Source organism: Meriones unguiculatus, chromosome 9 (genome assembly GCF_030254825.1).
Source record: "Meriones unguiculatus strain TT.TT164.6M chromosome 9, Bangor_MerUng_6.1, whole genome shotgun sequence".
Lineage (NCBI taxonomy): Eukaryota > Metazoa > Chordata > Mammalia > Rodentia > Muridae > Meriones > Meriones unguiculatus.
In genome coordinates, this window is record NC_083357.1 from 71254946 (window position 1) to 71504528 (window position 249583).

Below are 249583 nucleotides of genomic sequence, written 5' to 3' on the forward strand. Positions count from 1 at the left end.
ACCGAACGACTGCGTTGCGCATGCGCCCTTTGAGCAGTGACCAGTGCTACAAGTTGACTGTCACGGCCGAGCAATAAACTCAGGTTTCTCGCTGTTAGCAGTAGCTTCTTAAGCTATTTCTGTAGACATCAAGTGACTTTCCTATTGACATTTATCAGGTAAAACTGAGGTTTTTAAAGGGCTGGGGATGGAGCTCCGTTGACCAGCGTGCTTGCCTCACCGGCGGGATGTCCCGGCTTGGACCCCCTGCACGCATCAACAGGGCACTGAGGTGCATGCCGGTCATCCTAGCACGCGGTCATCCTAGCGCTCGGGAGAAGCAGGTGGGAGGACCAGATATTCAAAAGCATTCTCAGCTATCTATCAAGTATGTGGCCAGTGTGGACTGCATGAGACCCTGTCTCCAAAACGAAATAGATAAATATAGGTTTAAAAAAAAAATGATACTTTCAGATTAATGTGTTTCTATTATTTCCTTAGAAAGGGTTAGCTTCCTTCCACAGTAATCTGTTTGACTCTGTCTTATGAGCGGAGCAATTTCTTAGGGATATAAAAATAAATGTGTAAGATCTTTGCAGTAAAAAAAAAAAAAATTAAAAAATGACAACTTAATTGGTTGTTGTCAAAAAGTATGAACAGATTTATTTTGAGAATCAATCGGTTCAATTCCTTTCTTACCAGATTCAGAAAAGGGTTTGTAGCAAACTCTTGAGAATTTTTTTTCTCAGTTTTTCTCACTGGTTATAGACCTATGCCAGGCAAGCAAGGAAATGGGAAAATATCGGTTGGATCAAGGACGGTACCTAACGCACAGAAATAAGCACCTCAGACTGGATCCAATTCATGACTACCAAGATCTAAAGCAATATTCTTGTCCCTTCCCACTGAAACTACATTCCTTTTACTCTGACAGACACTAGCTCCCAGTTATAAAGCAAATATCGGTTACCACAATATTTTGTAGAAATGGCTATTACTGACCAACAAAGGTCAGCTGAAGTTAGTCCACCTTGACACTGTGATATACAAGAGTGAGTTGCACATCTCTGTAGGGTCAGATGATAGACGCAGGGTAAAATGCTGAAACCCTTATTTTATTGAAAGCAAAGGTGTTTTACTGTAAGCTTCTGGGAAGTGTTACAGGTTTAGAAATTAAAGAATGTAGAAAGCTTCGTTATGTAAGTTGGAAATTAAGATTTTTTTTTCCCTAAGTATGTCTCTAGGGCCACTTAGAAAGACTGTCAATTGCTTCAGACCTAAACTTTATAACATGTCACTAGTTCTGAGATTGTATTTGAAAGAAGTTAGTCCCTGAGGACCAGGCCATACTGACTGGAAAAACGGAAGTGCTAAGAAATCTGCTCTAATGTGGTTGCCTTAGTTGAAAACTCTGCACATGCCAATATGTATTAAGGAAAAGATTACAGATTCCATCCCATAAACTTAATCTTCGTCAGAACGAACATGAATACTGCCTGAAAGGTGTCTTTTTGACTACACATATATTACCAGTGTGTATGTGGCTTTTCTCTCTGTAAGTATCTATCAAAGTGTACATAAGAAAATGTGTACCTGTATATATGTACAGACATGTTCCATGCACTTTATTCAATATTTATATATTTATATGAAGAAGAGCGAGTCGGTGAGAACAGACACATGTGCATGTTTGAATCATGTTGATCTAAATGTGAATTCATGTTCTAATATTCCTACGACCTTCCATGACTGACAAAGGAGGGTTACTGTGTAACAAGAGATACACTTTAAATAAACTGGAAGCTGCTTTAATTATATGGAAAGATTTTAACACAATCCTATCAGGGTGTTGAAAACAATAGCCTCTATTCAGTTTATTAATCTTAAGTTGAGTGATAACTTTAGGCTTCTCTTTACTCTGAGTACTTCCGACCTCTTTGGCTTTTAGATACACTCCTCTCCCTAGTAGGGAAAAAAAATAAATAACCACCAAATGATTTATGGATCCGTGATGGAAGGATTCATTTCTAGCCAGTGCTATTAAAAGAGTAACAGACTTCACTCTTCTTTAAGTTGAATGATAGTCTCCTAGACTTAAGGGATTCAACGCCAAAAAGTGAGGAAAACTCAGTAAAAGCTTACATAATCTATTTGGCTACAGCGCCATCTCATGGTCAGTTTTGAAGAAAAACGCTACCGTAGTCCAATCAAATCGCTCCCCGGGCTGCTTTTAAGCAAAAGGGTTCTTGTCCCATTTTGTGCACTGACGAAACATATTTATAAAGTGTTAAGTTATTCTGTGCCATATGTAAGAAATACAGTGAAGATTTATTTTATGTACTGATTTTAATCTATTCTAAAATATTTCAAGAATGAATGATTAATTGCAAATAAAGTATATATTAAAAAAAATACCAGTGAGTCGATAGCTGTGTTTGCTAAAAGGAATTGCCCTAAACCTTCCAGGTCTTCAAGCTGAGGATAGTCGGAGAGTAAAAGCCTGTGCTTCTGGAGCCATCTCCCGAAGCTACAACCGACCTCATCAGCTTAATGGTCCTGAGTCAGCTTCCAGTCATGTACAAAAGACGGGTTCTCTGCATCCTGCTGACGCAGCCAAGAAATATAGAGGCATTCACACGGGTGTACACATGCAAGGGGCATTGCCGTGTATGCACAAACATACACACTCCCTCACAGGAGCCACAGTTGACCAAGGACGTAGAGCATCGTCATTAAATATGCCAGAAAGCCACCTGATTCATCGCTTCATCTTTAAACGTAGAAAAAGGCAGCACTCGGGAGGGGGAGGGGGATGGCTGCCTACAGATTACAAGGACAGCCTGAGCTACATGACACCCTGTTTCCAAAAACTCAAAAATGAAGACAATGTAGAAATGATTGCAAACAGGGCTTGGTTTTTTGTTCCCCCCCCCCCCCCAGGCTGTCATACCTCCTGTGTTGAGCCCATACCTGCTGGACTCCAGGTGTTAAGCTGTCTGTTTTGCTCATTTTACATAAATGGACTCCTTCACAGTGAACCCAAAGGTGGGAATAGTCCTTTTTGAGGATGAGAAAACTGAGGTTCAGTTAGTGGCATGTCCAAAGCCATGCAGCCAACAAGAAAAGTAGCAGTTCAAGCCAGGGGCACCTGATTCCAACCCGTAAATGTTTCTCCCAACCTCACCCAAGTGGGGGAAGTATATTTCAGAAGCTACACACTCCAGTTTCCTTCTTTGCTTCTCCTGTACGCTGGTGATGAGCTTGAGTCACCCCCAATGCCCTGCACCTCACTGTCGTGCCTCTATGATGGAGCTTCTGGGCCCTGCTCTGGCTGACAGAGGTGGCTAACTCAGGTCACATCTGTAGGTGATAACCTGCACCTCACTGAAAAGGTTAGAACTGGGTTTGGTTGCTTTAGTTTTGTTTTCTGATATCATCATTATGATACTAAGAAGTCTCTCTAGGGTCTTACACTGCTAGAGGCAGGCATTCTGCCACTGGATTGTAACCCGGGTCCTCATTTACGCTTTCCTTTGGAGAGCGGGTCTTAAGTTGCTCAGGCTGGCCTTAAACCTACCACCTAGCTTAGGAAAGGCCTGAACCTCTGATCTTCCTCCAGTACTGTTCAGAATTTTCTACTGTGTTCTGTGAATGTTTCTGACTTTTAAAATGCATTTTACTTTTGCCACCAAGATAAAGGTTCCTCCACGTGGCTCCCTTTATTGCTTCCATCTAAGGTTGCCCATTTTATGTCCCATTTACCAGACTGTCCCCAGATTTATGGTCACATGCAATCTGTGGGTAGCAGAGCAGATTCAGCCACTCATCCGTGGTAAGTGAATCAAGAGAGCCAAATCAACAGTAGAAAACAACCTTGGGAAGGGGTCCTGCCCGTCGCTGTCTCGGCTCCAGTCTCTCCTGCAAAGTCGGTCTCTGCCCACATCATCCTCTAACAAGCTGTAAGTCTTCCTCCAGGAGACAAGTTTCTCTTCTAGCTGACAAGAACTCCTTCTCTGCTTGTCCCCAAGGGCGTGAGCACTTTCTCCTCCCAGCAAGATACTCCTGGAGAAATTCTATTTAGTGGGTGATCCATTTCTTTCAATAGTCTGATGACTATAGAGGAGATGCATCTCTTTTGAATGTATTTGTTCCTGTGAGACAGACAGACCTCTATTTTCATAAGTAACTGAAGCGACTGAGGCCTTGGAAACCGTCGACATCTCTTTAGCTGTCCACCCTCAGCATGATCCAAAAGGCAAAAACCAAAGGCAAACATTTTAGGCACCAAGAAGACAAAGGAGAAAAAAAGAAATGGGATACCAGTAATGTTTTCCTGGTGTCCCTCAAATGACCTCCAGGTAAACAATTCCCTTCAGATCCTCCAAAATTCATATGAATGTTTATAACATAACACTAGAACAGGTTTTGAAATAGAATTTCCTAAATGCACACTGTATTCAAAAATTTTTGTCCCTATCCCTATCCACTCCCTCTAAAGATCTCTCTCGTTGTTATTGAGATACACACACATAACACATGCCATTCTTCAGAGTCGATGCAGTATTGCTCAATTCTAAATGAATATGTAAAAGGCTGGCCTCTGGGGAGCTTTCAGCCTCATCTCCCAACTCTTGCATCCTTTCCTTCTCTCATTTCCCGTGTTCCCTGAGCCTTGCCAGGGGTGACATAAATGCCCTTTTTAAAGCCAAGCACTCAACCATCACTTTTTCTCAGCACCTAGAGCCGCCTGGTTCTCTGCATTCACTTCTGCTCGCTGGAAAGAAAGCTTTCTCTGATTAAGACTAAGATTAGCATTTGTCTATGGGTATAATTTATTTATAGAAATAAATATTTAGAAGGCAATTTAAGCTCATGTCAATTTAGCTACACAATAGAAATTTTCCACCTAGGGCCCAAGACCTGCTCTCATGAGGTTTTGGTTTTTGTTTTTATTTTGTTTTTGTTTTCAGTACCAGGCATGAATTCCTTCCTGTGGAGTGGGCCTCAAAGACTGGTTGGTTGCCCTTATTAACACAAAAACACAACTCTTATTGTGAAGGGAATAAGAAATAGTTTATTCTGAAGCTAAACAAATTTGAACAACTATAGCCTGGGACCATTGATTTAGATTACCCAAAATTCCATGTTCCAACATGGTAACGCGCTGTAGTAAAACAAAGAAAGGAGTAAATCAAAGCATTTTTAAAACACATTGGTGAAAACGATTAAGTTGGAGCTATAGACCTCATAGGCTATCTGATGACACACTTAGTCTTCTAGTTAGTGGAAACTGAGGGTTTGTGACATTAATACATTCCAACAAGTTTTATGTGTTAGTCACAGGATGTTAGGTCGGACACAGACCTAATTCCTTTAGCTCCTTTAAGGAGCTAAAGATAGCCCAAGATAAATGTTAGCTCTGGACCTCTCCACAATCACTGAAGCTCTAGTCGGTTAATAGCCCTTACAGAAGGCCCAGCTGAAGGCTCAGTTTCTTTCTAGGGACTTTCACTCACTCCTCCATAACAATTATGCCAGTGTCGCACGAGTGAGCACATACTCTCTGGCAGGTTAACCTTGTAATTCATAGAGTTCACAGCTGGTTAACACTATTGATGCCTTTTCCCTCTGTACTGATCAGGGTTCTCTGGAGGAAATAGAATAAATATATAGCCCATATATGAGATTTATTAGCGTGCCTTAGTCCAAGCAAACAGTAGTCGCTCAATACATGAGGCTGGGTGTCTCAGCTGGTCTTCAATATGTGTTGGATCCCAAATAAAGAGATTTACACTGAAACAAAACTGAGGGTGAGCAGGCAAAAAGTGAAAGCTTTTTTTTTTTTTTTTAATCCCAATTCTTTACATAGGTTGCCAGGTGTGGCCCAGAATTAGGTTGGGTCCTCTGATCTTAAGTGATCTGGATTTCAAGTGCGTCTTCCTACCTTCAGGATCCAGTTAAGCGAAACTCCCTCACAGGTGTGGCAGGCCATTTGGGTTTTAGTTAGTTCTGTCTGCAGTCAGGCTGACAACCGAGAATAGCCATCATCCAGGGGAGCACCTCCCAGGACTATGAAAGCTAGCTAGCAGAGTGAGAGTTTCCAGTTCAAGTCCAGCACAACTTCTCTCCGTGCTCCTTTGAAGGTGTGTGGTGGCTTCAGCAAGAGGATGCATTAACTACTTCCGGCAGGCAACAGAGGGGAGCTGTCAGAGCCTTGCAATTTAGCAGCAGTGTGTTCTCAGGAACCAGCACCCCAAATTGCTCATCTAGAACTACCTTTAAGTGGCCCGATGGCAGCTGAAGACAGAAAGAAAGCTCAGGTCTGGTCTTTTGCACTTGCCTGACCTTGGGTAATTGTTTCTTTTACCTGGAAGGTAGAAGACTTAGAGATAGTTGAGGAGCCTGTTCGAGTTCTGAACGTACCTGAATGTTGGAAAGCCTAGTCCTTCAGACATCGAAGGACCAACGCAAAGAACATTCTGGAATTCTTAAATTCTATAGATGAATTTCACATACATGGTAGCCAACTTTCATAACAATAACCCCATGATCAATCATCAATGAGCTAAGGGATTTGTAAGCTATGAGACCAAAAGTGAGATATAAACAATGATTCTTACTGAGGCATTTTCTCACAGTTAGACCCTCCTTTGAACAGTTTCATAGCTGCTAAAAAAAAATAAAATAAAATAAAATAAAATAAAAGGAATTGAACCTATTATTTGAGATCAATTTATTAATGAGTTAAAATTTGAAAGTCCAAATAGATCTAGAACTCATGGTGACAAACACCATTTTATTTCTCTTTTTAAAGCTAGATTGTTGTTTGAAAGTGAGCCAAGGTCATGTGGGTCTTTATTTATAATTAAAATTATGAGATCTTCAAACAGTGTTTCTTCTGCCTCCTAGAGAACAGCACAACGTGTACTTCCTGTCCCACACTTCTTTCCGATATTGGAAAGTAATGTATGCCATTACTCACCATGTCTGCGTTAGGGTGACGCTGAGAGCAGAGCCAAGAGTGAGTGAGGTACAGATTACCAATGTGCAAGATGATAAGAGGAAGGAAATAGGGTTAGACAGGGAAGAAGAAAGGGTCTGTAAGTGTATGATATTGTGGGTGCTGGCCACCGCTCTAAGCTCTGTTGAACACCTCGTTTATTCTCTCAGCACTTTCGATAGTGAACGCCACAGTGTGTGCATTCCACACAATTCTCCCCCATTACATGTGGGAAGTCCGAGGACAGAAGTAACCTTTTATAAAATGGATGAGTTCTTGCATGGGAGATTATTCGGTGCACTTTACAAAATACGTGTTTTATTTTATTCAGTCCTCCAACTCGGTCACAGATGAACCTAATTAATATGCAGCTAACTTAAAAGACCTACCCAATGATTCTGCCTAAAGGGGTACTATGACAAGATGACCCAAGAGAAAAATGTCACCACCCTGAGGTTGTTTTAGCTGTCCTAGACACTGGTGAAAAGCAGTTATTTGGAGCAATGACAAAAGTCTACACGACGTTGTAGAATTCATAAATGTATTTTATGAAATTTAGAAATTTAGAAATTAGAATACTAGATGTCACTACTGTGGACTCCATTGTTTGTGTCCTGCATTCCAAAGAGGTTCACAGTGGGGGAGGGGGCACTAAGAATCATGTGTAAAAGAGGAAAGTAAATCAACATAAACAGGAATTTTTTAAGAACTAACAACAAAGACAAATGAAGAAATAAACAATGATCAAGTCAAAACTAGTTTTTTTTCAACATATACCCATTTGTCTTTCTGGAGCTTTGAAATGGGATCTATCTGTTCTGTATTTAATCTCTGAAAGGAGATTTTCTTATGAATTAGAAGGAAAATATGTAGTTCATGAGTGAGATGAACTTGACAAAATTAAAAAAAAAAATTCTTCCAAAAGCAATTGGAATGATTTTCATGAAATGTCATGTTTTAGTCAGCCTTCTAATAGAAGCAATTGGAATGATTTCCATGAAATGCCATGTTTTAGTCAGCCTTCTAATAGAATCCCATGGAAAATGACTATGATTAAATCATCTTTTAACTTCTCTCTGCAGAATGAGGAGCTGTGGCCCACATTTGGTCTTGTTCCCATACACAGGATACACCCAACAAAGTTCAGGAACTCACTAGACCCACTCAACAGAATAAATCTGAGTCTGGAGGTGTAGCTTAAAGAACACTGTCTGCCTAACATGTACAAGGCCCCGGTTTTTATCCTCAGCACCCCCAAAAAAATTGACTAAATCTGGAATCACAATCATCACAATATAATTAAATTATCTTAGCAATAACCAGAAGAGATAAAAACCCTGATGTGAGAGGAACTTTTGCATAATATTCTTTGAGAGATTTTCCTTACTGATGTCAAAAGGCAAGGTCAACTGTCTCTTCTTTGAGTGTGAATAGTTTTTAAATGGAACATCTTTTATTCATTCTTTGACAGTTTTACACAGGTAAGCAATGTTGCTTGATCATAGGCACTCCCAACGTTCCCCCTCTCGATTCATACCATTTCCTTACCTAAAATAAATAAATAAACAAGCAAGCACTGAGACTTAGTGCTGCCTGTTCAAGGTTGTCTGATCTCGTTGGCTTCATCTTGTTCAGGTAATCACAGACACAGTGAATTCCCGAGTGCTTCATCATGCCATGTCTAGAAGACAGTGTTTCACAGAAGTCCAACCCATCCTTTATCTCTTACGCCCTTTCCATATCTTCTTTTACAATGTTCCCTTGTGGTGGAGAAAAAGAGGGTTGATACAGATTTCCCACTTGAGACTGAGAGCTGGAGAGTCACTCAGGTAAGAATATTAATATCTGAATGAAGTGATCACTTACGCTGTTAAAAATTGTGAGTAGTCTGACCACAGTCTCTAAGAATTTGCGTAAGTTACAGTCACTTGCAGGTAGGAAAATAATACATATTGATATAAAAATTAGCGGTGTTTCAACACTTTCTTTACCGAGTGGATATTAGGCTCAGCACCAGCCTGTCTACTTTTCTTAGGGTACGAGGGAAAGTGGGAGAACACAGGGAGAAGGTACTGATGCTGAAATGTTGAGCAAGAACTTTGTGCAGAGCTCTCACATGTGTAATCATAAGAGGGTGGCCAACAAACAAATGTCCTCAGGAGGCAGTTGGACCAACTTTACCAAGCTAAAAAGTACAAGTCAGTTCCCGTGGAAGGGAGGTGAGATAGAATTCACTGGTGTAAAGGGTTAAGAGGGAGTAATAGAACAAGAAGGGGTCAAGTATGGAGAGAAGAGTAGAAGAGGAGGTAGGTGGAGGGGCACACGGACACACACAGGCAAGCAGGCACATACACTGGAGTTAAAATGGAGTTTCCCTGTAACAGGGTAATAGTGCCCCTTCTGAACACCAAAGGTTAACAAAACAAACGGAAAACAGCACCAGGTGTAAGCTAAATCTTGTGATGGTTTGAATGAGAATGGCCCCGTAGGCTCAGATAGTTAAATGTTTGGTTGCAGTCGGTAGACCTGTTTGGGAAGGATTAGAAGGAATGCCTTGTGGGAGGAGTTGTGTCATTAGGGACAGCCTCTGAAGTTTTGAAAACCGGTAACAGACCCTTTGTCTCTCTCTTCACCTGCAGCTTGTGAATCAGCTACTGCTCCAGCACCATGCCTGTGTGCCACTGTGCTCCTCGCCACAGTGGTCACAGACTCAGCATCCGAATATGTAGGCGAGTCCCAAATTAAATGCTTCCCTTTATAAGTCTCTTCGGTCATGGTGTCTCTTCACAGCAACAGAAAGGTAATGAAGACATTTCTTTTGAAGTTGTTGGCAGTGAGGATCCATGGCCCCAAACAATACCACTATTGTCATTTTTCTTGGTTACCTTCTGTAACTTGACAATATGACCCTATTTTGCTAAAGATGCCACATGTATGCATTAGAAAACATGGCAAAATCAAACTGGAAATAAATCTGGAAGCTTTATTTAGCTATCCTACTGGATAGCTTTCAGGGTAGCTTTGCAGGTACCATGCAAGCTATAGAGAAAAGTAATTATCCATCATACCCAGTTATGAACCCTTCTAGCTCCAATGGCAAGCCTGGAAAGATTCACCCACTAGTAAAATCGTGACACTAATGCCATGGGAATAACCAACTACTTTTTCATTAGATCTAAGTCCCATTCTACAGGATGAATCCAAACCTAAAATCACTTTCCAACTAAGATCCTATGGCCAGGTAAGTCATAGGCCCTAAGGGAGAATCTACTGCTTTATTCTGCTAAATGAACATAGTATTTAATTGACTCTTGCTGACTTAACATTATATATATAGATCAGTGCATCTCTCATTCCTCATCTGAGAAGTATCTATTTGCAGCAGATGGTGATTAATACAGTTATCCACAATTAGACAAGGTACAGAGAATAAGAGACTACTACATCTCCTCTCTCAAGACTCAGGAATCATTACAGAAGAGAGACCAGACAGAAGGTATGATTCTGGGGTAGTGAGTGACTGCAAGAAAACATTCTCTTCTAGACACAGCAACTGCACATATGAATTCAAAGCAGTTACCACAGCATATATGCAAAGATCTGTGAAAACCCAAGTGAGATCAAATCCCAGAAAAATGAAAGAACTGGATGTACAGTCCCACCCTAAGGCATGGAACTGTTTGCCATTTATAGCTGATGGGAGAGACAGAAACAGTTTTTTCTCACAGTGCAGCCCTGGTAAGTAGATCTCTCTCCAGTAGAAGACCACACATCTAAGACTATTTGTGTAGCACACATTGGTTTTGTTTTTTTTTTGTTTTTTGTTGTTTTTTTTTTTTAATGACACAAAGTTGAATGGATAGGGAGAGGGAGAGGAGTTGGAGGAGAGAGCATAACTGTGATCAAAATACATTTTATGGTTAAAAAAATAAAAAAGTGTTTTAAAATAATTAATTAAAATTTAAAACAATAAAAATTAAATTTAAGTTTAAAAAAGCACATTTATGGAATACTAGCTAATAAGAAAAGAATAAAAATTAGATACAGGTCTCTGACTGCTGTTATGTGTTAGGTACTATACTATAGTAAAAGTGCTATGCACATAGCAATATTGTTATTTCCATTTTATATGTAAAGAAGCAAGAGAGTAAGGATTTGACGCCAACTCACAAAGCTGCTGGTGGAGGTGTTCTTTGAGTTATTATGTTTTGTTTGAGGCAGATGAGGCTACAGCATGTACATGTGGCAGTCTGAGGACAGCTTGCAAGAGTCTTCTTTCAATTGTGTAGGTCCTGGGGAATGAACTCAGATGCTCAGGTTTGGCAGCAAACTGGGGAAGCCATCCCACTAGCCTGGCTTTTGAATTAACATATTCTCAAAACTCTTTCTTCCCTGAACAGGTGAGAGAGAGCACCTCACTTCATCCCATTTGTGGGTGCTTGGCTGGAGTCTGGCTGCAGCCTGAAGCTCCACCAAGCACTAACCTTGGGAAAGATACAGCTCTTCCTAGTGGTTTCAGCTTCCTGTGCATGGAAAACAGACTTTGCTAAAGAAGCATCTTGTGATTGCCGACATGAGTAATTCTCTACAGAAAGGATCCTTCTTGATTGGATAAGAAAGAATCCTTTTTATCCTGCTTATCCTTCATTGTCTCTTCCTTTGACTCAGATTTTTTGCCCATTAACATAAGTTCCTCTCAGACAGTGGAAAAGCATAAACTGTCTGTCCTTTCTGCTAGTAGGTAGGTTCAGAACTAACCTTCTGATAAATTCTTTGTACTTCCTGAGCTCATCAAGAAAAGAATTTTGACTGGACAAGTACTGTTTGGACATGTTGGACATGTTAATCAGAGAAATTGCAAAACCTCTATTTTCTTCAGAAAAAGGTAGAATTTACTGTCAGGATACAAATGGAAATGATAAAGTAGGTAGGGATCAATAACATCAAACTTGCCTTACAGAAATAGAGAGACCCAGCCCACTTGATACCATATCCAAGGCTGCCTGAAAGTCTGAGCTGTACTCACTGAAGGCCTCAACCATCGCTACCCTCTCTCAACCTGTTTCTCTTGTGCCTCTTTTATCATCTAGCATGTTATAAGACAGGCTGACTCATGATCCATCATGACTTACATCCACTTGGTGGTCTTCTCTGCTGATCACAGTTGCTGATCACAGTTCAGGTTCTCCATAAAAGGACAGTTTGTTGTTGTTGTTGTTTTTCTTTTCCTAAACCTTGCCTGAAGATGCAGACTGGATTATAGTCGGAAGCCCTTCTCAACCTAATCATCTGTGATGAGCTGTGAGATGTTCTGATCCCTCTGCAGTGGATCCCACCACTTCCTGTTCTGATCACTGTATCTGTCTCTTTAAGGTTTTGCATTCCCGTATCTTTCCATTTTTTCCCTTCTAATATAACTATTACCAAGTTCCCATCCAAGCTTCTTCTGAAAAACAGAACTTTCACAATAGGTAACACTTTAAAGGATAAGAAGCATGTCAACCAATTTTTTTAATGGCTTAATCTGCAAAAAAGTCATCACTTAAAAAAAAAAATCCAGAAGCTTGAATACAAAACCCCAGGAAAACAGTGGATGGAAGATGAATCAAACTCAATGATGCTTTTTTACTGCTTGCCTCAGAATTGTGATTTGATGACCTTTATGGAGCAATTGTGGTGCTCTGTGATTAAAATAGTCACATTACAATCTACAGGAAATTGGACAATTTTGGAAGAAAAATCTTTCAAACCTCAGCAGAGGAGAAAATCATTTGGTAGCTAAATTAGAAACATTTATGTCATCAGTTCAACAGAGCCCTTAAACCCACTGATGTTCCAGAATGTAGCATCCCTGCCAACAGGCAGAACATGACTTTCAGCCTGTACAGATCAGAACTCTAAAATAAATTAGAGAATGGGACACATAAAAACAAGATAGACCCGGTGTGGGGTTGCATACCTTTAATCCCGGCGCTTGGGAGGCAGAGGCAGGAGGATTTCTGTGTTCAAGGCCAGTCTAGAGCCTGGTAGAGAGAGAGTCCCAGGACAGCCAGAGCTACACTAAGATCCCTTGCCTTGAAAAACAAAACAAAACAAAAAAAAAAAACAAAGAAAAGTAATAAAATATTTCTCCTGTAGTACACAAGTTATTTGAATTAGAATTATTAATGTTCCTTTTGGTTTGGTTTGGTTTTTGAGACAGTGTCTCATTGTGTAGCTCTGGCTGGCCTGCAGCTCATTATGTATAGGAGGCTGGCGTGTCCCTGCCCCTGCCCTTGCCCCTGTACTGCTGGAGATTAATAAACAGCACAGTGGTTAATGATACTGTAGTACCACCATACCTGACAACTTATTCACATTCTTTAGATTGACAACAAGAAGAGACTGATATAATAGAGCTTGGATAATTTATTTTTGAAAAATATCTCAGTGAATCAAAAATTTTAGGATGGACCCTGTGTAGAGTCTGTATTTTAAATCTAGTGCTGAAAGATTTAGAGAGACATTAGGACTGGCTCCGAAGCTCGGGGGTCACATAGACATTACTTCACATCCTATCGCTTCCATTTACTAGCTACGGAGATCAACTGTGTATACTGGGCAAGCCTCACCTGTTTAACATGCATTGTTGTAATCCAACTGTAAAATTTCTCCAGAACCTTCTCCTCAGCCTGTGGTGCAATAGTGGGAGATTGTGGGGTGTTTTGGACACAGAGCATGGCTTCAGAGGATGCGGGCCACCAGGGGTGAGTCTTCAGGGTTATAACAGTCCTCTCTCTGGTCCTGTCTTTCCTTGCTGTCAGCCATGATGTGGGAAGCATCAAGCACAGGCCTCACTGCTGCCTCACTGCTTAGGACTGAACATCTCCCACTGTGCTGTCCCCATTTTGAGGAACCATGAGCCAGTGTGGAACCCTGCTATTAAGGTTGAAGTCTGGTGTTTCCAGATAGTCTCTTAGCTCTGTCTATGACAAGGGACCCCCGTTCTCAGCCAGGTTTCCTCTTTGCCTGATTTGGGGAACCCCAGATCCCGGAAGATCATCTCATAGCCCTCAGGGAAGATTACAGGTCCCCACCTTTCCTGATAAGAAACCTGTTCAGTGAGCACCTGGGGATTCCTGGAGATACCCACCCTATGGTGTCTTGGCTTTCAACCAATGACCTTTAACTATACCTGGAGATTCCTGCCCCCCCCCACCCACAGGATAATTAAGTACTGCTTTCCCCACTTATGATAGGGCTGTTTTGTTACATGTAAATCAGGTATCTCTGGTACCCCTAGCCCTAGTAAATCGAACACATTCACCCTTGGAAACCCTCCCACTTTCCCCAAGGTTTATAAGTCCTTGACTTATGAAATAAAAATCACTCACTCCACTCCTTCACCATGACCACCTGAGACTCATCATTCATTATGGGGAAGGGAGGGTTCCTCTTCTCCCTAGAAATTCACCAATGAGCTCTAGGGACTTGGCTGCCAACCAGGACAGCTGGAGCCTGCCAGACTGTTTTGAGGTACTCGCTGGGCCTAGACCTGCATTCCAGCCCAACTGCGTTCCACCTGGAGTGTGGTATCATCACAGGCTTTTGGAATGCCTGTGTTTCCATTGCAGTCTGGTACAAGCAATCTCACCCATGGAAAACCGCCTCTCCTGGTGGGACTGGGAGACTCACCTAGCACAAGGGCCTTGACCTGAGCTCCCTCTAGCCACTCCTGAGAGAAATGGAACCTTTGATCCCAGGGCGGGGGGGGTGTGGCGGGGGGAGCTGGTTGTCCCCTATGCTAGGCAAATAGTGCCTAGACCAGCCTGGGCTGTGAAGAACCACACATGTCCATTTCCAGCCCAGCAGCAGGAAGTTCACTGTGACAGCTGCACCATGGGACAGTCCAAGCTACTGCTAGATGTGGAACAAGCCAGGACAGATCTGTCCTTTCTTGACTGCCAGGTGTTATCACAGTGGCAAAAGTAGCTAATACATGGATAGCATTAGTTTGTGGCATTGTAATGATCATGGAACATTTAAGGAGATCTTCTCTTACAGGCATTGATTCGTAATAGGATGTATTGGGCAGAAGCTACTATGACCTCCTGGTCACTTCCCACAGGAAGAAGGAGAAAGATAAATGTTGGGCAACCCTCGGTACTCACAAGCCTAAGGCAAAAGTTACATATAAGGTCTAGCAAGGGTTTTCCACAAATTTATCCTGTCTGGTTTTTCACCTTGCATATCTATAAAATGAGCTAACAAGGGGAAAAAGAAACCAGAAAAGATGAATGCTGCTAGATCTCACTTACACATGGAGTATGAAACAATCAAACTCTACTGGAAATCCCACAAGGCTCTTAACCCCTGCTCTTAGGAGTCTCAGCTAGGGTCACCCCCACAGACTCCCAGGAGTCTCCCCTGTTCCAGAGATGCCTCCCCACTGATTTCTGTTCTTTCTCCCCCACCTCTTCACACCTGATCCCAATCCCCTCTCCCACCTAACTCCCTCCCTACATCTACCTCAGAAGTCAATTTTATTTCCTCTTTTGAATGAGATTCAAGCTTCCTCTCTTAGGCCCTCCTTGGCTTCTTTGAGTCTATAGATTGTGGCATGGTTAGCCTGTACTTTATGGCTAGTATCTACTTATAAGTGAGTACTTATCATATGTATCTTTCTGGGTCTGGATTACCTCACTCAGACACCAACCCATCCATAAAACCTTCCACACAAAATTTGTCTCGCCTAAAAGAAGTGTAAGGATTAAGTCGGAGCAGAGATGGAGGGAATGGCAAACCAATGACTGGCCCAACTTGAGACCCACCCCATGGTACAGAGCCAACCCCTGACACTATTCATGATCTCTGCTATGGTGTCTAAGTGGGTTACATAGTAATGGGAAGAGGGACTGCCTCTGACACAATCTGATAGGCCTGCTCTTTGATCACCTCCCCCTGAGGGGAGAGCAGTTTTACCAGGCCACAGAAGATGACAATGCATCTGATGTGATCTGATAGACTAAGATCAGAAGGAAGGAGAGGACATCCCCTAATAGTGGACTTGGGGAGGGGCATGCATGAAGAAGGGATAGGGAGGGTGGGACCGGGAGGGGAGGAGGGAGGGGCTTATGGGGGAATACAAAAAAAAAAAAAAAGAGCTACAGGCAATCAATGGTTGATGAGAGAGAATCAGTCTTCTCTAGGGATAAGTCCATAAATAGGTTACCCAACCCCAAGCGGTCAGCTTGAAATACATATACACACAATCAACACTAAATGGACTCCGTGGGTGGTGTTTATATGTACATATATGTGTTTGTATATGTAACAATAATAACTGAGAAGAGGTTATAAATCTGAGAGGAAGTTAGAGGGACACATGAGGAATTGGAGGGCGGAGAAGATGGAGTAGAAATGATGGAAATGCAGTACTGTGTGAAACTCTCAAAAAGTAATTGTAAAGAAGAAAAGTAAATACTTTTGGAATGTTATAAACTAATACTATTCCTCAAAGACAAAAAAAAATATGATCTGCTATGCTTGCAGACAGGAGCCTAGCATAACTGTCTTCTGAAAGGCTTCATCCAGCAGTTGATGGAAACAGATGCAGAGACCCACAGCCAAGAAATAAATAGGCTAAGCTCAAGGAGTGTTAAGGAAGAGTAGGGGGAAGGGTAGAGGGAGCTGGGAGGAGTCAAAGACACTACAAGAAGACCTACAGAGTAAACTATCCTGGGTCCACAAGGATACACAGAGACTGAACCACCAACCAAAGAGCATGTGTGTGCTGAGCCCCTACACGTATGTAACAGATGTGCAGCATGGTCACCATAGGGGTCCCCTAACAATAGGAGCAGGGGCTGTCTCTGACTCTGATACCTGCCTTTGGATCCCTTTCCCCTAGCTGGGCTGCCTTGTCAGGCCTCAGTGGGAGAGGATGCGCTTAGTCCTACTACAACTTCAGGTGCCAGGGTGAGTTGGTACCTCTTGGTGGCCTCCCCTTCTCTGAGAAGAAGGAGAGAGGGGATGGGGGGAAGGGGTGTGATGGTAGGACTGGGAGGAGAGAAGGGAGGGGACTGGAATCAAGCTGCAAATAAAAATAAAGCCATCAAACTCACAGAAGTAGAGTAGAGCCATGGTTGCCAGAGACCAGGGAGTCAGGAGATGATGGCCAAAAAATGAAACCTTACAATCATAAAATTGATAATACACAGCATGATGACAGCAGTTAGTGATACTGTGTCTTTTAAAATCTGCTAGAAAAGTAGATCTGAAGTGTTCTTTCTAAGTGTACACACAACCAGGTAAAAATGCATTGTGGTTGTGTGTTAATTTGACTCTGTTAGTCATAATACACATACATGTACACTGAATTATAACATGGTATACCTTGAATATATACAGCTTTCATTTGTCAGTTACATCTTATTAAAGCTTGTGAGATTTCTAGGAGAAAAATATTTTAGTATTCTTCAATCTAGTCCATTCCCATATACTTTCATGAAGGCTTAGAGAAATATTACATTGAGAAATTTTGCACTGTAGAAGCTATTTGACTTTTAAAAGATAATAGAACATTCTTTGGAGTTCTTTTGAAGATACAGTGTTATGGGTTATAAATATTCATTATTGATTTATCTTTTAGTTAAACAGTGGTTATTCCTAAACCAGCTGTATACCCAAATCACCACAGAGACTAGGATTTATTTAATTAACCTAGAGCACAATTCTGGGCAACAGCTACTCCATCCTAAACCTGCAAGCCCAAATAGTTTTCTCCCATTCAGATTTCCCACATTTTACTTGCTTTTAGTCATATCTTAGGTCCAGTTCATCTCTCCTCGTGGTTCCAAGTCCTGTCCTGCTGATCTCTGCTCTCCTATTTCTCCCACTCACTTCTTTATCCTCCCCTCTGGATCAGGATGTCCCACCCTTTTCTCTCCATTGCTCAGCATTGGCTGGTTATTTTATTGACAACACAGAGAACAAATTGTGGCATGTTTCCACAAACTTGAGACAGGTGATGCTTAGAATAAACATCACAATGCAATGTCCAGATTGAAACCAAATAGTGGGGTAGAGAAATCAGCATTTGAATGAACAGGGGTGAATTGTATACATTCCACAAGAACATTATACCAACAACACAGCTTAAAGGGGAGGCATCTGGTTTCCTGCCTTGTCTTGTTTCCAAAGGTGCAATGGCTCTTCATATAAGGGACCACAAAACACTAAAGAGGATGGGAGCTGTGCTTTCACCTGTGGTCAGATGATGTCCTGCTCACTCCCCCAGCCCGCCTCTGGTGTTTCTCAGGGACTGGAAAACACAGACCTGGCACTGCTACAACTGCGAAGGACCAAAGGCCTGCTCCATCCATAGCACAGATGCAAGTCAGGAAGACTTCCTTCAGGTTGCCAGTGAATGGCAGAGAATAAAAATCAGATGTACTGGCAAAACTGCTCCAAGCCTTAGCCATGTGTGGAGGAGCTAAACCTCCTCCCCACCTCCCCACCTCTCCACCTCCCCACCTCCCCACACCAGCACTGTAGAGAAGAGCATCACAAGGCTTTGGGACTATGTGATATTTGGACTTTGGGGAGGAAGCCCATCCTTGGACTTTCCTTAAAGGCAGAAAAGGAGTCAGGTACAGATTAATTTTGACTTAGAAAAAGCATTATTTTCTCTAAAGTTTTATTATATAAAGTATATAAAGTAATAGCAAGAAAGAAAGTATGATTTCAAGTTACATTTCCTTCAAATGGCATAAAAAGCTGTCCAGTCTTGTTGGCTGGGGAGTCAGGAGGCTCCTACCCCTCCCTACCCAACCATCCTTGGAGCAGAGAGCATCCTCTACTGCCATCTGCTGGGCATCTGCTGCCAAGCAGCCGCAGCCTTTCTCTGAAAGGAGCCATTGAATCCCCAAGTACAGCAAAGACAAGTGGGCGCATTGTTCTAGAGCGACCCTCCTCACACCCTGAAGTGGAGCCTATGCAGGTAATAGGCTGCACTTGGTTCCCATGGCAGTTTGAAATCACATACACCGGTGGGTCATTGTAACAATGTGATGAGATGCTGTTAATTGCCATTGTGAGTTAGAATGAAACAGAAAACTAGAAAAAAAAGAGTCAAAAACAGAGGCTCAAGTATCGACAAACTGTAAGTGAGCAGCAGGAGAAAATCGCCCGAGTCTAACAGTTTCAAAAGCTCCAGAACAATAGTTCTCCATCTTTAAACATTTTAAAATGCATTTGAAATGCAGACTGTGGGGTCCCTTTCCAGAGATTCTGTTTGGAAGAGTGTGGGGTCTGGCCCCAGGAATCTAAAGTTGTATATATAATACATAGTGTTTCTGTAGCCGACAGTCCTCAGACCTCCTTTCTGAGAACACTGACCTGTAACTCCATTTTCACTCCTTCAGTGGATGTTTATTTAAAACACATCCAGATGCTCAGGCATGGTAGCACATGCCTGTAACTGCAGCACTCAGGAGGCAGAGAAAGGAGGAACACTCCAAGTTCAAGACCAGCCAAGCCTAGGTAATGTGACCTGTCTCAAAATGAATTAACTAAATACATAAAAGTAAAGTTCAGCTTTTCAGAAGAGAACCCTGGAACTACAGCAAGAATGTTGATGAGGGCTCAATCCCTGGCTTTGCAGAAAGCCCACAGCCTAGCTTGAATACAAAGGCAGACGTGAATGGAAATTATATTTTAGCAAGTCTGGAAAGCATTCTCGGATGAGAGGACTGAGTTGTGATGGTTGGAACCTGAAATTCCCCTCAGAGAACTCCTCTGTCCAGCACTTGGTCTTCATCCTATAGAACTAGTTTGAAGTCCGTGGGGAATGTGTTAGATAGGGCTTAGGTGAAGGCAGTAGACCTGGGAGGATTTTATTCCCCTGCTGGTCCAGCTGCCCTTCCTGATTCATGCTCCATGCTGAGTATCCTGATCCAGTTGTAGGGGCACACATCTTAATCCCAGAACTTAGCAAGCAGAGGCAGGCAGATCTCTGAGTTCCTGCCCAGCCTGGACTACAAAGTGTTTTAGGACAGCCAGGACTACACAGAGAAACCTTGTCACCTTGTCTAGAAAAACAAAAACAAACAAACAAACAAACAAAAAAACAACAAACAAGAACAACCCCTCCCCCCCCCAAAAAAAAAACCAGCACCTAACAGGCTCCCATTGAGTTGCACCATGACTTTCCAGCTATGGTGGACTGAAATCTCTATGAAACCATGAGCTGAAATAAACCTTTCCTCCATTAAAATTTTGTCTCAGTGGGAAGAAAAGTAACTAACATAAGTTATATTTCATGAATACATACTAATTCACCACAACCATTAGGCTATGAAAGAATAGTGAGAAAGCTATAAATCCAGTGCTGAACATAAAGAAAGAAAATGGAAGAGCAGAGGATAAGGCAGAATTTTAGGGAGAGGAGGCAGATGGAAGACAATTCCACACTTTCATGTTAAGAATCTCTCTTGTGGGCAGTAAGAGTCATTGACAAAATTAGAGGAGAAAAACTCATGTAATCAGACTTGTACTTTTGATTACTCAGATACCAGAAGGGATCATGGAGTTGAAGGTAAAGATGCTGTAGGTGAATATCATGGCGCTTCCCAAAGTAGGAAATGCTGACATTGTTTGGAAACATAAAGGATGAATAGGAGACGGGAGAACAATTGAATGAAACCCTTTAGAAAACTATTAGAGCCAGGAGTGGTGGTGGATGCCTGTAATCCCAGTACTCAGTGAGGCAGAGGCAGGAGGATCTCTGTGAGTGCAAGGCTACCCTGGTGTACAAAGTGAGTCTAGGACAGTCAATGCTACACAGAGAAACCCTGTCTCAAAAACACAAAAACAAAACAAACAAACAAAAGAATACTATTAGACTCCAGGCTCACAGTATTTTAACCACAGTTCCAAAATTCTTTATCCTAAGTTCCAAAACCAAATATGTCAAAAACTCAGGTTGCTGTTCATTTTAAACAGCAGAGCAACACAGAGAACAGTGGTCATAAAGGAGAAGACAGATCTCACCTCTGGTGTGGAATGAGGCTAGCAGAGACTATCACCACCCAGAATGGAAAAGATGGAGCCAAAAGATTAAGAAATGTTCAGGGAAGTTTAGACTGAATAATGTGATTTTCAATTCAAATTATTAATGTTTAGAAACAGTTTTTAAATGGATCCATTGGCCATACTCAGGAGATCTGCTTGTCAGGCAAACCTCAAGCTTCTTTTCTTAAATTAATTTTTCCCTTTCCCCATCCAGCTACTCTTGTGTCTCCCTCCATAACTCATATCTTCTTAGAAACACATACACATAACACATACACATTTGTGTATATACAACGTACTGAGTCAGTTTAGTTTTGCATGTGCATGTGTCCAAGGCTGATAACTTAGAGTTGGACATCATCTCTGGGAGCTTACCCAGAAGAAAGCAGATTCTTTCCCTCAGCAGCCATTGACCACCGGTAGCTCTACACCTAAGGCTGGGACCGTGCGTCTCTTGCCCATGTTGGCTTATCTGTGATGTTATCATGCTGATCTTGTTTATGGCTGCATTTCCCCCCATCACCTTAAACCTCTCAGAAACTAGATAAATGAAAATAGAAACTAGTGCTGTGTGGGTAGGACACTTCAGAGCCCGTTACTCTTGCTCCTAAACTGCAGCCTCTCAATATCCTTCCCCTGTTTTCTGTTTGCCTGTGCTTACAGATTCTGCCAGATCCGTCTTTCAAATAAGTACTCACTTCTCTTTTCTGTATATGAAGTTTCAAAAGGTCCTCACTAGCAGTAAAGTTCCTATAGACAAGGAGAGGCTTGGTGTCGATGGGATTTACAGAGCCTCGTGTGCTTCGGGGCCAATGCCGGAGGAATCTGTGCTGAGATCATCAAATAGCACAACGTTCTTTATTTCTGCTCCTGGAAGAACAAAAGGAAGCCCGTATCCGCCTCTCTCTTTTTCAGCACTCTGTATGACTTGATCACCGTTTTCTATCAACAAATTTTTCCCAACAGTAAGAGAATTGCAGTGACCTGTATATCTATTAACCTTGTCTGCTTCATACTGAAGTACCTTAACACTTACTATATAAAGTTACTGCAAACAGCACGTGTTTTTCTTTTAGCCATTTATGTTAGCAAATAGTGCCGAAGTATTATTCTAGAAATGCTGCTCTAAAAGCAAAAGAAATATAATAGCAGACTGACAGGTGGTAAATTCCGGATGAGTTTTTTTTTTAATTGTCTTTAACACATTGTACACATAAAAGAGACGTTGCACAAATCAATACATTCATTTCTAGAGATGACAACTAAATGGCTGTGTGTGTGTGTGTGTGTACTGCATGCAGATGTCCATTGGGGGCCAGAAGAAAGCATCAGATCTTCCAGAACTGGAGTTACAGGTGGTTGTAAGCCAACCGAGGTGAGTTCTGGGAACCAATCCAAGTCCTCCGGAAGAACAGCAAGTGCTCTTGACCACTTAACCATCATTCTAACTCAGCTGACGATTTTCTACTGGGAATTTGCAGGAGAAATGGGCTTCAGGTTACATATTACAAGATGCAAAGTGTTCTGCTAGTGATCATCACCTGATAAAAGGAACATTGCAAAGAGGACAAGTTGTGTGGGTGGGATGTAAAATAGCTAAAATGTCCCGAATAATAATCTAGAAATGTGTTTCAGGACGTTCCAGAGTGATAAATTTTGATTTAGCAATTCTGCCTCTAGAAACGTGTCCTCAGGAAATATTAAGAGGAGAAAGTTTGACTTTTAGGATTATATATCATAGAATTCTTTATAATAATGAAAAATTGGAACAAAGTAAAAATTGGAAGGAAAGAATAATGGACTATGCGGAAAACTTAATAGTTCTTCGGTAGAAAGAAGTTTTATCATGAAATATGTTCACGTGTTAGGGAAGAAGTAAGGCATTTATTTATTTCACATACTGTGAAGCAAGTAAGCTGGTAAAGTCTGTTGAGATGGATTTAGAACTTAACAAAAGTTCTAAATGTGCATATCCTGTTGTGTTAGATAGAGTTACTATTCCTGAAACCACGACCGAAAACAACTTGGGGAGGAAAGGGCCTCCTTTGCCCTCACAAGCCCATGTGACAGTTCATTGTCAAAGGAAGTCAGGACAGGAACTCACACAGGGCAGGAACCTGGAGGCAGGAGCTGATGCGGAGGCCATTAAGGAGTGCTGCTTACTGGCTTGCTCATCATGGCTTGCTCAGCCTGCTTTCTTACAGACTCCAGAACAACCAGCCCAGGGGTGGCCCCACCTACAATAGATTGGGCTGTCCCACATCAATCACTAATTAAGAAAATGTCCTACAAGCTGGGCCACAGCCCAATCTTATGGAAGCATTTTCTCAGGTGAGGTTCCCGCCTCTCTGATGACTCTAGCTTGTGACAAGTTAACATAAAGCTAGCCAGCACCTGTAGATCAATAATGCTGGTTCCAGGAAGTACATCCTGTGGGAATATTTCCTAAGTGCACGAAGTGTGTGTGTGTGTGTGTGTGTGTGAGAGAGAGAGAGAGAGAGAGAGAGAGAGTATCTATCAATGACCTTATTTCCCCACTTTTGATTCATCTCAGCTGTTGGATCTTATAATTAATCCACAAATCATGGATCAGAAATGATTTATCCCTCTTTGTGCCTTGTCTAACTTTTATCCCATAGAACAGGCAAAACTAGGTGGTATTTTACATTGCTATACTTTGCAACAGTTTGTATCCGATTAGTTGCCAGGTCAGAGGTCAGTCAGGATTAGTTGCCAGGCCAGTCCGTGGCACCTCCACAGACTGACACAGCACATACCTATTAAAAAGTTTTAAAACATTCAGAATAATACATATGACCCCAGTGTATGACAATGAAGATGATAAACACAGCACTTATGAACTTTCCAGAAAGAAATATGGCAGTAGATTTCAAGAGCAATAAAAATGTCCAAAACAATTGGCCCAATAATTCATCTTGTAGGACTATATTTTAAATAAAAAATAATAAATAATAAATAAAAAATAATAAAAAATAATTTCACACATAAATCCAAGAACATCTGCTTAAAAATGTCAACAGAAATAAATCACATACACACACACACACACACACACACACACACACACAAATCAATAAAAGGAAAAGAGCACAAACTCTCAACACTTAACAATAACAATATGATCGCCACAGAGGCAGAGACATTTCTAATGGCACTAGTATGTAGTATGAGAAAAGTAATTACCTCTTTAGAAAACACTGATAAATAAAATAAAAAAATGTTTTTAAAAACTTAGTCACACCACAAGGCACAAAGACTCTCACGACAACTTTAAAAACTGCTGGGTTCTGGAGAGCTGGCCAGGGGTGGGAGGGTAGGTTTGGGGGGGAGAGGGTTGTTGTGAAAACATGAGGATGAGGGCCTGAGATTCTCAGAACCTATTTTAAAACAAAAGCGAAACAAAAAACAAAAAAACTGGATCTCAGGTTGCACACCTGTAATCCCAGTGCTGAGAGGCGGAGGCAAGAGAATCCCAGGGCTTCACCAGACGGCTAGTTTGGCTAGTTGTTGGGCTTCAGTTCAATGAGAGACCCTGTCTCAAAATACAAGCTGAAGAGCCATCGAGGAAGATTCCCAGTGGTGACCTCCAGCCTCCACCTGTATATGGCATGGACACAAACACCTGCTCCCATCATGCATTCAATGTGCGCACTCCTGTGCATGCACACGCAACCACTGAACTATGTAGAGAATCAGATTCTCTCAGAGAGGAGCGAGATATGGGTCTCAAAAGTGCCTATTGTTAGGCTCAGACCCAGGTTCACTAACTTTACAGGTTCAACATGTATTTTAGGATCGGGCATCTCGATGTCCGGTATCCCAGGCTCCTGATGCAGCCTGAACATTTGAGTTCCCAAAATTTATAATTGAAGCCTAAATCCTTATTCAGATGGCATTTGCAGATAAGTAATTATGAGAATAATTATGCCAGAAGCACAAGATCCTCACAAGTGTGACTAATGCCCCTAACAGAAGATGTAGGGCATTAGTCTTCTGTTATGAGGGACCAGAATCTTCCTCTTTGCGGTGAACTTGTATCAAGGGAACCCTCTGCAACCAGGAAAAGAGCCCTCCCCTGGGATAGAATTGCCCAACTACTTGAGCTTGTATTTCCCAGCCTTCAAAATCATCATAATGAATAATTTTTGTTAAGTTCCCAGCCAGCGTATAAAGGTTTTGGAAAGCTAAGGCAATTTCCATTTCCACAATTGCATTCCATTGTTGCTTACAGCTCACAGCTCATATTTGTTTAAACTGAGAAACTGAGTATTTACAGTCAGATAGGTCAGCAGTTCTCAACCCATGGGTTGCAACCCAACAACCCTTTCACAGGGTCACCTAGACCATTGAAAAACATAGATACTTACGTTACGATTCGAAACAGTAAAATTACAGTTATGAGGTAGCAACAAAAATAATTTTATGCTTGGGAGTCACCACAACAGGAGGAGCTGTATTAAAGGGTCATAGCATTAGGAAGGCTGAGAATTGCTACTTCTCACAATCTGTCTCACCTTTTAACATACAAAGGCTTACAAACCTTACCTCCTTCCAGGGTCCTTTCCCTCCAGGTGGCGTTAATAGAGGACTGTACCCTCACTTTCCAACCGTGCCCACCTTTTAATATTTCAAACCTCCTTCCCCGACCTAACTCTGACTGTTCCCCATATCACTCTTGCACTGAAACTTTAGAAGAACTATTGCCCCACCCCTCACATATACAGGAGGGCACATTGCCTCAGGCTACCTATACCTGGTATACAGATGGCAGCTCCTTTCTACATGAGGGAGCTCGAAAAGCAGGTTATGCCATAGTGTCGGATACTGAGGTGATTGAGGCACAAGCCCTCCCTGCCTATACCACTAACCAACAGGCTGAATTAATAACCCTTACCCGAGCCTTTCAGTTAGCCCAGGGACAATCCCTCAACATTTATACAGACTCTAAATATGCTTTTCATATTCTTCTCTCCCATGCTGCCATCTGGAGAGAGCGTGGGTTGCTCACGGCAAAGGGAGGATCGGTAACCAATGCAAGCCAAATTATGGCCATGCTGGAAGCCTCCCACCTTCCCACAGCGATTGGAGTAGTCCACTGCCGGTCTCACCGGACGGACGATTCCATAGTTTCCAAAGGAAATGGCTGGGCTGATGAGGCAGCTAAGGCTGCGGAGGTGAAAGGCCTAGACTCCTCCCTCCCACCACAAAACATCCTCACACTACAACCCACATCTCCCCCGCCCTCTCCTGACACCCGTCAGATCCTGTCTTATCTACACCAGCTCTTCCATCCTAACAGCCAAGCTTTGTCTAACTTTGTTAGAGCTCACCTGCAGCCTACCTCTGAGGACTTGCGCTTCCTAAAGACCATTACTGCCTCTTGTAAGATCTGCCAGACCTCAGATCCTAACTCAGGATATTGTAGCCCCCCTTTCCCTACCCACCTCGATTGGGTAAAACTCCTCCCCCTGGCTCTTTTCAGGCTGCAAGCTCTCCCCAAAAAACCCTTGTCTATTTCACCTTTTGAACTCATGTATGCGAGACCGGTCCTAACTCCTGGTCTTTCAGCTAAATCCTCTCCTCTCCCTGACCACCTGCTTACCCCCTTACTCTGTCATCTCCGTTCCCTTCTATGGATCTTTACTGACCACTGTTTACCACAGCCATACACTAACCCCTGTCCATCTCCTATTAACATTGGGGACCAGGTCCTTCTTTCCCCTCCAAACCAAAGTTCCCCAACCCTTTCTCCTAAATGGCAGGGTCCTTTCAAGGTGATTCTTGTGACTCCCACAGCTGCTAAACTTGAGGGTTTCCCTCACTGGATTCATCTATCCCACCTTAAGCCTTTCACCCCCTCTCCTCAGGATAATGCCCCTTCCTACATATCAACCCCAACAGGGCCCTGCTCCCTCAAGCTTCAAAAGACGCCAAGATCAACCACCCTGTCTCCAGTTACAGAAGAATGAGGCCTCACCACAGGAGCGGTGTTCGACTCCCCTGGATTGGATATGCATCTTTCCTCCTCTCCCTCTTGCCTATTTCTGTTAAAGGTAATCCCTTCATATGGAGATTTGAGGTTCAAGAAACCATCATTGATAATAAAAAATCTCTCCAAATAGGGTCAACGAACTGCTCTACGGGAGGCTGTCGGGAGCCGATTGAGATAGCCATCACCCCCACTTCTATCCCTGCCCCCTTATTTGATAGAGTTTTTGTTTGCTTTCTCTTTGATCAAACAAAGGATTATTGCAAAAAATGGCCAGACACATATGGAGGCTGCCCATACTGGTCTTGCCAAATCCACTTACCAGCACAGAAAAAAATTCTTCACCTGTATAGAAAAACTCTCTACTTACACATCCAAGACCCGTGGGATGCCAGATGGGAAGGAGGCGTCGTTGGAAAACTCTACCGCTGCTACACCCCTGGTCTACCCATAAGTACTATCCGTATCCAAAGAAAATATGTTCCAATTACCCAAAATTTGGGAATGGGAGACGTAGAAGAGATAATTAAACACTCCACTAAGATCATTACCTCTCTAACATCCTCTCTTATAAATGACACAAACCTGTCATTTAATCTCCTACTCCAGACTCTGACCTCAGACTACAAGCTCCTTAATGTGACCCATTTTAAAGCTTGCTGGCTGTGTGTACCACAGAAGACCAAGTCAGAGGTACCACTGACAGCCTCTGCAGTGACTCTGTCAAACAACCTTACCTCACCATTTACTAACTGCCCTGACTCTACTGTTGCCACAACCCCCTACCTTTCTCCTATCACCCTCTTTGGCGTGGCAAGCTGTTTCAAGGCATCTGGGACACACTCTGTAGGAATACTAAATTCTTTAGACTGTAATGAAACTATAATCCTTGAAACCTCATCTCAACCCCAATGCCCTACCGGAAATAATATTTCGATTCTTTGTGGCACTCAGGTCTACCATCGTCTGCCTGCTCGTTGGTCAGGAGTTTGCACTCTGGTACTCCTTTTCCCTGAGCTGGGGGTAATAAGCGACAGAGAGCTCCTACCAATCCCTGTTGTGGACTCAAAATCTGCCCGGCAGGAAAAGAGGGCAATTCAAATCCTGCCCCTGTTGGCTGCTGCCGGAATCACGGCAGCTTTAGGGACAGGAACAGCAGGATTAGCTACCTCACTAACTGTATTATCAGCTTTCTTCCCAATTCATCCAGGACCTTCAAAGGGTGGCTCAGACAGTACTAACCCTCCAAGGACAGATTGACTCATTGGCAGCGGTAGTACTTCAAAACCGACGCGGATTGGATCTCCTCACAGCTGAAGAAGGTGGCCTCTGCCTCTTCCTCCAGGAGGAATGCTGTTTTTATGTCAACCAGTCGGGTATAGTAAAGGACAAAATCCAACAACTCGAAACGGATTTACAAAAACGAAAGGAAGAGCTGGAGGCGTCTAGCTCTTGGGCCTTTCAAAACCCCATATGGAAATGGATTCTGCCCCTTAGCTCACCTTTCTTGCTAGTTTTTCTGCTTTTGCTTTTTGCACCCTGCTTAATTACATTTTTCCAACAACAAATACAAAAAATCTCTAACCAAACCTTTAATCAGTTACTCTTACAGGATTATCAACCTCTGCCCACAGAGCCAGATGACTATGACTCTGATGGTGTGGACCAGCTGTATCCCAAGATGGACAACGCCCCTAATAAGCAGGAAGTAGCTTGAAGAGCAAAAGTCGTCCCTATGCCCCTCCCCCACCATCACTCCTTTCGGGCTCCTCACTTTTTAATAAAACAAAAAGGGAGGAATGTTGGGATCAGCAAGCAGGCACTTCCACGGGCAGCCCCTGGGGCCTGACAGACCAGGTATCAGACATTTGAAAAGACACCCAGACCACCTGCTGACCACCTGGAACCACCCTCGCATGCTCTGGATCACCCTATAAAGAGAACAGGAGCCCCCTCTCTCTTCTCTGCCTCGTCTCCCTTTGACCCCTTACCCCCCTTCCCTAATAAACCTCCCACGTGGAACGATCTCGTGGTGTGATCTGTGAACCCGCGTGTATCCTCTACAGGCACCTAATTCCTAACACTTGGGCCTTTCAAAACCCCATATGGAAATGGATTCTGCCCCTTATTTCACCTTTCTTGCTAGTTTTTCTGCTTTTGCTTTTTGCACCCTGCTTAATTAACTTCCTCTCTACATTTTTCCAACAACAAATACAAAAACTCTCTAACCAAACCATTAATCAGTTACTCTTACAGGATTATCAACCTCTGCCCACAGAGCCAGATGACTATGACTCCGATGGTGTGGACCAGCTGTATCCCAAGATGGACAACGCCCCTAATCAGCAGGAAGTAGCTTGAAGAGCAAAAGTCGTCCCTATGCCCTTCCCCCACTATCACTCCTTCCTGGCTCCTCACTTTTTAATAAAACAAAAAAGGAGGAATGTTGGGATCAGCAAGCAGGAACTTCCACGGGTAGCCCCTGGGGCCTGACAGACCAGGTATCAGACATTTGGAAAGACACCCAGACCACCTGCTGACCACCTGGAACCACCCGCACATGCTCTGGATCACCCTATAAGAGAACTGGCCCCCCCCACTCTCTTCTCGACCCCTTCCCCCCTTCCCCTAATAAACCTCCCACGTGGAACGATCTCGTGGTGTGATCTGTGAACCCTCCTGTAACCTCTACAGGCGCCCATTTCCTAACAATAGGGAAGTTTGGACATGTTTTTTTTTAAATCACACATCACTTCGTGATTTGGCTTACTTTACTTTCACACTGAAACATATATACTATTAATATTCTTGGAAGCAGAAGTTTTGATCTAGTATAATTTCATGCTGACTGAAAGAAGCCGTCATTATGATTATTACTACCTCGTATGAATACAAGAGCCCTTTAGGGAAATTAGTCTGAACCTCAAAGAGATCAACTTACTAAACTGAGCACTCTTTGTTCAATAATTTATTCAAGCATTTAACAATTAGAAAGAACTTGCAGACTTGGGCATTCTTTTATTGTTTTGGTTGTGAAACTCAGTTTGAAAATAATTAATCCCAGCACTGGGGATTAAACAGACACAGGTGAATTTCTGAGTTCAAAGCTAGCCTGGTCTATATTGTGAGAGTACCAGGCCAGAGTTACATTTAAGACCCTATCAACAACAATAACAATAATAATTCAGCTTAATGTTCTCTCCAAACAACATTCTTTTATTAAGCATTAAACAAGTACACAATTCCGAGGCACATGACTCAGAAAAGCACTGTTCTCTTTGGCGGCTCATCCACACGTAGGGCATATTCCATAATGGTCAGTTCACCTACTTGTTATTTCAGCGAGACTAGCCTGGTCGCTCGGCAAAATTAAAATGTAAAGCCTCTGTACGCAGAGCGGGTTCTTCTGACCGACCATTCCATTGCAAACGCATAGGCTGCATGCTCACTGAGCCCGGCAAACTCTCAGATTCTAGACAGCGATCACAACCTAGCAGCCTAAATACCGACTTAAAAAGCGACCTGTTCTGTTCAATTTTCTGAACAAAGTACACTCGCCGGTTAAACTGGATGGAGTCGAGATCTGCTGTAAATGATTAACCAGCAACTCAAACAGTTCAGCTTCTATTGAGGGAAGAAAGGAGAAAAATGGGCATTGATGGAGCTACTACGTGTTCCCCCCCCCCCCCCCCGAGAAGCACCAACTCAAAGCAGGTGCACTGAAGACTTGGAATGGGGGTGGGAATTTGAAATCTTGAACGACTGCAGAGTTACACATAAGCCCTTTCCACAAGTTAACTGGGGAGGCCGGCTGCTGTACGAGAGCCTCTGGAAGCATCTGAGGCGCGCTGCAGAGGTCTAGAGGTCCAGTGTCATGACAATGCACTCTTGGCTGACCCTGACAAAGTGTTCGACAGAGGAGCCCGCGAAAAGGCTCTCGGGAATGGCCCTGTAGAGGAGGAGCAGGGCCCAGAGAGGGCAGGGACTCGAGTGGGGCGTATCCCCGGGGCAGGACCGCAGGGTGAGTGCGCGCCCTGAGGACCGGGCCTGGGGATGGAACCAGCCCCGGAGGGTGGGCTAGGGAGGGGAGAAGGGGAGGGCCTTGAGAGCGGGGCCCATAGAAAGCATGGGGGTCGGATCCGGAGGGCGGAGCTTCCGCGCAGGGCCCGCCCTGGAGGGTGGAGCCGGGCGGCCGGCGTGGGCGGGGCCAGAGGGCGGGGCTCCTGGCGGACTTGTTAAAGCTCCACCCTTCTGTTCTGGAGTGTTCGGAGCTGCGGGTCACCGAGGTAAGACGGGGGAAGGGGCGAGCCTCAGGCATCCTCCACCGCGCGGGTCTGAGGCAGCCGTGCGCCGAAGCCTGGACCTGCGGGGATGGGTGACAGCGACGGCCCGGGAGCGGTGACGATCCCCGCGCCGTCCCGCCGAAGCAGGGCGGGCCTCGTTCCGCGGGGCCTGCTAATCGCATTAACTCCGAGGAGCTGGAAACAATGTGTGACCTGGGGCGCCAGGCTCGCTGGGAGTCGGGTTGGTGGAGTGCCCTCTGGTGCGAGCGTCTCTCAAAGCATTGCTGTACGGAGAACGCTTTCGATCCCGGAACCCAGCCTGGGCCGCTGGCCACCCCACTAGGACTTCAGCCTGAGGCGCCATCGGCAGCGCTGGCACCCGGAGCTGGAGCCCGGTGATAACAGTTCAGGTGTATGCTGTCCTCAGTTGGTCAGAAAGATGGCATTTACTGTTTTTAGTATTATCTATATAATGTAGATATAGATAATATCTATTAGCTATATGTGATTGCCAGGATGATTGTGGGTTTTTGAATGTTGAGACAGTGTGTAGTTCTGGCCTAGAACTCACTTTGTAGACCTGCTGGCCTCGAACACAGAGATCCACCTCCCACTGCCTCACGAGTGCTCAGATTAAAGGGATGCACCACCAAGCCAAAATTGATAGTGGGAATTCTTAAAGTTCACATTTCGGGTGTAAGTTAAGCTTTACAGGCAAGGGTCTGGAAACTGAGGACAATGAAAAAGAAAGTTGCCTGAAGGTGAACAACCTGAGTTTAATTTTAAACGTCTTGAGTCTTACTAGCTAGCGATAGAAGGACGTAGCAATTCTGTCACTAATGCGTAACATAAAATATTAATATTGAAAGGCAGGTTTAGATTTTTCAACCCGGAAAATGTAGTTGAAATTTAGGGAATGTGAGTTGCGGGGGGTGGGGAGGGAGAGTATATGATGAGAGCTAGGAAAGAGGTACAGGTGGGGGGTGGTTTTGGGTGAAACCGAATTTCTGGCAAGGAGAGGAGGCTTTGAGTAAAGAAATGATAGTCCGTGCTATGAGAGTGTGCCCTCCGCAAAGCAGCAAAAGTGCATGTTCATTGTCAAAGGGTTTTCACCAAACCCTAATTAAGCCTTGTGACAAATAGATACAGTCAACACATTGTTTAACCACTAGGGTAGGTCCTGAGAAATGTATTACTAAGAGAGCTCATTCTTGTGTGAGCACCCCAAAATGAGCTTACGCAAGTCTACGTGGCTCTTTGAGTATGAATGTGTACAATGTATAGGATATGTTGGGCAATTCTAACTGCTTGTGTATCTACACATAAAGAAGGGGCAGTGCAATATGGTATAAAACATTTTTTTAAAAAGAGAGAGAGGGAGGGAGAGAGAGAGAATGCTTACTGTAACTGGCTCTTCCAGGTCTGAAGTCACTAAGTAAACTATGGTGTGAGTCAGTCAGGGAGTGTAAGGCACCCTGAAAGCTTAGGATAAGCTTATAGGTTTCACAAACAAGCTATGCTAAACTTATTTTAAAATATCTTATTCAAAAATAAATCGGCTTTCGCATAATTTAACTTTTTTAGCTTACAAACTTAGTAGAACTCTTCAACATTACACAGTTATGCAAAATATATTCTTATTTGTCAGGGTTGTTTTTTTCTGTTTTTGATCTTCACAAACTTTTTAGTAAAAACTAAGAAGAAATCACACAGTAGGCAGCGCTGGTTGCACTGGATCCAGACCGTCAACATTACTGTCTCCTGCTTCCATATTTCCTCCGGCTGGAAGATCATTGGGGCCCTACACAGTCCTCTCCCACAGTAGCAATGCCATCCCCAGAATGCCTCCTGTAGTAAGTGCCTGCAGGAGGCTCTTTTTAGGAACTGGGGAGGAGTAGGTGGCTTGCCTCTTTCCCCTTCTCATCCTAACTTCAATTAATAAGTGACTGCTGCCCCATGGATATGCCTCTCTCTTAATAAAAACCATTTGGTGTTAGGCCTCACGTTTTTAGAGTAGTTAAGGAGCTTTTTGAGCTTTGCAAATGGTTCTGTTAAGTCTTTGGCCGAGTGTTGTGTCCCCTCTACAGCTATGTGTGTATCCGTCCTTGGCTAACTCTGTGCTGACTGTGTCTGTGTTAAGGTAGATTAGGGGGCTGAGGTGAAATGGCTGTTTGTCCCATCAGCTGCATTTCCCAGGTCAACACTCACCTGCCTCCAAAGAGTGTCTCTGTTGAAAATACCTAAGTGTGTGTAACCTCTGGGTAGTCTGGGCTATGGTAAAACATGTCCTGATTATGATCAGTTTCTTCTTTTGAGATCCACTGCCCTTTGGTACAGACAGAAAAAAAAAGTAGCAATTGGATAGGTAACTTTAAATTTCACTGTTTGTGACTCAGTTAAAAATGATAGTAATATGGTTTACAACTTACTTTTCACCTAGAAAAATTGTATTAAAAATATAACTATATAATATAGTATACCATATCTTGTTTACTTGATTTAAATTGAATTTATAAGACAAATAATAGAAAATTTTAAGCTTTTCTTTCAGGGGAGGGACATTCTACCAAGTTTTTTTAAAAAAGGATTTTAACCATGTTTTTTCTGGCCAAATGAAAAGTTCACACTTAGAACTAAGCAACAGTCAAAGGGCAGAGGAGATAGAATAATTGTGGTTTATTCAGATAAGTAAGTAACAGTTTAAAATGATACAAAAAACATCAAGCTTTTTTTTTTTTAACTTTCTCGAGGTATAGAAGAAGTTAAAAAAATTACTCATCAGTTCTCCAAATAACAGTAATTATTAAGTGTTTCTAGGTACCGGATATGTGCTTGCTGTGCCATGTTTTAAGGAAGCAGATGTAATTTCTGCTAGGCTGAAGGAAGCAAGAGTTCATTGTGGAATAAACTGTATTCCTTGGTCTCATTCATATGTGTATAAAATGTATATGCCGTCTGCATCTGTAATGTTAAATGTTTTAGGAACATGAATGACAATAACTGAAATTTACTGCGATGGAATACTTTGTCACTTGAGAATTAGTCTTTCATTGGTTAAAACCCAAGCTATGTATGAACCAACAAGACTTTCTCTGTGTGTAACTACCCAAATCCGATAGAATTGGTCCGTCTGGAGTATGTTATAGTAAAAGGGAGAACCAGAGTGTTCCGCCATCCTCTAGGCAGCGAGACCACACAGCTGCCAAGAGAAGCATCTCCGAGGTCAGCTCACCAAAGTTCAAATCGCAGCTCTCCAGTGTAGGACTAAGTACCCCAATCTAAAGACAGAACTGAAATCACTCTCGTTTAGAAATGTACAAAGGCCTTTCCGAAATTCGCTTTAAGCTGGTGTTACACTTCTAAGAGTAGCCTGGGCTAGCACCCGGTTACGTCACTGAGGAGACCACCAGAGCGGTAAAACCCGTGCCTGCTGCCTGTCATGTTATTTTATATTTTATAGTGTATGGAAACCGTGCTTCTGGGAAGGGAAGGGAAGAAATCTTCCTGTGAGAGATACACATCAGAATCAGTTCATTTCTTTTCTGAATAATAGGTATTTATGATTAAAAAATGTTTTTCCAGTTTTTTCCATGCCTTTTCTGTTGAAAGGTAATATATTTATATATGTTTAAATGTTTCTTCATATGAAAACCAAATAGGCTCATTGCAGAGAAAAGAAATTAATTGCCAGGCTTCAATTTTCCTGACAACAAGCTATTCCTTTAGTTCACAACTGGCAGGCTGACGTTTGCCTGTTGACTTGTTTGAAAGAAATGTTGATCAAAAAAAAATCTTGCAAAACCTTACAGGACGAGTAACTGCTGTGCTTATAAGATGCCCACGGTGCTGTAAGTGTTCAGTAATTTACTAAATTAATAAGCAACCGAAGGTCTGTCTTGAAAGAATGTGAGACAGTCCAGAACAGGAACAGAAACAGACCTCACTGAGGATAGATACACCGAAGTCCTGGCCTTCTCTAGAAACAAGTGTGGGTTGGCTACATATGAGTGTGAGAATATGTTGTGTTTAGATAGCTGATCCAAGAACAGCTTTCTGTCAGGGTTTCAGGAATTAAAATGCCTTCAGAATCACTGGGCTTCGTCTTCATCCACAGGAGAAAAATGGCACTGAAACAAGTTTCCAGCAACCGGTGCTTTGGAGGACTGCAGAAGGTGTTCGAACATGACAGGTGAACAATCGTAGACACTGCTCATTCCAGTTTATTATCTTTATTATCAACAAAAATTTCCCTCATAACCCCCCCCCTCCCACTGTCTATCTGACAATTTCAGCAAACATGTTCCTGGATTGGGATTGGTGCTGTGAGATAAAGGGGAGACTGCAGACTGTCCTCAAGCTTTGGCTTGCTGGTCTTCTAAATTTTTCTGGAAAACCATCTAAAAATTCAGAGAACATCTTCCGTCTGGGTCTTCTAGTATAACAAACCTACACTTGACTAAATTAGCAGCATAGCAGACATATTTGCCTCCTGAAATCTGACTAAGTGGGTACATGCATTAAATACACACACACACACACAAACACACACACGTGCTTGTCAAGAAGGAGACAAAAAAGCTGAGAACAATATTTTAAACACAGAAATGTACATAGTCATATAGTAACTTAGCGAAGCCTAGAAAACTAAATTCTAACCTGAGAAGTGACATAACTTATGTAAACTCCTAAGAAGTACTGACAATACAGCAAAGATAAAATGGATGGGCCTGAGGGGCAGGATGATGAATTGGAAGTTTATTTTCAGAGAGTTATAAAAACCAGAGAGCTCTCAGATTGTCTCAATGTGCTCAAGAGTCACATTGCTGCTTTCCCAGCTCTGGCCAAAGACTGAAGGCTTCCACTGAAGGTAGACATTTTGTATTGGGGAATTCCAGACACAATTGGTGGAAGATAAAACAATGCAAGCAGATACAAGAAGAGCTGGCCCACTGAATTTTTCCCAGCGGATTCCAAAATCCGACAGGTCAGGCTTTTCTTGGGAATTTGACTGCTCCGGGAGAGCAGATGTGGCGATGGAGACCTTTTAATAAAACTATCTAGCTAGACCCCAGCTGTAGGAGAGTGATAACAGACTCACAAGCTATACTGTTGTGAACCATACATTCAGTGTTTCACTGTGAACTAAGTAAATGACCGAAGATCTCCAGATATTTGAGTAAGGTCCCCAGTGGGAAAGGTGATGCTTGGAAGAGAGTGAAAAGGGAAAGGTGCTAGGGGAGTAGACTGTAGAGCAGAAGGTTCGGATGTCACAGGCATGAGAGGATTACCAACTTCAAACCCTAGTGGACAGGGCCTTTGAAAATACCCAGAAATCAAAATGTGATAGCAGAGTTGACAGAGGGCAACCGAATCTTCTAGAAAGTAGTGTATGGCAAAAATAGTAATTAAGAAAACAGGAAGACCAGTCTAAGAAATCCAACAGCTGTGCCAAGGAGTTTGAAAACTAAAATTGTGTTGATGCAAAGAATAAAAGAAATAATTCTAGGGCTGACAGGATGGCTCAGTAGGTAAGGCATTTGCCTTCGAGTTTCATGACCTGACTTCTTTGGTCCTCATTTCTTAGTCACTGTTCAATTTCTATGAGGGGACACCAAGACCGAGGCAATTCTTAGAAAAGAAAGCATTGAATGGGGGGAGGGGGGGCGTGCTGAGAGTTTGGGAAGTTTAGTCCATCCTCATCATGGTGGGGAAGGGAGCATGGCAGCAGGCAGGTACATGCTGGAGGAGAAGGCATTCCAATATATGAGCCAGTGGGGCCATTCTTCAAACCACCACACCCCAGGACCCATGTGGTAGAAGGAGGGGGACTGACCCACAAGCCATCCTGACCACTACACCGTATGTGTACCCACACAAATACACCATCACAATAAATCCATAAATAAATGTTTAAGGGTGAATTCTAGAATTCTTAAACCGAATGGTTTCAGTGGTCAGATTGAAAGAGTTAACCAGCACAGTAGATGAAACCAGCACCAACAACACTGTGAAGTAGCAGAGCATCGGGAACAAAGAGAACCTGTAAACACTTAGAGGGGAAAATGGATTAAGATTGTTTGGAGATACAGGTTAGCTCAGGAGCTATACCAGAATCAAGGAGACAGTGGCGGTGCCTTAAATTCTGAAGGATGAGCCTGCGCCTGGCCACACGTCATGTGTGGAGTGGACAAAGGCGTTTTTTCATGTATCTCCATTGCTCTTTGCTGGAAGCAGCGGGGGGGGGGCATGCCTCCCCAGAGTGAGGGGCTGGAGTGGAGCTGAAGACGGGGATCAGGAAGCAAGGTGATCTACCTGCAGTCGAAGTAGCCCTGGTGAAATATTAGTGCTGACAGAGGGTGTGGTGCATTTCAGTGCCCAGCAGCAAACACAGAACTGAAAAGCCATGTTTTAGGAATTCAGTTTTTATAAAAGATGCTTTGGTATGTCATATCTCATTAGAAATAAGGACTTTTTAATAGAAATGCTTCATTGAGGATTTCATTGATTTTCTTTTTTTAACTCAGGCTGGGAAATAGATCAGCATTGACTGGTTTGGGTTTTTTTTGTTTGTTTGTTTGTTTGTTTATTTGTTTTTAAGGAGTAAAGTATTTCTAAAATGTTGGCACTTACTGTGAATGTTAAATCACATTTTAAAAAATTCTTTACTATATAGTCTTCCTTTTTACAAAATGCTAAATTACTTAGCTTCTGTCCTGACGAATGAAGGGCATTAATACTTTTTTGTGCTTGTTAAAATTACAGTGCTGAGCTGAAATGTAAAATGAGATTTGCTGTCTACCTACCACCGCAGGCAGAGAGTGGAAAGCGTCCTTCACTCTACTGGTTGTCCGGTACGTATTTTACTTTTGAATTTCATAAAAGAATTTAGGCTTACCTTTTTATTGTGACCTACTTACATACTTTTTGAGTCATTTACAAAAAACTTCAGATGGGGCTGGAGAGATGGCGCAGTAGCTTAGAGCATATACTACTCTAGTAAAAGACTCAAGGTGGGCTTCTAGAATCTACATCAAGCAGCTTGCAACTTCCTGTAACTACAGATCCTAGGCTCTAACACCATCTGCTAGAATCTGAGGGGAAAGGTACCTGTACTCACACATGCACACACATATACACATAACTAAAAAACAATAAAATACTGTTTTTAAATTTTAAAAGGCCATCATATTCCATTATGTAACTGTATCTTGAGCATAACTTCAGATTTAAGAGAATTCCATTTTAATTTCCTATTCAATTAGACCAAATAACTTAGCTGGTAATGTAAAGTTCAGTATTCAGTGATAAGAATTTGGAAAATTTATACATAATTTGTACCTGCCCAAGCATTTCTGGAGTTTGTGAAGACTTTAGTGGTCCAACAGAACAGTATTAGGTGGGACTGAAACACAGAGATGCATGCATTAGACACTACAGACAAGAAACTTCCTGGGTGTGTTCTGAATGCTGAACTTCCTAAGGCTTCCCTGCAGCAGCTTAAGGAGCCCAAAGAACACAGTGCTTCTTAACCCGTGATTAATATTCCTAATCAGATAGTAGCATAGCCTGTGAGAGCAAGGGTGCACAGGAGTAGTTCTGAGCCCCTAAGTTTACTTCTCTTTCATAATAGATGAGCACAGCAAACATGGAGAGAGTGACAGCAAATGTCACGATGCTATTTTGTTTCCATAAAACTACCTTTTATATTAACAGCTCCTACCCAGGCATCCATCAAGGAGAATACCCTAATGCCAGTGTGAAAAGGGAAGTAAACATTTTAGTTTAAAATTTAAGTGGAAATTTTATTTTAACACATGAAAAAGGAGCATTTCCACATTAGTTTCTTTCACTGTGTTCGAATAGCATGACTAGAGGCAGCTCATAGAAGGAAGAGTTTATCAGGGCTTACAGATCAAAGAGGCCGAGTCTATCATGGCAGGGAAGCATGGTAGTAAGAGCAGCGTGATGTGGTGGCAGGAATCTGTTCACATCCTCAACTGGAAGCATGAAGCAGATCAAACTGGAAGCAGAGTGAGTCTGTATACTCTCAAAACCAGTAGCATCCTTCCCCTAGTAAGTAGCTCTTAGACCTTTCCAAAGGTGGGGGCTCTCTGCAGACACCACAGCCAGCATAGTGTTGATCTGGGGGAAGCAAGAAGGGAATTCAGGCTGCTAAGCAAATCTGTTCTCAACCTTCTGGGTGGAAAACATGTTGTACATCTCTTCCTTTGAAGAGCCAACACTCTGTGTTTAATATTCCTGGTTCCCCTAGTGCTTATCTGTGAGCACAAGGACCTCCATGCCTCCCGTACCCAGCTAGCTCCATTACCTGGGGACTAAGTGTTCAAATGCTTGAGCCTATTGGGGACATTTCTCATTCAAACCACCAAAGATTTTGATTTTCTTAAAAGTATGTTAGACATGCCAACAACAATAGTAATAAAATTAGATACTTGGCTAGAAAGCATGCTAATTATGCAGCTAAAGATATCTTTTTTTTCATTAATTAAATTAATTTATTTACATTACATCCCTGTAGGAAGTTCCCCTCCCTCCTCTCCTCTCAGTTCCTCCTTCTCTCCTTCCCTTTCCTCGCCCTGTACCCCATCCCTTTCTTCTCAGAAAATGGGAGTCATGGGTATAAGCCCATCTTGGCATATCAAATAGGACAGGGCCCATCTTCTATTGAGGCTAGATAAGGTACCTTAGAAATCATTTAATTCACAGAAGACAGGCCCAGAAAAGTTAAGTACTGTCCAAGGTCACAGACAGTTTTCTGAATCAGCCTAGACCTATACTTTTCCTGCTGCTTGTACTGAGCTAGTAAAATTGTATCCCTTGCTGAGAGACTATTAGCCCAGATCAGAATTGGAAGCTAACAGTGCTTACACCTGAGCTTTGTGAGTGTAAATATGGTTCCTGTTTGTTTACATCAGTGACAGGACAATTGCCTTAGTGAGATGCTGAAGCCAGACTTTGAATAAGTCCTGATTACTTGAATCCTCACTCTGACCAAGGTACCATTCACAGGACATTACGTGTGGTCATATATGTTCTGCTTATGAGGAGGAGGCAGGCAGTTCCGTCTCTAACTTTCAAATGAAAGAGTGGAGGCACAGTAAGGATCTTGTGCAAAGCCTAATCTGTAGGTCCCAAAAGCATTCAGCTATCAACTTTAATGTTACTTGTAACTTCGTGCCTTATTAATTAATACTGGTTATGAGTAGACTTAGTCGCTGTTCTGTTGTGGGACAATAACTATAAATGTTTCATAGTTAATTTGTAGCATATGCATTTCAGTAAGCTTCATTGTTGCTAGTACTCAGATATTTAGCAATGACCTTTGCAAAAGGGCTGCCGGATTGGATCCAGCTCAAGTGTCATTGCTATTTCACTTTTGTCCACTCTCACATCAGTCTTAGGTACCTAATGATACTACTGAACTAGCTGATTTCCTGTATGATAAAATATTTAAGCTTGTAGAATATTCACAGGGTAATTTAACATAACAACCTTTTTATCTTCAGGTTTAACTTGCACAGAACAAAACTTCATTTCAAAGTCTGGCTATCAGCAAGCTGCCTCAGAACATGGCCTTGTCGTCATTGCTCCGGACACCAGCCCCCGTAAGTGTTCTTGCTCAGATGCTTCATAAACATCTAAGCCTTTAAGTCTACATCATGATTAAAATGATACCCACTATACAACTCCTCTCACGTTTTTGCTGTTACTATCTTTTGGTCATCCAAGCAACAGCATGACTTTGAAATACCATGATATTGGCTGTAGATTGGGGCTGTAGATTGGATAAAATAACTCCAAAGAACAGAAGGAGACATTTTCATCTCAAGATAGTGATTTTTAACATTGACATCTGTCTCCTCAAGGTCCTAATGATGAAGAGATTTAAAGAAGTGTTGGTAGTCCGGGAGGGTTGTCAGGGAAAACCTTACAAAACAGTCCTGGAAAGTAAAGAGCATCTGAGCCACTTGTGACAGAATAAGGGTGCAAACTTTCAGAATATGTAGGGGGAAGTTCAAGCTAAGGTAGCTTACCTTGGAATTGTCTGGTTGGAAGGTCATTCCCTCTCACCTCACTGGCCAGAACAAGTGGCGTGTACCATTCAAGATAAAAGGGCCCAGAAAGGTGAATCCCATTCTGTGTCTCTAAAAGTAGCAGATAGTTCACAGTGTTTCACGGAAGCTGCACTCTGCGTAGACTCACATATTCAGCTCCCTGTGTGTGCTGGGTATTGTTATTTCACTGTGCAGCCTAGGCTGACAGGCTGACTAACAACCCTACCTCAGCCTCCCAAGTGCAGACACTGTGGGTGGGTGCCACTAGAGCCAACTAAAACTATGTTACTCACCATGGGGAATTACTGTGGAGTAGGTGAAAGTATAACCTTCCTTGCTAGGCGGCTGCAATATCAAAGGAGAAGATGACAGCTGGGACTTCGGCACCGGTGCTGGCTTTTACGTGAATGCCACTGAAGAGCCCTGGAAAACTAACTACAGAATGTACTCTTATGTAACAGAGGAGGTAATTTAATTTGTCTTGTAATTATTAACTGACGACCACTGAGAGTTTGGTTTTAGATACAAAGCCCTTCCAGACTTGAGAATTTTAGTGTAGGCATTGACACTGGGAAACCAATTTTAATTTGGGGAAGATTCCAAGGCCTGATAATAAAATAGTTGCTGCAGTTTTAGGTTAATAGTAGTGTGAATTCAGGGATTTTTATAGTTAAATTCAGATCCGTGCACACTTTGCAGGTTGTCTAGAAGATAGCACATGAAACAGCCTTTCAGGTCCTGGAGCTGGTTCAGTCCTGTATCTTATGTAGGAGCAAGGCCTTGACTAGGAAGGGCAAATGGCAAAACATGACTTTGTGTTTGCATTTCCCTGGGTTTTATCACATAGATCATAAAAACTCAGAAACAAAGTTGAATCAGATATAGTTTGTGGTGAATTATTTGTTGTTTTTGGTGATGGGGTCAGACTCACGAGCTTGTGCATGCGTAGGCAAAAACTTTACCACTGAGGTATGCGCCAGCACCCACTCACCCTAGTTTTTATACACTAAACAGCAATCACGTTTTTTTGTTTATTTATTATATATATTTGTTTTTTTTATATTGATTATGTTGGTATTTCTTTTTCCTGTTAGCATATATTCATTGTACATTATACTAGGTTTCAGAATTTTCATACAAGTAATAATCTCTACACATAACCCCTTAACTCTCTGTTCCCTTACTGCTGGTTATTCCCCTTTCAGACATGTTGCAACCTGCAGCATATAGCCACATGTATTCTAGAATTGATGTGAACACAGCCTAACACAAAACCGTAAACTCACTTAAAACGTGTGAATCTCTTTTTCTTAGTTGTGCCTTTCTTAAGTGTGAGCAACACCATTTGCATTTGGGCATCCTACTTGAGTCTTTCATGCCATAGAGACATAAATGATTTTTTTGTGTCTATATAGAATCTAGGATCCACAAATGGAGAGAAAACGTGAATTATATGTCTAATTTAATTTGCTTAACATGTTATTCCATAATGCAGCTATCTCCCTATTCTCGCAAATGACATAATTCCATTCTTCATGGCTGAATACAATTCCATATACATGCACCACATTTTTGTTTCATATTCTTCTGTTGATGGACTTCTAGGTTGATACCATAATTTAGGTGTTGTGACTAGTGCTGAAGGAGACATTGATGTGCAGTTGTCTCTGATGAATTGACTACTCATTGGGCCCAGACTCAGGTTCAGGTTGTCAGGCTTAGAGACAAGTGCCTTTACCCTCTCTATGCACTTTTTTATTAAAAAGTGTATATCAGTTCCTGCCATTTTATTATTCATTTGTTGATCCACTTTTATAGCAGGGTTTATTCTTTACTGTAGCCTTAGGAATGTGTTCTCTTCTGTACATAGTATCCTCTGTAGTGTTGGCCTAGTAGTTATGAATCTTTTAATTGTTTATCTTGGAGGTTTTTGCTTTAATCATGAAGGATAGTTTGGCTGGGAATATTAATCTGAGTTGACTATTATTTTGGTTCTGACAATGTATTGCTCCATTTTCTCACAAGTTTCAGGGGTTTGGTTGAGAAGTAATTTATCTCATCTTCTGTCCCTAATGTTATGTCTGCCATAAACTTTATCTATTCTGCAGGTGAGGCTTTCTACTAAATTTTTTATTTAATCAAGATCTTTTCATTTTAAAATTTCAACTGGATTTTGATTTAGTAGTTTTCCTTCTATGGAATTCCTCTATCATATCCTATATTGATTTCCTTGTTTCATTTGTTTATTCATATTATTTTAAAATTCATTTAGTTTATTTGTCTTCTCTTGATTTCAGTAAACATTCTTACAGTTGTCCTCATTAATTCTGAGACTCGGTATAATTCACTCTGATTGGAATCCACCTGTGTGAAATTGTTTGGGATTTTAAATTTTGTTTTGGTTTTGTTTTGTTTTTCAGGCATCCTACTGCCTTGATTTCATGTTTCTAGTATTTCTGCATATTGGGACTTGTGTACCTGTGGTTACTTCACAGGTTGGATTATAGTCTTTGATTGGAAGTATTTAAAGGTTCAAGTTGGACAACATGGTAGTAGGATCGGGGCATCTCTCCTCTGCAGTAGATTGAGGATGTTGTTTTGTGGATAAACCCTTAGTCCATGTGCTCAGGACACCAGGCATAATTCCCAAAACTATTATTCACTGCAGAAGCAACTACAAATGCTAAGTAGGCCCGCTGTGTAAATGGAGTTGGTCATCTCTTTAATTTTAGTATTTGAGTGGCAAACAAAGGTAGTGTGGGAGAATTTGGGACTAAAGTTAGGACTGCACAGGAAATAGGCTAAAGAAGTATATGGATTAGTGTTTGAGCAAAGGAGAAAGAAATGAGGAGGGAAAAGTAGAAGGAAGGGAGTACTGGGATGTGGCTAAGATCCCACAGGGTTTAAAGATGGTTAAAACTGTGGGTGCTACAGTTAAAAAGAGAAGAGAGGGAAATAGGAGTGAGATGGGACATTTATGGATGGTGCATAGGAAAAATATAGTAGACTAGGACAGGTGCAGAAATAAATGGAACACAGATCGTAAAACTGCTTACACAATGGAAAAGCTAACACAAGACAATTTAGGAATGTTTATGTGCAAAAGAGAAAATGTTTGAAATGTAAAAACAAAGTCAAATCGCCTTTTTAAATGTAGCATGCACGGATCAGTAGTTCTTTCTTGGTGGGATGGTTTTGAGTTCCTGCCCTACCTGTAATGTTTCCTGTGACTTACTGTAGTAGTGGCGGAAGGGCAATTTGCATATCCAGTTCAGAGCTGTAAAACTAGATTTGTGAGTTTTCCTTCTCTCAGTGGAATCCAAACAAATACATTTTGGGTTGAGTTTCTTCTCTTTAGAGCCAGCAGCCCTCTGCATGGAATGTTAGTTTGAGGGTGACATCCACTCAATCTTCCTCATATGCTGGGCGGTCACATTTCCTCTTGCTGTTAACCTTTTCCCTTGGAAGCTTTTGTCTTAAGGCTCTGCTGCCTTTGGCTGTGTGTACGTCCACAGTCTCTATGTACGTTCAGATCATAATATTTATCATCCTATGTAATATCATCCTATTAAAGTTAGCTGTATTTTTCAGAATTATTCTAATTTTAATAATTTCATAATCTTCCACGTACTTCTTACATTTTCCTACATTTGTATCTTGAAAACTTTTTTATCGTAACAAATGTTATTGTTATCGTCTGGCATAATTTTCCTCCTTAAAGTCCTCTTTCCTTAAAGCATTGTAGATCCCAGTAAGATCACTTGCTGTCAAGCCTGCAGACCTGAGCTCTATCCCCAAAACAACCTGGAAGGAGAGAGCTGGGCCACCACAAGTTGTCCTGTGAACTCCAGAGTGGTGCACAGCGCACATGCGTGTGGGACGCACACTGAATAAATAAATATCAGGGCGGGGGTGGAGTCTAGGGTTCTTCTGCGACATCTTCTTAACTTTATCCACTGCTTTAAGAAACATCTGCACACGTAGTTTTCAGTGACATGAGTAACCATTGTCTACCTGGGGGCGTATTTTTTTAATCCTCACCAGTTCAAGCCACTGTACAACTGTACTCATGAAGTATTTTTTTAATCCTCACCAGTTCAAGCCACTGTACAACTGTACTCATGAAGTAGTGATTATGCCGCTATTACATGTCTGACTTATTTCCTCCAAGATCTTTTATCATGTTCTCAATTTTTTTTTTTCTAGCTTCCACAACTCATAAATGCCAATTTCCCAGTGGACCCACAGAGGATGTCTATTTTTGGTCACTCCATGGGAGGCCATGGAGCTCTGATTTGTGCTTTGAAAAATCCTGGAAAATACAAAGTAAGATAACGCTAGCTTCATTGATAAAAGCACTTCTGGGGACAACAGGATTTCACAGACTGAAATTTTGAAGTAGCCTTAGAATTGGGAGTGAAACCTTTCTAGGGTTGGGGGTTTCAGGTTGGCAGACCTCATTAATGTACCTATGGTACTGACCACAGGACACATTCTGTAAGATGGTTCTCACTAGCCTGATAGAAATTCTAGAAAAATATAGCTTACCTTTCCATTGCGCTTTACTTTTGAGCGTATTTTTCCTCAGGAATGTTAGTCTTGGTTAATGTTACTATGTGGCACTATCAGTATATCATTTATTTCTTTTTTTGAATAAATTTCTGTAATGTTGACTTTGATTGCCTGTAGTGGAGGACACTCATATTTTGAGAATTTGATATTCCTTGTGACCTGACAAATAGTTGAAATGTAACTTGGTTGAAAAACACCTCTCAGTATCCCTCATCTCCATCCCCTGCTTTAGTTAAGGCTCTGTAGATTTTCTTTGCTTTTAACGGGCCAAGATTAAAAGCCCACAACAGAAATAGTGAATTTAGCAACTGAAATGAAGTGTGTTTAAGAGAGGGGATGCATGTTGAAAACACAGGCTGTTTGGCATCTGGAGGTTTAATCTGCTTCCTTTCCTTTAAACTGCGGTCATTTTCAGGCACACTGCTGAGATACACAAATGGTGCTCAGAGCAGTTACATTACACAACACTAAAACATAAGGGTTTAGTTTTCCAGTATTTTGTTGTTGTTGTTTTCTGGACAGGGTTTCTCTGTGTAGCCTTGGCTGTCCTGGACTCACTTTGTAGTCCAGGCTGGCCTCGAACTCACATAGATCCACCTGCCTCTGCCTCCCTGAGTGCTGGGATTACAGGTGTGGGCCACCGCACCCAGCTAGTTTTCCAGTTTTTTCACAGTGAGTCAGTGAATTTCTTGTCTAACGTAGAAAGGGTGAACTGAATTTTTTTATGAACTTAGTTTTTTTTGTCTTTTAATAATGCAAGTAGCTATGAGAACTGTACACACTGAGAATTCTAAAGCTGAGAAATGCACTAGTGTCCCATTATTCTGTTCTAACAATCAACATTGTTAGAACGGAAAGCTGTGCTGGAAATGACTGCATTGTGAGGTAGTCCTTGCTTCTATGGTACTCTTTAAGGAAATGCCTCATTTAGTGACAGTTTCACTAAGGAAGGTGTCAGTGTGTAGATCATTTCAGATTAATTCTCAGTGGAAAATAGAGTAGAAAGCCTGAGCACAAACTTTTGTTTGTACTTACGGTTGACTTCTCATGCATTAGAAACTTTGGTTTGTGAGTTTTTGAAACCGATTATACAAAGCTGTAGTCTGAAGAGGCCACAGCTGCGGCGTTTTTGTGTTAAGGCAGAGTTGCAAGTTACAAACATCTGTATTTGATTTAGCAAAATATAACTATTTTTTAATTTCCTTTTGTCTCTGAAGTCTGTGTCAGCATTTGCTCCAATTTGCAACCCAGTGCTCTGTCCTTGGGGCAAAAAAGTTTTTAATGGATATTTGGGACCGGATGAAAATAAATGGAAGGTAGGTGATGGACCACTGTTCCTGTACCATTTTTAAGTTTTCAGGTTTGTTATACATTCATACATACACATACGTAATCACATATGTTGACTGTTATGTAGTTACTCCTCCATTCCCATGGGTTCTACATCTGTAGACTGAACCAAAGGATACTTTCATTTCAGTCACATTCGCAGTTAACATGTGCAGACCTCATTGTCTTTGTCCTCTGCTACTACCTCAGCACTGTAGCAGGTTCCAGGAGTAATCTAGGGGAGGACATGTGGGGTTATATGACAACAGTCCTGTTTTATGTAAGGTACTTAAGCTTTGCAGGTGTTGAGATCTTGGAGACGGTTCCAAAACCAATGCTCAGACACCCAGGGACAACTATATGATAGTGGCCTTGGCCTGTAGTCGTTGTGATCGTGGCAGTTGTCCTGAAGCTGCTTTCTCTGCTGCTTATTGCCTTTATATTTCCGAGATACCATTATTTCTAAGCTAGTTTTAAACTTTTTAATTGGGTGTCTGACTGACTTAACACTAAAAGCTAAAATAATTTTAAGTTTATCTAGTACAGTATATTCTGGAAAATACCACTCTGGACACTTAGGTTTTCATTGTTTCTTCTTTTTACAGGCATATGATGCAACTTGTCTCGTGAAGTCCTGTTCGGGGTCCCAGATTGACATATTAATTGATCAGGGAAAAGATGACGAGTTTCTCTCAAATGGGCAGTTGCTCCCTGATAACTTCATAGCTGCCTGCACGGAAAAGAAAATCCCTGTTGTTTTTAGGCTACAAGAGGCAAGTATCAGGAAACCTTAGCTTGATCTAAATAACACTTTAAAAAACGCAAGATTATATACAATTCTTTTAACTTTATTTTAGATACTTAAAATATAGGGTAACGCGGACAGTAAAAAGTTTTTAATTACATTAGGGTACCTGAAGTGAAATTTGTGATGCCTAAGGCCAAATATGATTTAAATAAGAAAGCTTTTAGCAGTAAGATATAAGAGCAGTTTTGTCCCTCGTCAGGCCGTATAAAGCAAGACATTCAAGGCTTGAATGGTGCTTAGTCTCCAGATGACTGGGTTTGACTTTGTTTACAGACACCATTACTCTACAACGTTGGCCACCACGCCCTTTGTTAGGCTTCATGGACTCCCTCGGCCTCTGAGACCGAACGTTGTCTGGTCTCACAAGCTCATGCCTTTATTGCTTCACTTGGCTGATGTGCTGCTTATCATTCTTGTGCTGTGAGGGTGAATTGCACTTGGCTGGCACACTTCCTCCGAATACTTCTGACAGCCCACTGTCCACCTTTCTGTGCTACTCTCGTTTAGCAATCTTACTTTTATTTTTTAAAAACACTCATAAGGTTCAGAACATAACGGAAACAGAACATCCACTTCAAGGTGAAAAATGAACACTGAAAATCATAAATGATCATGATATAAAACTGTATTTGTTGAAGTTTAAAGGTGATGTGTCAGACATGTCTACCTAAAGTATAACTCTGACAATAAGTGCTCAGATAAGATCTGGCCAGTGTGCAGTGTGGTCCGCTCTTCGCACTGTGCTCTCAGAGGATTAGCTCATTGGCAGTCTTCATACGAGCAATTGTGGCCATTCCTTTTCTGCGCTTCCGTTTTATAGACATGTTACCCTTAGAGAATAGTTCTAAGTTTCTTACCTGGGGTCATACTCAGTGGTGGAACCAGTACTGTTATACAAGACCATGACCACAATTGCTGTCCTGTCATCTCCCTAGCCTTTTCTAGACAATGCACCACACTTCTGAAGAGCAAAGGGATGAATAAGAGCTCAAGGGGAAACCGGGCATAGTGTGCTACCTCTCTAGCTTATACGAGATTATATATATATAAATTTCCCTATATATTACATCTGTGTATGTGTGTATTCCATCCTTAAGTAATTATTTTCGTTTAATTTCAACATTTCCCATGATAATTGCATTTAGTTCAGTTCAATAGCCAACCTGAGAAACCCCAATTGCAGTTTGGTTATAATTTTGGCACTGTATCTAACTGCATCAACTATAACTGTAAACGGTAATCATATTTTCTTCAGATGACCTTAACTTTTGGCACTGGCATTTAGGTGTTTTGTCTGCTTCCCCTAAGACTGGTCCAGGAAATCTTGATTTTTCTGTAGAGCTCCTGCCCCAGGAAAGTCTGAAAATATCTTGTTTGTTAAAACAACAGCTTATAGTTAGAAGATGGATGACACTGTTAGAGACAAAACCATAAATCAGTGTATTAATTTCTAAAATGCCTGCCTGTACCCCATGTCATGGTGAAACGAGTTTGGCTCTCTTGGGAGGAACCAAGATAGAATAGTAAATTCTTCTAAAAACATAGGAACTTATTAAAATCACCAATCACAGTCTTGAAATGAGGCACAACCTCTTTGTTCATTTTCTTCCAGCAAAGGAATGAAGTGTCACTGCACAGGCTGAAGCAGATCTCATTAGGTGTGCTATAACTGAATCCCTATAACACTGCTGAGCAGCGGCTGCAAAGGCCACTTTTGACCTCAGAGTCCCTCAGGTCTGAGAGGTAGTTTATTGGTTAGGATTTTGTTGTTCTTGTTTGTTTGTTTTTTTTGTTTTTTGTTTTTTGCTTCTTTTGTTTGTTGTTTTTTTTTTTTTGGTTTGATTATTTTGAGGTATTTTTTGCTATTTTTTTAATCACTGGCTTCATCATTTGATAACTATCTCCATATGAAATAAGTGTTATGAAAAGTTAAGCTGAAAAAACAGGTTTTATTTCAAAAGAAAGACAGATGTGACTGCAGTCTGTGCCTGCTTTACTTGCCTTCATTGTCTGTCCGTCATGTTAGATGTTCTCAATTTATATTCGCGCTTGGTCAGTTGTCAAAAAAGACTGCTTGAGAAGAAAGGACTGGCTCATGAGGATATTTACTTATTTTGAATAGTTTTTACTCTGGGGCTCAGTGGCCTCTAAATTGAAAGAAAAAAAAAAAAGAGCACTATGCAGCAGCAGAACTCTGGCAGTGTGTAGAGATTCTGACTCTGCAAAAGTAGGGCCTTAGCTGTCCTGGTTTTAGTTACCAGGAGAAAAGTCCAGTGGCCTGATACTGAGGAAACATCTGGAAGGTTTATTCTGGGAAAAGAGAAAAAGGGAATGCTAGCCTCCCTGCTCAAGTCTCAGGGCCATTTTGGAGATTCGGGGCTGTCTTGACCCCCGTGTGTGAGGTCATTTTCTAGCACCTAGACTCTGTGGCTGTTACGTAAGCAAATGAAGGTCTCTCAACAGTGATCTTCACAAACTCAAGGTTCAACTCTAGTTGGGCCTAGAAAAGCTTATGAAAGCACCGCCCTTCCGGAACGCTACTCCTATCTGAGAGTTGACGGCGACTGGAAGAATGTGTTTACAGTCCCACAGCCAGCCTTTCCCTACGGAGCATTTTTCCATGTAAAGTTTGGAGTAGCAGAGAAAAGGTCCTTCAAGTGTCGCTAAATATAGGTAATGCCCAGGCTGCGTAGCAAACCACACTGACTAATTAGTCCAAGAATGTAGCGAGGGAAGCTCACTTAGTAAGACTGAGAACCAGACCCTGTACCCTGTCCAGGAGAGCACACTTGGCTCTGCTTGTCCACCTTCAGCAGAATGCCAGTCGCTCAGCATGGTCTCTTGCCTTTTTGATATTTTAGAAACTCCTTCATGGAGTATTACAACTCCCTGGCAGGCAGCAGCCACATGTCTAATCCCTGAGCCGTGGCAAACCAAGTAATTCCAGGCTCTTGAGCATGAGGCCGCTCCCATCTGATGTACTTCTACCCTTGGACACAAGTTACTCTCAAGTTACTGGGCTTCGTCCACACTGGAACGTATTTCCTGCCGAATCCAGGGTGGATTGCGTCTCCATCCCCCCTAACAGTGGCTTTCAGTGATGGGGTAGATTCAGCTCTGTCTCAGCCGCTTGGCACATCACGTTTTTCTTCTGCTTGCCCCATTTGATGGAGGGTTTAATGAAGCCATTCTTCTCAAGTCAAGATAGGATATGGGATGTAGGGGACTCTTATTCCTTCCACTCTCTCTCGGGGGTGGGGGTGCATGTTCACACATGTCCCTGTGCTTGTGAAGGCCGACAAGTGTCAGGTGTCACTCCTCAGATACTGTCACCTTTAAAAAAAGAAAAAAAAGACAAGAAGATAAGCTCCTGGGGCCAGCCAGCAAGCCCCAGGGATTCACTTCCCTCACACTACAAAATTATAGTGCAGCCACCACACACTTCCCCTCTCCCCACCCCCTGTTGTGGTTCTAGGGATTGAACTCGGGTCCTCATGATGGAAAAGCAAGCACTCTACCAACTGAGCCACCTCCCCGTACCAGGGTTAGAATTCTTACTTTCGATGTGTGATGTCAATGGTTGATTTCTTAAGCCTTTAGGCGTCTTTGTGTTCTCTCTCCATGTGGTCACATGTACTTCCTTTGCCTTTTAGAGGTTGATATTATTTTTATGTCAGGCATGCTGCTTCTGAGAATTAGCATGTCTTGCCCATGTTTCTAACCTGATTCTGCTTCTTCTTGTCAGTGAGGCCACATGTCATTTCATTGATGGATTATTGCCTCTCTTTAATGTTTGATTTCCCTTCATAATTTTTACTGCTTTTTAAATAGATGACAACCTTGATTTTGATTAAACCTTACTTAAAATACGTGGACCATGTGCAAGCACATTAAATGGCAGGGGAGTTCAAGTGAATCCTAACAGACATTTAATAATGGAGGATCGATGTCTTCTTTTGTTGTCCAGGGCTATGATCATAGCTACTACTTCATTGCGACCTTCATCGCTGACCACATCAGGCATCACGCAAAATACCTGAATGCATGAAAAGCTTCAGACAAGAGAATCTCATCAGGATTATAAAAGTTGAAATAAACAGAATCGCTGAGTAAAAGATTTTGCATTCTCTCAAAAGATCATTCTCCTGCAGCTGAATCACTTTTCTGAATAAATGTATCAAATTTTCTAGTTTAAGTAGTTATTTTGCCAGTATTTACATAGGAGTTTAATGCTTGACCGTTTTTCTGAGTCGTTTGGAAATCCCTGTTAAATCCCTCAAGTCATAGACTGTGAACACAGTTCTCTTGGAGTTGTGTGTCAGAGGACCTAAAGGTAATTCAGCACAACTTTCTCATCCCTCCAGACATTAGTCATGGTCTCTCCACACTTCGTTTTTCTTTCCTGTCTATCAAGGATTTGATTTTTAGAAGGCCATTTGATAACCAGTCATCAACAGGGCAGGGAAGAGGTCCCCGAAGACTTGAGTAAACGCACATCATCACAAAGCTGTCTGCAGCAGACTTCCTCAGCTGAAGTCCAGTTTCTTCAATGTTGAGCTGAATACATTTTTAAATATGGGTTTGGGGTTTTTTTAGTCTCTCAAGATTATATAATAAGACCCAACCTGAAAATATAAGACTAGTAAAGTATACACTACTCTAAGCAAATACTTTATCTTAGCTATATGGAGTTTAACTTGGTGAGCTCACAGAGAAAAGCCACTAGACTCTGAACATACCCACACTGCTCCCTGAAAAACTTAACAGAAAAGTTTTTTGAAACCTAATATGGACCTGGGTTTGATTCCCAGCACCAACATGATGGCTGATCTCCAAGAGCACAAGGCATAATCATACATCACAACATGATAGGAAAAATTTAAATGTTAGCTGGGCGTGGTGGTGCATGCCTTTAATGCCAGCACTCAGGAAGGCAGAGACAGGCAGATCACTGAGTTCCACAAAGTGAGTCCAGGACAGCCAAGGCTACACAGAAACAGTCTCGAAAAAACAAAAATGAAAAAGAAACCAGACACAGAGCCTGGATTGCCTTGAGTTGTTCTGTTAACGCAAAGGTTCTGTCCTATCTTAGTTTGCTTTTTCTGGCGTTTTAGGAGTAAACACCATGACCAAAAGAAACTTGAGATGGATTATTTCAATTTATGCTTCCACATCATAGTCAATCACTGAGGGAAATCAGGCCAGGTACTGAAAGGAGTGCTCTTTACTCCGTGACTTGCTTAGCTTATCTTAGCATGCCCAGGACCACCTGGGTATTCTGTCCATAGTGGCCTAGGACCTCCCATATCAAGAAAATGCTCTACAGACTTGCCTATAGAACAATCTAATGAAGGTAAATTCTATAACTATAAATGCTACCCCAAGCTCTGTCAAAGCGGTTTTAGGACTTGTGTGTGTGTGTGCATTCGTTTGTGTGATTGTCCAAGTGTATGTGTTTGCATATGTATGTGAATGCCCAAAGACTACCTCAAGCATTATCTCAGGAGTGCTGCCCATTTTCTGCTTGGCCTGCAGCTCACCAAAAAGGGTAGCCTCTCTGAGATCCTCTGTCTTTCCCTCTTCGATTTTGGAATTACCTGCGCATCACCACAGTCGAGGTTTTTTTTTTTTTCTTGTTTTTCTTTTTAATTTATTTTTTTTATTATTAGTTACATTTAATAACGCTGTATCCCTCTCCCTTATTCCCTCCCAATCCCACCCTCCCTCCCTCATCTCCTCCCTGCCCCTTTCCAAATCCACTGATTAGGGAGGACCTCCTCCCCTTTCATCTGACCGTGTTTTATCAGGTATCTTCAGGACTGGCTGCAAAGTCCTCCTCTGTGGCCTAGCAGGACTGCTCCTCCCTTGGGGGGTGGGGAGGTCAAAGAGCCTGCCATTGAGTTCCTGTCAGAAATAGTCCCTGTTTCCCTTACTATGGGAAACCAATTGGTTACTGAGCTACCACGGGCTACATCCGAGAAGAGGTTCTAGGTTATATCCATACATGGTCCTTGGTAGAGTGTCAGTCTCATAAAAGACCCCTGTGTCCAGATATATTTGGTCCTTGTGGAACTCTTATCCTTTCCACATCATACTAACTCCCCTTCTTTCATATGATTCCCAGCACTGAAGGGAATGGTTATGAGTCTTAGTATCTGCTTTGAAACACTGCTAGGTAGAGTCTTTCAGGGGTAGACTCTTATCATACATCAAATGCACATCCCATTTGTCTTTCTAAATGATCATCTTACCCCATTTCTGCTTTCTTGTTTATCTTCTTTAGGTGTATAGATTTCATTATGTTTATCATATCTTATAGGTCTATATAAGTGAGTATATACCATGTTTTCTTTCTCCTGGGATACTTCACTCAGAATGATCTTTTCTAGATCCCACCATTTGCCTGCAAATTTCATGATTTCCTCGTTTTTGATTGCTGAGTAGTATTCCACTGTGTAAAAATACCACAATTTCTGTATCCATTCCTCTGTTGATGGACATTTGGGTTGTTTCCAGGTTCTGGCTATTACAAATAAAGCTGCTACAATCATGGTTGAGCAAATGCCCTTGTTGTGTACTTGAGCAAATTTTGGGTATATGCCTAGCAGTGGTCTTGAGGAAGCACTATTCTTAATTGTCTGCGAAAATGCCAGATTGACTTCCAAAGTAGTTGTACCAGTTTACATTCCTACCAGCAATGGAGGAGGGTTCCCCTTTCTCCACAACCTCTCCATGTGTTGTCACTTGAGTTTTTCATCTTGGCCATTTCTGATGGGTGTAAGGTGAAATCTCAGGGTCGTTTTGATTTGCAGTTCCCTAATGGCTAATGATGTTGAGCATTCCTTTAAGTGTTTCTCTGCCATTCGATATTCCTCTGTCAAGAATTCTGTTTAGCTCTGTTCCCCATTTTTTAATTGGATTACTTGTTTTGTTGCTTTTCAGTTTCTTTACTTCTTTATATATACTGGATATTAGCCCTTTGTCAGATACAGGGTTGGTGAAGATTCTTTCCCAATCTGTAGGCAGTCGTTTTGTTTTGATGACGGTGTCCTTTGCTTTACAGAAGCTTTGCAGTTTCATGAGGTCCCATTTATTGATTGTTGCTCTTAGAGCCTGTGCTGTTGGTGTTCTGTTCAGGAAGTTGTCTCCTGTGCCAATGGTTCCCCACTTTTTCTTCTAACCGATTTAGAGTATCTGGTTTTATGTTGAGGTCTTTGATCCACTTGGACTTTAGTTTTGTGCAGGGTGGTAAATATGGATCTATTTTCATTTTTCTGCATGTAGACATCCAGTTGGTTCAGCACCATTTGTTGAAGATGCTTTTTTTTTTCCCCATTGAATGGTTTTGGCTTCTTTGTCAAAAATCAAGTATTCATAGGTGTGTGGGTTTATTTCTGGGTCTTCTATTCAGTTCTGTTGATCCTCTTTTCTGTTTCTATGCCAATACCATGCAGTTTTTATTACTATTGCTCTGTAGTACAGCTTGAGATTGTGGATGGAGATACCTCCAGATGATCTGTTGTTGTACAGGATCATTTTGGAGATTCTGGGTTTTTTGTTTCTCCATATGAAGGTGAGAATCTTTTTTTCAAGGTCTGCAAAGAATTTGAGTTGGTATTTTGATGGGAATTGTGTTGAATCTGTAGATTGCTTTTGGCAGGATGGCCATTTTCACAATGTTAATCCTACCAATCCATGAGCATGGGAGATCTTTCCATCTTCTGATATCTTCTTCAATTTCTTTCTTCAGAGACTTGAAGTTTTTCTCAAACAGGTCTTTCACTTGCTTGGTTAGTGTCACCCCAAGGTACTTTATGTTATTAGTGGCTATCGTTGAAGGGTGTTGTTTCCCTGATTTCTTTCTTGGCCCTTTTGTCTTTGGTATACAGGAGGGCTTCTGATTTTTTTTTTTTTTAGTTGATTTTGTATCCTGCCACTTTGCTGAAGGGGTTTATCAGCTGAATGAGTTATCTCGTTGAATTTTTGGGGTCACTCATGTATACTATCATATCAACTGCTAATAGTGACACTTTGACCTCTTCCTTTCCGATTTGTATCCCCTTGATCTCCTTTAGTTGTCTTATTGCTCTGTCTAGGACTTCAAGTACTATGTTGAAGAGATATGGAGTGGGCAGCCTTGTCTTGTCCCTGATTTCCACACTGGAGTTTTTAAATGAGGTCTGGGGATTGAACTCAGGTCTTCATTCTTGTGAGACAGACTTGAGCAACTATCTCCCTATCCCCAGTTTGAGGGATTTTTTTTTTTCTTTTTTACATAGGTATCTAGTTTGCTGTGTTAAACGCCACGCCCAAAAGCAACTTGGGGAGGAAAGGATCTCTTTCAGCTTTCAGTTGCAGTCCTTGTCAATCAAGAGAATGCCTCACAGACTTGCCTATGGACCAATCTGATGGCAGCATTTCCTCGGTTCAGGTTCTCCCTTCCCAGATGTCTCTAGCTTGTGTGAAGCAGACAGAAACCTAAAGCAGAAGCATAGGTTACGTTTGCACGCTCAGGGTGCACAGTAAAGGATGGTCAAAGAAGGCACCTCAGGTCCTTCAACACAGCGCCATTTAGACGTATTAGTTATTTTATCTGCTGCTGTGAGTAAAACGCCCTAAGAAAAGGAACCGAAGGGAAAGGGTTTATTTTAGCTCACCGTGTGGCATCCCCACATGGTGGTGTGGGCATCATGGCAGGGGCAGCTGGGCACTCCACAGTCAAGAAGCAGAGAGATGTTACTAGTTCACAGCTTGATTTCTCTGATGGATTCTGTCCAGGACCTGAGCCCAGGAGGTCCATCCACAGTAAAGATGGACAAATCCAATCTAGATAACCCCTCACAAGTACCAGGAGGCTGGTCTGCTAGATGATTCTAGATCCTGTCACCTCGGCATCATTAACCACGTTAGATGTAAGGGCAAATACACCAGAAACTATTACAACTTAATATTAGAGCAGACTGAGCCCTAGAATGAACTACACACAAAATTATTCCAATCCTGTGCTCTCGTGGATTAAAACCATTTAATCCATGAGTCCCTCGCTACTGATTAACTTTTGAGTTAAGTTCGATTAGTTGAGCCTTTAACCAGAGAAGCAGAGTGAGTAGGATACAGATTTTTTTTTTCCAAGATGGGGTTTCTCTGTGTAGCCTTGGCTGTCCCAGAACTCACTGTGTAGACCAGGCTGGCCTCGAACTCACAGAGATCCAATAGCCTCTGCCTCCTGAGCGCTGAGATTAAAGGTGTGCACTGCCACCACCTGGCTGCAAATTCTTTTCTAAATGAGTTGGCTCCTGTGATTGTAGAGCTGGCTAAGCAAGCCCGACAAACACTGGGCAGCTGTACGGAATGGAAGGTGACAAGAGGGAGGTATGGCCAGAGCGCCAACTCCGGCCATCATGGTTTTGTCTCTGATGCCTTCTGACTTACTGAAGGGCCACCAGACCTTCCTCTCCCTTAAAGTCAGTTAGGAATTTAGAACCTCAAAAACTGAGTAACAACACTGAATAAAAGGGACTAACCTAGCCACGCTGGACAACACTGAAAATCACGGACTAACACAGTCAAGTCGGCACATTGTATGAGAAACAGGCTCTTTTGTTTGACATCGGCAGGACCTGTGCAAAACATGAATGTAAAGTAAATAATGGCTGACTTAATAGAACTGCGACAAAGGCAAAGGCCAATTACAGATACAGAGCTAGCCAGGACATCTGAACTTCCTTTTAGGTATGGTAAATCCTAACCTGCAAAGACAGAATTTCCTATTTATAACTAACATGTAAGAGGAATTTCTGCCCACACAGGCCACCCCCTGTGGATTCCCAAAGAATCCATCTCAATGGCTTTATTGTAAGCAACAGCCAATATTGCAATATTAACAGCGTGATCTACAGCGTGATCTAACCTAATTATCTACACGTGACATAATTAGGTTAAAAAGGAAAAAAAAAAAAAAAGCACGTGAATTTCACACAGGTGCCCTGCATAATGTTAAACTAACTCACTCATCTAAGAAACGGTCCTTGCTCAGGAGAGTCGACCTGGGTCTGTGCATTACCCTTGGAGTTACTGCTCCCACTGGTGTTGTAGGACTTTTGATCCCACTGTGATCCTGTTTTACAATGTGAACTGTAAAAACCTGTTTCATGTTTGGTGTGGTTCAGCCCTAACAAACACCTTTAATTCAAGAACTTTCTGTTTATTGTAAAGAGGTGATTGCGGTGTGGCTCAGGTCTATCACAGACCTTTAAAAGCTTTCTGTGCAGAACAAGAAACCAGCTGACAGAAATTAAGTAGGGGTGTTGAGTTGAAGGGTATTTAAGGCAGAGTGAAGAAGAAAGGGCTTGTTAGCTTTAGGCCTTTTCCTCCTGGGCTATCAGCTCCTTTGGCAAAAATTTAAAAAAAAATGGGATTTTCTTTCTTTTTTAATAGCAATACATTTGCATGTATTTTTTTTTTTTTTACATTTTATTATTTATAGAGTATTCCGCCTGAATGTGTGCCTGCAGGCCAGAAGAGGGCACCAGAAATCATTTTTAAATGGTATGAGCCACCATGTGGTTGCTGGGAATTGAAATCAAAACCTTTGGAAGAACAGCCAGTGCTCTTAACCTCTGAGCCATCTCTCCAGCCTGTATTCTCTCTTTTGAGATCTGTAGTTCAGGCTGGCCTCAGAAATCACTATGTAAGAACTTCTGATCCTCCTGCTTTCATCTCTGGGAGTACAGATGTGCACCACCACATCCAGTTTTGTACACAGTGCAGAAGACTGAACCCGGAGCTTCCGTGCTGGGCAAGCTCTCTGCCAGCCGAGTGAGGTCCGCAGCCTTCACCTGTATCCTCATAGCAGCTGCTCTCTCACTAAAGGAAGGGTGAACGTGTGGAGAACACACTGGCCCCAAGCCCAGCAGAGGTGCGATCCAGACTTCAGTCTGCAAGAAAGCTAAGGTGAGAGGAGCCAATCCCGTGATTTTTGCAACTTGGGCCAAAGAACTAAGGCATCTCCAAGACCCTAGGGAAGCTCTAGCCCTCCCTACCCCCACCTTACCATAGCAAATTTTCTTTTGCTCTTTGTGGTAACCAGGAAATTTTAGTTTAGGGGAGAAATGTATTATCCTGGAGGCAGGGAAGGCATAGAACTCTCCTCCCCGAGGGCCATTTTATCCAAAATCTAGCAGCCGTTCAAAGCCCTCCTAGAACTATCGACAGTACTGAACCTTATTTTTCATAAAAATATAATTAATTTTAATTTATACATCAATTAAGATTCTAGCAGTGACTACTTAAATAGAAGTTACGATAGAATTTGTGCATATACACACATCATATACATAGATGATCTAGTCCCACAATGGCACCCTGTCTGTGTGTGTGTCTGTGTGTGTGTGTGTGTGTGTGAGATGAGTCAACATTAGCATCAGACTGAGAAGTCAATCCAAAGGTGGTTGGTACAAGTTCAAATTTTTAATGGTTTGTTAAATAATAAAAAGGGTTTGCGCTATATACATTCTGTCTACTTCTCATACCATCGGCCAGCCATGCACATTCTTTGCACATAGAAACAGTGTACAAGGACCTTGAAGACATCTTATCCATACAAGAACTGCATTAAAAAAAATTTACAAACTACTGAACCCATTTGATACAGCCAATTTCAAGAAAATACTGGAAATTAATATCAAAAGAAATATTTTAATTTTGAAAAAAAATATCCAAAAATAATGGTGACTGAGCTTCATGTTGTCAAAGAGACATGTAAAAATATATTTCAGGACCTTGGGCTGCAATGGCCTGACGTTGCACCATTTTTTTTTCTAAAACACCATTCTAAATCCTTGAACCCCGCTTCCGTTGAATACACTGTTAAAAATCCTCTCCTTTTTACATTGTTGTGCCATTTGACAAAACAGTTATTTGTGCGGTACAGAAAAATATTAAAATATATTTGTTAAAGTGCACAGTACATTTGATAGTAAGTAATTACTAGCTGCCAATCTGAATTCCCATGTTCAGAACCCCTCCACCACACCCTGACGGAGGCTCCACCTCTGATAGAGACAACCATTCCTCCAGATGTCTTTCGTATCCACCCTGAGGATGCCCCATTTCAGCTACCGTCGCTCTAGAAACTGCTAATGGCTTTGTGCGAAGGTGAAAGTGCAGTCAGTATTCACAGGCTTTCCGTCGGGCAGATGAATGAATGGAGCATCCATCCATACCTACAGCATGTGACTGTCCCCACGTGGTCCTCTGAAGCCTTTGGCAAAGCTCTCCCACAGGCAGGGTGGGGTGGGGCTTCCTTCCTGGCCTGGCTCCTCGCCAGTCCTAATGTGCTTGTCCTTGCTCCCCGCTGGCTGTTCAAACACAACACTTACATGACTTTCTCTGCTTGGCTGTGCATGCAGACTGCCCACCAGAGGTCCAGGACCCGCTCACTTCTCATACCAGATAGCCCGAGTCTTCCAAGTCTGGACTCTTAAAAGAGCACCAGCTGGACTGCAACAAAAATGAACGTGTCTACATTTCGGAATCTCCCCCTGGAGGAACACCGGCAGTTTTAAGAAGTGCTGGCTTCCTGGCTCCAGCTCTTATAACCCTTTTAGTTTGACAGTTACCTTCCATCATCTCCATTTCCGTTTCCGCTTCCTCAACATCTACCTTTGGTGCTAGACGCTCCTCAATTATCCAAAATACAGTGCAAAAATTATACTTCAGTACATATGCGGAACACTTCCCACCTCTGTGTTAAAAATGTGAATGTTTTGTGCATAGCAAAAGAAACATGGATCCAAAAAAAAAAAAACTTCACATTTCATCTTCAAGTTTAATATGTCTTTTTTTTTCACATAGCTATTTACATATAACTTTGGGGTGCTCTCTTGATTTCAGTCAGTTTATTATATTGGGGGACGAGAGGGCTGCTGGAATGTGGGCAACTTGATGGAATGCAGAAATATAAATAAGAACGACGTTCCACAAATGAAAAGGTGGATGACACCTCCCAGAAAACAGCTCTCCGTCACAGAAGCACGTGTTTCTTCCTTAATTTTTCTTTTTCTGAATCATATACACCAGGAAATAGGAACACTGAGACCTGGAACTCCGACACGCCAAAGAGGCTGGAAGATAACTCAGTATTTATAATATTAAAATAAATCGTTTAACCACAAAAAAGCAGTAATAAAATAGTTTCCTAATTTACAATTTGCATCCAAAGGATGAATAACGACTCGCTAATAAATAATATTTATATAAATATTTTGTATGTCGAAAATAGTTTTTCAAAAAGGCAACGGTCTCAAGAAAGATCTTGAAAACTTTTGGTGGCAAAAAAAAAAAAAAAACCCAGAAAACCGAAACAAACAAACAAAAAAACCACCCCTGATTGTATCCCCCTCCCCCAACGATTCTGCAAGGAGTTTGGTTTCGGTAAAACAGATGCGGCTCACTGTGAAACAGTTGTGCTTGGCATTTGGTAATGGCAGTTGGTGAGTGTGGAAGGGATGAGGGAGGGAGGTTGAAAAGGCAATGGTGTGCTATTCAGCTCTCCACCAGCTCCCTTACTGGCTGTCAGATAGAACACATCCAACCCAAACCCTGGAGGCCAGCTCTAAAAGGTCCTGAATCCTCCCTTCCGCTGAGTCCTCCTCAACGCATGCAGCTTGTCGGAGAATTGGCAGGAGTTGAGTTGGGAGCTGGTGTAGGTGCCGGGAGCAGAGACCAGTGTCCCTGCTCCTCGAAGTCCGAGCCCACCCAGAGGAAAGGGCTTGCCCTCATGTGAACAGGGCTTTGGTGACGGTGATGTCCAACAGCGCTTGAACAGTCATGCCCACTTTGACCAGGCCTTTCTCTTCAAGGATGTGATGAGGCAGACAGAGCTTTTCCTAAGAGGAAGAAGAACAGAACATCAGCTTCTGGGTGATGGGGCTAGGACAGCAAACCATCAATGCCGGACACGAGCTGGGTTGCGCACCGTTGCGGCACTGGCTTCCTCCTGTCTGTGCGCCTTCCCCTGGACAGCTGAGGCCCTTTCTGAGTGTGCAGAGAAAATGTTTTCTCGTGAGCAGGTTGTTCTGGAAAGCTTCTTAATCATCCCCAAATCTGCATTCTTTCGAAACACATAGGAAACTCCTCACTAAGTAACTGAGTGACCCAGAGTAAAAAAGAAAGCACACACCAAGAACATCATCTCTTCCAGCCTTTGCAAGCAACGTTGCAAATAACCTCTCGTGTTTTAAAGGAAGTCAACCACTCACTTACACAGGTAGTGACAATGATCGCCAGCCTTGATTTAATTCATTTTACGTTCTGTGCTTTCTGAAGCGTGTCTGTGCTGGGTGGCTGGTATCCTTTCTTTGTGGTTTAGATACCACCTTATAAAAAAAAAATCTTTTTTTTTTAAGGTTTTACTGTTTTGAATGGCTGTTTCTATTTTATGTGCACGAGTGTTTTGGCTGCATGTATGTACGTGCATCATACCCATGCCTGGTGGCTGCAGGTCTCAGGAGGCAGTGGATTTCCCAGAGTGGGAGTTACAGGTGGTTGCGAGCCATCATGTGGGTGCTGGGGACCGAACCCACTTCCCCTGTAAGAGCAGTTAAGTGTTCCTAACCACTGAGCTATCTCTCTAGGCCCTACCCCCAGTTTTCTCTGTCTTTTTTTTTAATTTTTAACCTGTGCCAGCCTGTGTGAGTTTGAGTATGTGTACATGAGCTCAGTTGTCCATGGAGGCTGAGCTGGAGGAGCTGGCGTTAAAGGCAATTGTGGGGTTACAGGCCCGATGTAGTGAGAGGAACTGAATTTGGGTCTTCTGCTAAAGAGGTACATCTCTTTAAACCCTGAGCCCTCTCACCAGCCTCTTCATAACCTCTCGTGTTATGCAGCTGTTAGGCATCTCATTAACGCAATGATCTCTCTTCTAAGGATCTTCCATTAACCTGGTGAAGACATACGGGGTATACTCCTCTCACGGTCTACTTCCGATTGCGGGAAATGCTTCATGCATGCTAATCAAGGAAAACGACCCAGGAGCCCTTGCGTGTGCCACTTTTCATAGGCCACAGCGCAGTTTACAAAATAATATGAAAAGACATTTCCCCTTCTGTCACTTGGCCCTAGTGTGTTACCCAGAGGGTTCTCCTGTATCTTGTTTGGTGAGAAAAAGACCCCACAGCAGACATTTTCACTTACGTCAGTGATGGCAGACTGTCTATAGCCCAAGGGTTGGTCTCTGTCTCATTTTTTTTTTATTCTTCCCCAATATCTCCAGAACATGTTCTCCAGACCCTGGTAATTTCTATGAAACTGGTTCCTCCCCCACCCCTCTCCTTTCTTCCTTCCCTCCCCCTCTCTTTCCTTCAGTCGCCGAGTAAGTGAGATCACATGGTACTTGGTTTCCTGTGCCTGGCTTGCTTTAACTTATATATAAACGCCCTCTAGGTTCCTGCATGTCTAACAAGGGAGTTTCTTTAGGAAGATTGAGCAGCCCTGTTGCCTAGCAGAGTTTAAATGGGAACTGCACTGGGTGCAGGTGGATTGCGTTCATTAGCATCAAGCCTGTCCTGGGAACAAGACTTCGTCCTTCTACGTAACCTTGATGTAGGATTAGACCTTCCTGATGTTGTCTGACCACAGACTCCATACGAATCACTACAGGCCCTGTGAGCAAAAGATCTTCAAAGATATGTATGGTCTGATATGTCCAGAAACTTGTTCCACATTCTCAAAAGTGTGTCTCCACTGGAGCGGCCTTCCCCTCTTCTCCCTAGTTCATAGGCCTTGCCTGCATAAGAGAGGCTTGGACCAAAGGCCTTAGGAAGTGGCCACATGTGGCCATGTGAGAACGACTTTACCATGCCTTCGTGTAGCTGTGAAGAATCAGAACATGACCATCTCCTTTGTAGTGTATGCCGCAGGCATGCGAGCTTACACTGCTTCTCAGTCCAATGGCCATATGTCCGTGTAAGGAAGGATGGAGGCTGTGTGTGACCGAAGTGGAGACTGAGTCACGAGCCAGGCTGGGAGGGATGGTGACCCAGGGGGCATGGTGAGGGGACATCTGTAACTAGATGACAGTGTCCTCTTCTGCCACCATCTGCACTGGCCAGGAAATCGCTTAGCTCTGTTCTTCCTCTGCCACAGCTGTTTAAAGGGGCAGAGGTAGGTCCCCCTCATTCTTCTTAGCTTCCCCAGTGGCCATTATAATTTCCCATTAGGAAATTATAAATGTTTAATACACCTAAGCTTCTGATACCAGGCATTATTTTCGGAGAGAGAGAAAGAGAGAGAGAGAGTCAATATTTCACATCATATGATAACGTTAATTAAAAGTTACTAAAGTTAAAAATTTTTTAAACCTCTACATGCCTCTGAGTACAAGGGAATAATATTTCTAAACTAGTATGTACTTAAAGATTGATATGATTGATTATGTGTATGTGTGCCTACATGGGTGAGTATATGCACACAGATGCTGGAAGATGTCGGATTCCCTGAAACTACTGTCCAGCTACAGGAGGACATGATCTGACCCATGTCTGCAAGAGCAGTCTTACCCACTGAGCTATCTCTCCAGGCCTGTAAAGAAATATTAACAAAGTGCAAAGAAAAGATCAAAAACGTTGCAAACCTTAAAAGTGAAGTTTCCACATGAAAGGTGAAAAAACAAAAACCCTACTTGATAAGATAAACAAAAAAAAGTCTGCAAAAATGTATGTTTGTATCAAGTTACAAAGGACTTGGTGTGACACAAGTTCAACCAAAATACTGAGAGAGCACTAGGTCCAGAATGCAGGAGGTGGGGTTGAGAGGATCAGAAGTTTAAAGCCTGTCTATGCTACCTGAAACTCTCTCAATTAGTAAAATTTCACAGTAGCTTTTGCTTAAGGCAGTGGCAAGACGTTCGATTCTCAATCTAACCTGCCTACGTCACAGCTCGGCCCACACACATGCTCAGTACACTTATATCAGCCCACAGATGGGCAACATTGTCTTAACATCAATCTTATTCTATAAAGTGCTGAATAGCTCTGCAGTTTGTTGAGTCCTATACTGAAAGGGAAAAAGAGGATGGTCTTTCAGAATGGCACCATCTTAACCATAGAAAAATCTTAATCGAATGTCATTAGGTCAGGGACCACCTGTCAATACAAGTAGAAACATACCCTTCATACCCTTCCTTTTTCTTTTCATTCAGGCCCATCCAGAGATTCAGGCCCAACTCAGGCCATGTTGATGGCTTGGAGTCATCTAAGAAAACTAGCCTAGAAGGCCAGAAACCCTATAAAAACAAGTCACAGGGCTGGAATGGATGTGGGATCTGCAACTCCTGTCCATCGAAAGGATGAACCCAGAGATCCTGCAGAAATGGGGAGGAGATACCGACTTGAACATCTTCCCACAGTGGGCTCAGAAGGTGGAAGGGATTGGAATTGCTGTGGATTTACATCGGGGCCAAGAATGGCACAGAAAAAAACAAGGGCTTTCAAGAGCCAGGCAGGACAGTGGCCATCTCAGGAGAGCCCTGTCCAGAAGAGACTTAAAGCAGAAAGAAGTGCACGGTGACTGACTTTCCATGAACTAAAGCTGCCGCTGGGTATCTGAGGACTTGTCAAAAATGTGACAGAGGGCACCCAGTATATCTGTGGGCACCCTGTGCTGTTATCTTTTAAGCAATGAAATCACAAATATTATCCCGATTATCAATAGACACCTGGGTGCTTTTCAGGGCGGGTGCTTTTCAGGGCAGGTGCTTTCCATTACTTCTCCAGTGGTGGGATCAAACAGGCTCTCCCATCTACGCTCTTCGGAGCCACAGCAAAGAGAATCAGAAAAGGCAGGCAAGCAACAGGAAAACCTAGCTCTAACCGTGGGGAGAAAGGCTGGACTGCTTCCCCCGCTGGCTTTCCTCTCCCGACCACTTTCTCATGATGTCTATAAATAGCTATCCCTACTGCTGGCCCAAAACAAAGCCCTGCACACCAGCTTATTTGCCTTGGTTCAGCCTGTACTTGTTTCCTTTTTTAAGGAAACATTCTGTGACTGAATTGTGCGAACGAAGCACATGTGTTATTTTAATACATGAGGACGCAGAGGCCTAGTTCTGCCCCAGGGTCAATCTCTTGCGATTTCTCCCCTCTGTTCTTTACGTTGCACGGAAGCTATTCTTCAGATCCTTCTCTCTCTCTAGAACATATTACCCACACTCCCTCTTCCATCCACTGCCTTGCCACTCACACCTAGCTTACACATCTTTCTAATCTTAGTGTAGACATTACTGTTTCAGGGAGCCACACGGCCCCCTCATGAATGCCCTGCCCTCTGTCTATGTGTTTCAGAGAATCCAGTAACTGAATCACGTACTGACTCTTGCTGAATCACTCTTTTGTTCTCTAAGAAGCCATTTGATCAGGGGTCCACAAACTAGGACCTGGGAACTAATCCAAATCCTGATCTATTATTTGTGAATAAAGTTTTATTGGCACACAAAACTGCTCACTGACTCCTGTATGGAGGCATTCATGCTTCAATGACAAGCTGTGTAGTTGCAATTGACACCGTCACACCCCCCAAAAAAATCTTAAAATATCTCTCATTTGGTCCTGTCCCCCAATGCTGAAACCTGGGTATGGACTATAAACATTCTGAGGACAGGGGCATGGATCCTGGGCACTATTTTATCTGCAGAACCTCCCACAGGGGCCAGTGCACAGTTCACATTCAATACACAAGGAATAACTGAATGAATCAAGAATGAAAAAAACATCAATGGGAAAGCCAAGGACTAAAAGGAAAGTAAAACACAGACAGTCTATCTACCTAAAAGGCTGTCTGTTGAAAGGAAAATTTGAAGTCTCAAACCAGCATTTAAAACCAAACCCCCTGAAAGAAAGTTATATAAAATATTTTTCAGGAGATGGTGGGGGGCACAGCTTAGAGGCAGAAAAATTTTTACCTAACCTATAACCACTTAAACTTTTAACTCAGACTGGGTCTGGTGTGAATTCCGGAGAATCCACTAACTCAACAATTTTTACAAACACATATAAATGTGATATGGAGTATATTTACTTAACTACAGTCACTGATAACCCCCTACTAAGTTGTTCTGCTTTGGGATTTAACGAAGCTTTTTAAAAAAAAAAAAACAAAAAACAAAAAACGGTTCCTTTCTGTAGTGTTAAGGAAAATGAAGTGATGTGGATCTAAAGTCCAGAAGGACCAAATAGAGATTTGGCTGTCATAAATGCTGGAAATCCTGACGCTAAGTGAAACAGTTTTCTACCAGTCTCAGGAACCGAAGAAAGAGATACAGCGTAGATGGCTCTCACAAAACAAAAATGTAAACAGCTGTTTCTCTTTATCCTCTATGAGCAGGAAATACTTTTAAAAAAAAACCCCACTCTTTCCTATGAGACGATGGAGGTTTGGTATGCGGGACAAATCATACAGCTGAATCCCTAAAGGCAGATTCGTCAGCTGTCCCCAGCTGGGCTGCAATGTCAGGTGTCATGTAAGCTCACGAGCTGGTGTCAGGCACGGTGGAGGAGCAGCGCAGAGAGGCCTCGTGTTCCAAACGGAAATTAACGGCTGGCTCATAATAAGCAAAATGACTCCCTCGAAGTTTTGCCTGAAGGGCTGAATTAATTATGTTCTGTGGGTGACCATACTCCATAATGAAAAAATACCACACAGCAAACCTCAAGGAGAGGGGCACATTAGGGTGTAAATAAATGACATGAGAAATGAAAAGCACGGCTAAGGAATCCTTGGGATGCCAGGGGAGAAATATATGGAAAGATAATGCTGAAGATCAAATCTGACCTCACAAGATTGTTTTATTACTCACTTGATTTTTTTTAATCGATGGTGGTTTTCCTTGAGCCAGCAACCCAGTACGTTTTCTCTTTTCTCCCTTCCCCCACCATAAAGAAGAGGGAAAAACCCCAAACAAATTGTGGTGTTCATTGAAGGAAACTCCCCATGCATGGCAGAGCTGGGTGGAAATCCCAAGAGCCACTCTGGGTACCCATGAATAAATGCATCAACGGGCCAACGGGGGGGAAAAAAAAGGCTTGGATTAATCACCCAAATCGTGTTTATTAAGCAACTTACGGCTCACGGTGCTCACCAGACACTGTACAAAGGGATTTTATTGTTACAGATTGAGAAATACAAGATAGCACCAAAGGCAATTCAGGAAATCTGTGGTTATTTAGACACAACTCATGTCCAGCAACACACACGTACCCTGTGTTCACCAATCAACACAAAGCTGGGAGGAAAAGGCTCACACAGTCTAACATCTCAGAGAATGGTCCCTTTTTTAAAGAAAAAAATCAGATCTGATTTAGCAGCAAGGAATCTTTATAAATATATCCTTTCAAGTATGGAGGGATTTTCAGAATCTCATCTCCACTGTTCTCATGAGTAAGTTCAAAAAAAATAAGATACTCTTCTTTAGCAGCCATATCAGAGGAACGTCCGCGTCTCAGCAAACTAGACATTTATCTTGAGGGCATTAACTCCATCATCTTCCCGACCCAAGAAGCAGTGTTTGGCAAGAAGGAGAGGAAACAAAGCAGCCGGTGGTGGCTCGAGCTTGCAGCAGGGACTTCTCATATTCTAAAGAGCATCCCAGGGATTGGCAATATCTGCACCTATAGCAAAGTGTAACAGGTTTTTTTCCCTTTAATTAAAAGCTCATCACTTTGCTCCAAAAGGTAAGAAGTTGCTATGCAAGCCTTTAAAAACTGACTTAAAAATAAACAGTTGGCTCGTTAACATCACTGGAACTCAAAGGCCAAATGTATATTCCAAGTACATGGAGAAACAACATTCGTCTAAATAAGAGCAATCTTATTACAGGCTGCTGCTATGGTAACCCAAGGCCCCAGTGCCAAGGATGTTCTAAGACTCTATAGATTTATTCAAAAGTGAATAGTCAAATCCATCACATTCTGGATCTGCAGTTATGCAATATACCAACAAAGTAAAATGACCCACCACGTTATGCAAAAATAGAAATCCCTTCTAGAAAACCCTTCTCTCGGCTTCAGAACAGACCTGACAAAAAGGAAAAGCCCTGCAAAGCAGATCCGCCAGAAGGCGCTCTGACAGGAAGGCACTTCCTCACATGAGAGGGCATGCTCCCAGGGACCTGGGTGGCAACCCTCCTGGGTGCCCTCCACAACCCCCTTGCAGCAAACAGGGAGGATTCCAGTTAACCAGCCAGCAAAGCAGTCATTCTCCAGGTAAGACTTCTCAGCTTGGTCAACAAGGGCATCGTTACAGATTTGTATAAATCATATTGGACCCAAATGCTGGCTTCTTGTCTCTGCAAGGCAACAATTCCCAGTCCTACAGCTCAATTCCCAGTCCTGAATTAGGACAGGAATCAAGTATCAAGACTCCCATATGCTAAATCCAGCCTGTTCCTGTCCTGGTTCTCCTTACCCCCTACCCAGAGCAGCAAAGGCTCATGGGAGAGATCAGGACCCACAGCACCATTGCTGAGGGCACTTTGTGCATGAAGGAGCATGAGGTATGGACTGACAGGCTTTGCTGTCACTGTTGCTTTTCAGTTAAATGCAAGAAATTACCCAATGGGAACTGCATTCTACAGAGTTTGTGCTTCTGGAAAAATCTGGTTTGTAAATGGTGAACTTCAGAACTCGATAGCTTACTGAAGAGATGACAGGGATGGGAGTTTGCAAGGCAAAGGCTCCAATAGAGGAAGGAGCTGGGATGGACCAGGGTGCCAGAGCAGAGAGCATTTGGATGCACATGCGGGGGTTACGCAGACAGAGCATTCCAGTGGTAAGTGATATAGACCAGTATTATAAAGAGAACATGGACAAGACAGAAGCCTATAAGGTCCCTGGAGCGGAGGGCAGAAGTTGATTGTGGGGGTTTCTCCCCGAGTGCCAGCAGAGTGTCAACAGTCTTTCGAATGTGACGAAAATCCAACAGCAGGATGTCATACGGAGAGCAGAGGTCAGCCTAATCCAAGGGCAGCCATTAGAACAGAAAGAGACAGTGCAGACAATTAACAACACAGAGAAGAACAACTGGAAAGAAGCACACATTTTTTTTTTGGTTACTAGCAAATAGCAGGAGTCAACCCTTATTTCAAGTACGTAAGTCAAGTCAAGATTAAAGGCATGTACTACCATACCGGGCTGAACCAGGATTTTAAGGCTTGGAGCTCAAAATTAACAGTAATCAGGACTGAAATGCCAGTAAGAAAGAAAAGTCGTATTTTGCTTTCAATTTAAAGACTGATGATTCTTCTGACATTTTTCACAAATACAATTTTCAAGTGAGCAAAGCATTTAAAATACATATGATATGTATATAGGGATATTTTTATATACCTTGCTGGAGTATCAGCCTTTTATTATAGCTTCCTTGGCAAGCACAGCAAACTCGGCTGAAAGGCTATGCTAAGTCCAAAGGCTCATCTTGTCTGTAACCTTTGGGTTTGGCCTGACCACCTCAGGAAGGACACCAGGTGGGCTGATGACGATACAAATCCCTTATGATGATAGAGATGCCCTTAACAATAATTTAAAGATTTACGTGAATGTTATGTGTGTGTCCATGTGGAGTGTGTGTGCATGCATGTGTGTTGTGTGTGCGTGCACACAGTATCCACAGAGGCCACCAGAAGTGGGTGACGGATGCCCTGGAATGGAATTAGACTGTTTTGAGCAGTCCTGCATAGGTGTCGGCAACAGAATTCATGTTCTCCTGAAGAGCAGCAAATGCTCTTAACCTGTAAGCCATCTCTCCAGGTCCAACAAAAGACATCTGCGTATTAACCAATCATGTTAAATCTACCCAATCTCACACGTTTTCTTGGTGGATCTCAGAGATCCAAGATACCAATGTTAAGAGAGCTCTCAAGAATTAAAACAGGCACACAGGGTAACCTGGATCTTACTGGGGAGCAGATGCGGGCCAAGGCCTGCTAGATGGGAAATATCCCCTTCCCATAGAGAAGGCTTCCACTGCAGGAAGAACACGCTAGGACTATGCTATGCTTGACTAGCAAAGCCTGAGAAAAACAGACAGAAGGGGCTTAAACACAAACTGAAATGTGACTTCTTCGGGGAATTTCCATGGCAGAAGCAAAACACTGACAGAGGTGCTGGCACTCACTGATAATCCCAGCCCCTGAGAGCCTGAGAGTTTGGGGTCAGCCTAAGATAACGTAACCAGCCTCTGTCCAAAAAACAAAACCAAGCAAGAACAAGAAGGAGAACCAACAGTCTAGTAGCACTGTGGGGGAGGGGGCTAGACTGCCTTGCAGTTTTGGGGTACATCTTCAGTGAGGTGGGTACTCTTAGAGGCACACTTCTGGGGAAAGTGGAGGGCTCAGAGCATCCTTTCCACAATCTCACCATGCCATAGAGGCTAAGCCTAATTAAAGCAGAGCGTTTCAGGCTCCAGTCAGTTGTTTAAATCATGACCTCAAGAAAAAAAACAAAAAACAAAAAAAAAAACAAAAAAAAAACAAACAAAAAACAAAAAACAAAAAAAACAACAAACTATCAGGACTAACTAAGCCTGGCTGTGAGGCCAGTCACTGTGCGGAATGTGTGAGCTGCTGTGGCCACCTAAGAACTGGTCTCTGACTCAGGGTCAGTCCCATGGCACAGACCCTGTAACTGCCTACAAGGCCAGCCCTCAAAGCGAGGCTAACCACTTAAGAAATTCCTGAGAGCACTGGGGTTTCCTGACCCGTTGGGCTTTCCCAAATTTAGCATTAATGAGAGGAATTCTGAAGTTAGAGTACTCTTTTTTTTTTTTTTAATCCCTGAGGATTAACTCGGAAAACACCAAAGCAGGGAATCTGCAGAGGCTGAACACCCTCATTTTTTTTACAGAATGCCTGTAATGACTGAAAACATCTGCAAAACACTTAATTCACTCAGAACTCGTCTGAGGCAAATCTTGATTTAATTTCTCATTATAGCAGAAAAAAAACAAACAAACCAACAACAAAAAAATCACAACCAGCAGAGTCTACGAAATGAGCTTGGATTCAACACAAGTATGTGACTGACATTGGCTAGGAAGGGCTGACACAGACTCTCCAAACGCGGTGGGCTCCCTCCCTGAAAACAGACACAGACCTGGCAAGAGGCCTCGTTTTCACAGAAGAGCTGGATGTCTGCCTGCCTAAAAAGAATAAATGATTATTTTTTGGGGACAGAGTCTCCTGGAATTCACTATGTACACCAGACAGGCCTTGAAACCATAGAGACCTGCCTGCCTCTGCCTCCTGAGTGTGTGCCACCATCTACATTACTTATGAATGTTCCTCTGCCATGTCAGCTTCTGTGCTTCAGACGTGTATATGTAATGGACTTTGGTCATATGTACCCCTCCAGGTGGTCCCCTTCCCCCACCCCCTCTACTTTCACATTATTATTACTATTGTTGTTGTTATTTAAACCCAATTCTAAGTACAACCCCCCCCAAAAAAACCAAAAAAACATGCAGTATCTCATGCAGTATCTGTCATTCTGAGTCTGGCTTATTTGCTAAATGATGATGGCCAGTTCCATCCACTTCCTGCACAGTGACGTCAATTCCTTCTGCTCTGCTGCGGAAGGAGAAGAACACTGTGCAGACCGTTCAAATTTCCCTGCCCACTTGACTGCCGATGGGTACCGAGGCTGACTCCATGCTTGCCTACTGGAAACAGTGTTGCCACGGGTGTCCAGGCATCTCTGTGCAATTCCAGCCTGGATTCCCTCAAGTGTGCACCCAGGAATAGTATAGCTGGGTCACATGGAAGTTTTCCAGATTTCTGAGGAACTGCACAGGGCTCTCACAGGTGCTGATGTAACTAACATTTCCACCCTCACTGGCACTTTTTCTTTTCTTTTTGATAATTTTGGTCATTTGTTCATTGATAGTTTTAGTTATAGTTTTCTCGAGTTTTTGGTTTTGGTTTTTCGAGACAGGGTTTCTCTGTGTAGCCCTGGCCGTCCTGAACTCGATTTGTAGACCAGGCTGGCCTCGAAAGTACAGAAATCCACCTGCCTCTGCCTCCCAAGTGCTGGAATTACAGGCGTGTGCCTCTGCCCCCTGTTGAAGGATATTTGATCCCATTGTGAAACCAGAGATTGTGAGCTGTAAAAACCCACCATTCGTTTGGTGAGGTTCAGCCCTAACACACATCTTTAATCTGCTGGTGGGAATGCAAACTTGTACAACCACTTTGGAAATCAATCTGGCTCTTTCTCAGACAATTAGGAATAGCGCTTCCTCAAGATCCAGCTATACTGCTCCTAGGTATATATCCAAAAGAGCCTCAAGTACACAACAGGACATCTGCTCAACCATGTTTGTAGCAGCTTTATTCGCAATAGCCAGAACCTGGAAACAACCCAGATGTCCCTCAGTTGAGGAATGGATACAGAAATTGTGGTACTTTTACACAATGGAATACTACTCAGCAATTAAAAACGAGCATGACTTTTCTTATCTGTATCATTTTAAGTGTTTCTCAGGCCTTACTGCGCTAGCCAAGAAGTTAAGCACCACAGTAAACAAGAGTGAGAACCCTTGACATCCCTGTCTCGTTCCTGATTTTAGAGGAAGTGCCATTATTATGTTAAACAGGATCCTTCCAATTCTAGTTTGTTTGGGTTTTTTGTTTGTTTTTAGCTGTTATCATAAAGTGATACTGAATTTTGTCAAAGACTATTTCTGCATCTGCTGAAATGTCCTTGTCCTGGGTTTTATTCACATCCCATGACTGCCATATGTTGAACCACACTTGCATCCCTACAATGACACCAAGTTACCACAATCACCTTCATAGTGTTGACTCTGTTTTCCTGAAGAAAACTGTGGTTTTCTTAACTGTGTTTTTTCTTACCAGTATGGCTGTTTGGATAGTATCAGCTTTGAAGAATGACTGGGAACTGTTCCTTCTCTTTCTGTTTTGTGAAATAGGTTGAAGAGTATTTGTGATGGCTAATTTTGGCTGTCACCTTGGCTTACCTGGGAAGAGGACACCTGAACAGAGGAATTTCCTCCATCTGACTGGCCTGTGAGCATGTCTAGGCAGGGGATTCTCTTGATTGCTAACTAGGGTAGAAGTGTCCGGTCTACTGTGGATGCTGCCAGCCCTGGGGAGGTGGGTCTGGGCTGTGTAAGAAAGATGACTGAATGAGCCAGTGAAAGCAAGCCAGTAAGCAGTGTTCCTCCATGGCCTCTGCTTCAGTTCTTGCCTTGAGTTTCCGTTGTGGCTTCCCTTGCGGATGGCCTGTAACCTGTATGCTAAGAAAACTAGTTCCTCATCCGAGCTGTGTTTGCTCAATGTTTATGGAGGTTTAAATAATAACGGCCCCCAAAGGTTCAAATATTTGAATGCTTAGTCAAAGGAAGTAGCCCTATCTGAGAAGGATTAAGAGGTGTGGCCTTGTTGAAGGAAGTGTGTCACTGGAGGTAGGCTTTGAAGTTTCAAAAGCCGAAGCCAGCCAGCAGGGCCCATATCTGTCTGTCTCTCTGTCTGTCTAGCCCTCTCTATCTCTGCCTGTAGATCAGGATGTAGCTTCCAACTATCTCTCTAGCACCATAATGACCCATACACTGTCATGCTCCCCACCACGATGGACTAAACCTTTGAAACTGTAAGCAAGCCCCCAACTAAATGCCTTCTGTCATTAGAGCTGCCTTGGTCATGCTATCTCTTCACAGCAATAGAACAGTGTTTTATTACAGTAACACAAAGCAAACTAGGACAGAAACTGGTACCAGGGTGGGGGACTGCTGGGATGGACCTGACCATGAGGGCTTTATGCCTTGGACTGTTTTGTAGGAGAAAGGAAAGGGTTCTGAACCTCTGTCTAGAAAAGCCATTGGGTGCTCAGAGTTCAATAACCTATTCTGTGGACTTGGCAGATGATGCTAAAGGATGACACTGAGAATGGAGGCCTGACTTGTGATGTTCCAGAAGGAAGTCTGAGATTCCCTCACAGACTTTATTGGGGCTGGTTGTGTGATATTTCCAATTAAGAATCTGTGCTGTCTGGTCAGCCGTGATCAACAGGAGACTAGCGCTACGGAAATCAAACGTTTGCTTTGCTGGAACAACCAAGGCTGGTTATCTGGGACTGAGAAATCATCTGTGATTGAAAAAGATTATCAGGGGATGGAGAGATGGCTCAGAGGTTAAGAGCACGGGCTGCTCCTCCAGAGGTCCTGAGTTCAATTCCCAGCAACCACATGGTGGCTCACAACCATTTATAATGAGATCTGGTGCCCTCTTCTGACCTGTAGGTGTACATGCAGGCAGAAAACTGAATACAAAATAAACAAACAAATAAATAAAAAAGAAAAGAGACTATCTCCCACAGGGGTAAAGTCTTCTGGGATGTGCTGTTGAGGGTCAGCACACAGAGACTATGGTCTAGTCCAGAGGCTAGGGCTGAACACCATAAAACAGTACAACTTTAAAACTCCCATAGTCTTTAAATTTTTCAGCTGACAAGCACAGTGGCACGTGCCTTTAACCCAGCACTCAGCGGGCAGAAGCCTCCTTATGTCTGTGAGTTTGAGGCAGTACTGGTCGATATGACAAGCCCCAGGCCAGCCAGGGCTGGGTAGATTGATCCTGTCTCAAACAAAGCAAAACAAAATTTACTTTACAAGTCAAACGTTTCTTTGAAACTCCAAAGTCCTTTAACTGTGGGGTCTTATAAAATCCAAAGTAAGTTATATGCCTTTTTATTCCAAAAGGGAAAACTGGAGTAGAGTTATGATAAGATCAAAGCAAAACCCAAATGGAATAACGCAGAAAGCTCACAGCCCAGTATCTGGGACTCAGTATGTTGGTAATCACTCTAAAAATGTAAAACCAAAACTTAGTGACCAGGTACCGTCTGGTGGGGTGAGGAGAGAGATGGAGAATTTCTAGTTCTCTCTAAATATAAAATCAAGAATTGCCAACTTCATGGGCTTATTGGGCAGCTCATCAATCTACTTTATGTACTTACACAATCTGACTGTTATTAAAAATCGGGTCTCTATTGTAAAACTTTCCTCTAGGCTTAAGTCATCGCCAACAACAAGAACAAAAACAGTTTAAGAAAGGTGGCTAGCCATCTTGAAAAAAAAATAACTAAATGAATACATCTGAAATAAAACTTACAATGTCCTCATATCTAAAATTAAGTAAAAATCTAAGCTTAAAAGCTGCTTTGGGGATGATTTGTTTGCGGCTGCCCATGGAGACAGGTTGGAAGGCTACTGACCAGAGTTGCGGGCAAAGCGCACACCTGGGAAGGGATGCGCACGCACATGAGTGAGTGAGTGCATGGTATTCGGAACGCTGACGGGGGTGAAGAGATGGCCTTTCATGACAGCTGGAGGGGTTCTGATACTCTCTCTGGCCTCCATGAGCAACTGTATCCGCATGCGCTTAACCTTCACAGAGGCCCTCCTACACGCTTGTAATTAAAAAAAAGCAAATAGCCGAGCTATGATGGTGCACACCAATGCACACCTTTAATCCCAGCACTTGGGAAGCAGATACAGGAGAATCTCCGAGTCTGAGGCCAGCCTGGCATATACAGTGAGTTCTAGGGTAGCCAGGGATGCACAGAGAAACCAAATAAATCTTGAAAAACCAAATAAACTAACAACCAAACAAACAGAATTTTTAGAAAGAGATGAGTGGATTTAAACGGTAGGTTCTTCCAAAAGCATGAGTTTGCAAATCGGTGTAATAAGAAACCTGTCAGCTTGTATTTTCTTATCCAACTACAGAATTAACCAGTAAGAGTATAGACTGAAAACAAACATGCCAACAATCTCATTTCCACCCTTCAAAGAACTGTTGGCATTAATTTAAAGTGATCACTAAAGTCACAGATTTGTGGGAAAATGAGGCAAACTTGAAGAAAGAAGATACTCATTTCTCCTAAAAATGAAAACCAGACTATAGTTTCAATCTGGCATCCCTCCTGAAGGGAGGGCCTGGGTTGCCAACGAGGTAAGAAGGCCACTACCTGCCAACGTGTCCATGCCCACTGCTGGCGGGGTCAGTGTCTTAACTTTCTTCTCTATGTTCTCTCTAGACAGTAATGAATGCCAAGGGCAGGAGACTGAGAAAATAAAGTACCTTTCTGATCCAAGCTCCAATTCCCACTCCTCCACCCCCAACCCCCACCCCGGTAAAAGAAAGACTATTCCTAGAGAGTCCTAAGACCATGGTTCCTTATTTTAGATTGGGTGGAAACATTCTCTGTGAACTGAAGTCATCACAACCATCCCTCAGAGACCTCTCTCAACCTGAGAGACTTACCAGTGATATTTCTAAAGTAGTCCAGATGTGGGATAACAGCCAACAAAGAACCTGCTACACACAAACCAAAGGAGAGGAGAACCAAGCTGCCTCAGCAATGACAAAGGAAGCTCAGATGCGTAAGTGGCTTCATGGGCCCAAGAATCTTGGGTGACTCAAACACAAATGATTTAGGAGCCCACCAAACACTGTCCTGTAATAAAAGTTTTGTTTTCCTTGTTTTCAACTCAGTTATGTTATGTAAATATAATTTTGTTTTAAACCCGAGTGTGGGATCTTAGTTTGGGTTTTAGTTTGTCCACAACTGCTCATGCGGTAGAGAGAGGCATGGTCTGAGACTCTGAGGGATTTAAATATGGGAGCCTGGAGAGAGAAAGTGTGGCGCGTGGTGTTGGCTTGTGGGTGTTAGCAGTTTGGAGTGAGGAGAGACAGACAGTATGGCTGTGTTTGCTGTTGACAGAGACTGGGATAGCCCCAGGGGAACCCATCAACCCTAAACAGCTGGAGAGGTAATGGGGTCTGTACCCCCTCTCCCCACTAACCTTCTTTCTCCTACCTAGGTTTGGGGGTTGGAAGGGAGAGGCGTTAAGGAACCCGAAATAAAGCAGAGTTTAAAAACGAGCACAACACTGTCCTCCAAAGATAGATTCAAATGTGACTGCTGGCCTCAGCCCTACACAGGTTACCACTGCTGCATGATACTGTCTACAGTTCAGAATCTAGCCGACCAAAAGCCAGCCCAGCCTACCGTCACGAGTGGGCTTACTGTGTCCACGTGATAGTCTCATGAGTCGAGATGCTGCCTTACCATATCCCACAGAGGCACGCTTCCTGGATAGCCAACAGCCTACAGTCTGCTTCTGAAGAACAACTGTTCAACTGTACATAAATATTTTACAAATACTGACTAACTCTGGGGCAAATACCTAAGGTGGAGGCTCTAAAAAATAGAAAAACAAAACTATCAAAGTAAGAACGGTTTTAAACACTGCTCCCATCCCATCAACTGACTTTGCGCGGAATCTGCTCAGCTCTTGCACCTACCCCTATGTAGCTGATAAACTGCACCAACTTCTACACTGACTTGAGGCTGTGCCTCCGAACGCAACTCCACCACAGGACAGAACTAATACAGTCTCGGAGAACAGACAAACTTCATGTCCTCTCCCCAAACGGAACATTCCCCCATGCATCTGAGGTGTAAACACTCCGTTGTGAGCATGCAGGAACAATTTCCTTGCTAGTTTCCTTCCAACGGGGGCATTTTCAGTTTTCCACTCAGGTATGCCTTCCTTCCTGAAAATCACTCACAACTTTAAAAATGACTGAAGTACAACCAACTGGGTCATAGGATTCTAACAAGTGTCATTAACCTCTCCTCACTCGTCTTGGGAATTGTAAGTTGTCTATCACTGTTAGGGGTGCCGTGAGAGGGGCATAACTGAGAAATTGTGATGTCCTGCCCTTTTTATGGTAGTTTAATTTCCTTTTTTTCACCTTTTTTCTCATGGCATTCATGTTTCATTTTTGTCCCAAGGTAAGTCAAGAGACAATGACAAGAATGATCCTAGAATGATCCTGCATATTTCATATGGGCTTCCTAGTCTAGATGCAAATAATTTATCATCTGAAATTGGCTTGAGAGTTCCAATTCAGACAGGGATTTCCTCATAGCTCACAGAAGAATCAAGTTATCAGACAAATTGTATTTCCACAAATACCTGAAGCCCAGAGTGTTTATGCAATATTCAAACACACACACACAAATGACACAGACTGACAGAGTTGAAAGCAGAACTGACCACAAAGATATGTTGGCCAGTTTGTAAAAATTAGATTTTGTCCTTAAGAAATTGAATTGATAAATTTCTTTTCACTGACACAGCTTGTTGTAAGAACACTTTTAATAATATTCTCCCTTTTCTTAGCACTGGAATCCTTCTACTAACTTCCCTCAAAGCCAAAATAAGGGGGATGGTGGGGAGAAAACTGGGCTAGGAAGAGAACGGTGCAGCTTTGGCATCAATTTTAACAACCTCGTGTAGTATACTTTGAAATGTGACTCACAAGCTCAGAATTTGTTTTTGTTTTTAAGTTGCTTTATCTCTATCATTGGGAAACACAGAAGCCATAAAAAATGTAATCTCTACTCACTTCTCTTTATCATAATGATGAGGGACATCTTAATTTGTATGGCTTCGACCTAAGTCCTGAAGTTGTTTTATATTAAGTTAAATAAATTAGTCTCTATAAACTCCAAACACCTGCCTGAGGATGCCCTGGGACTGAGCCTGGGACAGGGAGGAAGCAAACTGTTTAGGTAGGTGGGCTACAGAGAACTATGGGCTACAGAGACTGAGGGCTACAGAGAACTGAGGGCTACAGAGACTGAGGGCTACAGACAACTAGCAACTGGGCTTGGAGCAGACTGAAGGATGAAATGAGAATGTAGATAGCTCACTACAAAGCCACATGCCTCCTTATCACCAATGGTAACAATAACAGTCATATTTTTAAGGAACATTTGTTTGATTCATATCTTAAAATGCATCTGCTGGAAATGAAAGCAATTGGTAGGTTTTGTAGACCAATCCAGGCTAAGGAAGCTGCATAGCCCCAATCTGTCCCTCCTAGCTACTCTATAATTAGCTGATATCAGCACTTTTTGTTTCAAATTTGGAATTTCACATTTCAAAACATTAAATGATTTTCTCCTTTTCCTTAGAACTGAACATCCTTATGAGACCACTTTAATTACACTGTAAAAGGACAATTTCGGTTAAAAAAAAGTAGGTCATTTATTCAAGACTATTTCGTGAAACTAAAAAAAGAAGATGCAAAACAAACAAACAAACAAACAAAAAGATGCCTAGTCAATGGTTCAAACAGCTAGACTGACGTTTTTTGAAATCAAAACATGGCCATCTGAACTAAGTCCGCTGTTACCTCGGGAACGCCAAGTTTTCTGCACGCTTCCAAGAAGTTTTCCACATTCCTTCTGCACTTAGCCATGCTGAGTTTGGGCTAAAAATGCAAACATAGAAAAACAACATATTATTAAGATAAGTTATCCAGAAACATCCATCTAGACACAAAAAACTTAATATTGTGGGTCATATTCTTGGACTGGGTGGGCATACACAGATAGACATATATCTATATATGCATGTTAGCTGTTTAGATAAACGCAAGTCTGTAACTTTAATATGCGCATACGTGAGTGTGCATGGCAGGTTTTGTGCTCACACGTCTAAGTATCTGTATATGTGTGCATGTGCCTAAAAATATACCATAGCCATCACCTTTCTCTAAAAGGTATTTCAATACAGAGTTAAAATCCATGAGGCTAACTTTCTCCTCACCAAAAAAAAAAAAAAAAAAAAAAGTAGATTTAATCCAAATCTTCCTACTGCTGCCCTGACCTTCACTTCTGAAAGTATAAATGGATAACAGGTTCATTTGATTCATACGGAAAAATTTTTCAACAACAATTTTAAACACTTGTGGATTGCTTGGCTGTTCCAGGACAGCCAAGACTACATAGGCAAACTCTGTCTCAAAAATAACCAATACATACATACTTACACACATGCATCCATACATAGAAATCTTTAGACCTCTGCATTGTGTTGCGTGATAGAATTCACTGTCCTACATTAAGGTTGCTAGAGAAGCCACATTGCCACCCTCCCCCAACCCATCATATTTCTGAGTCAAAAAGGGTGGTCAAACTTTTGAAAGAAAAAAGCAGTGTTAATAGTATTGGGAAAAAAAAAAACAAAAAACAAAAAACCAACCAACAGTTGAAATGAGATCATTAGCTAATTTTTCTTCTGTCGGGAGAAAACAAAGCGGGATAAACCTGCCGTAGTGAGAGCTCCCTGGGGGAGGAGCTCAGGCACTCCACACAAGTGGTCACTCAAGACACACTGATTACATGGCCGAAACTGGACCTTGAGATTAGTGGCCCTGCTCTTTATAAACACGGACAGTAGCAGTGGCTCATGTTTACGTGTCTTGTCTCTCTAGCACCTCATTTCATCTTCTCAAGAGCAGGTCTGTTTCAGAGAAGGGCCTATCAAGCTAAAGACAGGATACAACTTGCCCAAAGCTTTTAGACACAGGTCTGGAATCTTAATCCATCCCCTCATCTTTGCCCCCAATGCTTCAACTTTCCCTGATGCAACCAAGTCTGTTGACAGAAACTCTCTCTGCTCTGGTTTCTGTAATCCTCTGTGGGCTTCAAAGACAAGCCTATTTCTGAGTCCTCCAGTCTTGCAGGCAGGCTCACCAACTCCCCCTGTAGCTTTCTTTCACCTGCCCCAGGCTCTGTGATATCTACGACAAAGGTCAGGGCCAAGATTATAGCTTCGTGGGAAAGCGCCTGCTTGGTAGGCAGAGGCCCTGCGTTTGATCCCTGGCAGAGGAAGGAGAGGAAAGAGAACGGGGAGGGAGGAAATGAGCCAGCTGAGGGATGCCCTAATCTGTAGGTTATACGGGTACTTTCTATATTTGCATATCTTCATAAACTATTGTAAAATCCCCAGCGGTGTTTTAAAAAAGAGACCCCAACCAGTAACTCCAGCACTTGGGAGGTTGAGGTAAGAGGAATACAAGGCCAGGGCCAGCTTGGCTTATCTAGTGACTACAGAGTGAGACCCTACTGAGAAAAAAGCATGAGACAGTCCTTATAGAAAAAGTCCTCAACCAGACAGCCTTCTGAATTAACACCTCGTTGTTTAAATATCCCTTTGTGTGGGCTGAATCTCTGGGCACTATGGCCTTTAATCCACCTTATCAGTCGGCAACTTATTTTTAAAATTCTTTTATTATTATTAATTATTTCAATTTATATATCAGTCGTAGAGGCCTCCCTCCTCTCCTCCCAGTCTCACCCCCCCCCCCCTGCATCTACTCTACCCCATTCCTTCCTACCCAGACACCCAAGCTCATCTATTCACATGGGGACTGAGTTCCTCTTCCTCCCCTGTGGCCCGGTAGGGAAGTCCCATCAGGGAAAAGTGATTAAAAAAAAAAGCAACGTAGTGCATGACAGAGATATGCTGGTGACCCTACATGAAGCCTAAGATGCCCAATGGACTTATCTTCTTGGGGTCTGTGCATAGTAGGTCGATCAGAAAACTTGGAATAGCCATACCTAAAGACTCAGCTATACCACCCCTGGGCATATACCTGAAAGATGCTCCACCATACAACAAGGACATCTGCTCAACCATGTTCATAGAAGCTTTATTCGTAATGGCCAGAAACTGTAAACAACCTAGATGTCCCTCAACTGAAGAATGGACAAAGGAAACTGGTACGTTTACACAATGGAATACTACTCAGCCATTAAAAACAAGGAAATCATGAAATTTGCAGGCAAATGGATGAAACTAGAAAAGATCATCCTGAGTGAGGTAACACAGACCCAGAAAGACACACATGGCATATACTAACTTATAAGTGGATTTTAGTCATATGGTACAGTAGAGACATACCACAATCAGTAACTTCTTTAACTCCATACCTGAGAACTATTTTTCTGTTTTTCCCATTCTCGTTTTTTAATCATCTCCCTTTAGTGACAATGCTACCTCCTCAGACTCCCTCCATTGCTCTGTTCTTCCTGTTGTGTGGGGACCAGTGGAAAGTGTCTGGGGTAGGCTCCAGGAGACCCAACTGACATCTTTAGCCAAAAACCCTATGCAAAGAGAGCCCGCTCCATGCCAGTTTTCCTCCATCTGGCATTACTTACAACCGCAGGGGAGGGGACATGGATGCTGGCGACAGATCTCGGACGGATGTGGTTGGCCAGGTGGCAGAGCACGACACCGTCCATGAGCGCCGCCCCCAGGTCGTCATGCAGGGTCACCTTCAGCCTCATCTCGATGCTCTGGAGGTGGGAAGCAGAAAGGAGCCAGTTGCTATGGGCACCTCAGCACGTTAAGGGTTAGACGCAGCTGTCTGTATCTATGAATGGAAGTGCTACTCTCCGTGAAGGGACAAGGGCGAGAATGTCTGGCAGCGGGGAGAAGGCTCTGTCAGGGAAGTGTCGGCAGGGATTCAAGTGTGACACACGAACCTAAAGAGTCTGGCATGGTAGTGTGTGCCTGCAATCCCAGCGCCGGGGCAATGAACTCTGGAAATGAACTAAGCTAGCCAGCCAGCTTAGTCTGGTCGGCAAGGTCCAGGCCAGAGAGAGAGAGAGAGAGAGAGAGAGAGAGAGAGAGAGAGACCCTGAATCAAAAACAAAAATGTACACGGCACCCAAGGAGTACCTGAGGTCATCTCTTTGGCCTCCACACATCCGCACACACTCACACACACTCACCAACACAAACGCAGAAAGAACCTCTGGGAAACATTCGTGTCAGTTAAATGTTTTCAAACATATTCTTTCAAACCCTCCGTTTAAAGACGGATTCAGTTGTACTGAAGTGTTTCAGTTAAAGACTACAGAACTAAAACTTCCAGGCCAGCCTTCTCAACACGCACACTGCGGAATGTCACGGCCACATGTCACCACCCAGTACCTCACGGAGCTGCTCCACCAACTCTTTCTCTTCTCTCATCTGCTCCATTTTCCTCCGAATCGTAAACTGTGGGTCTATAGATTCCAAATTTCTCTGAGGTCTTAGAAACACTGTATGTAATAGAAACGGAAAAAGAAATCAATCCGTGATGCTACACAGGGCTATCTATGTCTATTTCAGTTAAACAAATGCTTATTTATCCCGGATTGTATTTATCATTCACGAAAACAGAGAAATTCCAGATTCATATAGCAAAAGTTTCATATGAATACTCTAAGAAAGATTCTCTGCTGAGTCATTCCAGGATGTGTGTACTACAAAGCTGGTTTTGTGGTGACAACAAACTGAACTGAGGGACAGGCCTCATGGGGTGGAGATGAGACCACGCCGTCACTCAGACAAATGCACCATCTCTCTCACTTTCACTGTTATCTTCTGTCCTAATCGAAATTCTAATCATCAGCTTTATCCTTCTTTAAATGTAAATAATTTCGATCAAATAAGAAGGTATTAGAATTGACTTATATGTTAAAAATGGGTGTAGAAAAACATCCTCCATCAAGAACTAAGCCATGATGCTCTGGACTACATATTTGTGAACAGAAGAGGAAAATTCTGCCTTCTGTCCCATTGCCGGCGAGGTGTTAAAAAAGCCAGCTCTTTCCAGACAGGTACAGATTACTGCCAGAAGGGCTGACCGGATTACAGGTGGCTTCATCGCCACTGGCCTGAGGTCCTTAAGGTTTCCTACCAGAGCAGTGACTAGAGCCAGCGCCTTGTCTGAAGGAGTTAAGAAAATACATACAGTTATGAACACTGTCTACTCTCTTCCGGGGGACCCAGGTTCAATTCCCAGCACCCACATGGTGTCTCATACTTATTATCTGTAACTCCGTTTCCAGAGGTTCTGACACCTTCTTCTGGCCTCTGAGGACACCAGGGATCGACATGGTAAACAGACATACATGTAGACAAAATATCCGTGGGTATAAAGTAAAAATAAATAAAATGTTTTTTAAATTAAAAAGAAAATAAAATATAATTTGTTTTATTTAAATAAGTAAAATAAATGTGCAGCTCAGTAGTGGAGTGCCCGCCCAGCATATATGAAGTCCTGGGTTCGGTCCCCAGCACTGTGCAGAACAGAGCAAACAAACAATGGGAAAACCCCACAGAAACTGTAGGCTCTAAACTTCTAAGCAGTAACATCAACTGAGATGGTTAAAATATATATCCTATATATGGCTTTCCACCATCTTTGCACCCATGGAGGCACGCCAGGAACAGGACTTCTAAAAACCACATATATGAGGAAGGCTGTGTTTGCAAGGCCGTTCTTGCTGGTTATAAGGGGAAGGGATGTCTCAGTAACCCATGGCTCTTCTTAAAATTGAAGGCGTATATGCCAGAGATGAAACTGATTTCTCCTTAGGCAAGAGATACACTTAGGTATATAGAGCAAAACACATCCTAGTGATTCCCAAAGGCAAACTAAAGAAAACCAGAATAATCTGGGGAAAGAGAACTCTGGCCCACGAAAACAGAGGCATGGTTTGTGATAAATTCCAAAGCAATCTTTTTGCAAAAGACTGCTGGATACGGAATCTGTGTGATGCTGAACCCCTCACAGATTTGAGCTAATGAAAAGTAAATAAATAAAAGCAGATTTGCAGTCTTATAAAAATATTCTACCTGTAAAGAATTTTACATGTAGAAATTTACAAGCTGGGCATAGTGGTTCACGCCTTTTATCCCAGCACTTGGAAGGCAGAGGCAGATGGATCTCTGTGAGTTAATGATCATCTTGGTCTACACAGTAAGTCAGACACCAGCCAGAGTTGGACAATGAGGCGCTGTCTCAAAAGGGGGTGGGAGGTGGGCAGGGATTGATTTTACCAGGAGTCTTAATTAAGGTTTCCTTACTAGAGATTCCTTAGCTCGGAGACACAGAGCTGTTGGAGAGGGGGATGGTCTGGTTTCCTCTGTCTACAGTTTTAGATGGGCCTGGGAGGTGGTGGCGCTGGGTGGGGCTGAGTCACACAGACAGTCTGTGCAAAGAAGCCCCATGTTAGGATCGCCACCACCTAGTAAGGCGCACGGATGCCAACACTGCTCAATGGATGCCACAACTGATCCAGTCATGTCACTTAAACAGTGCTGAAGAGAAAGCGTCTACAACTTCCATTCTGTCATTTCCTACAGGAAATGGCTTGCAAATGTAACACTTGGAGAAAAAGCCTATGTGTGTGCCATGTAATTAATTATACAGTACTCTGGGACGGTATCCATCTTAATCTCCCGTTTTCTTTCTACATGGGTTCAAAGATGCAGAACCAGCACCAAGGCGCTTGGGAAGCTTTGACACAACCGTAGACTCACACAGTTCCTGGAGGATGAGGATGACCGAGTGGGCACAGGACTTTCTGGAATGGCAGAAAGGAGCCCAAGCCCTGGACTTAGGACAGAAGCGAACCAAAGAAGTCGCCGGTAAGAAAGCCAAAGGGATGTAACGGGAATCTCCCACCAAAGCTTCCCACAGGAAGCCAAAGCCCACAGGAAGTAAGACCAATTCAAAAAAAGAAAGAAAGAAAAAAATCCAAAGCTAGCAAGAGAAGGACAGTATGATCAGAGTGGGGGAGGGGATCAGAGAAGAAAATGAGGGAAAGTTGACAAATCAGAAGCACCGGCGAGCACACAAAAACCGGACAAAAGCAGCACAGCAACTGCAAGAAAAATACAACATAAACCTAGCAACCATCCTGTCCTGAAGATACTAATGTGGACGGAGCTTGGTAATGCATGCACGTGCCACCAAGGGGCGCCGTGACACCCACCTCAGTGGTCCTACTGTTTACTTTGGAGGTCACTGCCCTTTTGCCTTTATTCCTAGGGAAATCTTATCTAATACAGCATCCTTAATATTTTCAATCTGTTTTTGTTGGATGACTTCATTCAGAATATGAAAATATGAGGAAGCTAAATGAGCTGTGCTCTCTGCTTTAACGGCACACAGCTCAGGCATCTGTGTTAGCAAAGCCTCGTGAGGGACAGCAGGGTGACACAATGAGGTCTGGGCTTTAATGCCGTGGTGGTATGCCTGTTGGTTTTAAACTCCTTGTGCATCTTAAAAAAAAAAACAAAAAACAAAAAACAAAACAAACAAACAAAAAAGCCTACACACTGGTGTATCTTTTCTGTGAATAGCAAGCAATCAGAAAGTGTTAAAAATGTTATGTCGGTGTGCAGGCAAGTCAACTGGCCTGCCCTCAGGCCTTTATAGAGTCCTGACAACGTGCTTCATCACCACCAGCATCCTATGGCATAACCTGCACTAAGTGCTCAGGATATAACCCACCTGGCACCCCGCCTGCTCTCTTTATCTCTCTCTGGGATGGTTCCCTTCTTTCTTCCCTCCCCGCTTTCCCACAATAAACTTTCTTCCTTATACCAAATATGATGTGGAGGATCCTTAATCAATATGATAATAAATATTCCAACTGTAGTTTATACTTTTTAACAAATATTTCAAATGTACACATAATTATTGGAAATGAGGAATATATGTACATATACACTAAAAACTACACAATTAATTATACCTCGTGTGGAATTTTAAAGAAACACTTTCAGCTAATAAACCTGTCAGCTTATTTCTTATTCTATCTTTGCAGAAATCACCTTCTGATCCATTCAAGAATTATCCACTTGTGATAATTCCGTATCACTGCACTTCACAAGCTCGCTACTCAATTCAGGGGACTAAAGGTTTAACCTGAGACTATTTAACAATGTTAGAAATGGTTAGCACCTGCTTTTCAATATCATCCTGCTTAAATATAAGTTGAAAGGTGGGGGAAGTGAGCCCTTTGTGAGTGTGTACGTGGCCTCGCATACATACATACCTGTGTGCAGGCAAAGTGGGGGTGAGGGGGCAGATGACTGAGCAACAGAGAAAAATGAGCCCTTTGCTGTCTAATTATCAGGGGGAAAATCAGTAACAGTTACAACAGAATACAAGACCTGCTGGTTATAGCTCACTTGGTGGGAGAAAAATCTCTAAACATAGGCCTGAGAGGGATGGCGACATGCAAGTACAGAGGATTCCACTGGTCTTTCCATCCTTGAAGGTCACTGGCTTCTTAGCTTTATCCCCGAGCTGGTATAACCTCTACTTCCCGTGCACATCCGAAGATGCTTATCTGTGTGTCTCTCTTGGTACTCATCACTCTGTGTGACTACATACGTGACTGCAAGAGCCCGATCGCATGCTCTGCTGCATGCCACAGAGCGGTATACTGGGACTCGTCTGCTGATGAGCAAATGAAACACATTTCAAAACCTCTCAGGAAAGATCGGTGTATCTGAAGATTATCTTTACAGACATTACCTTCTTCTGATAACTAGGTTTCTTAATTTCTCCTCTCACAGAAAAAGCCCCAATTGCTTTCCAGGACTGACTACACTGCCCTCTAAACTAAGGTTCCCCAACAGCAGAGACAGTGTGTCTGTCTTTTTCAGAGCATGTATGTTAGGGTCATTATGCTTTGCAGGTGCACAAAACACACACACAAAGCCCTTTCTCCAACTGTTGTTACCTTTTGATTAAGCAAAGAAAGCTCCCGGTTCCAAAGCAGAGACTAAATGTTCTTTATTGTTTCACTGATAAAAAATAAATAAAATAAAAATAAAAACAACAACAGCAAAAAAAGCAAACAAAAAAACTATGTGCTTTGCATGCAATTAAAGGAAATACCTTCTCAGTAGAAGCATGGGGCTTTGAAATTTAGCTTCCTCTTTCTTGGACGTTAAGACCGTGGACTAGAGTGCCTTTTAATATACTCAAATGCAAGGGCAGGAATACAATGACTTTGAAAAAAATAAAACCTTTGGATTCCAGCTCTTGGGAGTTAGAAATCAGGCAAACAATTCATTCATTTCCTCCTGGGGCTGCAAGCAAATTAGGTACATTTACTGCCCTTCAAAGGCTGAAATGTCCTCTCTATTATCTTGGGCAGTTTACTTACTCAGATGTTGACAATCTTATGTCTGTGTACACATAAACAAGAAACAAGCAAATGATTAGACCTCTACGACAACGTTTGCTTAATATCTCTGAACCTGGGAACCCAGCATTCTAATTTGAAGCCAGAGCTGGGGCCACTGAGGAAGCTCCCACACCCTCAGCTTCCTTATTTTTGTAATGGGGAAAATAAGACCTTAGTGCTAGGTTGTTACCACAAAAGAAACAAAGGTGTCTGTAAACTGGCCAGAGATGGATGCCCTCTCACTCTTACAAAGATCAACCTTAAACAAGTCTAAATTAACTCCCACCAACTCACCACAACTGAAAAGGCAGAAACACCCTAAAAGAAGCCAGGATGGGTCTTTGACTTCCAAGTAAACTGGAAAAGGGAAGACTAAGCTGCAGAAGGCGGCACAGGAGCTAGGGCAAGAGAAGAGGGTGACTTATCAGGAAGCCACACCAGCCTGTGGCCGGACAGGCGGAGCTACAGACAGACTTCCACGCCATGCTGTCCCTCTCAGGAGACTGATGGTTCTTTGAAGACTATGTTACAGAGAAAATGGTGAATTTCAACTGTGCTCAACCTGGAACAAAATGTTGGAAGGGATTCAAGTGAAAGGAGAAATTCTTGCGTGCAAAGAAAGTGAAACAATGAACAAAAGGATGAATATTCCAAGTTGGTCAAAGTGATAACTGAAAGTTATGCTATGGTAGTCTAACCTAGCTCATTTGCAAGGCTCAACAGCCAGCCACTGGCATCAGATACAGAAGAAACTCAGGCACATTCCTGCACATGCCAAGAAGGCCTAGAGAGTAGAACTGTCTGGTTGTATGGAAGCATTTCGAACACAGTGGGCCACACCCCTCAGCTCCTCTTCCTGGAGACCTACAGCGCTGCTTCATCAACTAACTGACTTAGAGAACAAACTGCAGTCACAAGGCAAAGGCTAACGCAGAGAATGAAGATGAGTGTGACGACATTAGACAAACCAGAAATTAAGAAAAATGAAAACCCCCAAAATCATCTGACCTGGTTACCCAACCCAGAAGGACACAACCCTTTTATTATTGCTGTGGTGCTGTAAATCCCTGGAAATATAAAGGCTATGTAATAAATGCAGGGTTATTTCACTTTTAGATGTTTATAGTGACTATTTGTTATGGACATCTCAGAAATTTTAATGAAAAGAAAGCGTGGCCTAGCCCCGCACACAACAGGTCCTTACCTGTACAATGAATGTAGATTTGTCTGACAGGAGACAGTCAAGAGATGGGAAGGCAGGCCTACCCGATCCCTGTCTCAGCTGTATCCGCATAGCACCTGGCCTTTCTGATTTTAGTTGGTTCACATGGCAGAATAGACGTTCTACTGTTTAATGTTTTTGTATCTTTCTCAATTTAAAAAGTCCTCTTGTTTCAGACACCATTCCTAAGGAAATACCAACTCACACACAAATCTTTCCTACTAGATTTATTTCCAGTAAGCAACATCACACCTGTAAGGGTCCAGGCTTTGAGAAAAACAGAACTGCTTCTTCTTCATGACTTGGCCATCTAGCTTATGGAGAAAGTTTCCATCTAACCCTCCTCCTCGGCTTCCAGAATTTAAAGCAGGATGACATAAGGAGGGGATTTTTGTTCCATGATTGTTTGTTTTGTTTTGTTTTGTTTTTTAAATCATGATTATTTTCAGTGAAAATTTTAGACCAGCAGTTCTCAACCTGTGGGTCATGACCCCTTTGAGGATCAAATGGCCCTTTCACGAGTGTCACACAAGACTATCAGAAAATAGAGATGTTTGCATTAGGATTTATAACAGTAACAAAATTACAGTTATGAAGTAGCAACAAAAATAATTTTATGGCTGGGGCTCACCACGACGTGAGGAACTGTATATATTACAGGGCTGCAGCATTAATTAGTAAGGTTGGGACCCCTGCTTTAGACAACTATAAAATACTAATAGTCCTGTGGAATCGCCTACCAGAACACACTCATCCTTTAATAAATGGAAAATTCAGCTGAAGTTTATCCAGAGACCATGGGAAGTGTTCTAGCTATGCATTTCCTAAGCATTATAGACATATAACATACTTACTAACAATTTATGGTAGAACTCATGTTAACAACTTAGGTATGCGTGGTGGCTATGGCTCAGTCTTGCTCCTCTGTCTCATTTAGAATTTCGTCTATCGCTTTGTATTTTGAGGTTAAAATGTTTACAATCTGAGTTAGCACTAAACCAGAACAGAGATCCAGATATACGTACTATATAAGATCTAAATAATGTTATGTTTATCTTGGATGGCTTGGGATATCTAATTATACAAAATTAAGATATTCATGTTAAGTAAGACTCACTACTTGCTTCCAGTTTTCAAAAATTTACAGATTATTTTTAGACTTAACTCAGTAGCCTTTAGTGTAAGTGAATTCACACCAAAAAAATAATAAAAGTCAAAATATATAAAATCTTTGAAAAGGGAGAAAAGCAATTTCTGCTCATTTTTAGAAACTTCTCAAAGTCAACATTATTCTCAGTGCAAAACTCTAGAATCAGCCATGGTACCTTTAAATTGCCCTAAAAGCTCCATGTGGTAAACATACATAATAAAAGATCAACCTTATTTTTTTGAGGCAGGGCTCCAAAATGTAGCCTCGGGTGGCCTTGGACTCACTATGCTCCTGCCTCAGCCTCCCCTATGCTGAGATTGCAGCAGTGTCCCACCACACCCACATCCTAAAAACACAAACTCTTTTAATGAGCGGAGAGAAGGCAAATGTGTTGAGTTCAAATCTTTGTAGATCAGCAGACAAACCAGCATAACCCCAAGCAAAACAGGTAGAGAAGAGAGTACTGGAAAACCCTTCCCAGCACCGGCATCCTCAGGGTGTGTCAACATTCACATCATTAACTGTTAGGCAACCCTTCACCGGCCTTTATCTAGGCTTTGCCTTCGAGGCCGCCTGAGTGAGGAGCATGCAGGTCAGTCCGTAAACTGTCTCCGGCTCTACAAGGAGGAATTGGGCTGGACAGTCACTGGCTCATTCACGAGAACATCGAAGAAGAGAAGAGAAACACCTACCATTGTCACTGTCTCCTTCGGATGGAACACTGTAGCTAGAGTTGTCCCATGTTTGTGCCTGCGTAAGTTTGTTGAAGGAGATAGGAGGGAGAATGAGGGCTGGGTCTGCAGGAGAGCGAGAGAGCCAGGCGGACAGTTGCACAAGGACCAGGGAAAACCAAAGGGGCCGCAGCATTTCACAGGTTGCATACGGTTCGTATGGAAATGAAATGGATTGCATTACATGGGGTTTAAATTCAAATGTACGAATATAGGAGGAGAATGGGAGATGGCGCATGGAATAAAAAGAACGATAAAAACTGGGTGTTAGTACTCATTGGTCATATACTTCGCATGCAGTTAATATCCTTAAGCTTAACAGTTCTGCAAGCCTGCAGCCTAGGGTACTAACAGGTCATGGCAGTACAAGGAAAGAACACTCATAATTTATGCAATTGAAAGCAAAGGCCTTCCAGACACCCTTTGCAAACCCCTTCTAAGCAACTAATCTGCAGACACAACTGCAAAATTCACCCAGAACTGCTGATCACATTAGACAAGGCTCAAAATGTATACATGTAATGTTACTTAGAAACAAAAGCATTACAGAAGAATTGTGCATGCTTTTTAAAAATCAAGATAATAGAGTTTTTTAAAAGATATTCCCTTACCCTCTGTAAGGTTTCATAGGGTGGTTTATTAAGGACTGAACCTCATAATTTTGCCTTTAACTCTTGAAATGCCTTAAATCCACTTTTGAGTATTGCTCAGTAAAACATTTTTGGATACTCAATAACCATCTACATAGCCATAAATCTAACTAGCTAACAACAACAACAAAAATCCCCGAAGAACTTCTAAGCTAGCTATTTATAAAATGATAATACATCTCATTTTTGTGTTCAATATCCAGAGAGTAATTTCATTGGTTAGTTAAGGAATCTACCACTGGAACCTTGGAGAGGAAATAGCATTTATTTTCCCCAGCTTTAAATCAACACTCTGTTTTTCATCTCTTCACAGAATTTGAATGGTGGACAGTGCAGGCCCGAGGCAACCTCTGACTTGGTAAGCTGAGGCTGACCTCTATAAATGCACTAAAAGTCAGTGAATCAATTTTGTAACTAAAGTACAGGGTACAACATTCAAAAGGACTATTAATCGCTGGAGACTCAGCCGCCTTTTGATTTCAGTTATGAACTGTTTTTAAATCTTGCAAAACTCTCCAGAAGGCTTAAGAGAGCCTCTAGCCCAATATGAGGCAGAGGAGATGTAACAGTGGGTACCACCATTTCTTCCAGAACATTCTGGGATTACAGAAATCAAGGTACAGCCCAGTTCTGGCTGTGTATGTCCTACTTTTATACATGAGGGGGCCAGTCATTTGAGTTTTATAGAGCTCCGTAGCAGGGTGCTTACTTGGCTTGTACAAAGGCCTGGGTTCAATTTCCAGGACAGAAAGACAAAAAAAAAAAAAAAAATCCAGAAACTCTGGTCATTTTTTCCAACCGGGTTTTTTTTTTTTTTTTTTTTCCTTACACTGTTCTAATGGCCAGGAAACCTCCGCACCTGGCCATGTGCTGCCCATCAATCAATGTGTTCCCAGAACAAAATATTTCCTTTATAAATGAATCATCTTTGTTTTTTTCCCATAGCGGCCTTTATTTTAAGCCAGAAATATGTAACTCATACTATTGTCAAAATGCTCCCGACACCCCCCCCCAAAAAAAAAAAACAAAACGAAGAACACCTGTGTTCTCTACCTGGCATGCTTACACGTGTCGAGGTCTGTTATAGGAATCCACGTGAAAGCATTCGTGGTAAATACAGTAACTACTAAAGGAACAAAAAATTTTAAAACGAAGGAGGTCCTAAAAAAAGGCAGATAGCACCAAAACTCGAAATACAGAAATAAAGTAAGAAGAAATGTATTACTCTGTCTAGGGTCCTTTTTTTAAAAACTGAAAGTAATTTTTGCACATTGCTGTAAATATTTTTGGCAATACGGTAACACAAATTAAAATCAAGTATGTTAAAAAGTAAATGCTTTGCCCTAAGAATTTTCCCCCCTGACCCTTAACCACTCATACAAGCCTTAAAAGGCTCACTCTCCTGTGTGAATAAATGCGGAGACCTTACCACGGTTCGCGGAGCAGCTGGGGACATCCTGGGGAGGGCACTGCCTTCAGCCTGCCCTTTATCTCAACAGGGTAGCGTGAACCTTTGGGGTCAAGGGGGGGGCTGAAAACTTCAAGGTAATGTCCCTTCCCTACTTACACGCTCCCTTTGCCGCTTTTCTTGGCTGTGATTCGAAAGAAGGCAAGTTGCTCATTCCTGGAAGCGCAGACCAAATAGTTCAATGTAATCAATCACCTGACCCTCCCCAAGCTGCAGCGGTTTCGACGCCGGGACCCCAGCTGACTAGAACTGCCAACGTTCTTCTTCGTATTTCTCAAGTATACATTTGAAAGGCCAAAGGGAAGCCATCTGATTTACTCAGCGTAAGAACGAGCCGAGGTTAACATACCTGAGCGAGGCTTCAGGCCGAATGGAGCTGTGATGTTTGCAGTAGGAGACACTGAGGGTGAGTTCTCTCTCATCTGTGGAGTGAGGAGGAAAAATAAATGACTGGGGGAGGGGTGAAGAATTATTAGAAAATCACCCTGGATTTCCTATGGCTGCATTGTGACAATGCCTTGGCTTTTAAAAAGTATTCTGTAAATGCCTTAAGAGGGAGTGAGTAGAATGCTTCCAGGCACTGTGGTGAATTGCGTTACTATTACTGTCCTTGTTGCATTGCAGTTTTGATGTGCTCGCTCTAAAGCCATCTTGAGGTTGGCACAAAGCTGGTGATCCACCTCTCTCATCTGACAGAGCTGAGTGCAGAGCACATCTAACACGGGCAGATGACACCGGCAGTGCTGAGCACGCAGCTCATCTGCACAGAAACTGCATGCGGAACCAGTCCAGGTGACACCTGAGCAAATGCCATCTTCAGTATGCCGTTTTCGGTAAAGACATCCCCACACCTGGTTTAAAATTAATCTTCAGTTACGTATAAAAGACAAGTGAACTTGTGACGGTGAGTGAAGCCAGTGAGAGAACCCAGAGACCTTCGCTGACTCACTAATCCTAGACTACCATTATCCATTCCCGTGAAAGACACTGCAGTTCAGTCTTCATGGAGTACCTCAGCTGCCATTAATCTTCAGGATTCTTACCTCACTTGGAGAATACTGGCTTCCATTACTCTGGAACATCAGATCACTTCGCACCTGCAGGGACAGATAAATGTGTAAGTTCTGTTGGGTTGTGAGAAAGAGGAGCCACGGACTAAATCTTTTTTATTTCTATCATAGCCCAGGCCCAGAAGCACACACTGGCAAATGTTGAATCAGTCTTCGTGTTAAGTAGCTAAGAAACTCATATTTATGCTTTCTAAAGCTACGGAGCTGTATTATCAGAAAAAAAAAATGTTTCTGAAGGATAGCAAAAATAATAACACATCTCCCGCACAGGGACCCTTCCCCAGGACCTATGAGCACATCTTACTTAGCCAGGCTACCCAACTGTCTGCTAGCTCCCTTCTCCATTTAACGATGGTTTTTAGAAATGGTCCAAGCAAGTAGTTCCAAAATACACAGAAGCACATTGGGAGCTTTTAATGAGCACACATGCCTGAACCCTGAGTAACTGGTCATTCACTCAACCAGTTTAATATCAGTTTGCTTTGGCAATCACTGGTTAACAGATGTGGCTATGGAAGCGAGCACAACTTTTACATATGTACTCTTTAATAAATAAAAAGTTTGGGGATAAGTAATAAACACCCTCCTTTACACCACCGTAAAAATGTGAATCTAAAATGCCCAATCTGTTGAGGAGTGCTATTTAAAAATACCCCTCGTCTACATGAACCAAGAGAAAAATCCATTTAGAGTAAGATGCCTTTCATGTCCCTACCCAATTAGAGGGCCTTGTTGGAACTCCAGCAAGTGGCATAAGGCTTACCCTTTAGGCGGCTTCTGCTAATTTTCCCCACTGTTTCCCTCAACCTCCACCATTCAGTGCTACTCATGCACAAGCAGGCACGAGGCATTCTCACTTGTGGACAGCCATGGCGCACAATTTCTCGTGGCCAGTCTTCTCAAGTATGCTTAAGGCAGCTCACGTGACGTGGAGGCAGACCCCTCTACAATCCTCGCCTCATCTCTCAGTCATGGCTACACACTGCCCTCGATCCTTTGAGGCCACTCTTGCACGTCCACATCCAAAGTGGCCACCAACTAAGCATCCTCCCCTCTGGCTGCACTCACTATCCTTTCCCGAAGAACACAGAAAACAGGCTCAGGATGGCAAACCGGGGCAGAGTCTTCTGGAAATGTTCCCAGAACATCTTTTATTTCCTCAACAACTCTGCTACCTCATGGGTCTGACACTCAAAGCCACACCTAGCTCAAGTAGGCAATGAATGTTGGCACACTGATGAAAAGGGGTGTAGACATGTAACCAAATAACAAGTCGGGCCACAGATACAGGCCAAGGAAGACACAGCTTACTTTCCGTTCCCCCATCTCATGACGTCAGACTAGCTGTTCATCCCCTCCTCTTGAAAGTCACAAAGACCTGCCTGCCTGTCACAGGCCCAAAGTCTCCTTGAGAAGGAAGACAATAATACCGTAGGCCAAATACGACTGCTCGCCGAAGCAAAGTATTCTAAACTAACAGAGAGCATCGTAAGCCCAACGGAGATGAGTTCAGGAACCTCTGACCCCCTACAAGCTTCCTTTCCTTCCTTGTGCTCTGGCAATCTTGTTTTGAGATGGGGGGGGGGGTCTCACCATGAAATAGAAATCCTCCTGCCTCAGTTACAGGTATGCACCACCACCCCCGAGCCAGACATGCTGTACCCGCCTTGACCTGACCAGAACAGGAAGTTGAAGTGTGTGCAGTTACCGCTCACAGGCTCCAGCACCTGGCTTTGTGCAGGGATGCCAAATGGAAATTAGACGGCGACAAAATCGCGAGCTGGGCACAGTCTATTTTTAGTGCACACCCATCCACTTCTGTCCTTTTCTATCTCCTTCCACATTCCTGGAAGCATTGCTCATGAACTCGTAAGTATGTTGGCTTCTCCCCTTCTGCCAAGACAAGCTTTTAAGGAAAGGTTCTGAACCATCAGCCCTCGCTATGGTCTGGAGCGTGACAAGACTTAATACAAAGAGGCAATAGAGTACGGTGGAATAGTCGGGCCCTATTTGTTACCATGGAAACGGACCCGGTCAGTCTCTTAACCTTGAGCTCCACGCCCTGCACCCATGAATAGGGTCATGCTAACGCCTACATTTCCTAACAGTCATCTGGAATATACACCACTAAGAGCAGGACCTTTGTTGCCCTTCAGGCTTCCTCAGTGAGATACAGTAGCACCTAATAATACCTATTGAAGAGATGTAAACACAAAGTCCTGACTTCGTGAAGGTTTGACTTGGAAAATCTCTGCTTTACTCTGGTGTAAAAATGCACCAATCCAACCATCCCTATTTTGTTTATCACCTTTATTTATTTGTTTGTTTATTGAAGCAAGATTTCACAGAAGCCCTGGCCTGTCCCAACCTTGTCATGTAGCCGAAGCTGCCACTGAACTTCTGATCCTCCTGGCGCAGCCTCCTGGTACTAGAGGTGCAGGCCGCCGTGCCATTTGCTGAATGCTTTCAGTACAATGTTCAATGAGTTACTTCAGATCTTATTATAAAGCAGGCATTATCTGAAATGATTTTACCCCACTACAGGCTAACATAAGTGCTCTGAACCCATTAGCTAGGCAAAGCAACAGTGCTCGCTAGGGTAGGGAGATTTAAATGCATTTTCAGGTTAATATTATTTTTAACTTAGCAATAGATTATTGGGAATAGAAACCCAATGTAATTAAAGAATTAAGTATGTTGATAAGGCCTATAAAACAGAATCTGGTACTCAGGAAGGTCTTCTTTTTCTTTTACCCCATTAGGAATAAGTAGGGTTTTGTTTTTTTTTTTAAATGTGTATTTGTTTGTTTTTGTTGTTTTTTGAGACAGGGTTTCTTTGTGTAAGCTTGGCTGTCCTGAACTCACTTTGTAGACCAGGCTGGCCTCAAACTCACAACAATCTGCCTGCCTCTGCCTCCCTGAGTGCTGGGATTACAGGTGTGAGCCACTGTGCTTGGCCTGGAATAAGTGCTTTCGAACAGGGACATAATGGTTGAACTGTGCTCCAGAGATGCACTGGACGCTTTTGTTGTTGTTCTGTCTAGACATCTTGTGTTCTTCTCACCCAAAAGTGGGAGACTGAAATATATCTGCCTAAGACAAATCCCTATTTACATACAACCTAACACTGAAATGCTTGAAGGTAAAGGAAAGTGATATCTATGCTCTCAGCTATTTCAAAGAACTGTGGATGTGGAGAAAAAGGGAGAGAGACCAAATAATACAACAGATATGGGAAAACATCAATATGGGTTGAAATCTCCTTGTCTGAGAGGCAAGGGACTGGAACTGTTTGGACATCAAAAGTCTTGGGTTTGAATTATTTGCAAATAGGTAGTAGCAGCTTGGAAACAGAACCTTTATCTAAATAGCTTGTTTTCCTTTCATGGATCCCTTGTACACATGGTCTAAGGAGAATTCTGTTTTCAAGCACATCTCGGTTTGTTTGTTTGTTTGTTTGTTTTTCAAGACAGGGTTTCTCTGTGTAGCCTTGGCTGTCCTGGCATCTGTGTTTTAGCAGTGACCTGTCTCACGAAATCGAGTGCACAATTTTATATTTGTGATGATCTATTACTGCTAAAAACAGTTTCAAGTTTTATTACATCTTGGATTTGCAACCTAAGGATATTTAGCCCATAATTGGAAAATCTAAGAGGAAGATTATATTATTTTTATAACTTTTATAGAACCCAGTAATTTATTTTTATAATCTTTTTAAAAGTCAAAATATTTCTAAATATGAAACTTTTTTAAGAAGCGAGTCTGCAGGGAGGGGGTGGAGTAGTTAAAAGCTTGGCGGTTAAGAGCACTTGTTCTTTCAGAGGATCTGGCTTCAACTTACAACCACCTACAGCTCAAGGAGACGGGATGACCTCTTTGGACCTCCGTGGAAACCAGGCATGCACGAGGTGCATGAGCAAAAAACTCATGCATGTTTAAAAAATAAAATCTTAAAAACAAAATGAGAAACAAGCGCATTCTAGTGTCTGAGCATAAGAAACCCAGTACAGGGCAGCCTGCACACAAAAAGTCTCATGACTTTCAATCCCAGTTCATTTGCTGACACATGAACAGAGGCACATGAACAGGGGCAAAGGCGGCACTGTGGTTCCGTCTGAAGATCACACCAGTAACAGCAACGGAGTGGGAGAAGAACAGCCAGCTTTTACCTGTCCTCTGCTACGAGATTTCTCCTGAATCATCTCATCTGAGCCGCACTATAGCTATTATTAGATTGAAATTCGCCGAAGATAAACGTAGAGTTTAGAGGGGTTAAGTTAAGCTGCACAGAGTTAGCAATTCAGAGACAGAGTAGCAACACAAAGTAATTACTAGTTCCTGCCCGTAACAATTGCAACCATGCCCTCTGCAAACCCGGGACCTCCCTTTACAATTATTTTATCTCGGTCCTTTTACACAGACATGTTGGGCATGGAGCACTTTATTAGAGAGCCGGTACAAACACTGGTGTGTTAAGGGATCTGGGTATCTGAATCGGCCATCTCAAACCCACGCACTATGAGGAATGGGATAGACTGTAATAGGCTGTGTGGTGGTTTGAGGGAGAATGACCCCCACAGCAGACAGGAACAACCGTGGCAACTGGGCCAGAGACCGTTCTCGTGATACTCTGGCAAAGGATGTGGCCGATTTCGCCCATGTCCTAAGAGTCTACCTGAGGCTTAACTGAAAAGTCTGAAGCTAACTTCAGTGGCAGGGAAGTTAGCTTCCCTGAATATCTGAAGACAGCCTCCTATTCAGCCCGTTGTGTAGTTAGGAGTACGGACTCTTGCGCAACTCTGCCATGAAAAGTAGCAAGCGGGACAAAAAAGACACACAAGATGCACAGTTTGAGAAGAAAAAGAGCACCAGAATATTCCATGCTGGAGCCCAGGATTGTGCTGAAAGAGATGGAGACGCTTAGTGCCAAATGGAGCAAAGGGAGAGAGGTGCTCTCAGGGCAAGCCTCCACCCAGGAATCTCAAATGTCTGGAAAAGGGCCCAGAGATTTTTCTGGCCCTAAAAAAAGAAATAGATCAAAGGTTATGTATGTAAAATTCAAGGAAGGAGTCAGGCTCCATCCAGGGAGGACTGCTGAATTTGGCAGCACTGGCCAGCTGGTCCAGTTTAGAGTAGGATTCAGGATCCAGGAGTTAAAAGGTTGTAGAATACAACTCCAGGGCAGTGGTTCTCCATCTGTGGGTCATGACCCCTTCGGTGGGGGTGGGGTCATATGTCAGATATCACACATATCAGATATTCGCATAACAATTCATAGCAGTGTCAAAAGATTACGAAGCAGCAACGGAACAATTTTATGGTTGGGGGTTACAACATAGGGAGCTGTATTAAAGGGTTGAAGCACTAGAAAGGTTGAGAACCATGGGTTAAAGAGAGCTGCTAAGGTCAAGAGTATGGCAGGAGAGAATCCTTGCATGGAGGCCCTAAAAGGTTACTGCATGAAGCTATGAAAATGAAGCCTGGACTGTGTTGGAGGCCCCAGGATATTGGAGGGGCCAGAGACATGGGATGTCTGCCAGAGACAGCTGCATCCAGGGGATGGAACCAGCCTGGGAGACAGAAGTGTATTGTAGTCAACAGAATTGGAAGGGCAGAGCCATCTGAGCTCTTTGGCATCAGACAAGGAATTATAGGATCTGGTTTTTCTTTGGCCCACTTCCTTCACTACGATCCTATCCCCGCCTTCTGGAATGGTAACATGAATTCTGTTCCATTGTAGCTTGGGATTATGTAATTTGCCTTTTAATTTTAAAGGGTTTACAATGAAGAGATTGTCTTGAGTCTCAGAAGAGACGCTGAAACTATAAAAGACTATGGGACTTTTAAAATTGGACCAAATGCACTTTGCGTTATGATATGACCACAATCCTATGGGCCCAAGGAATAAAACATAGTGGCTTGAACGAGAAGGGCTCCAGTAGGCTCCTAGATTTGAACGCTTGGTCCCAAGGTGGTGGAACCATCTGGCAAGGATTAGGAAGCATGGCCCTTGTTGGCACATACATGTCAGTGGAAGCGGGCTTTGAGGTTTCAAAAGCCCATGCCACTCCCAGCTGGCAGTCTCTCTTTCTTTATCTCTCTCTCTCCCGCCATTTCTCTCTGTCTCCTGCTTGTGGGTTAAGACATGAGCTCTCAGCTCCTGCTCTAGCACCACACCTGCCTGTCTACTGCCATGGCCCCTGCCATGATAGTCATAAACTCCACCATGATAGTCATAAACTCCGCCATGATAGTCATAAACTGCTGAAGATCCAAATCAAACGATTTCTTTTTATAGACCCTAGTCATGGCGCTTTGTCACAGTAATAGAAAAGTAACTAAAACAGGCTGTAATTCCTAACTACTAATTCCTAGGAATTAGGAATTCCTAATTCTTAGCTCAATCCTGGGATAAGCTTTCTCTAGGATCATTCCTAGTTTTATGTAAAACCAAAAAAAAAACCCAAAAAACAAAAATCTGTTTTCTCCATGGCCACCCAAATTTCATTCCACACAACTCAATCTAACTTACCCATATTCTGACCCCAAAAATTCCCACCAGCTTCTCATTATAATATCCTTTTGTGTCGGGGTATGTACCTATGTACACACCCATGTGGAGGCCAGATGTCAGCATCTGGAGTCTTTCTCCATCTTATTTTTTTTGAGTCAGAATGTCCAACTGAACCTGGGGCTTTACCAACTCAGCCAGGCTGGCTAACCAGCAATGCTCAGAGATGCTCAGTGTCCACCTTGCAGCACTGAGATCACAGACACTGGCTGCCATATCTGGCTTTCCACACAGGCGCCGAGGATCTGAACTCAGGTCTTTATGGTTGCATGGCCATCTATCTCCCCAATGCCGTAGTCTTTTAATCTTCCTAGACACCCTCAATTAATTTCATCGTGTCCTACAGGTCCTTCATTTGACCAGACTTCTCTCTCAGCTCTGAAGTCTGATCAAATGGGTCTCCCTCCCATTTCTGACCCAGAACAGGCTTTCCTATGCAACTCAGGGGCCACTGCCTGATCCACTGAGTCTATCTGGGCAAACAGACTCAGAGAATCCAACCGAAACAGCGAGTTCTCATCTTTCAGGGAAGGTGAGGGACAATGGATCACTAGAACTAGGGAATTAAAATCAGGAAGCGGTCCAAAATGTGTTATGAGCAAATCCTGCTACTGTCCTCCCCAAGGCAATGGCAAGCTCTGTCCTTACCTCTGGAGAGGTCTCCAGCTGCAACTGACCACTGTAGGAAGGCAGAAATAAAAAAAAGAGTCAAAGCGGATTTTCAAACATAAACCCATCATTGTAAAAAGGAAAAAAAAATACACTAAATTTTTAAGGTGAACGTACTTGAGAGCAGGATCAGGTAATTCTAAGGTTTCTGCTGAGCCCATGGGATACAGGTTCAAAATGCTTCTCTCCGTAATCTTAGTGCTTAGACTATAGAAGAGGAAAAACAGGAGTAAAATCATTGAATTTCTGATAAATTCTACCATCTCCATACAGTCTAAACACTTAAATGACCATCAAAGCTTGTCTTCAGGACTAACAGAATTTTTTTTCCTAATGCATATAGCTTTCCCAACATAGTTTCCGATCAGTTATTTATACTGAACTCCAACTTATATGCCAAATACTATGGTCATTTTCAATGAAGTCATGTGCACTGAATTCCAACTTATGTACCAAATACTGCGGTCACTTCCAACGAAGTCATGATTTTCAAGGGTCACATATAATTTAATTTATCTAGAAGATCACACACTTGCAGACGCAAGCCTAGCTGCCACAGTATTAACACTAGGGCACTGATGGCATTTAGTTCTGATTACGAAGTCTCTTTGATTTAGACTGCTGTACATAAAAAATTAAAAATTCATCAGCTCACAAGAATATTACCAAAAAAAATCAAACCTGTCAAATTTATTGTAATTATCTTAAAATAAAGAAAAAAAATACATGAAGTAGGCAACACAGTGAAAAAGAAAGTGTCCAACGTGAAAGAATTTCAGCACAGCCACTGACAAAGATGCCAGTCTAGTATCACTTAGAAGTCTGTTGGGATGCTCTTTTACAATACATGTTCCTGACAGTATCTAGTTCAAATATGAAATGGAACCTACAACCCAAATCTTTAGAAATATATTGACTGATTATCATATATCTGGCACTACCAAAAATAAACAGAAGTTCTAAGTTGCCGTTTTTTAGTAGAATTTTCCTCCTGTGATTATAAATCAGTAGAAACCTTTTGTGGCATCTGTCATATCTGTTTTCTGTAAATGATAGCAAGAGCAAGAACCCCATACAAATGTCACGAGAGCCAAGGAAGCATTGTTAAAGACTGAGAAGACAGAAAGTGATCTCGACTGCTGCAACAATCTGACTCTTTTACTTCTGGATCTTGGGGGAAAGGCAATTAAAGGACTTCACCTTGTTAGAAGATATGAGACCAAGTTGGGTATAAATATTTTAGAAAGTGGTGTAATGTCCTCAGTAAGTAAGCAGGCTTCATCTACACACAAGACCTGGGCCAAGAACAGACATGCATACCCGTTGGGATCCTGAAGAAAGTCTTCTGCCGCCCTCAGTTCCTCAATCATCGCTATATCCAAATCCCGCTCTTTGGATGAACTTAGACTGTAACACAAAACCAAGTGTGAGCGCTACCTGCTCACAACATCTTCAGAGCATCCCATCAACCTCCCAAAGAGGGTTTTGACAAATTCAGCACTGCAATGAACACATTTCGGTACCCTGCAGATGGGTCCTACACAGATGGGAGGAATCTCTGGGCAGGGACATCCCAGTTCATCTCCATCCTCTCAGGATCCCATGGCCAGTCAGTCCATGGACAAAGCCAGGGGGCCTCCACACTTTCCTGAGTTCTGTAAGATCAGCCTGGCTCTCCTGAGTGGAGTTGTATCAGCTCCAAGGCTTCCAACTCTGGTTCCACCAGCATGGCTGAGTTGTGTTACTGTTATAACATGAGGCCTCAGTGTAGAAGAGTGGCTGTTGGGCCTGAAAACCAACTGTGGAGCTTATAACACACACCAGGCCCAAACGCCTAAGCAAATCTAGCCTCAAGTAAAGAGAGTAGTTCTAGAAAGCTTTACAGGGTCCTGACTTTATAGCCAAGGTTGAGAACACATGTGAAGTTGAAAATGGGATTTCCCAAGATTTCCTCCTTGGCCTTGCAGAAGAGTATCCAACAAGCAGCTATTAAGACAGAATGATAGAGAGGGACTTCTCAGCAAAAGAAACTGGATGACAGTTGGCTATTCTTGCCACACAATGTAGCCCAATGAATCTCCATAGTAGAGAACGTTTTTAACAATCTGACCAGTTCTTTTTAAGGAAAAAATAATAATCCTAACCATCTATAGAGGAAGGTTACCGAGACCTACATATATCCCAAACCATAGAAAGCAAAAGCCTATGAACTAAATATCTATCCTGTGCTACAGGTTCCAGGTCAACTTTATGGAAGACATTCATTTTCTGGTGAGACATTCATTTGCAGCCCTGAAGATCTGGCCAAATAAATATTTATACATAGTAGACAACAACAACAACAAAAAGATATTCAGTTGGTACAAGATTCCTCAGGGTCAAATGTTAGCCTTTTGTGGCCCTGGAGACAGAAGCACGACCAATCTGTGCTCCAATTTCATCATCTGCAATATGGCAGACAAGAGAGCTTATAGGACTGTCATAAAAATTAACTGAGCTTTGGCCTATAAAACAAAACAGTGCCAGGAACACAAAATTTAATATGTGACAGTTGTGACAGTTATTCAACTGGCAACCAGGACATTGAAGAAATGCTTTTCAAAGATTTGAATCTGAAGGCCCTGGCTGATGGGACTGGCTCTCCAGACATTAGGTCTGGCTACAGGCTTCTTCAAACAAAATGGAAGGACGGTAGAAGATGTTCTCACTAATACATTTTTATTGACAACCTCAATTAAAACTCCAGGCCAGTGAAGAAGCACAGCTTTCCGCTGGGCTGGGCTGTGAATGTACCTTCCAAACCTTATGTGTAGAAAACTCACTGCCAAAGGCAGCAGCGTCAGGCATGGGACCTTCATGAGGGAATCAACAACCACTGAGGGGAACAATGGGTGCCATTGTTACAGGAGTATGCCCGGGGAAGATTCTAGGATTGCCCAAAGAAATGTGGATCAGAATCTATCAGGACCTGACTGCCAGTGTGCCTGAAGAGGGGGGACGGCCCATGACCCAGCCCTGGCACTCACAGTCCCTCCATCGGCCAGTGCACGTCCTCTTCTATCCGCAATAGCTCTTCACAGTCTTCTGCCTGGTCCTATGGACAGAACACATGGGCCTTTCAATGCAGAGTTAAGACTGGCTCCCAGTCCGTATCCATGGCAGGATAATTCCCAAGAGCCAAAAGGCAAAAGCAAGCCAGGAGTTCACTGACATGCTACAGACACATAATGGAAGGCTCTTGACAAGGAGGAGATTCTTACATACAGGAGTATGAAATAACACACACACACACACATACACATGCACACACATACACACGCACGCTGCATGATTCTACACATAGGAGCTACTTACAGTAGTCAAATTCATTGAGATGGAAAGCAGAGCAAAGCAGAGGCAGAGAGAGCACAGTGGGACAGATCTGATTGGCATACAGGGTTTTGGATAAAAAGGGTTTGGGAGGTAACAGAACAGTGTACACTTTACACAAACTGCAGTGTGCAACCGAGATGTGCCTAAGAGAATCCACGGTGGTGGGGTACAGGTAGTATACATTCGCACATCAGCATTTGCAAGGTCAACTAGGGCAGAAGGACCATGAGTTCAAGGTCAGCCTGCACTACCTACCAAGACCTTGTCTCCAAAAATTATACAGGTAAAAGATTTTATGTTTTATATGTATTTGACCACAATTAAAACTTAGAAAATTAAAGACAGAAAATCATAATAATGATAAAAAAAAAAAAGCAGACTGGCCACAACTTCCATTAGATATAAGCAAAAACAATTTTTTTCTGAGTTCCTTATTTAACTCAACTTACTGGTATTTGACAATAGAAAAATGCCCTACACTGAATCCAGTAGTTTCATGTGAACAAAGTCAGAGGTCACTTAAATGTTTCCCCTGAGCCTCCTGCACCGAGGTTCTTCAGAAACACTGCAGTGTGCCTAAGTGACTGCTTGGAAGGCTGTGTCCACTGTGGGCCTTCACGTTGTTTCCCTGGACTTTCTCCTCAGATGAGGAGAATGTCCTGGCTGCGCCAATACTGGCAGGGAGCCGCCCTGGCGTGGGTGCATTTCCCTATTAGGGAAAGAACATCAGGCCGGGAGGCACATCTTCATTGGTTCTGCTGAGTCTTTAGGATCAGACTTTCCCTGAGGAGGGCGTTTCAAAACAAACAAACACTCAGATCTTTACTGGAGCAGCTGTGCTGTCATCATACAGCAGTCCATACACACACCGACTGCACGTCACCCTACAAGTGACAGCGCAATCCATGAAGACAGACTTCCGGATGACAAGTCCAGAGCACCATGTCCCCGTTCTTCTAGGTTTCAGCTAGCAAAGATATGGGTGTTTTCAGTTTCAAAGTGAAAGGTCACTAAAATATGTAGATCTTCTTCAGAACACAGAATAGGTCAACATTTGCTTGCTGAGCTTTCCCTTTTCCTTCCTTCCTTCCTTCCTTCCTTCCTTCCTTCCTTCCTTCCTTCCTTCCTTCCTTTCTTTTTTCCAAATTAGGCAGCATTTGAGAACTGGACGGCTCACAAAAATTCATCTGTGGTCTTCAAAGCAGTGCTGGATACTTGTGAGTAACACACACACACCAAAGAGAGACCCACACACGGAGTGATTGGCTGGCACATACAGGGCCCCGGGTGAGGAAGGATGAGGGGCATTCTGCCTTCTGCCTCCAATTCTCAGGGTGTTTACACAAGCGTTGCTGTTGCTCCGCTTCGTGCACATTTTCATATTTTTGTGCCTTTTGTTATTTCGTGGTTCAAAATGGGCCCCAAATATGATGTTGAGATGTCTTCCTAAGACAACTACAAAGTACCTCATAAAGAATTGACACGTTAGATAATTTTTACTCAGGTGTGTGTTAAGAGTTAGGGAATCCCATCTGAATGGACAGTAACATGCAGTCATTCGTGAGGTTATGCTGCTCGTGGTGGTGTAGCCATCTGAGGTTGGTGAGCACACAATGACGAAATTCTGTAACAGCGAGGGTATTTCTCAGAACCTATATCTATCAGGAGAGCACGCCTGACTTGACCGTGAGCCTGCGTCTCTAAGAAGAAACGCACACGAAACAAAGCTTTGCAGTGACTGACAAACATGTGACCAAAGGCTCCTAGGAATCCGACTCTGTATTTTCTCAAACCAGACTGGCTCAGCGGCACTGCATAGTGCAATATGCACAGTGGATTCGTACATTATAACCAGTATGAGTAACAACAACAACAAAAAAATTTGACCATTGTAACAAAAGCACTGGAGGCCACCTCAGTAAGTCAGGATTACATAAAACATAGAGTTTTCAATGGCCAATGTGCTGGCACAGTCACACAGGTCACAAAAAAAAAAAAAAAGCAAGCCTAACAGATGCTTGCTCCCTGAGTATCTGTTCTCAGGAAACAGCCATTTCCAGGGTGTTTGACATCCTGGAACTCTCTGAACCCAGGGGACTGCATGCGCTGCTAATTATTTGATTTCCTTCAGAATCTTCCAAACCCATTTTTCAAGTGTTCCATCTTCAGTCTCATGAAGTGAAGGCAAAATCTTTTTTTTTTTCTTTTAAGATTTCCTTATTTATTATGTACACAGTGCTCTGCCTACATGTACACCTGTACGCCAGAAGAGAGCGCCAGATTTCACTATAGATGGTTGTGAGCCACCATGTGTTTGCTGGGAGTTGAACTCAGGCCCTCTGGAAGAGGAGCTGGTACTCTAAACCACTGAGCCATCTCTCCAGTCCCATCTTTCCGTGTTCTCATGACTGAACTGTCCCACAGAGCTGACAGACAGGGGTCAAGTGTGGGGGAAGCTTGTGGGAATGACCTGAGAGCAATGTAATCAGATTTGTATACTAAGAAAATAATGGGTGGCAGGATATAATGTGTGCTTGTATGTTACATGCACATACACATGTATGGGGAGCCAGGATTGTTGAAGAGCTGGAGTGGGCACCTGCAGCTCTCAGTGAGACATGATGAGCTCAGCTGAAGCCATGTTGGTGGATATCAGAGGATGGAAGTCAGAAATGAAGGTGAAAAGCTGAGATGCTGTAAGGATTAAGTGTTTTCTGTTTTACCTCTCCGTGTATTTCTGTAATAGTTTTAGACTGTCATGCGGCACAAACTAAGTCCCGTTTCATTATGGAAATATCAAATCTTTTACTTCAGTCTCAAGGGCATGGAGAAGGCTACAGCACACACATGTCTCAGGGGGCATAAATGAAATTCAGCTTGTTTTTCCCCCACCCCAGTGACCTTGACGGTGATACCCGGGAAGGTTGGTTAGGCTGGGTCAAGCTGGGTCAAAGAATAAAACAAACTGTCAGAAAACATGGATGAGGGGCTGTCACAATAGCGCAGTAGGTCAAGGTGCCTTCTGCCAAGCCTGATGATCTGAGTTCGATCTCTAGAATGGACATGGTGGAAGGGGAGGACTCCTGCCAGCTGCCCTCTGATATCTGTACAGCAGCCATCTTGCCAGCCCACGGAACTGACACATTCTGAGCCACATAAACTTTTGAGCTTCCACTTTTGGATATCAGGGTTTTGGATTAGGGATCCTCATTCCATAACGTGTACATGAACACTCAAACATCTGAAGAGGCCAGCAAGTCAGGACATTTCTAGTTCTAAGAATGATGGATAAAAGAACGCCCAGCCTTGGGCTCTCAAGTTAAGCATTCACATAAAACATGGTGAGAAAAAAAATGAATTCTGAGCTCTTACAAGTGATCACAGTCATGCTGGTAAATCTGCTAACTTGTGAGGCTCAGTGAGAAAGAGGAGGCTTAACGATTTCTGAATCAGGAAAAAAAAAATCACTTATAAATAGACAGTCTAGAGACAGGCATAGTTGAGCCAGTTCCCAATGTCAGGAGTTGGGAGGGGGGAGGGAACAGCCTTGAGCTTTGAGAAGACACACTGAAGGCTTGGGAAGCAAACAGTAAGCTGGACTGGAAAGTTAGACTGAAATCTTTGAATTTGAATTCCACGATGCCAAGCAGAAAACAGTGAGTCGAGCCACAAAACCTTGCCTTAATATAGTTCATAAATCCTGAGTGGAGAGTGTTTGCCCCATCAGTGAACTGGTCTCTTTCTTGTCCTGAGTTGTTGCTGTCCCCCAAAAGGGAAGGCTTTGGCTGAAATTCTCCTGTCAGGAAAAGGCAGAGAAAGAAAGAAAGTGTGACTTCAAGGACAGAAACAGGGAGCACACACAGGTCCTCAAACCAACAACCAAATTTCTCCCTCACCTCCCGGCACTTTATCTTCTCTGAAGAATCGTGGGAGAAGAGGAAGAAACAGAAAATAAACAGAAGACCCCAGACTGAATTTTAAAGGTCAAGGCTTCCTTATGGCTTAGCTCCTCACGAAAGGAATAAAATGTCCCCTCATGTTCCTGAAGAATCGAGACAATTATGAAAGAGCTTTTGTGCCCCAAGCGGTACATGGCTAATCATTACAAATCCTAAATTCAACAGACTGTAACAACATGACCAGCTGTTCCGTGGAAACTATTATGCTATTTACAGACATACCTGGGAGTACATTTTAGGGACTAAATGACTTCTGTCCTCGAACAACCAACAGTCTTAAGAAAATGTGGGACACAACTAGACAAGGGGCCCGAATCCAACAATAGAAATTACTCCAAGAAAGGTCCTGCGGGAGCACGAGCATGCTAGGGAAGAAATCATCTGTCCTGGCAGGCGGAGGGCAAAGAGTCAGCACAGAGGATGCTTCTGACTGAAGGCAAGAAAGCAAGCTGTCCTTTGAACAATGAGTCCACAAGATACCCATGTTGGATGGTAGGGGATGTATTAGGAACAGCTTATTTATTTCGTTTGAAAAAAAAATGTCTCTGGGGTGTAGTATATGAGACAAGAATAAATTTTAAAGAAATTAAAAATTTAATAAAGAAAAATTCGTCTCAAACATGACCTCCAACACTGCACACCGTTACAAGGTTTACATGAATGAATACAGTGGTAGTTATATCCTCTGCAGGTATTCAGTTGTATTTTGGCGTCATGTATGGTTTCCATCACAGTCTCTATTTTAACGCTACCCTCAAGCTCTAAAATTTAAAAATCTAAATCTGCTAGTCATGTGTGATAATGGCTCCCTCAATCCCAGTACTAGTGAGGCTAAGGCAAGAGGAGAGACATTAGTTCCAGGACAGCCTGGGCTACATGGATAGACCTTGTTTCAAACAAACAAAATGAAACACAAGTGTCCTGAATCTAAGAAGTGAAAGAAAATATGAAAACAAATGTTTAATAGCTTCAAAACAGCCCTCTAATCACTACATAAAACATCGTGGGACCTGGAGACACAGCTCATCAGTTACGAGCACTTGCTACTCTTACAGAGGACCCGGACTCCATTCCCAGCACTCACATGGAGGCCCATATCCATCTCTAACCCCAGTCCCAGGAAACCCAATGCCCTCTTCTGACCTCTGCTGGTACCAAGAACGCACATGGCATGCTTACATACATGAAAAAACAAACAAACATGTACATAAATAAAATAAAATGAATAAATCTAAGAAATAAATTTTTAAACTATATTCATATTGGGATTTGGTCTATAACTGATACTGTTCTACATTACTCATAAAACATTCTCCAGTCTCTATCACAAATCATTAGTGGTACAAATCATGAATGGTACAGTGCTCAGTAGCTTGATGATTCACTTGATGATTATTAAAATGCCAAAGAACCTGAGTTACAGAGAAGCTTGGAGGCCAGCTAATTTACCCATCTTTACAGGGGATGGATGAGGCCGACTGACTTGGCTACGGTCAAACAGATTCCCGAGCCCATAACTCAAGTGCATTTCCCGCCCTCAAGTATATTAGATGTGAGCATGGGATGACGTCTGTCTTATGAAATGATGGACACGAACAGGCCCAGCCCACAACGTCCCCATCCCCAAGAACACCCATGTTCCTCTCTAGCTTAACCCACATGGACAGTTGTCTGCCAACCACCAACTTCTCACCGAGTCTTGGAGATTTATGACAGCAACTAGAGTTGTCCTAAGTCTTATCCATCATATCAATATTTCCTCTTCAAAAATGAATTTAAGGAGATGCCCATAATGTTCAGGATGAGGACTCTCTTATTAACTGATAGGAGCAGAGCTGGCTTGTGAAACCACAGGTAAGTCATTTAAACCCTTTGGGCTTTGTTCCCCAACCTCTAATATAGTCAGAAGAGTTTTCTTCCTGTGGGCCTGACAGCTGGCTGACAGGATATATGATGTAGAGAGTAATGGACCATCTCCACATCTGTACATGGTGCTGTAAACAAAGCGAGCAACCTCTCCACCCGTCCCTCTCAGACCTTTAGCAGGGGCGAGATGATGGCATGCGTCCTCCTTGATGGTCTGGTCTTCCTCCATGATGTTCGACATGGGCGCATTCAGGCTAACTGTGTCCTCATCAGAGGGCTAAAAAGATACAGGGAATCACGTCATTTCAGGGGAGAGAGAGGTCTTGTCGACGCAGACAAAGCAGCACGCTGGCTTTGCAAGCAGCATAATGAGTAAAAGACAGCAGAGATAAGTCCTCCCGTGGCAAACTCAAAAGCAGCAACCTGATGGTGACGTCTAAGTCAGGAGAGTGGCTGCTGGGATGGGGGAGGGAGGGTTTCGAGTGAGACTTTTGGGACAACTTTGTGAATGAAAGCTGGCCGTGAGGGCAGATTACAGTGCTAGTCCGGCAACGTGCACACACCTCTAACACACGCTTGGGCTACAGTCTCTAATGGTTTCTCCCTTTCTGAGCTTACAGCCAGAGTCAAGGCACTAAAGGATCGTGTAATACCCAACATGACAAGGGAATGTTTGCAGACAAACCAACACATTAGCCCTAAGTCACACTCTTAGCACAAAAGGCACCCTGTTGTCTGACAAAAGGCTGATTTACCAAAACTACACGGAGGTTTCATGTGGCTCGCCAAACAAAGCAGGCAGTCACCCAAGGGTCCGTTTTGCTTAAAATATTAAGGATCAGTGTCCAGTCTCGATTTGCATTGAGGAAGCAGCACTAGGCAGGTGATAGTGTTATCAGGTATATGGTATCAAGTAAAAGGACTGGTGTTCTGTGTGACTTTCAGAACAAAGGTTCTCTGAAGCAAAGGGAGACAATTCTCTCTGATGTCTCCTCCACCGTACTAACTGACAACGTTTACGCAGAAAATCTATGACTACCACAAGTTAAGATATAGAAGATCCTCATTTATTTTCCCGTCTCCATTTTATTGTTTGCTATTTAGTGACAAGTGGCTGTGGCTCTTTTCACTCTTGGACACATGCACAGACTATTTAGAAACACAAGAAAGCAAGCATGAATTTCACTCACTGAGCAAATATCCACAGATCCTCACAAGTTCTTGCTTAATTATCTTGACAAAAATATGTGTTTACTATTAAAACACTAATAAAAAAAAGTGGGGAGTGATCTTGGCCAAAAAATTTACAAATAACAGATCATGTACTATAAATCAAAACCCTACCACTTAAAACAAAAAAAAACAAGTATCACAGAGATGTACTCAAGACAATAAGCCTAGCTTGTGAGATGAGAAAAGCAAAGGAAGGACTCATTTTATTCTACTGAATTATAATCCTTTCTACAGTCCCCGTTCCCTCCACCCACCTCCTACCCTTACAGTTAGCAAAAGTCCAAAGACATGCATTTAATTAAAGGGAGGGGGAATAAATCCTTCGGCTCTCTTCAGAATACTATTAGCATCCTACTTACGAGTGAGGGAAAGATAATGAAGTTCTTTGTGTAATGTTTTATTAATGAACTTAATTACTCTTAGAAGAGAGATAAAGGACAGCTTGTTTTAATTTAATGGAAAAGAAGCCCAGGGTGGGTAGTTTCTGCAACAATGCTCCATTTGAGGGGACTTATGAGTTTTCATGAAGTCCAGGGGGTTAAATAGAATGCAACACAGAAAGCAGTGCGTTCAGCATTCCCACCCAACCTGGGAACCACAGCCAACTGTCAGTGTGGCTTCAAGTGGGCTGCTTCCTTATGCTGACACTGGACGCCTTTCTCTTCTGCTAGCTCTTCTTCAAGACGTTACTTTAAAGAAGATTCTTCATAGGAAAAAAAAATGCTGGGGAATTTTACTCTGTTTTCAGTGCACGTGTGTTTGTGTGTGTGCGTGCGTGCTCATACACACGTGCATTCCTGTGTGTGTGTGACACGTGTGGAGGCTGGAGGTCAATGCTGGGCATCTCCCTCACTCGCTTTCCACACTCCTTTTGAGACAGGGTCCCCTCACTGAGCCTGGATCCTACTGACTTAGCTGAGCTGCTTGGCCCCCAGCTCTAGGGATCTCTTAGTCTTAGTCTTCCACACAGGGGGATTACAGGCTCCTACCTCTGGGCCTGGCTCTTACAGGGGCTCTGGGATGAACTCCACTCCTCATGCTTGCCTGGCAAGCAGTTTACAAGACTAACCTGTCTCCCCAGCCACTGGTTTTAAGCTGTTTTCCCTTTAAGTATACTACTTCACAGCACATTTTGTAGAAAATAAACTTCTCTGCTCACTAAAGATCGGATGATAACTGGGGGAAAAAAGAGTCTTCCTGAAGTCACATTCAATAAAAATGTGATTTCTTTAGATGAAGTAACTGACCTAATCATTGCATCCTAAAGGACCCCCCATGGGATCTAACAGACTATACATGAGGCAATAAATGAATAAATGAATGGTATGCTCCACCATTAGACTGACTCAGCTGAGCTCACAAATAAATTTATTTTCCTGATCACAACACAGCCGAAGTGCCAGAAATACAAACATTGTCTTTTAAACTGTAGGTAAGGGCCAGCGAGAAGGCTCAGCAGGTTAAGGTAGTTGGTGCCAAGCCTGATGACCTGCCTGGGTTCAATCCCTGGAACCCACACGGTGGGAAGGAACTGACTCACACACATTGCCTTCTGACCTCCATGCGTGTGTTGTGACACCCTCTGAATGCACGGATTAACTTGAATATTTTAAAAATACAATAGCCGGTTACACACTTTTCAGTGACTAAGCTACTCAAACACAGTGCACGTTTGATTCCTCAACCCTTAGAAATGGGTAGAACCACACTTCCCTAAGTTACCCTAAAAGTCAGGTATACTTATAGGTGTGCTTCATACTAGGACACGGTCCTTTCAAAATATTTCTTTAGTATTGAAGGATATTCTACACAATGTGGGAGTGAGATAGGCAAAGGACAGGGACGCTACCTGTGGGTTATTTCCACAGTAATAGGGTCCACAGAGTGACAGCAGCTAATATTCACACAGCCCTTAGGGGTTCCAAGCTGCTTTCACGAAATGTGATTGAACTGTCCACTCAAATCATTCAAATGCACCAGCGGCTTCTGCTGGAAAAAGTCTTAGTGGACACAGACAGATGGGCCCAGAACGCAGGACCATAAATACCATGGTCACCAGATTTACCTCCGTGGCAGATAACCGCTTATCACCATTGTCACTTCCAACCCCCGAATCAGAGTCCTTCTTACTGGGGTAGACGTCATCGTCGTTCAATTTGTTTGGGAAGGAATTAAAAAAAAAAAAAATCACCAGTTAATAATGTGATTATGACTTCAATCTATAAAACTTACCATTATTATTGTAATTATTATTATATGGCAACTAGTTGGTCTAGCTGTAAGATCTATTAATACATGGGCACAATGAAAAGCACACACTTATAATGAAAACTTATACTTGCTGTGAATTCTCTGCATTCAGGGTTTGTCCCTCCTCCAAGGGACAACTTATTTCTTTGAAACAGTTACCAATTTTATTTCATTGGGGCATATACTAAAAACAGTAAGATATGCACTTGTTTTATCTTGTAGGTATCAAAACATTTTCAATCATTCTGAAAAACCTTTCTGGTGATGAATTATACCTTGTAATGTAAAATAGCCAATATATATTTAAAGCATTATTATGAAAATGCCATTAGGATAATATGGAATTTCAAGTCAGTCTTGTTTAGCAAAAGAAAAGACCTCTGCCTGGAGAGAACTCTTAAGAAGAATCGGTGTCTCTTTAAGTGGGTCACCGTGGCTACTATGTTCTTTGGGGGCTCAAGGCCCGTCTTATACCACAAATGACCCAAGGATGTCTGAAAAGGATTCTGACACTTTCACATGAAACTGGAAATGGGGGGGGAAAAAAAAGTATCCACGCTGCCTTTTAAAAACTGAAGCCTGCAGCTAGTTACTAAGATTCAACCAACAGCGTGCAGGCACACAGACAATTGATGACTCGTATCACGCTTCAGCTTGACAGGGTCATGAAGATCAAGAACCGCAGGTTTGAGACAGCACTTTGCTGTACATACAGCTCAGGCTGACCTCAAATCTACGATCCTCCCAACGCCATCTCCTAAGTACTGGGATTACAGGTGTATAGGTCACCACACCCAGCTTACTAACAGCAATTTTAAAATTTAATAATTTTTTTAACAATAATTTAACGTGGCTACGGTAATTGCAAGCATAAAAAAAATCCATTACAGATCCTATTTACAAGCATCCACAGATGTATTCAGGAAGGACTGATTAATGAGGACAGGGTACATTAGAGGAATTAGAGTCTCTCTAGCATCAATTTTGGTGTGCCGCACTACTTTCTCAAGCTCTGGGTCCTAAACGTGAATCACGAAAACGAAGCAGATGGACTGTGACGTCAAGTCACCTGGGCAACTGTAGCTAATAAGCGGGCTCTTCCTGTTCACTCACCTGTCTTCCACATGCTGGTGTAAATGAGGCCTCTCAATGGCGTGGAGGTAAAGGGAGTCGGTTGTCTTCATCTGGCATGCTTGTATGCTCAGATACTTAAATATGTGCACCTTTCCTTTTGTGCAAATCTGTGGAGAAATCAGTAAGACATACCTATTTCCGAGTGACAAAACAGTGTTTGTTCCCAATCCCTGACCATGTAATCTAATCTTCAGTCTGTCATGGTGAGTAACCCCCTAACAATGGACACTAAATATACAAGGATTCTCCAAATTCTACTTTGAACAGAAAAATCATGCTCAAGAAATCCCTAACATTTTGAAATGACTACATTCTAACAAAAACATACTTAAGTAAAAATAGTGTAAAATTTGTTAAAAATCAGACGTAATAGTCTAACGACAAAGGGTAAAAAAGCACAACTATTTTCGTGTCCACAGAGAGCAGTTGGGAGCTTGCAAGACAGCTGGGCACATGCTTTTAATCCTGGCCCTCAAGAACATATTACCCACCCTATTTGTAGGCCATGTACTCTGTGAAAGCTTCAGGTGTTTGACTGACTGGGTGGTATCAGACCTGTAATTCTTGAACCATTCAAAGATGATGGCACAGATGTGGGCACAGATGTGATGCCGCCTAGAGCAACTGACTAGTCAGGTTCACTGAAAGCTTCCCTGTGTCTGGGGGGAGGATGCTGCCTGCCTTTCATCATGCCTGGTGCAGTTCTGGGTGTGCGGAGAATTGAAGCAGGGGCCCTGTGCTGAGTCACGGGAGCCACTCTGTGCAGGCCTGGCCCCAGCTCTGGGCCGGTCCTCACCTGAGCTGGAGGGGACTGCAGAGGGTTGTTCTCAAGGAGGAGCACTTGCAGCTGCTTCATCTCTCTGAAGCAGATGGGGATCACCAGTACTTTGTTGCAGGAAAAGTCAAACTTTACCAAGGGGAGTTCTACGAGTTCTGAAAGAAGAGAAAATAAAGGGTGGGGGTGGGGGTTAAAAAAAAGATTTAAGCATCCTCCCTAGGGTACTCCTTAGTGTTTAGCTTCTGTAGGTCTGTAGATTTTTGTATGGCTATCCTATACTGAACATGGCAAAACAGGACAGACACCAGAAGTGGTGGAAGAGAGGAAACAGGATGGGAGCCTACTATAGTAGGGTCCTCTGAAAGGCTCCATCCAACAGAATGGAGATGCTGAGACTCACAGTCAAACTTTGGGCAAAGTGCAGGGAGTCTTACGGAAGAAGAGGGGGTGGGGATAGAAGGACATGGAGGGGATAGGAACCCCACAAGGAGACCAATAAAGCTAAATACTCTGAGCCCAAAGGAGTCTTGCAGAGACTGATGCACCAACCAAGGACCATGCATGGAGAGGACCTAGACCCCCTGCTCAGATGTAGCCATTTGGCAGCTCAGTCTCCATGTGGATTCCCGAGTAAGAGGAGCAGGGTCTGCCTCTGCCATGAACTCAGTTGTCTGCTCTTTGATCACTCGCCCCTGGTGATGAGGCCTTGCCAGGCCATGAAGGAGGAAGATCCAGGAAGTCTTGATGAGACTTGACAAGTTATGGGCAGATGGCAAAGGAGAACTCCCCCTTTCAGTGGACTAGGGGAAGGGGATAGGGTGGAAGAGGGAGGGAGGGTAGGACTGGAAGGAGTTGGAGGAGGGGGCTTCAATCTGGATATACAATGAATAAATTGTGGGAAAAAAAGGGGAATGTCAGAAAATAGCAGGGTCAAATGCTACACGTTCAAAACTTAACTCTCTGTGTATCTAGAGATGCACAATTTAGCAGAATCAGAAGTAAGCTGTGCTAATGTTTGGTAAATACGGTGTGTGTGTGTAGTATTTCCCGTGGTGGGGGAATCTTTCCCTGGGTGCTCAGTCATTATAAACTGTACTGGGAACGCTTGCCATTCATATTATCTCAAGAGCCTGTTTTCTTCCAGCACAGGAATCGCATGAGCCATGTCACACAGAACATGTTTGTTCTAACTGAACCCTGTTTCCTGAAGCGCCTGCTGGCAATGAATGATACGCTAATTATGGAAAATCCTTATCTAGTCAATGTCCCTGAGTTGGCACAGGCCTAGAAAGAGTTTCAGTAAATACGTTCCTGATTTTGTCAGAGGCTGCCACCAACACCACCCTAGCCCCCTCCCATCCCCCGGTGTTTTCTAATTTAGGACTTTCCAAAAGGACCCATAAAATGCCCATCTGGCTGGGCTTCATTCTACGTTGCATTTAGCCTGAGGTTCCTGCCCAGTGGCACGGTAAACACTCAGTAATTTCAAGCATTCGAACCAACACTGGCAGCTGCTGGGCACAACCTCAGATATAATCCATAGAGCAAAGTGAGGCTCAAGCCATACCAGAGCCTAGGGCGGTGCTGGCAGATCTCTGAGCTGGCTGGCTGGTGACCACAGTGGGGTCACTTCAGAACGGTGCCCAGCACTTTTGGTATGGGAGCTGTTGAAGGCGAAAACAGAGTGGCTGCAGATACTTCTGGCCTTCTAAAGGGGAAGAGAGCCAGAAACTGGACAGGGAGAGGACCGGAAGGAGAGGACCAAAGCCTTTAAGAAGCCCTTAAGAAGAAATTAGTTCCTCCTGTTTCTGTTCTTCCTTCTCTTCCTCCTCCTCTACCTCCTCCTCCTCCATCACCTTCATGGCTCAGGCTTTCAATCAACTCTTTAGCCCCCCTAACACCACTTCTTTGGGTAAGTGCTGCGTCTTCTCAGAACTCAAGGACCTAGGAATGATAGGTGCTTTCCATCTTTCATACCTCAGAGCTTTATTACTTGGTCTTACGGAACAGAGTAAAGAGACCAAAGCTCTAGGGGGAGGAAGAACACTCTACCCCCAGGTCTAAAAGTAAAGTCCACGGCAGACTCCATAAAACTCAGAAAATGCATTTCAAAACGTGTGTCACGGAATCTCTTTCCACACAGGTCTGAGCAGCTCGTGTCTCCAGTGGGGATACCATGAGTGTCAGGCCATACTCCTAAAGGTTGTTCTGACGAAGGCTGTGGGCACAGGGAGGAGTAACGGGGCAGCTGTGCATAGTGGAGGTGGAAGCATGAGAGTGAAAAAAGAGGGAAGGAGGGTCCTGTCTGTTTCTATTGCTGGGATAAATACCATGACCAGAACCAACCTGGTGAGGAAGGGGCTTATCTCAGCTTACAGCTTACAGTTCATCATAAACGTAAGTCAGGGCAGGAACTGATGCAGAGAGCACGGAGGAGTGCTTACTGGCATGCTCCTCCAGGCTTGCCTAGCCTGCGTTCTTATATCACCCAGGACTACCAGTCCAGGGAGGGTACCACCCACAGTGGGATGGAGCCCCTCCCCCCCCACATCAAACATTCATCAAGAAAATGCCCCCGCAGACTTGTCTACAAACTAATCAGGTGAAGGCATTTCTCAGCTGAAGTTCTCTTCCCAGATGCCCAAGCTTGTGTCAACTTGACAAAACAAAACAAAACATAAACAAACAAACAAACCCTAACGATTAGAGTTTTCCTGTTACACTTTGTAGACCAGCTAAGAAGGACTGGGATTCCCAGGGCAGGATGACTTCAGAGTTAGGCTGTCTCACTGGTGTTAAAATTTAAAGAGACTCTGTGTTCTGTGGGACAGGGCTTGTGTGATTCCTTTGCTAGAAGAAAAGGGGCTTTTTAGACAATAGCGATTACACAGCCAGTGTTCTCAGCAATTCTTTACCAACTAAAATGAAGACTCTGAATCATGATCAGAGGCCTATTCGGGGGAGTAGAGAACTCACGGGTAAACAGGTATGGGATGCTTTTACAGTGGCCACTTCCTTGCCCTTTGGTTCCAACCTGTAGTGGTATAGGGGAAGGAAAACCCTACGGTCTCACCGCAGTGATGCACAGGAGGTAATGACAAGCCTGCAAGGCTGACCCAGAACAGGTCAAGAGGTGGAACAGGTAAAGAGGAAGGAAGCCAAAAGAGGGAAAAAAGAGGACGTGGAGAAGCAGGAAACCAGGAAGAGGAAGGCAAAGAAGAGGAAGATAAGGAAGAGAGAGAGAGAGAGAGAAAAGAAAGAGAAACAGGAGGAAAACAGAAGCAGGAGAAGGATGATTGGGAGGAGAAGGAAGGAGAGGAACAAGAAGTAGAGAGGAAGAAGTAGAAGGAGGAAGCTGAGGAGAAACTCCACATTTCTCTCTCCATTCAAAGAGAGGCAAGAAGTATTACCTCAGTCCCTGCCATCCTATCTGGAAAAAACACACAAACCTGACTGGGGTATTGGGCTGCAAACTTCTATTTTTCCCCCTCCTCACACTTGAACTGAAAACATAGGAGGAGCAATTCAAGAGAACAAGTGTAAGTAAATATGGAAGGTCATTCATAAGCTGTCTGATGGTATCAACACTTGTCAACAGAGTTCTCTAGACTGAGGCAGAAAGAAACTTGATATTCAGAGGTTTGTTTGTTTGTTTTTTTGGTTTTGGTTTTTAATAAAAAAGGACATTAAGTTTTAGCTTTGGGTATGTTTTAGAATATCAAATCTGAGAAAATATAATTATAGAAGGCAGAGTTAGTTGTAACTGATCTTTTTAGGGAAAAGAATTTTTCTCAAGGTGAGAGAGAAAGCGGTCAGAGAAACACAGGCGTGGGCTCACGGGCACTTTCTCTTCCCCCTGCCCCACACTGCGGCCACCCAATGATGTAATAGGTTTTTCCCTTGTGGAAACGGGTTCAATTATTTATGACATTTCCACAATGATTACCACAGCAGCTTCAATGCAAAGGGGCTTCTTAATGCCTGAAAGGTTGTACTTTGCAGATGTGCTGTGAATTAAAATCCTGTTTGTAGCTATTCCCATTATTACCTTGTAGTTATTATTAAGGAACAGTTTTTATATACACTCAAAAAAAAAAAAAGAGTCTGGGCGGTAACAAGTGGAAAAAGTAAGTTTCTTTACACGAGTTCATTTCAGATGAGGCAATGACTCCTACACAGAGGTCTTTTCTAAATCCTCTCTGAATGCAAGCTAGGAAGAGCAAGGTGAAAAATGGCACCCGAGCCCTCAACCATAAAGCACGGTGCTCTACTACACGTTCTTGGGAGCTCTCTCCATGTCTTGAATGAGCAGCAGTAACACGATGGAAAAAAGAAATCCATACAGCTTTCAAACCACCACACTAATAAATACCAAACGAAGCAGATGCCACCTGCTTCCAAGTACATGCTTTTGCACCAAGATGACTTCCAAAAAAAAAAAAAAAAAGTCATATGGAAATCTGCTGCTGCCGAAGTTCCCTAAATGTGTCTATACACAGACATGAGAAGGGTTGATACAGGGTTATCTTATAACCCATAATGCGGCAATCATGTCCCTAACTAGACACCAGAGGATAAAACAGAACAAAAGCTCAACACCAAGAATGGTTTGCTTCTTCTGCAGTTCTAGGACAGTAAGGTCCCATAGGCCCCCAAACAGTACAGGCTATTGCCAGTGCTCTTGGTTACTCTCCAGAACTTGACAGTAAGACCCTGCTTCTGGAGATGCCACAACTTTGAGTCATAGAACATAGCGAACTCAAGCTGGTGCTGATCTGGAAGTGTCATCCCTATTGGCTAGTGTTGATAGAGCTTGAAAGTACTATGCATGCTACCAGAGGAAGTGTGAACCTGGTAGTTACAGAAATCACTAGCCTGGCAAGCCATGCCCGCCTGTGCAATAGTGGCTCAGACACCATAGAAATATGCAACCATTTTCTGATTGGATTTAAGTCCACCCCACAAGATGAAAACCATACCTCATACCATTATAGATAAGGCCAAGAACCTATGGTTAAACAGGTAATAGGCCCTAAGGTAGAATCCACTATTATTATTCTGTTAAAAACTGTCATTGTACTAAACCGACTCCTAATAACTTCTCATTACACCCATTAGCTCAGTGTATCTCTCAACCCTCATCTAAGAAGCAGTGGATGAACTGCAAAAGGTCAAGATAAAGAGAATAAGAGATTCAGCTCTAAAAAAAAATGTATACCCCACCCCCTCTTCACAGGGCTTGGGGATCACTGAGGAAGAGAGGGTGAGAGAGTGTAAGACCCAGACAGTGGATGACAAGGAAACAATGATTTTGGATACAGAAGGGGAGCTTAACATATGATCCTGCAGCAGTTACAACAGCACAGGCAAGACCTGGGTAGGACCAAATCCCAACATGGAGACGAAAACTAGCCATGAAATCCTAGTCCTATGGAGTTATTGGCAACTATTAGCTGCTGGCAGAGGGAGAGACAATTTTCTCTAAAACTGACCATGCTCCAACAGAAAGCCATAAACGCAAGAGTACTTGGGTAGCATAAATTGGTCCTGATGAGTTAAAAAATTAAAACAAAAAGAGAACAAAGCTGGCTAGGTAGGGGAGTAGGGTTGGATTTGGTAAGAGCTGGGGAGGGAAAGAAACATGATCAAAACATGTATGAAACTCGGAAAGAATACATAAAAATTTAAAGTATCTTTTGAACATCAGAGAGCTCTTAAACAAATCTATGGAAATCAACATAATCTCTGGAAAGTAGGGTATGTTTTGAAGAAGTTCTTGGCACTCTGTTTCTCATGTACTCATTTTTGATGTGTGTGTGTGTGTTGGAGATTAGCTTTAACTGTCATATCTAAGTTATGCTAATGTGGGCCGCATCATTCACTCACTATAGAGGGAGTTCTGTGCTCTGTAAGAGTGGAGAAACTGAACTCAGCATAGACAAGCAAGCCAACAGCCATACTGCATTCATTCTCTTTCTGGATTTTGACTGTGGCTTTGACTTCTAAAGATGATAGACTGTAACTTGACTGTAAACTATGAGCTAAAATAATCCCTTTTCCCTGAGCTGCTTTTTAGCAGGGCATTTTATCACAAGAGAAATAAAATGAAGAGAGAGAGAGAGAGAAAAGAGGGAGAGAGAGAAAGAGTGAATATGCAAAGATGTTGTTCATGTGAAGATGTGTACACGTGGAAGGCAGAGTTTGCCATCAGGTGTCTTTCTCTATTGCTCTCTCTTTTGCTTGTTCTAATTTTTGAGACAGGATGCTGAAGTCTGCCTTCTGTTGCTGTGATAACACACTCTGGTGAAAACCAGCCTATAGGAGGAGGTGTATTCCATTCACCGTCCATTGTCAAGGGAGGTCGGGGTAACAACGGAGGCAGGAACTTGAGATAGAACCCACGGAGGAACACTGCTTGCTTTGCTCTCTGCCTTTAGCTGCATTTCATACATAGCCCAGAATCACCTGTGTAGGGATGGTTCCACCCACAGTGGGATGGACCCTCCTATGTCAATTCACAATCAAGACAATCCCTCATGTATATCCCTCATATTTGTCCACAAACCAACCTGATAATTCTGAAACGTTTTTCAGGTGATCCTGGGCTATGTCATGTTGACAGTTAAACTAATCCAGGGATCTGTTTATCCCCACACCTCCTCAGTGCAAGGACTGCAGGTGTACCCTCCTGCACTCATACCTGGCTTTTTTGTGAATGCTGGGGATCCAAATGTACTTTCATGCTTATGGAGGGAATACTTTATAAACTCAGCTATCCCTCTGGACCCCTTAAGCACTTAGAACTTCTAAGTAAATATGTCTTTGTGCTTAAACCCTCATGCCATGGACAACAGGGACATACTGCAAGAGCTGTCTGTGCATAGAACTGAATGTGCTAGGGTCAGGGAAACCAAACAAAGCTTTAGGACTGTCACTGGAACTCGTAAGAGAAGAGTGATCCCAATGCAAGGACGACTCAGCAGTAGCAGCACCCGCATCTAGAGGCCAAGTGAGAACGTGGTGGGTTCCCAACCAGTGTTTCCAGATCCCCAAAGCTAGAGATTCCAATAGCCAGGATCTGGAGGACCAAGCCTGTCCCCTGCAGGTTAGCTTCATGCCCTGGAACATCACACACCGTCTCAAAAGAATCCATGTTATGGGCTGGCCAAGTCCACACCCCAAAGTTCAGATATAGATACCCTAACCCTAATGTATCAGAATTCAATGGTATTTGGAGATGAGGCCCTTAAAGGGGAAATTACATAACACCAAGGTGATTAGGGTAGATCTTAATCCTCTGGTGTAACAGTAAAAAGAGATCAGGACACAGACACAAACAGTGGGAGGGAAGTGACAGCCATCTATGAGCCACGAAGAGAGGCCTTGGAAGCATCAACTCAGAATAGTGAAGAGAAACATTCCTGTCATTTGAGCCACCCTCTCCAATGACAGGTCCTTTCCATAGCAGCTCCAGAAAACTACTCTACATCCCACTGTGTGCTGGCACCTTGATTCAAACTACAACTTGGACATCACTGTTCTAATATCTGCTGGTGAGATTCAAATTATTAATGACAACCAGTGTATACACACAAGCCCCCACCACTCCTCATAAAAACAAAACACAAACAAACAAACAACAACAGCAAAACCCTCATGTCTCCCGTTGCCCTCCTTTCTTACCTGGTGGTAAAACCGTAAGGTAATTTCGCCGGACGTTCAGTTCCCGTAGAGACTTCAGCTGGCCTATCTGCTGGGGCAAGGCAGTGATCTCATTGCAGCTGACATCCTGCAGCCAAAGGAGGGTTCAGGGAGAGGGGGAGTCAGACGGAAATAACAAGGGCCTTTTCCCCAGCATTTCACGTGAATTCCCCTCAAAGCACTTAAAAGTTTGGACAACACATTATACGTCCATACTGGTCTCCAGGTCCCCAGTCAGTGGGCGCCCACAGTGAAGGAAAGGAGTTTGCTCTCCTTTGCCCTTTGAGGGGAGAAAAGACATCAGTGACATTCACCAGATGGCTCTGCCACTTTTCTTTTCCAGGCCCTTGGACCTTGCTCAATTCCCACGACAAACTTAGGTGCTCACAATATTCACAGCCCAGGAAAATGAGCCTTTGTGGTCCCAGGCGGGCAGGTGCCAGTTGACATTAGGAAGGAATTACTAGCCACTGTTCAGAAGGGAGGGTACACGGCCTCCCACCATACCAAGCTCTTACACAGAGAAATACTAGAACACCTACTGGAAGCACAATTTATTCCTTGCTACCACGTGGCTGAAAGCTGTGGCCGACGGCTGCACACACATTTCATAAGCAAGTGTGTGGCGCGTGAGGATTTTGTCACCTTTGCTTTGGAGGTGCAGTACCTCACTAATCCCAGATTAGAACCAGCTCGTGCCACGTGAAATAAAGACACAATTCTCTTTATATTATAAAACCTCATTATCCCTACCCTCACATCTTCCCTTCAACCTCAGTAAGTTGCTGGGCTTTGCGTTTCCCCCTCACATTTCTAGAACCTCCTTCAGTCTGCACTGTGCTATCTTTCAGACGGCCTCTTGCATGTGACATTCTCTGGCTAGCTTCTTTTCCTTCCCTGACCCCACCCAATCATATCCATCCCTGACAAAGAAAGCTATCCCAGGGCAAATTTCATTCTGTTGTTCATCAGCGTAACCTTTTGGAAACTTCAGCAAGGCCCAGCCCTTGTGAGGAGGCCTCTCAGTTTCTCCAGGGCCATTCTCTGAATATTCTCTCTTGCATCCTACATGCAAGCCCCACAGTCACCACTTAAGAGTTTCAGTGTAGGCCATACTGTTTCACAGACCTAAAACTCATTCAGGCTCCCCCATTGCTTCATATACAAGCTCTGGCATTGTCTTCTTGCCTCCTGCTCATCTGTTAGGGCTCAACCCAAGCCTCACCTTGAAACCACCCTCTCCTGCTCTGATCAACACCTGGGAATGGATAATTTTCCCTTTCCCTCTGCAAGCAGTGTGTACCTGTAGTTCACTTGCTCCCTTATCCTTCTTCTCCTGAAAAGCTGGGAGTTTCTAGTTGAGAGCACCCCTGTCATATCGGCTCCATCTTTTTGGTGCTTAGCAGAGGATCGGGTGTAAGGCAGGGACAAAATTTCTAATACCTGCTGATGTGGATACCCCCACGATACTGTGGCTCCCCAGAATGTTTTACTGTATTAGTCAAATTCTAGGCAGGTCCCACTTTCTGTTGCAGAACCAAAGACAAATCCAGGCTATCCCACTGAGGTTTAGTCATTAACTAGGCCACGTAACTTATGAACCTGAAAAACCACCTTTTACTTTAAGAGGTCACCAAGTCCTTGTTCCAAAAGTCCATGCGGCTTTCCTTCAGACTATATGAATGGATCCCTAACCAATTGATCCCTTGCTCGATACTCCAACCCCACGACCAGGATCCCAGTTGGACCAGGGCTACATCATTCAGTCATCCCTCCCCTCTAGCTTGGCCCTTACATGATCCTCGCCAGTCAAAAGCCTGCTCAGAGGATACTACCTCACAAAGACACAGTATCAGAGTGTGCACAAAGTAGCTGACACACTGCGATCTCCTACATCAACTGAGGAGGGAAGTAGGGTGAAGAGAGTCACAGAGTAGGGGAAGTAGAGTCACAGAGTTTTCAGGGGTACTGCCCTAGCTACTGCCCTTGTCCTGATCCAAAATAAGCAACATAACACCCCCTACTGTTTAAAACAAAAGATAAAAACAACAACCTTCCAGCATAGACTCCAAAAGCAAATCCTTCCAGTGAGAACCGGATCTTTCCATGCCTTAAGTAAGTTATGAAGTAGCACCTGGCCCACTCCATTCTACTTCACAACAGCCCTCACCAGCATGGAACCCAGATAAGCCTGAGGAGGATGCCTCAGATGGGAGGCCTGGCCCAGGACGGACAATGTCAGAAATGGAGGTGGGGTTGTGGGAAAGAGTCCGTTGGCATTATTTTCCGTCTGTGGAGAGGATTCATGTTATTGAACTATAAATTAAGTTTCTGTAGGTCTTTTAAGTGACTGTACGGAAAAACTCTGCAATGCTTGTGGAGATCCATCTCAGTGTAAACCCTATAATTTCCACAAGTCTCAAAGATAGATATAACTAATACGATTTTTTTCTTTAAAAAAAAAAAAAATAAGAGTGAGAAAAAGGATGGTGAAGGATAACCTGTATATTTAGGCAATACACTCACAGAATGCCCTCTCCAGAGATCAAACTCAGTCTTGCTCCATTTATACACACACACACACACACACACACACACTGCCCTGTGTCAACTGTCCCCCGGTTAATGGTAGCATCAAAGTACGCTGGACTCCTAAGGCCAAGGTGACTCTTCCCAGCACAAATTCCTAATACTGCTTGTCTTAACAAAGAAAACCAACTCCTGCCAGCAGTAGTTAAACACAAGCTGGTAGAGACAGCACCTACTTACTACACGTAAAACAACGCCACATCTGATAGGCACCCAATTTTTCCATCTAAGAGACAGGATGCCTGCGGACAAGTGCAAACAGAGAGGCCAGTGCCCTGTTTAAATTGTAAAGGGTGGATAGCCATGGTCAGTTACGTTACTAATACTCTACATTCCTCCTAGTTATCCTCCCCCATCATGAGCAGAAAAGTCTCAGGCAAACCCATGACATAAGGGATAGACAGTCCATTTGCTGCTGTACATTCAATATGGTGAAAGCAGGGAAAATCTACTCCCCAGGAGCCACGGGACCTCACCGAAGTTTAAAGAGGTTATGAATTTCATCATAAAAATAAACCCATGGGAACTTATGTCTAATTAGCTTGAGGAGGAGGAAACAGAGATAATAGTCTACATGTCTGGGGATGTTTCAGTCTTGAAAATGAGCAAGCAGTATTGCTAGAATGGCCTCATTCTCTAGAATACTTCTATACAAATTTAGCCTTAAAAAGTCATAGAGCTTTCCAAAAGATTATTTGGAAAAGATAATACTTAGAAAAATAAATTTAAAAAAAAGCAAATAGCAATGCTTTACATGTCTGCAATTAGTGAAGACTATCAGATTGTAAATTTCACATTCATTTACTTACTAGAATATTCAAATTAATTCCTTCTGAATTTTCTATTAGCCCCAAGCTACAAAGTCTTGGAGAATAACTAATCTAAGTTTCAGTGAAATCACTGCATATTCAGTGTAATCACATCCCAATTGTACAACTCAAGGATCATGAGCAAACGATTTGCCAATTTATTTCTTCCTGATAGAGAAATAAATCTAATTATAACAATATAAATACACAAACATGAGCTTTTCATGGACCAGCTAACCCAACTCTATCATTTAGATTCTAACAATGACTTAAACCACACTCCGTGACAGAGTGAGCATACCAGCAGAAGAATGTGTATAAGAAAATTGGGTCTTTATGTAATTGTGGAAACGCAAATCATCGACAGTCTCCAACCATCATGGAACCATGCCTTCTGTATGCCTCTCCATGCAACTTTTGGGTAAGCGTCTTACTCCCTGTGAGCTCCTATAAAAGGAGAGACGAGCACCAGAAAGATGAGCCAGTTGGAAAAGGCACCTGCTGTTACGCCTGACGATGTGGGTTCAACCCTTACACCTGCAACCCACACAGTGGAAGGAGGGTGCTCACTCCCAAACGGTTCCTAACCTGCACATGCCAAACAAACAAATGAGTATTAAATTTTTCTAATTTTCTCTCTGTACCAGGAAAATCAATTGACTACACAAGAACACTGAGGGGTACTCAGTAATGTCAATTGTCATTTGCTGGCAATAAAACAACCCTCAAGACCTATGGTCAGAACTTGAAAAAAGGGGGGGAAGTACATTAATTTAAACTTGAACCTTCCAAGCAAACTTTTGGCGTGATAAATGATGTCCTAACACCCATGCATCTTACCGAGAAACTATGCCTCCTACCTCTCCACCTACGCACAAACACATGCTCCACTCCCTGTTCTTGATAACAAAGGCAGAAATGGGAGCCACGAAGGGGCCCTGAGTAACTGCTGGGTTTCCACAGAAACCAAAGAGGTCGAAGACATTTCCAGAGACCACTAATGGACCAATGATTACAGCCAGTGGTGGCACACTGCTATGAAGTCCCACACCCACCTCAGACGTGGGAACACTCGGCATAAAATCATGGGGAGGGATTCTCTTCAGAAGCTTGTCCTTAAGTCTCGTAGCTCAAGTTCCCCCACAAAACCAGCCAGTTCGTGAAAATGGAATAAAAGCCCTGTGTCTAATTAGGGCCTAGAGGCACACCTTCCAATCAGTACGGCTGGATCCAGCCCTGTGTTCTTTTGCACGGATGGCAGGGTGCTCTCGGCCACTGAATGAGTGCATGAGGACAGAACTGAGAAAAGGCAAACAAGGCCAGCAAGCCTCTCGGCACCCAGCACCAGTGTGGAGCTCCTGGGTCTCTGGCAGAGGTCCTATCCATAAGAGGCCCTGACTTTACCGAGCCGTTAACGTGCTTATCTTCACAGCTGCCGGTTAACTATGACACGTGGCGTTTATACGGCCCCTCTTACCAAACACACCTCATCAGTCAGCAGGATCGTACAGGAGAAGAGCTGCATTTCTGGAGATGGCTCAGCCAGGGAAACCCTTGTGGGAACACTGAGTTTTTATCTCCAGCAACCGTGTAAAAAGCTTGGCTGTAACCCCAGCCTTGGGTTGGGGAGAGACTAAAGGGTTCCCGGCCAGCCAGGCTAGCTCAGTGTCAGTGAGAGATCTCACCTCACAAAATAATGCAGAGGGGCTGGAGTTATGGCTCAGTGAGAGCACCTGCAGCCCAAGGCTGAGGACCTGGGCCGTATCTCGAGCACTGATCTAAACTGGCTGTGTGAGCCTGTCAACTCCCTGCACTGGGCCATGGAAGGCCGAGAAAGGATTGCTGGGGACTGCTGTCCAGCCAGCATCACTGAAATACAGAAAGTTCTAGGGTCTATGAGAGAGCCTGCCTCATGGGAATATGGCAGAGTGATAGAGAATATTAACATTCTTCTCTGGCCTCACCATGCACAAGCACCGATCACACCCCGTGTACACACAGACACGCACGTACTATACCCACACTTGTGCACAAACACACAGAGACACACATATACAAATGGAGAACTGACTGAAGAAGACACCCAAGACTGATCTCTGGCTTCCACAAACATACACACACACACACACACACACACACACACACACACACACACACCTTGTTTTCAGCAAGTTCCAAAGGTCTTAACAAGTTATTTACAGGTCCCCAAAACCTGACCTGGTTTTACTGTGAGAAAACATTCAAACATGTCCGTTTGTCCAGAGTCAACAGGGAGAATATCTCCCGCTCACCTGCACTGTATGGCTTGTCACAACTTTAAATAAGAAAGTCACAGCAAACAAGGAACTCCAGAGAAATAAATCCTAAATGAGATGCTCACCTAGATTCTAGGTGAGAGGGACTACCTTGTGCTTTAAACTATGTCTATACATCCTTCACCTATCAGGTATATTCAACTATCAACTCTATGGATGTAGATACATATGAACATATGTATGTATGTAGGCATCTATCTATCTATCTATCTATCTATCATCTATCGACTGAGCTACCTACCTACCTACCTATCTTTGTAGTTCTAGAAACGAAACCAGGAGAGGCACACACACCAAGCAAGTTCTGTACCACTGAGCTCAGTCCTGATGAGGACTTTAATCAGACACATAGCTCTGTCCCCTTAGGTAAATAATACTAATACTAGCTCTTGACTATAGAGTGTCAACATGATACCTGCCTTGCTGGGTTACTTTAGGGCTTCATGAAATGATGCGGGTGAATTAGTTAACAGCCTGATAGACATAAATGCTGAGCAAACGTCAGCCTTCTCTCTTTTCCCACAAAACTGTGCTCACAGGCACAACATCTATGCTGCGGGAGATGGTGAAGAAACCAGTAAGAGTAAGCAAGGCGGTCTGAAAGCCCTAGATTATTGTGTCAGTAGTGACTCTAAAAGGATCAGATGTAGAGTTAGGATTCCATACACTGCCCCGAGCTAGTGCCCGCATCGGGGTGGAAACACAAGTAGGCTGTGGGGGGGGCATCGGCCATACTGGGCAATAGTCATGTGGGGTGTCGGCTGTGCTAGGCAATGGTCGTGTGGGGCAGAGGCAATGGTTCTGCAGGGTGATGGCTGTGCGGGGCAATGGCTGACACCCATACTGTCTGTCTTGAGACTCTCAGGTCACTATAATGTAAAGGCAAGGTTAAGATGGCGTTTTGCAGCTTGACTTTCTTGCAAAAAAAAAAAAAGAAGAAGAAGAAGAAACAGCTGCTTTTTTTCTGATGGCTGAGGTATTTGGCTTTGTTTCTAAAGTGGACATGAACTCTGGAATGTTCGTCCACACTCAGAAGTGGGGCTGACTCTATTCAGAACACTCTGATGTGAAAATGTTTGAAACAGCTTTTCCAAAACAGCCAACAAACAATGCTTATAGGGCAGTGGGCTGTGATTTCCTCAGCACACAAGCCTTAAATGGTGAGTTTTCTCAATGCTCTGGGGAGTGCCCAACTTTTTTTAAACAAATTGCTAACCTGTAACCTCAAAAACAAAAGCCTCCTGCTCAAGAATGACATCTGGCTCTCCAGGGAACTCATTCCCCAATTGATAACTAAAAATAACCTGACATGACACAGTTACGTAGAGTAACACTGCTATTTTAGGCAAAACAAATAAATAAATAAAACTAAATCAAAGATAAACGAGAATGGATGGAAAATGATCTTTTTTTTTTTTTTTTTTTTAGTCTGTGACCTTAACCAAGGCTGGCCATAGATCATTAGTAGATTTCACCTGCCTCACAAATACATGCTGTATATTGGTGTTTTTTTTTTTTAATTAGTGTGTATGCATGCCACAGTACACATGTACACATGCAGAGGTCAGAGGACGACTGTGGGAATCGGATTTCCCCTCCCACCATGTGGGTCCAAGGGACTGAACTCAAGTCATCAGGCTCAGTGACAAATTCCTTTTACCTGCTGAGCCAGCCCACTGCACAACCCCTTCCCCCCCAAATCTTTTTACTAAAAGCACACTTGCCCAGCCCCAGGGGGAGCTAGAAGAGAGCACATCAAAGCTGGTAGCACCGAGCACCCAGTATGTAGCTGATCCTAAGCGTGGCACATGACCCCTGGATGACTCGTACTGGACTTGGTAGGAAAGGCTGCGTACAAACTGACAGTTTTCTGTCATGGACATACTGGGGTCATAATGCTTCACCTCTCTAAAGTTAAGTACAATATTAAAAAAAGAGAGTTTCTCTTAACTGTTTCCATACGGCCACCACTACATTTAAACCACGTTTTGTTGTTGTTGTTGTTGTTGTTGTTGTCTGTTTGTTTGCCTTGGATGGCTACTGGACAGTCCTACTGATGAGGGTGCTTCAAGCTCAAGTTGCCATGAGCAGTGAACTTTCGTATGTCACTGTCTCCCTAGCCTGGGTTCCTTTGGTCAAGAGGTCAAGAGCAGCCAGGCATGGTGGTGCTTGCACGCCTTTAATCCCAGCACTCTGGGAGGCAGAGTGAGGGGGATCTCTGTGAGTCTGAGGCCAGCCTGGTCTACAGAGGGATTCCAGGACAGCCAAAGCTACACAGAGACACCCTGTCTCAAAAAACACAAGAGGTCAAGAGCTTGCGCTGCCCGGCTTCTACAACCTGCAGGCACTCTGAGGCTCTGAAGCAGGACTGTGGCAGTACTGAGCTGTGGAACAAGGAGTGGGATCAGCTCAGTTCATAAGGGACACACAGCTTGTGTCCAGAACTGGAGACAGCATTGTTCGGACATGCCAGACTCCTCACAGAATCACAGCGCCCAGCTCTCCCTGATCTCTGAGTTCAGTAAGTGTCTTGTCAGAAGTGATTTCTGATTTAACCATACTTTTCTGGATGTATATGCAATCTGCCAAAATTACCCTGCTACTCTACCATAACCTGTCAACCTCAGGAGCTGCATAGCCTGTGAAATTCCGGCGGTGTGATCCACGGGCAATTCCTGTAAATTTCAGGAACCGTGACCAGCCCAGCACGACTGCCAGCTTCGTGTCTCCTCACTTCATGCCTTTACCACACACTGCCTCCAAAGGGGAGGCTCCTGCTGTGGTTTCCCTGTTGGCTCCAGGTGGTGTTAAGAAGTAGGAGAATCCTTTAAGGGGTGGAGCCTGGTGAAGGAGACCAGAGAATGCTCTTGGACAGGGTTATCTATCATAGTGCTTGCAGGATTCCCAGTAACAGTCAGTCAGAGTGAATCATTATAAAAGAGCAAAACTTGTCCCTCCCTCTCCCTGGCTTCCTGTCTAGCCACGTGCTCTTTCTTTCCCTCACACATTTGCTCCCACCATGATGCCATCAGCGGTGCATGAGGAATCAGCAGTGCTCAAATGGATCATGTGCTTTCAGCCTCTAAAACTGTGATCTACACAATCTGTTGTATAAAACTCCCAATCTCGGGTATGCTGTTATAGCTACGGGAAAGGATGATCAGACTTCCCCTTGCCCATCTGTAACAAGCCTTTCACGGAACTTTTAAAGGCCATGGTTGGTTAACAAACAAGAGCATCTTAGAAATCAGTAACATACCAACTCCATTAACTGTTTGAGCTGACCTATCTCTTCAGGCAGTGATCCAAGCTTGTTGTTACTTGCGATTAAGACTTTGAGAGGCAGGCCACACAGGCAGGCAGGCAGGGCAGACAGCTGATTTCGACTGTAAAGACAATACAACAAAAACACATGTAAACAGAGAGGCCACGTCATGATGCTGCCTGTGGTCAATTTATCTTTTGTTGGGGAGTACGTTTTTCTTTGGGTTATTTGAGATAAGGGCTCTCTAGGTAGCCCCGGCCAGCCTGGCATCCCTCCATAGCCCAGGATGGCTTTACATAATCTTCTGCCTCTGCATCCATAGTGCTAGAATCACAGGCCTGCAGAAACATGCCCACCTGTGAATATGAGAAGGTATTTTCCAAGTATAAAAACTCCAATACTTCTGTCTATGAAAGCAATGAATGGAAGCATGGATAGACAAGATTGGATAACAAGTACCAAAATGAAATTTGATGACTAAGTTGAGCTTTCACCAGTCAGAAGAGCCTAGACTAGTAAAGCAAATGACAGCTCATGCTATTTGGAATACAGAGTAAGGGGGACACTCTTCCATTGCTCGTGGGAAGACAAACTCTATAGCCACTAGAGAAAGCAGTGTGGCGGTTGCTCGGAAAGATGGGAAATGATCTACCTCAAGAACCAGCTATACCACTCTGAGCATATAACCAAAGAATGCTTCATCCTACTGCAGAGACACTTGCTCAGCGATATTCATTGTTGCTCTCTTCCTAACAGCCTCAACAGATGAATAGATAATGAAAACGTGACATACTTACACAACAGTCTATTACTCAGCTATTTAAAAAATGAAATTCGCAGGGAAGAGGATAGAGCTGGTGAAAATTATTCTAAATGAGATAATCCAGATGCCAAAGAAGAAATGTGATATGTATCTGAATATATGTGGATGTTAGCTATTAAGTCTTCGGTATGCAAGCTACAGTCCATATGGCCACAGAGGTTAGGTATAGAGTAAGGGTCTAAGAGGAGGAAGGGATCTTCTTAGAAAGGGGAAATAGGATAGTAATGGATAGATGAAGGGGACTGGAACAGGAGCATCACACAGGGAGGAGAAGGGGCAAGTAGGGTAAGGGAGGGGATATGGAAGGGACAGCTAACACTAAGGGCCATTTGCAGGGTTATAGGAAAACCTACTCCAGTAGAAGCTTCTTAAAATATATATACAAATATTTAAAAAAATCTAAGTGGACTCACCAAATAACCAGGACACAAAGCCACAACAAGACATCTCTCACCCCCAGGGGAATCCTCCATGACTAGGAATAGGTCACATCTAATTGAGTTGTGGGCCAAAGGAACCCCACGGAAACCCACAAACAACCCAGGCTATTGCCAAGGCTATTGGTGGCTGTCCACAGACTAACAGTAAGGCCAACTGCTGAAGATAACACCTGTGCCACTCTTGAAACATGGAAAAGCCAAGCTGGGGCCCGTCAAGAGCCGTAAGCCTACTTAACTAGTGTTATGGAGATGATACTAGCATTCTATCAAAAGGGAAGGGAGGGTAAATACCCACGCAGCTGTAAAATGGTCCATCTGCAATGGTGACCTGCATGCAAGACACACCGGGACCTAAGTGACACAAAAGGCATGAGAGTAACCAATCTCAGCCTGACTGCATTTAAAGCCCGCTCCATGAGAGGGGACCCAGACCTGACACTGCTCAGGTGGCCAATAACCTAACACTAGATAAGCCCTGGACCAAGGGGAAAGCCAAATACTATCGTTCTGCTACAAAGCTGTAGCAGTACAATGACTCCTAACAACATTCTGCCACAGATATAGATCAGTGTGTTGCTCAGCCACCATCAGAGATGTGTCCTCCTCTAGTACATTGGGACAAATACAGAGACCCACTACTAGACAGTCTACAGAGAGTGAGGAACTTCGGGAAACTCAGTTCCAAAGGGGATGACCCCATCAAATCCCTCCTGCCCAGGCTCATGGAACTCTGTGGAGGAGGAGGAGTAAAAGGGTTGTAAGAGCCAGAGGGGGCGGAAGACCCCAAGAAAGCAAGGCCTTCCGGATACCACACGGCAGACACACATATGAACACACGGAGGCTGTGGTGGCATGCATAGGGCTGTCACAGGTCTAAGCCAGATGTGGTCTCCATGGAAGAGGGGAAGTGGACATAAGCTAACCCAGAGGTGATCTCCAATTAATAGCTGCTTGGAAAGGAAAATAATAATTTTCTCCAATTGTGTCTCACTGGATATACAAACTTTTAAGGGCAGTAGCCATGCCCAGCAGTGGATGGCCAACATAAAGTGAACTGAATAGTGGTTTTTTGGAGAGGTTTTGGTTTTTTGTTGTTTGTGATTTTTGTTTTTTTTTTTTTTTTTTTTTTTTTTGGTCTCATAATGTTTAAGTGTAGATTTTTTTTTTAACCATGCCTTTTGTTTGTATGTCATGGTTTCCAGTTTGGGGTTGTTGTGGGCTTTCTATGTGTGCGAATGTGTGTGTCTCTGCATCTGCGTGTGTTTCTTGTGCTTTGTCTTCAGCTCTCTTTTCATCTGTGCATGTGTCTGTTTAGTTTTACCTTATTTTACCTTGCTAGAATCCTATATGTTGTCTGATGAGTGAGACAGAGACAGAGAAAGAGACAGGGTATGGACTCAGGTGCGTGGGAAGGTGGGAGGACCTGGGAACAGTTGGAAGAGAGGCAACTAATATAGTTTGTGGGAAAAAAAAGTATTTTCAATTTTTAAAAATTAAAACTTTTTGAAAAAGAAATTTGAAATTCTGAAAGAAAAAAAAAAGCAATTTGGCAGAATGAATAAACTCTGGGGTCCTGAAGCAGAACCCTAGGATCAGGCAAGTTAGCCTTCCGCTGTCCATTACACACTTCAGTATCACTGACTGGCTGAGGGCTTCCCATCAGACACAGGACCACCATCTGAGGATGGGAAGACGCTAAGCATCAGGTATGACCACTCCACCTTACACAAATCATCACACCAGCTCCTGCATGTACGTTAATAAACACACACAAAGGGGCCTTCGGAAGGAGGCAGCTTTGCACAGTGTAGTGCCATGAGCTTCTTGACCAGAAGGACAGAAAGACAGGAAGACGGAAGGAGGCAGCAGGACAAGCTTTCTCTCAAAGCAAAAGCACTGGGAGCAGGAGCTGCCAGAGCTCAGACCATAAATGGTCCCCAGGGGCCCAGTGCTACAGGCTACCTCTTAAATGCCTACCACCAGAGCTGGAGAGACGGCTCAGTGGTGAAGAGCACTGGCTGCTCTTCCAGAGGAGCACGGTTTGCTTCTCAACACCCACATGGCAGTTCACAATGCCTATACCTCTAGTTCCAGGAGCTCCACACCCTCACACAGACACACAATCAGCCAAAACAACAATGAACATAAAATAAAAATAAATAAAAATTAAAAAAGCCTACCAACTTCCAAGAGTAGCATGGTGCTATTTCCATCATGTGCCACCTCACCCCAGACCCCAAAGCAATGGGGCCTACTGAATAGACTGGAATTTAACAAAAAAAAAAGCCAAAGCAAACCTTTTCTCTTTTTGTTAATTGTTACATTAACAGAACTCTGCCTGACTGATGCCACTGTTTTCTCCTGTCAACATGTACAGGAAACTCAGTCAGACAGGACCAAAGCAACCAGTACTCTGAAGGCACTGTTTGGTAAAAAAAAAAAAAAAAAAAAAAAAAGGAAAGGTAGCTTTCTATCAAAGAACGCCTGGAACCCAGAGGGCATCAGCTTCCCAGGGTAGCCAAATGGCGGCTCTGCTCCACTCTGCAGGAAGAGATAGAGCACGCAGAAGTCTCTGAACTTCCTACTGTCCCTGTTTGGTTTTCTAAGACAGAGAGAGTCATTAATGAAACTTAATTGACTCGCCACATGCTCACGTCAGCCATTTAATTCAGCCTCCTCCTGACACAAAGCCCTCTGTCCCACTAGCAAGCTCAGACACAGATGGGTTACAGTTTCTCCAACTTCCTTCCCCCATTATTCCGAGGATGAAGCCAACATCACGTGAACACAACTATTAAAAACTTCCATGTGTTTGTGCACACGTGCACAACACTTCAATGCCGTGCCCTGTGTATATCCATATTTACAGGCAAAAAAACTTAGGGAAGTCTCGGCCAGAAAGACGGGTTTCTAACCTACCCAAATATCATTACTGGTCACTTGGGGGTATCTACTAAGTGGTTTTTATTTTCCTTTTCACACTTTGTCCTGTTTTCTGAAACTCCTACAGGAGTTTTTACAATCAGAAAAGAAACATCCTGTAACAAGATAAACTATGTTAGATGTTCCTCACATGGGTGTTCCTATCTGTGAACACGCCTTGATAAGCACATACCCGGTGCATTACAATGGGTATGCTACACTAGAAAACCCAGCTCCCCTGCACAGGGTAAGGGGTGGGAATCTGGTCCCCCAAAGGGCATCTCTAGCCTATGGGTGGACGCTGAGCAAAGAGCCTGTCTAATCTGGCTCTCCCTTAACCAAGACCTCAATGTCACTCCTATTCCTGGCACTCGGTTCCTAGCTAGCTCTATCAGGGCGAGAAGTAGCGCATCAACCATTTCTCCTGTGGCCCAGATCTGCAAGAAAGCTATTTCCACAATTGGGCAGAAGAGCTTTTCCATCAAGTTGTAGCAGCACAGGGGAGTGAGGGGGCCTCCAGGGGCCCTGGCTCCAGGTTGCTACCTTCCCGGGTCAGAAACACACACAAACACACACTGACACTTTTCCTCATCTCGGGGGACAGTAGAGGTAGAAGTGGGCCCCCAGGCTGTCCCTCTCCTATCTCCAAGGACCTGCTTACAGAACTGGTTAAATAACAGTCCCCTTGGTGTCCTGCTGGCTTTTCTCAAGCTCTGAGAAGGGCTCCGTAGCCCCCTCTGGAAAGAGAGCTCGGTTACTAAAAGGTGACCTGTAAATAATTCACAACGCAATTTGTCATTATGAAATATTCATAATATGTAAGCCAGGCAGGTGGTATACACCTATAATCCAGCACTAGGGAAGCCGAGGGAGAAGGAAGGTCTGGGTTACAGACCAGTCTCTAAAAGCACAACGTTTATAAATACCCTCTTTAAATTCTCTTAGTACGAAGGCATAGCTCAACTTTCTAGGGAGGGTTGTGGGGGTTGGGGGGAAATAGATATTTCCAAAATTTCTACTTTCCAATCCACCTTGAGATTTTTTTTCCTATACTTCTCTGGGTCTCGCCACCTGAGGCAGACGCCTACCCAGGCCAGTGACACACCTACAGAGTCATAATCACAGCACCAAAAACAAAGCTCTGTGGTGCGGGCTCACTCTCCCTGGAGCTGTTTAAGGGCAAGCGCACTTCTGGACACTGGAGAGTGGTTCAGTGAAGTGCCTGCTGCTCTTCCAGAGGATCTGAGTTCGGGTCCCACATCCATGCTGGGTGGCTCACGACCACCTTTACCTCTAAAACTCTAGGACCACCCTTCTTCTGACCTTCAAAGACATATACACATACACACACACTTTGAAAAAAAAATCTAAGCCTATAAAAACATCTGTGGCCTCTTTGGCGGAATGAATGCTTTTTACACCAAAAACTGCTTAGCACTCCGCAAGTCCACGGAGCTAATAATTTAGTCACAATTAAAGCATGGCATAGGCAGGGGCATGCTCCTTCAGAGCCACTCACCTGTTCCCACAGCGTCTATCGCATGTATTTTGTCACAAGCTATTTTTGGATTATCCGTAGTTTCTATGAGAGTACAAGGAAACACACGTGGGTAAACAAAGACCCACAGTCCCCAAGGGAAGATCTCATAAAGGGGGGAGCAAAGGTACCCCTTTGGCCACCTGGCCACTGCAAATGTCAGCAGCAGCGCTTGCTGAAGCCATTCGTCTCTCTGAAGCCTACTTCTCTCCAGCAAGACCCAGGGGCCCCAGTCCTCCACGCTTACCTCCTGCAAGCCTCCAGGTTATAAACAGACTCTTCAGGGAAAGAACGTTTAAGGATAAGGCCACACGGTGCCTGGTAAGGTATAATAAACCAGTATTTACCCTCAAATCTAATCAGTGAGGTCCGTCTAAAAAACTAATTTTATTTGTTGTTGATTCCTTTTGTCACTCTCTACAAACAAGTTGGTCTGTAGTGTAAAGGGCTTGTTGACACATAGTCACAGATTCACCTTTGATGGCTTGAGATTCCTTGTCCTCACAGCAGGAGGGTCTTCCTACCTCTTCCTGACACTGTCCCTGCCCTGCCTGGGTAGACAAGGTCAGGGAGCGAGGAGTGGGACGAACGCCTGGCTTCCTTCCGGTCCTATGATGCCACTTCTGGGGTTCTCAGCTGAGTAACTCCTCAGGTGTTTACCTCCTCACCATAAAACCAAGTAACACAGCTCCAGGTCGTCTACGGTTTTGTTCGTTTCATGCCAAAATCTACAAGGTGAATTTTCAAACACTAGCACCCTGCCCTGTCTTCCTTAACTAAGGGATTCACAAGCCAAGATGTTTCTGATGGGTTTAGTTTTAGGGAGTATTATTTATATGTATTTTGACTGAAGAACTTATCAGTGTCCATTCTGAGGGCCTAAACTGATTCCTTTTTGTTGGCTTATTTCAGGATTATTTTAAAAATATATATTTAAAAAGCACAGGCATGTAACACTATCTGATTTCACTATCAAGGAAAAATATTCTTTCCCCTCTAATTCTACAGAATATGATGTGTGTGTGAGAGAGCAAGCTTTTACTTAATAAAGGTAAAGAGATCTGACTTAGAAATAATCTATAGAAAATGTTAATCACAGATGTATCTACTCTGACGTTTTTACTACTGTGTAGAATGCTCCCCGATTCTGTAATCAAGAGGCAGGAATTCAAATCCCACCTTTGCCAAAACATTCCTTTCTATAGCTTGAGGTAAGCCATTTGATGGCTGCAGAAGGCACACAGTAAGCTCTACCCGGATCTGGTAAGACGGCTCAGCGGGAAAAGGAGCTTACCACCATGCTGATCTGAATTTGATCCCCAGGAGCAAATACACTGCAGAGAGCTGTCCTCAAACCTCCACATATGTGCTGTATGGCTCACATGTATACACACACACATACACACAGATACATACACTCCATACATGTGCTATCTGGCCTACATATGTACACGCATATACACTCCACATGTGTGCTATATGGCTCACATGTGTACACATGGGAGCGCACGCACAGGTGCACACAAACAAATGTGAAGCATATTTTAAAAGACCTGCCTAGCATGAGATTCTAGATGCAAAAGTGTTTAGCCAATCACTAAGTCCATACATAAAAGCGAAGCCATCTGTATCTAACTACTAAGATGGTTTATAGAAGAAAATTAACAAGAGCAGACGTGTGCTCAGCTAGTTCAATTTATTGTCCTCAATGGCTAAAATTCCAGCTGCTTTTAAGCACTGACTAGCATGACGTCAGAAGCAAGGCAGGGGAGACATCACCGGAAGCCTACAAGATACAAGTATTTGTTAAGTATGGAACTGGTCAAGACACCCCACATCAAACAGCACATTAAAAATGTGTAGGACAATCAGGAGAATTTTACTTAAGTCAGATGAGATTTTATAATACTAAGAAGTTTATAATAATTCCTGGGTGGAATTTTTTTTTTCATTAGGAAGGCTGTCTTACTCTCTAACAGGAAAAAAAAAAGAGCAGAATAAAATGTGATTCCATGTTCAATCAGTGAAAATATATGGCAGCAAAAAATAAATACAATCATTTAAAGAAGGAGAGCCAAACAGGCTCTAACCCCAGCCTACTCCTATTCTGAGTCCAGGCAGTCAGGACTAGGGCAAGCTCCACCAGGGAGCCTTTCTCCTCATCATCCCCCACTCCAGCACCTTTCCCTAGCAAAACACGAATCCTAGGATACACGCCCAGGTCTTCAGACAGTCACAGAAACAGCAATGAGAAATTACTAACCTTCACAGAGCTGATAAGAGAACACTTCAGGCCTGAGGAGCTGCAGGGCTGGTTTCAATGTGGCCACACCAGGCTAGGCCTCTGATGCTCCCAGTGGAGAGACGACCTAAACATCTGTACCTAAACATCTGTACTGATGTCTGCATTATCACTGTCTGTGCTGGCACCTGACCTCAGGAAGCGGCAGTGACTTTGGCCAGGAGCCCTCCTTTCTTATGGGATACCTCACCTGATTCTATTTTTACTCTTTGGTGTGAAATCCGTTCGCCTTCCATTAAAGTAGCACAACTTGTCTTCTGTTTTGCATATGACACCTGCTAGTTTTCATACACTCGGAGCAGAGAACAATATCCATAGAGAACCATTTCCTTTTCCAGCTTCCTCCTTCCTGAAAAGCCCACCCTGGCTAAGCATCTCACCCTGGCCTTCCCTTAATGACTGAGTACTTCCCTTCATCACAACACCTCCACCCCCAGGCCCTTCGTTTCCGCAGAAATGTGTCTAACAATTAACTACAGGGGCCTGCCTTTGAGTTCCCTTGGGATATTTTTGATGCACTTTAATTGTATGCTATAAAACTAAAATCAAATAGAGACTACCTTTTTGTTTAATTGTAGAGCAAAATAATACTATGATACATTAATTCTTCAATCGGAAAGTTTATTTACTTAGTAGTGCTGGGAATTGAAGCCAGGGTCGGAACCTCAGCCCAAAGGAAGGATTTAAGTTAAAAGCATACGTCCAATCTGGGAGCCCAAGTTTAAACCTCTCTTTGAAGCAATTTTGCAAACTACAGCCTGACCATGGCCCTCATTTGCAAACTTAAAATGCCTTAAAACTAGAAACACAGAACTATTATTTCAATTAAAACCTAACCGGGTTCTTGGAAACCATGCCAATTAATTTCATGTCCACACATGTGAAAGGCATGTTTTGAGCTGGTTAGGGATTCGGTTTGAAAGAAGAACTGTATCAAAGCCAGGCCTCCAGAGTGGACTTCAAAGCCACGCCTCAGAATTCAGCCCAATTTTGCAGTAGCGGCTGCATGCCCTTTCAGCTGTGCATGCCTGTACCATATATGGGTACCACAACTGCACTGGTTTCCCACAATAACAGCCCATCAGTCTCCTCTTGAGTATAAATAACTCGCTGCTTAAAATATTCCATAGTTTTGCCCCCAAACTGGGTAGCAGCCGCTGCTAAGCAATGTCCACAGATTGATGAGATAACGGGTAATTCCTCTCTTTACTTCCAAGCACTCTTAAATTCAAAGAGCATGGCATTCACTGTAAAAGCTAGTGCTTGAAATCTGCTTCATTTAAAAATGGAAATAAATGCTTAATTAAAAGTCAAGGGGGACTCTTCAAAGAGAACGAAACATTGATATCTGTGATAATGTTGATTTATCAAAAACTTGCGGAACCAACAACATAGGTTTGTGGTTGTGTGTGTGTGTGTGTGTGTTTGTGTGTATGGGCAAGAAGACAACCTGAGGAGTTGTTCCTCAGGAGCCATCCATCGTGTTTTTTGGTGACAGGATCTTTCATTTGCCTCTAACTTGCCAAATAGCACAGGCTAACTGGCCAGCAAGTTCTCAGTATCCACCTGCCTTCTTAGTGATAGGATTACTAAGCTTGTTGGTCGTCCCTCCATACATTCATTCTGAAAATTTAAACAGCAATGGGAAGCCGGAAAAAATGGCAGGAGAAAGGCACAAACTTTCCAGTGGGAGGCAATAGAATGCTGTACTAATAATTAATGATTGATTAGTGCAATTAGTGGAAGGAAAGGGGTCAAAATAATTCTGGGATCTCAAGCAGATTTGATGGAGATGAAGGATAAAAGCACAAATGAGGGTGAGAAAGAAGCCAAGACACACAAGAAATGTCTTCAGTTTCAGTTACTCTTCTATGGCTATGGTAAAACACCACAACCAAGGCAACATGGAGAAGAAAGGATCCTTTGGCTTCTGATTCCAAAGGTAAAATGGATCATGATGTCAGAGAGGAAGCAGTAGGCAGCAGGCAGTTGGAACTGCAGAGAGAACTGGGACTTGCCTGAGGCTACTGAAACCTCAAAGCCTGCCTCTCAAGAGCCACACCTCCTCAAGTAAGGCCACACCCACTAAGCCTTCCCAAACAGCATCAGGAATTGGGGACCAAGTATTCAAACATATGAGTCTACAGGGCAATTTTCATTCAAACATCTTGACTTAGTTCCGCTCATGCTGGATTTCGAGGTACAAACAAGACCTCCAAGAAGGACCTGGGTATCAGGCAATTTAGGAAGTGAGGAATGGCATTCAAAGGAGCCAAACAGTGGAAAAGGGACATGGGAAATTGGAGGCAGGAGGTCTTAGTAGAAGCTAAGGATCAAAACTCTGGGAACCCCCAGCTTTAAATAAGTGGAGGAAGAGAGAGAATATTCAGACTTGGGAACAGTGAAGAAAGGCAAAGAGGCAGAGGAGTCACCAGGAAAGAGAGATCAAGGCCGCAGAAGGAAAATGTCACTGGCGTCATTACCAAACAGAATTCCATTATTTTTGACAGGTCATGAGTGCCTTTTCTCCTCATGAACCAGTGCAAAGCTCCCAGAAACCATGAAAGATATATGAACCCTTCTGCTTCATCCCCAACAGGGCCAGGCAACATCATTCTGAGCCACAATTGACTACATCCCGCCTGAACTGTGATCGTGTTAATATAAGCCACAGAGCCCTACCACGGGGTTTCTGAAGATCTAAGTATTACAGTTTGGTGACTCCCAGGGAATAAGGAAGAGAACCTTCCTTTAGGTAAGAGAGTGGTAAGAGGATTCCTGGCTAGCCTATGGAAGTGCCTGTCGATGTCAGTACTGCCGTCAGACACTCAGTGGTCACCGTAAGTGACGTTAAGCTGTTTTCCAGGGCACATCAGGGCACAGTGGTCTCATGGTATACATCATCCACAAAGGGGATAGCGGTCATAACCCGTTGCTCAAGCTCCCTGTAGGGCTCCCATTCAAATCACTGACCAACAGAAAGCCATTTTCTGTCCTCAAAGCATACAGGCCATTCTCTAGTCCTGCTGCACCACCTGCCTTCAGGCAACAGGTCCCTCACAGTGCTAAGGTTACTTGGTCTAGAAGGAAAAATATTCACAACCTCCAGGAAATATTTTTGTCCAGCTCTAGCTGTGTTCAATGAGCTCACTGCTGCACAACTCTTCCATGTGATGACGAAATTCTGAAACAGTGCCCATTAGCACAGACTTCCTCTCTAGCTGCTTCCTGGCTGCTACAAGGGGAGCAGCCCGGCTCAGCCACTCCCACAGGAGAAGGATCCAGGAAGGCCTCTGAAACCCTGAGCTGACACAAACCTTTCCACCCTCATGCTGCTTTGCTCGGTTATCTAACCACAACAATAAAAATCTCAGTAATACACCAGCTACAGACACAAAATGGGTTCCAGCGGGAGAGATGTAAATCCCAAATTGAAAAGTCATCCACAACTTTCTTTATATCTATATATTATTTTTTCCCCAACAAATACACCTGAGCTATTCGTAGAATGAACTGTACAGGCTATAAAGAAAATCTTGAACCATCTAAAGAATTTACAATCAGGATATATCCCTTGAAACAATGAATCAAATTCAAAATAAATATTAGAAGGGTACCTTAAAGCAACTCTATAGAAACTCAAAGCACACGGGGTGGTGATCTTAGGATAGGAGAGGTTATAGGTCTTGAGAGGGTGGGTAGAGCCTTTTGGGGTATTCTTAAGTCACTTGGAGCATACTCTGGAAGAGGAGCCCCATTTTGTCTGTTTCTTTGCTTCCTGTTTGTGGTGATTAGATTTTTGTTTTTTTGGTCACACGCTTTGGTCAGGATACACTACCCATCCCAGGGACCCAAATTTATGGAGCTGCCCAATCTTGTAAGCCTCAATAACTATAAGTCATAATCATTTTATATTAATTGTCCTGCAATTTGCTGTAGTGCCAGAAACTAAAATACTGCATATAATAATATTTCGTATAGGGGCTGGAGAGTTGGCTCCGTGGTTAAGAGCAACGGTTCCTCTTCTAGAAAGCCCAGGTTGAGTTCCCAGCATCCACACGGAAGCTCACAAGTGTCTGTAACTCTCGTTTCGGGGGAATACAACTCCCTCACACCTGCAGGCAAAACACCAATGTACAAAACATAAAAATAAGTAAATTATTTTCAAAAAGTATTTAGCATCCACCCAAAGCTCTATGTACTAAGGTACTCACACCTTGAAAGCTCTTATAAGAGATGAAAGATAAAGCTGGCACAACAGCGTAAGACTACATATAACCCAGAACCGTGGCTGCTGAGGCAGAGGACTACAAGCTTAGCCCAGGCTTAGAAAAATGATTAAACCTGTAGGCAAATTAGAATGAAAGAAACCTGATAGATCAGACCAGAAGTGAGTGAAATAGAAAATAAAGGATCAATAATAATAAAATCAAAAACTAATCGGGAGCGCGCACGCACACACACACACAAAATACCTTATCTTTAATTAAAAATAATTCTGGGGGCTAGGCTTGATCGTGCATGCCTTTAATCCCAGCACTTAGGAGGCAGGGGTAGGCAGATCTCTCTAAATCTGAAGTTTGAAGCAAGCCTGGTCTCAAGTTCCAGGCCAGCCATGGGCCATCCCCTGAAAAATCCCCTACCAGTTACTTGCAGGTTCATGAAATGGTTCTGCAAAGCATGGAAGGCAGTGGAGATGGCGCTCGGTGAGGTTGAAGCGCTCGGTGATCTGTGACATGCCAAAGCAGCAGAACAGCTCATTCCTGTCACTCCTGTCACACAGTGTGACTCAAATCTCTCTTCAGCCTCACACCTACCCCAGAGGCTGCTCATTTAGTGCCGTCATGGCCAGTGGTGCTGGTGGACAATGATTATTGTCTTTGTATGTGTGCATGTATAACACACACACACACACACACACACACACACACGCATATATATGCATGTATATCTGTTCTTCTCCCATCTCTCTCACAGACAGCACTATTTATAAGACAGCATATTAACTGCCAGAGTTTTACAGGAAATGTAATGAGTTGATCACTGATGAAAAGGCAATGTTTCAAAGGAGTTTTATTGGTCTAGTTAGAAAAATAAATGCAATCTGGAGCTTGACAATTTGGGACTATGGAGTAAACACTGAGAATCACCATAGGTGAAGGGAAGTATCTGTAATAAATTCAGTGAGCATTCACCTCATTTCCAGAGAGCTACTCTGGGGGCACAAAGATCTTCACATCCCTGTAAAGATCAGAAAAAGAGCAAAAAACAAAGGCAGCAAACTCAGGCGGAGAGTACAATGTCGCTTTTGTGCTGCTGGCTTTTTTTTTTTTTTTCTCCCAATACAAACAGTCAGCTAAAACATCTGTGATCAGGTGTGTAGAATGGAAAAACCCTCCTCCGCAGACCTGCCAAGTGCAGGCTACACTAAAAGGAATGGAATTTGGTAAGAAATATCCCATTATGAATTTACTGTGTGTTTGGTAGCCTGCCAGCACAAAACAAAGAGACATAAACTCACACTCACTTTACGCACAATTCATAAACACGACCCAAGGTTCAGGACCCACTGCCTGTATATTCCGCCGTAATAACAAATGCCTGGGGAGCCCTAGGAAAACCAAGGCTTCAGCCGTATGTAGACAGCTGTGCTATGTAGACCATAAGTCCCAATGGCCTCTTTCACGTCTACCATTCCACGGAAAATGCACTTACGTTTTAAGATGGATAGTGTCAAATTCCAATCTGGTTCATTGTGTTTTGGAGTTTCTGTGTATCTGAGATTTCATAAGAGACATGACCATCATATACACACATGCATACCTACACATACACAGACACACAAGCACACACGTATACACACACAAACACGCACATGCATGTGTACACGTACACACAAATGCTCTCGTTTTCCCTTTAAAAGAGCTTCATAAATTGGAGGGGACTTAATTTGTATTTATTGAAACAAAACTCCTTCCAAGTTCAGAAAAACCGGTATCAATTTCCCAATTTTCCAGATGCACTGTTTTGCCCCAGGTAGCTTCTTTAGAAACGGCAGCATAAGACAAGAGAACTACGAACGTTAATTTTTATTTCACAACAATAACAACAACAAAGAAACAACTGTGCGTTCTAAGGCTGCCCTGGCCCAGGGTCCCTCAAATAAGAGAGCGAGTGTTCTGAGAATTAAAGATTCTTTCTGAGAACGAGTCCCAGAAGAATGCGGGGATACTGGTTATATGACCATCAGGAAGTTGGCTCTTTTAGCACATTGTTTAGCAGCCAAAAAGGATACCAGGCCACAGAGATGGCAGCCAACATGCATTCCTTTTACAGCATGATAACATTTCATGCACCAGACAACCCTCTTTGAGGGCGACAGCTCCAAACTCACTCAGAAGATGGGGGACACAGGGTTTCTGAGGCCCGGCCAATCATGCTTCCTCTGAGAATAGGAAACCCACTCCCCCCTCATCCTGGAAGCGGTCTGATTAAATGCTAGAAAGAAGTTTAGTTTTTGACAGCTCCATCTCCAAACATCTCCGAGCTGAGCCTCCTATGCCAAGGTCTCCATTCTAAGATTCATAGCACTCACTGCTGCCAAGTGCTCCGCTCCTCTGGGCTACGCTAGTTTCTTACAGTACACTGACACCTTTCCAACCATTTAAAATAGATTTCGGGCTCATCTGGGTGTTTCCAGTTCCAAGTGTTTGCTGCTATAGAGCAACAGGCTTGCTCAATCACTTTTATTGTTCTTGGCCACATTTCTTGGACAAAGATATTTTCTAACAGGAAGACACGGGGGCACATACACTAAACTAACATAACCTTTGGTTGTGAACACCAAGAAGCAAAGATTAAAAGCCTAGATGCTTCAAACACAGGCTATATAAGCAGCAATAAATCACTAATTTCCACAAATATCGTTTCCTAGAAAATGTGGAAAAGAGTTTCATGTTTCTAACTGCAGAGTTCGTGGCAGAGATGTTTTCATGTGTGAATTAATCCTGCCTCTTGGAAAGCATGAGGGTTCTTGGCACAGATGCAGCCATTTGAAAATTGAAGATAACATGAAGCAGAGAGCATGTCAGCCAAAAACCTGGCTAAGCAGCTGCAACATATCCCTGCCCCATTTCCCCACCCCCACCCTCATCATCATCATCATCACCATCATCATCATCATTACCATCACCATGGCCATTCTCAAATATTTGTGGCTGTTTACACTGCTAGAATATACAACGTTTCTCATGGGGATGCAATCAACTTTGAGCATTTCCCATAAATTCAAAGTATCTTTATATGGATCTTTTCTATTTTAGGATGCACAAAATTAGCAACTCTGGTTTATAATTTATTAAGAAAAGGAGATATTAAATACAGTAAAAATGTGCCTGGTGCTGTGGCTCCATGACAGAGCACAAACCCTGTATAGTGCACTGAGTTTGGCCCCCACCTTCACAGAAACAAAGCAAAGCAAAACGAAACAACACAAACAACAAAACAATATGAAGGTTTAATTTTAGGTACAGAAACATGAGACATGGGAAGGCAGTTTCTTTACACTACTCTATCTAAAAAGTCTTTCTTTCCAGTTAATGGGAGGGGAAGGGAAGAAAGGAGAGGGAGGAGAGAGGGGAGAAAGAGAGAGTGAGAGTGAGAAGGGGGGGAGAGAGACAGAGACAAGCATCACGCACTAAGCACCACTGAAAAGGAACTGTTTTAGGTACTTGTAAAAGGAGATGAACTCGGGGCTGGCAAATGGCTCAAGGGTGCTGCTACCCGCCAAACCTGACCACCTACCTAAATTCAATCCCTAGGACACATATGTCAAAAAGGAGAAAATGGACTCCCAAGCTGGTCCACATATATAGACTAATGTACATATATTTAAATTTTATTATAAAGGAGGTGAACCCTTGTATTTGTTAACGCTGTCACCCAAACATGCTATCCTGAGTCTCTCCGGTTCCTCGTGTGCAGCCAGGTGGAGCGGGGGCCACTCTAACTCAGGCAGATGTCACGCAGACAGCACAAGCATGATATTACTAATGCCGCAGAGGACGCCAACAGCATTGCCTAGACATGGTTACATATTTGCAAGTAAACAGATATGGAGGTCACCTACTGTTTCAAAAGCCACAAATAAGGTTCTCCGGCAAGAGCTGTGATGCAGTCCACCAGAATCATCCTCGAGAGCCTAGAAACAACTCAAGCTCGAGGGACCTAGAGCTGCTCTAGAGTTCCTAGCAGATACGGCTCTGCAATCTATTCATCAAGCAGGGAGTGAAGACTCCGAAAAACATGATGTAACTCTACCTTCTTGGTTTCATCAAAACTTGCCGTCGTCACATTTCAACACATTCCTATCCGGACTGAGTTCCACAGGAGGGATCAAAAGTGATTACTCGTGCTGCCTAGGTTTTGTCAATTTAACATAAATTAAGAGTCACATGGGAAGAGGAACCCTCTACTGAGGAACTGCCTGTGGGTGAGTCCCCTGGGGCGTTTTCTTTATTGATGACTGATGTGGGAGCGATCAGCCCACCATGGGTGGTGCCATCCCCACGCAAGTGATCCTGGGTCATATGAGCAAGCAGGCTGAGCAAGACATGGGAAGCAAGCCAGTAAGCAGCACCCCTCCATGCCCTCTGCTTCAGCTCATTCTTTAGGCTTCAGACCTGACGCCCCTCAAGATGGACTCTTAGCCGTAAGGCAAATAAACCCGCTTTTGGTCAGAAGAGCTCACCACAGAAAACTGGGATGTTAGTATCTGGATGTCAGTGTTCACGGGGTAAAGGCACTGACCACCGAGTCTGAGTTCAGTCCCTAGGACCCACAAAGTAAAAGGAGAGAAATGACTGCTAGAAGTTGCCCTCTGACCTCCACACACATGCCACAGTGCACACAACTTCCCCATATAAAAGAAACTTAAAATGTAACATAGTAATAATAAATACCTATAAAATAAAATAAAATAAAATAAAATAAAATAAAATAAAATAATACTAATAAAATATCTAGTTTTTTAAAAAGCTTAGAGGCTAGCAACGTATTTTACACACCCTCACATAAAGCTTCTGGGTGGTAAGAGACATGCTTTTTCTTAATTATTTTTTTCCTTATAGCATGTTTCTTCAAAGAACACATATTTTCAGTGCAAGAAAGTAAGCCTCACCCATGTTAATATTCAAAGTAGAAAATGTGAAAAAAAGAAAAACAGCCACGCTTTAAAAATTATCAATGTAACTGGGAGATGGGACGCCAAGCCAGAAAGCACATATATGAATCTCTTCACCTCTTTCGTCTTCCCTTACATAGGGATTCACCACAGAATGTCCAATGCATTAGTCTTTGTCCATCACCAACAACTTTTCTTTCTTTTTTTTTTTTTATTTTTTAAGTTTTATGTATATGGTGTTTTGTTTGCAGGTTATGTCTTAGCAGAAGAGGGCATCGGATCCCCAGATCTGGAGTCATAGACAGTTGTGAGCCCCTATGTGAGTGACAGGAATTGAGCCTTGGTCCTTCGGAAGAGCAGCCAGTGTGATCTCAACTGCAGAGCCATCTCTCCAGCCCCTTCCTTGTCTTAAAGAATTCTGAGGTCCAGACTCCATTATGTTCTTTCTGCTCATTTGAGAACAGCAATGATTTACCCTTAACTAAGATCAACCTAGAACTCATGAGAACAAACTCAACATTACTATTTCTAAAGAAACATAAAAGACTAGATCATCAGGTGTTTTAGGATTTTATAGTCAACTATGCCCCAATATTCTTGATGCTCATGGACTTAATGTGAAGTACGTTACACTGATTTACCTATTGTATGCTATTCGGATAAAAAAAAGTTATAACGGGACAAAAATGGGAAGTAAACAGAGAAGCTGCATCTGCTTTGGCAACAATCACAATTTATGAGAAGTCAGGGAACCAGAATCTACAGACACTCCTGTGTGGGCTGCAAGGCATGTCCTCTGTGGCAGAAACAGCAAGAAACCTGGACAGATGAACCAGAAACCTGCAGAACTGAAAGTCGGATAGACAAACCTGCAGATCACCCTAACCGCACTCTACATTTTCTTTAAAAAAAAAAAAATTAATAAGTTAAGGTCGATGACAAATACACCTAGGAATGGTTTTGCCCTGAGGAAAAAGTGCACTTCTAGAAACACGATAGGAGCTCTCTTTGTTGTTCTGACCACAGAGATGCAGAAAGCCCCAAAGTTTTCAGGAGCCAACTAAAACAAAAAGCAAAACCAAAAGAACAAAGCAAAACCAAAAAACTTTTGTGTGTGGGTGGGGGTGGGGAGGGAGGTTGAGACAGGGTTACTCTGTGTAGTCCTAGCTGTTCTGGGACTCACTCTGAGGTCCAGGCTTGCCTCGAACTCACAGAGATCCACCTGCCCCTGCCTCCTAAGTGCTAGGATCAGAGGTGTGCGCCACCACACCCATGCCGTCTCACTGATATTATTATCTGTTATAAGGGGTTGCTGTATCTGGTTTGCTGGGAGTTTTGAGCAACACAAGCCTCACTGATCAGGTCCTGCCCTTTACACATCATACTGGCGGCATGCGAAGACTCTGGAACCTGGGAGCTTGCTTCCATTAAGACAGAGGAAATAAAACAACAGCAGCCTCTCTCCTGAAATCCTAATGTGAGACAAGGATTTAGGGAGCCAGAAACCGACCAGAGCAGCGTGTTAGTAGCAAAGACTGAAACCAAGACTTACATGAATCAGTTTTCTTGAAACTATGGCTAATGTGTAGTAGTAACTTGCTCGCCACGTTATCCAACATAGACTCGGGCATGCTCTGCAAACACTGGCTTCATTTAAGAAGGCAAACTGTACCTCGCGTCCTCACACACACCGTCACACAAGAGCATCCTTACACACACCATCACAGTGATGCTATCTCTGCAAATCAGTCCCTTTTAGAACCTTGCCCTCCTGACATCTGGGGAAGGCCAGCACCAAGGCCCTGGACATTTAGGACAAAGGGCACTTTTAATGATCCCCATGGTTTACTTGCAAGTGCGATCAAGAACTGCAAAGATGAGTGCATCTTTGCAGAACGTAGACATGAATGGTTCCGTGCTGGTCACTGACCAGAGGTTTCCTAGTTAAACCTACCTCAAGTTTAGGTGGGTCAGCATCTGCAGATTAACAATGGCCTCAGGAATGACTCTGATGCAGTTGTGATACAGGTTGAGGATTTCCAGCGACACAAAATGGCACAGCTCCATCGGCACTTCCACCAGTCTGTTTTTAGATAGATCTAGGGGGGAAAAGGGAGAGAACACGGTCAGTACACCTTCGGCCTCCTCCGTACCTTGTCCCTGCTTTCCATGCTACGATCTAAACTTGATCAACATCGCTGCCGTGCCTCTATTGTGATTTCTACTTCTTGGGCAAATTCAGAGGCACGTGCATAAGGGAAACAGGTGCTGGTGAGGCTTTGGGTCTCTGGTTTGCAAAGCTGCCTACGTAAAAGGCGCTTTTTGCCTATTTTGAAAATTCTCTTAGGCAAGAATGCGACTCTATCTTTTCACAGAGACAAACACTCATAGTGACCATCACCAGCCATTCAGTTCTCTACTGCCAAAGGCATGTCTTCTGTACTTTCTAGAAATAGACATACAATCAGCACTTCAAAAAAAAAAAGTTTTATTCACCCGAGTACTTACAATGTACAAGACCAAGATAAACCAACTGTCTGTTTATTGAGAGCCAGCGTGCAGTAAAAGTAGAATCCACAGCCAAGTCCACAAAGACAGGATCAATGGCTGTGGACCGATGTGAACAAGCAGCACCCCCAAAGGAAAATGATAATGATAATGATAATCCAAATGAAAATGATAATCCTTAACAGGTAAAGATGGGAACAGCAGAGAGGACGCCAAACCCAGGAAGGAAAAGGATGCCACAGCTGTGAAGAGTGAAGCCCAGACAGTTTGCCTGAAAGATAAATGAAAGGATGCTGTGCTCATGAACTTAAGGCTTCCCAGACAGCTTGAAGGAAGATGATGAACTTGACACATGAGCACAATACTTATGACAGAACAAGCAATAACTCCACCCTCGAAACCCATGAGAAGGAATGGGGGAAGGCAGCCATTCCGTTCACAAGCCAAACAGACTTATCCTATATAAAGATAAGGAGATGCTATTGTCAGTAGGAGTAAGGCTAAAGATGTCGTTGGGTGGGGTGGTACAGGGCGGGGAGGGAGTGGGAGAAGGATAACCAGACGAATGTGAAGTCTTAGGTTCAGCCTCCAGGCTCCACTACCAAAAAAAAGGGGGACATAGAATAGGCAAAATGGCACACAAAGGGCTCCTGTGCATATAAACTGTAACGCCACGAATGGGATTGTTTACCTTTCACACTAGTGAGTATCAAAAAACAATCAGATATAGACACTGTAGTAAGGAGGATAAATGGTCAACAAAGGGCTTTGAACTGGTGACGTTCTAGCAGACTCTATCTTAATTAAACTGCTGGCAAGGAGGAACAGAGGCGCAGTACAAATGACGAAACGTTGCAGCTATTTAAAGTAAGTCTGGGAAGGAGAGAAGGGTGGTTCAGCTTGGCGTTCCAGGTCCTCTTAGGAATACTGTATACCCTGGGTGAAATGGCCCAGCAGGTAAAGGCATTCACCAACAAGCCCCACAGCCCGAATTCAATCCCTGGAACCCACACAGTTGACAGAGAGATCTGACTCCTGCAAATTGACCTCTGACCTCCACACACACGTGGCGCTCACCTCCCTGATAAAAAATAAATGTCAAATAAATTTGTTTAAAAAGGGGGGAAGCTGGAGAGATGGCTCAGTCATTAAGAGCACCTGGTGCTCAGTCACAGGGCCCAGGTTCAGTCCCCAGCACCCCCATGGAGTTCACAACCATCTACACTCCTGTTCCAAGGGATCTGGCACCCTCTCTGGCCACCACGGGGCACCAGGTTCACACTTAGTTCACATACACATATGCAGACAAAAACAATCATAGGTAAAAAAAATTCTTTAAAAATAATTGGGGCCAGCAAGGCGGCTTGGTGGATAAATCCTGATTACTGAGTTCACTGATAGAAGAAGAGAATGGATTCTTGCAGGCTGTCCTCTGACCACCAAAACATAGTCACAGCATGACTGCCACACACCTGCACACATACACACAATAGATACTATTTTACAAGAACATGAGGGTTCAGTAAGATAGATCAGCTAGTAAAGAGGCCCTTGATGAAGGCCCAGCAACCTGGACCCATCCTCAAACCCATGTAAAGGTAGAAGGTGAAAACCAACTCCAGAGGAAAGTTTTCCTTCTGGCTTTCCCACGTGCTATGCACTTTTCCATGTGCTGTGAGCTGCACATAACCACACACACACACAATATATACACAGTAATAATAATGAAAACACGGATAAAGGGTGCTGCAGAAATGGAAGGCGTGAGGTGACTGGGCAGCTTCTCTTGTTTGAGATGCCACCTGGGTTCCTCAGATGACTTGCTGACCTCACATCTTCTTCTTGGTTTGGAACTCCACCTTTGTTACACACTTTCTTTCATTTTTTGTAAGTGGCTTTCTCCCATTTTCCAGCTTGGTAATTTGTTTCCTTGACTTTCTCTTGTGTATACTATGCTGTTTTCTGATGTGGTCTCTTTTAAAAGAGTATTGTATACTGGAGAGATACGAAAAGATTTCCAGTATTTTACACTACCCCCCCCCACACACACAAAGACTAACTATGTAAGATGATACATGGACTAATTTGCCTGACATAGTTATTTCCATAATGTATTATGTGTGGACACATATCAAAACAGATTAAATGCCTGGCATATATACATATTTGCATACTTCAACCCAATCTTATTTCATCCACAAATATAGGTGTATAAATGATATATTTTCCAGCAGAGTCCAAAATCATGTAAGTCAGAAAGTAATTTAAATGTCAGTGAAGGGATGATTAAATATTCATACTCCATGAATGAGCACCATAAATAATGCTAATATTAAATTAACCAATAAACATGACATTTCCTGTGATGCTGTGGAATACGGAAACACCAGGTTCCGCAATGGACACCAGGGCTACGCAGTCTTCGGCGTGCATCTCCGGCTGCTAGGGAAGAACCTCTAAGGCAAACTGCCCATGCTGGTAAAGGGCCAGGTATAAAACAGGGCATGCGGCATTTGTGGGTTTAGGGGATACTTTACACAACTGCTTAGCTCTAAGTACTTTCTGGAGAGTTAAGAATCTGGTGAAAGCTTCAGTCTCCAGACAAAGGCTCTCGGGCTATATGAACAGGAGAGTGGCTTCTCACTGTAAACCCTCTGTACCTGCAAAGACTTCAATGTGTGTATGTGTATTCATACATACATACATACATACATACATACATATATACATACAGTATCTGTGCATATGTGATCTGTATCATACATACACTATTAAAATATTAAGCTCTATATGTATATAAAAACACATCTAAAACAGTCTTCCGTTCTCACTCTCACTACACAGTAAATTTGTGCCTTAACAAAAGACTGAAGTGACTATCAAGCATGAAAGGAGGGAGGGCCGGGGAGGTTGAAGCAAATTTCCTATCAAAGATGTTTAGGACCAACACACAAAAAGCAATTCTAGAAGACATGCAGATTCTCACGTGCAGGAAATCTGCCCCCCCCCAAAAAAAAAACATGCTGTTTCCTGCAAGTTCCGCTCACAGAGCTCAGTTCACAGAGAGACAGCTGCTAGGAGCAGTCTGGTGTCTGCAGTGTTTATGGTACAGACTATTTGCTGTCTTCACCTCTTACCTCCTCCACTGTCTCCAGGTGTGGGGGAAAGTTCACCATTTTCCTCCCATTACAATTTCTGGGTGTACTCATCTATCCGCACAAGGCCTCTGCAGAGATGAGGTTAGTCCTACCTGCTCAAGGGAAAATCCTTAATTCTTGCTCATTTTAAACTGGGTCTAATACTTTCCTATTCATTTGTTTGCTTATTTGCTTGGTTTGGGGTTTCTGCTGTTGTTCTTCTTTCTGGAGACAGGATAGTACTAGGCAGTGTCAGGATGGCCTAGAACTCAGGACCCTCCAGCCGCAGCTGCCAGTGTTACCACTCAGTTGTTGTGTTTGGTTTTGAAACAGGGCCTCGTGCAGCACAGGCTACACTCTCAAGGCAGGTGCTGGCTATGCCTGGCATTTAGATTTATGAAGAGCTGGAGGATGGACCTCAGGCCTCTCTGGGCCTTGTACACACTAGGCACACATGCTCCCAACAGAGCTATCTTAAAACTGTTGTTTGTAACTGTACTATTCTCTATGGACCTTTTCAGTGATCCTTTCGCTAATGGAGTTAGACTATCACAAATAAAACTCTTAAGTCAGTGGTTTTCAGCCTTCCTAATGCCGTGACCCTTTAATATAGTCCTTCATGTTGTGGTGACCCCCCCAGACATAAAATTATTTTTGTTGCTACTTCCTGTCTGTAACTTGGCTACCATTGAGAATCATAATTTAAATATCTGTGGTTTTTGATGGTGTTGAGTGACCCCTGTAAAAGGGTTGTTTGCCCCCCCTCAAAGAAATCATGACCCACACAGTTAAGAATCACTGAAAGCTGCTGACAGTGGGCATCCACCATGACCAGGCCTTCACTGCACCCAAATACGTTGGTCTCCATATCCACCAAACCACCAACAATTTCCCTGTACCATAAGCTCCTATAGTTCTGGATTTATGTTGGTTTCTACATTAAAAGGTCAGAAATCTAAAAACAGCCTACTATGCCAATGCCTACACAAAAAAAGCTGCCTCATCAGCAGTGTGGAAATTAAAACAAAACAAAAAGCTTGTTTGGGTTAATTAACTGCAGGCTGAAATATTTACACATTCATCAACATTCCCTAACTATATGCTTTCTACAGAAACGGAAACCCACCCACACTCAAGGAGCAGAAACATTTAAAAGAAAACGGAGGCAAGCTCGCAGCAAGCCACGAGGGTATGCCAAACTATGCTTCTAGCAGAGACTAAATCAGGGGCTGGAAAGAGGGCTCAGCAATCAAGGGCCTGACTGCTCTTGCAAAGGTCCTGAATTTGGTTCACAAAGCCCACACTGGGGCTGACAGCCGACTGTAACTCCTGCTCCAGAGGATTGCTCATACCCACACAAAGACACACCGACGTACACATAATTTAAAAATAAATTAGACTGACTCTCTCTCTCTCTCTCTCTCTCTCTATATATATATATATACATACATATATACATACATACTATACACATGGTCTAAGTCAGTCTAAGTCAGGAGCTGAGTCCTGGCTGTAAAAATAGAATTGCTGGTGAAATCTGTCCAGCACACAGCAGATGCTTCATGCAAACCCTACGTGGAGCAGCCCCGCCCCCAACCTATGGCAGAATGGGCTTGAGCCACTTGCCCGAAGCACAGAGGTAACTCTACAGCTTGGCTGTGCTCCCACAAGAGACCACCCTTCTCCGTGAACTGAGGACAATGAGACTGGGACGAAGAGTCAGTCTTCCAGTTTGATTTGTCTAAAATTCAACCAAAATACAGTCAGCATGGTCTATGAGCAAGGCCACAGGGAAACAGTCATGCCTCATGCACAAACAGGAAAGCACTGTGCTTGGTAGGTTTTTTTAATATATGGTTGGGTGTTTTATTTTTTCTATATATCTCTTAGCACTGTTTAATTCTCAACTCTGTTAGTGGAAGACAGAAGGAAAGGTACAAAAAAAAAATGGGTATGTCTTCTCTGAGCTTTACATAGTTTAGGATAAACCATCAGACGACTTGAAAGGAAGTCTTTCCTAAGGTATTTGGGTTTAGGCTATCAGATTACAAAATAAAACGTGTTTACAATGTTTCCTGTTACCTGAAAACCAAGAAGTAAAACAGGGAAGAGGGAAGGAGGACAGGGGGAGAAAAGGAGAATGGGTATGGACAAACATGTCCCAGCACTCGGGACACCAAGACAGGAAGGGGTGGAGGCTGGCTGTGGGCTACATTATCTACTTTCTGTCCCAAAAAAAGGAAAGAAGGGGGAGAGAAGGGTCAGAGAGGAAGAGGGGAGGGGAGGGGAGGAGAGGGGAAGGGAAGGAATGGGAGGGGAGGGGAGGGGAGGGGAGGGGAGGAGGAAGGAGGGGATGGGAGGAGAGGAAGGGAGGGGAGGGGAGAAGACAGGAGAGGAGTAAATTTAGGACTTGGTTATAATCAAACGCACAGGACAATGAGCATCTCTGACACCCCTGACAGAAGGCATCAGAGCCCAAGCACACACCCGAAAGTCTGAGCAGTGAAGGTTCTCCACTCAAAAAAGAAAAGAAAAAGAAAAAGTTCTAGACATCAAAACAGGGTAAGAGGGCAATTTCCATATTGCTCCTCCGTGACAACCAAAGCCAGGCTGTGCACATGCGTGAGAGACCCAGGAAGACCTGAGCCATCCAGAGACAACCAAGCTTTTTGCAAGGGACCATGGATTTGGACGAAAGGCTGTCTTAATTTGGGTTCTTTACATCTCGGGTTCTTCCTGAAATGCTCAAGGCTATTTACAGGAGGGAGCTTACAGGTTAGAGGTATTTTTGTTTTACGGATCTCTTAGGCACAGCAATCAAAACTTAAAACATAACACTCTCCCAGGGATAGAGGCTATGCCGAAGAGGATGCAGGTTTGAACAAAAAAGAGCCCCTTACCAGGATCCAAAGGTGAGAATGAAAATACCGTCCAAGTTGGAGTCAACCCTTGCTGGATCCAAGCCTTATTCCCACTTCCTTCTCAGCAGGTTTCCAATATAAATGGGGCAACAAAATTCTGACCAGTTTTCCATATTGTGAAAAACGCCATGAACAATCACGCTCCATCTCATTTATTTATTTATTACAATTTATTCACTTTGTATCACCTCTGCAACCCCCTCCCTCATCACCTCCTATGCCCTTTCCCTAGTCCCATGATAGGGAAGGACCTCCTCCTCTTCTATCTGACCCTAGCCTATCAGGTCTCATCAAGGCTGGCAGCATGGTCTTCGCCTGTGGCCTGGCAAGGCTGCTCCCCCCAGGGGATTCCCCTTCTGCCCTGTTCTCTATTTTGGGTTTAGGACAGGTAGTCAGGAAGCCCCAGGGAGCCTGTTGTCTCAGTCCCACTACTCGTCCCCCCCCCCCCCCACACACACACGTTATCTTTAAAGCAGGTGCTGGAGACTGAACTTGGGTCCTCCTGCTTGCATGGCCAGCGCTTCACTGAGTGAATCATCTTCACAGTCCCCGCTTTGTTTCCTCCTTAATAAGAACCAGGCAAGGCAGATGCCTCTGTAACTCCCAGTAAGGTGCACACTTGTACAAAGAACTCATTCCCAGCTGTGTGAACAGTCACCGAAGCTTTCCCAGAGCCCTTCCTCACTCAACCTCACAAGACTGGATACCAGGAAGACCAACTGTTCATCAGCATGTATCTTTAAAAAGAAAACAATATTAACAACTGGCCCATTTCTGGGCCAGACATTCCACAACCTGGTAAAAGCTATGCGATCTCTGGCCAGGTCTTCGACATGTTTTCCAAATGAAGGGGTGTGTCATGGCGCCTTTGTTCTCCACCCAGCCCACGCAGGCTGAATCCTAGCGTGAATCCCACCCTGAGGTCTTGCTCTGCAGTGGGGAGTCATGTACACCCCAACACACTCGGGTAGCAAACCAGCACCCCAAGACACGTCTGCCCACATCCGCTGCTTAATTGAAGCATTCACACGAAAGCCAAGCAGCCAGAAATAAAACAATAAGGATCATGCTGCCAAAACAAGCTTTGCAAATCCCTAAAATAAAGTGGCCAAATGAATAAAAATAAGCAGGGTAGGGTAGAAAAACAGTACGTGGAATCCAGTGTGCAGTCAGCAAGATGGACTGGAGGGAGGCACTGGGCTGTTTCTGTATAAAAAAGCAAAGTGGTAGCTCACGAGGAACTGCTTGAAGCCCCCACGTGCCAGCAATAACATCCGAAGTTTGCAGTCACTAGCATCCTCCATGTACATATAAACTCTGATGAGCCAGGACAGCTGGGGACCTCGTGTGCCACATCCTGTTGGTTGGTCAGAAGAAAAGCCCCACTCTTGGAAGCCAAAATCATGACAAGTTTCAGAAAAATCAAGGAAGACCATAAATACACTACCATATAAATGGAATTTAGAAGCCAGCACCTCCTCCTGTATACAAGACAGTGGCAGCCCCAGAATCCCAGGGGATACCTAAGGAGCCCAGATAGTACTGAGTCCATCCATCCTTTGTTCTTCTATGGGTACGCCCGTGATAAAGTTGAATTCGAAAACTGGAAAAAACCAAGAGAATACCAATAAAGACTATGATAAAAGTTGTATGGCTGTGGTCTCTCTCTCCCTCTTGAGAAGTAAGACAAATGTTATTTTTTGGATCACGGCCGTCCATGAGTAATTGAAACAGAGTGAAGCAAGATAGGAGGGAACCACTGTGTCAGTACCGGCATGATGTCCTGCTAACTGGGTGAGACGCATGCCCATCACACGGAAGTCAAAAGCCCTGGCTCACTTGTGTGTGAGACCTTGTGCCCCCTAATGCTCTGGAGAGCTGTCTCCATTTTGGTATTGTGGCTACTCCTGAGACCACTGCCTCTGGAGACCTTGTTGGGTAAAGGGATGGCCTGGGGTCACCACACATCTTCAATTAATTAGGCACTGTCTGGTCTCCTCTTTCTTTCTTTCTTTCTGTGCTGAGCTTCCTCTCTGCCCCACAAAGGCACCCAGTTAGGAAACCCACTTCCTTACTTCCTATTCTGCTCTCCATAAACGTGGGAGCCCAGCCACATGATTCAATACCAACCCACAGAAGGGGCCTGTTTAGAAAGGCCCCGGAGTCAAGGATCATGGCTCCAGGCAATGGGACAGTCCTGACTCTGCAGATTTAACCACCAGATACTTCCAAGGCAAACAGGCAGAAAGAACAGGCAGATTCCTAAAAAACTGGAGAGAGCCCAGCGCTCAGGCCTATCTCTTAAGAGATCCACCAAGGATGAGGTCTCACTGGTCAGTTTTCTAAGGCTTGAACTATTTGTCACAACACTCCACTAGCCCACGGCTTCTTCCACCCTTAGGACTCAGATATCTATTTAGTTGTGTATTACAGTTGCTAATGGATCTTCCCCAGCCATGAAGCCAAGTTCTACAACAGTGAGGCCTTTAGACGCACAGCTAGAGCTGGGTGAATACTGCTGAATGAGTAGGACAGATTAGTATTTTAATTAATTAAAAAAGCAGGTTCTTGGGCCATTCACTGTAACTTCAAGCCCTGTCCCTACCACTTAGCTGGGAAGGCTTGGAAATGCCAATCTGCCTATGCCTCAGTTTCTTCCCCTATAACATGAATACTGGAATTATAGCTGCTCCACAGTTCCTGAAAGGGTTACACAAGGCCATGCAGACCAAGCCCTCAGCGCAGTATCCACTCGGAAGACTAGAGAGACAAACACAATGCCCCTGTATTGTTCTGGTAGACAGCAAGAAGTAAGGTCTAAGTTAGAAATAGCTTAAGATTAAACTGGCACACATATTCCATAGGAAACACCAGCAAGCTAATTACACTTTTTACAACTCAACAGTTTTCACTAGCTCCATCCATTCCTCGGCCCATCTTTTCCCCCACTTCACACAGTGCTAGCCACACCTGCCGGACTGGCTTGCACCACTGAGTGCCGGGGAGTGAAATGATTCAAAGGAAGCAGTTAGCAACGTCCTGAGCTCATCTGCTGACAGCTAACTCAGGTAGGTCACGGCTCCCACTCTGACAATCTCAGTCTCAAAAGAAGGCATACACAGATCAGCCAGGGAACTCTAGAGCGAAGTATGGGTGCACACACAGGCACAGACTGCTGTGGAAATGGGCTTTCTCCAGAAGCAGAAGAGCCCGGGCGTCCTGGTAGGTATGACATAACTTGGGGCAGCTGCCACAAAAGACAGGGCAATATGCTGGGGAAACCTCAAAAGGCCCCTTATAAGAAAAAGATTATACTAAAAATATTTTCCCCAAGGTCTTTAACTTTGGTTGGAAACTTCAGAAATCAAATACAGCATTAAATGCCTATTAAGCATCGGTCTACCAGGACCACAGTTAATTGGACCCTTTTTATACACAAAATGGTAAATACAAGAATAATAATGATAAATAAATGAAACAGTAAAAACACTGGGCATAGGAATGTGTTTCTGTACTCCCAGCTACTTGGGAGGCTGAAAAGGGAGGATCGCTTGAGCCTAGGAGTATCAGGACAGGCTGGACAACACTTTTCTTTCCAATGATAAAGATAAAAAGGCAAGCAAGACCACTGGGAGAGTTAATGCCCCTCTCCCTACGAGGCCAAGTGCATGGAATGCTGTTTATTGCAGCTTATGAATCATTCACCTCTGTTACTTATCTGATGTCTCCTTTAAAAAAAATCAAAAGGCTTACAGAAGCAAATCACTATGATCTTGTTTTTCTATTTTTTTTAAAGTATACTATAAGTGAGACCACATAGTCAGCTCTTTCATCGTCAAAGATAAAATTATTGACCCTCTAGGAGACTTGTGAATTTGGCACAGAAGGTGTTAGCAGCATTTTAAAGGGTTTCAAGACAGCCAAAATGAATCTTTCCTTTGATCTGGAGTGAATTTCGTGCTAACTGGCAACTCAAGAAACCCAAGTAATGGCTCGTGTCAAACACAACAAATAGTGGAGGTAGCAAGCAGCAACATTTTGAAGTAGGAATCACAGGGGATTCAGAATTGATACCACATGGTGTTGATCACGTCAGTGAAATGAATCTCAAATAAGCACAGCTTCAAAAGCCAACCACTGTTTCAATATGCTCCTTAAAAAGCCAAAGGAAAAAAATCATGGCCACAAAACCTCTCAAAGACATCACCAGTGCCACTCACATGCAGGGAAAACATAGAGGATTTAAAGCTACTATATCATACTGAAGTGGAATATCCCCTGGGGGAAAATTTAATGTGTCTATTTGAAAATCTACAGCAATTTCCTTGTGTACACAAAAGTAAAAATATTATCATTAATGACATAATATTATTATAAAAATGTTCGGCACTCCCCAGGCAGCGGTGACACAATCCTTTAATCCCAGCCCCTGGGAGGCAGAGGCAGGCAGATCTCTGCGTTCAAGGCCAGCCTTGTCTACAGAGTGAGTTCCATGACAGCCAGGGCTACGCAGAGAAACTGTCATAAAAAAAGAAAAAAAAAAGTTCAGCACTATAAACATTAAAATTTCATGTTTAGGACCTTAGAAAGATAATGTGGTTCTGGCAAAGAGAACCCAGGTGAGAGAGAAAAAAAAAAAAAAGACACTGATGAGGTCTCAGGGTAAACCTCCAGACTTCCGGCAACTGCAAATATACAGTACCTACTCATATTTGGAGTGTTTTAACCAAGATCTGACTCACCTTTTAAAAGACTCTTAGCAGAGGCGTATTCAGCCTGAAGGAGCCAGGGCCGGAGCAGCTGAGGGTTGCTGCCACAGGCAAGGAAGGAGGGCGTTTAAACTGCAACACTGGATGGACGCAATGGGCGTGACAGAGTAAGCAAAGGACGTAGCACAGAGTGGTCAGGCTCAGCTCAGGCCTTCTGTTGTGCTGTGAGTACGAAACACCTCTATATGCTTGAACACCCGAACCAGGCTGGTGTTGCGGTTTGGGAAGTCTGTGGGACTTTTAGTGGATGGACCTTTGCTGAGGTTTTACAGCCTGACACCACTTCCCGGCTGCACATGCAATGTGACCAGCTGCCTCCTGAACCTTCCCTAGAATGCGGAACTACGCCCCTTGTAACTGTAAGCCAAAACGAGCCCTTCCTCCCTTACGCTGCTGCTCGTCACACATTGTCACAGCAGTAAGAAAAGTAACAGCACATCCTCTGAAAGCAGAGCTGGCAGAATTTGGTGTGGCTGGGAGAGAACACGAGTAGCCAGCTGTGATTCCTCCGGGAAAGAACAGAGGTCCATCCTCAGGCATAGAAACCCGGGCACACACCTGGTGCAGACCGAGGTCATTTCAGAGTCTTTAGTGGCAACGTCCACTGCACAAAAGAGGTAAAGACATGAAGCAGGGAAGTATGCAAGGTGAGAACTTGGGAGACAGATTTGGAGGGCTGTCAAGACGTAAGTGCCACAGTTAAGATCTTTCTAGAAAAAAAAAAATCACCAAGGAAGGTATGAGAAAAGAGCGGGGCACTGAGCCCTGGATCACTCAGCATACAGAAGCAGGGGAACAAAGAGGATAAAGAAACGGTCAGCAGGAAAGGAGAAAACTCATTTCATGGGCCAAGTGTTTAATTGGAAAAAGTTCCTGTTTTGCAAGCTGCAGGGTTCTGGAGAGTGAGTCCACAGCAATGTGATGTTCTCCACATTCCTGAACCGTGCAAACATTAACACTGTTTGTTGGCTTGTGAGAGACAGGGTCTCCCTGTATGGGTCTGGCTGTCCTGGAACTCACTCTGTAGACCAGCTTGGCCTCAAACTCACAGGAGGCCTCTGCCTCTGCCTCCTGAATGCTGAAGTTAAAGGCATGTACCACCACAACCTGCTATACTGTAAATTTGAAAGTGCATTCTATAGCTATTCTATCACAGCTAAAAACTTTTAGGACAGAAATAAATATGTTATGGTGGGTTTAGGTAAACCAAAATAAAATGAAGCAGGAGAGGCTTGGTACAGAGAAGAAATATAACAGCATGTTTGCACGCTGTTAAGAACAACCTGAGAGAAGGAGACATGCTTTAGAAGAGAAAGAACACAGCTTAAGGGGCCGTGTTATGCTCGGAAGCAGGTAGCAAGGGGCGTGGCCTTCCCAGGAAAACTGGTAATCTTGCTGCAGCAAGAGAGGCTGGCTAGCGAATATGGTGGATATAGACACAGATGCAAATAACCAAACTCATTAGTGGTGAGAACAGAGGGACATTCCTTCTGATGACCTGATGGCTGATGGGGGAAAACTCGTAAGCGCCTTCCCACCCCAGCAAAAACCACCAGAACACTCCCCCAGTCACCCACTGGAATGTCATCTGTGAGACATATATGCCACGTTAGCATATACGGACACGAGTGAGAGTTAATTTATAACCTATGGTAACACTGAGTCTGACGGAGGAGGCAGACAAGCAAACAAAAGAGAATGTACGTAAGTTAGAGGGACATTTCTAAACATGGTAAAATCCCACTCTGTTGACAAAGGTTTGGGAAGGTTTCCAGGAAGCACGGACCTGTGGATGAGTCTCTGGACAGGTACCTGGGAGTTTGCCAGGGCAAGTGGGATACTCATTCTTGGATCACAGGCACTGCCAGGATGCAGAATGGAAGGACCACTATTAGCCGTGCTGGGACCTAAAAGCACTGACACTCAGCAGGGATCAATGGAGGAACATCTGTGTATACCCACCAGGAGAAGCAGGGGAAGGAGTAAGGTGAAAACAGGTAAAATGGAAAAGAACTACTGGCAGAGACAGGGAGCTCAGGCATCAGTCTAATCTGCAAGGAAAGAAGCATCACATGGCTTCTAGAGGCGATGCAAGAAGATGCCCAGAAGTGTGCCACTTGCTAAAAGTGATACAGGAAAATAAAAAAGCTAGGGAGTGATGGTGGGACGGGAGTCATTTGCTGTTGCTGCGTCTTTGGTTTGGTTGTTGTTATTTTGTCATTTTTTGAGTTTTGTTTTGTTTTGTTTCTGAGACAGGATTTCCCTGTGTAGCCTTGGCTCTCCTGGACTCCACTCTGTAGATGAGGCTGACCTCGCTCTCACAGAGATCCGCCTGCCTCTGCCTCTGCCTCTGCCTCCCCAAGGGCTGGGATCAAAGGTGTGTGCTACCACGGCCAGCTGTGCCACTTGTTTCTATCACGCTGATTTAAGATCATCAGTGGGCAGCAGGACCTGTTCTCCACTTGATTTGGGGTCTCAGGCCCATCAGAAATGTCCTGGCAAAATATGAGCTAGAAAGCCATCAATACACAAATAAGGAGTACTGTCACCCCAAGAACATTTAACGAGGAAGGCAGAAAGAGTTAGGAAAGAGTCTACCGGCAGCTGCTACACCAGGAGGCCCAATGCCTTTCTCTGCCACAACTTCTCAAAGCAGGGGAAACTGCAAGATTCTGGAATTTGTAGTTTCTGACCCCAGGCCCGGGGCTGTCCCCGCCCCAGCACCCTCTGCACATGTATTACTTAATGTGGTGATAACAACGGTGTCACTCTGATCCCTGATTCCACGACCCAGCATGTGTAACGGGATGGTGAGACATAACTGGATATTCTCCACTTACTTCTTACAAACCAGGTGTGATCCATGCTTTGGAAAGAAGAGTTTGTTCAATTAAGCTTAGGGCTCCTACCAACACTTCCATACACCAAAACAACATAAAAAGCTAGGCTCCTTCCACGAGTGTTAACGTGGGCAACTTTTTTTTTTTTTAGCCCAAAAATATGAAACAAAGAGTAAACTGTCTAAAAAGTGCCTGGTTCTCCAATTTTTAAAGTTCACATTTAGCTAGGACAGCGTGCCTAAGAAAGGCGTGTTTGTGATGGTGACTGAATACAGTATTGTCAGAGCATGAATTTTAAAGCTAGGAAGAGTTGGTTCCCATATCCCTTTTGCAAATGAACTTGGATGTTTCTTGCTGAACCAAAGAGCAGGAAGATTGCTGACTGTAAAGTACAAACCAATTCACACTTTTTTTTTTAAACTAAAAATGGCTTGGACAATGACTTAACTTGTATATTATATTTGTGCATGAAATTTCCAAAAGATTTAAATTTAGGCAAAAATGCTTGCCATTACCCCATGTTTGTTTGTTTGTTTATTCTCATTTTGGGCACAATATTTACTCATCTTGAATTCCTTATAAGTAACAAAGAACTGTTACAACTTTTTTTTTAAGACTGTTTACTATTTATACAGTGTTGTGCCTGAATGTGTACCTGCAGGGCAGCAGAGGGCACCAGATCTCATTATAGATGGTTGTGAGCCACCATGTGGTCGCTGGGAATTGAACTCAGGACCTTTGGAAGAGCAGCCAGTGCTCTTAACCTCTGAGCCATCCCTCCAGCCCCTGTTACAACTTCTTAACAAAAGAAATGTCCTTTAAGGCTTGGAAAACACGTGATAGCAAAATATATTGAGAAGCCCTCCCTCACTTCAAGTCTCCTGCATTGTTCTATATGTGGTCTTATCTTTGCCTTATTAATCCATTTGCAATACAAATCTGTTTTAAAAAAAAAAACACATCTCGCATAAAGTTCAAATCACACTATTAGCCCTGTACTAAAGTCAACACGAAAATAAATAAATAAATAGATAAATAAATAAATAACTGAGTTTTGCAATGAGAATTCTCTGTTCTCACCATAAAGGGGTGAAAAGTAATACCTCCCACCCATGTGTTATGTGTAGCGTGGGGCGTGCATGTGACAGCAGACTCTAACGCTTCTTCAGCAGCCTGCTGGTCTTGTGAGCCTTGTTAACCACAACTGCCAGTGAGCACTCACCGTACCACCTGATAAACACCACGGGGTTTCTAACCCTTACCTCATTTTCAGACAGCCTCGCCAGGGCCCATGGCACACCCCTGCAACCCAATCACTCACAAGGCCGAGGCAGAAAGACTGTGAGTCTGAGGCCAACTGGACAAACTTACTGGGTGGGGGTTGTTCCTCTTACGGAAAGGAAAGCGTGACTCGGACCGTTAAAATAATTTGTCTGCTAGGGCACAGCTTAAAGGTCGCCATGTTATAAATGTACTCGATGCCATCGAAGTACACACTTAAATGAAAATGTGCCAAGTGGGGAATGGAAAGATGGCTCAGTCTGCAAAGTGCTGTATAGGCAGCACGAAGACTTAAGGTGGCATACCCAATGCCCATGTAGAAGCTGGCACAGTGCCAACCTCTGACCTCTGCGTGTACACATATGGGAAGACACACATACACCACACCTGTCCACAATGTTTAAAATGGTAAATCTAATATTAAGTCTATTTTAACACAAATCTTTTTTTTAAAAAATGTCTGAAAGGAACAGCCAGATCCAAAGTTATTCTTATACCAAAATGAATTCCAAGTAGATTAAAAATTTAGTGGTTTAGAAACAATAAAATTCCTAGAAGTGCAAGGGAGTGAAAAATCTAGGATCCAAACCCCAGTAACCCAACAGTCCACCTTGAGAGTCCCTGCTACTCACGAATGGTCTTCCACAAGCTGCTGATTTATAAGTAAAATCTACCCAAAATGCTATTACCCAGAACCACTTCATTATCACCAAATCAAGTTGCATAATAACTCAGCAGTGACCCATGGCTTCCAGATTGGGAACCCACAGCACACTGGGCAAGTCTAGCCGAGGAGCATGAAGAAGCCAAGTGCCCAGGCAAGATGAGGAGGCACCTGGAGAGCCAGCCAGGGCATTGCAGCCAGCCTGTTCAGTGTGGAGACAGCCACTGCCAAGGAGCAGAAGCTGTGTGCTGAGTGCATTCCAGAACTTCCTTTTGGAGCCTGCAGTCGAGGAAGAAATGTTTGCTATGGAAAGGATGCAGAAAATAATCACACTTGTGTTTGACGAAGCCACAGCATACAGCCGGGAACAAACAAAATTACAGCTTTCCAAAATACCTCAGAGTTGAAAGCTTGCAAAAAGCCTCAAATCTTTTCCTGTAAGTCTAAATAGAGTTCAGGGGGAGGAGGGTGGGGCAGGGGCCAATCCTGAATGAAATCTCCCTGTGGCTTCAGACAAACATGGGTCCCAGATAAGGAAAAGCACATTCTCCTTTCAGGCAGAACTGGGGTGTGGGGATATAGAGTAGAAGGGGGTATAGAAAAGTAGGACTGCAAAGAACCGCAGTGGGTTGGCAGGGACAGAGAGATGTCTCCGAAGTCTGAGCTCATCGCAAAGAGAGTACAAATGCTTTTTCCACTATGACAACCTCTACGCTGCTCTCCTTGCTGTACCAATCCATCTTTGCCCCCACTGTTCTAGGACCAACCTAAGTACATTTCACAAGAAGGAGGTGGTCAAAATGTAAGTCTCCCAGAATCCAAAGCGTCAATGCTGGGTCTCATTCCCTTCAGATAAACAACGCCACTTCCCAGGCCAGTTGCTCGAGGCACACAAAAGCTTGGCACAAAACTAAAAGACAGGTGAGAACTGACCACTTGGTAGCACTTTTACAAAAAACTGAGCTTCAGGAACAAGTTAGTTTCTTGGCTTCTTATGCTGCAGATGTTGTAAAACAGGAAAGATGCCTCTCGGATTCAGATGGCCCCACTTTGGAAGAGTCTTTACTCTTGCTTATCCAACTAACTTGACAATGTTTTTTGTTTTTGTTTTTCCTGTGCTCATAAACACAGGGTCATTTCCTCAGTCCAACAGCTGCAATCCTACACTGTCCTCCACCAACACTGAGACTCCACTGACCTCACACACAATGGATCCTAGGACGCTGGGGACAGTCCTAAAGACAGAATCAAAGGTTTAATTACAAGCAGCTCCAGTCAGTGGCCCACTGCCGACTTCGGCCAGCTAATTAGAGGGTTCACCCATGCGGTTGGTCAGCAGTATTATCCGTGCTGGTATTTTCATCTTTGCTTGGCACACATAACACAAAACTCAATTCCATGGGACTGGCTGAAAAGTTAAAAATAAAAGCTAACAAGCAAGACCAAGAAATGAAGGACAAAATGGGCTGCACGCAAATGCTGAGAAGACAATGTCTTCATGATGCTCAGGGATTCTGTCCCGATGGTCTGGAGCTGCTGTTCTAGTCATTGACTTTGAATCTCTGCAACTTTCCGCTGGCCCTCTGCAAGGTTACCCACAGCTTGTAAAGGAAAAGCTGGCTCTCTGAGTTCAGAGAGATTCCACAGGCACTATCAAATTCAGAATACATCATTAAAAAAAATAATAATTTGTGAAGCTTGCAAGATGGCCAGTTCAGCAGGTACTTCATGGGCCTCAGCAGTAGCAAAGCCTGTGCCCTGTGTCCTGCTCCGAGGCACTTTCATGGTGAGTTGGAGTGGTCATAGGGGGCTGAAGGCATCAGGGTGCAGAAGGCACCATGGTACACTCACGACTGGACCAAAAGTTAGACTGTTTTGTATCTCAAAGCAGCAAGCTGTGAAGTGTAGTAGGAAGCTGAATAGAGCCTCCATGTGACTCCAAAGTCCACTATGCCACAGACTGAGCCTGGGTAGCCTTGTGCCTTAGGTATGACCCTACACAATGTTCTTTGGGTGCTTTCAAAAGAGCTTTGTTTATTTTGTGTCTGACACCAGACTTACAGCCTTTCATTTTCACACTTAAAATGTTTATATTATTATTATTATTTATTGTGTGTATATGTCTGTGACAGAGAGACAGGGAGAGAGAAAACACAGCCTCTGTCTCTCCCTCCCACGCCCACCCACCCCCACTGCTCTCTCCCTCTCTTTCTGTATGTGTGTGTAAACAAAAGCCTTAGGAGTTGCTTTACTCGTTCCATGGTGAGATTCAGGGGTGGATTAAGGCCATTAGGTTTTGCGGCAATCAGTGTTACATCATAAACCATCCACCACCTCTGTGTATTCTTTCTTATAGCCTTTTTCCTCCCATCAAGTAGCCTCTATTGTACATGCCTACAATAACCAACCTTTGGGAAGTGGAGGCAGGAAGATCAAAAGTTCAAAGTCACGCTTGGGTACAAACTGAATTCTGGGTCAGCCTGGGCTACATAAGACCCTATGTCAAAAACAAATCAGTAACTCAAGCTCTTCTTACTATACGGTATCTATGTATGGGAGGAATTTAATGATCACTGCTGTTGTCATTATGCTTCTATTGTTTTGCTAGCACTCTAGCTGCACTGCAACATTGCTAAAGTGGCCAAACCCATACCATCCCAACTCATGTCACTATGAGCCTGAGGCTGGAACAGAAACGAGTTATTAAAAATAAAAATAAAAAAACCTAATGATGTAGATGATAAAAAAAAATAATGCAGACGACTCAAAGATATCCCACAGGTTCAAAGTCTGAGAATGAAAGGAAAGCCTAGAAAGAGGGAACATCACTTAGCCCTTGGGACCATGCCATTGCTACAATGACTGACAGCAGGGTCCAGCAGGAGCAGCATTGGCAGGCGCCATGGAGGATTAGCCAGCATCCTTCCTGACCTCAGTGTGCTTCTCCATGCACACGCCAGGCTGACAGGGAAAAAAAGAAGACGGTGGACAGATGGAAAAGATGGAAAAAAAAATCACAGGAAGACAGTGAGACATGACAAAGTCCCTGACTTCCTCTCACGAGCTCGGGGCTGCAGGACTCTTTTCACTGAACCTCAATTTTCTCACAAACAGCAAAGCTTTCGTGCTACCTAAACTTCATGACTAAAAAAGGGTCATAAAGAAAAGCAACCCTGGGCATCACCTTGGCTCCCAAGGGGTTAGATGACTTAGACTGTGTCACCTCCACAGAGACTGGCAGGCCCCAAAATATCACCGTCAAATGCTGCGTGGACTCACGCCCTCGCCAGCGGTTGCTCCGAATCCTGCCTCTTTCCTTTTGGTACACGAGGTTAATGCTCTTTCTTTTCCGTCCACGTAGAACATTTACAAGCAAGTGACGTAACCTAACTACCAAGTCCAAAGGTCTTTCCACTGGAACAGGCTGCCTAAACAAAGTCTGCAAGAAGCATATGAAAACACTCCAGTGTTCCTCAAACAGGTGAGGCTAAATCAATCAAGGAATTAAAAGAAAATGCTACCCAGTATTATCTCACCTCGTTTATAAGGACAGGAAGTCAGGCTATCATGGCCGGTTAGGGATTTTTGTTTTTATTTGTTTGTAAACTCACACATAGAGGATGGTTCACACAAGGAAAAGAAAGTAAGCTTGACTACTCATTTGTTGTGTGACTGTATCTCCTCCTTTCCTCGTGGTCCTTAATCGACAAACGGCAAGGCAGGCTGGCCTCACCACAGTTAGGTTGTTATTCCCATGTATCCACACTCATCTCCAGAGGACTGACTTCAGATCTGTGCTGTTGGAATAAGCTACTACCACTCAGCTTTGCACACTGGAGGGGCTAAAAGGGAACTAATGAAAACCAATTCTAGCGTTACACATGACACTATCAAGGCTCTCAAGCTTCCATTTTAATTAAAAACAGGCCAACCAATATTCAAAGGAAGTGGTTTCACGTCCTAATCCCTCAAATTACACAGAACATTACTGTGTATAAGAGCCATATGTTGAGCACAGTGGATGGGTTTGGTTTTTTGTTGTTTTTTTTTTAAATGTTGGGCGCATTAAATATCATTTTGTAAGTCTGTGTCGTGTCTGCCAAACGCAGTTTACGACACAGATGATTTTTTTTAAATGCCCTGTCCTGGGGCTCCAGCACACATTTTACAGGAGGGCAGTGCTCCGTGGTGACTGCTTTTGGAACTTCCCAATCCCAGCCAAGTGAATTCTACCCCCTGGTAGGTTCAGCTCACACTAACACGCCCCATCTGTCTGGTACTCACTCAACAACTACTTTTGGTGCTTGCGCTGGGCCCGGGGATTTCCACATGAAAAGTCACTGTCCTACGCTCAGAGACCTCCAGCCCAGTGAGGAAAAAGACTTGGTAACCCAGAGGTAACTGTAACTGAGATTTAAAACGTGCTTTCCGGTGTACCCACAGCAGGGCAGCATTATTGGAACAGCTACAGGCAAAGCAAACTGCGAGTTCACAAATGGATAGCCAGAGAATCAAAACGCATACACACACTCTGAAAAAAAATGGAAGGGAATTATTACACAAGCTGTAACATGAATCTGGGTGTATTGTGCTAATTGAAATAAGCTGCAGAAGGCCAAATGCTATGTTGCCCTTACGTATGAGGTATTCAGAGTCAAATTCATGGAGCATGAATAGGGATCACTCATAGAACACTTGGTTGCCAGTAGGGGGAGGGGGGCTGGTGAAGAAGCATCCACAGGCACGGAATGGTGACTACAAAAGAATGTGAATGTACTTAATGTCACTGAACTGTGCACAGCACTGAGACAGTCAATTGTGTCAACTGTGTTTTGTCCCCCAATTTAAAAAAATATATTAAACCACCAGGGTTTTTACATTCTTTCTACCATGAGGTGACATCTAAGGCTCTCCTTCTCTCTATTCCCAGTCCTCAAATGTAAGCAGCCCTAATACCTGAATGAATGGGATATAAGAAACTTATCAACCAAGGACCATTCATGGAGATAACCTAGACCCCTTGCTCAGATGCAGCCCATGGCAGCTCAGTCTCCAAGTGGGTTCCCTAGTAAGGGGAGCAGAGGCTGTCTCTGACATGAACTCAGTGGCTGACTCTTTGATCACCTGCCCCTGGGGGTTGGGAGGAACGGCTGTACCAGGCCCCAGAGGAAAACAATGCAGTCAGTCCTGATGAGACCTGAGAGGCTAGGGTCAGATGGAAGGGGAGGAGGACCTCCCCAATCAGTGGACTTGGGGAAGGGCATGGGAGGAGAAGAGGGAAGGAGGATGGGGTTGGGAGGGGACAAGGGAGGGGGCTACAGCTGGGATACAAAGTAAATAGATTATAAAAATAAAAAATAAATAAATACAATTTTACCAGTTTTTTTAAAAAGAAACTTATCTGCCGGACCTCCAACATGAGGTGAGTTCTTCACTCACTTCAGAGCCTTGGGCTGATAAATAAAAGGGCAGCAACAAAGGCTTCCCACAAGGAGAGGCCAAGTCCAGAAAACAGGCTGAGAGTTTGCCAGCAGCTCAGCAGTTCCCGCCCCAATGTTAAGATTCCTCCATGCTCTAGTTTTAGACCCATGAGCAAAGAAATCTTTGGGGTCAACTCTAGCTACTCTCTGACAGCAACTCTGTGAGACGCTCCAAGCCAGAACTCCTGACTAAGCCCACCCATCACCCAGAAGCAAGAACAGAACAAGTGATTAATATTGTCTTGGCTCGGGCCCATTGTGAACACACCATAGGTAGCTTAGACAACATCCATTTATATCTCACTGTTCTAGAGTCCAAGATTAAGATGCCAGCACCTATACACTTTAAGTCACATGGTGGAAAGGTCTAGTAACTGATTCATGAGAACTTCCTTCTAGTGGCCTCATCACCTTCCCCAGGCCTCACATCCCAACAACATCCGTTAGAGGTTAGGGTTTCAACAGAGCACTCTGAGGAGAACACAAACATTCAGTTTCTAGCACTATTTTAAGGCACAGTTTGGGGGTGAGCAATTTCACGGCCATAACTGGGTGAAGCACAGAGGAACGCAGATGTTAGAAAAGTTTGAAGTTTAGTGTCCATGACTGGAATGTCAGGGCCAGGGGCGAACAGAACATCTGGGCTAGATGTGAAGGCGCTAACAGGACATCACTGAGCACCTGGATGGGGGAGAGACTCGGAGTCCAGCCAGATAAAGCCGCACAGTTGCACAGGTAGGTGGATGGGCCTGGTTGGAAAGAGGGCTAGAACAAAGTCAGTGCAGGAGACACAGCTGAGAATATGGCACAGGGTCTCTGTGCACCTAATCCAGAGGCTATGGGCAACAGGCAAATCTTTAGCTTTTTTTTTTTTTTAAAGAAGAGGAAGAATTTGAATAGCAAGATGAATCTACCCACCACAAAACTCTGCTAAACACCATTGTAACAAGGGTTAAGATGTCTCTCTAACACGTAATTAACATTCTTGGGGTTAGCCAACTAATCCATCATGATGTTAATGCTTTTCTCCTTCATCTTGATTTAAAACAGATCGTGTCACCAGCGAAAACAGCTGACTCTAAGTCACCGCCCCCACAGCTGCCCAGCCTCCCACCTGTCCCAGGACCTCCTCAGCACGGAAACGCCCCTGCCTCACTGACTTCTTCGGCAAGACTTTGAGCCTCTACGGCTTCCATTAAAATCCAAGTCAGATGACTGTGTGTCAGGAGACATTCTTGCTTCCTCACTGAAGAAAAAAAACAAAAGAGCATTCCACTCAAAGTGGAGTCGGATGCCCTGGGAAATGGGAGGAAACAGGGGATAGATACCAAAAAACTCTCATTCCAGAACTAAGTGAGGCGGATCCCAGCCGGTTCCCTGAAGGCCTCAGGGAAGGCTGCCATTCCCTCCATCCTTCAACCTACGTCCTCCACCCTCACACTTCAGGTGGCACAATGAATGAAGCTGGCTGTACAGCAGAGAGTTCTAGCTGTCTCTCTGCAACCCAGCTTTGTGGTGAATTGTTGCACGTTTTAAAAACAGAGGCAGGGCTGCATAAGTCATTCTGAGTTAAGAAAAGAGGGTGAGGCAGCAGTGGAAAGAATGCTCCATCAGTACCGTCATTGATAAAAGGTGACAGGCTCAAACACATCCCTGAAGAAAAAGGTTGACTTTGATGGGGGAGAGAAAGTAAACCAAGTGATCCTCCAAGGAGGACAAGCAGGTGCTTTTTTTTTTTAAGTAGCAAACACATGCTTTGTTTCACTGTTGCTGGCAAACTCACACTTTATAGGCTTTTTAAGACTCTTAAATTCGGGCCTGTGAGATGGCTCAGTAGGTGAAGGTGCTTGCTGCCGAGCATGAGGACCTAACTTCAATTCCTCACATGGTGAAAAACTGACTTCTGAAAATTATACATGTGAGCACGTGCAAACACACGAACAGAAACTGTAATGAACTAAATTTAAAAGACTCTTAAACCAATCACATTTGTGGGCTTCCCCAGCCTTAAAAATAGATGTCTTAGCCGGGCATGGTGGCACAAGCCTTTGATCCCAGCACGCAGAAGTCAGAGGCAGGTGGATCAGAGATCTCAAACTCTGTGAGTTTGAGGCCAGCCTGGTCTACAACGTAAGTCCGGGACAGCCAAGGCTACACAGAGAAACCCTGTCTCAAAAAAAAAAAAAAAAAGAAAAAAAGAAAGAAAGAAAGAGAGATAAAGGGAAGGGAGGGAGGGGACGAGAGAGGGAGGGAGACAGGGAGGGAAAAAAGCTTCCCTCATCACTGTCCTTCTATGAAATATCTGTCTGCTGCAGTACCACGACATTTCTGAGAGCGTCCTACTCAGCCTTCGCGTTGTAATAACCCTAGCACTAACTGGCACTAAAATGAGACCTTATTGCTGCCATTAATAAGAAACTGCTCCCAGGATAAAGCCAGACTGCACTAAATACACAGATGATGAGTCCCAGCTCACAGGCAGCTGCTCCCAGGAGAAGCAGAATGCCGGACTCAGTCCGAAACCGCTTGCCCAATTACAGTGAGTGCCAACGACAGACAGGCCAGCGTCTAAACCACACTAAAAGCATCAACCCCTGCCTACCCTGGGCCACGTGCCACAGGGATCAGCTATTATGCCATCCAGCCCCTTGCAAACGCTGTTTTCCCAACAGGCTGCAGCTCACTGAGCAGCACACGCACAAACAACAAAGCCAGGTCAGGGAAATGACCAGGGGCAAACTTCCTAGAGAAACAGCAGCGCGTGTACCACCTTCTCCGAGCCAGTCTTAGCCCTGGGTTCCCACACTTTTCTAGAAAACCTTAGGGGCAAGTTGTTCAAATTAGAAACTAATTCATATCCTTGGCTTACTCTTAGCATGAACTGATTTCAACAAAACACGCTAGTGAAAAACAAGAACAACAACAAAAAAAAAAAAACAAAAAAACCAGAAAACAAAACACATCTGTTGGGAGAACGGTTTATCTTCCAGGTCCTTTGGCCCCTGAACAGCTCCTCAGAGGGTTATGCGAGCGACACTTGTCCTGGACACTGTAGAGCCTCGCTTTCATGTCAGCAGTGGAGCGAAGAAGCTCGACAGATACCGGAATACAATCCACTTACAAGAGCTCGGCAAGCTGCAAGCCTGTGCCTGCTGCGAGAGGCCGCGTCGGGATTTGCACTGCTTTTTAATGAGCTTCTGCAGGCGATCCTCATGCAGAAGCTTGTCTGTCAGATGCAAATCGTACCCACCCAGGCTGAAGGGAAGGAAGTCTACTCATCAGCCAAGATGTAGCAACTCAGCTCGGTGCCCTTGGTCTTCAGTGTTACCGAGTTCTTAAAGGTCTCTTAACCAGGAAGGCGGCTGGCCAAAAAAATCCAATCAACACAGAAGGCACAAGTTAAATATACTCTGGAACATCCACAAACAAACAAAAACGCTTACAGAGTTTCTGTTTTGAAAAGGTGTAGTGTGTGTGTGTGTGTGTGTGTGTGTGTGTACGTGTGTGTGCGTATGTGTGCTTGTGTGTGTGTATGTGTGCTTGTGTGTGTGTGTGTGTGTTCAATGTGCAGGTGTATAAATCATGGGTAAGTATGAGTACAGGCCAAAGGTTGATGTCAGCTGTCCTCTTCTATTGCTTTCCATCTTGTATTTTGCATCAGGGTCTCTCTCTGAAGCTGTAACTCACACATTCAGCTGGATCAGCTAGCCAGCAAGGCCCAGGGTGCTCGCTCCTGCCTGCTCCTCTTCAGCGCTGCAGTTACAGGTATGCTACTATGCCTGGCCTTTACAGGGAGCTGGGGCTCCAAACTCAAGCCCTCATGCCAGCTTAGCAAGCACTTTACCAGCTTCAGCTACCACTCCAGCCCACTCTATGAATGTTCTTTATGACGCACTTTTCATCCCCGGACTCCTTCAGCATTCCATTTAACTCAGCTCCTCAGGACTGGCTTATACGCCGGCCTACATAAACACCCTATCACAGAAAGAAAAATAATGCAGCTTGATATGTGTTTAGAGTCTAACGTCTGCAGCATGAGCATAATAAACCTATATCTTATTCATCGAATAATCCCTTGAGCACTTCAGTACATAAACTAGAGACTGAACAGAAGCCTTCAAGACCAAGAGGGAGCTGTCCAGAGCAAACTCACCCACCTGAGGCATGCCCTACTTTCTCATAACGCAGCATCCACAAATACTGACAACAAAAGTACAGTGATCATCACCGATTGCAGGTATTTGGTGACTTTCTATCTTCTTGACATGCTGGCCTTCTAGAATTTTAAAATGTCAAGGGTATTATACTCAAATTTATTCAAATACAATAAAAGTTGGACTTACGTCTTTTCCTCCTGAGAGATCTAGTTAGAGCAACGGAAAAAAAAAAATCAGGACAAAGCCCCACCCCCATCCTATGGCTCACCTAGGGGTTATCAAAAGGTTTCTAACTCATACCTTACCTCTCACGGTTTGCAACTGCCCCAGATCAAAGTCCACACTTGGTTTTCTGTTCCAAGTGCAGTATGCTCAGAGCCAGGCTCACATCAGCTGTCTCCTCCACTTGAACAAGGAGTGCTTGGCATTCCTTTAGTGGAACGGCACCGTTTCTGGCCCCCGAGCTCCTCAGGGAATGACCAATGCACAGACAGACATATAAAACACACCGTGGAGCCAGCCTACAGGACACTTTCCAAGAACGGGCAGGTATCGTTTTGCCAACAGAAACGTCCCATTCACTGCACGTTCAAGAATACTCCAAGACCCTTGTCAGTACTAACAAAGCAAGGAGATAAAAGCTTATGAATACCAAACATCTGTCCTCTTCCATACCCCTCACAGAAGACCCCAAACTGGGAGCCGTGGCATCTCTACAGTAGAGGGCCAGAGCTGAGCAGGCACCTAAGGCCACTAGACTCTGCTCTCACCGCCAATGCCGCCCACAACCTGCAATGGAGAGAATTTGATAAACGGGATTACACAGCCCATGGGAGCCAAAAACCATTAAGACCAATCCAGGAAACGTTTTGCACACCATATAACACAGCTAATTATCTAACAAGACAGAAAATGCGATGACTACTAACATGATACTGCCTGGTATTGCCGTAACTAAGACCCAGCTTAATTGCTAAGCATGGAAAAATGTCCAGCTCCAAAGGCAAGCTTCTCCATACTTAACAAGGAGAACAGAAGCACAAGTTCCTGTCGACCTAGCTACAGAGCTCAACAGGGCTTCCGAAAGCCACACTGGCTTAGAAGATGGGTCCCTGGGCACAGCAACCTGCTTTGATAAGCTACCTATACTGGCTTCTGCTATGATTATCTTTGGGGCTGGAGAGATGTCTCGGTGGTTAAGAGACCTTGTTGCTCTTCCAGAGGAGCTGGGTTCAATTCCCAGCATCCACATCAGTCAACTCACAGTTGCCTATCACTCGAGGGATCTGATACTGTCTTCTGGCCTTGTGGGCACCTACATACATGTGACAACACAAATACTCAAACATACACATGCACACATAAATAAAGACAAATCTTTCTAAAACCCTTGATATTCTTTTAGCTATATACTTGTTTCTAAAGAGCTACAGAATTCTCTAAGAATTATATTTATTTCATTTTGCTCTATTTTCAAATTATTTTCCTCAGGAAGTATAATTGTAAACACCACTTACTAACAGACACAGACATCACATTAATATAAAAAGAAGAAGACAATCTGCCTTTAGCTTTGCTAAGCCTGGCTGTCTAGAGAAAGGGGACCAACTGGCTGAGGGAGGACCTGCAAAGTCCTCTACACGGACAACTTGCTGATCACACCTGTTATATCTGGACACAGAAATGCATTACCGACTCAAAACATTTCAAGGACCACAAGCAGACAGTACAATTACATTACCTCCATTCATAATTTAAACTGTTACTGATCCAAAAGGAAATTAAACATACTATCTCCCTTAACTACAGACTTAACCTAGTATTAAGAGGAGTGAAATGTAAAATACAATTATACACTCTGGAAAGTGTCTCTGGCAGAAAGCGCAAGGACCGGATTACATGGGTGCAGAACTGAGGGGTTCTCCCAGGGTGAGGATCTATATCAGCTTAATGTCTGAACATGTGAAATCTACAAGGCAACCATTAACTCCATCCCACGAAGGATGGATGGTAGCTAACACCATGAAAACCCAAAAGCTTCTCCAGCTTTTCTTTCCTCTTCCTCCAACACGGAGCTCAGTGGGTGATTTCTTTCCAAGACCTGGATGATGACTCTTGTGGCATAAAACCCTCACCATCTCCCTTGGTCTGTCTTACAAACCTGGGCTCTCACTTCCAGCCTGTTCTGTTCAAGCATCTATTCCTTAACAGATTTCCTGAAAATGTGTGGCTTCAAGTCCACCTTCTTAAACTAAAGGAGAAGGAAGAAGAGGAGGAAAAGGATGAGGAGGATGGAGGAGGAGGAGGTGAGGAGAAAAGGAAGAGGAGGAAGAAGAAGAGGAGGAGGAAGAGGAAGAGAGGAAGAAGAATTTTAAATAGGAACTTTAGGCACCAAGGCGGTAAGACTTTTCTAAAGCCCCTAAAAATGTAAAGCACCATTTTCTCCTACTTGCCTTTTTTTTTTTTCTTTTTTACCCTAAGGGAAATCCTCTTCCTTTTCCCAAGACAAACCCACACTGGACTCATAGCCCAGAGGCAGATGGAGAAGCAGCAACAGTCTGAGCAGCTGTGAATAAAACTCAACCCTGAGCTGCTTCACGGGGAAAACACAGCTAGGTGTTCTCAACCTTTCTAATGCTGTGACCCTTGAGACAGTTCTTCATGACGTGCTGAGCCCCAACCCTAAAATTATTTTGTTGCTGCTTCATAACTGTAATTTTGCTACTATTATCAAGCCTAATATAATTATAGGATATGCAGGATGTCTGATATGCAACCCCTGGTTGAGAACCACTGAGGTAGACATTGCACAGCTTGAAGAGAAAGTTCCTCATCATCATCTCCAAGGAAAATGCAGAACTCGTGTAAATGCAGAATTCTCTACATTTTTTTTCTAGCTATTGGAGAGGGAGGAACACCACAACGAAGCTCAGTACAGACAGCACAGAATGACCCACCCACAACACCAGCCCTCACCTGTCATTTCATGTACATGTGCAAGCACACGCGTGGTTTATGGAACACACTGAGGGCATCAGAGCATCTTACAGACAGAGCCTTGATCTTATTGCACTTTCTGTCTAAACCTCTAGTGCTATCAGGTGTTCGGCAGATCCTCAAAGGTATTTGTTGTGTAAATGAAAAACAAACGAAAGCAAAATGAGGACTTAGCGTGGGGAAAAAAAGTTCCAGACCTACCATAGTTCGGAGCTTCTTGGAACCTTTGGGAAGGGAGAGAGAGGGAGAGGAAGGAAGGGAGGGGGAGAGGGAGAGAGGTAGGGGAAAGGGAGAGGGAGGGAGGAAGGAAGGAAAAAAGAAAGGCAAGCTAGAAATTGTTTCTTTGGTTTGGTTCAGTTTTTATATTCTAAGGAAAATCAGAGTGAATGTGCCTACGAAGGGTCCGCCCACAGGACCCATAATGAGATCAGACCTCAGAAGGGGTGTCCCACCCTGCTGTGACTCCAGATAAGGCGAGAGACTTAGGAGAAAGGCATGCTGATACGGATGATGGGTCTGGGATGAAACCAAGTTATTCAGGTCATTGGTCCAAACTGTATCCAGGTTACCACTCTCCTTTACCTGGCTTGAGGGACCGAGGTGCTCCCCCCCCCCCATCTAAACATCAAATACAAACAACTGGATCCACTTCTGTAGCCCAATACCACCTAGAGCTATTTACCTGGCACACAGGAGGGCCTTTGCTGAGCTCTGAGGCATAGACTCCCCTGAAATAAATACACATTTAGGAAGTGCTCCAGGGACTAGGGAGCTGGCTTAGTGGGTCACATGCTCACCGGTTAAGTACGAGGACCTAACTTTGCTCTCCAGCTTCCATGTATGAAGCCAGGCTTGGTGGCATACACTTATAATGCCAGTGCTGGGAGTGTGGAGTAGGTGGGTCTCAGGGTTTCCTGGCAACCAGCACAGTCTACTCAGCAAGCCCCAGATCCCGACAGAAGACCCCAAGGTAGAGAGGAATAACAACCAAGGACAGCCCCTGGCCTCCGCACACAGGTGCACACGCACCCAGTGCACACATTCAGCATGTACACAAACACACACAGTTAGAGAGAGACAGAGAAAAGCTTCAAATCTGTAACCTTCGTGCAAAGACATGAGACATTTTCCGAAGCATCTTACAGAGACATGATGGTTCGTCCTGTTACTCAACTTGTAATAGCTGTGAGTGACTGAAAACAAACGCACTGGCTTTCCCTTTACAAATTCACTAAGAGACTTCGGCCTCCACTAACACCAGGAACCTGCTGGGATTTCTATAGATCACCGCCAAACCCCCAAAGGTAGAGGTGGCAAGACCATCAGGCCAGAGATGCAGGCAAAGTCACCTGTCGGCCAATGGCTGCTTTGTCATTTACTTTGATAGCAAAATTGTTTTTCAGGCACTAGAGATTTAAAGCGTGGGTACAGGCCTCCCTTTCTGCTTCCTTCTACTTACTTTCCATTTTTTTTCTAGGAGCCTGTCTTTTCTTAATACACAGCTCTTCTGCCAAACACATTACAAATTCTAAGCCCATGTTTACATTTGAAAAAAACAAAACAATGCTTAATTGCTCCAGGAACAAAATGTACAGGAGCTATACACACCATTAACAAATGATAGCTCTGAGAGCCGCCTGCCGGAGAGCAAAAGGAGGGATGAAGGACTGTGCCGATTCTGACCGGGTCTCTTCCCCAACACCCAAAGCACAAAGCTTCCAGAAAAATTCTTCCACCCAGCCATTATCAATGACACTTCACTTGTGAAAAAACATACCCACTCAGAAGCTCCTGGCTGGGAACATCTCTGTGGGTCAGAAACAGAAAACAACTGATGGATGTCTAGCCTTGGACAAAAGCAATACTGAAATGTGTGTGCTTAAACTGTTTTTAGAGCTAGAAAGAGCAGCTACTCTGATCTGATCATTCCATGTCACATATCTGTATTGAATTATCAGGGTGCCCCAAACTATATACAATTGCTATTACCAATTAAGAGAATTTAAAATCATTTAGAAGTTTAAATCTCCTTTGTCCTTGGGAACAGTAACACCAAAAAGTCTTGATGAGGAAACAGAGGAGGGCTCAAAGCTGGATTGATTGATTGATTGATTCATTTACTTGTTTTGGAACTTCAGACTGGCCTGAAACTCCCATGCAATTGAAGACGGCCTCGAATGCCTGCTCTTGCTGCCTCTCCCTGATCTCCCTGGTATCCTGAGAGCTGAGATCACAGGCATGCACCACTATGCTCTGTCTCCTATATGGCACTGGGCTCAAAACCAGCTTCATGCATGCCAGGCAAACCCTCTATGGCTATGCTTCATCTCCAGCCACAATGGTGGGTTTTTAAAAAGCAAGAGTTGTGATGGCCACGTAGCCATAAGAAAAGGTTTTTAAGACTAATAATTCAGCCATGAGTAATAATAAAATCAATCCACTGCTAGCCAATGAATAAACAGATCAGTGTCTCTAGAAGAAACACTGAAAACAACATCTTCAGAGTAATATCTGGAAGGGCCTGTGGCAAAGATGGAGGATACAGCTCTGTAACTCACTGGCAGAACACGTGCCTAGGGCATAAAGCCCCAGGTTTCATCCCCAGCACCAGGAAAGGAGAATAAACTACAAGGCCAGATGTGGCCACAGATTGAGAGCAGAGTCGGGGTCCAGATGCCCAAATGTCGGACAGTGATTCTGAAACGTTTCCTACATGACGCTACTACTTCACTAGGATCTTCTGAGTCACTGCCATCTCTTCCCAGGACAAAACGTTTGATGTCTCCCTGTGATATACAGTACAGTATGTCCTTCTTGCGTCATCAACATCATCCCAGGTGTCACAACACCTTCCCATCTGAGTTGACAGCCCGAGGCAAGGGGAGTTAACACTATGATACACAAGGAAATCGGGAGATAATTTTCTAGGGAAAAAAGCACTAGTTTTCAAATTAAAAACAAAAACGTCAACTAGAAAGTATGATTCAAGATAAAAGTTCTTAATATGATTTGGAAACAGCATTTATCGCTAATGATTAGGCTTTCTTAGAAGTTGTTGTTGTTGTTGTTGTTATTTTTTAAGCACTTCCTTAACTGGGTGTGTGCTTCTAGAAACCGCCTGAGCTACTTCACCCTTTATGAATCCCACATTTCTTTTCTTTTTATCATTATGATTTGTCTGCCAGGTGTTCTATGGCTTTAGTGTTATGATTTATCCATGTATCATCTTTAATTTGGTCTTTCTTTAGGAACTCTATTTCTCTAGAACCAGGCAAAATGCACCCAGGGGCTGGGGAGTGACTCAGGGTTAAAGCACTTGCCCAATAAGCAAGATGACATGAGTTCAGAACCCACGGGAAGGCTGAGCAGATAAGGCAACCTTCCTGAAATTCTAGCCTCTGAAACGCGGGATCCCTGGAGCATGCTGGCTAGCAAGACTCAAGATAAGTGAGCTCTGGGTTTAACTGAGAGTCTCTGCCTCAAAGAATAAAGTCGAAGAGTGATGGAGAAGGATTTCCGAGATGGGTCACACACACACACACACACACACAGACACACACAAAGCACAGATGCACATATACCACTCATACAAATGAAAAGGGGGAAAAAGGTCACCCAGAATTCACTAGTGGCCAACTACCATGTTACCCCACATTCTAAGGTACAACTGTGAGAGAGGGAGTACAGAGAGTTGCTGCTCAAAGGCCACAAAGACGCAGTCATCGTGGATGAATAAGACAGGAAGCGAATGTATCGCATGAGGATGGTAACTAATATTATATACTAGAAATCTTCTAATGCTACAGGCTTTAGGTACGCTTTCCACCAACAACAGGAAAAAAAAAGACAAGAAAGAGGGGTAGCTGAGTGAAACTGTGGATATGTAAAGTGACTTGACTCTCCTTTGCTTTCAATAGACACAACTAAAACGTAAGGGAAGCAATACCAACAAGCAGAATTACGGAGCCAGCTCAATAGGAAAGCACACCACGACCCAGCTGACCTGATGGCGCGTAGAAACGCTCGTGAAGAAAAACGACCTCACAGTTTTAATGCTGGGCAGTCGGGGGAGGGGTGGAGCGGGGCCTGGCGAGATGGCTCAGTGCACAAAGGCACCTGCCACAAAGCCTCGCAAGCTGATGCCAATCCCTGGGACCCACACAGTAAAAGGAGAAAACTGGATCCCTTAAGTTGTCCTCTTCACTTCCACATACATGTCATGGCATCTGCACACACACCCGGCAGTATATACATACACACATAATGAATAACTGTAAAATAAGACATAGCAGTTTTAAGTTTGGCTAGGCCATCTTGAGAACCTACGTGGAAGGAAAGAACATACCAAATGTATACTCCTTTAAAGTAATTTTACAAAATCCACTGTCAGTAGCATGGAAAATGGACTGTTTCTTTGAGTCTACTGCAACTCTATAAAAATTAATTCACTAGAAAGTTCCCATTATCAACCCTCTAAGCAGCAAGCTGACAAGTGTCCCCTGATATTAATGGCAGACATTCGCAACTCCATTCCGTCTCCTTGGTTACAGCAGGAAAAAGGAGAAGACAGTAGGCTCCTCTCTGTAGATCATCAAACATGTTACCGAAATGACAAGCTAAGAAACAGTTCTTTTTGCTTGTTATTGTTTTTTTTTTTTTTTATTATTCCAGTTCTGACTTTTCCTCACACTGAGTAGAAAAACACATCGAGTTCCTGCAAATGACAGAGCACTGTTTGTAGGATCTGTGAGCAGTAGCAGAAACAGGATCGGTCTCTGTGAGTTCAATGACACTGTGAGGGAGAGCATGCCCTCTTCCATCTTGATTTGCACCACACCTGGAGAAACCCTGGAATGTGAGTCCCCACCTGCTCCCCAGCAATGCTCAGCACAATGAGTTGCTAGACTAAGAGTAAGAGAGGAAAAAAATCCTCAGACTCCAACCTCTGGCAACTTCCCCCATCCCCCATCTTCCTGAATGACACCCTTGGGTCTCTGTGCACCCAGCAGGTCCCAGCCTTCTGCTTTGAACAGAAAGTGACTTAGGACCTTTATACTCTAGAGGGATAAACCTGGGGCATCCTGCTCTCCCGCCCCATCTGCTCTGCAACAAAACAGAAGTCGTTACTGACCTATGTAACAGGCTCACAGACCCACTGGGCGATGCTGCCTGTCTCTGGAAAGTTCTCTATGATTAGGTCACCTGTGACTCTCTGAATCCCCACCTTCCCACCCCACCCCTTGCTCCCGAGGAAGCTGCTCGCCTGGGTAGGAGATAATAAATGACAGTTGTTTTCCTAAGGTGACTAAGGGCCTGAGATTTATATTATGCTTTACAGCGGTACAATAAAAGTGTTTAATGAGCCAAATTAAAATTTAAATGTGCATGTGGAGACCGGAAATTTAGAAGGCAGTGAGACAGGAGCTGGGCAGAAACTGCCCGACGCTGACACCTGAACAGAGTTCTGGTCTCAACTTCTGGTGAGCAGCTTTTCAGGTCTGAGGGTAATACCTGCACAGAAGAGGAGTGCGTATATATCTCTCCACCATTTCTCTTTAGCACAGGTGTGTGTGTGTGTGTGTGTGTGTGTGTGTGTGTGAGAGAGAGAGAGAGAGAGAGAGAGAGAGATGACACAATGGGATGATCCAAGACAAAAGACCTTTCTAGCCTAAGATCCTCAATGAGGTCTGCAAAGTCTTCACCCCATATAAAGGACAAGCTTCAAGGACTACAATCTGAACATTTTCGTCCTTATTCACCGATCGCATCACTGAATCATGTTTCAGTTCATTCCAAAGCCTTTTGATGCGTGAGATTATTCTTCAAACAGAAATAGAATTTCACCTCACCTGTGGGCAAGAGCAGGCTCAAGTCCCTTCTGAGTCGGTATCTACTCTCTGGCCTTGGTTATCCTCAGCCCCCACCTCTGCCTCTACGAGTTTACCTCTAAGAACTGGACTTCTCCACTAGTCCCACAAAGGCCGAGGAGGGCTTGTTGGCTCACAAGGCTTCCTTTCACTCAACAGACAGCCTCAATGACCAACTGAGACCTGTGATCAGCACGTGAATTCGGTGAAATGCTAGCCACCACAGGTGACCCGGAACAAACATTTACCTCCTGAGCACATGGTTCAACACCAGACATTGAACCACACACAAGGAAACAAGGACTGTGCCAAGAAGAGGAAAGAAAACACAAGGGAGAAAGCCCAACAGGTGTTGAGTGCCATCCTGGAAAGGACACTTCAGATTTAGGCCTGCAGGAGGTGGCAGGACATGACTACTTGACGCCCATATGGTGCACACACCTTTAACCACCAGCACTCACCAGGCGGACAGATCTCTGAGTTCCAGCCACCCTGGTTTGCATAGAAAGTTCCAGGACAGCCAGGGCTACAACGTGAGAGCCTCTCTAAATAATAAAATAAAAATTTCAAATAATAACTACATAAATAGGTATAAATAAATGGCTACTTAACACAAGGACATCATGGCAGATGGCATTTGGGCCCTATTTAAGCTGAGTAGGAATTCCAACTACAAAAAGGAGAAGGAGGAGAAAGAGGAGGAGGAGAAGGAGAAGGAAAAGGAAAATGATTCTCACCTCAAGGCAAGAAAGCTGTCACTAAAAATCTACTGGGTTTCAAATAAAGGAGCCTTGTTCTAGTTATGAAAATATCTAGTCTTTGCTCAAAGTCCAAAATTTTAAGACCTCAAAATAAGATAGCCCTCACTTCTTATGAAATAATAAAAGCCCTCTTCCAGACATATACAGAACATGCACAACAGACACCAACTACCAGGCCTAGCTAAAGGATTTCTTGGTTCCCCTAGTTCAAATTAGAACGCAACAGTTGTCCTTTGTTAACGACAGGTCCAAACTGACAGTGTTTTCCACCTGCCCGGCAATGCAGAGCCTCCCTACCCTCCTCTCACACATTCAGCACAAATGTCCCCTAACCCAAGTCACCAAGGCCAGACAACAGGCCACTAGACAGATAGTGTCTGTACCCTAGAAGGTACTGACGTCCAAATGAATGACCATGGAAACCCTAAGGAAGACCCGCGTCCAGGCTTCCCCCTTCTCCTGGTTTTGTAGCTTGTCTGTAAGGGCCTTCATGGCACTCATGTTCCTCCTTTAGAGACAATCTTCTTTCACTGGCCGTGGCTTTTCTGTGGCATCACTCAACTACAATCCTGTGGACATCAATGACAGGTAACATGATTATGACCATTACCCCTAGAGCAACAAAAGTTACCATGTGACAGTGAGACATCAATGACAGGTAACATGATTATGACCATTACCCCTAGAGCAACAAAAGTTACCATGTGACAGTGAGAACCGACTGGATCCATGCAAGAGGCTTGCCATGTAGAGGTATAACCAGGCCAAGGATCCCTATGTCCCCAACAGCAAAGGGGTCCAGGAATTAAACCAAAGAACAATGGTTGACCCTCACAAAACAGTGTTAGTCGGGATGAAACACAGAAAGCTGAATCACGTTCCTCAGAGTCAAGGTTTCAGAAGGGAGATTTCTTTAGAACAACTTTCAGTGGCTGAGGTATAGGTCCGTGATGGAGAGCAGCGCCCCACCCCCATCCCCACCCTGTGTGGGGGAGGGAGCGGGGACACAATCCAAATAAGACACTTTGATCAGAAAGAGGTTACAATAGGCATTTGAATTTTAGCTGTCTGAAAAGTTCAGTTCCACTAAGTTACTCAACGGCTGGGAGAGAAGGCTGTGGAACCACGCAAAGCAGGTTTGCACCCCAGCTTTCCCACCATCCTGTCCTGTGGTGGAGTAGATGCTGCTTCCTCTGAGGGAGAACACTGAACCTGAAGATCCCAAGCCTCCTTCCGGCCCTATAACCATCAACACCTTCCCTCCAACACAGTCCAATTACACAGCCATTATCCCAAGCCACAGACCTGTTTGTCCTTAAAAGTAGAAACGGCACGTTTTAAGACAGCAAGAAAATGTAAGAGAAAAACCTTAAAAGGTCAGAACGGTTCACATCTTCCCTTAAGGGATTCATCTCATGAAGAAATACTTAACCTCCCCCACACAGGGATGGCTGGAGATAGTGGTCAAGAATACCCGGCAAAAATGCAGAAAGGCACACAAGTGGCAAGAACAGGCTCATGGCTATTTCTGAAAAAGAAAAGCAAGGCTGGAAAAGAGGAGGGGAGGAGGAGGGGAGAAGAGAAGGCCAGGGCGTAGACTGGGGGTGGGGGTTGGAGGGTGTCCTCCGTCCTCTTCCTCCTCACTGTGGAATGTCTGAACGGTATATTCTCCACAAGTTTTGAACCTCTGCCCCTACGGCACACAAGTATGTTTTCAAAGTGGATCTGAATAAAAGGCGCACGGGGTCTGGCAAAACAAACACATAAAGTAGCATGGAAAGAGCACGTTATTGTTCAGGAGTCAGGAAGCTCTGGAGCCCAGCCCAGGAAAACACTCTGCAAACCCAAGGTGTTCCCTTCCAAGTGCCGGTCTGTTTATAAAGGACGCAGATAATTCCATACATGTGTGAGTCCGCGTCAATCCAGCTTTCCTCGGAGAAAACACACTTGAGCTCAGGACAGCTACAATTGAGAAAGGGCCGGAAAGATTATCACCTCATCAGCCTTGCAGAAGAACCGCATGCTAAGAACTGCACATGCTCCAGCCTTGCCAAAACCAGGTCCACTGAAGAAACGGCACCATGACATCACTGCCTGTCACCCAGCCCAGCATTTTTCTTGTCCATTTGAATGTTTGCTCCTAATTCCTTAGCCAGTACTGAATATGGCTGAAAATATCCTCAGACAGTCAGGCACGGTGGTGCACACCTGTAATCCCATTGCTTGGTCGGCAGAGGCTGGGGGATTTCTGTGAGTTGAAGGCCAGCCTGGTCTACTAAACAAGTCCAGGCTGGGGCTGGACAGGGATAGCCGAGGCTACACAGGGAAACCTGCTCAGAGAGAGAGGAGAGAGAGAGAGAGAGAGAATATCCTCAGATGAATTTCTGGCTCTTGTCAAAGCTCAAGAGCTAAGTGTGATGCTAATTCCACCATGGTCAGTAGTTGCCTGGTTCCTTAGACTGAGAGATGAAAAGTCTGCAGCTAGTGCTGAAATGAGGTCAAAGACATTTTAAAATTACTTATGCTGGAAGCTCATCCAATAAAAAGCACCTCACAGATCCTTGTCACATTATTCTAGTATGTGTCATTTGTCAGCCAATGACAAAAGGGAGGAAAAAAAAATAAGCCTTGGGATCAAGAGCAGAGAAGGACAAACCTTACGTAGCTCCAGCTACCATTGCAGACTTACTCAGTAGCATGAGGAGAAAGGCAGACAACTGAGCATTAAATAACACGGCCTGAGAGTAAATATTTCCAGGAGACTGGCTCACTGTGGTTCCTTCACCACTGCGCTGTCCCTATGCCTGGAGTCATTGTCATCATTCTATCCTGCGTGATAACAGGGAGAAGGAACACGGCTGGACACCCAGGAAGGCAAGGCTGGATGACAAAAAAAGCCACTGGGCTGGCTACAACCCAGGCCATCCCTCCCTCAGTACCTACACCCAGTTACAGATGCCAGCTAAACCGGGCTGCTACAGTTGGTTTGAATCTCAGATAAACACAGTCCCAGACAAGCCCCACGTTGATGGGAAGGTATTGGCCACACAGTTTTCCCTCCCCCAACTCCTCCCAGATAGATCCTCCCCAGCCCCAAGCAAGCAAACACAAAAGCAAAGAAAAAGCACAAGAAAAGGAGGCTATACCATAACACTTGGCAGGGTACTTTAGACATGCAGTATTTTCAGAGTTTTGCAGCAAAAACACTGTATTTTTTACTTCTAATCATTTTATATGGACACAACCCTGTGGGAAGAAGGATGCACAAGGAGCCTCTTTAATATTTTTAATGTTAGTAGATCCAAAACATTACATTCTATTTAAAAAAAAAAAATCACTCTCAAACTGTCATAATGGTTTAGTGGATGTCTTAGGGCTTCCAGTGCTGTGATGGAACACTGTGACCAAAACCAACTTGGGGAGCAAAGGATTTATTTGGCTTACACGTCCACATCACAGTTTATCATCAAAGAAAATCAGGGCAGAACTCAAATGACAGGAAGCTGGAGGCAGGAGCTGCTGCAGAGGCCACCGAAGGGTGCTGCTTACTGGCTTGCTCCTCATGCCTTGCTCAGCCTGCTTTCTTACAGCACCCAGGACCACCAGCCCAGGGACAGTACCATCCACAATGGTCTGGGCCCTCCCCCACCAATCACTAATTAAGAAAATGGCTTACAGCCCGATCTTATGGAGGCATTTTCTCAACTGAGGTCCCCTCTCTTCAGACAATTCTAGCTGAGGTCAAGTGGACGTAAAACTGGCCAGCACAGTGGATAAAGGCTCTTGGTGTCAAACCTGAGGGCCTGAGTGCAGTTCCTGAGACCTACATGGGGAAAGGAGAGAACCAATCCCTTTAAGTTGTCCTCTGACCTCCGCAAGCATACCATGGTACAAACACACATACACACACACAAACGTTTTTTTAAGGGTTTTAAAAATTAACACTTCATATGGATGTCCTGTTTTGTTTTGTTTTGTTTTTATTTTCTGCATCTGGCATTCTGCCCCTATCATCTTTCAATCTTCCACGACAGTCTATAATATAAAAAGAAGAAGAAGAAGAAGGCATAAAGAGAAAACCCCACCCTGGTGAGTGGGGAGGGATCCACAAGCCAACTGCATGCAATGTTATCAACAGCAAAATCTAATCATTGTATGATGCCATGCGCCTGGTCTCATTGTCGCTCCTTACTCTGGGTTTGGTTGATGTCTCTGGGAGGCAGGGGGAAGGGGAAGGAGATGGACCTGTGGTCAAGATGTAATATATGAGAGAAGAATTTTTAAAAATTTTAAAGAAAACTAGCGGTTTAAAAAAAAAAAAGTGTTACTGAATGGAAGTCATTCCTTGAAACACAACACCTTGAAGAGGTGCTGAGGACAGGGCCTTCCTTCTTGGTACTCCACAGTGCTGAGTCAGAAAGGCGGAAGCCCTGTGGACATCTCACACTGTTCCTCAGTTTTCCCCTTCCATCACTGACTCAGGGCCCCTTCCCCCAACCCCAGTTTGTTTGTTTGTTTGTTTGCTTGCTTTTTCTGCTATGCGTACAACAGGCCTGTGACCCCAGCTCTGGAATCAATCTGGAAACCCAGTTGGGTTATTTGAGGAGTGTGAGGGTGGCTGACAGACGAGAACAAGGCTGGAGCTGACAAAGGACTTCAGGGAAGACTTGAGTCAGGGTCAGGAGGAGGAAACTGGATGGCTTCCCAGGACCTCAGATCCACAGTGTGGCTTTGTTGTTCCTTGTGACCAGACACACCCATGCTCCCCACATAGCTTGCCAAAAACAGTACTCTGGAGACAGGCCATATCTCTGTTCCATGCCTGTAACATTGGGAAGGGCTTTCTGCCTCCTAGATCAGAACGCCCAAGAGACAAAACACAGTCACAAGAAGGAGCCACAGAAGGCAGACACTATTTTACCAACACACCCCTTTATCCAGCAAGCAATGAACGGGTTCAAACTGAATGATTAGTTAATGGCTACAAAAGTGCTGAGCAGCGGCTACTAATAAATAACTCCCATTGTACTATTTCAGACTCACCTTCAGGTAAGTGTCGACAGCAGAGAGAAAAGGGAGCTCAAGATCCCCATCCTAGTTCAAAGCCATCAGTGCCCTCTGACTAAGTGTTAACAGTGCTGGACCTTTCCCGGGTGCCAGCCATTGCACGGAGCATATTGTATTGTCTCAAGGAATCCCCTTAAGAAGCAAGCGCAAAACCCCCTATTTCTATCTAATCTCCTAGGAAAGATAAGTCTCTAAGAAGTCAGGCAGCCCATCCAAAGCTATAAACACGATAAACTGCAAGAGTGACTCGGGCCTACTGCAGACTGATGCAAACGCTGCCCCCCACCTACGGCAGACACTACTCTCCTCGACATGTCACACATTCTGTGTGATCACGCAGAATGACACGGTGAAAAGACGCCCTGGAGCAAACTCACTGAGCTATATAAGGGAGTTAGCTTCTCCCCAAGGACTTTTTCTCCATGTCCAAAATCGAGGTCTGTTCAACTGGAACCAAAGATGTCACCTCGCCCACTCTGTAGTGCAGTGTTTAGTCTTGACTCCTCTCAGGTTGGGAGAGTTCACAGCTTATTCAGAGTCTGACCTTTGGAGTCTCTATCAAGGACAGTCCCCATTAAAGCAGAGCTGGATCCACGTCCCTGACTGGGAGTCAGTGTGGCAAGATGGAAGATCCAGGATACAAGCTCAATTACAATACAGCAACTAATAATTCTCAGGCTTCTCAAACAGGCTGTTTCCCAGCAAAAGAAAACATAATGATAGTAATCAAAGGACAAAAAAGGCCATCAATTTGAGAGTGGGGGAGAACAAGTTGGAAGGAGGGGACACAGGAAGCACAGGGAAGGATAAAGCGGTTGGAGGAAGTCATGTAACTCTATCTTAATTTTGAAATGTATTTAAAAATAAATAAAAGTGCTGGGCGTGGTGGCGCACGCCCATGATCCCAGCACTCTGGGAGGCAGAGGCAGGTTGATTACTGTGAATTCAAGGCCGGCCTGGTCTACAAAGCAAGTCTAGGACAGCCAAGGCTACACAGAGAAACCCTGTCTCAAAAAATATTAGATAGATAGATAGATAGACAGACAGACAGACAGACAGAAGCAAGCTTCACAGGAAGAAGTTAGAAAAAAATTACAAAAGAAAATCACTGACAACCTGACCTCAGTAGATGGTTATCAACTACCAGTTAGGCAGTGGTGGTGATGATGTCATGAGGCAAGCCTGGTTTATGTCTAACATCCCATGCACTGATGACCACGTGGACAGGCCTGCCACACTTCCCTCATGCACCAAAAGCACCCTGGCCCTGTGAGCAACAAAGTTCTAAGATTAAAGTGCATGATGAGGGCTAGGAACCCAGCTGAGCAGATAGTATTTGCCTAGCTTGCACGGGGGTTCTGGGCTTGATCGCCAGCGTTGTATAAAAGCTGTGTGTGGCAGCACATGCCTGCAATCCTAACAGGCTGGGGGCGGGGGGGGGGGCGACAATCAGAGGTCTGGGGTCATCCTGCGCTACAAGGAAGTTCAAGGACAACATAAGCTAGTGACAGCATAAGCTCATCTCTAACATTATAACAACACATGATTAGATGAAATAATTTGCAAGACATGAAACAGATCCAGTAATAAGCATTTTAGTAGTAACTGTACCTATGAGCAACTTGAAGCAAACAAACAGTAAGGCTTAAGACATAAAACGCGCTCCTCACTAGGAAGCACTCTGCTGGGTCAGTCACAAACTCAACTTTGAGCCAGTACAATAATGGCCATGACCTAAGGAGAGGTGAACAAAAGAGAGAAAAAGTCAGCCATTCTTTGAAAGGGCTGACCAACTGTTAGCCTCACATTCTTGACGTCAACGCGGCTCTCAGAAGCTGGAAGAAAGGCAACCATCTGAGGAAAACACTGTAAGACACTAAACTTCTCAGTCACAGATGTTCCAGAAAGAAGAGGAGGAGGAAAAAGCAGCTTCAGAACACAGTCCCCAAACATAAAGACGCATACAAGTAAAAATGTTTATGCTACAATGACAAAACACCCAGGCAGCAGATGGTGTGCACTAAAATAAAGGGCTAAAGAGCAAGAAAAATCACCACACAAGCATGGCCTCAGTGTGGAAAAACAGAACAGGTCCCCTCCCCTCCATCCTCCAGGTATGTGCATGTGTGTGTGGAGGTAATGGCCAAAGGTCAACCTCGGGGTGCCCTCCCCTTTGGGGTTTTCAAGACAGGATCTCTGCCTGGGACCTGGGGCTCCTCAGTGAGGCTAGGCTATCTGACCAGAAAGTGCTAGGACCTAACAAGTGTGCACCATAACTCCCAGCCTTTTCACACTGTGCCAAAATAAATAAGCCAGTTACCAAGAAACTATAGCATAAATACCATATGTAAAGCTTACAGGACGTACTTGAAGTCATCAGCTTCATGACTAGACAAAGCAGAACAGCAGTTGTAAGAGACTGGGATACGGGAAGATAGAATTACTGTTTTCTGGACTCCGACAGAGCTTCAGGTTTGCAAGACGGAGAGAATTCTAGAAGGCCCGCCACACAGCAGAGCGAGCGCGCTAAACACTACTGAGCTGTGCACTCAAAACAGCTGAGAGGGTAAACACCATGATCATCTTCCCACATTTAAATACATAAACACCCACCAGAGCCAGCCACCATCAACAGACGCCACAGCCAGCCAGACAGACAGCTGGACAGAATGACAGATGAATGGACACACACAGACGTTTAGTTCAAAGAGTTCATGCACTGTGGAATATTACCCATTATGCTGGAAGCAGAGAGCCTCTTTCCAATGTCTCTGCAGACCCTGAACCCAGGCTCTGGAGCAGCCTTCATTTCCCCTCTCAAAAGCCCATACCAGATATTCTGCCTCTTTCATTCCTTGTCTAACCAAAATGACCTCAAAAAACAAACAAACAAACAAACAAAACAAACCCACTTTCCCCTGTTTTGTTTCTAACACTTCCTTGTTTTTCCTTTTAATTGGCAAAACAAGTTATATGGAATACAGAAAAGTGAATACACACACACACTTTTTTTTTCTTAAACCTACAGAATAATACACATTGAAATAAAAGCCTTCTACAGACCAAAAGCAACTCTTCCCGCATACAGCAGGTTCCCATGAGTCTGCTTTTACACTGACTGTATGCTGCCAGGGACCCACTTCAGAAGGCAGGAGAAAATCCACATGGACCACTCTCCAGGGCCCACTGATGTGGATGGAGAAATGATGAGACTGGGGGGGGGGGGGAGAATGTGCTAGGCGCTGCTTTCCTTTCATTTAAGCTCTACAGTTGGGCTGGAGTTCTGGTCCGACATAACATACTCACACTTGCAGCGATGCGCACCAACCATAATATGGTTTCAAGACCCTTCGGAACCCAACGAGGAGGACTGGGAACCCAATGGGGTTTGCACACTTTGGATGATGAGAAGGGCTTCCTCCCTCCCCCAAACCCGAGCTTCTCACCGTTTAAGATTATGGTCCTACTACACCAGGTAACCTTTAACACTTCCTTAGCACTTACCAATCCTGCAGGATGTTCAGGGTCAGGTTCCTACAAGGCCCCAACATACCTTCCTCAACCAATCAACACATAACCTTGTTTCATTTCTGTTTCTATTAAAAAAAAAATTAGTGGGTGGCTATCTTATGAGCATTGGAGTCACAGGCAACCGTGGCTCCCTAACAGACAGGCACTTCTTCCTCAGACACACCACAGCCCACCCTTGAGAATACTGAACACCAATTGGAACTATTCTGAACAGCAGAAGCATCCAGAACAGCCTGGGGTTAAGTAGACTGCCAGGAGGACAAGAGAAGGGTGGCCTGGTCCAGCCCCACTTGACACAGTCTGAACTACTGGCACTTTTTGTTATCGTACACATCCATGGATGACCAACATCCATGAAAGCACCTCAAGTATTGCTTTGGGGTACCAAATTTTAACACGTAGGCACCTTCACATATACACAACTTTGCATGATGAAGACCAACCCTCACCCAACCATATTTACTGACTGGACTCTCTCAGACCTTCAGGTCCTACAGTAAATACACAATCTACTCAAACCCATCAGCAATGACCCTCTAATCCTGTGATTGGGTTCCCTGAGCTGTGTCCACCCAGCAGCCAGCCCCAGATGCTTCGGAATGGTGGAAACTTCCCCTTATCTCCAAAATTCAGCCCAGGAAGGCACTCAGGCCCTGGCAGCTTTGACCTCGGGTGTCTAAGGCCAGTAGACTTTGATCCAAACACAAGCCACCTCTTTACCCAGGATGGTCTCCTCAGCCTCCAGAAGGAAGCCTGCAGCTTTCCTCAACATCACTTCCTTTGTCTATTCATATCTTCAGCATCGAGCTGAATGCAAGTTTCATTAAAATTCAGAGATATTCTCCCACATCCTAACAAAGGGATCTCTGTTCCAAGATTTTCTGTATCGGTTCCATGTTCACACTTCACATAAAACTCAAGATTTTAAAATGCCCGGTTTGTTCCAACGTGCTATTTCTGGTAACATCAAGTGTCTCTTGCATCACAGAAATAGAAGCAGATGGTAAGCATACTGTCACTAGCACAGCATCCTTGCAAAACAACAAATAACTTTTTTTTTTACTCCCTAAAGAAACTAGACACATGGATTTACAATCAGAATGAGACACCTGCTTTCAATCCAGAATATTTAGGGCCAGAGGATCAGGGCCCTGAAGATCATTAAGTTAACATGTGTCTACCACGCTGTAGAGAAAGTTCAGGCCTCAGCAGCACAACACTCTTGACTGTGCATGAAACTTTTGGTTTTGATTTTGATTTCTCGTAGACTGTGGGTCAGCTCAGGTCTCAAGCACACAGGCCAGGCAGGCACCCGCTCCCCCACAGTCACAGCCTACCCCTGATCCTGTCCCCTCCCTCCCCCACCTTGACAAGCTCCTTCTCCTTTCTGAGAAGTTAAAATAGGAGGCACTGGCTGTGAAAACTTCTGCTTTCAACTCTCAAAATGGGGCCACTGTGAAAGGTTTTTTGACATCACAACGAAAAGCTTTTAAGCCTTCACTGATGTTGCGATTAACATGTTTATTCTTAAAATATATCTGTCATTCTTTCTTTTCTTTTTCGGATAGATTCTCACTGTAACCCAGACTGGCCTCAAACTCACAGCAATCCTCCTGCCTAGGCCTCCCAAATGCTGGCATTACAAGTGTGGGCCACCACACCCTGCTAGGTCTACCAATATTAGTGGTTTTCCCAACTGCACCATCTCATTCCTATACAGGCTAATCAAAGAAAATATGAATTGTAAGGGGCCAATTTCACTCTGTACCAGTCAGCAATGAAGAAGTTCTTTCTGGGTTAGGTAGGACTTGGAGCCTAGGGCTCTGCCTGGGCGGTCAGGTTCGTTGGGTCTATTCCTGTCAGGTGCAAAGAATGATGATATGGGGAGTCACACTGAGCCCTGAATTCACTATCAAAGACACACGAAGCCTAAGATTACCCTTAAAGGGCAGGGGGATGCTACAAGAGCAGATGTGGCTTCAGCCCCAGCTGAACATGCTCAGGGGAACAGATGTCAGTAATAAACCTGGGCAAACTTAGCTCTTATCTCTAATCCTCCACCTCCTCTCCTGCCCATCCGGGGCTGCACTGTAGAGATGCCAGGAGAATCAGGCTATGGGGCAGAGCCACAGAGCAGAGGTACCCAGTTGGTGAGGATGCATGCTCCATGACTGTAAGCATGGTTACATGCAGCAGGAGCAGGGAAGCAGGACTTAGAGCTTCAGCACCCACGTGAAAAACCAGGCTTGGTGGCTCTGTATGTACCGGTGGAGACAATGGATTGCTGAGACTCAGTGCCCAGACTGCCGAAATAGGCAAGCCTCCACCCCAACCCTGCCTCCCCAGGCCAGTGAGTAAACCTGTCGGGGGGAAAAAATATGTAGACAACTTCTAGGGTCTAGCCTCCTTATCCACGTGCACCTGAACACACACGCACACACGCACTTGGTGCCAGACAGAATACAGGTAAGAAATGAAAAGACAGCGAATATCTTGATTTGTTTTCTGCAATCAGTCCACTTGCACATAAATCCCAGTCCTGTTGTGTGATGATGGGCAAGTTGCTAACCTCTCTGTGCTTCAATGAGGGTAGTAACAGCCACCACCTCACGGACCCTTAAACACTTAGAGCTGTTTCTGTCACCTGACAAATGCCACAAGGATCAGCTCCTACTAGTTTTAGTATTTACATGAACATGCCATCCCCAGTCCCATTAATCCATATCGACACCTTTGTATTATAACTTACCAATTTAAAGTTAGCTTTATAAAAGAAATGATGTATGATTTAAACCAAAAGAAAAAAGTTACACAAAATAATCCAGTGGTTTGGTTTTTTTCCCCCCACACTGTTATTTGGGAAAACTTAATCAAAACCATAATAACGAAATCATATCAGGGTGAGCCCAGGATCTGGAGGGCAGGAAGTTGACGGAGTTTGAGAGCCTCCCTGGAACTGATACCCCACCTCCCTCCTCACCCCACCCTGGGCAGGCAGCAGGCACCAGCCAGACCAAGGAATTAATTACAAAAGCACAATGGCGGATGACAGGGCTTGAGCAGTGGCCACTTCAGCCATCCCAGGAACAACTGGGTCACAGCTCAGCCTCACTTATCTGAGGACCATATCTTACTACAGTAACTGAAGTCGCCTTGGTTACCCCAGTTCTAAGCCAGTGACTCACGCTGGGGTGTGGCCCAGGCCTGGAGCCCTCCCAAGCGCAGGCCCAGCTCTGTGCTTCATCCCAGATGTACTCAAAGCCCGTGACTCGTCATGAAGGCTTTTTAATAAATAATGTTTTATTCCCAGCCACATACTAAGGACTAGGATTCCTTAAAAAAAAAAAAAAACAGCTGAAGAATGACATGTCCTAGTTAGCTAAATTTATCTAGGCCGCTCATGTCTTGGGAAGACTAAATAGATAAACATTATACAAAAAATTTTTGTTTTAAGTCTTGTCAAAACATGCGTGGCTGGGGATGGAGAGATGGCTCAGTGGATCTTCCAGGGGGCCTGGGTTCAATTCCCAGCATCTACACCGGCAGCTCACAACCGCCTGTAACTCCAGATCCTACGCATTCATCCAGCCCCTGCTGCCTGACCAGGCATGTACATGATGCACAAACATACATACAGGCAAGGCACCCATACTCCTATAAAAACAAAATTCCACAAATAATGCTTGGTAGCACCTTAGTAAAACTTCCTGTATTAAAGAAGTGAAACCATCACACCGCCTTCAGTATTTTTCAAATGCCTTGAAGCCTAACTTTCCTTAAGGTTTAGGAAAAAGTAGAAACGCAGGCTCAGTGACTGAAAATGCTTAAGAGACTTGAGGAAGGCTGCAGTGAGTGGGGACCCAGGCCCAGAGTGACAGGAAGGACACAGGCACGCAGGAGGCACGAGGCTCGGAGGTGAGGAAAGCCACGTGTTAATAAGCAAGCCATGCACTCTGTGCAACCTGCATCTCCTCCACCAAAAGCCTGTCGAAAGCCAGGCCCAGACAAGAAGGGAGGGTGGTGTCATGGGGCTGGATTCCACAACAAACTAGTTTGGATTTTAGCCTGCAACGCAGCAGAGTCACCAAAGGCGGAGCTTGGGAAGGTGGTGACATCACAGAAGAAGGTCTAGAGCGATAACACTGGCCATGTCAAATACCATTTGCAATCCACCTGCTGGGGGTACAACACCCCTGACTAACATAGCCATGGGAGAGAAAGCCAGACCTCCAGGGATCAAGCTATCTGGGTCAATGTGAGCCCATCAATGCCCTCTGGACAGAGATCCAGGGGTGGACCCCCAACTCCCTGCAAAAGACTCAGAAGGACACAGAGCAAGAAGTGCCGTCCATTCTAGTTCTTTTCTCCTGCCCTTGCCTATGATGGCTAATGATGGGGAGTCCAGAAGCAGGAGGCATGCAATGACCTAGTGACCAAACATAGTGGGACTCTTATACACACACCTCACAGCCTGGCCGCCGACAAACAGAAGCTCACTCTTGACAGAGAAGCACTTCCGTTCATTAAGAAAGTGAATGAAGAAATAATACATGCTAGGGGTCCCTCACTACTAAGAGATAGGATTTAAACACCCCCCCCCCCTGAATATTTCCAGGCTAGTATGTTGCACAGGCATATTCAAAACAAAAGCTTGAGCTGCGCATAGTCCTGCTAGCTGAGACACTGTGCCTCTCTGGAGACTGAAAATAGGGTTTTGCGTCCTGATTCCTTACCCACACAGTTCTGAGAAGCCTTGCAAACCAGTGATGGTTTTTCACCCAGTTCCATGACGAAGTCTAAGAGCTCTGTGGCAGATAGCCTGCAAAGAGCCGCTGAGCCCTCTCACGGCCCACACAATGGGTCTTTACCATGCTACTCACCTAAAGGGCTGACTGAACACGGACAACCTTTAGAGAATAATCAGCAACCATGAGTAGGCTCCAACACCCTCGCCCACTTGAGTAACTCCAAGCACAAGTGTCTCGCTGTCCTCAAGGCCTGGGGAGTCTGACCTAAGTAAGCCTCCTCAGGCCTGATTCAAATCCAAGGACTCAAGGGCAGTTTAGCAGACTGAGAATTCTCTGAAATCGTCATTTTTTTTTTAATCCAAGCATACGAAGCAATGGGTTTCACTGTGCCTTTTTCATGTGTCCAGAATTATACCTTGTCCTTATTCGCCAACTTAACTGCCAGTGGGAAAGAGGTGAGGTAGCTAGCCTGGAGCTAAGCAAACTGCACTTAAAAGTGAATGTGGGGTGCTGTGGGACACACTTGTGATCTGAGCAACATGGGAAGTGAAAGCAAAAGGATGGGAGTTGAAGGCCAGCCTCTGCTACACACAGAGTTCCAGGCCTGCCTCTGCTACCTACAATGTTCTAGGCCGGGCTGAATGGCATGAACTCCTATTTAAAAAACGATAACAACAAGTAGGGCTAGAAAAATGGCTCAGTAGTCAGTTAGGAGCGCTGGCAGCTCTTGCGGAGAACCTGGGTTTGGTTCACAGTGTCCATTAGGGGTGTCACACAACTACCTGTAATTCCGGTTCCTGGGCATCCAATGCCCTCCTCTGGCCTCAGTGGTTGCCCATATATATGTGACACTCAATGTACATGTGTGCATACATGTAAGTAAAAACAAACCTTTGTTCTGTTTTGCTTTTTGAGATAGGATTTCTCTGTTCAACAGCCCTGGCTGTCCTGGAACTCGCTCTGTAGTCCAGGCCGGCCTCTAACCCACAGAAATCCACCTGCCTCTGCCTCCAGAGTGCTGGGATCAAAGGCCTGCACCACCATGCCCGGTATTAAAAACAAATCTTAGCAACAGCACGTTAGGAACAGGCTTTCCTGTGTATCAAATGCTCATTCAGAACAGAACTTTTTCTTCAAGTTGGATTACATCATCTATGCCTTCCCAAGAGGGTGGAGCGACTTTCCTATCAGTAAACTGGATGTTCGGGGAGGTTTATTCGCACAATTGGAGAAAGGAACTAATTCATAACGAACGTGACTGAGGCACACACAAGCCTGCCGAAGGCTCCTAAAATAAATATTTTCATATGAAAGCTATGTTTTTATACTCTCAAATTATTTCCAGCATTTGGCATGGAGCCAAAGCAATTCAGTAACTTTGCCATTTATAGCAAAGCTGAGGCTGAGTTTTGCTGTGCGGCGAACAGAAAAGTATCCTCGCAGGGCATTCCAAGGCCATAGGACAGGAGTGCTGAGCGGGGAGGGACTTTGTCTAAGTGCAATTCCCAGTTCTGTGCAAGTGAAACAGAAGAAGCAAGAAGACGAGAAATGCCATAACACCAGGAAGCTAAGACCGGAGGAGGCGCACCCTAACTCCTGAAAAGAGAGAATAAAAACACGAAAAGAGAACTGCCTTCCCCTTTTACCTAGGAGGATACAAGCAGCATGAGACCAAGCAACTGAATCTGTCTAGCACTCGAGAACACATCTACTTACGGAGCAGAAGAATTCAGAAAATCCTTCCCCTCGCCCAGTTTAGGAAGAAAGAGCTAATGGGAAGAAATCAACTTAACTTGGGATGGCACTGAGTTGTCTTGGCCTTCAAGAAATTACGGAGGGTGTAACAGTATTAGGGTGAGGAGAGAGCTCAGAGGCTCACCTACCTGCCACACAAGCAGCAGGACCTGAGTTCAATCCCTCGTACTTAATGCAGGAAACTGGAAGATACGCTCTTGTAATCCCAGCACTAGGGAGGCAGAGACAGGCTTTACTGGCCAACCTAACCTAACCGGTTATCTTCAACCAGTGAAAGAAAAAGTGGACAGCGTTTGATAAACATCCACAGCTGACTCCTCACATTCATAAGCACACACACACACACACACACACACGATCACACACATGAATGAACCTGCACACACAAGCAAGTATACGCACACATAGACAGTGATAATAAGGATAATTTTAAACATTTTTTAAAATGTTTAAAGACTATTCTTGGTGTCAACAAGCAGCTCTGAGGCTGCTGGGTAAGACAAGAGACATGAAGGCGTTGCCACAACACACACCCGAGGCCAGGACAGCCAAAGGATGAACAGGCACAGATGTGGAGACAGACCCAGCCAGGTCAACAGTCTTTTAAAGTCAGGAGAGGCCTCCAAGCAGACACCTACAGAACTGCTTGCCCAAGAGAGTAACCATCCCCCACCCTTCCCAGCACTAAGAGGAAGCTTGGGTTTGAACAAAACTCACTCTACCAAGAGAACATCCTTAATCCACTCCTTAATCCCTCCGCCTCACCTATCTGAGAGAGACTGAACGAACGACATCCAGCCTTCTGGCCTGCCTGACTTCTATTTCATACAAGATAAAGAGACAAGAAAAAAAAATATATAAACCTCAAAGTGGCTGAACCCTTAAAAGGTCAGCCCGGCATGAGAACTGTTCTAGACTCCAGAATAAATGCCAAAGAGAATGCAGGGCCGGTGCACACGTCACAACACAGGGCACGGATGGATTTCAGCTCAAGGGGAACAAAAACATCTGCCGGTGCCATCTTGGAGACAACGGAGGGGGTATGAGTGTGGGCTGACCATGGCTCTCATAAGGAAATCACTGCCATGCCAGTGCTGGTATTTTGAAATGTTACTTACTGCCTTTCTGCAGGACCCAACCAGCAGAAAAGGAAAAACACAGAGAATGTCAGGGGGAAGGGGAAGGGCTCTACGTAACCCAGGTACCGCAAATGGTTCATGTATGTGTGTGTTCATGTGTGTGTGTGTATGTGTATATGTGCATATACATACATAAATACACATGGAGAGGCATGTATGCGTTTGTATGAATTCATCTGTGTATGTACACACCCACAACCAAAGAGACCAGACACACAGATACAGCACATGCCGGGACAATGGTAATAATGAATCTAACAAATAGGTCTATGGAATTGAAAAAATGTACCATTCTTTCTATTTCCCTGAGATTTCTTAAAAATCAAAGTTCCTCTGCCCTTCCTGGGCATAGGAACCTGCTGCTAAGGCTTTAAACATCCCAGAGCACGCACATCTACCAGGAAAAAAAGGAAGTACACGGAAAGAGTCAAGGGTTATTTAACAAGCAACTGGCAGAGACTTTAATCAGAATTACAGGTTACTTATCTATCTCTGAAAATTGCCACCACTTTCAGTACAGTAGGTCTGTGGGGGTTTTCTATTATAATCTACCCCAGATTTACTGTGCACATAAAAGGTATTTCATGGCTTCAGATAATACCGAAACTCTACGGCTCTAATTTTCATGCTTCACTGAACATCACGCTGTAAATATGAATGACTACGAAATAAGTCACTCAGGAAAGACCAAATGACTGCACATTTACAACTCTGCCAGGCTCAACAGGGAGAAACGCGGCCTAGGATCTGTACATTCTTCTGATTTTTCTCACATTAAATCATATTTAAAGGTTGCCATGATGCTAACAGCCACAGTCCCACCATCCCTCAACGACTCTGGCCTATCAAAAGGGAATGGAAACCCTAAGAGTAATGTCAGTAACTGGGGGGAGAGAACAAAGAGACAGGTTTACGCACTGTATGCAAATCTAAGTGGGCTATGTCTCACACTGTTCCTCATGGCTACCTGATGTCCCAAAGAAACCCCGGACAAACCTCACTCAGTACTGGCTCCACCCAGCACTTCTCACCTGCCTGCTACGCTAAACCTCTCCCCAGTCCCAGGGGCTAGGCTTCCCTTCCCTCAGCTTCTGATTCCTGTATAACTCAGCCATTTTGGATGTGCTCTCTTGGTTCCTATGTGTTTTCCTTGTTCCTTCTCCTCTTTCTCTCTCTCTTCCTCTTCCTCCCTCACTCCCTGCTCTCCATGGTCCAGTCTACTCTGCTGTACACGTTCAGGCTGGACTCTTCCAGGTGTCCCTAGAATAAAAACAAAAACCTTCTCCTCAACCATACCTAGGTGTAGTCATTTGCTCATTTTCATTCTCCCAAACCTGGCCTAAGATTATTTCTAGTCTATATCATCTCCAATGTTAACAACACCGTAGATACATTTTTCAACTTTTCACTAACAAAACGAATGGCATTTAAGCTCTAAAATGTTACTGTAACACAAAAATTACTTTCATTTTTTCTCTAATTCCTAAGTTAATAGTACTTGTCGTGAATCTCCTGACAGATTCATCCTCTCAGGCAGTCATGTGCGTATATCCCAACATCGTTATTACCTCTCCTCTGACACTTCTAAAATGTCTTCAAGACTACCAGAAGCATCCTGAAATGCTGTGCAGTCTGCCTTCCCTCATTATCATCAATTCTCGGGCCTCACTGGCATCCTTTCCATCAGTGTTACGTGTGCATTTGAAGTGCCGCCTGTAGAGGGATGCCACCTCTTTCCAGGGTTGACACAGGGACACAGGATTGAAAGGACACAGGGTCAGGAACAGAGTTGGCACTGGGGCCAGACCCCTAAACTCTCTGCAGTGAGGGTAATGGGGACAGGAGGTATCACCTTGAGCAAGCAGCAAGCCTGGAGTGTCGAGAAACCTGGAGAGGTGGAGAGAGGCCTGGACTTACTGAGCCGCTTCTCACATCTGTCAGGTGCTGTCTGAGCTTCTGCATAGACACATCTGTGAGTCTGAGGCAGCAGCCGCTACTGGGGTCATATAGTGGCCAGCTCCTTCGCTTCATAGTGAAATTGTGACCTGCTGGGAGTCACTGACCCTGCTGCAAAAGCTAAGGCTTCCTCATAAAATCCTGGGTGAGAGAGACACACTGTCCGAGATGCCTAATACTCTCCTTGCTTGGCAACGTCCAGAAAAGCTGCTCATGCCAACCAAATGCAGTCCAGCATCCCAGAACCCCATCCCGACCCCAGCACTACCAGTCACAGCTCAGTCTTGGTCCTCCGCACAAGAAGGGAGCTCTGCAGATCAACAAATCAAACGAACGAGACAACAAATAAATAAAAACGTCCAGTCACGACAGCTCTAACTATTCCTGGCTGTCAACTGCAAGTGACTGGCAGTTATGGACCCTTGACGTGGCCCTTCCAGGACACCTTCCCAGGAACAAATACAACGTTCAGCTCATCAAAATGTCCCCTTGCTGCAGCTATGGCCACACTCTTCCCTCTGCTTGCTGGCCTTTCCTCCAGTCTCTCTTTCCACCCATATTTACATAATATCATCTGTGAGTCAGTCTTTCTCTAGCTTTCTGGCTGACTACAAGCAGGTCCCTTGCCCATGTTCAAAGCCCTGTGGAGAAAATATGTAAGGCTTACAAGGGAACGGAACTCAGGATAAAGGTAAAAGTGACTCCTAGAGTGCTAATTTCCCCTGCAACAGTGGCCTGCACCTCTGAGAGCTGGGATTTGACACAGCACAGCAGGATGGGTCTAAAAGCAGACATCTACAGGACATGACCCAAAAAAAGATTAAAAGTAAGACTAAAAGAGAGCACTGGAATCCAAAGTGGAAATCACTTGAATGGACAGCACACAGGCAGGTGGGGTACAGTCAAGGCCATGCATTCAGCTTGCCCGGGGCATTATTGTGTGCAGCAGGAGAGTGGGCTTCTGCTTGGTCCCCTAACAGGCAGTGTTCTGAGATAGGTAACAGAAACCCACCACCCTCCAAACCTTCCCCACGGTGACAGACAGAGATCTGTTCATGCACAAAGCTGGAAGGTTTCTAATCACCTACGAAAACTGAGCTTCTCTTAAGGAACTATTAGGACCTCTCTCGTTGGGTGCATGGGAAGATAAAATCAAAACTGTATGAGCAAGGTGGCAGCAAAGGAATTCAGGAAAGAGACTGGAAATGAGTGGACATGGCCGTGCCGTTATCTCTCTATTATCCACATTAGCAGATCTGTATCGGGTAAACCACAGGAGAGGAACCACTGACCCTACACCCCATTTAAGTCAGCCAAAAGGAAAAAAAAATCTGTATTCTCCACCAGCTCCCAGCATGCATGCAGACAGAGGAGAAAAACCAGCTTGGTGCTGCTGCACACGTCTGTAAAACTAGCATTTGGAGGCTCACGGGAAGATCCTGGAGAGTCCGAGATCAGTTCAGCTATAAGGCAAGACTCTGTAGAAAAGGAAAAAAAGCAAAGAAAGAGCTCTAGAGACAAAAACACACAGTAATGAATCCACTGTGTGTGTCTGTGTGAGTGCAGAGGAAACCATACAGGAATCAGTCCAGTCCACGGTGTGTACAGAGGCAAAAATATGCAGTCATCAGCACATAATGCATATACGGACCCAGACATAGTGTATCATTCCACTGTGTGTGTGTGTAAACAACAGCATGCATCAGTCCACCCTGAATTTGATTCAATTCCATAGACCTATTTGTTAGATTCATTATTACCATTGTTACGTAAACAAAAGCATGCATCAGTCCACCTTGTATGTGAGTAATAAACTGTATGTACACTGGAGTAATAAACTGTATGTTTACATGTGTACATGTGTGTCAAGAAATATATACACACACACAAACACTCGATATGTAAATATATCTTCCTATGCAGCCCAAGCTAACCCTCAGTCCTCCTGCCTCAGCCTCAGGGATCTGACTGACATCTTGCTCGTGGAGTTCTCAAATGGTCCTCTTTTGTAGTGACTGGTACCACCCTGATGAGCTATAAAAATAGGCAGATGATTGCTGCGCTGTGGGCCGCACAGCCCCAAAACAGGTGCTGTAAGAAGACACTGGGAGCGTGCATTAACAGCCCTCGGCTTGGCAGAGCCAGCTGGCGCATGATTTCTAGAAAAACAGTCCTTCCGTGTGTTCTGTGTTTATTCCAAGAACCACATACCGATTCTTGAAAACACATGCCACTCTGTGGTCACAGCGTGCCCTCCACATCACCCCCACTCACTACCTACGACCCTCCAGGGAGAAACACCCCAACATTCTTCAACGGGACAGATTTTTTCTGCTCTGGGTTTTTCTCTACAGGGCTGGAGGCTGAGGTCTGGCTGAGCCAATTAAAAACATTAATAATATTAAGAATTGCGTCTCTCACTCCACTGGGGAGCTCCCTCAGAGAATGCTTCCCTGCCTTTTCTGCCACTCATGCCATGTCCTGCACCTCTAGCTCCCACCATCTGACTGCATAGTTCATGTGTCTACAAATCCAACCCAGCAACCTGGCAACTGTCACTTTTTTACCAGCTTGAGGAGGCAGTCAGGCCACCATGTTGCTCTAATTCTAAAAGGAGTCCCCAAAAACCAGTAGATTATTTTTTGGAGGGGAGCAGGAACTGGAAAGCAAGGATGAGGTATGAAGAAAGGAACATCAAACTTTCCTTTCCATCCAGGAAAGAGTCCAAAAAGGATCTCTGCATGTATCTGACTGCCCAATCACAGGACACAGAGACTGGGCATCTGTAACCAGCCTCCACCGGTCACAGTTCCCTCTGGATCTTAATGAGAGCCTCCAGCTGCTAAGTATCATTCTTCTGCCTCTGCAAGGAGCTAAAAGCAGCAGTGTTTATACAAGATGGCACTCATGCCAAGGGCTATCAGGGACACAAGCCACTGTCTACAGTGAAAGCAACTTGGGCTCTGCTGAGCAGTGTAAAGTCAGAGAGGCTTGAGTTATATGGCCACCACCAAGTACACACCCCTTCTGTTCTGCCGAATTCAACACAGACACCCAGCTAAAATTCCTTTTTTTTTTTTTTTTGTTTTTTGTTTTTTGTTTTTTGTTTGTTAGTTTGTTTGTTTTAAGGCTAGCCACAGCTAGGAGATTTGACAAGCAAGTATCTATTGCCTCTCCCTGCCTGGGATACGAGTAGGAGGATGAGGGTGAGGGGACTGCCCACGTGCACACGATTAGAAGGGACTCGACCTGGGTTGGGCTTTCAGGCCAAGGCAGAGACCAGACCTCTGAGAACTGCAGTGTAACTAAAAGAGGTTCCCTTTCCCTCATGCCCCCACTGCACCTGTAACAGCTGTACCACTGATTAGAACCCACAGACCCACTGCTCCTGATCAGAGCCCCTGGGGATGGGAGGAGGGTCTCCTTAGAAATACCACCTGATGCCAACCCAAGTCCGGCTTTGTCTCCCCATCTCTCTTCTCTCCTTTTCTTGTTACTTCTTCATTTATGTCTTCAAGAGATATACTGCTGGCCACCGCGCTCAGCAATAATCAACCTGCACCTCTTCTCATGTATATATAAAAGAGCTCGTTGTTAGGACACCACCGATCAGAATCCACTCCATTCAATCTCCCCCTTCTCCGTGCTGCCTGAACATGCTACATGATCCACTTGAGCACGGGTGGGACCTGGGGATGGATATAAGGCACAGCACTCTGATGTTTACGTACATCATTTTCTATGACAAAGTAATTTTTCCAAACCATCCTGAGCAGGCCTGCCCCAATTAGATGATGCCTTGAAATAAAATAAATAAATACATATAAACCAAGACCTACTCTGGCGTCAGAAATACTCTCCTGTTGACCAATAAAGAAAAGCCCCACAGGAACAATAAAGAAACACCCACAGGAACGAAACTGAGCTGATGACCTTGGGATCTGGGATGGGGGCATCAAGTCTCAGGTGAACACAACCCCATGAGGCGCCTGAACCATGAAGCCAAGAGAAGAGGCCTCAGCCATGCTGACCCCACACTCCCTCCCTCTAAAGCTTCCATGATCACCAAGTTTTTTCAAGGCATTTCCCGATGCTAATGAAGTGTTGCCAACATATGGTCACCACAAGAAGCCACAGAACACACACTCTCAGCAAAGCTCTGAGGCTCCTTACCTGAGGGGCGTGGGAAGTCAGATTGGAGACCACCTCCAACCACTCATCACCTCCCTACCGGCGATAGCTTTTAGATCTGGGGGTGTATGCTGTAGGCGAGCATGTGTGTCAACCTGGAGAATGATATCTGTGCATAAACCTGACTTAAGTAGGCTTTTTCAGGCCTAGGTCCTTAGCCAGACCACAAGGATGTGATGAGAGCTCTCCACTTAGGCACATCTTTGTGGTTCTCTAAGCCACACAGCCAGCATTAGGGGTATGCAGCTAAGCTTAAATGTCATACCCATGGAAAATACCATGAGATGGCTCAGCGAATATAGGCACTTGCTGCCAAAGCCTTACAAGCCGGAGTCCAACCCCCAGCACCTGCACAGTAGAAGGAGCACAGGCTTTGCCACCCTGAAAAAATGCATATGAGCAGGCACAGCACATACATACACACAAGCAAACACGCATGAACAAACAAACAACACAAAAGAAGTCTTCTAAATTCCCAATTGGCAGAGAATTTGACCCTTTGTTCTGGCAGTGGTGGAGGAGACCCTAAGCATAAATATCCCTTTGGCTTGATCTGAATATTGGAAAGAAAAGAAAAGAGCCACAAGTGGGCCCAAACAAGGATTTCTACATGATACAACCTAAGGGCTCCTGCTGATCAGATAGGTTTGGGGCTCAACTTTTTTTCCTTCATTTATTTCACTATTAGTTAGCAAAACAAAACAACTTGTTATTCCAATACCCAAGAACCATTCCAGGTAAATCTCACCCAAAGACCACCATGCAGAACCACCTTTTATCACCACTGCTGCCAAAACACTTCTGGCTGCACGCACCTAAAGTAACAAAGAAGCAAAAGACGAAAACAACCCACCAAAACACAAAGTAATCCCAGGCAACCAAAGGAAACAAGCGGACGGCAACTTTGTTTTAAATATGTGCTGGCTTTTTTTGAAGGACCTCCTAAGCCATCACCTTTGTTTACTTCCCTTTTTGCTGAAGAGATGGCTCGGCAGTTAGGAGCACCGGCTACTCTTCCAGAGGACACAGGTACAAGTCCAAGCACCCACACGGGAGATCACAACCCCAGACTGGAGTCTGTAACTCCAATCCAAAAGGATCTCACACCATCTGGCTTCTAATACCAGGCACATATATGATATGCGGACATACGTATAAGCAAAATACCCTTATACTTTCCTTTTATAAACCCTGGAGTGTGCATATAAGAACTGAGATGGAAATGCTGTAAAAAGGGAGGTGGGAGAGCGGGAAGATGGTGCTTGGGTTAAGAGCACTGGCCAGTTCTTCCAGAAGACTTGGATTTGGTTCCCAACACCTACACGGCAGCTCACAACTGCCTGTAACTCCAGTTCCAGAGGTTCTTATGCCCTCTTCTGGCTTCCCTGGACACCAGGCATGCAAGCAGTGTACAGACATACATGCAGACAAAACAACCGTACACATTAAATAAAAAGACATAATGTATGTAAAAATAAAAGTGAGTTTGGGGTACACATAGTTATTTTAAGTCTCCAAAGGAATGAAAAGAAAGTGGCCCTGTCCTGCTCTTCACTCACCATCATCTGCTTCTCCCTGATCCTGCAATCAGGAACTGTCACCTGGATTTTTTTCCTATCCATTTTCACATAGTGTATCCACATTTTTCTTCCATCCACTAGATGTACCACAAGGTAAATACATCCTGTTCAGAAGCATCCAGTACACTGAGCCTGCCTAGCAACCATTCATCTATCCATTCACCCAATCACTACACCCATTCACCCATTATTTCACAGCTTTTTGAGATAGGGCTTCCCCCATCTCCTCCCATGCCCCTCCCCAAGTCCACTGATAGGGGAGGTCTCCCTCCCCTTTCCTCTAACCCTAGCCTATCAGGTCTCATTAGGACTGGTTGCATTGTCTTCCTCTGTAGCCTGGTAAGGCTGCACTCCACCTCATGGGGAGGTGATCAAAGAGGCAGCCACTGAGTTCATGTCAGAGACAGTCCTTGTTCCCCTTACTAGAAAACCCACTTGGAGACTGAGCTGCCATGGGTTACATGTGTGCAGGGGTTCTGTATTATCTCACAGGTGTCTTTTCTGAGTCTGTGGCCATTCTTATGGTTTAAACTATCTTGGCTGTTTGAGTAATGGGCTTGGTGGCCGACATCAAGGTCAGATTCTGCCTGGCATTGGATGGGTGATTTGGGACAGTTCATATACTTTTCTAAACTTCTGATCCCCCCACACCTTCCCACCCAATTATACTTATAGCTGTGCTTTGAACTCTGATGTCCACACAAGGGCTGTTTTTAGAGGGGAGGGGTCTCCTCACTGTTCCTAACCCCCCTCACTGGGGACATGCATCTGTCTCTGTCATTAGTCTGGGAACATGGCTCTGGACTGATGCAGCTGTTCTCCTGTTCCCTTGGCCTGGCATTCCTGGCTGAGGCCACTCCCACCCCAGGCACAGCATAACATCATTTACAGAACATCATAATAAAGTTTACTCTTTTTTTGTAGCCAAGGACTTTTTTATTTTATTTATGTATTTATTTTATGTGCATGGGTGTTTTGTCTGCATGTATGTCTATGTATCGTGTGCATGTCTGGTGCCCACGGAAGTCAGAAGAGGGCACCACATCTCCTGGAACTGGAGTTACATGTGATTGTGAGCCACAACGTGGGTGCTGAGACACAAACATGGGTCTCTAGAATAGCACACAGTGTTCTCTACCACTCAGCCATCCCTCCAGGCTGGGAGGAACTTTTACCTTAATTAATCATCACCCTAAAGGAGGAGCTCTAGGGTAGCCCTATAACCCAGAACCCACCAATGAAAAGGTGACACGCCATTACCATAAAGGACGAGAAGAGGGGATAAGATGTGAAGCTGGCCAGCGGAAGAAGCCTAACAGTGAGCCACACGTCAGAACAATGGCACGCAGGCTCCTCCCCCTCTCAATTTGTGGTCTCTCTCCACTACAGAAAAAGAATAATGTCCTCTACTGATAGGAACAGAGAGACGGTTCAGTTGAAGGTGCCTGCTACACAAACATGAAGGCCTGCGTTCACACCACCAGCACACACTCGATAATGCTGGACACGGTCACACACACTCATGTAACTGCAGAGCTAAAGACAAGCAGATGCCAGGAGCTCCGGGTCAGTGAGAGATCCGTGTATCAAGATGAAGTAGAGAACAATCAGTGTAGACACTCAACTCTATCACACACACACACACACACAAACACACATACACCTGACCACTTATGTGTACACACACAAAATAAAGCCATACTCTCAAATAAATAAGCAAAACAAACAAACAAAAATGGCAGTGCTCGTGGCTGCTCTGCATGCTCTCTCACCTGTCAGATACCTGTGTTTCCTGGTGCTCTTTCAAAAATTCGACAGACTGGGGATTGCTCTATTCCCTACCACAACACGCCACGTAGGCTCATGCTCCCGACAACCAAACTATAACTAACTGGAAAAAAAAACAGCACCAGTACCTCGCTAGCCCCGTGCCAGGCCCGGAGAGACTAAGGAATGAAATGTGGTTTCTCCAGTCTGATTTGGATGCCTCCTCTTATCAGCCCTGTGACCTTGAGATAATGATTTAAACACAGCATTTAGAGACCTGGGAACAAGCTTTCAGCACCAGAGCAAGGAGTATGTGAGACGCCAGGCTAAGACGTCAGGATCGGCTGAGTCACTGAGTCACCCTAACCGCCCACTACAGCACAACCGATGGAGGTGAGCCGGGGAAAGGTAGACAGACTGTGGGGAGCTGGGTACCACAGAAAAAGCAGCAGCTGAGATTCAGAGATAACTTACAGGGATGGAAAAGGTCTATTCTCTTTTTTCTTTTCTTTTTCTTTTTTTTTTTTCTTTTTTTTTTTTTGTAAATATAGTGAGGACAGAAAGGGTATGAGCACCTGCAAAGTGGAGGCCCTGACCCGGGAATGTATAAAGACATGAATGAGAAAGGCAGCTGGGAGCCAAGGAGGCCTTTGAGGAAGGCCTCACAGGAGACCCCAGTAGGATAAGCAGGGTGACGCCAGATTCCAGAGGCCCTAGAGACTGCTGTCAAGCAGCTGAGCCTGGGTGGGCCAGCAGGAAAGAGCCAGGGAGGGCCTGACAGGCAGTGTGCAGGATCACAGCTGTGCCTTGGGAAGTTGGAAAGGGACAGGCCACATGGTCCCAGGGCTTCGGGATCCAACCAGCCGCTCCACCGGTCCCTGGCAAAGAGCAGTTCACAACGGCAGCATGTCGTGAGAAAGGTGGTTCAAGTTTCAGAATCAGACAGCTGGGGTGCAAACTCTCGCCTCCCCACCCCCACTTCTGCCCTGGCTTATAGATAACATAAAAGAGATCTACTGTATAGGGTGAGGGACGGTCACTCTGTAGCATGCGACAATCACAACAGCAGGGCAGCGCTCTTCTGCCTTGAACTCAGCTAACAGCAACCCAGTGGTCACAGCACACTTGGCGCAACACTAGAGTCTTTCTGTTCATCAGCTGTTGTTGTTGTTTTATTTTTTTAAGTGACACTTATGAGCAGAATTAAAGTATCTCATGAAGACAGTGTTGATGAGTTACTTTAAAGTAAGAAAATAAAAGCAGAAAGGCCATCCTTCCCAGGTGGGCAGGATTCACTGGTACAGCTCCATCCAACCAGCCGCTCTATTTTAAAACAGCTTGTCAGCTGGGACTGAGCCGGGGGCAGAGGGCTGAGAACACACGGAAAGGAGCCGCTTTCTAAGTGGGCGAGGACACGCCTAGGTGCGGTTTTAGTCTACTTGGGGAAAATGTGACGTCTATAGTAAAATGCACCCATTTCAGGTAAGGAGTACTGACAAATGTATTCGCCTGTGCTGCCGCTGTCACGATCAATACAAACATTCTCTTAGTGGACACGGGGGTCCATTCCTGTAATCCTGGCATGTGGCAGGCTGAGTTCAAGGCTTGCATGGACTACATGAGCACACCTTTGTTCAAGAACAACAGCAAAAGCAAAGGCCGAACCACTTCCTCATTCCTGTCCCTTGCAAGGTACCATCTCCTGGGCTGGCTCTATGTCCATTTGGTCGCTAAGTCTGCCTTGTTATCATTATTTAAATCATGTCTACATGACTACAAACTCCTTTTGACGCATCTGGCATCTCATGATTTTTAAATTAGTGCTACATCTCGCTAGTCAAAATTAGTGCTATATTTTGCTAGTCAAATGCCAAACACCTTATCAAAAGGATTTCGTGGCATGAAGTTGAAAAAGAAAAGCCCAGCCAAGTACTGCAAGTCCCTTCAAAGGACAGCAGTGCTGGTAGCTGGCTAAGATGACGAGGATAAACATTTCCCCTTCAAGACCTGACTGAACAAAACTGGTGTTAGGTCTCAAGGAAACCAGGGACAGTCTAGCCGAGTACCTGTGGCTCCTCCCAGCATGCCTCACCCTCCTGACAAGTAGAGGACCTCAGAACTCCCACTGTTCGAGGGGCGCTATCCAGTCTTCGTTAACATTCAGGAAAGCAGCCAGCAAGTCTTCACAGCTACCAACTGAGTTTCATAAAACAGATCATATTTCTGGACATCCCCACTCAGAACTGTGTGCCATAACAGGGCAGGACAGTGTGGTGGCGGGGGTCAGGAGGGGGGGTCCTCCATCTTGTAGTCTTGCTGAGGCCATTTCAGCTTAAACTAGAATCTGATCACCCCGATGGAAAATCCCATAGAAGATTACCCCAGTCACATTCTGAGACCTGAGGTCAAGCTGTCCCAGCTGACTGAGCTTCTGTAAACTGTGGCTGGTAAAGGACCCCCTCCAGCTGGCTGTTTATCTTAGCTTCTGTTACACTGCCTGCTTTCTGTGATGGTCCCCTGCAGCTGCTGAGGGAGATAACAGGAGGTGGGGTTTACCTTTAACAGCCTCTTGGTCTGAAGGCTCCAGGCTACACAAGGGCTGAATACGTGAGTGTGTTCCCAGCCAGCTAGAATAAAGACTTCAAATTGGCTATCAACTGTCTGGGGGGTCACCTCTAATGGGCTCTGGGTCACAATACTAGTGAAAGTACACCACAGTCACCAGAAAGCATGTTCTGAACCACAGCTAAAACTAAAGTTGATTTGGATTCATCCAGGCTTTCTAAAGTCTCTGTCTCTCTCTCTCCTTCCCGCCCCCCCCCCCCCCACACACACACATACTTTAAACCACATGCTATGCAAAGAGAGAAAGATGCCTTCCCTTCATTTAAGTTAGATTCAAACTGCAAACCAAAGGTTTTTGCAGTGCTGGGGATCAGGCCCAGAGGCTCATGCATGTTAGCCCTCTGGCCCTAAACTCACTCTCCACTCTGGCTCACTTAAAAGGTTTCCTTTTCTCTTTGGGGCAGTACGGGAGCCACACATACTAGAGATACTACGAGCCTCATGCCCAACCCTTTTGATGACTTTCTATTTTGAGACCGGGTCTTACTAACTAGTCCAGCTTGGCTCTGCACTAAGTCTCCGGCAAAGGCTGGCCATGAATCTCCCTGTCTCAACCTCCCCAGTGGCTGAAACCGCTGGTCTACCCTACCAGGCCTGACTCCATACTTGCAAGATTTTAAATGCAACCACGTAACACACTAAAAAAATAAAATGAACATTTTAACAGATCAAATCAATGATTCTCGCTAGCTAAAAGACAACTTTTAGCCGGGCGGTGACAGGACGGCGCAGCACCTTTAATCCTAGCACTCACACTCGGGAGGCAGAGGCAGGTAGATAGATTGCTAACTCAAAAAACCAAAAAAAAGAAAAGATATAAAGCAAGAAAGAAAAAAAAGAAGGAAGGGAGGGAGGGAGGGAGGGAGGGAGGGAGGGAGGGAGGGAGGGAGGGGAACTTTCAGAAAATAGGTACTTGTCACTTGTAGCGCTCTGGATCCTGAACTTCTTGGTCTCTAACCAAACTGATACTTGCTCATTTCTCATTAAAGAGATTTGAAGTCTAGTAAGATGTCAATGAAAGGATCAACTGAGTTACAAATTACAGTCTAGTAGGAAACGTTTATATCCAAACAAACGATAAATATATATCTACATTTTTAGTGTTTCCTCCTTTCTTAAATGACTGTTTCAAGTCATTACAGTTGGAAGTTCTTAACACATTATCTTCAACTGAAATTCATTTCTTACAGAAGCAGTTGACAGTCAGCATGACACACAGGAGCAGGTTCTGGCTGGACTCTCCACAGCTTTAACACAGTCCCTCTGCACACTGCTTCAGGTGGGTATGGGAAGTCGCATGGATTAGGAACCAGAGTCCGGGATGTGCGCCAGCATCTCTACTACCCAAACGCTCATCTGTCCCAACGCCCTAGGGTGGAGTCTCATAACAAATGTCTCCCTCTCATCCATTCCTCCAATGCTGCCAAAGCAAGGGATGCTCTTGGGCTTCCTGAGATGCTGAGGTCCAACTGGGTACCACCTTTTCTTACTCAGAGTGTACTTGCATCACCTGAGTTCCCTTCTCAGAAAAAAAGATGCTGGATAAGCTGGGAACCGAGTGGAAATCATGCTGACCCACGAGTGATACTGCTTAACACGATGAAGCCCCTTGCCTTTCCTTAAATACATCTTTGGGCAGGGGTGGGGTAGGGTTAATGAAATGCCTTCTGACTAAGGTTAAAAAGAAACAGTAAGAGGAGACAGGTTTGAATCTTGATACTGACGTCAGTCAAGTACTGCCAGACTCCACCATCCTCTCCCAGACAGAAATGCTGAATACAGCACCCTGCTCCTCGATGTATTTTAGGGCTCAGGAATGCAGACCCAACATGCAGAGAACCCAGGGTTCAATCCTCACCATCAACTAACTCACTTCCCTCAGGATACCTTTGTCAAATCAGACTGAAGACCACTGTCAAGCTAAGGGAAAAAAATGGGGAAAAAACAAACAAACAAAAAGCCTAGAACACTGGTTCTGACTTTACCAGACAGAATGGCAGTGTAACCCAAGAAAAACATCCCTGTCCCTCTCGCCTGCATGGGACACTTCCACCTTCCCAAGTCAGTCAGGAGAGTAGAAACATCACCTCCACGCACTGGCAGCTTGCACACCCAGCCTTTCTGGGTATTAAGATCGCTATGTTAATGTCACAAAATTTCCAGGAAGCTGATCTCTCCATGGCTTGTCAGAGTGGCTTCTCTTACAGATGTCTCAAGATGGCAAATTCTGTGCGCAGTGTCGGTCTACACAACACACGCAGGCACACAACAATTTACTCTTCACAAGAACCCAGACGGTCACCATGCTCCTTTTACCCTGAGGAAACTGAGGCACAGAAGTGCAGTGCCATGCCATCTGTAGCTGGATGAAGACCTAGCAGCTTGAGCTCTCCGGGCACTGTGCCAATGACAGGCTCGCACTTTCTGAGTCCTGCCTTGATTGATGAAAACTGAGCCACCTGTCCCCATGGGACCTAGACTTCTGTTGGTCACCCACCATAAGGCAACTCTGTGGAGCTACAGTGTGTCTCCCTATGAATCTACACAGGACCCAAGCAGGAAGGGGCATTTCTTCTTTCTCTTTCTTTCTTTCTTTCTTTCTTTCTTTCTTTCTTTCTTTCTTTCTTTTTTCTTTTCTTTTCTTTTCTGTCTTTCTTCTTTCTTTCCTTCTCTTTCTTCTTCTTCTTTTTTGTTTATTTTTTTTTTCCTTTTTTTTCTGTTCTTGGTTTTTCAACACAGGATTTCTCTGTGTAGCCTGGCTTGGCTATCCTGAGAAAGGACACTCAAGGTTGACATCTGTCCTCCACAGAGACACACACACCCGCACACACCCATATACACAAGGAAAAAACGAAGAAGAAGAAAGAATTCAGCATTAACACAAAGGCCTGCATCTGCTGGGGTAAGCGGGCCTTCCTGGGTTGGCAAGAGAACTAAACTCATTGTTTTCACGGGAAACCTGGAAAAGAGCAAATCCTACATCACAAAGGCTGCTACCGAAAGAACCCTGTGGCCTACCATTTGTGAACCAGACTACCCAACAAGACCGTTAAATACTTGGAATCCAACCCACAAGGGGCCTGTGCAAGTCCCCCAAACCACAGGCAGTAAAATCCTGAACTAACATGCTTAATCCGTAACTACTGTTGGTCTTAAGTCATCCTCCCCAGCTTTGGACCAGATGTCGTTGAAGGTTTCCTGCTGTGGGGCCTGTCACAAGGTAGCATGATCTGGGACCTTTAGAGAGGGGCAGAAGCCTCCCATCCATCCCGTGTGGCCTCCTGACTCGGCAGCAACAGGCCAATGAGAGGTGAGCTGGGTTCAGGCACCCGCCACTTTTGCTATGTGACCTTGACCAACTGAGAGAGTCCTCCGGGACTCACCGTCCTCAGCATTAATGGCAGAGGGATATGAGGAAAGGGGTTCTAGGGGTTTTTTTTTTCTACATATCTTCTTCTGAAGACAAGAGAAAGGTGTGGCCAGGGTGACTCAGCCCCGATGCTTAAAGCACAACAGCCAGCAAGCACTAAACAAAACAAACTGAAGCAATGTCTGGCACCATGGTGCTGGATAGCCCCCCTCACAACAACTTAGCAGGTAATGTTTACCCCCTTTCACAGGTAAAGAAAGCGATGGTCAGGATTTACCTGGCCAGGGAGTCAAGGTTTTTAGAGTCAAAGACCCCAACTCAAGTCTTAGAATCGAAAGAGAATCGGTTTCAACCACTGAGCTAGCCTATGAGAGCCCCTCTAGCTAAGGGTCTTTATCACCAAGTTAACACTTGACAGTGAGACTACTTAAATATGTAAAAGTACTTTCAAACACATTAATTCTTTACTCTTCACCAGAGTCTATGAAGTAGATAAAACTACATCTCATGTACCTATAGATAGATAGATATTAAAACCTTAAAAAATACAATATTAAAAAAATCCACCCCTCCTTATATATAATAGGTGCCCAAAAATGAAAGCGTGAGGACCTGAGTACTGGTCCTAAAAGCAGAAAACCACTACTTGTGGCTGTATTGCTAGCACTGAGAGAAACAGATCCCTGAAGCTTGAGTTTCACATTCACAAAAGGTCAAAAAATAAGATAGAGTGTGATTTTTTTTTTATTAGCAAGTTCTTTACAAAACAACTTTAGAGCTAGAGAGATGGCCCTGCAGTTAGGAGCACTTTGTTTTTACAGAGGACCAAAGCTCGATTCCCAAAGCAGCTCAAAACCATCGGTTACTCCAATTCCAGTGACTCTGACGCCCTCTTCTAACCTAACAAGCATATGTTGCACGCTCACGCGCACACGCACGCACACGCACAAGGAAACAAAAACACACACATAAAAATTTAAAATCTAAAGAAGAAATTTTTAAATTAAAAAAATAATACTTTCATAAAATTTTTAAAATGTATTAAGTATGAAGATAGTCAATGTAGACCTCTGGCACACACACACACACACACACACACACACACACACACACAGAAACACAGGCACACCAAACTGGCTAGTTTTTATTTATCCATTTCTTTTCTTAATGTACATTCACTGCACACAGTAATGGGCACCATCACATCATCAAGTATGTACATCATGTACTTGATCTTATTCAAACCCCTGTTACCCTCTCTGCTGGCCCCAACCCTCACTGACACCCTCCCCTTTCTCAAACAGGTCCGCTACTTTCCAGTCCTTTTTTTTTTTTTTTTTTTTTTTCAAAAATCTAGATTCTGGAAATGAGAGAAAAACAAGCAATATCATCTTTCAGCCTGATTCCCTGATTCCTTTTGCTTGAGGTGATCTCCTGTTCCGTCCATTTCCCCCACAAATGACATCGGTTCTTCTTGGTGGCTGGGTCTGGCAACAGTATGCATCTCTGTCATATCTTTAAATCTACCTATCAGACATCTAAGCTGGTTCCTAACTTGGCTATCATGAATAGTGCTGCAATAAGCACGGGCATGCTCTACACTGATGTGAACTCGAAGTGTGCATCCGCCAGTTCCATTTCATGGTTGTTTAGGGTTTTTTTTTTTAACATACTTTATATACCACACGTGTATGAGTATGCCTGAGTATACATATGTGTACCACATGCATGCAGGAGCCTACAGAGATCAGAAGAGGCGCTGGAAGCCCTGGAACTGAAATTACAGACAGTTATGAGCCACCATGGAATGCTGGGAACCAAACTCTGGTCCTCAGCGCTAAGTGCTCTTAACAGCTGAACAATCCCTTCAGCCCCCTCCCCACCCCTTTTTTTGAGGAACCTCCACAACGATTTCCATAGCAATGCACTCATTCACATTCCCTAGACAGTGTATGAATAAAGGTTCCCTTCTCCCCAAAGCTAGACAAGAATTTGCTGTTTGATATTTTGTTAGCTAAAGGGTCTCATTATATAGCTCCGGATAGCCCGAGACATGCAGTATAGCCCAAGCTAGGCTCAAACTCCGGAGTGCTGAAATTACAGGCCTGTGTCACCACACCCAGATTTATCTGCCAGTTAAGAACACCACCCTCCCCAGCATTTTCTCACGTAGGATCTAGAAGTCAGACTTGAGTCCCCACAAGCAGGTCTTGTTTACCAGTTTCTTTATCTGCTGCTTGGTTCCGTAACATTTCTGTCCACCTCTTGCAGAGTTCCTTCTCTAAGTCATCCGACTTACGGATGTCATAGAAAGCTAGCACGGGGGAAGGTGGGGGGAAAACGACAGCAGATCAACTAACAATGCAGGAGTATGGGACAGCCTCGCGGTAGATCCAAGATAACAGATGAAAGTGCAGCATCTAAGTGCAGGACAGAGACATCACAGGAGCAGTGCGGTTTACCTCACTGTGCTGTGCTAGGCCGGCAAGGCGCGCGCGCACACACAAATCAGGAAAGTCCCTCTCTAGCCACTCTTACAAGCCAGTGCAGGAGGAAGAAACTTAAACCTGGGGAAAGCAGAGCACTTCCCCTTTTCTTCTGAGGGAACCAGCCCGAGGTCCCTGGTGGGTGTTGAAAACGCAACTAGTGCTCAACTCTGTATAAAGAACGCTTCTTCCTGTCAGCACATGCCCATGCTAAAGTGTGATTTTCCAAGGGAGGCACAGTGGGACTTAAAAAAAAAAAAAAGGTAACTAACAGGGGCTACAGAGATGGTTCCACCGTGAAGAGCACCTGCTACTCTTGCAGAGGACCTGAATTTGGTTCCTAGCCCCCATATCAGGCTCCAAATCTCTTGCAACAATACTGTCTTCTGGCCTCCTTGGGTACTGCACTTCCCCATACACAGACACACACAAATACACTCGATTAAAACTAAGATAATAATTATTTAAAACGGACAGTAACTAATAAAATAAAAATACTGTAATAAATGTGGCCTTTCTTTTTGTGGGGCGTGCATAAGCATCTGTGTGGACAGGCACATGTGTGGGCTTGCACATACAGAGGCCAGAGGACAACCCCAGGTACGATTCTGCTCCGTCTCTTCCCCCCCTTTCAAGACATAGGTTCTCACTGGCCTGGAACTCACCGAGTAGGCTAGTCTGGCTGGAGAGAGCTTGGGGTTCCAACCGTCTCTGCCTCTCCAGGGCTGGGGTTAAGAAAACCACTCGACCAGGCTTTTCTAACTTAAGATCCAGGCATCAGGCTTGATTCTGCATAAGTGCTCGACCAACAGAACTAGCTTCCCAGCCCCATCCCTTCAGGAAATGTCTGTCTCCACCTCAACACAACACACACACAAGCACACACACACACAATATTCTACCATACTAGTGCCGACCTAAGATGACACAATTCCCACCCCGGCAGGACAAAGTGAGATGAGTGGTGAAGGTACTCTGATGGTGAGTTACACTCCATGAGGGGTCCCTGAACACAAGGGCGCTCTCCTGCATCAGCTGACCAGATGGCCAAGAAGACCCCTGAGTGAGTCACAAGTTGGTAGCATACAGAGCATAGATACGTTAGGCAGAGGGATGACTCATACCCCAGCCAGGGTGAGGGAGAATGGGGCTTCGTTTCATCATGCCACTGGGGAACAGCACACAACTTAAAAGCTGACGACTTGCTTATTTCTAAACTTTTCCATTTAATATTTAGGACAGCCACTGACCACGGGTTACAGAAACCATGGAAGTCAAGTCACTGTGAAGGAAGAAGATAATGAAATACAAAAATGCGTGAGGAAATGACACAAATACGCCGTGGAGCGGCATCTGATTCTACGCTGGGATGCTCAAGAGGAGGCCGGCAGGCAGGAAGGCAGCCTGCTTTGGGCAGGCCGGGGACTGCATGGAATATGAACTGGACACGCAGAATTCCACAGGGCAGAGTGGAAACATGTGACCAAAGACGTGGATGGGCAAACTGAACACGGTCCACAGGAGGCAAGGCGGGCAGTCTACTGAGAGTGCAACTTTGAACTGTCACTGTTCAGAGATCAAGACTGCTGCGCCAGCTCAGGAATGCTGAAGCGAGGCCATGCTGGAGAATGAGAAAAGTGGGCACGGGAGACCAGTGATGAGAAAACTTCACAGCTCTCTAAAAGGCTCTCTCCCTGGTCCTCTCATGCTCTCTTTAGGCTCATGCAGCAGAGGGAGCTACAGGAGCCAGCCTCAAGGAATAGCCCAAGACCCGGTACCTACTTCCAACAACCTAAGTTCAGTGTGCTGGCTTCAAGTCAAGCAAGCTCACCTGCCTATGGCAAAATCAAATCAGCAGCAAAGCGATTAATTTCTAACTGAAAAAAAAATCCCAACATTGGGAAATGGAAGCAGGGGATCACGATTGAAGGACAGCCTGGACCAAATATCAAGTTCAAGGTTATACAGAGAATTCCGAGGCAGGCCCAAGCTACCTAAGAAGGCTGTGTCTTAAAGAAGAAAGGGGGAGGGGGATGTTTCTCCCATGAAAAGTCAACATTGTTGCTCTGATTTCTTTTTGTCTTTGCATTCCTCCCTGTTTACACCTTCCTTATTCGGCCAGTATAGGAGTATACAGCCGAGGCAAACTGTAAGCACACAGAACTCTAATTAAAAATACATTTCCTGTCTCGGTAGTTAAGAACACTTGTTACTGCAGAGGACCAGATTCGTTTCCCAGAATCCACATGGTGTCTCATAATCGTCTCTGACTACAGTTCTAGGGCATTCCATCCAAGAACTGACCTCGATAGGCCCCAAGCTCACACCTGGTACACAGGCATATATTCAAGCAAAAGACTCATATGCATAAAAACATTTTAAAAAATTTAAACGCATTTCCCTTTTCCACAGATCCTGAAATATGCAAAAGCAGTCCAATTCTCACAACTGTCAACTTTCTGTTCATGTAAACAATCTCACTTTCTTCTCAGTTACTTCGTGGTCTCCAAATGCATTTATTTCTTACTGAAGTGAACGGAAGCAGGCCGCCGGGCTCTCGAAACAGAAGGAACAACAGCACAAGAATGCCTCATGCGTCAGTCTACTCTGACAGGGCCAGTTTTCCTATGCCTGGCTTCTTTTTTCCTTTTCTTTCTTGCAGACTGTTTTTGTTTGCTTTTTTTTTTTCGATTTTGTTTTGTTTTTGTTTTTGCTGAACAGTTCTCACCGCTTATTTTTTTTAAAAATCCTATCTAAGTTCTGGCACAAAAATAAACTTCATAGTTAAGGAGATGGCTCGGGCAGTGAAGTGCCTGTCATGGAAGCATGAGGGCCTGAATCCCCAACATCCGCCCACTTACAAGCCAGCTGCAGTAAGGTGGAGGTGGGAGTCAGACGCAGGCAGATCCCTGCAGCTCGCTGGCCGGTGGGTGAGCGCAGACCCAGTGAGAGGCCCTGTCTCAAAAGGTGAAGAGCTACAGAGGAACACACAGCAGCACCAGCGGCACACAGCTTCCACATGCATGCACATACTCAAACACACGCACACACATACACACTAAACAGCTTCCATGGAACACAACAGTAGCAACTGACAGAAGCCAGGCTTCCCATGAGCTGTGCTAGCTCACTAAATAAAGCACTCAAGCTGTGAAAAAAACACAGTTAGGTTTTGGGGCTTACAGACTTAAATTTTTGTTGCTTTGTGTTTTTCAGACAGGGCGTCCTCCTAGAGCCCAGGCTGGCCCTGAAGCCCTGATGACAGGTATGAGACCAGTTGGCGATTAAAACTTTGATTCAGTCTGTTATAACTTTATAACTTGACATGGTAGTTAACGCCAACTCACTCAAACTGACATGATCGGAGGGTTCCTGAATTGGTCAACTACCTAACCCAAGGCTATTATCTCTCTAAAACTAAATACAAGTTTCCAAAGAGCTAAGCTCAAGTGTTGTGTCTTGAGTAATGCATTCATAACCACTTCGGCCATTTAATTCACTGAATCTCCACAAAAGCACACAGGGCAGAGGGTAGGGGGTGGAGTGGGGTGGTGGACAACAGAGACAGGAACAGGAAGTAAACACTGCTCAGCTTACCCGAGGATTTTCTATAAAAGACTCAGACTCTTGATGGATACGGAGAACAGGACGTACGGACAGAAAAGCACACTTGAAGGGGGGGGAGAGAACGGACTTAGGTTTAATAAAGCAATGATGGAAATGAGTGTCAGCAGAGAAGTCTCAGAAAGGAAAAGAAAAGAACTCCATAAGGCATCTGTCTACGTATCCTTTAAATACTGACGGCACAGAGTTACTAACCAATGAGGTAGAAAAGTTTTGCTTGCCTTGGAAACTCAGAAAAACTCTTAGTCAACACCTGAAATTAAAAGTGTTCAATCGTCGGGTGTGAGGCAAACTTTGGCCTAAGAAGAACCAGAAAAAAGGGAATGAAATGGTACCAGGCCTCACAAAAAAAATCTCCAAAAGAGTCAGTTCAAAGACCAGATCAACAGCTTTGGGCCACACTTTCATGATGGACTGGCTTCCTGGCCTCTCCGTGTGTGCTGGAAGCATGTGTACGCTGCTGGCTCTTCAACCGAGCAATCTAACACTCATGTTGGTAGGGACTCCTGGGCCACACCACAGGGGAGAGTCCATGTGGCCGTGATTCAGACCCGCCATGCGTCCTGAATCACAGTACTGGAGCAGCCTCAAGAGCAGAAGTCCTCTCCGCCTGGACAGGGAAGAAATTAATCAGCAGTAGAAGAAAACATGGAAAGGAAGGGAAAGGGTACAGGTTCCTGAACAGAGCATCTGAACTGCACAGGGCGGACAAGCACGCTAAGAGGACTACGGGAGCACGGGGGAGTGTCTAACGGAGCACAGGCAACCTTACGGTCACCAACTGTCAACACTAATTAAAAATTCAGGGGTTACACACAAAACGTCATGGAATTAGAAGAGGAGGAGCGCACTGGGAAGAAGGGGTTCAGGCAGAGGGGCAGGGCAAAGGAGAAAGTAATGGGGTGAATATAAATATATTATATACATGTATAAAATTCCCTAAAAATTATTAAAAATTAAAAAAAATAAGTGACTAATAAAATGTCATCAATAACCAACAAACCAATTAAACAGCAGAAAAACAATTTAAAACTAGATATATCCAAGGAAGACTACAAGTTTTTGTCTATTTTGTTGGGGGTGGGGTGGGAGTGAGGATGGAGGGTGAGTAGGGTTTTTCTCTGTGTAGCTCTGCCTTTCCTGGGACTCACTCTGTAGACCTGGCTGGCTTTGAATTCACCTGCCTCTGCCTCCCAAGTGAAAGAACACAAGTTTTAAGAAAACACACATGATCAGGCCTGGTAGCATACACTCTCAATCCCAGCACCCACAGGGGAAGGCAGAGGCCAGTGGATCTAAGTTTGAGGCCAACCTGGTCTACAGAATGCGCTCCAGGACAGTTGGGGCCACACAGAGAAATACTATCTTAAAAAACCAAAAGGAAAAAAAGAAAAAGAAAATGTGGTTTCAAATGGTTTCACTATATTTAACAGTGAAAAATCTGCATGGCCAAAATTACGGAACAGGGCATGTTATGAAAACCAGATTTCATTATCTAGTTCTGTGTGGATTCCAATGGCTAAAATATGCTCATAGCCAAGGACTCTGCAGCTACAGGGTGGGGGTGGGGTAGGGGAAGTCAGCTGGCTGCACACAAGCCTGCCCCAGGGTCTTGAATCTTCACAGACACTAAAGAGAGGTAGTGTCAGGCAGGAGAGAGTGGGATGCTGCCGAATCCCACAGCCCTCAAACAACGGATCACAGAAACTCTGGGCTCTGGACCGCTGTAAGGTGGGGTGAGCAGACATGGCCAGGGGACAGACCTAAATACCCTCTCTTCTTTTAACGACAGTTCTCCCTCCCTGTCCTGGATTCATCTTTCCAGCCACAGAACGCTCATGTGGTCATGTCCACCCACATCCACCCTGCAAGCCCTGAAGGCCATCCTAACCTCTGCCACAGAAGCCTTTCCCACTCTGTGGGCTTCGCCCAGTGCCTGGTGCTGTCTGACCATTCACTTGCCCTGTGGGGCTCCGGTGGCTTCCTGAACCTTCTGCTTTGCTTTTCATGTCTTACATTCTGCAGCTCCACTCCCCGATCAAACACAAAAAAATACACATTTGCGGGAGTGGGAGGGGGCGGGGTGTAGGGTAGCACAATGGTGGGGCACCTGCACAGAGTGCTCGAGGGCCTGAACCATTCGGCCTAGCGTCTCACACGTGTTTGCAGGACTCTACCACCTAGCGATAGGCTAAACTCTTTTTAGTTTCAGTTTTGAGACAAGCTCTAAGCTCCCCCTAGAATGGCTCTGACCTCGCGCTGTAGTTCCAGCAGGCCTTGAAATTGTGATGCACCTGTCTTCGCCCTGAGTAGCTGGGATCGCCAGGCCTGTTCCATCAGGTCCAGCCTCAGTAACTATTTACGCCACAGAGCTAGACAAGCCCTCCATTTCCCACGTAGTCTCGGTAAGACACTGATAATGACAGACTCCACCGCTCAGTCACAGTACAAACCTTTTTTAAGGCATGGTCTCATAAAACTCAGGCTGACCTCGAACTCACCGTGTACGGACAGATGACCTTAAACTCCTAAACCCCCTAGACCCCTCAAGTGCTGGGATTCCAGGCACATACCATCAGCCCTGGCTAAACGATACCAATTTCCAAAGTCCTGTGTAAGGGTTTTCTTTTTTATTTTCCTGAGCCTCATGCAGACAGCCACTCTCAGATTTCTTTTCTTTTCAATCCACTTTACTTAGTCATACAAACACCCTTTTGAACTTCTATATCCGAACTGATGCTAGGTAATAAATCAGCACCAGGGGGAATGGGTGCTCCACTGACAAGCCTTCGTGTATGTCTTCTCATCAGGTCCAATTGTGTGCTTCCGTTTATACTTAAGATGCTCATTATGTGCTCTTGTTGTGAGCAACTCAAGCCCATGTGAACCAGCCCTTGTGTTTAGAAAACAAAGATATGACACGCATCCAAAAAACCCTCTTACTCATCTTGAAAGATAAACTGTTTTGTTTATCTCCCAATCCATTCCTCAAATCAGAGTGAAAACTTCATGGGAATGGGTGAATGGATGAATATCTATGGGATGAACCTCCAAGAAGCCCCCCAAGTTCTACCCCAGTCCACCATCACACTCTGGCCAGCAGGAGATGGTCAGAACAGGAACACTAGAGAGAAGCCTTCCAGATTCAAATCCCCGATGCATGCCTTGCTTGTCTCCAGGTCGGTCTCTACACATGGAAATGAGGGTCCAACTGTGCTCCTGATACAAAGTACTTCACAGTTAGCCAAGCAGTACCATGCCCACATCAGTTCTAGTCTGGACGAGGACAGTAGTAACACCTGAACCACTGTCCCCATCCACTTCTCAAAAAGCATACTTACAGACTGCCTGCCATTGCGCAACAAATGCTGTTTAGACTGAAATTCGGGTAAATGAACAGTCTCAAAGTAAAAGCAAAGGCTCTTTGTTTTGGTTTTGTTTTATGTTCTGTTTTGTTTTGTTTTGTTTTGTTTTATAAGAGTGAAGTGCAGGCATTTGGGTGACAAGGGCCTAGACTTCTACTGAGCAGCTCTGGGCCTCTCATCCTTGACTTCACATCTCCGTTCAGCTGTGCCACGTTGCCCAAGCATAGGAAGCTGTCTGCAGAAGTAGCTGCTGGAAAAGCTACGTTACAGGACACACACCAAATGGTCTGTGATCCATGAAAGGATAACAGAGAGAAGGGGTTTTCTATAATCCCTACTGCCCAGAAAAAAACTTGTGGAAAGGTTTTAAAGATCTTCCTATGCCGAGCTTGGATATTCTGCTTGGGCCTAAGAGAAAGCACCATCTGTGTGGGGTTTATTATTACCAAACACTCATCAACTCCCTGAACTCCTCATGTGTAGGAAATGTCAACACCACCCACTGAATGTCTCTATTTTGCTTTGTTGCTCTAACACGTAAAGAAAAGTGCTCAATTAAATATATTCTTTGAGGGGCGTGGGGGCGTGGAGGCATGAGGAGTTAGTCAGGGCCTCACCCGGTAACCCCGGGATGGCTGGGAATTCACTGGTAAATCCAGACTGGCCTCCAACTCCTGGGATCACAGGTACAGTCCCCACGTCCAGCCTAAGTATTTATGGAGAACAGGGAGAGAGAGGAATGTGTGCCTATACTCAGCTTTGATGTGAGCCAAAGAAATCAACACAGGTGAATATTAAAGTTTTTACATAAGAAAACATGTGTCCTGTTCAACACATGTGAATATTAAAGTTTTTACATAAGACAATTGGCTCTTTGGCTACTCTTTCTTCTCTTTATGATATTGCCTTAAGTGCCTCATCTCTGTAGTCCAGGCAGCCCTTGACACTGTGATCCACCTGCCACTGTCCTGAGTAGCTGGGATCCTTTCGCCTCTTCTGCCCCCATACGTTTTTACCCTGCACAAGTAACATGAAGCCATTCTAGTTAGGAATCTTAGGAGCATTAAATATCTGTAAAACTCCTAATTAAACACCTGCAAAACCCTCCGTACACAACCAAGGAAAACAGGGAGGACACTTTCACAAGCAGCAACCGCTGGTGGGGGTTGTAACTGAAAGATGGACACCAACAACAACTTTTAAAGCAACGGTATTCGCAAAGAAACAATACCACAGCACACACGCCTACTTTATCCAGCTTCGGGAGCAATCCTCCGCAATACTGAAGTGCTGGAAAAACTCGAAGCCTGCTACTGAACACAAAGGTGTCAGCATTGGTCGTGCTGGCTCTACTCTGCGGTACCCAGCCGTTCCAACTACGGCAAGGAGGAAACGAGTATAGGGCGATTCCAGCGACTCTTAGATTCTAATTTCTACTTGAGAAGCCGCAACTATGAGGTCCTATCAAGAGCCTCTCCAGCCGTTGAGAACCGAGTTCTGGAATTCCCCGTCTGCTTGCTTGCCCATTTCCTGACAATCCTCAAATCCAAATATCACCGTTTAATGACCCCAGAGGAGTGCTTCTGGCCTCCAGCGAATTCGGAACTCCATCTAAATCTTCAGTTGGCCGCCTGATGAATGTTTACGGAACTGAGTAGAGAGACATAGCCTCCGAAAGCCACGGCTGGCTCCCCTGCCCCGCCCCCTAGTCTTCCTTCAGAAAGGGAAGCTGAAAGACCCTGACCCGAGAGTCTTAGCAACCCAGAAACCCAGAGACCTGACGCACGTCGGAAGAGGCAATGACAGCCTTGGGGGTCTAGGCAGTGGCTCAAAAATGGGGCACCCACTGTGCCTGGAAATGAGAGGCGCTCGCCGGGGTACACAGTGTCCCGCAAAGAGCGGAACCGGATGGTCGGGAACCAAGTCAGATGCGCACGGATCGCGAGGCCCCAACCCTTTTCCACCACCCTCCTTCCTGTTTATGGATCCGCTCCCACAACTCCGGACTACCGAAGGGAAAGCACCCATCTCCCAACTATGTCAACACATGACACAGCTTGAAGAAGCCGGCTGCTCTTTGGCGCGAGTTACAACTTGCCGGGCTCGCACTGGCAAGCAGGCTCACTTTAATTACTTTTCATTCACCACGCCACGCTTCCCTGGCAGGGCCGCCCCCCCCCTCCCCGCCCCGCAAAGGCCCGGTTAGTTGGGGAGACCCGGCGGAGGGAACCGAAATGCGTGGGCGGAGAGCCAGCCACCAGGCTCTGCTCGCACAGGCGCAGAACCAAGGCTGGCACCGCCTCTCGGGCTTCGGCGAGCCACGGTCGCACGGCGCGGTGGCCCCCGGGCCGCGACACTCCTCGGGAGAGGACAAGGCTGGCCCAGGGCCGGCCACCTTTGTCTGGGCTTCCCCTCCCGCCAGGACGCAGAAGGCTTCCACGGAGACGGCTCGCGGCCCGCCCGGGATCTCCCGCTTCCCGCGCGCCAGGCGCATCCCTGCGCTCCTGCACCGCGGTCCCCGCTCGCGGGGCCGAGGGGGCCACCGCGCCCGCCAGGCTGCAAGCACCGTGCGCGCTGCAGCCCCCTCGGGCCCCGGCGGAAAGGTGCTCCCGCCCCGCATGAGCACGGCCAGCCCCGGCCCCGTCTCACCTGCCTGAACCGTGTCCGAGAGGTCGTGCCCCGGGGCTGCGGTCCTGGGAAACTCCTTCAGCTTCCTGGCGCTCAGGTTCAAGCCCCCAGAGTTGGCCGCCTCCTCCAGCGCGCGCTCCAGACCGCGGTTCAAGGGCAGGTTGAAGCCGCCCGCGCCTCCTCCGTGATGCTGGTGGTGCGGGTGCAGATGCGGGTGCAGGGCGGTCACCGAGAGGGCGGGCGCGAAAGCTTGGGGTTCGCTTCCCGACGTCGCCATCTTCTCCCGGTCCCCCCCCGCCCCGCCCCGCCCCGCCGCTCCCGCGCGGGGGTCACAGGTTCTCCCCCACCACCACCACCTCCCGGAGGCCCCGAGTCCCCGCTGCGCTTCCCCGCTGGCCTCGCGGGAGGGGCGGCGGCGCAGAGCTCCGGGAGCAGCGGCGCGGTCGCTGAGGTTTCCAGGCGCGGAAGCCGAGGGCTGCGGCGGCGGCGGCGGCGCGCGTGTGTCTGCTCGCGCTCGTCCCCGCGCGCCCGCGCGCCCGCCCGCCGCTCCTCCTCCTCCTCCTCCGCAGCCTCTCGGCGCTCCTCCCCCCGACGCCGGCTGCAACCGGAGGCGCGTTCTGCTTGACTTTCACCCGTCGGGGTTTTTTGGGGTTTTGTTTTTTTTTTTATGTCTGCGAGTCGGGGAGTTGTTTGTTTGTTTGTTTGTTTGTATGTCTTAAGGCCGTTTGGGGAAAGCGCGGCAAGGGATGAGATTTGAAATGCAAGGTCAAAGGAAGGAGAATGGTTCTGGCTGACTGACCCGGAGTTCCCCCCTCCCTCCCGCCCCCCACAAAAGGCAGTTTTCCGCTGTGGCTTTACCCTCACTGACGCCCCCTGGCATTTAGGTGCTTGCCACACAGATGCTGTCATTGGATCCAGGAAGCCTGTGAGTGAAAAAAAAATTGCTTCCTTCGGTTGACAGAGGAAGTTAAGCGGAGCCGAGACCACCCCTGCCACCGTGGAATGGAAGGCGAGCCCGCAGCCCACAGTCACCAAGGCTTTGCACCTTCACTGCAGACCACGGCGACGGGACTTCAGTGCAAACGGACAAACCTAGAAGGGGGTCTTTGAGAAAGGATGGTTTTTGTGCTAGAATACATTGTCATATGAGGGAGAAGACTGATTGAGCCCCCAGTTAGATAGTACCCCAGAAGTTACAAAGCCAATGGCCTAGTGATCCAAAAGTTCACATCTTAAACCCTAAGTCCAGGTGCTATGAAATGTTCACTGTGCGCCTTATTGTCCATGTGGGACGCAGGAACTTGCGTGTCTGATTACGAACAAATATTCTGCCCGAGCCGGAGCCTGCACGCCGCGGAAGAGCCGCAGGACCTGTGTCACCTGAAGGCCGCCCAGCTGAAACACTGATAAGGCGGCGCTCCCTTCCCACAACTTCAGAGCCAACTCCCTGGGGCTGCACCCAGGGCCTGATAGTCTCTGTGGGGTGAGCTGGCTTGGGGGAAGTGAGGCTGGAGCGAAGTATGGACATGATACAACTTTATCAGACGTACCGTAATGCAGACCCGGGATAGTCTAGGCAACCGCGCGGAGCTAGTGACTTCATGGGCTCAGCACTAAGCGTGACGTGATCTGTGACACTTGCGTGGACCTTGCTGCGGGACTCCCCTCAATTCCTGGGGTTCCAGGCTGTGAGCACATCATACCCGGCCCGGAAGAAACAGGCGCCACCTACCGGTGCGCCCCAACCCCATCCTCCTGTCTCCGGCGTCTCTCTCTTCAAGTCTCTTCAAGGCATTTACAAACTAGGCTTCAAGCTTAGTTTTTGTTTTTGTTTTTCATCCTACGCTGGAGGCCGTCCCTTCACTCTGTTGCTCCGTTCACGGTGTAGAAGCATTTTGACATCATTCAACCTTGCTTGTCGGTCTTTGCAGTAATTTCCGGTGGGCTTAGGGCTCTTTTCAGAAAATCCTTCCCTTTTCCTGAATCATGAAGGGGTTTTTGCTGTTTTCTTTTGACAGACTAAGGGGTTTGAGTCTCGCGTTAAGGACTTTGTGATTTTTGGCTACGGTGAGAGACGGAGACCCGGTTTAACTCCTCTGTACGTAGAGTCCCGTTTTCTCAGCGCGGTGTGCTGGAGGCCTTCTTTTCCCCAGTGTGTGCTTTGGGCACCTAGTGAGACAGCTGGAGCTGCAGCCGCGCTGATTCCTTTCTGAATCTTCTGTTCCTTTGATTTGCATGTTTTTGTGGCAACACCATGCTGTGATTCTTCCTGTGGCTCTGGGATATTTAGAACACGCATTGTGGTTCCTCCAGCATGATCTTTTCGCTCGGGATTGCTTTGACTACCCAGCATCTTTTGAAATTTAGGCTGTTAATATCTAGGATGTTAAAAGAGTGTGGGGGAAAAAAGAAACACTCTTGAAACGAATCTAATCAACAAATGGACAAATGAAATAAACAGAAACTTCTCAAAAGAGAAAGTACAAATAGCTAAAAAAAAAAATTAATGTTCAAAATCCTTAGCCAGGGGGGGAAAACACTCAAAACTGCCCTTAGAATCCATCTCACCCCCAGATAAAATGGCTACCATTAAAACTAACAACATCAGACTCTGGTGAGGACGAAGGAGAGGAGGGGAACCCTTAGGCCATTCTGGAGATGTTATCAGCTAGTATAGCCACTGTGGAAATCACTGTGAAGAGTCTTCAAAAACTAAAATAAAAGTAGAGCGACCTTCTAATATTATAGTATAGACTGACATGAAATATTGAAAGATGATAGGGGCAGAAGGCCAGATGAAGAAAATAAAAAAACAGGGCATCCGTATAAAGAGCTCTGACCAGCCACAGCATTCCTGAGAATATGCCCAAAGGAGTCTGAGTCAATGCACGCGCACCTGTGGCACTATGGGCAAGTTACAGAATCAGCCAAAGCATCTCAATGGGTAGAGCATAGGCACTATATATACACAATGGAGTGTATCCAGCCATAAGGAAAAAGGAAATTGTCATTTGCAAGAAAACAGATAGAGCCAGAGATCATCATAGTGTGCAAAATATGCCAGACTCAGGATGACAAGTAACACACAAGGAATTGATGACAGCAAAGAGGGACTTGTTTGATGGCACATGGGAGAAGATGGTGGGAGCAAATATGGTAAAGGAACTTTACCAAAACATCATTACAAAAATCTATCATGTTATACAATGAATGCACACTGTCCAAGTTTTCTTTCTATTGCTGTGATAAATGAAAAGCAATTTAGAGAGGAAAGGATTCAGCTTTCAGCTAACCCATCATGAAGGAAGGTCAGAGCGGGATCCCAGGAGCAGGAACTGAAGCCTTCCTTGGAGGAACACTTCTTACTGGCTTGTTCCTCGTGCCTTGTTCATCCTGCTTTCTTATACAACCCAGGACCAGCTGCCGAGGCACAGCACACACTACAGTGGGCTGGGCCCTCCCAAATCAATCATCAGTCAAGAAAATGCCCCCACAGACTTGCCTACAGGCCAGTCTGGGGGAGGCATTTTCTCAGTTGAGATTCCCTTCTCCCAGATGACCCTAGATTATGTCAAGCTGGAAAAAAAAAAAAAAAAAAAAAAAAAAAAAAAAACTAACTAGCCCCTACACTAATAAAAGGGTGTAAAGGGAGCTTTGAAATTACTTAAAATAAATGAAAACATATTTACATCATGTAAAAGCCACCTACTCTTCCTACTTTCCTCTGTCCTCAGTGGCCTTTGCCTAAAATCTAGGAGAGAGAGAGACTATTCTTCCCCCAAACCTTCCCCCCACCCCACCCCCACAGACCACAAACCTAGTTCAGAACAAGAATCATGGGAATACACCCACCACATAGGGCATAAATAACTTCTCTTAAATTAAAACAAACAATCATTTCTTAAGGGAAACAATGACGGTGAGTCTATGCGTTTGCTTTGAATAAGTATTCAAGTCCTCCTGATGCACTGTCCTGATCATCGTGGTCTCTTGTATCTTGTGCAGATATCTAACCTGCAAACTCTGTGAGACTGGCACCAAGTCCTCTTCGCCTCTCTCTCCTTCCCAGTATCTCAGCATCTACAGTATTCTGCATGTAACATCTGCATAACGCATCATAACAGGTTGCTAATTGCTGGTACACCTCTGAAGTTTTAAATGATTTTTCTGCACAAAGAAGTTTATTTTCCTTCTCCTCCACCTCCTCCTCCTCTTCTTCAAATTGAGGGGAATACTTGACTCTTGAAACTAATCTTGAACTTTTCTAAAAAAAAAAAAAATCAGAAAATGTAACAAGCCTTTTCAAATGTCTTTTCTTCTTCTTCGTGCTTTCCTCAAAAGCATGGTCATGTCTCCTTTGTTAGATACCCTGTTTACTTCTTCTGAAAGCAGAATCCTCTCCTTTCCCCTCACATCTCTGAACATATAATAGTCCATTAGAAATAGCTGAGTTCTTTCACCTGGCCATTGCTGTTTAACCGGTAAATGGACTCACAGCCGTGTTGCAGAACACTGAGTTTGCACCAAGCTCCCATTTTCCAGACTCTCTCTCATCTTTGGTTTCTATGAACTGTCTACTAAACAGTGGGCCTCTCAGTCTCCAAACTCCCAGTCTTGTAGCCTCATTATTCAACTATCCATGGACTGAACACACTCAGGAAAAACAAAGTCAAGCAAACATACATATTTTTTCTTGTCACCCTTCCTGAAATAATATACTGATGGGAACTATTATGCATCAAATTAGATGTTAGAGTGAGTGAGTCTAGAGAGAATTTAAGGTATGGGAAAGGAGGCTACAGCACCTTCAGGACTTCAGTATCCATTGGGAGGCCCTATATCTAATCTCCTGTAGAAACAGTATATTTATAATAGATTGTTAACTGAAAATCGCCAAGAATTCTCTTCAGGTGGAAACCCAAAGTCATGTCTGTGATTCATGGTCCCCTCTGCCCAAAGCTAACTGGACAAGAAGACACTGACACCAGCTCCAGTCATCCATAGCCAAGGAGTTCTCCCATCAGTCTCCCGACTGAAAATCCAATCAAGAACACATGGAGACCGTAACCAAATAAGAACAGGCGTTTGACCCCAAGGTCAGCAGAATCCAGCCTCATTTACATTTATTTCGATGTTTTCTAACCTCTCTGCCTTGCTTTCCTCCTTCCTTAAAAAGGGAGCCAGCATATTCCCTAATGAACACTGCCCTTTTCTGGTACCTCCCATCACATGTTGTCAGTACTGAAGTATTCTCTTTGTAATATATCTGTAAATATTTGCCAGTAAATATCTGTCAGTGATCAGGGCATGTTGTATTCATTAGCTTTCAAGGGCAGGGATTGGGCCTTTTGTTTTCATCCAGTGCCTGGATGAGTCAATAAATCAAGTTGTCTGACTGAGATCTTTGAATTTTGCAATGCAGCTAAAACTATCAACAGGGATTTCTCTGAAGATTACAAATGTTACTACCTTGGATGTGTTTCAGACATTTTTTTTCTGGTGTTCCAGGATACTAGTCTGTGAATCAGTTACTGACAAAATGACCCTAATAAAATGAGGAAAATTAGGACAAGTTTGGTGTGATTTTTTTTTAATTGAATGGATTGAATCTAAAGAATTGTGTATAGTCTTGAAGACTGCACCTTCTCTATTGTTTTCTGGCACAAAAAAAAAAAGAAAGAAACACTGATAATTATAACATTAATATCCCTTTAGGGGGAAAAAACAACAACAACAACACAGAAGTAGACTGCCAAAATTAGCTGCCAGTTCTTTTCATGTTTCTTGTTTATCACCAAAACCTACTCTTGGAGGTTCTCTCACGTTGTTCCCCAGGCTTGCTTTGATTCAACTTCTGCTTCTCTTGTCTTTACCCGCCAAGTGTTGGGATTACGAGTGTATATCGCCACATCTGGTTTATGTGGTATCTGAAATTGGGCCCGGGGATCTGTGCTTCCTAGGCAAGCACACTACCGACTGAGCTAGATCCCAGCTCTGGGCCCTCCTAAGAGGAAGTTAGTCATGGACTGAGGCTGCCTGCCTGCCTTCAGGCCTTCTCTGCAGCTGCGCCCACAACTGCGACCTGATGCAATGCCCACATATCCTGCATTGTTTAGATCTTGGCTTCCACCGCCCTTCTGTTTTCTGAGCTTTCTCATTCTGGAAATTACCTTAAGCCTGAGAAGATGCTGTCTACCTTAGGTTTTTAAATCTTTTACAGCTGGCTGTTGCCCACAATCAACTTCTTCTTGTCTCTCCGCCCCAGATCTCACAGTGGAAACCCTTATCCTCCTCAAAGGTGCTCACTCCTCCTCTGTCTAGCTCTGCTCTTCCCCTGTCTCCTTATTCTCTCCCAAACTGAACAACAGAGTTAGCTCCTAGACCAGAGAGACTTCATCCATGTCCTCTTCTCCAAAGCAGCATCCACTAAACAAGGGAACTAAAGCCGGGGTTGATAGCATTTGTTTTAATCCAAGCACTCAAGAGTCAGAGACCGGTGGATCTCTATAAGTTTGCAGTGAGGCTGGTCTAAATAGTGAGTTTCAAGACAGCCAGAACTACATAGTGGAAGCCTGTCTCAGAGAGAGACAAAGACAGAAGGAAAAAAGAAAAAAAAAGAGGAGAAACTGCAGAATCTGGGCTATTGACAGAAGATTTTCAGTGAAGCCATCTCCTAGTACCACTCTTGGAGTGGCAATGGACCACCACCGTGTGGTGAAACACTTATTCCTCAGTCTTCACTTTGTTTTCATAAAAACGTCTGAACTCAACTTTAAATGTCAACTTGTGGGCTTTTATAGAAACATTTAGATCCTCAGACTCAGGACAAATGGCTTACTGAGGTATTAGCATAACTGGCCACCAGCTTCTCAGCAACTACCTGTTACAGAGACATCCTGACTGGCTTACCCCGGCTTCTACCCTAAACTGTCCAGCCCAGGGACTGGCTTGGGCCCCTCGTCCCAGCTTCTCTTCCCTACATAACCCAGCCATTTGACTATGCAGTGGTCTCTTGACCTGGTTCGCGCTCCTGCCCTCTCTCCTCTCTGTCTTCTCCTACTTTCTCACTTTTCCCACCCCTCTTCCTCCTCCCATGGCCCAGTTCAGTCTGGTCCCTTCCAGATCCCGCTGGCTATGCTCTCCCTCATAACTACAATAAACATTCTCCTTCTCCTCCTCAGCCCACACCTAGGAGCAGTCATGTCCTCATTTCATTTTTTTTTCCATTCAAAAACTATTAGTTTAGAAAGTACACATATAGCTGGGTGTGAGGGCACACACATTTGATCCTAGCACTTGAGAGGCAGAGGCAGGTAGATCTCTGTGAGTTCAAGGCCAGCCTGGTCTATAAAGTAAGTCCAGGACATCCAGGGCTCTTTTTACACAGAGAAACCTGTCTCAAAAAAAACCTAACTGAATAAATAAATATTAAAATTATACCTATGAAATGTTATAATCGATTGTATAGCAGGGACAGTATTCTGACCTGGGACTTGAAGAGCTGATAGCATTTTGAAAGAAGTACAGAACATTTACTTTGGACTGTTCAGTATAACAATGTGATTATAAGAAAAAAGCTGTCTTTGAAATCATGAGATTAAGATTGTTTTATGTAAAATTTAGGAGCAGGGCATGTATTATCTATCACTGGGGAAGCAAAGACAAGAACATTACAGTAAGTCTGAAACAGCCTGCTCTACAAAGCAAGTTCCAGGCCAGCCAGGGTTTCACAGTGATACTCTGACTCAAAAAAAGAAAAAAAAGAAAGAAAGAAAGAAATGTTGTAGGTCCCTGGGTTCATTCTCCAGTATAAATAGATTATAGATAGAATAGATAGATAGATAGATAGATAGATAGATAGATAGATAGATAGATAGATAGGACTATAAGGTACCAGGTAAAAGGACTTGAACTTAAAGAGATAGTTTTGAGAAATTGTTTTTAATTACACTGAAATGGCCCAGGCTAGCCTTAAACTCCTGATCTCCCTTCCTCTGTCTTCCACATGCCGGGCTTACTGGCATGCCCCACATGCTGGGCTTACTAAAACAATTTCATAATTACTTGGCTTTTCTTTTTTATTTACTTGTTTTTAGTTTTTTTGAAACAGTGTCTTGCTCAATGTACAAGTCCAGGGTGGCCTCAAATTCTCACTGACTCAGGGTTCCTGAGTGTTGGGGTTACAGTTGGGTGTTTCCACACCTCACTAGTACCTAGCATTTTATGTATGCAAATATAAATGTTAGTTAATGGATTAATGTTTGATAATAGGGCACACATAATTGATTTACTCACACGTTTTACCCAGCCATTGCATTACATTCTATAATATGGGTTTACTGTGTTATTGCTGGATTATGATGAATACATATGCTATTTAGGAGAACTGGATATTTGACTACAGGTAGCTGAACTTACGTAGATAAACTAAGGTTGTATTACTCAGTGAGTGTTCCTATGGCTGTCGTTGTTTAGGCTGCCGGCAGGCACGCATAGAGGGCACTACCGCTAAAAATAACAAGGGTGGAGAGTTGAGGCCATAGCTCAGTGGCAGAGCACTTACCCATGTGGGAGGCCCTGGCTTCAATTCCCAGTATTACAAAACAAACAAACAAACAAACAAACAAACAAATAAACAGCAATATTCTTTAACAAGCTATGACAACTCATGCTATAATCCCAGCATTTGGGAAATGAAAGCAGAAGATCCGGAGGAGTTCCGAGTTAGTCTCAGCTGCATTGTGAGTTGAAGGCTAGCCAAGACTACAGGAGACCCTGTCTCTAGAAAATGAACAAAAAGGTTAAGAAGTGATTTTAATGTGGACTTCTCAAAGCCTTGGGTGTCCTACTGCACTCTGTGAACATTAAGAAGGAAAGGAGTTTCCTGAGACATTTTCTCATATATGCTTCGTAAGAATTCATCTCTGGGGCTGGAGAGGCGGCTCAGAGCTTAGGAGGACTGGCTGCTCTTTCAGAGGTTCTGGGTTCAATTCCCAGCATCCACACGGCCGCTCACAGCTGTCTGTAACTTCAGTTCCAGGGTATCCTACCCCCTCACAAAGACATACATAGCAGGCAAAGCACCGATAAAAAGTAAGTAAAAAGGAATCATTAAAATTTTTTAAAAGAATTAATCTCTGAAAATTAAACATGTCTATTGCAGTCCATACTGTGAGAGCCCACAGACTAAGGTAAACCTCAGTCCAGCCACTCAAGCCTGAGTCTCAGGTGGATTTTAAAAGAAATTGGAAGCTTCTTCCGTATATTTAAGGTAGTCTGCATCTAACTAAAACATTGGTTTATGTTCCTTAAAGGAAGCTTTCAAGAGTGTGATGTCATTACAGGAACATTTTCCAAATCCAAGGCTGTCATTAGTGACTAGTCAACTGCTTTCAGAGTGGCTAATCTCTCTGCATTTAACATGGGGTGTACTCTGGCCACAAGACCTTTAGCATCCTGTGCCCCATGATGCTAGCATAGCTTCTATCATATGCTAGATGTTTGGAAACTCAGGAATGGAAGCTCATCTCTATCACCTCAGCAGTCACGAGACTGAGGCAGGAAGATCACTAGGAGATTGAGGCTAGCCAGGGCTACATAGCAAGTTCCAGGCCAGCCTGGGCTACAAAATAAGGCCTTGTTTCTGAGTAAAATAAAGAAGGGAGGATTGGAAAAAGAATTCTAAGAACACCAGAAAACACAGGTGAAAATTCATACGCTTAGGTAACAATTCAGATACTTCAGGTATTATATACTAAGGGATCAAGATTCCAAATAAACAGGAGAGAGAGAGAGAACTTCAGTGATTACCTCCCACATTTTTCCAATGCATTATTTATAGAGGAGCCATACCTAAGACTAGGGAAGGAGGAAGGAGGGAGTGAGGAAGAGAAAGAGAGAGGAAGGAAGGAAGGAAGGAAGGAAGGAAGGAAGGAAGGAAGGAAAGAAAGGTATGGTGTCTTAAAACATGCCGATTGATGACTGAGGAGACAGTTCAGTAGCTAAAGCAGGACATAAGCATGAGGAGCTGAGTTCAGATTCCCTAACTCATGGAAAGCCAGATTCAGTAACATGTGTCAGTAACCTCCATGCTCCTACACTGAAATGAGAGATGGAAACATGATAATCCCATGTATTACTCACAAGCTTACAGACCAAGTACCCTAGCAAACACAATGCCAAACAAGAGACTCTGTCTCTAACATGGTAGAAGACCAGAATCAACATCTGAGATTATCCTCTGTCTCCCGCATGCATACTATGTATGACATATATGTGTACATTCACACACACATCTAAACAGACATTTTTAAACAACATATAGTTTGATGCTTAAGAGAGAAAGACAAAAAGACCCTGAGCTTGGTGATGCATGCCTGCAATGTCAGTACTTGTGGCGAGAGGAAGGTGGTGAGTTCAAGGACAACCCCGCTTCATTGTGAACTCAAGGCCAGTCTGAACTCACAGAGGGAAACACATGCAGACACATAGAAATCCCGCTCTCAAGGCCGGAGAAGTAGCTTTCTAATGCTTGCCTAGCATCTGTGAAGCCCTAGGTTCGTCTTTACAATGCCAAACAAGAAAGCAAAAGCAGGAAAACCAGGGAAGAGGCTTCCAATAAGACCACAGATATCTCCAAATGTCTGTCTGTAGTCAGGGCCACACCTTGGAGTCTGGAGTGAGCCTGTTTGCTGCTTGGCCAGGGAGATCTTAGGAATCTAGCTCAGCTTCTGCAGTTCTACAGATTGGGAAACAAGTGCCTGAAGGTGCATTGCCCAATACCATTCAACTGGCCAGACAGAGACAGAGCGATCGATGCCTGGAGCATGGTTTCTAAACTCCTATCCACTCTTTTTTCCTCAGTCCTTGTTCTACTTTGGTTTCTGTTGCTGTGCGAAAACACTGGTCAAAACCAACTCAGGAAAGGAAGGGTTTATTTGGCATCTGCTTTTACATCACAGTCCATCATCAAGGGAAGTCAGGACAGGAGCTCGAGGCAGGAATTGTCTGTAAAGGAACATTGTGTCCTAGCTTGTTTCCCATGTATTGCTCACCCTGCTTTCTTGTTCAGTCCAGGATGCCTGACTAGGGGTGGCACAACCCAGAGTTGGCAGGGTCCTCCAACGTCAATCGTTAATTAAGAAATTGCCCACACAGAGATGCCTATATGTCATAAGGCAGTTCCTCAGCTGAAGGTCCCTCTTCCAGGTGACTCTAGTGTGTGTCAAGTTGACGAAAACTAACCAGCGCCATCCTCCTGGGCATGAAAATCATTGCCTGTGTAATTACCTGCCAGGGCTGGGGTCTGCTGTGTTCTCCTTCCAATTCAATTCACCTTCTCTTTGTGCGGTGTGGCTTCATTAAAGGGGTTTGGCCTCAGAGCTGCCTCACAGGGCTGACGCTGGATACAAGCTGTGGTTTCAGCCTACTCTAGACTGTAGCGGTATGTCCTTAACAAGGCACGTTCCCAAGGGCCAGGCACAAGAGAAGGCTCTGAGTGACCTAACACACGCTTCATGTGTTGGCTTTTCAGGACGCAAAAGGCTGGGTTCCCTTGACCTCTACACTTGTGGTACAGAATATTTCAGCATGGTAAGTCATTATATATATATGGCAGAGGCCATGGTGGATCTCTGTTGTTTTGAGGCCAGCCTCGTCTACAAAGTCCGGAACAACCAGGGCTTGATACACAGAGAAATCCTGTCTCGTCTCGAGCCCTCCCCTCCCCGACACACACACAAATTCAAAGGCAGTAGAGATTCTCTGACCCCTCAAAGGTTGTCAGATACTGTCATCGACCAGACTATATACTAACTTTCTCAAGAACAGAAAGGAAGACGGAAGGAAAAAAGGAAGGAAGGAAAACTTGAAAAGGCATTAAATTCCATGAGAATATTTCTGAAGATATTCTTCTTAGATACAGCAAGTTTTTATCTGTCAGGCCTCTCTGTACAGAGGGAACACAGTAGAGGTCAGAACTGTCTTCATCACACCCATGGGGTGGAGGTAAGTCCAGATGGTACCCAGATGTGTCCATGGTGACCACAGACCCTCACTTTCATACTCAGAACTTCTGCTTAGGCATCTAGGGCCAAACACCCAAATGGCTTTCCACCTAGCCTTTCTCAATTACCCCCAACACCTCAGCTTAGATCATTCATGTGTGCTCAGGCTCTTTCCAGTGTTCCTGCCATCTGGCTGATGACCCAACACCATATGTCAACAGCAGGATATGAGTACCCACCCTTTGTTGGAGTACAGACCTCACCAATCATGAGCAGCTTGGCTGCCCAGCGTGTAGCTCACTTCCCAGTGACCCAGTCACCGCCTGCCTGAGTCTGCAGAACACACAAGGGTGAGGCTCCACCCGCTCAGGCTGAGTCCCTGAGCAATAGTAAACAGATGTTTGGACAATATTTAAATCACCTGGAACATTTAAGTGACCAGAACTAGCTGATGTTTCACACAAAGACACAGATATTATCTGATTAAATACCCTACACTCACCTTCATGGTGAAAATCTCAAGAGGCAAGGGCTTCTCTAGCAAGTTCATTGACTAATTTATATAGATTTTTCACCCAGCACCATCTCCGTTTTGTTCAGAGAGCGACTGCAGAAGGAAAGAAAACTGTGTTGCTTCATGTCAAAAGCCCCCAGTTAGCACTTTCGGGGGCAGTTTTCTCTATTCATGCTTTATTACATGGGGAATGCAATTGTGTAGATTTCCTTGGGTGCTTGTGGGAGCCAGGCATGAAGAGGAGGAGGAAGTGGGGAGACCAGAAGAAGTGAAAATCCCAAACAATAGAGTGAGACTCAAGTGGTGCAAAATGAGAGAAGCACCACAAGAAGCAAGTTCCTTGCTCTTGCTCAGGCTAGAATTATTCACTGGCTTTTTCAAATTGTCTGCGCCTTTTCCTACATACACAAAAAAACATGTCCGGATAGCTGAGTTAGCTGATATCTTTTTTTTCACGCTAAGCTTTTTTGTAACTTGGTGCGAAGAGTGCACCAAACCCTGAGCCCTCTAAAACCTGCAGGTCCGGGAACGATTTGGGGGGGCAGGCAGCCTTTCCAAAAACGAGCCCAAGCTGTCGTTTGCTCCTCCCTTCCAACTTCCTTTTGGCTTGAAAAGAATTTGAATGCAAATGAGAAATATCGAATAGTTGACTGTGAACTAAGCAGGCAAACAAATAAGATGTTTGGCATCCTCTGCATAACCCTGGCAAGTTAAGAGAAGAATCCAGAGTCTTTTTGTTTGTGTTTTTAAATGCATGTGTGAGTCATGTGACCTGGTACAGTTATGGAGAACACAATGATGGAAATCTGGCATTTACTTATGATGCAAGTTGCAATTTATTTTTTTTCCCCTTTGACTTCACACTTAGATTTTCCTCCTATGAGTGAAAGACGTTTTAGTCTGTAAAAAAAAAAAAAATTAGATAAAGTTCAGAAAAATCACACAGCTATGTCTTAATTACTGTGCTAGGGTTATTTTTCAAAATATTTTTTCTGACTTTTGAAAGTAAACTAGAACTACATCATTTCCTCCCTTCCCTTTCTTCCCTCTAACACCTCCAGTGTACAACCCTCTTTCTCTCTCTCAAACTCATGGCCTTTTATTCTTTAATTGTAGATAGATATATAGATAGTTATAATTATATATTATATATACACATATATTAACCTGCTTAGCCTATATGATATTACTTGTACGTATATGATTTCAAAGTTGACCACTTAGTGTTGGCTAACCAATTGAAGGCCTCTTCCCTAGGGAAGACTATTTTTTTCCCACTCTTGGTGATCCTCACCTGTTTGTAGTCCTTTCTTTAGGAGATTTCCCCCTTCCATGTTAGAATATCAATTTATTTCACCCTTTGTTCAGGTCTTGTTAAGGAAGCCATATTGTTGAAACTTGATGGGTTTCTAGATCTCACATTGGACACTCTGATCTTCTCTGGCTATTGCAGTCTTTCTGCACCCTCGTCTGAGCTGTTCCCTGCTCCTTGGATAGAGAAGTTGTGTTGCAAATATATCTGTTGGGGCCTGGCACCTATGGTCACTTGCATTTTAATTGGTTGTGGTTTTCTGTAATGGTCTCCATCTGGTGCAAAGAAAGATTTCTTTGATGAGGGGTGAGAGCTACATTTATATGTATAAGAATAACTATTTAGAATCCAGTTAGGAATTACGTTGGCTTAGTAAAGTAGTGGTTTTAAATTCTCCTCCAAGATCCATGACCTCCCTACCCCTGGGTAGTTGGCTAAGCTTCCAATAGTAGGCACTGTTTCCCTCTCATTGAGCAGACCTCAAATCCAATTAGAGAGCAGATGGTTACTGACAAGGTATGTGTGCCACTATTGCACCTTGGGGTTATGCTGGTGGTTGTTCTCATTAAAGTTCGTGAAGGCTAAGGTCACAGAAATGCAACTGTGTGTTCTACCCAGACAGCCAATTTTAGATTTACAGAAGTATACCCACTTTTCTGCCTGTCAGATGTGTTGCTGCGAACATATTCATTTATTTTCCTCTAGACTTAATTTCCATATGGTCTCATGAAATGAAAGAAGTGGATAGTTTGTGCATAAGTTCTTTATTCCTCCTCTGAATTTCATAACTTAAAAAAAAAATCAGTTTGGATGACAATTTGGATTGTTTTTACTCTATGTGAAGTATTTTCCCGTTGCTTTACATCCAGAGCAAGAATCCCTTGCCTCATTAGAGTAGGACAGTAGTATAAATGGATCAGCACTGGGAGTCAGATAAACTATCCTCCAAGCCATCCACAAAACACACAGTAATCTATATACGGCCTCAGATGTGAACAACTGCAGGAAAATCCAGCCGAAAGAGACTCCCCTGGCTTGGCTACTATTGACTATTGCTCCTTGTACTAATTGTTTGTTTCCATAGTGCCTCTGAGCAACAATTAACTGGCTACCATGGAAGAAACTGCATGTCTATGAACAAGAATCGATTGCCTTGCTTGCTACTTTTCTGCCCTTTATAGCAATTGTAAAATAGCTCAACACAACAAAGGCACAAAAACTCAGAAGCCATGCCAGGCAGGCCAAGCAGTAATCAGACCCTGTCTTTTCTTTCCTTTTTTCTTTTTTTTTTCTTCCTTTTTTGAGACAAGATCTAATCAGGTACCCAAGGCTGGCTTTGAACTCGTGATCCTCTTGTTTCAGTCTCTCAGTTGCCAGGATCACAGGTGTTTGCTGCCACACCCAGTTCTCTAGAAGGTTTTCCCAAGATTCACATGGAGGGGATATAATGTAGCAGACACAGGATACACCAACAGTCCAGACTAGGTTTGTCAGCTGGAGCAACCCGTTTGGCTCTTCTGGATCTTACTTTTCTTTTCAGTGAAATAATAATGACAAACCTTACCTTTTGACAGCGATATAGAAGTTAAGTTGGGTAAAGACAATAGATACAGTTCACCAAATAGGTTCTGAATAGGTGGTGATCTGTATTGGGTGGCAGCAATTACACAGGAATGTAAATAGCGTACCCAAGAGATAATGTGGCTCTTCTGTAGGAAGAACCGTGTCTTCTCATAGTCCAGGTAATGCGTTTTGTAAGGCCTATAGAGATTTTGTTCATGGGGGCTGGGGAGACTGCTTAAAAGTTAGGAATACTTGCTGCTCTTGCAGAGGGCCTCAGTTTGTTTTCCAGTACCCAAAATGGCAGCTCACAACTGCCTATAACTCTAGTTCTGGGGGGTTTGAAGCCCTCTTCAGGCCCCCACAGGCACCCAGCACACATATGGTGCACGTACATACATGTAGGCATTTACACACACGTACAATAAAAATAAACAAATTTTATTTTTAAATGTGTTTATTAATAGTTTAAAAAATGGTCCAGTGGGCTCAGAAGAAAACTGGTGGTTTTACAAAATTGAACATGCTCTTCCTTTACAGTCCACCAGTTGTGTCCTAGCCAAGACAAGTTGGTACCAGGATTGTGGGGCATTGCTGTGGTAGACCTGGCCATATTGTTTTGGGCAGGAATGTGGGAGGACTTTGGAACTTTGAGTCAGAAAAGCCACTGAGTGTTGAGAGTGCCATTAGCTGTTCTGTAGGAGCTTGGAAGAAAAGAATGTGAAGGGCAATGCAGAGGATGGAGGCCTGGGTTGTGAAGTTTCACAGGGATGTTTAAAGACTCTATTGGGGTCGTTTGTTATTTTGATTAAGGTACAGTCCTTCTCATGGGGTGGCTGCCACCATCTAGAGAAACCCTGTCTCCAAATATCTCAGCCATCATGATCATCATGACTGCTCCGCTGAAAGGCGTCCCTCCCTGGTGTTTAAAGGGTCCTTGTTACAAGTCTCCAAGCCACCGAGGATGATTGCGTCTTGCCAATCCGTGTGATGAAGGTTGCAGCTCAGCCAGAGGCGAGCAGACATCTGTGGTTTTGTTTGCTGAGCACCCCTCCTCCACTCTCACTTGGATCTCAATTGCTGGGCTGCCATGAAGGCAGTTGTGTTTATAATGTGGCCACTGATGGTAATCTTTCCAGTGTCGGGCTTGAGTCCTTTGGGATTGAGACTCGGAGGGGAAGCACATACTCTTTCTCCTCAAAGGTCACTTTGGCAGCCTAATGAAGCCGACACGGGTTCCTAAGGGTGATTGTTTTTGTTTTTGTTTTTTTAACCTTTTTTTATTTTTTATTAATTAAACTTTATTCATTTTGTATCCCCCATAAGCCTCTCCCTCCTCCCCTTCCGATTCCACCCTTCCTCCCCTTTCTGCATGCATGCCCCTCCCCAAGTCCACTGATAGGGGAGGTTCTCCTCTCCTTTCTGATCTTAGCCTATCAGTTCTCATCAAAAGTGGCTGCATTGTCCTCTTCTGTGGCCTGGTAAGGCTGCTCCTCCCTCAGGGGGAGGTGATCAAAGAGCAGACCAATCAGATTATGTCAGAGACAGCCCCTCTTCCCATTATTCTGAAACCCACTTGGACACTGAACTGCCATGGGCTACATCTGTGCAGGGATTCTAGGTTATCTCCATGAATAGTCCTTGGTTGGAAGGGGTGATTGTTTTGATTTGTGTATGAAATACCTATCGAAAGGTCATGCATTGAGGGGCTTGGTCTGCAGCTTGTGGTTTTATGTTGGGGGTTCTGGGAGCCTAAAGGAGATAGGGCCTACCTGGAAGAAAGGGGTCACTGATAATGAACTTCTTGGGTATCTTATCCCTGGACCTTCTTATTGCTTCTTTTCCACGTCTTCGCCATCATGAACAGTTTCTACCATATACTCCTGCCGCCATGATACTCTATCCAAGCACAGGACCCCAAACAACCATGGACTGAGCCTTCAAAAAGC

General features: G+C 44.2%; 2 protein-coding genes across 6 annotated transcripts; one reads left to right on the forward strand and one right to left on the reverse strand.

The window, feature by feature from the left end:
- The first annotated feature begins 31209 nt into the window (after positions 1-31209).
- Positions 31210-52304, forward strand: Esd (esterase D). The gene is made up of 9 exons (XM_021647052.2): positions 31210-31327; positions 35439-35513; positions 38087-38175; positions 40852-40950; positions 41742-41866; positions 45607-45726; positions 47190-47288; positions 47907-48074; positions 52077-52304. The coding sequence occupies exons 2-9, from the start codon at positions 35446-35448 to the stop codon at positions 52155-52157; spliced, it is 849 nt and encodes a 282-aa protein (XP_021502727.1). The 5' UTR covers positions 31210-31327; positions 35439-35445; the 3' UTR covers positions 52158-52304.
- A 7252-nt stretch (positions 52305-59556) lies between these two features.
- On the reverse strand, positions 59557-232783 carry Lrch1 (leucine rich repeats and calponin homology domain containing 1). 5 transcript variants are annotated; one of them, XM_060391444.1, is made up of 21 exons: positions 232265-232764; positions 152984-153128; positions 133819-133945; positions 124829-124934; positions 117164-117300; positions 116347-116474; positions 115049-115112; positions 111922-112027; positions 109606-109721; positions 105580-105647; positions 103874-103960; positions 102671-102760; positions 102533-102563; positions 95287-95340; positions 94593-94665; positions 94343-94399; positions 92087-92191; positions 83978-84087; positions 83200-83337; positions 80388-80465; positions 59557-61998 (listed from the first exon to the last, which is right to left on the reverse strand). In XM_060391444.1, exons 1-21 carry the CDS (start codon positions 232518-232520, stop codon positions 61888-61890), a joined length of 2187 nt encoding a protein of 728 aa, XP_060247427.1. In that variant the 5' UTR covers positions 232521-232764; the 3' UTR covers positions 59557-61887. The 5 variants fall into 5 exon arrangements, with proteins under 5 accessions (XP_060247427.1, XP_021502726.2, XP_060247425.1 ...); XM_060391442.1 differs by lacking the exon at positions 59557-61998 and adding an exon at positions 67186-70114 and having other exon boundaries at positions 232265-232783; XM_060391443.1 differs by lacking the exons at positions 59557-61998; positions 94343-94399 and adding an exon at positions 67189-70114 and having other exon boundaries at positions 232265-232774.
- Positions 232784-249583: the final 16800 nt, after the last annotated feature.

Coding starts and splice junctions, on each gene's coding strand:
- Lrch1 (XM_060391442.1), bottom strand. CDS start 232,520: ATGGCGACGTCGGGAAGCGAACCCCAAGCTTTCGCGCCCGCCCTCTCG. Junction 112,028..115,048: donor AGCGGTTATCTGCCACGGAG/GTAAATCTGGTG, acceptor GTATCTTTTTAG/CCCTCTGATGAGGACACAGT. Junction 70,115..80,387: donor GAAAACTTGGCGTTCCCGAG/GTAACAGCGGAC, acceptor CCCTTGGATTAG/GCTGACCTCTGCTCTCCGTA.
- Esd (XM_021647052.2), top strand. CDS start 35,446: ATGGCACTGAAACAAGTTTCCAGCAACCGGTGCTTTGGAGGACTGCAG. Junction 45,727..47,189: donor AAAATCCTGGAAAATACAAA/GTAAGATAACGC, acceptor TTGTCTCTGAAG/TCTGTGTCAGCATTTGCTCC. Junction 47,289..47,906: donor CGGATGAAAATAAATGGAAG/GTAGGTGATGGA, acceptor TTCTTTTTACAG/GCATATGATGCAACTTGTCT.